Genomic DNA, 275911 nt, shown 5'->3' with positions numbered 1-275911 from the left:
TGAAATGAGTGTTGGGTTTCAACCTTTTTCCTGTAGGGAATGAAATGCAGGCGAGGAAACTCATCCTCATGGGATGGGCAGGACTGCACTTCCATCCCAATGTGCAGACCATCCTTTCCAGGCAGGGAACAGCCAAAGCCTCTTTCCCAAGGCTGGTACAGCTATCTGAAGCCTTGCTGAGGTCAGCGTGGGATGCAGGGTGGGATGCAGGGTGCAAGGTGGGATGCAGGGTGCAGTGTGTGGGGTGCAGGATGTGGGGTAAAAGCAGCACTTACATCCTCAGAGCACCCCGAGGTGCTGGGGGCGCAGGAGCTCCCTGGTGCCACCCATCCCCCATGCCCCCCTGCCGCCCCACAGGAGCCACGTGCATGTGCCACACCGGGACCTGGCACATGCTTTCCCAATGCACTGGCACACACTGAGCTCGATGGTCCCCCGAGCCCAAGCAGCAGCCAGGAAGCCCCTCTCTGCTTTTAGGGTGCATCTCCCCCCAGTGCCTCCCTGCAGCCACTCTGCAGCCCCCCCCCCCAGCCCTTCCTGGCTCTCCCAATTCCCACTCTCTACTGGGAAGATGCTGCCCATCCCTGAACGGCTCAGAGGCACCTGGAGCTCTCATGGTGAAGCTGGGGTGACCAGGGGGATGCACCCCAGCTCCTGGGCTGGGGAACAAGGCCAAGGTCACGGAGCCAGTTGGGGGTGAGGGGGGCCGTTAATATTCCTGACCCCCAATGAATTCCCTCCCCATCCCCAAGGCAGAGCAGTCGTCTGTTTGGCCCAGGGAGGGCGGGGAGGGAGGGATGAGGTGGCCAAGCACAAGGGGGGACCCTCGGGGCACCGGGTACCAGCGCCGGGGGAGCTGATTCCCCCATCCCAGCGGAGCCCAGCGCGGCGTCAACGCTCCACGGCCTGATCCCGCAATCAGGTCACGGGGCTGGATGCGGCCCCCCCAGCCCAACCGAGGCGGGGCACAGCTCCACGACAGCCCCGGGCCCTATCCTGCGCTCAGCGCCGGGGCTCGGCACACGGCGGGATTGGGGGGACCCGGCACCTCTCGTCCTTGAGGGAGAACCCGGCGGGACCCAGCCCGGGGCAGCGCCGGGGCGAGGGGGAGGCCACAAGTGAGCTGAGTTGCGCGGTCTCAGCTGCGTAACAGGGGGAGGGGGGTCCGGTCCCCCGGGGCAGGGCTGGGGACACCGGGGGATGCTCAGCGGGCGCGGGAGCCGCCCTGGGCGGGCAGCGCTGCCCGGTGCCTGCCGGAGCCTTGGTCAGCGCTGCCCGGTGCGGGCGAGCATCCTCCCACCGCGAGCGGAGCCCGGCGCCCCCCACCCGCGAGCGGTTCTCCGTGCTCCCCCCGCGCTCACCTGCTCCTGGATGAGCTGCAGCAGGGAGCTCCTGTCCATGCACCCGGCGGGCGTTGGGCTCCGCCGCTCCCCCGCGCCCGGGGCCGGCGAACCGGGCAGGGGAGCGGCGCGGGCGGCGGGGGCTCCGGGGGGGGCGGCTCTCGCCGCCAGCCCCGCGTTGCGGCGGGCCCGGGAGCGGGCGGCAGCGGCGGCTCCGGGAGCCGCCGGTGGCAGCGGGGCGGCGGCGGCGGCGGGGGCGGGAGCGGAACCGAGCGGAGCCGCCCCCACCGCAGCGCGCGGCGCAGCGCCCCCCCCACAACGGTCCCCCGCCGCCGGGAGCCGGGACCCGCCCCGCGGCCCTCCCTGAAAGGAGCAGGGAGGGAGGGAGGGCTCCCGGCACTCGCAGCCGGTGCCTGCATCCCGGTAGGGTACCCACAATCCAGTCCTGGCACCTACAACCCGGTAATGGTATCCACGTCTCAGTACAGCACTCGCATCCCAGCACAGGACCCGCATCCCGGTATGGTGCCTCCATCCCAGTACAGTATTCACATCCCAGTGTAGTACCCGCATCCCAGTATAGTTACCACATCGCAGTATACGTACTTGCATCCCAGCACTGGTATGTACATCCCAGTACAGTCCCACATCCTGGTACAATACCTGCATCCCAGAACGGGTACCCACACCCCGGTATAGTACCTGTATCTTGGTACATGTTTCTGCATCCCAGTACAGCACCCGCATCCTGCTACACAAATATGTATCCTGATATGGCACCTGGCACCTGCATCCCAGTACAGGTACCAGTATTCCAGCACAGGTACCACCCTTCCAATATGGGTACCAGTATCCCAGTATGGCCACCCGTGGGCCACAGCTCATCCCCACTGCAAGCAGGGAGCTCAGTACCTCATAGCCCTGCCTGCCATGGGGCTTCCCTGTGCAGGCAAGAATGCCAAGCAGGGGGTCAGTTCCCAGGCTCCTTCCTTAGGGATCATGCACACAGACCCAGTACATAGGCACTATTAATGGACCTGCTGCTCCCGTGGGGCCAGGCCTGGTTTGGACTCACCAGGGAGCACCGCGTGTCCCATCCACCTTGGCATTGCCTCCTCTGTCCCCCACAGCAGTGCCGCTCCCCATCTTTGCCCTGGCACTCCTGGATGCCCTGGCTCCCACCCCTGGGACACACACACATAGCCTTGTCTCCCACAGGCCAGGCTTCAGCCTGCCTTAAATCCCTGGAACTGCTCCAAACAGGAGCAAACCCCAAAGCTCACCCCTTGGGGTGTCCTTGCTCCCACCCCGGTTCCATCCTGCCCCCCAGGACACATAGGACATGCTGTGCAAGGGGAAGGTGTGTAAAATTTTATTCCGCTGTAGAGAACAAACCTAAAAGTGTGGCTTTGCCAGGCACAGACCGGTGCTGGGAGCAGGGTCAGAGCACAGGACACAGGCCTGGCCAACAGCCACACATGAGGAAGGGATATGGGAACTCCAGGCCAGCAACAAGAGCCCGATGGCAGAGCAGCTCCAGCCAGCGCTGGGATGGGCAGCAGTGGGAAGATGCCTGCCTTGCTGGCTCCAGGCCCCGACAAGGAGTTTCAATAGACAAAACAGCAAAAAGCAGCTCTCGCAGTGACCTTGGTGCTGTCCCAGCAGCTGCTGGCTACAAAACCTGGCCTGAGTGTGCTCACAGTCCAGCAGCTGGGGTCATGCAGGCAGGAGCTGACCCAGACTCCCTGCAGGAGGCTGGAAGCCCAGGGATGCTGAGGAGAGCACAGGGGCTGGCCTCGCTCTTTGGGACATGGAGATGGGGATGCTATTGGACCCCGGCCCCAGATCTGCACTGAGCTGAAGTGACAGCGTTAACACCGGTGAGGGCAAAGGACAGTGGAGAAAACAGCTTCCAGTTGCACCAGGAGATGCAACACCCAGAGCTTTGTGCTTGGAGACAGCCGCAGCAGGCCCAGAGGCCCACGATGGGGCCAGCAGGATGAGTCCCGACATGTGCCAGGCCCTCATGGAGGGCAGAGGGGCTGGCAGCCTGGTGCACTGCAGGACTCAGAGTGGTTTTGTGCTGGAAGAAGAGACAGAAGGAGCCTGGGACAGTCCTGGAGCTCACTCCCTCCCCTTGCAGCAAGAGCTGCAGCCACAGCATCCCAACCCCAAAACACAGGGGGTCTGCCTTTCCCAGGGCTGGCTGAGGGACAGAGAGACAGGGGACAGTGGTGTGACCCCGGGGGCTGAACCCACGAGCCCAATGTATGGCTCTGCTGCTGCTGGAAGTGCTTTGGGAGTGCTGCCCCCCAGAATGAGAGCACCACCCCAGCCCCCTGGGAAGGGATGTGCCCGGCCCCCCAGACACTGAAACACTGACGTTTGAGCTTAAAAACGTTAAAAAATATTAACAGAATAAAAGATGAGGCTTATCCCTCCTGTGTCAGCAAGGCAGAGCCCCGGCAGAGCTGCCTGGCCCCGGCACAACAGCTGGGCAGAGGCCATGAGGATGGCAGGGTCAGGGTGGCCGGTGCTGGGGGATCGATTCTGCTGGTGCCGGGAGCTCTGGTTTTACTGGTCCTGCAATCCAGGCTGGGCGAAAAGGAGCATTTCCTACCAGGAACCAGCTTGAGGCAGGGCCCCTCGGGGCAGTGCTGGGGAGGGGGAGGCTGGTGTCACATTAGGACGGGCTGCAGGGGCCTCATTTGTTCTTGCCCAGAACCCGGTAGAGTGTGAACCCCACCAGTGCTGTCACTGCAGCCCCCAGCGCCACCCGCAGCCAGAAGGACGCGGCTCCCAGCTCCACGGCGTTCAAGTGACTGCAAAGAAAGAGAGAGGCTGGTGAGAAGGTGCACAGCAACACTGTCCAACAGCAAGATCCCCTACAGCCTGGAGTGCTTCCACCCCATGCAGTGAGGTTGGGGTGTCCCGGGAAGGACAGAGAGCAACCACAGCGAGCTCCAGGCTGGGGACAGAGACAGAAAGCACCGAGAGCCTCCCCTGCCACACTGGAGAGCCCAGCATCATCATCAACCCTCTGGTGAGACAGATGTGGCTCTATCCATCCTGGAAATAGCACAGCAACCCCTAATAACGGGTATGAGGTAGGAGCTGCCTTTCTAGGTCAAGCTGCTTTCCCAACTCCAAGTGCACACAGACCCAGGAGTGGATGCACGCAGAGACCAACCAAAGGGCAGGGAGGGAGAAAAGGCTCCATCATGCCCAGTGTACACATTCCCCTCCTAAACATGTGCTGTCCAGCATCAACATGCTCCTCTCCGAGGAGGAAAGAGATATCCATTATTCATTCCCCACTAAATCGAGGGGGAAAAGCCAATCCCTGGCCCTCCATTACGCTGTTATTTATTTATCCCACATACCCTAAGATATATTAAGAATATTTAAATTTTAATACTGCAGAGGGGGGAAAAAAATAAAAAGAAGTGTCAGCTCTAAAAATAAAGTTGTTTATTGAAAAGCAGCTGGAGGGAAAACCACTCACTGGTAATCCCAGCCTGGCTTCCAAGGCACCCACACACTCTCCCTGGGAGGGCTCTACCCACGGTGTTGAGCTGACCGTCAGCCCCCTCCTCTGCTCCTCAAGCAGGGTGATGCCACACACACACCTTCTCCTTCCCAAATGTCCCTGGCCGTGTCCTGCCCTGTTATCCAGCCCCTTTCAGGTGCTGTTCCTTCCCAAAGGGAGGCTGTGTGAACAGAGGTCTTGCTTTGCTGACCTCTTTTTTCAGTCTGATCCACCTCATCGGGAGAAAATAGCTGCCACCCCCCTCTGTGGGCCTTGGCAAACCAGGCTGGCTGCTCCCCTTCAGCAATTTCATCTCAGGCTTCAGAAAGAAAACCTCCATGGCAGGATCTATCTAATAAATCTGCCAGAGACACACACAAGACAGAAGAGAGCTGCCACCCACTCCAAGCAGGGAATAAAGTGCCCTTTTGCTTTTGATTACTTTGTATGAGCAGATGACACCAGAAGCTTGCAGAAAAACCAAACCCAAGGCATTGTGGCAGAGGCAGGGTTTGGACACAGCCCCTCCTAGCCCCACAGGCTCTGCTCCCCCCCCCCAGGAGCACCCTCCATGGGAAGGATACTAACGGGAAGGTGGCGGCGGTTGCCAGCTTGGTGTACACAGCGCTGCTGGGTGGCCCCTGGCTGTGGCAGGTGAAGAGGAAGGGTGGTGGGAGGCAGTGCTTGTAGCAGAACTCAGCAGGGGAGAGGCCGGGCTGGTGACTCGCTTCTGGCAGGTCTGTCTTGGAGGCCACAAAGACACAGGGGATCTGGCTGTCCATGTAGTGTTGCTGCAGAGACAAGGAGAAGTTCCAGCAAGGGGTAAGCCACCAAGCCTGGGAGATGTGGGGCTGCTACACAGAGGCTGAAAGCCCCCAGGGCCCCTGCGCCTACCTTATAAATACTGGCACAGTAGCTGAAGGACCTGGGCTCGCTCAGGTCGTAGACGAAGCAGGCGACATCACAGGCTGTGTCTGATGGCTTCAGGAACGTCGTGTCGGTGCTCACCTCATATAGCTGGAGTGGGAGGGAAAGGCCATGTGGCACAGCACCGCGTCACCAGGATGGGCCACTTCCAACACCAGCACCAGGTACTATGCCAGCCCTGCTGCCAGACAGGCACAGCAGCCCTTCCCTCCTCTCCCTGACTTACTATAAGATACTTCTCCTGGCCGTTGACCTGCACTGTGTTGATGGCATAGAGGGATGGCTCTCCTGGTTTCTCCTTCTGAGCCTGCCATGAAAACACCATCTCAGAGGGCTGGCAGCAAGAGCTTGAGGAAGGGAGAATATTTCACACTGCCCCAGGTCCCCATGGTGTAACAGCCACTGGAAGGCCAGCCAGTGCCTGGCATGAGACACGGGGCTGTTTGTAATGCAGGACAAGCCAGCATTACCTCGCCCAGACATGGGAGGTGCAGCTGCCTGGGAAAGGCACAGCCCCTCCAGCCCCTTAGGACAAGCAGAGGGGATGGGCCCACTGCCAAAGTTAAGGATTCAAGAGCCACAGCAACCAGCATGGAGCAGGGTGTGAAGCCCTTTGCTGGGATCTGGCCATGGGCAGATCTGGCCAGCTCAAGGGCCTCAGGGCTCTCCGCCGGGCCTCCCCTCTCAAAAGGGGAGCAGCACTCACCACCAGGCTCCTGCCGAGGAAGGCCTGCAGGAAGGCAGACTTGCCTGCTCCCCTGGCTCCCAGCACCTTGCAGAGGAAGACGTTTCTCTGGGTCTGGCCTTTCTCCAGGTCAATCCTCTTCTCCCGGGTCACTGGCAGGAAAGAGCTTGGGTGAGTGAGAGCAGGAACCTGAGCCGTGACAGGAGGGGAGGGCATGGCTGTACCCGTGAGGGCCTGTGTCTGGGAGTCCTGCTCCGAGAGGATAGGGTAGCCCAGGTAGCCCAGGCACGCCAGGCAGTGCCGCACGTCCAGGTAAGCCATGAGCCTGCAGAGATGGAGCACACCAGGAAGCCAACTGGATCAGCAAGGGCTAAGAGATGTGAGTACAGGCAAGGAGAGGGACTGAGCTTACGTCCACTGGCAGAGGAATCCATGCAGGGAAAGCAGGCCTTTATCAGTGGTGCATACCGTATTGTAGAGCTCAGGACCCCAGGGCATGCAGGGGAAGACGCTGAAGAAGTTCTGCAGCTCTGTGGGTGAGAGGGCTCCATCCTGGTCCTGGAGAGAAAAAGAGGAGTCAGCAGCTGAGGACATGGCCCGTGCAGTGCCAGCAGCTCTCTGCAGCCACACCAAGCACTGACAGGGTCCAGAGAGCATCACCAGGACACAAGCCACCTTGCTCGCTGCTATGTAATGACACAGGGATGCTTCCAATAACAGAAATTAATCCCACAGCCTTGAGCTGCTGTTCCTGGCTTCCCCAGGGCCAGCCACCCCACAGCAGCCTGCACTGGTCCAGCCTGGTCCTGAACACTGCAGGGTAGCACCCAAGGTCTGCGTGTGGCCACCAGCACAGGATCTGCAGCATTGGGCACACTTGGACATGCATCAGCTCAGTGCTCCAATTCCCTGTGGCCACAGAGCTGCTGTATCCCAGTGCACATCAACATCTGAGTACTGTGTGCAGGTGCACAGCAGATCCAGCACATTCCCTTCTCCCTCTCTCCAAAGAACCAGAGCATGGCACAGATTAGTTGCTTTCTCTCCCTCTCCAGCCTGGCACCCCCTCAATAGGGTTGGCAGCTGTGTGAACGCTTGTGCTTGGTCTGTGGCTGCAGGCCAGCAGCTCTGCCTGCTTCCCTGCCTCCCTTCATGCTGCAGCCAGGCACTAGTTTGTTAACTTGGACCCAGCCCCTGAAGGGACAAACTTTACTGGCTGTCCTTTGGTCAAGGGTTACAACCACAACCCCTTGACATGCCATCAGACTTGCTGTGACCACTTCCTGCTCCCAAAGCCTGGGCAAGCAGCTTTGAAGGGAGTGTTGTGGCAGAGGGAAGCCCTTCAACTGAGGCTACATCTGCTCCCTGGAGCAGAGGAGAGCAGCTACGTGCAGGCCCAGCAGAGCACCCCGTCCCAGGCAGCTCCAGCACACTCTGCCCACCTTGTCATGCTTCTCAAACAGCCGCTGGAGGAACTGGTAGCCCAAGTGGTTGAGCTCCGTGGAGCAGCCAGGGGGCAGCCGGAACCTGGAGGAGACCCAAGTGACCCTCTGTGAGCTCTGAACCAAGGGCAGAGTTTGAGCAAGTCTGCAGCCAATCCAGAGCTCCCCACTCCCTCCCTGCTCAAGACCAGTAGTTGTCTCCAGGCCTGGCCGCTCCTTGCCACAGCCCTTTGTTTTGGGAAGAAGCCCTCATGGGTGCACAGCAGCCTCTCCTCAGCACATCCCAAGCAGCCAGGGAGATGTGGAGCCTCACACCCAAGGCTTCAGCAGGGCACAACACTCCCCCCGGGGTGCTTTCCACCAGCACGCACCCTGTTGCCTCCTTGCACCCTGTTGCCTCCTTGCACAGCCTGCTGTCTGGGGAGCAGACAAGGCAGCTCACAAGCCAAACCCTTTCATTACTGCTGGATCACCACCTCCAGAGAGGCAGGGAGCAGAGAAGAGGCAGCAGCTGCAGAATCAGCCGGGAGGGCTATGCTGACAGCTCACTGCTCCTGACAGAGCCGTTCTGCCTGAGCTCAGGCAGAGATGGAGCAGCCTTCAAAAACCCCTTGCTAATGTGAAGTCAGGGATAGGCCTTCATTCCCCACCTCCCTGCCTGCCTACATCAGAGCCAGCAGCACAGCCAGCAGCTCCAAGGCCCATTATATTCATTGCCAACCCCACGTTGGTCAGCTCCTGCCCACAGAGGAAGATGTAGGAGCATGAACCTGACCATGAGCTATGGGTGTGGATTCAGCCTCAGCTGAGGAACGCAGCAGGGTGTGGGGAGGAGCCAGCAAAGGAGCTGGGGAGCTCAAGCTGTGCACCACGGGGGTGTCACACCTTGGCCACCCCACCCCAGGCAGGATACGCACTGTGGGTACAGGTAGTCATCTGTCAGCTCCAGCTCATCGTCGTACCCAAAGCGGCGGAGGATGGTCCATGTGGTCTCGTGCCGGCCCCTCTGAATGAAGAGCGTGTTGAGGAAGAGGAAGCCTGCAGGAGAGATCAGGTGGCTCAGACACAGTGGGGGCTCAGCCTCAGGGATCCACTCCTTGGGACCATGCTTTCCCTGGGAAAACAGGCTGCTGGACAGAGAGCTCTAGTAGCCAGAGCAGGCTTTGACAAGAGGGACTAACTATGCTTGGAATGAGAGCTGGGAGGCTCAGACCAATGTCAGGGCCCCTCACAATGTGGTGAAGGAGGGGGGTCCCCATCTCTTGCTGGGATAGGGCACAGAGCTCCTGTGCTGTTACCGTTCAAGGTCAGGCCGTTGTCCTGCACCCCGTCTGTGGTGTTCTTACACACAACCACCTTCACATCCTCCAGGGCCTGGGGAGCCAATGGGTTTCCAAAACAGGATTTCTGCCTCCCAGGAGAAAGAAGGTCATTGTCAGCAAAGCACTCAGACAGCCCAAGCCTCTGTCTCACCACTATCTCCCCTGGCAAGGGAATGGGAGTTTCTAGGAGAGAAAATCCACCCAGACCAGGGATTCCTGCCTTGGACCTTCACCAAACCCCTGCTCTTCAGCATCCCAGTAATACATGACTCTCAACAGCTCCAGTGCCTCCTGCTCTCCCCACTGCAGAGCAAATTCAGCCCAAGCTTAGCAAAGATGGAAGACCTGTGGATCCCCATCTGCTCCAAGATGTACCTTAAGGCGCTTTAGCTACAGCTGGCCAACAGAAGTACTGGATGCAAATAGGACAGCTGTGTCTGCCTTTCTGCCTGGTGTTGGATGGAAAGGGGACACTAGGGCTTTCCATGAGGGGCTGGGGAATCATCTCAGCTCTGCAGCCAGCCCTACCTGGAAGTAGTTGAGTTCATCATCACTAAGGATCTGGTTGTTATCCTGGTCCGAGAGGTTGAAAATCCGTGTCAGTGCTCGTGCACATGCAGGTTTCAGCTGCAAGGGACCAACCATGGTGACAAAAAACAAGGCAACACCATCAGCCTGGCTCTGCCTCCTGAAACCCCGTGTGCAGAGGGGTTGCCTTCCTGTGCTGGCTGGGAGCACAGTCCAGCTATGCCAGCATCACAGCTCCAGGGGGAGTCTTCTCCTGGACCTTTCCCACCATGGCTAACATGGCCTGGAGCACAATGGCTTCTACCCCAACATGCTCCTGGCTTCTCACTGGCCTGGCCATATTCAGCTGGCTGTGCTGAGCACAGGAGATGGGTGCTTTCCCCTCGGTTTAGCTGCATTGGCCCAAACACTCCAGGCAAAAAAAAAAACAGCCCCAGGCTAGGGCACTATGATGGCAAGGAGGTCCTCCAAGGGGCTTTGAGCAGACCTTACCTGCTTCTCCTCTGGGTCATAGAGGGGGGCAGTGGGGTGCAGCACAGCTTTCTGGGCATAGTAGAAGAGCTCAGAAATGTTCTTAAGGTTCTTGGCAGAGCACTGAGGATTCAAAGGAAGAGACAGCCCTGTAAGTGCGGGCAGGCAATGGGCTGGTGACGCAGAGCAGAGGGAGGACACAAGCTCCCTGAACCAGACAGACTGTGCACCAAAGCACAGAGCAATGTCTGCTCACAAGAGGGAAACCTGCTTGTGCTGTGGCTTTGCTGTGCCTGTTCCACAGCCCCAGTGCCAACAGTGGCTGTGTATAGCTCCAACATCAGTTACAGCAAGAGCCAGAGTGGGCAGACACTGACAGCCACCCCCTGCAAGGAAGACAAAGGACAGAATGCCTAAAGCACAGGCCCTCAAGATCCAGACAGTGACTTCTGCAGTGCAGGGTTATCAAGGCAGTTCATAGAATCCCAGACTGGTTTGGGTGGGAAGGGACCTTAAAGCTCATCCAGTTCCAACCCCCTGCCATAGGCAGGGACAACTTCCACCAGACCAGGCTGCTCCAAGCCCTGTCCAACCTGCCCTTGAACACTGCCAGGGATGGGGCAGCCACAGCTTCTCTGGGCACCCTGTGCCAGAGCCTCAGCACCCTCACAGGGAAGAACTTCTGCCTAAGAGCTCATTTCAGTCTCCCCTCTCTCAGGTTAAAGCCATTCCCCCTTCGCCTGTCCCAACAGGCCCTTGTCCAAAGCCCCTCTCCAGCTTTCTTGTAGGCCCAGAAGCTGCCTCCCCTTAAGGAGCCTTCTCTTCTCCAGGCTGAACCAGCCCAGCTCTCTCAGCCTGGCTCCAGAGCAGAGCTGCTCCAGCCCTCGCAGCATCTCCACGTCCTCCTCTGGACTCACTCCAACAGCCCCACGTCCCTCTTGTATTGGAGGCCTCAACATCATCTCCACAAGCACAAAGGCTCCCTGACTCACACCAGATAAATGCTGCTACTCCTCAGGAAAGCTCTGGAGTTCCCTCACCTCCACGCAGGTCTCAATCTCTGAAAACTGGTTCATGATGGGCAGGATGACGTCCATGGAGCTTCCCATCTGCAAGTCAGACTTGTTTCCCACTAAAATAATGGGGATCCTGGGAAGAGATGGAATGTCAGAGAACACGAGTGAGGCCAGTGCTGCCCCAGTCACATGTGCTCGTGGGTAGCAGGCTGGGAGCAACCCCCCCTCCTCTGCAATGTCTAGAGCAGCTGGGAGCATCCATCTGGAGAACAGGCTGCCTGATCCTGCTTACGCTTTCACTGAGCAACAATATGCTCAGGAGCTTTTAATCCAGCACAGCAGCCTTCTGCCTAAGAAATCCACACACAGACTAAGGCATCTGTGTCTCCCTTTGCAGGCTCCTCTCCCTGCCTGGCTTAGAAGAGATCAAGGTGGGGAAGGAACCCTCTCCTGGAGCCCTCAGCTAGATCCATGAAGGAGAAAAGTCCCTGTATTCTTCAGCTACAAGTGGTCATGTCACAAGCCACAGAGCTGGTCTGACCTCCGTAACCACAGGAGGAGGTGAGGGTGGTGGGCACCACTCAGCCTCCGTAACCCCCCAGATCTGCACACACAGACCACACAAGACACGTTACCTGGCGCCCTTTTCAGCTCCCCCGTTCACCATGGGGATCCACTTTGTGCGAATCTGGAAGGTGAGCACAGGGAAAAGCCTGTCACTGCAGCCCCAGCACATCCCTGCAGCCATCTACTCCCAGCACTCCCCTGCACCAGCAGGCTCAGCTGCCCCAGGGATGCTGGATGCCAGCAGAAGGATCCAGCAAGCCTTGTCCCACAGCACGTGAGGACAACAGCCAGCATGGGAGCACACTTAGGCTGTGCTCAGCCTGCCTCTGCTTACATGGGTCTCAAAACCCCAAACCCCCTCCACAAGGCTGTGGGGCACCAACATCCACCCACAGCAAAAAGCCAGGGCAGAGTGCAAGGACCCAGAACTGGAAACCCCTTTCCCTCTGGTACTGTTGCTCAGGACTCTGGTGGTACCCCCCCTTACCTTCTCAATCGTGGCCTCCTTGGTGACATCATACACCACGCAGACCACGTTGGCCTACAAGAGAAGCAGCAGAGGGTGGTGAGTGAGGGTCACTGCAGTAGTGAGGCTGCCTGAGCCCATGGCGCAGCCCTTGCACTAAAACTCAGCAAGTACACGCAGCAACAGTCACCCGCCATCAACACAAGCTCTACAAGGGGGTGCTCAGAGCACAGACCAGCTCTTCTGCTCCAGGCACCCCCTGAGCACATCTGCCTGCAGGCCTGAGCCCTGGTTCCCTGCTCCCACCCCTCAGCGGCTAAGCTGGTCCAGGGGCTGCTGCCCCCCTCCCCTCCTGACCCCATGCATGCAGCATTGACCCCAGCTCTGTGTTTGAAGCAGACAGGAGGTATCACTGGCCCTTTCAGGAGAGAGTTCAGTGCTAATCCTGAGGACACACAAGGGTTTAGGCAGGATTTCCCAGAGCCGTTCTAAGCGTGTGTAGAGGAAACAAGACTCCTGTGGATGGAAATATTAAATAGCTCTGTGCATGTGAGACATGCAGAAGAGAGGCAGTTTTATTATTCATAATCAAGAGGTCCTCCCCTCTGCAGAGCCAGGGTTAATCCCAGGGCAGGGAAGACCAGCTGGGCCCACCCCAGCCAGCCAAATGGCTCCATGGCTGCTCCCAAACACATGGGAGTCCTCATTCCTCCCTGCCCAGCACTCCCCAGGGCTCCAGCTCCCAAACCAATTCCTCTGGGCGACTGCTTCACCAGGCAACCATAAGGACCTAATGAAGGGAGCAGGAGAGGCTCATCCAAGCTCAGCAACTACTTCTTCCCTCTTCTGAGTCCACGGGGAACATCCTGAGGCTGAGAGCATGTCCTCTGCTCACCAGCCTCTTCTACCTCCTGGGGGGCTGCCCCCTGCTGCTCTCTTTCCAGAGAATCCCCAGAGGGCTGGGACAAGCCACACACTAGATTACATACAGGGAAGGATTAAACAAACCCATAGCATTAACCTGTGTGTCTCTGGTTGGCTAAGAGGGAGAGTGAGCAGTCCTGCAACACCCCTGTCCAGCCCTGCTCACCTTAGAGATCTCCTCCTGCAGCTCATCCTCCGTCTGTTCGGACTCTGAAAGAAGAAGAGCCCATCATCAACTGGACCCCTTCCTGCTCCCCTCAGCCAGGCAGGGAGTGGAGAAGGGAGGGGACACAGGCCATACCTGAGTAATCCACTATGTGTGTGGGGACCTTCTCTGGGGTGACATCAGCCGGGATCGTGATCTCCTCTGCACGAGGTGGCACCTGCAAAGCCAACAGCCTCCACTCCAGCCCAACACAGACGAGAGGAATGACAACAAGGGACTTCAGAGCCCAGTGTCACTGCTCCCCAGCTCCCTCGATGCTGGGATGAGATGAGCTCCACACCAGGGAAGGCATCTTTCCTGACTCCCTGGGCTGCAGCTGCCACCACAGCTTGCTGCAGGAAGCTGGGGAAGCTGCCTCTCCAGTACTGCTCCCATGCTGCTGCTCCAGATAAGCCCTCAGCACTCCCCCAGCTCTCCAGACAGACCTCCTGGCAGCTGGGAGAAGCTCTAATCTGATTGTCCAGGCTCTGCCATGAGAGCACAGGAAGGTGCTCAGGGCCGGTCCTCCCCCAAGCCCCCAGAGCTGATGTTTTCCCAGCAGAAATGTTGCAGAGGGCACCATCTGCTCGTGGGCAGCGGGGAAGCCACCTGACAGCACAGGACAAACACGCCTGGCCAGAACGATCCCGTTTTCCTACCCACACCATGATGGGACAGCAAGCTACCCATGTGGAGGCTCCATGGGGCCAGCTGGGTGCTGCTCCTCACAGGTGGCCCAGCTCAAAGCACCAAGCCTGTCTCCAGATGGGCACAGGATAGGGAACGTGGTGCAAACCCCTTCTAAAGGCTTTGTGCTGGTGCCACCAGGGAAAGGCCAGAGCTGGGGAACAAATGGCTCCACTCTGTGCGGCAAGGCTGTGCCCAATGGTCCACTGTGCCACACAGACCCCAGCAGCAGGGAGCGAGGCCTGCCAGGTCCCTACAATCCTCCGCAGGGCAGGGATTAGAGTGCAGACCGGAGACAGCACCATTCCGGCGGAAGCCCCCCGCTCACCCGCCGCAGCCCCACGGCCGCCTCCCGGGACACAGCGTCCCGCCGCTGCCGCTCACCTCTTCCGGGAACTCCTCTCCCACCAGGGCCATGATCAGGGACGTCTTCCCCACCTGGGCTAGGAGAGAAAGGCAGCACGCTGGCACCGGCCCGGCCGCGGGGCCCTCTCCCAGCGGGAAGCCAAGGGCGGAGGACGACGCAGCCCGGCCCGCTTGGAGGCAGCCATCGGGGAGAGAGGGAGGACGCCGGAGCCTCCAGACTCGGGGCAGGCAGAACCCTGCTCCCGGGGCCGGCCGCAGCCGCCCTCCCGCACCCTGGGGCTCCCCGTCCCGGCCTCACCGTCCCCCAGCAGCAGGATCCTCACGTCCCGCTTCATGTCGGCACCGCCGCCGCCGCTACCGGGGCCGCCCCCTCCCCGCCACAACCTTCCGCTTCCTGCCGCACCAGCGAGCGGCGGCACAGAGCGGCGGCGGGCAGGGAGCGGCGCCCCCGGGCGGGCGGGCGGAGCGCGTCGCGCAGCACCCCAAACCCGTCGGCTCTCGGTGTTTTTATTAAACAAAAACAAAGGGTGGGACGGCGGATGGAGCCGTCAGACACACTCCGCACCCGACCCAGCCAGGGGAACGTTGGCGTCCGGGCCTAGCCGGGGCCTGTCCCAGAGCCTGGTGCCGAGGCGGCGGAGCCGGGTCCCGGCCCGCGGAACGACATGGCCGCGCCGGCTCCTGGAGGAGCGCCGCGAGCCCGGGGGCTGCGGCTCAGCCGCCAGTGAGCTCCCAGAGCAGGACGGCGCTGTGCGAGGCCGTGAGGAGGCGGCGGCCCGAAGGGGCGAAGCAGCAGCGGTGGACGGCGTCATCGTGGCCGGCGTAGTCCTGAGCCTCGCCGGGGCAGCGCAGCAGCCGCAGCAGCCGGGCTGTGGGGAGAGCAGGGGTCAGCCGAGGGCAGGAGCGCTGGGACTAGCACCGGTCCCATCACCCCAGTGCTAAGCTGACAGACAGCCCGGTGAGGGGCAGAGACAAGCTCCTGATAAGGCAAGTAGGCAACTACTGGCTAGTAACAGGGAGAGAGTGTGATGGCACAGCTCCCTGCTGTGTATCAGGCTGTCCAAGGGCAGTGATGGGTATGGCGGAACACACTGGTGCAGCTCTGCTAGCTCATAGCCCCCTAAAACAGCCGGTCTTGGGCTCAGCAGGTGCCCCACAGCTCTGGGGCAGGGATGGAGCTCAGCACAGCATGGACGTGCTGCCTCGTCAGGCAGGTACAAACAGCTATAGGAGCAAGGTACCCTTGAGAGCAGGGTGCCAACTGTCCCAGATTGGCTGTGGGCAAGTCCCTTCTGCCTCTTGGGCTGTAGCTCACACAGCCACAGATAAAGACAGTTCCTAACCCCAAGTCATCATTCAAGTGACAAACCCTGCTCACTGACAAACAGGACTGAGCTCATGCATCTCATTTCTGACCTAGGAGTTGCCCAGAACTTTCTCCTTGCCCAATGCATACCCTGCCCAGGACCACAGCTCCCAGCTCTGAGGATACAGGCTGCTTGTTTAAAGAAAAGAGGACACTTGTTTTCCCCCACTCACAGGAAGAAGGGGACATCCCTCCCCACCAAAAGGTAGCCTGGGTAGCAGAGTCCACAGCACTCTCCAGTACTCACCCCCGAAGCCAACAGCCATGAATCGTGCTGCAGGAGACAGGCTGAGCGACGTGGCAAAGTATGGCAAGGGGATCTTCATGACTACCTATGCTCCAGCAAGAGAAACAGCACCTCAGAAAGAAGGCGGGAGACCATAGCTGCTGCAGTGACGGTTCTTATGAGGGCAAAGGGCTCCTCTCAGAGGGGAGGCTGACAGATGCACAACACCTCTCAGAGTTCGGAAACCTGCCAAAGGCATTGACTTCCCAGAGGAGACTTGACTCAAAGATTTAGTGTTGGTGCTCCTGAAAGCAAATGCCTTCCCCTCCACTGGGATGGAAAGGCAGCAGCAGGGCTGGCAGCCTGCCCAGACCAGGGCCCCTGAAGGTTCTGAGATGAAAAGCTGTTGCCCTGAGCCGCCGCTCACCTGGGCCCACCTCACACCTTGAGGCATGGCTTTACACACAGGGCAGTGTTGCCTCTCCCCCCACTGCACTCCATTCCATGTGGCCATGGCCCCGCAGTGGCTAACAAGTACCCGAGCTGCCCTGGCAGGGCACAAGTACCTGTTTCTTGTGCAGACTGTAAAACAAGGCTTCCTTCTGCCTCCCAAAGCCGACGTAGACCAGGGTGCCATGTTCCCATGGGCAGAACGCGGCCAGGCTGGGCGGAAAGGTGTCCAGACCCTGGTGAGGGGAACCAAAGGGAAGAAAACTGAGGCCAGCTTCTCCAGCCTGACCCAACACAGTGGGGGTCAAAAGGAGAGCATGAGGACACCCATCCTGGGGCTGTGTTGTCTGAGCAGTATGAAATTAGTATGCTGGAGGCTGTTTCCTCCCTTTTGCATTGCCATCTCAGCCATGTTCCTGGCAAAGCAATGAGCAACCACACACCGCCACAAAAACCCAAAGTAAACTGTTTACTGTTGTAGGAGTGGGACACAGGAGGGTTGAATTTCCTTCGAGGTATTATTGGTACATGGGTTTGAAGGTGGGATTTGGTTATGGATCAGTTTAACACAAGAAATTAGGGCCCATAAGATAGATCTTTAATAGTGGATGCAAGATCATCCCTTTCCCTGTTCACTGTGGGGAGCTTCTTTCATGGAGAGGAAAACCGGCATTTTGGGAACAAGGGATCATCTCCACATCTGATACACACCCTCCTCTCTTTCTAGCAAGTGTTCTGCCACCTAAGTCTCACACCTGGGTTGGAGCCAAAGGGTTCTGCAAAGCATCACAGACAAACAAGGCTGAGTACTTGGTCTATGAGCTGGTCCCTGGGCTCCTGGCTCTGAGTATTCATGCTCTTTGGGAGTGTCAAAGTTGGCAGCATGCTCATAATGAGGTGCCTCTCCTGGGTGATGTGCTCACTGCTGCCTGTGCTCTGTTCTGCGCAGCACAGGAACAGTTTTGTCTCCTCACGCTTACAAAGTCAGTGCTTCCCAGAAGTCAGGCACTGCTCCAATTCCCACTGTTCTTCAACAGATAAGAAAGTGCATTGCCAAGATACTCTACAAGCAGCAGAATTAACGAAGATGACTAAAATGATAAGGAAGAAGTTCTTCCCTGTGAAGGTGCTGAGGCACTGGCACAGGGTGCCCAGAGAAGCTGTGGCTGCCCCACCCCTGGCAGTGTTCAAGGCCAGGTTGGATGGGGCTTGGAGCAACCTGGTCTAGTGGAAGGTGTCCCTGCCCATGGCAGGGGCTCAGAACCGGATGAGCTTTAAGGTCCCTTCCAAACCACTCTATCATTCTATGACTAATGAAGTTCACCCTCTCTCTTTGGCCCCATCCTGCTCAGAGCCTTCAGGCATTCCTTCTCCAGCTTGCTGGTTCTGAGACTTGTGCCACCAAACCGTTGCCACAGGCAGAGGCTGGCAGTGGAACACTCACCTCGGGGCTGGCAGGAGCAGGGAAGCTGAGCCAGTCGAGCAGCTCACACTTGTCCTTCAGCCAGTCGGAGGCCCAGATGCTGACCCGCCGGTCTGAGCTGGTGGCCAGCCAGAGCTCACCTCCTTCCACCCCAAAGTCCCGGTACTGCAGAAGATGAGCACAGTGCTGTCAGTTTAAGCTTGAAGTTTAGTCCAGAAGCTGCCACCAGAGTGAGTGTGGGGCAGGAGCTGGTGGGAACACAGGCCTTATGCCACAGGGGATCAATTCACTTCCATTTGGGCAGTGCTTTAAGTCTCTTAGAGTCCAAAAGGAGAATGAGGCTGTGGTGTAGGAACCAGCAGCATGCTCTGGGCTGAAAGACCCAGCAGAAGAGGCTGCTGGAGGAGGGAGAGTGCCTGGCCTGAGCAACATGGATCTCTTCCCTGGGATGCCCTCTGGACCCGCTCATGTCACAGGGCAGTTCTTGCTGATACTGTGTGTCCCCTAACAACACCCTTTACCTAAAACTGAGGAGGATCTCCCAAGTCTAGAATTCCCAGGGAGCCCAGCCTTGCAGTGTGGATGATTTTAAAGCCTAAGTACTTAGGCAAAATTATTGTCATTTCCACTGCACAAAGGAAGAAGACTCCCCATAAAGAGGAGGACAAAGGAGATGCGAAAACCATCACACTGCTGCACAGCCAAGTCTTCCCAGCTGCAAAGAGGAACAGTACAGAGCCAGAAAAACTGAACAGAAGCTATTGGAGGGGTTGATGGCCCAAAGAGGAAAAACAAGGGACAAAGAAGCAGACTCACTGACTGACATGGCTGTGCAGTGATCCACAGGGACTTGCTGCTGCACAGGGCCAGGGCAAAGGTGAGGTCTCACCTGCTTCATGGTGCACTGCAGAGCAGTGATGGGGGAGCCTTTGTGGTCAGCAAGGACGTGGATGGTCATTCCAGTGCGAGGGCTGCTGACAGCCACGAGCCCATCTTTGCCCCCTGATAAGATCATTTCTCCTGTGGGTAGAGAGAGAAAAAGAATGTGACACTTCTCGTAGGAGAAGAAAAAGCTCACAGGAGAAAGGTCTGAGATCATGGATACCAATGTCCCAAAACACTGTGAAAGGTTGGGAACAACTGAGTCAGGGCTGGGTATGATGAGATGTTTTTGGGCAGGTTGATGGTGTGCAGAGCACTTGGAGGTCAGGGTAACCCGGGCGCAACCAAGCCATGTTCCACACTCGTGTGAGAGGCAGCCTCACCATCTGTGGAGTAGGCAATCGCGGTCAGTGCTACGGCATGGGGTTGCATTTTCAGCTCCAGCTCTGTCCTGGAAATGTTGAACACACGGATGGTGCCATCACTGTACCCTGACACTACGTGCTGGCTCTCAGCTCCCCATGCAACGACAGGATGAAGCTTCCAGGCCAGGCACTGGCAGCTCTGCAAAGGAACCAGGGCAGAGACCTGATGACACAGTAAGGACAGCAGGACTGTGCAGTCCAGTGCACTACAGGCTCCACCTACAAGTATTTCCCCAGCTTTATCTCCTCCGTGAGGACATAGCAGTCCTTGCAACCCCAAGCAAGGATTCCTTCCTCCTGTGCCCTCTGCCAGGAGGAAGAACTTAATGTACTACAATTACCTGGTTGAGCACTTGGAACTGTACCACCAGCTCCATGCTGCCCAGAGACCAGATCCTCACACTACCGTCCTCCCCGCACGTTGCACAGTGAGTCTCATCAGGACTGAAGCACACTTCAGTCACCTACAGCAAGAAACAAGATGGGGAACAGGGATCTACAGATGCTCCTCTCCCCCTCTCATCCCCTCCAGGACCTCTCCCATGGGAAACATCAGCCAAGAAGTCCTAAAGACAAAGAGAGTTGGGTGATTTGGTTTTGTGCTTTGGCAAAGCAAATGTTATTCACTATGGATGTCCAGCTGGCAAACAGAAACTGCAGTACTCAGTAATGAAGCCTTAGTGATTGCAAACTGCATCTTTGTGCTCCAGCAGAAAGGCCCACAGCTGCTCCCAGCCTGAGACTGTTGAACACTGAGGACTAAGAATGGATGAGCTCAGACTTCTTCAGGCTGGACTCCTCAGTGTGCACAGTTCCCCGTAGACTCCTCCATGCCATCCCATCAGCCCTGCAGCTCCTTGACCTCTCCAATGGCCAGACCAGGGAGTGCTGCTGCAGCCCACACGTGCTTCCCAGGGCACGGGCAGCACACACAGCACTTGCTGCTCTGTGGGGCAAACCACCTCTAACCTTGTTCTTGTGGCCGCTGATCAGTTGGATGCTTGTGCTCTCCGTCCAGTTGATGTACCACAGGGTTCCTGCCGTGGTGCCCACAATTCCCATTTCCAGAGAGTCATCAAAGGCTGCGCTGACTATCGTCCCGTCGAGGGTGATCTCATGTTCTAACAGGACCAAGTTAGACCTGGAGGAGAGGAGGACACGAGAAGAACGGGCTCAAATGTTGAAATGGCCACTGCCTCCTTTAAATGCAACTTTCCAGTGAGCCTAGTCATGTGTTTGCAGGTAAATGGTTCAGTGAGGGGCTCCTCTACATTAACAGTGACTACTCTTGCATTTGCACTACAACCATCTTTTATAGGGAAGATAAGAGAATAAGGAAGAGATGGAAGAGAGGGAAGAAATGGAAGAGAGAAAGAAGGAAGAGAAGGAAGAAAAAAAAGAGGAAAGAAAATTAAAAAAAAAGGGGATGCAGCAGTGTGAGAGAAGAAACAGAAGCAATGTATTTTCACCAGTTCCTATTTCACCAGGAATTCCTACAAATCACTGACACAAACTTCAGGCATGCCAAACTCCACCCATTTCCAGTATTAAGAGGGTTCAGCTACCTGTGGCAAAAGTTCAGTAAAAAGATCCAGACAGAAAGCATCAGTAGTCACAGCATGGACAGGAAAAGCTAAGGATGAAGAGCAACAGGAGCAGCGTGGTTGCAGGCAGAGCTGATGTCTGTCCGTGAAAAGCCACCTCTCAGACAGGTCCAGGGAGCGGCTGGATGAGGGGAAGAGCATCTCCAGAGCATGGTGAGACAGGCACAAGGGCCACCACCTCCTACCTGGCATCGGGACCTTTCAGCCTCAGCTCCTGCACAGCAGCCACTGCCCACAGGCGGATGCGTTTCACGTTGCTGCCACTCAGCAGCCTGTTGTGCCGACACACCAGCACACCTGGGAGACCATGGAGGGGACAAAGGGCACCTGTGAACATCCACTGCTCCCAGCCATCACCCACCGTGTGTTCCTCACAGCCACGCCACTGATTCATTCGGGCAGGGCAGTGTTTTTACAGACTAGAGGTGAACCCCCCAAGGAAACCCAGGACACAGAGCCATCACCACGCCATGCACCCTGCATCTGACACATCAAACTCATTTTCCAAGCACAGCTGAAACTGGAGGACTGCAAGCTCAATGCTTCTTTCCTTCTTACAGCCTCAAGAAATGCCCAGGGCACCTGCACCCACCGATCTCGCCCTCGTCGGCCTCCCATGTCATGAAGCAGCAATTAGTCTCAGTGTCCCACACACAGATCTGGCCTGAGTTGGTCCCACTATAAAGAAGAGTGTCAGCGCCATAACAGAGAGAGGTCAGCTCCACTGGCCCCAGCACATCTGGGGCAGGGGCACGATGAACCTGCAGGAGCACATACAGTGTCAAAGAGAATATGGTGCTTACCTAGATCAGGTAAAATAACCCTCCTCCCCTCCTAAATTCATGTATTATATAATTCAAATATAACTGAAAGCCACTAATGACCAGCCAACATCATCTCCTTAAGAGAAATCATCAGCTCTTACAGACTCCGGGGGTAGAGCCTACATCACACTCAATGAGGGGCTTGGGAAAGAAGTCAGAGGTGGTAAATGATCCATCTCTGGCAGTGTTCAAGACCAGGTTGGACGGGGCTTAGAGCAACCTGGTCTAGTTCCAGCCATGGCAAGGGTTTGGAACTGGATGATCTTAAGTTCCCTTTCAACTCAAACTATTTTATGATTCTGTGATCACGAATTATAAAAGAAGGTAAAACTGGGGTTTACCTTGAGGTGGACATCAGCTCCCTGCTGCTCCAACAGCCAGAACATCACAGTTCCCTTCCCCACGCAGGCCAGTTCTCTGTGAGAAAAAGGACTAAAAGCCACGTCATGGACTGGCTCTGAGATACAAGTTGACCACATGAGTTCGTAAGTGTAGGTGTTCCACAGAGCAATGGTTTGATCGCTGTAATCCCCTAGGTAGAACATGAAAGAGAGTAGGAGGAAATTCTGCAGCCCCAGGCTGCTCACAGCATATGCACTGTGCTCTTGCATCAGCTGTGTCACTCCCTCATCCTGTTGTTCGGAGATGACTGCTGCAAACACCATCCCAGGAGTGGACACGGCTTCTTGCACACTCAGCAAAAGCTGCACAGTGTGATGGGTCCTTATCCAAGTTGAGGACAGATATAACTATCACTTCACAGTGGAGTTTGTAGCAAATCTGGCCCAGCAGAGGGTCTGCAGCCAGCGCTCAGTAAGGATTTCAAGGCAAGAGCAAGTTTCCTGCTGTTTCTACATCCTCATGAGCTACTGCACACCTCATGTGTGCCCCACACAAGCCCTTCAGTAGTACTGTGCACTCAAGGAGAACAACAATCTGGAAATCAGACCTCTGTTGAGGTCACAGCTGAGATGGGAGCTGACCTGAATGGAAGCCACTGTATCTGGGTGGCAGAAGGCACCAGCTTTGGTGATGGCAAACATAGAATCATAGAATAATTAGGGTTGGAAAGGACCTTAAGATCATCAATTTCCAACCCCCCTGCCATGGGCAGGGACACCTTATGCTAAATCATATCACCCAAGGCCTCGTCCAGCCTGGTCTTGAACACTGCCAGGGATGGAGCATTCACAGCCTCTCTTGGCAACCTATTCCAGTGCCTCACCACCCTAACAGGAAAGAATTTCCTCCTTATATCCAATCTAAACTTCCCCTGTTTAAGTTTTAACCCATTACCCCTTGGTCCTATCACTATAGTCCCTAATGAAGAGTCCCTCCCCAGCATCCCTATAGGCCCCCTTCAGATACTGGAAGGCTGCTATGAGGTCTCCACACAGCCTTCTCTTCTCCAGGATGAACAGCCCCAACTTCCTCAGCCTGTCTTCATACAGGAGGTGCTCCAGTTCCCTGATCATCCTCGTGGTCCTTCTCTGGACTTGTTCCAACAGTTCCATGTCCTTTTTATGTTGAGGACACCAGAACTGCACACAATACTCCAGGTGAGGTCTCACAAGAGCAGAGGGGCACGATCACCTCCTTCGACCTTCTGGTCACAGAATCCCAAGGGTTGGAAGGGACCTCAGAAGATCATCTAGTCCAACCCCCCTGCAAGAACAGGGTAACCTAGAGTACATCACACAGGAACTTGTCCAGGCAGGCCTTGAATATCTCCAATGTAGGAGACTCCACAACCCCCCTGGGCAACCTGTTCCAGTGCTCTGTCACTCTCACAGTAAAGAAATTTTTCCTGATGTTCACGTGGAACCTCCTATGCTCCAGTTTACACCCATTGCCCCTTGTCCTGTCACTGGACATCACTGAAAAAACCTAGCTCCATCATCCTTTTGATGCAGCCCAGGATACGGTTGGCTTTCTGGGCTGCAAGCGCACACTGCCAGCCCATGTTCATTTTCTCATCAACCAACACCCCCAAGTCCTTCTCCACAGGGCTGCTCTGAATCTCTTCTCTGCCCAACCTGTAGCTGTGCCTGGGATTGCTCTGACCCAGGTGTAGGACCTTGCACTTGGCATGGTTAAACTTCATGAGGTTGGCATCAGCCCACCTCACAAGCGTGTCAAGGTCCCTCTGGATGGCATTCCTTCCCTCCAGCCTATCAGCTGAACCACACAGCTTGGTGTCATCGGCAAACTTGCTGAGGGCGCACTCAATCCCACTGTCCATGTCAGCGACAAAGATGTTGAACAAGACCGGTCCCAACACCGATCCCTGAGGGTCACCACTCATTACTGGTCTCCAGCCATTGACCACAACTCTTTGTGTGCAGCCATCCAGCCAGCTCCTTATCCACCGAGTGGTCCATCCATCAAATTGATGTCGCTCCAATTTAGAGACAAGGATGTCATGTGGGACAGTGTCGAACACTTTACACAAGTCCAGGTAGATGACATCAACTGCTCTACCCCTGTCCATCAGTTCCGTAACCCCATCATAGAAGGCCACCAAGTTGGTCAGGCAGGATTTCCCCTCAGTGAAGCCACACTGGCTGTCACCAAGCACCTTGTTGATTTTCATGTGCCTTAACATGCCATCCAGGAGAATCTGCTCCAAGATTTTGCCAGGCACAGAGGTGAGACTGACTGGTCTGTAATTTCCCCTTCTTGAAAATGGGGGTTGTATTTCCCTTTTTCCAGTCATCGGGAACTTCACCTGACTGCCATGATTTCTCAAATAAGATGGCCAACTTCATTCACCAGCTCCTTCAGGACCCACGGATGGATCTCATCAGGACCCACGGACTTGTGCACGTTCAGGTTCTTAAGATGGTCTCGAACCAGTTCCTCTCCTACAGTGGGCCCAAGGTCTTCATTCTCACAGTCCCTGCATCTGCCTTCCAAGACTTGGGTGGTGTGGTCAGAGCCTTTGTCAGTGAAGACCGAGGCAAAGAAGTCATTCAGAACCTCAGCCTTCTCCAAATCCTGTGTAGCCAGTTCTCCTGAGAGCTTCCTGAGGGGGCCTACATTCTCCCTTGTCTGTTTTTTATTTGCTATGTACCTGTAGAATCCTTTCCTGTTATCCTTAATACCTCTAGCTAAGTTTAATTCTAACTGGGCCTTAGCTTTCCTAACCTGGTCCCTAGCTTCCCGGACAACATCCCTGTACTCTTCCCACGCCACCTGTCCTTGCTTCCACTTATTATAAGCCTCTTTTTTCATTTGAATTTTCCTCAGGAGCTCCTTATCCATCCAAGGAGGTCTCCTGGCCCTCCTGCTGCACTTCCTTCTAGTTGGGATGCAGCACTCCCGAGCTTGTAGCAGGTGATCCTTGAATATCAACCAAGAGTCTTGGGCCCCCCTGCCCTCTAGGGCTGTATCCCACGGAACCTTCCTAAGCAGGTTCCTGAAGAGGCCAAAGTCTGCTCTTTTGAAGTCCAGTGCAGTGAGTTTGCTTCACACTGTCCTGAGGATCTCAAATTCGAGCATCTCGTGATCGCTGCATCCAAGGCTGCCCTGGAGAGTCACATCCCCAGCTCCCAGACAGCTCCGGAGCACAGTGCTCCCTGCTGCCTTGCTCAAGGTCCACAAGTTTAGTGGAGACTCCCAGCTTTTCTCTCCTCTGCAGCCCAGACCGGAGCTGGAGGAGGAGGCTGCTCTCCCACACTGCTCCGTGGAGAGCACAAAGCTCTTTCTCTCCAGCAAAGGCTGATTTGTTCCAAGGGCAGACTCACCAGCCCAGAGTAAGCCTGTTGCCTGCTCCACAGGTCCTGTCTCATGCAAAACAAGAGCTTACTAATTGCATATTTGTCCTTCAAATGCCCCCTGCCTAAACTAAACAGACAGCTTGAGTGTCCATCTAGTGCTGGCACTGCTGCCTGGCAGAGGGCTCACAGTTTGAAGCCTGGCAACTTCTATGCAATGCCACCTAAGCAGCAATAAGACCAGAAGAAGGCTTTTCCCCCTGGACACTATATATAGTAACTGGAAACTATTTATACAGGTTTAACAAGGACTTGTGAGCCAGAAGCAAGCTGTAACTTGAAGGAAAACTAGCTAGCTGGGGCAATGAGAAAGGACTGAAGGGGAGCTGGGGAAGCTCCATATTCATGCACAGGATACATGCTTCCCCTTGAAACACTGGTGACAGTGTCCTGGACCACACTCAGCTGGAAAAAGTGCCCCTGCAGGTGATCACTCCCAGGAAGATCCAAGATCACCTCCAGTATTACATGCTGCATTATGCATTGCCCCAAGGCTACCAAGGAACAACTTCATAGCCACAAGCCTGGTGCATGTGTCACGGTCTTGCACAGTTATAGCATCACCCTCCCACGAGATGTCTGCTGTAGGGTGTCCCACACCTCATGTTACGGGCGTACTCACCGAGGGTGACAAGGAATCGATCATCCTGAGAGAATGCCATGGCTTGCACTTGGGTCTCATGGTGGAAGAGACTTGCTGTGCAAAGCCCATCTGGGACATTCCAGATGCAGATCTGACAATAGGAGTCTCCATCCCTCTTTCCTGAGGCAGAGGCAAGAACCTAACAGAACAATATGTTGTCACTGAAACCTTGGTAAGTAATTAGAGATACTTTGTTAGTCTTAGAAACAATTAGTCTCAAATTAAAGTGATGTTTGGCACATGGAAAATCCTGTGAGAACAACTGTCAGCTGATGGCAGGAGGGAATGGACCATCACCAGGAGGGAGGGAGCAGCCTTTAATGTCACTACTGAGCCAGAACAAGGGATGAGGCTCCAATATTGGAACAGGCTTCCCAGGAAAGTGGTGGAATCATCATCCCTGGAAGTGTTCAAAAACCATGTAGATGAGGTGACATGGTTTAGTGGTGGCCTTGGCAGTGCTGGGGAATGGTTGGACTTGATCTTCAAGGTCTTTTCCAACCTGGTTGATTCTATGATTCTTTGAAAACCATTCATTGCATTTCCATAATCCCAGGTCTCCACACAGAAGGAGGAACAGACAAACAGGCTTTAAGCCTGTAACATTCCATTATCCCAAAGCGACATGGACAAAACCCAGCCTGGGGTAGCAGAAGTTTCTCCTACCTGGGCATCATGGCTGACAGTGAGTGTGGAGATCTCCTCTGCGTGGCCAAGCCAGTGATTCTGTGATCCCGAGTGCAGGTCTTCCACCACGATGATGCAGCCACAGGTGTAAGCGAAGAAGCCTTGCGGAGGAGGAAATGGGATGTTTTCACGTAAAGGCTTCACATAGAGCACCCACTACCTCACAATTCAGTTAAATTCTGGGTTTTGCTAAGAGGTAAAAGCTGACTGTGTAGAAACACAGCATGTCAGCATCCTGCCCATCAGGTTGGGGGTGGAGTAAAATCTCCCTTCCCCTAACCTGAGCAAAGCTGCTGGGCATCCCTCCAGCCTACAGGAAGGAGGAAAGATGGTCTTAGTGAAAGCTTTCCCTTCTGCTCTATCCACTCAACAACTGAAGCCTGACCTGCCTGTCTCAGCTAACATTTGCCAGTAGCAAAGGATCCCACACTGGTCTGGGCTGGCAGGGACCTTAAAGCTCATCCAGCTCCAACCCCCTGCCACGGGCAGGGACATCTTCCACCAGACCAGGTTGCTCCAAGCCCCATCCAACCTTGCCTTGAACACTGCCAGGGATGGGGCAGCCACAGCTTCTCTGGGCACCCTGCGCCAGCACCTCAGCACCCTCACAGGGAAAAACTTCTGCCTAAGATAAAATCTAAGTATCCCCTTGTTTAACTTGAATCCATTCCTCATTGTCCTGCCAGAAAAAGGACCTCATAGAAGAATGAGAATCAGTAGTTTGGGTGGAAAGGACCTTCAAAGGTCACCTAGTCCAACCCCCCTGCAATGAGCAGGGACATCTTCAACTAGATCAGGTTGCCCAGAACCACATCCAGTCTGACTTTGAACCTCTCAAGGACTGTGCATCCACCACCTCTCTGGGCAACATGTGCCAGTGTTTCACAGACTGGTTTGGATTGGAAGGGACCTTAAAGATCATCCAGTTCCAATCCTGTTACTGCATTTTAGTAATGCAAAGAACCTCTGTGTTAAAGCAAAGATCCCAACCCAAAAGCTAGAAGATCATAACCTGGAACAGTGCACATGTCTCCCACCCCTCCAGAGCCTTCCTGGTGTACCTGTGTCTGGGTTCCACACCATATTCCCTCTGCCATTCCCATTGTAGCCGATCACTGCTTTCAGCTTCAAGACCTCACTGCCAGTTGGAGGAGGTAAGAAACTCTGCAAGAAAAATAGACATTGGTTTAAAATAAGCTCTAGAGGAATGGCCCAGGCAGGTGCATTCAACACCCACATGAGAAAAAGCCTGAGTGCAAGCACACACACACATTGTCCTACACACAACACCCAAATTCATGCCAGCACTCACAGCATTCAGGTTCAACACATCAACAGATGAGTACCAAAGCACACTTACACATACAAAAGGGAGACTGCACCAGCAAAACAAGGCACAGGTGCTCTCAGATGAGGCACAAACGGCTGGCAGCAACTGATTAGCAGCTGCTAATCCTGCTGGCAAAGAGTTTGGTGGGTTTTGCTCACTTGGGGTGTAGACAGTGGGGAAGGGAAAGGCTGCTGGGTAGAGGGGCAGAGAAGCACAGTGAACAGCTGAGAGCTTAGGAAAAGGTTAAGTCTCTGTTTTATTATTGCTCTGTTTGTTCACAGAGCCAGAGCTGGGCTTTGCCCATCCTCCCCACGCTCAATGGTTGCCTTCCCCAGCCTGCTCTGCCAACGCATCTGCTCGCAAACACGGGTGTGAAATGAATCACTCCACTGCTCACTCGGCTTTCCCTTTCAATAGCACATGCCATTTGCATTTGTTTGGAATAAAAATGTATGCAGATTTTCTGAACGGAAAAAGAGTTGATCACAACTCACTTTCCACTAGTCTGGAAAGAGCCGCATGTAGAGGAGAAAGGGTAACTATCGTGAGTGAGGAGTTTGTAATAGAGCATCAGGCCCAGGAGTACACTTCACAAACTGCTTTCAAACAGAATAAACCAGAAATAGTTTGGAAAACCCACCTATCCCAGCCCCAAAATGCGCATTCACCACCTGCCCAGGTACAATTCTCACCTTGGGAAGCACTGATGCCTTGAAGCAAGGAGTGAAATGCCGGTAGGAATCTGGGCGCACGGAGCACTGGGGTTTGGGGTTTGTGGTCTGCTTTCTGGGTTCTGCCACACAGAGAATTAAACAGTTGTTACCTCTGGGATGCTGCTACTCAAGAACGATTTGGGAGCAGCACCTAGGCTGTGGCTTGTGAGCTGCTCACATGCTGTGTATGTACCCAAACGCAAACACAGACAAGGGTAGACTGGATGGTGCAGCCCTGAGGAGAAGGACTTGGGGGTGCTGGTCGATGAGCAGCTTCCTATGACCCAGCTTCAGTGAGCACTTGAGCCCAGAACTCCCCCGTGTGCTGGGCTGCACCCCCAGAGCATGAGCAGCATGAGAGGGAGGGGATTCTCCCCTCTGCTGCGGTCTGGGGAGAACCCCCCTGCAGTCCTGATCCAGCTCTGGGGCAACAGCACAAGAGGGAAGTGGAGCTGTTGGAGAGAGTCCAGAAGAGGCCACGGAGATGCTGCAAGGGCTGGAGCAGCTCTGCTCTGGAGCCAGGCTGAGAGAGCTGGGCTGGTTCAGCCTGGAGAAGAGAAGGCTCCTTAAGGGGAGGCCTTAGAGCAGCTCCAATGCCTAAAGGGGCTCCAAGAAAGCTGGAGAGGGGCTTTGGACAAGGGCCTGTAGGGACAGGCCAAGGGGGAATGGCTTTAACCTGACAGAGAGGAGATTGAGATGAGCTCTTAGGCAGAAGTTCTTCCCTGTGAGGGTGCTGAGGCACTGGCACAGGGTGCCCAGAGAAGCTGTGGCTGCCCCATCCCTGGCAGTGTTCAAGGCCAGCTTGGATGGGGCTTGGAGCAACCTGGTCTAGTGGAAGGTGACCCTGCCCATGGCAGGGGGTTGGAACTGGATGAACTTTAAGGTCCCTCCATCCTGAACCAGTCTGGTATTCTATGTGTGTACATACACACACACAAGGCAGAAATCAGACTGCAGCATCGGATGTGCTCCTACACAACTGGCTCTAGGAAAAGCACCAGCTTTCCAGGAGTTAACAAGGAACCTCCATTGCCACCCATCACCCTGCTCAGCCACGCCACACTGCAACCAGCCTCTGGGCATCCATGCTGTGTCTGTCCCCTGGACATTGCTGTGAAAGCATAAGCCACTCTGCTAGAAAGACATCCTTGATAGAAGAAGTAGAGGCACAGTTTTGTGTTGAAGCTTTCCAACAGCTCCTGCCTGCTCTGGCAGGGGGCCACCAACTGCTGAAGCTTTGGGGCTGTACATCTATTAATAGAGACATGGAGAGCTTTAACAGAACATGCCACTTAGAGATGATATTGGCTCCAAGCTGAACAGGTGCTTCTGGTGTGCCTAGAAGCAATAGTAGGGAAAGAGCCAGAATAAACAAGCAGTCCTGGGGACTAGCATGAGCTTCTCTCAATACTGATTCCTCTTGGTAAATCACACACAAAGGGAAAGCCCCAGAGCTGCTGCCCTTCACCTCACAACTCTGAGCATGTGTCCAGGTCTATCTGTACCATATCAATGCTCTTTATTTTTCAGGGATAGACCAAGCTGCCTGTGCATACTGTGTCCCAAAGGGGTCATGCTCTGTACAAGATGGCAATACCTCTGACTTACCACTTGCCAATGTTCCAGGAGACTTCGACCTCTCCTGCCTCTCTTTGGGCCTCACCACAATGAGCTCCTCATTCCTCACTGGTTCCACCACAAGGACTGACGCATCTTTGTCTCCATTCGCCACCATCTGGCTGCTGCCTGGCAAATCTGCTTCCTCCTCTTTGTCTGACTCGGAAAAGATACCTGGTGGGAGGAGAGAGCCACCGTGTCCTTCAGGACCGCTTCATGTGTGAACAACCCTTTGATTTCTGCCAGTGTCATCCTCCTGCTATGTGTAACAGTCCATCTGTTCACGTGGAGGTCAAAGAAGACATTTCCTACTGGGTATGTCAAACAAGGTATTTACTGTAGCCCTCACAGAAGCTTGTGCCAGCAGCTTAGTGCATGGAGGAGAGCAGAGGATAAAGCAGTGCTGAAGTCCAACTCCTGTGGCTGGCTTTATCCAGCTTAGGGAAAAAAAAGCACAGCCTGGTCTGTCAACCTGCAGGAAGGGGATCATGGGCAGGGATGGCTCCAGGGATACTGCTCAACTACACAAGGAGTTTTTCCTAAAAGAAGATTATTTTTCCCCTTTCCTGCAAGCATCTCTTCTTACTTTGACATCCTGTTTGGTGGACAGAGCTGACATCCAGACACGGTGGTGAGGACAGCAATGGAAGAGGCACTGCCTGCCGAGGCATCTCAGAGACATCCTTCAGCATCTCAGAGCTGCCTTCTGTGAAAATAAAAGGTTTTGTACAATTTCCTTCATCCCCGATTCCCTCATGATCTTGGGCTGATCAATGATGATACCTCCAAGCTCATTTCTCCAGCTTCCTCCTATATGAGAGAAGCCATTTTTCCTCTGCTCTTCAAGAAAGAATCACAGAATCAACTATGTTGGAAAAGACCTTTAAGATCAAGTCCAACCTTTACCCCAAGACTGCCAAGACCACCAGTAAAACATGTCACTAAAGAGAGGGACGGAAAGAGGGAGGGGAACAATGAGGGCAGGGAAAAAGAAGACAGAAGAGATGGAGGCAGGGAAAGACAGAAGGCAAAAGCTGAAAGACCTAACAGAAAACCCAGAGCAGCTCTGCTCAGAACATGCCCTCCCTGGCAGACTCCTACTGAGAGGTGCTAGTTAGAGACCATCCTTTGGGGCTAATTAGCTGGTTACCCCCCCCCCACTGCTGTGTAAATCCCTAAGGGAAGGAATAAAAAAACCCCAACCCCTACCCTCTGCCATGATGAGCAGTGGTGGAAGAGCTGCCAGTGTCAACTCATGGGAGGAGACAAACTCACCTGGTCCCAGCAGTGGAACAGACTCAGAGGAATGAAGCCTGGAAAAGGCAGGAGAGTGGCATTACACCAAGTGAGGATGGGGCAGGGGAGTAAAGGGAGGCAGGGGAAGACTCTGCCCAGCACTGAGCACTTACCCAGTCGGTGGTGATCTCTCCTCAGGCAGAGCTAGGAAATCCCATAGGAAGATGGCATCTCCAACACTGATGACATGCCGCTGGTCTGGGGCGAAGGCAACCTGGCGCACTGGCTCTGAGTGCCCAATGTACACCTGGGAGAGAACACATACTGAACTTCAGCACCACCCTGTCCTATCAGCATGGTGGTTACTCCACTCCGTGCCCTCACAGCCAGTGTCTACACAGCTCAGCAGATCCTCTCAGAGGCCAGCAACACACCTGCAAGTGCTCAGATCTAGGGTTGATGAACCTAGGATTGACCGTCCTCACACACATCTGGAGAAGCAAGCAGGAGCTGAAACCCCCCAAGATCTAAAACTAGCTCTCAATAGCTACAGGAACACTGGGCAAGACATTTTCTTCTCTGGGTGGCTCTGTTCCTAGCACAGAAATCACACCTACATCTCGTTCACAGAGGGTCTCATTAAGCTCGGTGCTTTGGCAGCCCAGCCTGTGCTTGGTGCCGAGTGTTATTACAACATAGGAATAGGGCTTCATAGAATCCCAGACTGGTTTGGGTTGGAAGGGACCTTAAAGCTCATCCAGTTCCAAACCCCTGCCACAGGCAGGGACACCTTCCACTAGACCAGGTTGCTCCAAGCCCCATCCAAGCTGGCCTTGAACACTGCCAGGGATGGGGCAGCCACAGCTTCTCTGGGCACCCTGTGCCAGTGCCTCAGCACCCTCACAGGGAAGAGCTTCTGCCTAAGAGCTCATCTCAATCTCCCCTCTGTCAGGTTAAAGCCATTCCCCCTTGTCCCTTCCCTACAGGTCCTTGTCCAAAGCCCCTCTCCAGCTTTCTTGGTTTCTTGGAGCCCCTTTAGGCACTGGAAGCTTCTCTAAGGTCTCCCCTTAAGGAGCCTTCTCCTCTCCAGGCTGAACAAGCCCAGCTCTCTCAGCCTGGCTCCAGAGTAGAGCTGCTCCAGCTGTGCAAACAGGGACACTGGGCCCACAGAGGGGGCTGCTCTCTTCCCCAGGGGTTCAGAAATGCAACAGCAACCCCCTTCCCTCCCTTTGTGGGCGGTACCTGGAAGTTGATATTGGAGTGCATCTGATAGTCCCACACCTTGATGACTTTGTCACCAGCAGTGAGCAGGTACCTGCCATCCTTGCTCAGCGCCAAGGAAGAACAGGACACTTTGTGCACGGGAGACACCTGAGGACAAGAAACACCGCCAGCAGCATTAACTGAGCTAGCTTACATCCTTACTTATGCTTCAGCAAGAAGGCAGGAATGCAACAAGACTGAAAACAAGCTCAGGCTCATCCTGAGCATGACCGCACCAGGATGGCTACAGGCTTGCCAACTCCTGTGTTTCTTTGAAGCCTGTGAACTCTAAAATGAGCTCTTCTCTCATTTCCCCCTGCTACAGTGACATAACATTCCCAAGGCTTCTGTGACACAAGACCTCAGTGCATGAATTTCTCAGTGTCCTACCTCTCGCACCAGTCGTCCCGTTTTTGCATCAAGCACAAGGATTTTATTGGAAGAAGTGGCCACCAGGAGCTCGCCTCGAGGCACAGGAGCAAAGCAGACTCCCACTGCAGAGTCCAAGGCTGTGCTGTTCAAATCGAGGGTGCTGATGTCCACCCTCAGCAGCTGTCAAACAAGGAGATCCTGAACAAATACTGGAGGAAATACTGCAGAAGCCTCAGAATTGCTCTCGTGGCTCCCCCAGCACGAGGCTATGGAACCCCCCCAGACCCTTCCCTTCCCCCCAGTGAGGGGCTACAGGATCCAGGCAATGTCCCTCCTGCCCAGGACAGCAGCTCACAAAGAGAAGTTGGAGCTGACAGTCTACACAACACTTCTTCAAATTATCTTTCTAGAGGGGATTGAAGCTGGAGAAGAAACCTTCACAGAATCATAGAATGGTTTGGGTTGGAAGGGACCTTAAAGACCACCTAATTCCAAACCCCTGCCATGGAGGGGGTTGACTTTGTTGTTTCTGTCTCACAGAATGGAAAACCAACCTCACTGTAAGCACCCTGAGGAAGTGTCTGGTGTGCAGGAAGGGCCCTCTCCAAAACTGCTGGTGCCCAAAGCCCTCGATCCATCCCATCTGATGCAGCCCATGGGAACTGCCTTTCCTGCTCACAGCACTCTGCAGCCCGTGCTGTCCTCCCACCCTCTCCCAGGATGAGGGGAGCCCGCTGGGTACCTCATCCAGCGAGCAGGCCTCCATCACAGTCACAACGTACTTGGAGGGTCCCACGAAGGCGAGAAGATGGCTGTCCCCACTGACCACCAGCACATCCGCACTGCTCCCAGTGTCCAGGGCCACCACATTGCCTGGGGGCCACAGCCAGAGAAAGTGAAGAGAGGAGCAAAGCCCACGCTGCAGCCAGCTCACCCTGTGATGGTGCTGCTGATCCTGCAGCTTCTCCTGCCTCTCAATCAGCCCTGGGTTAATGTTCTGGCCTCAGAAAGAAGCAACCTCTGTTGTAGAAGATACTACACATTTTATCTGCAACACTCAAAGTTGCAGACCTCAAAGACAAGGTCTAGAGTCATGGCTCATCGCCTGACTGTGTGGTGCTTTCAAGGATAGCAGAACAAAGTCAAGGGAATAAAATGGATTTTAGTGTTTCTTTTTTAATGTTACAAGAAACTATGAATGCGAGGTCTTAGCTGTGGCCTGGGTGTCTGAACCCTGTGTGGAATGAAATCAGTGCCCAACCTCTGTGCTGATGTCAGCCCAGTGGGCAGAAAGACCCAAAGGTCTAAAACTCACCGAAATCACAGCAATCCTTGGTTTTTATTCCACTGCCACTGTTCTGTCCCTGGAACATGGCCAGGCAGTGAACAGGGTTTCAGAGCAGAGTCAACGTGCGAAGGTCCAGCTGCAGCACTGACGCCAAACTTGGGTGATTTATCTCTCCAAGCCCCTATTCCTTCTCACCTATTTCAAGAACACTTTTCTTGGGGCAGGATCCTCCTCTTTGTACAATAATGGAACTCCCTTTTCCTGCCCAAGGTGTATTAAACGTGACATTAACATTTCCAAACTGCCTTGCCCCTGTACTGCTTCCCCTGCCTGGAGCTCTCCACCTTCTCTGATCATTGGCACAGCTGAAGGCAGGATTAGGGAAATGATCCAGTTTAAACAAACTGTACATCCACAGGATAGAAGGATTCAGGGCTTGGGCATGAACAAGTCTCTGTTATTCCAGCTTGTTCATGAAATCATAATGCCAAGCAAGTGGAGAGTGTTTGAATCAGGAGGGGTAGGGAAGGGGTGGCAGTCACAAGGGTTTGCTCACACATTAACACAAATGTCACAGTTCAGAAGATTCATCAGAAAAGCTCTCTGAGTCAGGTTTGGTTTTGGTGCTAGGATGTCTGTGCTCATAAAAGAAGAAAGACAACCCACAGCCCCAGAGTCTTACCCAGGACTCGCAAGACGTGGCTTTTCTGTGCCATGCAGCTGTAAAGAGCCAGACTTCCCTGCAAACAGGAGCTGAACATGAAATTGCCATCTGGAGAGAAGGTCAGCCCAGTGATAACAGTGCGGTGCTGTCTGAAAGAAGGTGGAAAACATAAAACAGGGGTGGGGAAAGAACAAACCAACTGTCAGAAAACAGGAGCAATGTTGAGCACAACATGCTGAAGAACCCAGGAGAACAAAGCAATTGGGGGCAGGACCCCACCATGCTCATGCCTGCAGCAGCTCAGGTCAATCAACACTCAAACTTCATGGAAAACTGAGCAGCAAGCTCAGGACTCCAGCCGTCCATGGAATGTGCTTCCTCTCCCTCTGGACCAGACTGCTTCCCATGCTACGCCTTGCAAGGGCTCCCTCTTCAGCTGCTCTCTAGGACAAGCTTTTCCTAATGTGGGTCAACTGTCCACTGGGATGCCATAAAAAAAGCCCTCAGAGCCTTCCCAGGTTGGACTTTTCCCACCCAGAGCAGGCCACCTCTGCCTGAACACCACTCAGCTGGTACATGAGCATTGTCAAGCCCAAGAAAAGCACTTTCCCACCTCCATGATTATCACTGTGGCTCTTGCCAGGACAGCCCTTACTTGTGCTCCACCAGCAGACTGGAGGTGGCCAGGCTGAAGGTCCACACCATTCCGTTGTCAAAGCCACAGGCCAGCATCTGCTGGGTAGGGTGAAAGGCCACAGCACATGGTGTTCCTTCTGCAGCTGTGAAGTCGTACAGCTGTGGGGAAGAGACACACCACAGGCATGAAGCTGGATAAAGCTCAACTAAACAGCCTCAGACCTCCACCATAAGCATGTCTTACAACAGAAATCTGGACCTGCCTGGATGGATCTGAAGCCCAGTGAAGTCCTGGCATCTAGATAAAACCCTTGGTTATTATGCCTTGTTGAAAAGCAATATTCTACATGAAATCTGGGCTATTTACAAGGGCCTGTAGGGACAGGACTATGGGGAATGGCTTTAACCTGACAGAGGGGAGACTGAGATGAGCTCTTAGGCAGAAGTTCTTCCCTGTGAGGGTGCTGAGGCGCTGGCACAGGTTGCCCAGAGAAGCTGTGGCTGCCCCATCCCTGGCAGTGTTCAAGGCCAGGTTGGATGGGGCTGGGAGCAACCCGGTCTAGTGGAAGGTGTCCCTGCCAATGGCAGGGGTTTGGAACTGGATGAGCTTTAAGGTCTCTTCCAGCACAAACCTGTCTGTGATTCAAAAGATGGAGGAAATGGAAATACTGTTGTTTAACAAAACCTTCAGGAGCTAAGGCCAAACTATGCATTAAGCTAAACCTCTCAGAATTCCATTATTCCAAACTATTTCTTGCCCATGCCCCTTATGCTTCAGGGAGGACATTTAAGGGCTCTTGAACTGTGGAGCTTTGGTAACTGGACCAAACGGAGACCAGGAAGACTATTAATACATATAAGACACCTTCCAAGTCTCATCTGGCCCACCTGCTGCATGGAGACGAGGTCCCAAACCCGGATGGTGCTGTCCCGAGACACCGTTGCCATCCACTTCCAAACCCCCTCCATGGAGAATGCCAGAATGGAGTCCTCATGAGAGCGCATGAGGGTGTTGGAGTCCCAGGACTGGAGATCCAGGTAGCCTAGGTACCCAGCAGCTGTCGTGCACAAGATTCTGCGGCCATCCGGGCTGATGCACACACTGCTCACCGGAGCCTCTTGCTCTAGGGAGAGACCCAGGAGTCAGCACCCCCCCCTGGAAAAGGAGCAGGAGCAGCTGGAACACAGCTACCAAGGCAGATTCACATTCAGTAATGAGCATCCCACCATCTGAAGACTGGATGCTTGCAGGCTTGAGTTAAGTGATAAATTAGTGTCTGCCCCCTAGAAGTCCCCGGACTCTGCTGTGATGGTGATTGTTTCAAGAATTGTGAAGAACTGCTTGATTTCTCCCCTAATTTTCCACAGACAGATGAGCCATAGGTACAAGGGTGCAGAAATGAAGACAGAGTGCCTGTGCTCACCCAGGAGATCCTGCCTTTCTCCTTTAAGTTACAAGAATGAACATCAATAAGGCTTGTTGGAGTAGGAGACTTCCAAGCCAGTCACCCCTACTGACAACAAGCACAAAAGATGCTTGAGAATTGCTTTAGGAGAGAGACTGAGCTCCTAAGAATAGCTTTAGGAGACATGGCAGTGGATCTCTGGCTTCACAGCAGCAGGCTGAAAGAGATGTAGAGCTCAGAAGCTCCCAGCTCTACTCACCTGCCTCTGCGACAACAGCCGAGAAGTCCAGTGGCCACAGCCGCAGGTAGCCATCTTCTGAACCCGTGGCACAGAAGTGTGAGGAGATGCTAATGCTGTTTATAGCAATCCCAGCACCTGAAAAACAAAAAACAACAGCACCTTGTACAGTCAGAACAAGAAAACTAAGACTGACGGTTGCTCCATCCCAGAACAGTCCAACAGTCCACCTGCACCAGCACCAGAACCCTCAGAAGCAGCAGCACCCAGGAATCCCACAACTGACTCACAACAAAGGCTGAAGAGTCTGAACAGCCCCTCTCAGGACTCACACCATGTCTAGTCCCTCTCCTTTTCCAGCACTGCTCTTTCCCACAAGCAGTGAGTGCTTGAGCCCAGAACTCCCCCCATGTGCTGGGCTGCATCCCCAGAGCATGAGCAGCATGAGAGGGAGGGGATTCTCCCCTCTGCTGCGGTCTGGGGAGAACCCCCCTGCAGTCCTGATCCAGCTCTGGGGCAACAGCACAAGAGGGAAGTGGAGCTGTTGGAGCGAGTCCAGAAGAGGTCACAGATGCTGCAAGGGCTGGAGCAGCTCTGCTCTGGAGCCAGGCTGAGAGAGCTGGGCTGGTTCAGCCTGGAGAAGAGAAGGCTCCTTAAGGGGAGACCTTAGAAAAGCTTCCAGTGCCTAAAGGGGCTCAAAGAAACCTGGAGAGGGGCTTTGGACAAGGGCCTGCAGGGACAGGACAAGGGGCAATGGCTTTAACCTGACAGAGGGGAGACTGAGATGAGCTCTTAGGCAGAAGCTCTTCCCTGTGAGGGTGCTGAGGCGCTGGCACAGGGTGCCCAGAGAAGCTGTGGCTGCCCCATCCCTGGCAGTATTCAAGGCCAGGTTGGATGGGGCTTGGAGCAACCTGGTCTAGTGGAAGGTGTCCCTGCCCATGGCAGGGGGCTGGAACTGGATGATCTTAAGGTCCATACAAACCAGTCTGGGATTCTGTGATTCCAAAACTGTGGGTTTGATTTAGGTATAAAGTTCACTGGTCAAAGCACTGGCGAAAGCCAGCACTGGTAGCAGGAAGACACCCAAGGACATCGTTTCATCTCCTCTTGGGTGCTTTCTCACCCATGAAGCGAGAACCACAGTTACACGCATCTCAAAGGGGCTTGCCCTACATTAATCAGCTCAATTTGCCAAAGCAAACTGGGCACTAGGTTTTGAGATATGAGAGCAATACCACTTGAAAGTGAATTCTTCCTGCTGTTAAAAATCAGTGGAAGAGCTGAAAGCTGCAAAGCTTTGTACACAGCAACAAAGACTTCCCAAACACTCTGCACAGGCTGACTAGTGAGAAACATCCCCAAATTCATCTTTTTTTAGTGGGCTGCTTAGCTCTTTTTCCATCTCTACATTAAGACTCCCATCAGCAAATTAAGACTTTTTCATGTTTCTAAAAGTGGTGTTTCTCTGAAAGTGCAATCAGCATTTTAGATGCCAAAATTCTTTCTTAAAATGATACTTTGCTGTATTAAGGATTATCTGAGGTACTTAAGAAGCAAATAGCTACAAATGCTCTAATTGACCCAAAGTAACCCTTAGCAGTAGGTAAACCACTGGTTTATTTTACCAGGGAGGCGAGTTCGTGTCTGCCCCAGATGATGGTGGGCTGCTCCTGGCTGGTCCCTCCTCCCTGTAGATGCTCCTACCTGACTTGTCTAGCCGCTGGCAGTCCCGGAGTGGCGCAGGCAGCAGCTGCAGTGCGCTCCTCACACTCACGTTCTGGTAGTCCACCTCCAAGATGTGGCCACTCTTGCTGCAGACAAAGCTGTAGAGGAGAAAGATCCCTGCTCTGGCACTTAAGCTCCACTTAACCAGGATTAAAAGGGGCTGTGTCAGCGTGGTTTAGTAAAAACCCAGCTTGGTTTAGCCATTCAACTGCCTGATGGAAAGCAATTCTGGTTCATGGCAATGTAATTAGTCAACCAGGTCCAAGGGCAAATCTACAACCAAGGGCTTCCCACTCTATTCCCTGTCCTTTTGAAAGGTTAATTAAAAAAAACAGCTAAAAGCTCGGCATAGATCTCAGAAAGGAACCTCTCTGCCACAGGACACGGCACCAGGGAAGACAGGGCCAGCTGAGCTGACAGCTCTGCTTGTGGAATGGTGTGTGGCAGCAACAAAGGTCTGGCTTTGATGATTAAAATAAAACAAGGGGGAAAAAAGCATGTATCTGTCTGTATGCAAGAGGCTATGCACCACACTGCCAAGAGAAAGCAAAACACAGGCATCAGGTGGGGGAGAAATTCATTAAATATGGCAAAACATCAGTACAGAACCACAGAATCATGGAATGGTTTGGGCTGGAAGAGACCTTAAAGCTCATCCAGTTCCAAGCCCCTGCCATGGGCAGGGACACCTTCTACTAAACCAGGTTGCTCCAAGCCCCATCCAACCTGGCCTTGAACACTACCAGGGATGGGGCAGCCACAGCTTCTCTGGGCAACCTGTGCCAGCACCTCAGCACCCTCACAGGGAAGAACTTCTGCCTAAGAGCTCATCTCAATCTCCCCTGCTTAAGTTTGAACCCATTCCCTTGTCCTATTGCTACAGTCCCTAATGAAGAGAATGGCAAGAGGAAAATCATGTTTCTTGGGCTGTTCTCAAGCAGTCAAATCTCTTTTGGGAAGCAACGTGAGCTGAACAGGAGAGAAGCTCTCCCAGCTCCAGGAGGCACCCGATTCTAGAGGGAAAATCCTGTGCTCATGCAGAGAATGCCAAGCATCCCTCCTTGCCAACAACCCCAGCGATTCCCTCAGCCCCTTACAACGTGTGGTCCTCGCGCTCCCGCTCAGCTGCGCATCCCTCTTGGAAGGCCAGGCCAGTGAACTCTAGGGAACGGTACTCGCCCAGGTCAACAGGACAGGAGCGCAGTACTCCACTCCGCACTCGCCACAGCCTGATGTTGTCCCAGCCACACGACACCATCCTGCCCAGGGAGAGGCTGCATGAGCACCAATAACCCTAACCCCAACGGCCACCAGTTACCAGTGAGGACTAAGAACAAGAACACAGCCCCATTCTACCCCCCAGGCTGTGACAGAACCAATGCTTTTGATTTATTTCCTTTGCATCCTACCTGGAATCATCAAAAGAAGTAATCTTCAAGGCCTGGATGTCCACATCTGTGTGTGCTTTGGCCAGCACAGCCACCTCTCCACCTTGGGTCACCTGAGCAGTGTTCCACACCACCACCATCTGAAGCAAGAAAAGATGCTGGAGAGGGACTCTTCATCAGGGACTGCAGTGATAGGACAAGGGGTGATGGGTTCAAACTAAAACAGAGGAAGTTCAGGTTAGATATAAGGAAGGTATATATACTGTGCAGGTGCTGAGGCACTGGCACAGGTTGCCCAGAGAAGCTGTGGCTGCCCCATGCCTTGCAGTGTCCAAGGCCAGGTTGGACGGGGCTTGGAGCAACCTGGTCTAGCGGAAGGTGTCCCTGCCCATGGCAGAGGGTTGGGACTGGATGATCTTAAAGCCCCTTCCAACCAAAACCAGTCTGAAATTCTGTGATTCTCTACTGGCAGAGTTGTTCAAACATGGAAACCTTGGCAGCAAGGGAGATTTCTGTCACACAGCTGACCAGCTGCACACACGGGAACGTCCCCAGAGCTGGAAACAAAGTACTGATAACAGAGTTGAAGCAGGGGAAATAAAACACCCTCACACAGAGGGTTCAGGACAGTCCAAGAGCTTTATAAAGCTTCATGGGAATATGCTTCTCTAGCATCCATAATTACAGGTTCTGAATCCCAGGCCTGCCTGGCAACAGGGATCAGACTTGGAAAGAAAATCCAGAAGAGTGGGAATTCTGGCTGCTGAAATACGAGATCTCTACCAGGCCTGAGCTGCTCTGTGGGAGCTGGAGGTAGCACAAGTCTGGCTGCACTGGCTCTCATAGGACTTTGCTCTGATGTGGGGTCACCTGTTCACATGCCCATCACGAGGGGCAAGTTTCCTTTTCCCAAAGGAAAGGGAGAGATTGGGAAAGAACTGTAGGTGATTTCATGCTCTGCATTCAGAATAGTGTTAAATCCACCTCAGAGGCTGGGGTGGGATGAAGCATCACCCTGGGAGAGGTGGTCCTGGCCAGCCCCCACCAAAGGCCACCCCATTCTCCCATCCTGTTTTCACCCTATAAGTCCCCCCTCCCCAGCTGCAGCTTGCCTGCTCCCATGCAGCACAGGGACCACTGCCACATGCTGGGACAAAATAAGGGAGCAGTGTTTGGTTTTCCTGCAGGCAGTACCTAGTGAGCAACAGCACAGCTAATTGCTGCTGGTGGTTAGTAACGGATCAGCGGATAAGAACAGTATCACTGATAAAGCAAACCCACAGTCCCATGAAACAATTTCATTTTTGACTGCTACACGTGGACTCTGCATCATCCCCCACCTACAGTGGTGTTTGGCAGCTTCAGTGCCCACCATCCCTCCCAGCAGTGATGCCTGTGAGGCTCAGGACCGAAAGATTAAACCTCACATCTTGCCCTAAATGCTATAAAAAACTCAAAGGATTTGGGACGCCAGTCAGTGTTGAACCTCCCATTTCAATTCCCACTCCTCCCCTCCATGCTTGCAAACCTTCCAGCTCAAAATGCCATACAAACATGTCACCCTCAGCCCAGTGGGCTGGAATGCTGTGGAGGCAACGGGTACAGGCAGAATCACACAGCTGCCTTCATTACCCCACCTGGGCTCCTTGCTGGGACCACACCAGGGAGAGAAACAGCCTCAGAGCTCAAACTGAGCTGATCCCTCAGGCTGCTCCCAAAAGGATTTGTTTGCTCGCTGCTAAGGAACACGTGTGTGAATGCTCACAAGCACCAAGCTGAAGGTAAGTGATTTCTAAGGAGGTAACGAGAAAAGGAACTCCCTCTGACTGCAGTGAAGAACACATCTAGGAAAGCCCAGAGCAGAGGTTTGTCTGCAAAATAACTACAGAATCCTGGCACTTGCTCACTCACAGGGCAAGGAAACCTCCAAACTCAAACTCCAGTTCTCACCGTTTTGCCATGCCCATCCTTTCCGACGCCGCACAGAACGGCTCCACTGTAGGAAAAGCTGCAAGAAGAGACATGGTGAAATGCAGCTCTTGGTACCCCAAGTGCATCTCAACAGGAAATAAAAGGAGACAAGTTGTGAGGATGAGGAGACAGCAAGACCTGAGGGATAAGCTCATGAGGGAGCTGGCAGCATATCAGCTGTTCCAGGCCGGTTGCCAGCAGGCTGAAGCAGAAGCTGTAATTCACCCCTCATTTATCACTCAGGAATAGCATGGGAAAGCTGCCATGCTCCAACGCCTTACCCACCCGAACACATTCCTGCACTCAGGCTGAAACCCACCTCAAGGACAAGAGGGAGTGGGCGTGGGTTTTGAACACGGAGAGGCAGCTTCCCCTTGGGAAGTCCCAGAGGCGCACGACGCTCCGGGGACCAGCCTGAGCGGAAGCCAGCAAGGTGCTGCTCCCATTGAAGGCCAGTGCTGACACCTGCAGGAAGCACCGGGATAGAGCTGCAACCGGGGGTACATCTGGGGTACATGGACAGTGCTGCCATGGGGCTTTGTAAGGACTTACACTCACCTTATCCGTGTGCCCAATGAAGAACCTCTGCTTCCTGGAGTGGATCTGCAGGGTCACGATGACCGCATGGCAGGGGTAGACCACTGCAGTGTTGTTTTGAGCCCACAGTGCCTGCAGGACCCAGACAGGAATGAAAGGGGTGCAGATCCTCCAGAGGTGCCCCAGGTCTTTGGGCTGGACCTGCAGGGATTTCTTCCCCAGGAGCTCTGCACGCGTGTGCGCATCCCATACGAGTATTATTCTAACTCACAATGGAAAACTAAGAGCCCAGCTAAAATCCTACTTCATTCAGTGGATTTATTGTACAATCACGTCTACTACATGAACAGCAGATATAAGGAAAAAGATGTTGTAACAGTCTTGAATGGACGAGCGGGACTGGAGGATCTACACCAACACGCTCACCAAGTTTGCAGAGAGGGATGCAAAGGTGCGTGTTGTCTGTTTTTGGCCATCTAGCAGGATGCTCAGCTGGTTTGTAATGCAAAGAGATGGGTTAAAACCAATTGAATTATAGATTAGATTGAGGATGCAGGGGTAGAGCCTGCTGCAATGGGAAGAAGTGGCTTATTTCTGGGTCTTAGTTAAAGGCTGCCATCAGATGCTCAGTCATCAACAGACGTATTTGTATTTGTGGTGTGAGCTCCTGAGGGCTGATAATGGGGTCAGCATTTGGACTTGATTTTGCTGTTCCCAGCCAGTGAGTGTTGATGACCTCCTGGTCACCAGTAAAATGAAATGTCATTCTGTCTCTGGAAAGGCTAAGGGTATCTTGAGACATGATAGTATGGATTTCCTGCAGCTGGTAAGGCAATAGCCTGCTCCTGTGCTCATATGGAGAGATCATCATCTCATAATAGGCTCCCATCCAACACTGAACAAAACCCGCTGTACTGTAATAAGAGAGGACATGGCTTTGCAAGCTGTCTGTGTGGGTCATTTATGGTTTAATCTCTTCTGAACCAGTGCCTGGAGGTTGAGGCTGTGGAGTAAGTGACCAGGAAGCAGAGCACTGGGATAACCAGCTCTGGTGAGAGAGAGTGACAGCTGGAACAGGTGTGGGGCTGCGCTGTGCCTTAGTGCTCCTCTCCTGCCCCCACAGCTGGTGTGTGGGCTGTTACCTACAGCTCAGTCCCATATATCCCCACACCGATGCTGCTGCCTTATCTCCTTGTCTGTTTGCCCTATTCCCCACTCCAGGCTTCCTCCATGTCATTGCCTTGCTCACATCATAGGATCAGAATGGTCTGGGTTGGAAGGGACCTTAAAGCTCATCCAGTTCCAACCCCTTGCCATGGGCAGGGACACCTTCCACTAGACCAGGTTGCTCCCAGCCCCATCTGACCTGGCCTTGAACACTGCCAGGGATGGGGCAGCCACAGCTTCTCTGGGCACCCTGTGCCAGTGCCTCAGCACCCTCACAGGGAAGAACTTCTGCCTAAGAGCTCATCTCAGTCTCCCCTCTGTTAGGTTAAAGCCATTCCCCCTTGTCCTGTCCTTACAGGCCCTTGTCCAAAGCCCCTCTCCAGGTTTCTTGCAGCCCCTTTAGGCACTGGAGCTGCTCTAAGGTCTCCCCTTAAGGAGTCTCCTCTTCTCCAGGCTGAACAAGCCCAGCTGTCTCAGTCTGATCGAGGTGGGTTGCATCATTTCCAAGGGATCCCATCTCTTCCCCAAAGGCTTGCTGAGCTTATGAGGTGTAACCTTGGCCAGCTGCCAAGCCAAGAAAACAGGAGCCTCCAGTGTGAACTGCAGTAGCCTATAGGCAGGGATGGATCTCACATGGGGAAGAACTCCCAAGATGGGAATTTTGGTTTAGTGGTGGCCTTGGCAGTGCTGGGGAATGGTTGGATTTGATGATCTTAAAGGTTTTTTCCAACCTGGTTGGTTCTATGATTCTATGACTGAACCAAAATGACCTTTTCTTTACCGAAACACACACTGCAAGCTGGGCTCCTGCAAGGCACAGTGCCACATGGAAACAATATGAAACCCTTTGCAGACTCCTACAAAGCATCTCTATTTTAACGTGTTAAAACACAGAAGCCACAAGATCTAAAAAGTCCCCTGATTTCTAATTCACCACCATAACAGCAGAAGACTCATGCACAAACATAAGCTTGGACCCATCTGTTTTGGGGTCATTTTCCCTATCGAGCAGTACATTCAACTCCTTTCATACCTCCAAAGTTAATACCCTGGGCATGGGATTACAGATCAGCTCCCCAAACCATCCGAGCTACTGACCCACTTGGTGCTGCAGCCTCCAAAGCCAATAATCATTCTCAGCTTCAGGATGGGATCTGGTAAGAGCCTCTGGAATTAAAAGAGACAGAGCTGTTGTATGTAGAGCTGGACTGAGGTCCTCCACCCTCCATCCCCATTGCTGGTTTCTCTCTAAAGCACAGGGGTTCTTTCCTGCTAAAGGGTATGGCTTTACAGTATTTAGCCTGGCAGAAGCCAAATCTGTCGGCAAGAGCTGGGATTTCCAGTTTTAAGCAGCAATCCCACCCAGGCTTGGTTACAGACAGCCCTTGCAGTGTCCCGGTGATGCCCAGAGCCAGTGGTTGCTGGGGGAAGCACCAGACCTACCCTGCAGGCAGCAGCTCTCCTACTGGGCAGCACACCTGGTCCAGGGCCCTTCCTGCATGTGCTCTGAGCAAATCAATACACACACATTATTAGCTCAAGATGAGTGGATTTGAACACAGGGTCCCTCCTTCAAGGTGAGGAAATGGAAAGGAGAAAAATAACACCAGCAAAAGGGATTAACTGAAACTCCATCCGGAAGCCTGTGCTCCCTCTGCTGCTTCAGCATCAGCAGTAAGCATCCCAAAGGCACCCTTGGGCTGCTGTGACTGCTCAGTGCTTCACCCACCTCCTCTGAGCCAGCATGAACAGCTCGGGTGGCTTGTTTGCTCCTCTGGTGAGCGTACACGTGGATGCCTCCGTCGCCCACTGTTGGAGACTGGCCAGTGTCCTCCACATTGCGTGACTTCTGATTCTTCTCCAGCTCCTGGTCTCCAGCTGGCATAGCTCTCGGAGGCCTGGAGGCTGTCAGTTGAACCTCAGGAATGCTCTTTGGAACGACAGGACAGTGGTGTGGCATCTGAGAAAGAGCAAAGCCTCAGAGTGAGATCAGCCCTCCTTGAGTACCTTCCACCCTCTGCAAAGGCAGAGACGAGGGCACCCACATGTCTCCCAAATGACTCTTCACAGCCATACACAAAGCAGCATGGAGGCAGAGTATCCCTGTGGGTACCCAGCCTGGCCAGGTATGTTAACCAACCGCTCTCCCTGTGCTCCTAATATTGTCTATACACAGTTCATCTCCTCCAGACAGCAAATCAGAGCCCCATAAGAGATCCAGCCCAGAAAAGACTCAAAGAGCTGCTCTCCACTGAGCAGAGGCTAAAAGCACCAGCTCGGCACATCCCAGTTCAGAGCAGCAATGTGGTCACACTCCTCATTTTCTCCCTCTCCACAGTGTGAGAAGGATGGCTTCTCCCCATCTTTCTCCAAAAGCCCGCCATCATGCTGTCTGGCGAGCCAGCTGAGTAGCAGCTCCTCATCACCAGTGGAGAATGGGAAATCAGGGGTGAGGGCAGCTGCTGTGGTCCCAGCAGTTCAGACTCTACACACTATTCTGCCCCAAAGGACACCTGATCGGGATCTTTAGCCCCCAGCCCTCATTTCTTATCTATAATTTGAAGACACAACTATTTGCTGCCTCAGCTGAGATGTGGAGGAGCTGTCTGGAGATTGTGAGGTACTTGGCATTGAGCTCAGCTCTGCTCTGTGCTGGCCCACACTGAGCCACCCCATCAGTAACTGCAGGGCTGCAGTCAACAGACTGTGCCCAGACTGGGGTCAGATCGGCCACAGGCAAGAAGCAGCTTCTTAAATAAAGGCCCTCAAAGAGAAGATGTGGTGAAAAACATGGGAGGCAGAAGGGAAGAAGTTTCAGCCTCCTCCCTGAGGCACTTACAGCTTTGGGACTGGTTATCTGCTGGACGAGGGACAGTCGGTCACGGACTGCACTGGTGAGAGCCACTGGCTGCTGCTGGATGGGATCCTCTGGGGCTTGGCCACCTGAGTGACACGAGGAGGAGGTTGGGGTCCCTGGGAAACCCAAGGCATCTAACCAAAGCATCCAACCCTGGCTGCCATCCCCAGCATTCTCACCTGCCACAGGGCCGGGACAGCTCTTCTGGATGGAGTCCTTTGGCAGCTTGGACCCCTCGGATGGGAATCTGAGCAAAATCAGAGGAAGACACCATGTCACTGGGACACTGCACTGGCACCAAGGAATACCACTTGGCAACTCATGGCCTGACACAGAAGCCTTTTCATGTGTCCTGTTAAGATTTCCCCTTTTGCCCCACCCACCCTAAATAAAGCATGTCCTGGGTCTCATCTACAGCATCACATTCCAGGGGTTAACTTGGCATTGCACACTTTAAGTAATGTCGCTAATGTGATGACTGTGATGAGCTGAGTTTATGACCAACAGGATTCTCTGGCAAAAACCTCATAGAATCATGGAATGGTTTGGGCAGGGACAACTTCCACTAGACTGGGTGGGAAGGGACCTTAATATCACCAAGTTCCAAGCCCCTGCCATGGGCAGGGACACCTTCCACCAGACCAGGTTGCTCCAAGCCCCGTCCAACCTGGCCTCCTGGCCTTGAACACTGCCAGGGATGGGGCAGCCACAGCTTCTCTGGGCACCCTGTGCCAGCATCTCAGCAGCCTCACAGGGAAGAGCTTCTGCTTAAGAGCTCATCTCAGTCTCCCCTCTGTCAGGTTAAAGCCATTCCCCCTTGTCCTGTCCCTACGGGCCCTTGTCCAAAGCCCCTCTCCAGGTTTCTTGTAGCCCCTTTAGGCACTGGGAGCTGCTCTAAGGTCTCCCCTCCACGCAGCTTCTCTTTCCAGGCTGAACCAGCCCAGCTCTCTCAGCCTGGCTCCAGAGCAGAGCTGCTCCAACCCTTGCAGCATCTCCGTGGCCTCCTCTGGACTCCCTCCAACAGCTCCACATCCCTCTTGTGTTCTTGCCCCAGAGCTGCATCAGGACTGCAGGGAGGTCTCACCAGATAGAATGGAGTGCTGTGCTCCCACACCACCAACAGGAACCCAGCATAGGAGCTGAGGGATGTACTTTTACATCTGCCCCCCAACAAGGTGTTACATGGGAGCCATCCCAACAAGAGGTCACTGACAGAGAGGACTGGTGTTAACTCTGGACACTGGAGTCCTCTACGGCCTTTTTCCTGCCCCAAAACATCACCTATCAGCATTAAGCTTAGACCAGGCTAAATGTGTTAACAACACCTAAATGCTGGACTTAGGGTGATGGCAATGTCTCCACTGAGCCCCACGTTTGTCTGGATCTGTCATTCCTTAAGCAGTGTTATCTAAATACCTTTCCTAGAGGTCTTGGAGCTGTAGTGGGGTCAGTGTAGCCAGGAGCAGCCGTACCTGATGTAGTCGTAGAGGTCGTGCCACTTCTCGCCCTTTGGCACAGGGAATGCCATTTCCCGTGGCATGGGCACTACCCCGTGGCATGCCAGCTCGGCTTGACGGGCCTCGGAGAATGTCACGCCTGGAGGCAGAGGACAGAAAGAGGGTCAGGTCTCCAAGGGCTGTGGAGCTGCAATCATGTTTCCAGTGAAAGGGCTCAAACTGCTTCTGTCTTTGAGAACACCTGAAAAGCAAAGAGTACAAGCCCGAGGTGCGCAAGTATTCCAGGGGACGTCCCAGAGGACAAACCCATGACTTGGCACAGGTTGTCCAGAGAAGCTGTGGCTGCCCCATCCCTGGCAGTGTTCAAGGCCAGGTTGGATGGGGCTTGGAGCAACCTGGTCTAGTGGAAGGTGTCCCTGCCCGTGGCAGGGGCCCGTGGCAGGGGAGTGGAACTGAATGAGCTTTAAGGTCCTTTCCAACCCAAACCAGTCTGGGATTGTATCTCCCAGGCCCGAGATTCCCCAGATTCTCTATTCAGTGATTCAGCAATTTCACGTGATTTGTGTTAAGGCTCTTTTCTCATTTGCTTGTCTTGTCTCCTTCATATGTTTGTAAATTTGTGCAAGTCTCCAGACAGAACAAGTTTCACGAATCCAAAAGCAGCACCTGCAACATCCTGGAACTCCACTGATGGCGTCAGTTAGTTCGGGCAGATTACCAGTGCAAATAAAGAAAGGCAAAACCAAAAGTTTTGACTGAAGTATCTCTGCCACACTGAGCAGGGGTATCAAAAAACTAGGTTGGAAGATTTCGGAGACAAAAGAACCCACAGGCTCTTCTAGCAGATAAAAGCACAGGCCTTGGGGAAGTGAAGCTTGGGAACACCTTGATTGTTTACCTCTGAAAAAGAAGTCTAACTTTAGTAAGATATTTAACTTTGCCCTTACTGTTCACTTCTACAGCTGGAAAACAAGACGACAGTTTCCTCTGGAGGCTGGGAGATTTTATTCACCAGCACACATAGAAACTTAACGTCAGACCAAGTATTTTGCCCTTTCTGCTTCCTACCATAATGGCAGCTAAGTGCTCCTCCAGGGCTAAGCCTGTCAGCACCACACTGCAGAAGCCAGTATGACCCAGGGTTCCATCCAGACTGGGCTGAGGTCACAGGAGAAATGAGAGGCCACGCTGAGCTCCTCACCTGGGTCAAACACCAAGTCGCTGGTGCAGAGGGTTTTCACCAGCAGGCTGCAGCAGAGCTTGATGCTCTTGAGGTGGCTGTAGTGACGGTTGAGGTAGAGGGAGAGGATGGAGTGAAGGTCGAGCATGAGACAGGTCCAGCGCACGTCAGTGGGGGCATCTCCCACCAGCTCTGGGGAAGAGAGTGGTAAGTGGTGAAAGGGAAGAAGATGCTATAGACCTTGGGCTTCACAGAACATAGATGCAAGATTAACATGGTTAAGTGGTACTATTCACCAGGGATGACTCCCACAAGGCTTGGCTTGCCTGCGCCAAGATGGGAAGTGGGAAAATATGCCCCGTAATTCATTGCTGCAAAGCAGGGACATCCCTCCTGGGAGCCACAGCTCTGACCCCCATCTGCTGAGGGTCTCCTGCTCTTCACTCTCCTCGAATACATCAAGTCCACTTCCAAACTCAATGAATTTGGTATTGCGCACCATGAGCAGCAGCACAAATCCTCCTCACCATGCCTGGGTGCCCTGGCCGAGCCCTCAGCAGCTCCACAGACGAAGGGGAACTGCAGCCAGGTGGCCGTGGATTTGAATTCCTTGAAGAGGCTGGAGAAGGAGATGCGAACCACTTGCTTTTCCTGAGGTGACAGACACAGACACAGCTTTAGTCACCCTGGTGGCTTCAGCAGGAATATGCTGCAGGGGAGAAGGTGAGTGATCCTATCTGCTGTCCCTTCCTTGTCTCCTGTCACCAGCAGAGATGCCACGAGGATGGAAACCATTTCCAGTCCAGAATAAAACACCAGTGACAACAAAGATCGGCCAGGTTTTTCCCCCCAAGACCACCAGTACCACCCCTCAACCCTTCCATTAGCCACAACACCCATGATGGCAGTTTAACAAGGCTGCTCAGTGTCCTACCTTGGTGGTGACATCCAGGTGGACAACAAAGTGCTTGCAAGGCACAGGCCTGAAGAGCAGGTAGAGGTAGCGCCCGGTCAGCCCCAGTGACTGTGTCCCAGTGCGGGGCAGCTGCAGGTAGCTGCTGCCGGGTATGGAGCCTCGGATCCGGTACACAGTTCCCTTCAGCCTTGCGTCCTGCCCAAACCACAGGGCAATGGGGGATCAGCGGTGCCCACTGCAGCCAGTCCCCCAGCACCCTGGTGCCAGTGTCCCCGGTGTTACCGTGAAGGTGGCCACGTCCCCCTCCCTGGCGGAGCGCTTCCACTCCTCCACACGGAAGTGCTTGAAGATGTTCAGGTATGGCCGCTGCCAGGCTGCCGGTACCACAAACAGTGGCGGAACGGTGTCCCCCGCACCGCAGACCCCATTGCTGTCCCTGTGTCCCAAGGTTCCCCATCCTGCTGGCACCCAGTCATCTCCATGTCCCGAGTATACCCAGCCCCGGTGTCACCCTTGTGCCCCGAGCCTGGTGACAGACCTGCTACCAGCCCCATTACCCTCATGCTCTGGGTCCCTCCATCCCCAGTGATGGCCCCATTACCTCTACACCCCAAGTGGCCCCTAGCCCCAGTGTCACCACCCTGCCTCTAGCCCAGTGCCAGATCTGGTAACCCCCGAGCTCTGAGTTCTCCCAGCCCAGTGACACCCCGTTACTCTCGTGCTCTGAAACCCCATACCCCAGTGGCATCCCTGTTATCTGCGCGCCCGGAGCCCCACATGATCCGAAACGCGCCCCTCCCAACCCCGGTGACGCCGCCGGTATCTCCGTGCTCCGAGTGTCTCCCCCCGCCCAGACCCAGTGTCGCAGTCATGCCTGGTGACTCCCCCCTGGTTACGCCCATGCTCCGAGCCCCCAGCCCTGGTGGCACCCCCGGTATGTCCGCATCCGGAGCCCCCCATGACGCGAGTCTCCCTTTTACCCCCGTGACTCTCCCGCTACCCCCGCGCTCCGCTGTCGCGCCAACCCCGGTATAACCCCGACCCCGGTGACACTCCCGTTACCATCGTGCTCCGAGGGCTCCCCCCAGGGTACCCCCGGCCGCTCGTTACCCCTCGGTACCCACACTCCCCCCGCCGCTACCTGCCGCCATAGCGCGCGCCGCCGGCTCAACCGTCCCGCGTGCTCGCCGCCAATCCGCGCCCGCCGCCCGGCCCCACCCCCGTCACGTGACCCACACCAAGCCACGCCCCTCGGGACGTGCGTGGCACGCCCCCCAGCGGCCGGTCCCGGCGCGGTAGCGATGGAGGCGGACAGCAGCGGTCGGGACAGGGGGTTTATGCGGAGCCGGAGCTCAGAGCTCCGGGTTGCCGAAGCCGAACCGGAGCTGGGCGGCGCGGAGCTCCCGCAGTAGCGCGTCGTTCGTCAGGCCCAGCTGCGGGGAAAGGGGCGGGTCAGGCGGGGCAGAGGCACACGCGCACGCCCCCGACCCCCGGACAGAGCCGCCGTGGACAGGGGCTACAGGCAGGGCAGCTTTAACCCTCCCATGGCTTCCTGCCTCAGCCCTTCCGTGCTGAACCATCGAACTCAGCTCGCAAGTCAAAGGGCAAACGCTTTGACCAGCAGGTCAAAGGTGGTGATCCTGCCCCTCTGCTCTGCTCTCATGAGACCCCAGGTGCAGTTCTGCCTGCAGTTCTGGTGTCCTCAACGTAAGGAGGACACGGAGCTGCTGGAGCAAGTCCAGAGGAGGACATGAGGATGATCAGGGGCTGGATCACTTCCCGTATGAAGATAGGCTGAGAAAGTTGGGGCTGTTCAGCCTGGAGAAGATAAGCTACATGGAGACCTCATAGCAGCCTTCCAATAGCTGACAGGGGGCTATAAGTAGGCTGGAGAGGGACTCTTCACTAGGGACTGTATAGTGATAGGACAAGGGGTAATGCATTTAAAATTAAATACAAGAGATTGAGGTTGGATATAAGGAAGTTCTTCCTTGTCCCCCATGGCAGGGGGTTGGAAGTGGATGAGCTTTAAGGTCCTTTCCAACCCAAACCCATTCCATGACTCATAGTGGGGCACACTCTGGCCAGTGCCTGGTCACACACTGCCCTGCCCTGCCCACCCCGCAGCGGCGCAGACACTGACCTTGAGGACGTACTTGTAGCACTGCTCTGCCTCCATATGTCGTCCTCCCTGGGGAAAGGACACAGAGCAGTGAGGACATCATCCCATGGGAATGGTGTGGGCCCTCAGGGAAATCACACATGGTAAGAAAGCTCAGCACAAAGGATGTGCCCTGGGGGAGTGAGTGCAGCCAGTGATGGAGGGCGCTGCTATGCTCATCAGAACGTTTCACCCTCTCCCAGTACAGCCCCCAGACTTTACCACCACCATCTACACCATGTTGTTCAGGCTCATGAGCTGTTGCAATAGACCATGGGGGTGGCGGGCTGGGCACTCACGTGCAGGCAGATGAGGGAGAGATATGCCCACACTTCCGCGTTGGTGTTATTGAGGGCATTGGCTTCAGAGAGGGCATCTTCTGCTTCCACCATCTCCTTCAGCTTGAGAGAGAGAGGACAGTCATGGATAGGAGGCAAACAGAGGGAGAAAGGTCTTTAGAATTGCTCTAACAGCCGAAGGTCTCAGTGCAACAAAAGCATCTGGCAGGGTTTCACCAACAGGGATGTGGGGAAAGGATTTAAGGCAGAAACAACCAGTTACCCCTGGAGCCAGCATCCAGCATTCCGGTCAGAAACATAAGCCTCTCACTGCTGACTCCCGACCCCCCATGGGAGCACCCGCTATTTACATATCAGACCCAGGCATAAGGAAAGCAGTATGAACACCTCAGCCTTGGGGAACTGAGCAGTTGAACACAGGCTGAGAGAAATGGTCTTGTTCAGCTTGGAAAAGGCTCCTTAAGGGGAGACCTTAGAGCAGCTCCAGTGCCTAAAGGGGCTACAAGAAACCTGGAGAGGGGCTTTGGGCAAGGGCCTGTAGGGACAGGACAAGGGGCAATGGCTTTAACCTGACAGAGGGGAGACTGAGATGAGCTCTTAGGCAGAAATTCTTCCCTGTGAGGGTGCTGAGGCACTGGCACAGGTTGCCCAGAGAAGCTGTGGCTGCCCCATCCCTGGCAGTGTTCAAGGCCAGGTTGGACAGGGCTTGGAGCAACCTGGTCTAGTGGAAGGTGTCCCTGCCCATGGCAGGGGGTTGGAACTGGATGAGCTTTAAGGTCCCTTCAGCCCAAACCAGTCTGGGATTCTATGATCCCTCTTCCTGCTGCAGGGTGGCTCAGGGAGACACAGGAGGCAGTGCCCAGCAGACTGCAGCCAGCTCCCAGGCCACCACTCACCTCTCTGGCTCCCAGGGGGTGCATGTTTGGCCAAGGAGGAAACAGAATTTCAAGTCCTCTCCCTGTTTCTTCCCTCAGCCACATCCCAATGGAGAAGCCTCATGAGGTGAACCCCTGGTTGATACCGCACTGCCAGGGGCTGAGTGTCCTAGGCAGCCTGTCACAGATGCTAGATTCTTCCAGGCAGGGAAAGCACTGAGATTCCCGACATTCTGCCTAGTTCCTTTGTGATGATGTGCAGGTCATGGACAAGTGCTTGGAGCAGAACTCAGGCCTGGCTGGGTTACATGTTGTTTGGACACCCTGGGGAAGGCTCTTGGCAGTGGGATGAGGGGAAGTTGCTCTAAAGCAGTTGTGGGGGTGACTGCTCCAACATCTGTACCAGCAGCCCATGGTGCCAGGCAGGACCACGCAGCGCAGCACACAGCACACGATGGCCCTCAGGAGCGTTCATTTCACAGGGAGCTGAGCTTTAGTTTGGGAAAGGGGAAAAGCAGCCCAGGCCACATCACCAGTTAAAGGAAGGTCACCTGTAGGCACTTACCCTGTAGCAGGCGATTCCCACCCCCAGCCAGGTGAGGCAGGATGCGGAGTTGTCGCAGGCAAGCAGGTAGATCTTCTTTGCCCGGCCGTACTGCCACAAAAGGTACACGAGCACGTTACTCTGCAGCAAACACATCGCTGCAGACAGCACCCTCTTTCTCAGGAATGGGTTCAAACTTAAGCAGGGGAAGTTCAGGTTACATGTAAGGCAGAAAGGCAGAAGTTCTTTACTGTGAGGGTGCTGAGGGTCTCTGGAGCACAGGTTGCCCAGAGAAGCTGTGGCTGCCCCACCCCTGGCAGTGTTCAAAGCCAGGTTGGACGGGGCTTGGAGCAACCTGGTCTAGTGGAAGGTGTCCCTGCCCGTGGCAGGGGGTTGGAACTGGATGAGCTTTAAAGTCCCTTCCAACCCAAACCAGTCTGGGTTTCTATGAATTGCCAAACACCTAATTCCCATCTCTGGTGGGGTTTAGACCCCCACTGTTCCCACTGGGGGGCGTGGAGCCTGCCTGCTGCCCCTGCTGTAGTGACTCTGTGCTGGCAGGTACTGGTACAGTCAATTGGTGTCTGGGATGATGAGAAATGGCTCAGCAGCACCCAGAGATGTTGCAACTGGGATGTAGAGCTGGCACAAAGGAACACAGCACTCCAGAAGGATTTGCTGGCTTGTGGTATGTTGGCTATGGCAACAGCTCATGGTGTTTCATACCCATGGTCTGGTATCTTCTGCTTTGTGACAGATTCCCTTTTGCCACTCCTGCTGGCTCCTCACCAATTTCTCCTCCAGGTAGATGGAACCCAGGCGCAGGTAGACGAAGTGCATATCCTCAGCATCCTCCATAAACCCCATGGTTCGCTCATAGCACTCCTTTGCCTCACCAAAGTCTTTCTTCAGGTAGCAGAGGTGCCCTTTCTGAGCCCAGACATTTGGATTCTGTGCACACAAAGCCAGGAGTGAGATGTGGCTGGGAGAAGAGAGGGAGGGAGACTGGGAGAGGGGCAGGGACCCTGTCAGCAGCAGAAAGGAAGAGCTGAGCAGTGTTTAATTACAGCAGGGCAGATTTCTATGTACAGAGTTAAAACCAAATCAGCAGCTGCCTGCATGACACCAGCAATGGGAGCCCCCTCCAGACGTTCCCTGCACAGTGTCCTGGTCATGCCAGGCTCCCCAGGGATGGTGAATGTGCAAACTGCATTCAGGATTGTAAGCTTCCCCCTGCCTTCCATTCAACCTGCCTTCCATTCAATGTGACTCCCCAAAGCCACTTTCCCACTGTTGAATAGCAACCTTGTTCCTCACGAAACAGAGCCTGACCCACTGATAGAAAGAGGCTGTACGCATTCAAAGGGAAAAGAAAGGCAGATGCTACAGGGAGAGGCATCCCCACTCAGAAATGCTGCCTGTCTATGTGGGAGAGGACAGGAGGCAAGTGATCACACACTGGGTTACCATGCAGTCAATCCTAACAGCCTCACAGAGACATTCTTCACATTTGGAGAGTTCCTCTTTCAGCAAGTAAGTCTGGGCCAGCGCCAAATAGTACCCACTGGAGGGACCTCCCTGGAGGCTCAGCAGCTCGTGGGCAAGGGCCTTGTGAACAAACTGTGAAAGAAGGACACCCATCATGTTAAGAGAGCAGGCAAACCATGGGCACCCCAGCAGGACATGGCAGGAGGGCTGACTCGCACTTATTTGACTTCCATGAACACAAAACACGCAGGAGATTTCTTTCTTTATCCTTTCTTTAAATATTTAACTGCATTACTTCTAGTTCTGGTTTGCTTTAAGCAACTCTTTCTGCCATGTAAAATTAAGGCAGGCAGCATCACATGGCAGTCAGAGAGATCCCACAGAGCCGGCTGTGTGGGAGAGGGACACTCCACAGGTGACACAAAACTTACTCTGACATACACAAGTGTCTGAAACAAGGAAGGAGTCTTGGAAGCATCACACTAACGCATCTCACCACTTCTGACTTGGCTGCTCCCTCAGCAGCAAGCAGTGCTGAGCTGAGCACCCCAAGAACCTACCTGAGGGGACCACGTCCACCACCAGCATTTTGGGCTGAATGGGTTTGCATTTCTGGGTCGGTTTGCTCCCTCTTTCCCTCAGCATTAGGAGTAGCCACAGCTTGTTCTCCATGCCCAAGAAGGGGGTTTGCTGGAGCTTGCCACCAGCTCTTTGGAAGAAGACCAAACCTCCCTTCCTACTCCTCCATTCCGCATTGAGCTGACCTGGACAGCATTGGCTTTCATCAGGAATTCTACTGTCTTCTTGAAGATCGTGCAGGGAGGTTGTCCAAGTCCTGAAGCAGGGGACGGTGCTGCAAGAAGACGTGTCCCTGTCAGTTCCGGGGGGGGGGGGGGGGGGGAGTTGTATTTCAGAAGCCAGAGCAGGGCCTGAGACCCTGGCAGGGACAGAGGAATCCCAGCAACAGAGTGTGAAACCCAGGAGGTGGCAGGAAGGGCTGAAGCAGGGATTAACTCAGTGTTCCTGTCTGAAGGGTTTAAGTTTTGTGAGAGATGTGAAAAGAAATGATGCTCTAGACCCAGTAACTTTCCAGTCCAAGCTCAGAAGAAGAAAAGGTAGGAATTTATGAGTGAGGCTTCTCAGAGTTAACTACTATGAGGCCCCTGCCCCCTCAGACCAACCCAATGGGACCCAAAGCACCCAGTGCTGCCATCTCTTTGCCACCCCTGAGAAAGTGGAGTTGTAGAGGAGGCAAATCCCACAACACATGACCAGGGGAGATCCACAGGGACAGTTTAAGAGCTGGCATCTAAGGAGGGAGACATCTAAGTAGCCAATAAAGGCCACTGGGTGCACTGACATGTAGGGAGAGAGCTGTGTTCACCCACTGGCTGTCCCTCCTGAGATGTGCTGCTCTGAAAATCAGAATGAACCTACTTTGTCTGGAGATTCCCAGCTAGGGAGAGAGAACAAGCCATGATATCTTGACTTGGCATCAGGAGAGCCACAGCTCAGTGCTCCCAAGGTACTCTCCTTCATCTCCATACCTTTTGGGGCTGCCTCTGGTGCTGTCGCCTCTTCCTTGGGTGTCCCACAAGCCAGGGCAGGCTCCGCCACCTTTGTCAGTTTGTCAGCAGAACCATCTGGAACCTTCTCTGGAATGAAACCCCCAACAGCTATTAGATGCAGTTTGCCATAAACTGCCCAGTTTGGAGCATTCTATGATTCTATGATTCTGCAGAAAATATAAAAGATCTACAAGATATTCAGAACTGGGAAGAAGTTTCTTTGTAGGAGAGTCTAGTGTTTTGAGTACAACATTACCTTGTGAAGGTAGAAACAGGTATAAATAAGGCAATATGGAATTGGAACAGGTTGGCCCTAGCACAGGTTGCCCTGAGAAGCTGTGGCTGCCCCATCCCTGGCAGTGTCCAAGGCCAGGTTGGATGGGGCCTGAAGTAACCTGTTTTAGTGGAAGGTGTCCCTGCCCATGGCAGGGGGCTGGAACTGGATGAGCTTTACGGTCCCTTCCGACCAAAACCAGTCTGGGAGTCTATGAATATCTCTTTCCTCATAATGAGAAGGGGGAAAAAAAAAGGCAAATGACATGAGGCACTGGGCATGGAGTGGTAATAACAGTAAAAATAAACATTTCCTGCAGCCTGGCCACATATCTGGGCCTTGGGACAGCAAGTCTTGACTCAAAGTTAGGCTGGACTCAGTGGGGTTCCAGAGGAAGCCTAATGTTCAGGATCACTACCCAGCAGCTGGTTTGTCCATTGAATTGATGAGGCAGTAATTTCCAAGCTGCATTGGGAAGTCACAGCAACAGCTTTGGTTAAAGCTAAACCTGGGTGAGTGTCATGTACAACTGGCACAGGGGCATCTGGGCATCTCTGCCCTCCCAAAGCCTCCAGAGCTACACTCCTCCAAGCACTCTGGCTGCTTTGCACACTTCAGTTTATCAGTGGCACTGGTCTGGGGCAGGAAAATAAGTTCAAAGACTGGTCTCTTTAGTAGGTTATGGGTAAGACAAGGCATGGGCTGTGCTGCTTTCAAGAAGCTTCAACATTTGAAGCAGCACACTTGTGCTGTTATTTCTCACTGGTGAAGTTGTGGTCTACTGTAGCTCACAGACCACATCTTCCCTTAGCCTTTGTATCATGGCAATGGTTTTAAACTAAAAGAGGGAGATTCAGGCTGGATATGGGAAAGAAACTCTTTACAACGAGGGTGGGAAAACAGTGGCACAAGTTGCCCAGAAAGGTGGTGGATGCCCCATCTCTGGAGACATCCAAGGCCAGGCTGGATGTGGTTATGGGCAACCTGATGTAGTTGAAGATGTCCCTGCTCACTGCAGGGGGGTTAGACTAGATGAGCTTTGAAGATCCCTTCCAGCCCAAACCATTCTATAAATCTATTTCTTCTCTTAGAAATACTTAGAAGTGTCTCATCCCCTTCTACTGTTCACCATCTACCTCACTGCTCTGAGCCCCCACTGCTGGGGCACCTCCTGGTTTCACCCAGCATTACCTGGCAAGTGGTCTTCTGGGCCTGGGCTGTGAGACCTCATACACCCAGCAGAAATGGGTTTTTTTTTACCTCCTTCTCCCTCAGCAGCCTCAGGGATGCTCCTCTCCTTGGCAAGCTGTGCTTGCAAGAGCTTTTTAGCCTCACGGAAGGCCATTTCTGCCTGAATATTATTATCCTGCAGCTCGTAAAACAAACCTATGTGAGACAGAAAGAGAACTGCAAGCAGACATCCAGCCTTAGCAAAATCCTTCCCTTAGCCCTTAGATTAGAGAAGGGAGCAGCAGCAATACTTGGCTTTAGAGGAATGCCTTGAGCACACAGGCTGCTTGGTTTTGTACCTGAAAGTGTCCAGGCCACCACACTGGATGGCTCCAAGCAGCAGGCATCCTCAAATAAAACCTCTGCCTCTTCATCGTGCTGCAGCATGGCAGCTGTAATCCCACACAGCAGCAAACTGGGAACAGGGACAGGCAGGTTAGCCTTGCAGGACACCCTCACCCACCCGGCCACCCACCAGGAGCACACAGCACCTCCGGATGTGATTGCGATCCAGAGAAAGAGCCTGCTGGAAGCACTCATGGGCTTTGGTTGTTTCCTCGAGCAGGAGGCAGAATGCCCCATAGTCCAGCCAGCACTCGATGTTGTACTGGTCCTTAGCTATCCTCTAGACAAAAAAACTATTGCTGGAGTGAGGAGTGCTGCAGTTGTGCTCAGAGCACACACCCGACTGGAAACAATATTGGAGTGACCACAGCTTTCTTCTGGATACCCCAGCCCAGTTTAGCAACAACCAAGCCCTCATCTACATCACATGCTAGGATTTCCCTTAACTGGGATTGTGCTGGGCTTCCTCTAAACTTCCTTCACCTAACACACATCCTCCAACTTCAGTTGACATCCTCCTAGCTTCCTGTTGAGGGCCCAGTGTCCCGAGTACTGACACTGCGTGCCTTTTGGAGCAGCTCACCCCATTTGCCCTGGCCTCGAGGCTGACACCCTCAGTGACCTGGCCAGGCCCTGTCTCACATCCTCCAGAGAGCAGCATCTCCCTAGAAAATCCCTCACACACGTTCAGACTGAGTATCCTGGTCACATTCTCCTCCTTTTTCCCTGCACAAGTCAGGCCTGTCAGCAGCACAGGCCCCACACTGGCTGCCAGCCCAGACACGTGGGAGATGATCAGGAAAGAACAGGGGCTCCTTTACCTGCTGGTGGTAGAGAGATGCCAGTTTATAGTCCTTGATAACTTGAGCCTCATGAGCAAAGAGCCAGAGCTGCTTCTGGGTCACTTGGGATGGAGGGGCAGAAGGAGCAGCTTCCTCAAACAGCATCTGGAAGGAGTGAGACAGTGTTACCCTGGAGAGGGTGAGAATGGTTCATCCCAGTACAGCAGCAGTCCCCAGTCTGGCACTACACCGAGTACAGCCTGATATGGCTGGGGCTGAATGGCAAGATGTCCTGTCCTGTGGTGGGACACATTCTGTCATTCCCAGGTACATCTGCTACACAGAGACAGCAAATATCCACTACTTGCAACTCATAGAATCATGACAGAATCCCAGACTGGTTGGGTTGGAAGAGACCTTAAAGCTCATCCAGTTCCAACCCCCTGCCACGGGCAGGGACACCTTCCACTAGACCAGGTTGCTCCAAGCCCCGTCCATCCTGGCCTTGAACACCACCAGGGATGGGGCAGCCACAGCTTCTCTGGGCACCCTGTGCCAGCGCCTCAGCACCCTCACACGGAAAAACTTCTGCCTAAGAGCTCATCTCAACCTCCCCTGCCTCTGAATGTGGCTTGAGGCCCACATGTGATAACTGCAACTAAGGAAAGCATGAGCCTGTGTCTGTCTTGAAGGCAAAAGTCCCCTGGCTTTCACTAGATCCAGTGTCTAGCCCTGGATCCACAGTGAAGTCGTATCCCAGCTTTCTCCCTACCTGGTTCAGGGCAATGTGCATCTGGTCCATGAGGTACACATAGAGCTCACTGAGGAACGCCTGGAATTGCTCCTGGCTCTCAAATGCCATGGTCTTCAGGTATTTCTCCCTCACAATCTTCACTACAGCATACTGTGGAGACATGAGACTCTTGGACAAGACTGGTCCCCCTGTGCCCCCCCTCCAACTCTGCAATCATGCAGAGCCACAACACACTGGTTGTGCCTGAAGCTCCAGATTTGTTCTGAGGAAGAATTCCAGCCTAGAACTGATAAAAGCAAGCACGGGTGAGCTCCTTTCTCACCTCCTACCCCTGGCTCTCCCTGACACACTGGTGCCCCTTTAGGAACAACATGTGGGAAGGCTCGTCCCCTTGACACACAGAAGGGGTCCCCAGGCGGAGCACGGCCAAGGCTGACCAGATGACAGGGGAACCCCTTTTTTCTGCCAGGGCAGACTGTGAGTGTGTAAGAGTAGGTTTTGCCTTCCTCAGGCTATTAGCATGGGGCAAATGGATATGACCAGCTTTGGAGTCTCCCACCATTGACAGGAATGATTCTTCTGGTGTGTGATCAAAGCAGCTTTGCCTGCTCCATTAGAAGGAGAACCTGTCCCCCCAACCATGCCCTGCAACAGCCTCAGCTGGCAGGATGGGTTCTGGAGCCACACATCATGGAGCAGCAGTTACTCACTGAAAAACTGCCAGGAGAAAACAAGTAGAGAAGTGAAAAGCACAAATGGACTCTTTACCTTTAGCTGTTCCTTAAAAGCAAAATATTTGCCAGAGCTGTTCAGCTCAAAGTTGAGCTGACGCTTCTGTTCCTCCAGGGTTTGGTGGTCTGTCGTTGTCTGGTCAGGCAGCTGCTTCCCAAAGAGCTCATGGCATTCATTTAGGATGGCAGCAGCAATGCTCGTGAGGTGGTGGTGATAATCTTCCACAGCCTACGAACAAATAAAGAAACAATCACCCTTCACAAGGCACTCATGCCATCAACCTTGAAATGGATTTAATTTCACCTCCCACGAACTCCACCTGAGGCAAGTCCCAGTTAGTCTGTCACTCATCCCTTCCTGTCCATGCCAGAGGGCTGTGAATACATCTATGTGTAAATACAAAAGAGCTCCTTCATAATTAGATACTGCTTCTGCTATACTTTTCCATCAGAACCCAGTATTTCAGTCATTGGTGTCTCTTCTATAGCAGTAAAATTGGCTGTAAGAAAAACATTTTCTGGAAGCCTTTTAAACCCATGGGCAGCCCTCTTCAGCAGTGTCTAATCTCCATACTCTCAGTGGCAGAAGCTTCCATGTGCTGTGACAATCAAAATATAGCACTGGAAGCACTCCAGACAGTCCAGCACAAATCAGTTCTGCAGCAGCACTGGGGCCAGTCACTGCAGTGCTGCTTCTTCCTCGCTGTGCATTGAATTCACCATTGTCCAGGGGCTACCTGGGGACTTTCTCCTTTGATGGCTGCTCTGTGCGCACAGATGAGCCAGCGCTGTCAGATCATTTCCTGAGGATGCGTCACACAAAGGTCCTCAGATATTCTGGTGACCTGAGAGTGCTCAGGGCTGATTCTGTTCATGTTTGTCTGGGTCTGAGGAAGCACATGGGCTAATCTGAGACAAGAAACTGCTGGGACTGCCTGGGGTAAATCTAAGGTTTGCCTCCTGAAAGAAGGTCACAGTGAGGTGGCAGTCAGTCTCTTCTTCCAAGAAACAAGGGGTAGGACAATAGGAAATGGCCTCAAGCTGTGCCAGGGGAGGTTTAGACTGGATATTAGGAGCAATTCCTTCCCCAAAGGGTGCTCAGGCACTGGAACAGGCTGCCCAGGGCAGTGGTGGAGTTGCCATCCCTGGAAGTGTTCACAAACCATGTAGACAAGGCCTTCAGTGACATGGTTCAGTGGTGGCCTTGGCAGTGCTGGGGAAATGGTTGGACTTGATGATCTTTTCCAACCTAGTTGATTTTATGATTGAAGGTTTCGGTAGCCTCTTTCTCCAGCATCCTGTTTCCTTCCAAACACCCCCACTGCTGCCTTCCCTGCTCTTGCTACATCTCTCCACTTCGTATGGGCTGCGAATATGAATGATGCAGCCCAGGAATGTTTTCCTAAGGCATACTACTGCAAGGATAACACATCCAGAAGTTTCCTTTCTGTGTATTTCCTCGTCAAACCTCATATTGCTGTGGAGCTAAGATTGAGAATGAAGGTTCTGTGTGAGAGGTATGAGGGCAAGAAGAGGTGGTAGAGGCAAGGCCACAGGCTCCTGCATGTACCTTCTGGGCTCCTGAAGTCCAGGGAGGCAGCGGAGGGCGAGGAGGAATCATTTGCTTGACCCTGTCAGTGAGAGGACAGAAGAAATCACCCTGTAGAACGTTCTCACTCTACGGCCCAGGCCACCACTCCAGCAATTCTCAACACGTCGTTGTGTGGTTATGGCAGGCATTGACCCCTTGGCACTATCCCAACCCTGGCTGTACCACTACTACAGTTAGAGTTACACCAACCTTTCAAATACTCATCAAAACCCCATGGGGATTACCAGAACTTTTACCGAAAACTTATTAAAACCCTTGGTGTCAAAACAGTGTTAATTCATTGAGATTTTAATCAAGATTTCCTGCTTGCTGATAGCCAAAACACCTTCAGTCCTTAGGACACAATCCAGCCCACCAAGCAAAGGTGTGATGGCTCCTGCCCAGCTAGCAAAGCAAATTGCAAGAGGCTGACAGAGGATTTTGGGTGGGGCCCAAGAAAGAGAGTCATGCTTTTCTACTAAGTCATGTATTTAAATGCCCTTCCCCCAAAAAGATCTGCTGATCTCCTCTTCAAGGACATATATATGTGGCATCTGCTGGAGCTCCCCAAGATTCGGAGCCCTTCCCATGACTCAGGAGGGTAGATTTTTTTCATGGCAGGCCGACGTGGAGGAATTACACTGAATTCAAGCAAGTTCCAGTTGGGTAGAAATGGTATAAAAAGGGCCAGGAGAAGGTTCTACAGAGGTTCACCTTCTTCAACCTGTTCTTCCTAGGAGAGAGCAGGCAGCACAGAAGATGGCACTCACACTTTCTTTGCAAGGAATGGCTGCTGCTTTCTGTTTGAAAGAGACATACCACCTGCACTTGTCATACTTCATTCATTTGCTGCATTTTCTCTGTTTTAGTCAATAAAATGATACATGCTAGATCTTTTCTAAACTGAAACACAGCAGGGCTACCACTGGAGAGGAAGAAACTGCCTCAAATCAGACAGATAGGGTTTGAATCAAAGCAGCAGAGATGAGAGCAGCTCTGCAGTGGTTCAACTTGAAAACTAACAGAAGAGCTGAGGAATGGGTAGAAGACGGGGGGGGGGGGGGGGGGAAATCCTGTAAAGGTAAAAAGCAAAAGATAGAATGCTATGGGGAAGTTAGAGCAGTGCTACTCAGGGGAGTCCACACTGGTGGCCAGTCCTGACGAAGCAGCACATGCAAGAGGCAAGCACACAGGGACTAGTGGGAAACAAAGCCCCGATGGGAACACAGGCACTGTTGTGCTTCTCTGGTATCTCTCTTTTTGAGAGGAATAGGAGGGAGATGCCAGCTGGGATGAACATAAGTGTTTTCCCAACACACCACATACCACCACTTAAGGAGTCTGGCCAAATCCTCCCCCTGATTCCAGTGGGCTTTGGCTCAGGCCCTCTCATGGTCTGTATGGAGCACTCCTAGGGGAAGCTTGCTGTGCAGCCCTGTTTCTACCCTGCAGAAAGGAGCTGTCAGCCCCAGCATCACAGCAGGGCTTTACGCACTGTTTGGTGAGCTCCTCTCGCAGTCTTCTTGGTACCAAGGCCTTGTACAGCTTTATCTCCATCACCAGGAATGTTCCTGCTTCAACATATTGCTATAAAGATAAATATTGCTGTCTCAGTGTCATGCTGTCTAGAGCCATTACAGTATGATGGAAGACTGAGCATATAGCTACAGATCTTCAGCAAATCCCCTTCAAGCTGCAGATACAGCTTGTTTTATAAGCTCAGAATGATTGATTGAAGCAAAATTCAGCTCAAGAAGCCAGTTTAGGAAAATGAGGAGGCCCAGATAATCAATCTGCTTGCAGAATGAATCTGCATTCTCAATGTTCTGAGGAATAAGTCAAAATTTGAAGGAACCCTTTTAAATTTAGAGAGACCTTCTAGCCCAGTGCTAGACTGCCCTCCAGCTGGACGTCACTGGGAGGACTCCAGGACAGCACTAACGTGAAACATTCCTTGTCCAGCTCACTCTTGAAGAATTTAACTGCATGCAAGGTGTGAGACACCAGCACGGTGATGGTCTGGCAAGTCCTCTCTTTGGAGGTGCATAATTACCTGTCCTTCAAGGTTAAGATGCATGGCATTTTCTGCTTCCCCAGTGCCATTTGGCAACTGGAATTTGGGCATGTGGGACATCTGTTGAAGAAGAAGAAAAGATGTGTCTTGTTTGAGATGTAAAAAGCCTCACACTTTCGCATGTCCAGGGTGTGAGTTGGACATTTCAGGCAGCAGGTACTGATAACACTATCTCCCAAAGATAATCTCTCAGTTGGCTGAGGCACCCCAGCATCAGTCCCTGGTTCCTCCAGCTACCTCTGATGAGGAAATGGAGCAACCGTGTTGCAATGTGCCTCTCTAGACCTTACCTTCTTGTTGGTGCTTTTCTCTTTGTCTTCCTTCTGAGTCTTGTTGGGAGCAGCTCGGTCAAGAGGAGCACCAATTCCTAAGGTCCCTGAGCCCATCCGCGTCACACTGAGCTGCCCCCTAAGATCCTGGAAAATGCTGTGCTGGCTTTTGGTCTGCAAAACCAGAAGGAACAGAGATTCAAGGACCAGACTAGGGCTTCCCCACCCCTTTGCCTTAACCTCTCACATCACAAAACACATTGTCAGTGTCCTAAATGCATTAAGAAGCTACAGAAGCTCAACCTCCACTCCTAGTTCAGCTGTGATGCTCAGGACCAGCTCTGATACCATATAGCTGTGAAGCCTCAGGTCAGACTATGAAACGAGCTTCCTGAGAACATCTCTGTAGGCGCTCTCTGACTTCTCTCAAGAGCTGCATTTCCACTGAGCACAGGCACTTGATTCTTGTTTGAGCTATGTGTTAGATAGGCTGGAACCCAGCCCTGGGCTTCCCTGATCCTGATCTGCTGGCCTGAATTCCTCACCTGAACCTGGACCTGCCTCACAGCTATGGACCTGCCTGATGGTGTAGACTGTTGGATGAATGTGACTACACTACTCAGGTCTGCTTTGTAACATTTTGGGTGCCCCAACCAGCCTTGCAATGATTCTCAGCTCCTACCTCACCTTCTGGCATGGAGCAGCTTCCCTGACACATGTCAAGGAGCAGGTTTGGCAGATTGTTTACACACTGTTTGATCACAGACAAGCTGCTCCCTCCCAGCCATCACTGTTATGTGAACTGGACTAGCAAGAGCTTCCCGGGAAGAAGATGGAGCAGCTGCACCGAGACCGCCTAGACCCAAGGAGCAGCCTAAAGCATCCACAAAACCAGAAGATGAGAGTGACAGAGTGTCACTTCACTGTGACAGATAAATGCTCCAGGACAATTAGAACAATGCAGCCACAAGGCCATTGTTCACATGGATGAAGCAGAGACCAGCAGAAAGCTGTGTGCTAAGCTCTGCTTTGCCACAGCCAGCAGTGGAGGCAGAGAGAAAGGCTGTAATTCACCCAGCTCCTGTGGCCTGGACAGCAGCACTCCAGGGAATGTAGGCAGAAAAACCAGGCCTGTGCATCTGCCCTCCTGAAACAAGCTCAGGTCTGGTCTAGGAGTGCTGGGGGAAAAACAGAGATGCAGCTGTCACTCTTAGGAACAGAGGTGGGAGAAAGGCAAAGACAAATAAACCTCCATGAGCTATAGCTGAAAGAGCTCCAGTGACAGCTTTTTTTGGCTGTTGCCTGGGGTAACACCATCCTTTTAGAGCCACTGTTTGCTTTGCCCAGCAGCACAGTTCATTCGCCCATGTTCCAGACTGGGGAGAGAGAAGCATTCTTACAGCTCTTCCTGCTCAGCTGCTGGCAGAGAAAAGAGTGGAGTGAGATTCAGAGCCTCTCCCAGCCTCCAAACCTGCCCATGCATGCCCAGAAATCCCCTGCCTTTGAGGATTCTTCACCTAAAAGCTTATTATTTTTCTCCATGATCAGAAGGGCAATGAAGTTTCAGAGTCAGCCTCTGAGTACCCACTGCCCATGTGCCTGCTCCCAAACACCACACTGCCTGTGCTGCCTGCTCCCAACCCCACTATGTGCAAACCCAACTTCAGAGCTGGGGCTGAGCCTGGCTGTCTGGTCTGCTCTCACCTTCTCAAACACTTTGCTGTCTTGGTAGGCACAGACACGAAAAGCACCTCTGATCTGCTTCACACCAGGGCAGAGCAAAGGCATCATGTTGACATATGCCACACCATGGAAGGAAATCTTCTTTTCCTCATCTCCCTGGAAACATAGAGCAAGGGACTGAGACACTGAGTGGACTGTGATTCTCTGTAAGGAAACAAGGCCACTGATCCCATTAAGAAGAGCCCACAGAGCAAACTGCTGCACCGATGAGCCAGTGGCTCTTTGTCGCTGGCACACAGCCAAGACGACCTGGCCAAATACACTGGAGTCATTCAATATGTAAAATATCAATTCAATCCCAGTGCATGCAGGGCAGCTTTTCTTTCTCATGCCATTCCTCAGGGTGGTCTTTTTGAGATACAGCTGTAAGATTATCAACTCTGTGGTTAGAAATCCAAGTAACCCTATCAGAGGTGTGCACCCCTGATAGGAATGCTAAGGAGGTCTGAGTGTCTGGGGTAGCAGCAGACTGGTGAGGGTAAGTGACAAGGGTCTCCATTCTGGCACCAGTGAGTGCTGAAAGGGGTTTAGACAAACTTAAATGACTTTGCCTTGGAACAGGTTAGGACCCCTCATATAACCAGCTGCCATGAACAGAACCATTAGCTGAGGGGCTGTTTCTTTGTTAACCCACCCCAATTTTTGTGCAAAAGCATAATTTATTTACACCCAAGAGAGCAGGCATGAATTTCTTCAAGATGTTCCAACCCCATCAGCTCCAGTGAATTATCTTAATTCCCAGAAAGCTCCCTCTCCCTGACCCCTTCCCACTGGGCTGCCAAAGACCATCAGCCAGAGCTCTGTATGCTATAAGGAAAAAATATGATCCTTTGTCTATTTAACAGCTCTGTAAGGCTGATTAATCCCTTCACAAAGCCTGTAGCTCTCTGACTCGCTTTGCCTGGTTCAAGGCTGGTTTTGGTATTACAAAGACATTGAAAGGAAAATACTCAATCGCACAATGCTGCTCCACAAGCCAGAACAACACATCCCTTCCCACTTTACCTTGTCAGCTTTGCTGGTTTTCCCTTTGCTGGGTAAGGCTGCAGATACCCTGCAGACCTCCACGGGCCAGTACTGGCACTCTGCAATGCGCTTCTGCAGACTGAACACAAAGAAGGGCACTGAGAAGAGGCAGAAACAAAGCTGGAGAGCCACACCACCCTCCTTTCTGCCCCAAAACATCCCCCCTTGGGTTTGCTCCCACCCACTCGCATGGGACACAGGAAACACCCTCTGGCCACTGGAACATATGTGTTCTGGGGCAAGCTCGGGACATTTTCTTCTCCATCCACCACTGTGTGCATTTATGGCACAAGCAGCTATAAAACAATCATAAGATTAACAGGCTGGGTTTCTTCTCTCCCCTGGCTACTTCAGAAATGAAATGAATGCAAAGGAACATGATGAACTTTGGTATAAATCCTGAATTGCTCAGAGCAGGCAGACCCTGAGCTCCCATTCAATGTGCTTGGTAACTCTGAAATCAGCAGGCAGGCTGATGAAAGTATAGGGGGAAAAGAATTAAATAGCAAACCAGATAGAAGGGAATATTTCCACATGAGGACTAATTTGGCTGTGAAACTCACAGCGACGATGCAGCTGAGGCCAAGAACAAAGCAAGATTCAAAGAGGAATGGGATGCTCATCTTGATGTTGAGCATGTCTAGAGCTTTAAAGGTAACATCCAATAAAAAAGCACATGAAGAGTGCCTACACGGAGTGAAAGGATTTTAATGTACAGGGAATTCAGCAAAACTTAATTAGCAGCTCAGAGGAGAGCTGTGTGGGCCACCCTCCTCCATAACTCTGCTGTCCTTTCCTTCAAGCAGAGGGAGCAGTCACCACCTCCAGTTGCTGGCAACATGAGCTGGAGACAGCAGCTACAGGCAGTTCATCTCCCACTGTAGAACTAAGCTGCTCCAGCAGTTAAAGGCATATACCTGTTCCCTTGCTTGTGTGAACACCTCGGGCCAACAGTGAGCTACAGGAGCCATGGGAAGTGAGGCAGAACCACATTTTGATCATGTAAGAAGTGTGAGAGCACCCGCATGTTGCTGTTCCCTGCCTTAGGTTACCCAGCTGAGTGCATTCTGGGGTGGTTTATCCCCACTGCTCCATGCTGGAAGGGAAGCTCTCAGGTCCCTTACGTGACTACTGCAGCAGGATCCAGGTAACAACGACTTTCCATGTCCCACACAACTCTCTTCATGCTTTCTGCTTGGATCCTAAATTCCCTGTCCTGTGAGAAACAGCACATGGTCAGAGCCAAGACAGCAATCTACATCATTCCCAAAATGTTCCCTGGGGGAGAATGGAAGTCAGACAGAGGAGTCCAAATCACCATCATCATAGCAGAGTAAGCGAGCAGCCCTTCCTGCAGACACCAGAGCCCATTCATATTAGGAGCCTGGCTCACAAGGAAACAACACAACTTTCAGCCCAGCAGCTGAGGGCTGGGTGGCTTTCTGGGCACCAGACCTGCCCCATAGTCCCTCAGAACTCTCCTCTGCTGTCCTAGGGGACCCATCTGTGTGTGTGCACACTGTGCAGAGCACCGACTACCTGCTTCCTCCTGTAACAAGTCTATGCAAGTCTTCCTCAGTCCTTTCAGTGAGACTGGCTGGTTCTCTCCCAGCCATGACACTGCCAGTCCTTCCTCACCTCTCCATTTTTGAGCTCTCCATCCTCATCCTCATAGGGACCACCAACAATGAAGGAGTTCGGTATGCTCAGAGCGCCAGGGGCCATGATGTTAGCAAGGGGCCACTTTTTGGGCCGGGGTAATGGCTCTTTCTCACCAGCAAGCTTCAGGATGCCATTCTTGAAGAGCAAGGGGAGTTCTTTCTAGAGAAACATGAGAATGAATGGACTTGCATGTCCAACACAAGCAGGAGCAAGTGCCAGCTGCACTAAGCTGGGTCTAACAAAGCAAAGCAGCAATGGAGGGGCCTGGCTTGGAAAACCCACTCCACCACACACAAAGAATGGAGAAAAGCCAAACAAACAGCCACATGGAAAAGAACCTGCCATTTCAATCCAAATCTTGCTGAGCAGACCTTGTTTTGTGTTTAAGAGACACATCACACCACGGAGACCCCAAGCACCCACAGCAAAGGTTGCTGTTGCACAAGCACAGGAGCTATACACCCCACGGCCTTGTTCTATGCTGCATAGTGTTGAAGCAGCCAAAACCCCTTTCAACGTGCCAGGACTGTTCCTCACCTCCCCAGCTGCTGGTACTTGCAAGCAAGCCATGTAGTTTTGCAGGGGCCCTGTGGCAGCAAATGCTTCAGGGATAGAATAAGCTGCCTCCAGTGTGATGCTCAGGAAGTTACCATTTGAAAGCTGTGTGGCAGAAAGCAAAGGCTCTTTGGTGCTCACTGTCACTTCAAGGCCACCCTAGGAAACAAGGATAAAGTAGAACCAGTAACTTGACAATTATAACACTCCTGCTCTTGAGGGAGAAGCCAGCAAAAACCCAAGGCCAGAATGTATAATGCCTTCTTCCTCACCTCAAATATGAAAGAGAACAGACCAGCTTTCACGATGGGTTTGTCTGAATTGTGGTGATTTGTCTGGTTAAATTGAAGCCTGCTCGAGGCAGGGCACATGCTCCACAGGTCTCATAAAATGAGCCAGGGAGAAAGAGTGCAGGGATCTCATAAAGTGAGCCACAGCAAAAGAACATCACTTTTCGCCCAGTGATTCAGAGCATGCTGAGCCAGGGCCACAATTTGACTCTGCCCTACCTCAGTCTTAATTACCTGTCCCAATCCAATAGATGGTGTGCAGCGAAACTCAGCTGCTCAGCATTTATTATCTCTCCTCCCTAATGAGAGCCCCTCTCATACATACTGTGTAACACCTCTTAGATACAGAGAAGTTAGTGCAATCCCCTCCCCTTCAATTTGCTGGTGGTTTTTCTGAATCTCATGCTTTATTCACCAGGTACTTTTCAACCACCTGAATGAAAAAGGACCTTGCGGGGAAGGCAGTCAGAGCCGGTACAATAACAGACTCTGAGATATTTTACCCACAGAGAGGAAGACTAATCAAGCCAGGCAGCTAATCCTGCTGTTCTCTTTCTGGGTTTTCAGCACTGGGCTTTCCATCCTGAATGTTTTTTTACAGAGTGATTTGGTGGCTGCACACATTAACATTTCCTAGCACAATTCACCTGTCATAGGCAACAAGAGACAGACGTCAAGAGGAGAAGGAAAGGCCTCCAAGCTGGTAACACACAGTTTGTAACATCCGTGGTGAGCTGAGTCATGCTCATCTTCCCATTAAAAAGCAGCAGAGAGCTGAAGGAGCAAAGAAACAGTTCCAGATTTCACATACCTTGGCCTCTGGGTGAAGGCTCTCTGATGGAGAGGTAGGCACTGCATGTAAAGGAGCTGTGACGTGAAATGAACACTGTCCTGGAAAGAAACAGGAATGAGAGAGCACAGAGTGAGACCCTCTGTAGGGAAATTATGGCCTACTGATGTCACCCCATCTTCCCCAATGCTACAAAGAGCATTTTGTCAAAAGGAAGGAAGTGCTTAGGGTGGTGAGGCTCTGGAACAGACTGACCAAAGAAGTGGTTAATGCCCCATCCTTGGCAGCCCCATCCTTGGCCAGGCTGGACAGAGCCTTGGGTGACATGGTCTAGTGTGAGGAGTCCCTGCCCATGGCAGGGGGTTAGAACTGGTCTTAAGGTCCTTTCCAACCCTAATCATTCTATGATTCGATTCCTTTGCCAGGGATCCATAAGAAAAGATCCAAAAGTGCCAGGGATTAAGAAATGGTTACAGAGGCTGTGGAAGTCAGTGTTGTACCTTGCAGCAGAGGTAAAAGGTCCACCACAGCTTGGCCAAGAGGTGCAGTCCTGTCCTTTTGTTTCTTGTCCTTTTGCAACATTTCTATCACTGTCACTAGAGGGATGAAAAAGAGAGGAAGTGGCAGAGTTTCTCAGACAGCTTCAGACCAGCAGTTCAGGGGCTGCAAAGGGCAGCTCTGGCATATGCTTCTACTCCATCTCCCAAGGCTGACAAGAATAGTGAAGCCAAGGAGCACAGGCCAACATGAAAGGAGACCCTTCCAGCTGGCAGAGATGGGGACAGAAGCTCTGAGACCCTGCCACCACTGCAGTGCTATTCTTAATGTGTGACTCCTGCAGAGTCACAGCAGGCAGGCAGAGCAGGGCAGGGCAGCTGGTGACTCCCACCTCCAACCAGGGACATTCAGGTACTTACAGAGCACAGGGGTTTGTGCAATGTCATCCAGGGAGTTGGGCCCATTGGGGCTGCTCTCAAAGCTGGTTGTGAAATTGTAGTCTGCTGTCCCATTTGGCAGGACATTAGTCCTGGAGGACTCTCCCAGGACCACTCCGTTGTACTCCACGCACACTGAAGTGACTGACACATCGCTTTTGAGAGTTTTCTGTCAAGAAAAGGCACATTAAGCAGCTGGCTCTGAGGCAACAGCTCTAAGATCAAAGTTGCCTCTGCTAGGCAGCTCACTTCGGTGCCCAGGACAGGGTTCTCCAGTGGGGTCTTTCGCTGTTCCCTACAGGGATGGGGAACAGGAGCAGAGCTTAGCCTTCCCTGTCTTTTAGGAGGGAACTTTCCTGCTCCACCATGCTGTGACACCCCAGGGGTTATCAAAATCTGTGGCAGCAGAGAGGTCCAGGCTTCACTGCAAGAGAGGCAGTGAAAGACACAGCTGAAGCAAATCCTAAAATACCCCACTGAAGGGGTAATGGGCTCAAACTTAAACAAGGGAGATTTAGGTTAGATATGAGGAACAGATTCTTCCCTGTGAGGGTGCTGAGGTGCTGGCACAGGTTACGCAGAGAAGCTGTGGCTGCCTCATCCCTGGCAGTGTTCAAGGGCAGGTTAGACGGGACTTGGAGCCACCTGTTCTAATGGATGAGGGGGTTGGGACTGGATGAGCTTTAAGGCACCTTCCAACCCAAACCAGTCTCTGATTCTGGCTGATTCTGATATTTTTGTGCTTCCAGGAAGCTCAAGACTTTTGTAGGCTCCTCAGTCACACGGCTGAGCTGAGAGATCATTTGTGTCTATCACATGGCTGCCAACAGCCTGAAATGACAGAAGGGCTCCAGCAAGCTCTCTGGGGAGCTCTGCCATATGTTGCTACACCACCTTCATACCACTTGCTTTAAGTAGAGATGAGGAGGTTTCAGTTTCAAGGAGGAACATGGCTTATTTCTCCATGCAGAGAGCAGCAGCCACCACCCTGAACATGAGGCTGTCATACCCAAACCCAGCTTTTCTTTAGTCCTGAGCCACAGGGATGCCTGATCTCCACCCTCCGTTGTTGGTGGTGAGGTAATGAGTTCGTATGGGCTCTTGCACAAAAGGAGATTTCATTCACTTGGTTTTAATTCTCAGTCCTTCTCACTCTCCTTGAGCATACATTCTATGAATGGCTAAGCAGAAAAATCCAATTAACCTTTCCCTGTCCCATTAATTATCCTCGGCTCCTCTCTCATATTTATCTCCATTACCTCCAATTAAGCAGATTACACACTTCTTACAGCTGGATTTTTTTTTTCCCCTCATATTGTTGTTCTTACTATCACACTTTTGTAACCTTCCCTCCTTTTGCCAGAGCCATTTCTCAAGATGGAGCAATAAGAAACCACAAAGCAACATTCCAGGTTCAATTAATCCATGGGTCTATCTTTTTTAGCATTGTTTTTCCTCCTCATACCTTATACTTCTCACCTAAGACGCAGTTTGCTGAATCTGTCAGTGTGAGAGGTGCTCAAAAACTACAGTATAAAAACCTCAAAACCACAACCCAGGGAGTTGCTTTTGGTTTGCTGGTTTTGCCTGCTGCTAGAGCAGAAGTGGGGATTTGCATTTTCTAGCTGAGCTTCTCCTCTGCATTCCCTCCTAAATGCTAGTTCCTCTAGAAGACTTTAAGGCCAGCAGGGTGCATCATGCTGCACATGGAAATTGCAGGAGTCATAGTTTGATCAGAACCACCTCACAGTCTTCCCTCTAACTGCCCTGGAGCCACTGTTTTTTAAAAACTGGAGCCACTCTCTTGGTTTCAACATGATATAAACTGCTGTACCTGGGATGAAAAGCCAAATTTACATCCAAAGTGAGATCTTTGGAGAGGCATTTGTCTCACTGATACACATTTTTCACTCTGTTTTGCTTTAAAAAGCTGCCATTTACACAGAGATAGGCGGAGAAGGCGGAGAGATTTCAACCCATCTCTGGAGCATTGCTGAGGAGGTGCATTCCCCAGCCTACATGAATCACAAGCCTTTACTCTGTGCAAACAAGCCCTCAGTGGGGAGGAGGAAGCCACAGTGTGGCATAGCTGAATCCATGATTCCATGATATTCCCACCAATCCTTCCAGTAGTCTTATCACCTCGCAGCTCTTCTCAAACAGGATCACAGCACACCACATCACTCCAGCTTTGTTTATTAAACAATTTTCAGAACAGCTTTACCAGGTCCTGCGCCTTCAGCACTGTGATCTGTACTGGTGTTGGTTGTGACTCACTGGGAACAGATACAGTGGACTCTTTTCTGGAAGACAGCTCCTTCGAGACCTCCATGGCTCTGCAGGAAAAAGAATGGGGAAAAGAAATACAAAACTGCTCAATTCCTCTCCCAGAAGCATGTGCAGGGCTCAGCAGCCATGGTTGTTGGCATTATTCTAGGCTTGGCTGTCAAAAAGCCACTGAAAGCACGGGGCTTTGTCAGTGAGGAAGCTCTCACGAGGAGCATAGGGAGGACATGTAATGCCAAAATTATGCCGCTCAAGTAAAAGGAACCCAGCTGCAGCTCCCAGCTCCTCCTGCACATGGGGAGGGCTTGGTGTGACTGCTGCTTTCAGCCAAGCTCACCCTAGTGCAACTTTAACCTGCCAGAGGGGAGATTGAGATGAGCTCTTAGGCTGACGCTCTTCCCTGTGAGGGTGCTGAGGCGCTGGCACAGGGTGCCCAGAGAAGCTGTGGCTGCCCCATCCCTGGCAGTGTTCAAGGCCAGGTTGGACGGGGCTTGGAGCAACCTGGTCTAGTGGAAGGTGTCCCTGCCCGTGGCAGGGGGTTGGAACTGGATGAGCTTTAAGGTCCTTTCAACCCAAACCTGTCTGGGATTCTATGATTCTCGTTTGACTGACAGCGGAGCCTGTGGGGACAAAGGCCTCAGCTCCTGACCGGCCCCACAGGGCTCCCGCAGCCCGAGGCCCTGGCTCCATCCCGCCCATGGGCCTGTCTGCAGCACTTCCACCCCTCTGTGGAGACACGGCTGGGCCGAGGGCACTCCTGTGACCCCAGCACCCCACAGCACCCCACAGCCTCGCGCCCCCCAGTTCCAGCCACCCCAGACAGATGAGCGGTACCAGCCTCCACCCCGGCGCTGCCAACCGCCTCAGCGCACCGTCCTGCCGCCACCAACAGCGTCAGGGCGCTCACGGCTGGGATCGCGGCCTCTGCCGCACCTCCCCTCCCCGCACCGGCCCGGGGCGCGACACCTGGCAGCGGCGGGGCGCGAGCCACGGCGTACCTGCCTCAACGGGAGGGCCCCGCGTCCGCCGGTAACCACGGCGACGCCACTGCTCCCGTGAAGTCTCGCGAGATCTCAGCACTGCACCACGTGTTTATGGGGCTCGGCCGTGAAGCCGCTGCTGCCGCCATGGTGGAGGTGGGCAGGCTGCGGAGGTGCTGCGGGGTAACGGAGTCACAGAGTGGTTCGGTTTGGTTGAAGGGACCTTAAAGCTCATCCAGTCCTATTCCCCCGCCACGGGCAGGGACCATGTGAACTTATGTGTGAGATGTACAGTCAAGTACGAAGTGAGTGCGAAGTTCTGATCCGTAGTTGTGTTCTCCTGCAGCTGAAACAGCCAGAAATGGACAAAGCAAAAAGGAAAATATGTATTACCCTGAGACTGAGGTGTGTTTGTTTCATCCTGGGAATGAATGTGAGACAGATTGTGTTCTAAGTTATACCCAGTGTAACGAAAAGGTTTTGGGTAAAATTCAAATGGGTTTTTTACTGCACAGGGTGCACAATTTGGTCTGAACAGTATAGGTTGTGTGAGTAATTAAAGTATGGGGTGGTGGAGAAAACAAAGTAAAATATAAGCAAGGTGGGGATTCAGCAAGGCGAGTAAAAATGGGAAACCAGGAAAGTTAAAATACAAGGCTTAAAAGTCCCCTGGGATGCGTCTTAAAACACTGGGAGGAAACTGGGGCTCTCCCAGGAGGAATCACAAGCAAAATGACCTTGATGAAATATTGTAACCAGTGGTGGCTGTTGTATAAATTGGGAGGGGGGGAAAAATGGCCAGAAAACAGATCCTTAAACTATGATACAATCTTAGAATTGATGCCCTTCTTACGAAGGGAAGGAAAGTGGGATGAAGTCTTTTATGCAGATGTGGTTTTCACCCTCTGGGAACATCCAGAGTGGCAGAAAGAGTGGGATAAACACAGCACCCAAGGACCCATTTGTATTAACTCTAGAAAGAGAATAAAAAGCATGGAGTATGGAAATGGAAGTGGTGTTGCTCATCGTGCCCTATAGGCCAGAGGTGCTTGAAATATAAATGGAGGGGGGGGGAAGAAGGGCCTGAAGAAACGTTAGAAGATTTTGCTAGCCCCAGGGAAAAAGCATCAACTCCTCCACCTTCTACGGAGCATAGAGTGGTGAAAGGAGAGGGGAAGGAGACAAAACTGCCATCTCTTTTCACCACTGAGCAGGAGGACATGAACCAAGCTGCAGGCTCGATCTGCCTCACCCAGAGTAAAAGATAAGGGCGTGATATAAGGCATGATACAAGCCCCCCTTAGGGAAGCTGCAGGACCTGAGGGACCCATGAGACTAAAGGTTAATTTCTCTATGGGAGACTTAGAAAGTTGAAAATCGATAGCAAAGACATATAGAGATGATCCTGCAGGAGCAGCAAAAATATTCAAAACCTTCACTAAAGCCCTAGACCCGGATTACGATGATATTGATTTGATGTTAGATGCAATCACAGGCACTGAAATGGAACTAGTACTTTAAGCTGCCAGAAACCACGTTCAGGCATTAATCGCTGCAGAAACGTTGCAGAGAAATGCAGACGATTATGTCCCTGCAGCTAAACCACAATGGGATTATAATAACCCCAACCATTATCAACTTCTCAAAAGGTATGAAATATGTATTGCATTTGGATTGGAGCACGCAATTCCTAAGTCTGTGAATTGGGGAGCTTTATGTGCTGTCCAGCAAAACACAGGTGAAACTCCTACAGAATTGTTGGACAGATTACGGGAGCAATGCAAAAATATACTACCACGGACCCCTCCGGAGACCAGGGAAAGCAGCAGCTGATATCTCTCTAGGACAATCCTCAAATGATACTAGAAAGAAACTACAAAAATTTAGAGCAGAGGACCAGAGAGATATCAAAAAGCTGATTGAGGAAACATGGAAGGTGTACCGCAACTGAGACAGTAAGGAAAGGCAAAAATTAAGTTTAACAATAACTCATGCAACCATTGCAGCCTTAGGGAAAAGAAACTATCAGGGAAATGGAAAAACTCAAGGTGCATGGAAAGATTGCTTTCGGGATAGTAGAACGAGGGCCCCTAATAATAGGGTAGGGCCTAATCACTTCTCTGCCTAACCTGTAGCTGTGTGTCGGATAGCACCAATCCAGGTGTAGGACTTGCACCATGTTCCCCCCCGACGCCTGCTGTGCCCCAGCCCCACTCCGCCCCCCCAGCCCTGCTTGGCGCACACCATGGTGCCCACCCAGCTCACACTGCACCAAGGTGCCCAAGGGGAGGGGCCTCATGGCGGGGGATTGGCTGGTCCCATGGGAGCACTGGGGACAGATCGCAGAGGTTGTGCACCCACCCCCTGGGTGCAGTGTGGGAGCAGCTCCGGGGCAGACCCGGTGGCGTTGGGGCGGGTGCCAGACCCCCGGCTCGGGTTGGCCGGTTCCCGGGGAGGGGATGCCCAGAATAGCTGCGCTACCCGATCCCGGAGGGGCCGAGGCGCTCTCCTGCTCGCTATCTCCTCGGGGCTGACATTTGAGCGCAGCGGGATGGCGGGCGGCCGGCGGCGCGGGGGCAGCGGGAGGCGCGGGGCCCCACGGCAGCACCCGGGGACCCTCGCACCGGCCCCTGCACCCGCACCCCCGTCTGCCACAGCCACCACCGTGACCCAGAGAAACGCAGGCGCTGCCCCCAAACCCGACCGCGCCAAGAATCCTGCGAAGGAGCCGGAGGCGAGGGCACCCGACGTGGACTCGCTGGGCTTCCAAGCCATGGACCGCAATGTGCCAGGGCTGTCCCACGTCATCCTCCAGAAGCTCAACATGAAGAGCTATGAGGACTACAAGTGAGTGAGCACTCATGGGTGCGTGTTTTCCCCCCACGGACAGAGCATCCCGTGTGTGTCCCCGCAGCTGGAACATCTCCCTGGCTCATCCCACCCTCCTGGCTCAGCCTGTATGTGGGTGCTCTCATGGGCCTCCTGGGTACACCCCTCCATCTGCCCATTCCCGGTTCTCCATCCTGGGACAGGATGCTCCTGGCTGGAGCTAGAAGTCCTGGTAACCTTAGAGAGAGGACATTGGCCTCACTGTGATGGCAGAGCAGCTTGTGCTGGATCCTTCTCACTCCCTCTACATGTGCAGGTCTGCCATGGATGGGAGGAAAAGCGGCAGTGATTTTGGCATCCGGACTTACTTTGAGATGTTCCAGAAGATGGAGGACACCTTCAAGTTCTGTGCTGAGTGCAGGAAGCTCCCCAGTGCTCTCCCGGACCCCAAAAGTCTCCGGCGATGCAAGAGGTATGGCAAGGGGATGTGGTTTGATGGCAAGGGGATGTGGTTTGATGGCATGGGGATGAATCCATCCCCTTGCTTCCAAGCAGGGTGAAGCCAGGGGTGTGTTGTCCCAACACCCACCTCCAGCTACAGGGCATCCCCCAAACCACAGCGACACAGCTCTGGGAGGGGTGTCAGGGAGCCTTGGTTTGGCAGGCAGAATCCTTTCCCCTGCCATGTCCGGGCATGCTGCCTGTGTCCCCAGGTGCCAGAACGTGTACTACTGTGGCGTGGCGTGCCAGCGTGCCAACTGGCCGCTGCACAAGAAGTTCTGCAAGAAGCTGAAGCTGGTGGCCCTGGATCGGCTGGTGGAGTGGCTTGTCTTCACAGGTGGGGCAGGGGACACTGTGTGTACCCCTCCAGGCCTGCCTGACCCCCATACCATGCTGCACAAATCCTGTGGAGGGATGGGGGAGTCCCTCCTCCTGGCTTGTGGGTCTGGTGGGACAGGCAGCCTGGGCTGTGGGGCCACCATTGTGACCCCCAGTGCTTCTCTCTGTCCTCCCCAGGAGACATCCCCTTTCCCACAGAGACCTGGACAAAGTCCCCCTGGGATGTGGAGGGCTGGGAGGACTGGTTCTCCATGCAGGAGCAGCTGGAAGAGAAGCTGGGCGCCATCCTGGCAGGGCGGTACATGACCCTGCTGTGGGCCAATGCTGGGAAGCCTCGGCCAGAGGACAGGGAGCTGCATGAATCCATCCGACGCCTGGTCACCGACTTCTACTCGCGGCCGCTCACCATCGGCCTGGGGCTGCGGCTCTTCAGCCTCGAGCCCCTTGCCAAGACCCTCACTGTGCATGTGGTAGGAGCATCCCACGTGGAGACCCTCAACGCCCGGCTGACAGACTACGACGAGCTGACACGCATGTTCCCGGGGCATCGCGGCATGGAGGTGGTGATGGTGGGGGTGGATGTGGTCGATGGACCAATCATGAGGCCACCCCTGGCCACTCCGGCACCCCGGGGAAGCGTCTATCTCAGCAGCTATAAGGGGCTCTACCATGACTTTTGGGAAAGCCACGTGGAGACCAAGCTGGCCGCTCGCCCTGACCTGGTGGTGGGCTTTCACCCAGGTGAGTTCCTGTACCTCCTGTAGGAAAACAGGCTGAGAAAGTTGGGGCTGTTCAGCCTAGAGAAGAGAAGGCTGCGTGGAGACCTCATAGCAGCCTTCTAGTATCTGAAGGGGGCTAAAAGGATGCTGAGGAGGAACTCTTCATCAAGGACTGTAGTGATAGAACAAGGGGTAATGGGTTAAAACTTAACCAGGGAAAGTTCAGGTTAGATATAAGGAAGTTCTTTACTGTGAGGGTGGTGAGGCCCTGGAACAGGTTGCAAAAAGAAGTGGTAAATGCTCCACCCCTGGCAGCGTTTGGGGCCAGATTGGACAGAGCCTTGGGCGACATGGTCTAGGGTGAGGCGACCCTCCCCATGGCAGGGGTTGGAACTAGGTGATCTTAAGATGATCCTATGCAAACCATCTGTGATTCTATGATTCTGTGGAGGGGACTGGACCCTTATCACCACACTGCTAGCAGCAGGATGGCCCCAGAAGGGTGCAGGTCCCTCAGCACCCCAGCAGCACCTGCTAGTGGCTTGGGACATATCCAGGGCTTTGCAAGCTACAACAGGCAACCATGCAGCCAGGGTGATGCCCTGGGCTTGGCTGTCTTGTCCCCCTCTCAGGGTGCTCAGTGTCCTGCCTGTACTACCCACCTGCCACATAGGCAGCTCCCAAAAGGGTCCCTGCCTGTGGCTGTCAGTGTGGTAGCTCAGCCCAGGCACCCAGAGCCACTCTGTTGAGATGGTACCCACATTGCTAAGGGTGACAAATTATTGCCAGTGTCACTGTGCACACCGGCATGAACGGGTGCTGTTAGATCTGGTGTCAGGGTGGCACAGGAAGAGGTGGGACCCTCACCACTGTCCCCACAGGTTTCCATGCTTGCCCAGACCTGCTGGCAGGCTGGCTGCCTACCCTGCTGCTGCTGCGGGACTACCGCTTGCCCGTCCTCTTCACAGTGTACAGGTGAGCACAGCCCCACTACCCTGGTGTGCTGGCACCACCACCAGCACACTATAGCAGGGCCTGGCCTTTACTCCTCTGGCAGTGAGCAGGAGCTGAAGTCCTCCCTGCAGCTCCTGGTGGAGCTCGAGATGCACATTATGGGCTACGCCACCAACCCCTTTGCCTCGCTGCGGCCCGAGCAGGTCTACTCCAGCCCCAACAAGGCGCCAGTCTACTGCAGCTCCTACTATATCGCCCTGCTGGGGCCGGTGGCATTGGCTGTGCCGGGTGCTGAAGACCTGGAGAATGGTGATGGTGGGTGGGGAGAGGAGTCCAGTGCTGCTGGTGGGGCTGGGGGCATCACTCCAGGGCTGGCCTGACCCAGTGCAGCCAGCACCATCCTGCCCACTGGATCCCCAGCCCCTCGCTGCCCCATCACAGCACCCTATCATCTCCCCATCCCGGAACTGGCGATCCAGTCATTCCTCACTGCACACATCCAGTCCTGGGACACACAGCACCTTGTCACAGGCATGGCACCCCTCCATGGCATCGAATAAACCTCCAGCAGTAGACGGCTGGCGTGTCTCGAGCTTTATTTCCAAAAAGGCCTGTGTTTTCCCAAAGAAAACCGAGGGCTGAGCCCTCCTCGGGCAACCATGGCCTCTGGAGGGATGGCAAAGGGGACCCCACTGCTGGACCTGCTGTGCCTGGGGGTCCTGCGGGGAGCCCCCCACCAGCACCCAGTGGTTCTTGTCACTGTCACACACGCTGTGCCCCTGCGCCGGTGCCTACCCTGCAGCATGGAGCTCCAGCATCACTCACTGGGTACGTGTGCACCGGCTGCCACCGCGGTGCCACCCAGCAGCCTCGGCAGCCTCTGCAGTAACCGGGGCGGGTGGCGCTGAGTGAACCGGCTCCTGCCTGATGGTGCTGGGGACCGCTCCTGGTGCAGGCAGCGGCGCTGGATGGTGGCAGTGACCTGCACTGGGCACCCGCGATGGCTCCGGGTGGTCGCACCCTCCCCAGGGCTCCCTGCGCCCCGGCGGCGGGTTCCTTCCCGTGGCTGCGGTGGGCAGCGTGGCCGGCACAGTCCCGCCCGGCTCGGCACCGCCGGCATCACTCGGCGCCGGTACGTTCCCGCAGCGCGGGCAGCGTCAGTGTCTCCGGCGCCGACTTCTTGCGCGGGCGAGTTTTGGGGGGGGCGAGGAAGTCGGGGGAGTCGTCGCTGAGCGGGGTGGAGGGGGCGCTGGCGGGTGCCGAGTGCGTGGCCGTCGGCTGCCCCACTTCGCTGACAGCGATGGTGGGGGCCACCAGCCCGACGAGCTCGTTGGTGGCCTCCTGCGTCTCCCGCTCGTAGCGCCTCACCTCCTCCATCGTCATCCCTGCGAGCACAGCCGGGCTTGGAGCCGCTCGGCACGGACAAACCCGCGCTCCGCACCGCGGGGCGGCCTGTGCCCCATGCGCCGGCTCCTCACCGAGCTGGGTGCTGGGAAGGGGACAGGGGGACTTGCAAGGCAGGGGACGCTGCCCCCACCTCCGGCACCAGCCCAGACAGCAGTGGGGAAATGACGGGCAGGCAGCGCAGGCAAGTGGATGCGCAGGCAGAGCAGAGGGAGACCCTTGCCTCAGGGTGCAGGGGGGGCTCAGCGTGCACCATGCACAAGCCCCCCTGCCTGCACCCGCCCGCAGACAGTGTGGTGGGGTCCGGGGTCCCCGTGCCCTGCAGGCAGCATGTGGGAGGGCTTTAGGGATGCTGGCTCCCCAGCTTTTGGTTTGTGGCCACTTGCATCTGAGTCTCGAAGTCCCGGACCTCTTCCAGGGACATGTCTGGAAGGCAGAGAGCCGCTCGCCGGGATGGCACCGCTGCCAAAACCAGGGGCTCCCATCCCCGTGTACATGTGTGATAGCATGTGTTGCTGCCAGACCAGGGTGCAGGCGGTGCAGGCAATGCAGCCAGGGGTACTTGGGCTCTGCTCCCCATCCCTCACATCAGCCAAGCCTCCTCAGTCGTGCAGCAAGAATGGGCAGTGTGTTGGGGTGCAGGCAGAGGTGAGGGCAGGGAGCACAGCAGCGCAGGCAGCAGGATGCAGGGAGCTGGAGTAAGAGTGGGAGCTGCCCATGGGGTTAGTGGCATTACAGTTAAACTCGCAGCCCCCTCAAACCCTGGGCGTCTGGGGCCACCCCAGGCCCGTGTCCCCTGCCACTGGCAGCACCAGGGGGACTCACCACACCACTCGTCCACCCATGCGAATGCCTGCCGGTGACCGATCAGCAGGATGTCCCGGATCACCTGTGACGCACCATGGAGGTCAGCACCTCGTCACTGTTCCCCCAGTGTCTCCCCCCGGCCTGGAGCACCCCCTCACCTTGTGCACGAACTGCTCCACCCGCGTCTGCAGCCCCCAGACCTCGAACTTGACGCTCACCAGCTTGTAGGAGCACATGATGGGCTTGGTGTGCTGGCGCCAGCCCTCCTGCAGCGGCCCCCGGCCCGTCTTGGCTGAGCTGAAGAAACGGGGGTCCTGGGAGAGCACAGCAGGGCTGTGAGCCCCCCAGCCTGCGACAGGGGACAAGGGGGTCGCCCTTGGGAGCTCCATGATACCTCCAGGCTGCGGTAGTACCGCTCAGGGATCTCGTCAAAGGCGATGTCCAGGAAGGAGACCTCGTGGTCGCCCAGGATTTTGTCACTGTGGAAGATCTGGGGAGGGAAGGAAGGGTGAGAGGTGCTGGTGCAGCGCCACGTGTCCTCCCTGGTGAGGGGTTTGCCAGGTCTCAGCTGCTGCGCAGACTCACGTTCTCACTGTCCCCGCAGTTGTCCTCGTACTTGGTCTCGATGTAGATGGAGAACTTGGGCAGGAAGGAACACTGCAGGGACCAGCCGTCAGCTGGACCCCCAGCCAGGAGGACACACTCCCAGGGATGCCCACCCCGAACAACACCCATCCTGAGGGACACCCAGCCCCAAGCATGCATACCCCAAGGGACGCCCAGCTCCAAGGGATGCCCAGTCCCAAGGGACACCTAGCCCCAAGGACACCAGTCACAAGGAACACCTACCCCAAGGAAACTCAGCCCCAGGGGATGCTCAGTCCCAAGGGACACCCACCCTGAGGGATGCCCCAACCCAAGGGACACCTAGTTCAAGGGATGCCCACCGAAGGGACACCTAAACCAAGGGTACTCACCCCAAGGGAGACCCACCTCGAGGGACACCCCACCCTTGAAACTGCTGACCCCAGGAAGACCCATCCCTGGGGGATACTTCCCCCAGTGCCCCATTCCCCAGCCAGGGCAGATGCTGGGAAAAGGGCCAGGTCCCCCATGCCATCTCCTTACTGTGTACTCTGCAGGGACACCGTGGCACATCAGCAGCATCAAGGGGTGGCACCATGGGGGAGAGAGGGAGAGGTGAGACTGGGCAGCGGCTATAGCCGGGTTCTCCTGTCACCCAATGGCCACTGATGGAGAGGGGCAGAGTGCCTGGGGGGTGCCCGTCCCCTCTCCCTGCCCTGGCTCACCAGTGATGGTGTAGGGGTAGTAGTTCCAGGCCTTCTCTGTGATGTAGAAGATGCGGGGGGTTACTGCCCGTGCCCAGCTTGGCAGTTTGCTGCAGGAACCACAGCATATGGGGGTCCATTCAGGGTAGGATGTGGCCACAGCACCACCCAGTGCCACCCAGCCCTGCTTCCCCAGACACAGCCCTGCACGTGGGACTGCCCTCACCTCCACCCCAGGATCCCTCCAGGACCATCACCTACACCCCATCACCCCAAGGAACCCTGGCACCTCCCCAGCACCCTCATCTGCACCCCCATGCCCCTATTCTCTTCCCAGGACCCCCATCTCCTCCCCAGGCACCCTTACCCCCTCTCCGTGCCCAGGGCCAGGACCCCTGTGTGCTGCTGCCCCCCCCCCCCCCCCCCCCCCCCCCCCCCCCCCGGTAGGATCGGGTCCCGGGGAGCTGGGCGGTGGTTTGATTCATCTGCAGGCGTTATAAATACCATCCCCAGGAGGGGAATCGTGAGCACCGCTGCTAAAAATAGCCCGAGTCACGGCAGCGCTGCTGGTGCCGCGCCGCGGTGTGCCGCAGCGGTGGGGGGGACACCGGCTGCCAGCGGGCACCCAGGGGACACCGGGACAACCCCGGGGTGAGCTGAGCACCAGCCGGAGCATCCCCACTGAGCCCTGCACTGCAGCCGAGGCACCCTCTGGCGCTGGAGATGGGTGCTCACTGCGAGAGAGGGTGTGCGTCTGGGAGATGGGCACACCCTAGGAGGTGAGTGTGGACCCCAGACAGGGGGGCACCCCAGAAAATGGGTGCACCCTGGAGGGTAGCCCACAAGATGGGTCCACCCTGGGTGATGGGTTCACTCTGAGTGATGGGTGTAGCCCCCGAAGATGGCAGAGTGCATGCCTGGAAGATGGGTGCACCCCAGGAGGTGGGTGCAGCCCCCCAGGATATGCGCACTCCAGGAAATGGGCATACCCTGAGAGACAGGTGAAGCCCCCAAAGGTGGGTGCAGGCCCCAAATATGGGTGTACTCCAGGACATAGGTGCACCCCTGGGAGACGGGTGCAGCCCCATTGCAGGGTGCCAAGCATCCAGAATGGATATTCCTGGGAACTGTGGAGGAGAGAGGGATAGGGCCTCACCTGGAGAGGTGGACGCGCTTCTCAGTGAACTGGCCGTGGCCGTGGATGGGGTCCTCGTGGGGCTCGTTCTTCACCACCTCGACGCCCTCGCCCTTCTCACTCTCCTGGTGGCTATGCTTGCTGATGGTGTAGAGCTGCCCCACGCGGTACTGCAACCACAGCACCCAACTCAGTGCCACCCCTCCCCTGCACCCTCCGGAGACACCACCGAGCAGGGAAACTGAGGCACGGAGCAAAGGGTGACAGACGAAGTGCTGTGCAGCAGGCAGGGGTCTCCTAGGGCACCCTTCTCCAGCATCCCTGCCCAATGGCTGCTCCAGTGCCTAGGTGAAGCTGGGTTGCAACTACCCAGCTCGTCCGCACTGTTCAGGTGCCTTGCAGAATGCTTGAAGGCTTTGTGCTCAGCAAGCTACCTGGCATCCAGGGAAAACTACACCTAGGTATGGATATGGATATGTATGCATGTGTATTTGAGGATGCGGCTGTGCAATGAGTGCTTTATTGTTCCACTGAAGATTCCATCCATTACCAGCCCCTCCCTGCCCCATTGAAAACCTCCCTGTAGTGTGACCACAACCCCATGCGTGGGGAGAGCTGGTGCTGCCCAATGTATGCACCATGGCTGCGGATTCCAAAACAGCCCCATCAGTGCTCAGGAGCATCCTTTGTCCAGGAATGCTGCTGACTGCCAGCTATTGACTTGCTGCTGGGAATTCGAGCTCCCTGCTGGAGCAGTGATTGAGACGGGGCTCCCCATTGGAGCACCTGAATCCCGGTGCCCTTTGCCCACCGGTTCATCCCGTGGTCCTGGGCCTGGGTTGCCCCAAGCAGACCCCTGGTGCTGCTGTTGGGCTCCATGTCCCAAGGTCACTGTGGCCAGGGATGGGATGTCCTTGCTCTGCACCCCAAAACAATGCAAGGAGCATCCCAAGCCCAGCAGCCATGGCTGAAGCTCACCCTCGTGGCTCAGCCAAGGTCCCTGTCACAAGCCATGCCATGAAGAGATGGGAAAGGGGCCACCGTATCCCCCAGCCCCTTTCCAAGTAGTCAACCCACTGCTGTGGGTAACCCCACCCACAGCTCTCTCCATCGGTGGATCCTGGGGATCCAGGGGCTTGGAGACTCCCTGCCACTGCACCCCCCTTCCCAACCGACACCCCCTTTCCCCCCATCCCTCCTCACCTCCTCGGTGGTGAGCGGCATGCAGATGCGGTACTCCTTGATGAGCATGGTGACAGGGTCACAGTGTCAGGCGGAGGTTGGGGTGCTGGCGGGGGCACAGCTCATTCTGGGGGGCCCGAGGGCGGGTGGTGAGCACGAGGCAGCTTCCCCATGCTCCCATCCCATCACCCCATGCTAGAGGATACCGGCAACTTCATGAGCCGTTGCCATGGCAGTGGTGTGAGGTCACCAGTACGAGGATGAGTCTGGGTGTACCCGGCTGGGGACACCCCAAAACCCCCTGGCGTTAACAACCTCTTCCCTGCTGGGCAAACACACACTCCCTTCCCTTCCCTATACATCTGTCTTGGAGCACCCACATCCCCCACAAGATACGGTGCCATGCCTTCGGGGTGCCACATCCACACCCAGCCAGTGGCCAGCAGGGATGCCGGGATGGGATCCAACATGCTGATGCCCATGGGGACCCACCCTGGGGGCACCCACCTGGTCCGGGGCTCCCGGGAAGCACCCGTGCTCATGTCTCTGGTGTGGGAGGTCCCTTCCCGAGGAAGGCGCTCCCCAGCCCCCCCACGGCTGCCCCCCAGCACCCATCACACCCAGTATTTCCAGGCTGCCTTGCTCACCCCCTTGGCCCCCCCTCCAGGGATACATCCCAGGGATGCTTAGGGTAGATAATGGAGCAGCTCTGGGGGCTCCTAGCTGTGATCTCCAGCTCCATGGGGCAGGGAGGGGACATGAGCACCCCGGGGCATCACCCTGAGCGGGGCATCAGGCTTTGGAGGGGGCACATGGGGTCTCACACAGGGTCTTGTCTGAGGGCACCTTGTCCGGCTGGGGACACAGGAGCATCCCTGGGGAACACAGGGGCGTCCCTGGAGGACACGGGGAGGCACTGGGGCATCCCCGTGGGACGCGGGAGCACCCTGCTGACCGGGAGGAGGGCTGAGGGCTAGAGCCGGGCTGCGCGTGCCGTCCCGCCACCGGAGCATCTCAGACCGGCGCGGCAGGGGCTGTGGCTGCCCGGGGCGGGCGTACGGACATACCGCCCGGCGTGCGCCCGGGGGCTCCGGCTGCGCTGGGCGATGCCCGGGACCGGCAGCATCGGCACCGCTTTCCCCAGCCCGCCGCTCCCTCCCCACCGCCCGCCTCCGGCTCGGCATCTCCGCGCATCCCTCCCGGGACGGGAGCTCCCGCCGCCCCCCTCTCCGCCCGCACTTACCCAGGCCCGCGGCAGCGCCCACTCCCCGCCGCCGCCTCCTCCGTGCCCCGGCCGTCCCGGGCCGTGCGCAGGAGCGGGCCGCCCCCCGCACCGCCCCGCGCACCGCCCCCCGCACCGCGGCACACTGACCCCTAGGGGCAGGAATGCACCGGCACCCCACCGGCATTGAGTCGGCGCTGAACCGGCACGGCACTGCACTGGCATTGAACCAGCGTTACACTGGCACTGCACTGATGCCGCACAGGCTCTGGCACCTCACTGGCATTGCACTTGCACCGGCAACAGCACCCCACCTGCACCAGCATCACGCTACAAGGGCACCACCAGCGGGAGGCCCTCTGACACGGCACGGCACAGCGCCACGGATCCGTGGCACAGCCCAGACCGGCACCGCGGCTCCCTGCACCCACCGGGGCTTGGCTGCTCCCGGGGTCCCTCGGCAGTCACTGTGTGCCCCGGCAGGGAGATGCTCCGGGGTCCCCAGCCGGGTGTAGGGAGCTGGGACTCTCCAAACCTCCCCCTGCCCTGCAGTCCCCTACACCCCACTGCAAGCTAAGGACCAGCACCATCGTGCCCCATATGCCAGCACTGCCAGCCAAAGCCAAACAGTCCCATCCGGTGAGAGCAACGGCCCATCCACACCGCTCGGTGTGAACAAGGCACCGCGTCACACTCCAGCCTGGCTGCCTGCTGCAGGGGAGCAGCCCCTGCCATGCCAGGGTGCTGCAGTCACCCGGCGATGGCTGTTGTGGGGACACCCACCAGGCCACCCTGCAGCTGGCGCTACTACAGTGGCTCTGGCACGGGACACGGAGGTCGTACTGCCCAGGCACCATGGCACTCATGAGTGCCCTGTGGTGCCAAAGATTCAGCCTGGGCTCTTTCACCACCGTGGGGCAGCTGGTCTGTGCCATCTCATGGTGTTGGTGACGCTGCTCCATAGCACTCAGCAGCCCTGAGGTGGTGGGGATGGGCACCCAGCTGCAGTAGAACCAGAGCAAGCAGTGGCAGAGCTGGGGACAGTGGCCCCAAAACCCTCTGGGGTGCCCCATGGGCACATATCCCACATCCGGGAGTGCCGTACTAGGAGCAATGCCTGCGGGCACACCTTACGTGCCTGCACCCAACGCTATCTGCCTTCACCATGCTGCTGCCTTCTTCCTGGTTTCCCACCCTGCGGTGCCACCGTGCTTCCAACCCCAGCTCTGATGGCACTGAGTGACAGCCATCCCTTCCCCATGTCCCCCCAGGAAGTCCCCAAAGGGTAATGCAGGAGACACAGGTCTCCCACCTGTGGAGCCCACAGGAGCCCACCTCTACAGCCAGGACCAACTCCAGCAGGGCTCCTGCTGGGTGACAGTGGTGGTGACCAGGACCTGGTGGTTCTAGTGACAAGGGCTTGGCAGGCTCTCAGCCCCCCCAGCAGCCACATTCCTCTGGAACCCGTTCCGCAGGGTCCTGTGCAGGTGCCAAGGGAAAGGCATCTGGGTTAGGTTTTTCCTGGTCATGCCCTGCTTTCCTCTGGCTCCAAGTCAACAAGGAGCTAAAAAGAGGATTTGCTGGCAACCCCCAGTGTCCCCTCAGTGCCATCAGTACCCCTGAGTGCCCCATGCTGCTGGGGAGAATCCTGCAGAAAACCAGGAAGGGGGAAGAAAGAGGAAGCAGAAGCAAGTGAAAACCGACCCAATTTAATCCCAAAGCCCCCAGCTCCAGGGTCCTGGGAGCACCCTGGTGCATCTCCCCAGCTCCAGGCAGCCTGGGGGTCCCCAAGCTGAGCACACCCCCTGGAGCACCCATGGCTCTCCACTCTGGCATGGGGAGATGGAGCTTTCCGAGGTGTCCAGCCTCTTCCTCAGCTCCACTGGCACCCAGCTGCATCCCACCACCCTCACCCCAGCATGGCCACCTGCAGCCCTTATGGAGGGGCCCTGATGAAGACCATCTTGGTGGAGTAGACCAGGTCCACCAGGTAGGCGATGAGGTTGAAGATGGTGAGGAAGGTGACCCCCAGGTGCTTGTTCCACCAGCAGTTCCTGCCGCAGCTCTGGGGGCGGCTCCTCCCCCTGAAGCTGTAGAGGGGCCAGAGGATGGTGGCAGTGATGTACATCATCAGGGCCAGGGCGTTGTACACCACCAGCATCTTCTCCAGCGGGCAGGGGATGTAGGTGAGGCACCGGCCTATGGTGAAGATGATGATGAGGAGGGTGACGATGAAGCAGATGGAGTAGACAGCCACACACCACTGCAGGCCGGCTTCCGAACTAAAGCTATCCAGCAAGGAGAAGATGAGACAAGCCACGTAGGCTTCAAAGACCTTGAGGAGCCCAGGCACGGTGGAGAGGAAGCTGCTGATGTCCCCTGGCTTGGCACGGGTGAGCCCCACCTCGATGGCATAGGCGAGGAAGCAGAGGCAGGACACGGTGGTGGCCACGGCCTGCCGGGCACACTTGCTGCCGCTGCAGGGACTGATGATGAAGGTGGAGGGGAAGATCACAGAGGTGGTGAAGACCATCAATGTCGCCAGCATGGAGAAAGCCGAGGTGAAGTCATCCCAGGAGAGCGGCAGCTTGGGGTAGAGCTCCAGCAGCTCCAGCAGCACCACCAGCAGTGTCACAGCGAAGCAGAAGCACCAAGTGAACATGCACCACGTCCCATAGGGACCCCCAAGGTCCCTGGTGGAGGCCACCAAGCTGAAGGCGATGCAGGACAACACGATGGCAAAGAGCCGGGCAATGCCCACCCAGGAGGTGACAGCGCGGAGATTCACCGTGGCTACCGCCATGGTCCCAGCCAGTTCTCCCAGCCACACCGCGTGCTGGGAAGTGGGTGCTGATGGCGTCTGCTCTTATTGGGGTGCAGGATGGAGGGTGTGGCGCGGGGCAGCGAGCCACTGGCCCCCTGAGCTGCCTGTGCTGCAGAGCCCGACTCTGCTGCCACCTCCACCAGCTCCAGCTCCACACCACGCGCGCTCACCAGTGTGGCTGCTGGCTGCAGCACAGGCGGGTGGATCATTAACATGGGGCCGGGCGAAGGGTGTTGGTGCTCACGGTGACTCCGAGCCCTGCGGTGGGGCCGAGGCAGGGGGGGACAGGGAGCCACTGGGTGCCACCGTCCTGACACTGCACCCACAGCGGAAGCCACAAAGGAGCCTTATATGTACCCCCAGATTACTGAGGGGACCCCCGACACTCCCATCCCTACACTGTGCCAGGGCTGTGGGGTCCGCCTGAGGGGCTGGGGGGGATGCACCCTGTGGTGGTGCCCTAGCAGGGGGTGTCCCAGCAGGCAGCAGCTGGGTGTAGCCCCCCACACCTTTGTGGGTGCCACCTTCACACCGCTCCTGGCACCTCCACACCCGTCCGGAACCTCCGCCACCGATAAGTGGCTCAAAGTCCGGCCATGGCAGCTGCCGTCACCGGGCAGGGCAGATGGGGTGACCGCAGGGAGGGGACCTGCTACCCAACTACCTATGGCACCACCACAGCACTGCCACTGCCCTGGGGTGCCTGGCTGGTGCTGGCACCCCACACCCCAGCAGCACATTTGAGGGGTGTCTGTCTCTTGCCCCATGGTCCCAGTGGCCAGAGTAGCACAGGAGAGTGGTGGCACATCAGAGGTGGGAAGTCCAGCAGAAGGATGATGATGGTGAAGGCTGGGAGCTGCAGGCTGAGCTTTACCATTATGCAGGGTCCAACAGGGTCTGTGTTTGGGGACAAGGGACCCGGCCCAGGGCAGGCTGGCACTGCTGGGGGGCTCCTTACCCCAGGCAAGGCGCAGGGGTGGCTCCGGGGGGATACGTGGTGGCTCAGAGCTCGCTGCCAGCCTCGCCCTTGCCAGCCAGCCCGTTGAGGGGGCTCAGCGCCGGGCGTTTGCTCTCGTTCAGCCGCCGCACGCGGTAGCTCTCGTAATGCACGTTGTGGGTGATGTCCTTCAGGTCCTGCAGGTGGGACCTGCCAGAGTGGCGGCGGGGAGGGAGAACGTCAGGTCACAGCCCTATCGCCCCACTGTCCCCTCCATGGGGCGCAGCACCCCCAACCCCATCCCCTGCTCACCGGATCAGCAGATCCCGCAGGAGGGGGAACTCGCAGTGTGTCGGGTTCTCCACTGCAAAGCAAGGCAGAGGGGCAGCAGGTGGAGGGATCCCAGGATGCACATCCCACAGGCTCTGGGTACCATCAGAGCACTGGCACAGCACCATGCCGCACCCCTAGGCAGGGATGCACCCATAGGTGCTGCTCCTTACACCCCGAGCAGACAACCCCCCCTATGGCTGGGGATGTGAGGAGCTCCACTCACCTTCAATGATGCCCCACTTGGTCTTGCGGCCCAGCACCCGCTTGCCGTTGACCTGGTGCTCCTGGTCTGCTCCCACCACAGCAAAGGGGATATTCTCCTGCCAGTGCAGAGCAGGGTGCTGTGCTCAGCCCTGCTGTGGTCCCCAGGGGTTGGCATCCTCAGTCCCAGCATCCCAGCACTCACCCGAATCCTGTCGTTCAGCACCCTGTCATCCGGGTCCTGGTCAAAGTCCTCCTGCGGGTACACGCTGATTGCGTGGGTCTTCAGGTCCTCCTGGATCTGCGGGATACAGGGCTTGAGATGGGGCTGAGGGGCACATGGGGCACCCTAGGAGCTCAGTGGGGTCCTGTCCTCACCTGCTGCTTGAACTCCGCTCGCTCCTCCAGTGTAAGTGTGTCGGCTTTGGCGATCACCGGCACCACGTTGACAATCTTACTGAGCCGCCGCATGAACTCGAGGTCCAGTGGGCGCAGCCTGACAAGGGCCACCATCACCCCAGGGTGACCCCACCAGCATCACCCCACGGCAACCACACCACCACCACCCCAGGGTGACACTACCACCATCACCGGGGTGACACACAACACCAAGCAGGGAGCACCCGTGGGTGCTGTGAGTGGGGACTCACCAGTGACCTGTGGGAGGGATGAAGTAGACACATCCATGGACCCGGGTGTCCGGGATCTTCCTCTTGCGGGTGATGAGGATCTCCTCACGCAGGTACCTCTCATACTGCTCGTTGATGTATTTGATGATGGGGTCCCAGCTGAGGATGAGGAGTTGGGAGACAGCATCTGAGCTCAACCCTCACCCAAAACTGCCACTCACCAAGTTGGGATACTGCATCCCAAAGCGTCCTACCAGTTCTCATTGTTGATCTGGTCCCCAAACCCTGGCGTGTCTGTCACTGTCAGCTTCATCTTCACACCCTTCTCCTCAATGACTGTGGGGCAGAGATGTGGGTCAGCGGGGACCAAACATAGGGAGCAGCAGGGGATTTGCGGTGGAGGCTCTGAGGCCACGGGTGCAGCCTCAGACACAGCGCCCCCTGCTTCTCCCCAGGGCTGGCGGATCACGACCCCGTGGTGGTGACTGTACCATGGGTGATGGACTGCAGCTGCACGGTCTTGGGGATGCGTTCCTCCTGGCCCGGCTGCGAGGCTTTGCGGCTCACCTTGGACTTGAAGAGGGTGTTCACCATTGTCGACTTCCCCAGCCCACTCTGCCCTGCAGGGATGCGCCAGATCTGGTTTGTCCCCCATGAGAAATTAATCCCACTCTGGATCCATTCAGGGGCATCCCAGAGGTCAGGATAGCTCTGGTTTGTCCCTCCAATGAACTTATTCCCCAGGATGATAGCACCTTGGTACCTACTTGGGAGCATCCCAGAGGTTGGGATAGCTCTGGTCTATCTCCCCAAAAGATTTATTCCCAAGGCAGTAACTCCTTAGTACCTATTTGGGAACATCCCAGAGATTAAGCTGATCTCACCCACCAGCATCACTGCATTATGGGTATGGGATATTGCTCCTCTTCAACTTATTGCTCCTTAAAACCCTTGCACGACTCCCTCTGGCATGGTGACATCAGAGCTGGGATTCCTGCCCTAGCCAGGATGAAGCCCGTGCCTGGCACTCACCCACAACCATGATATTGAACTCGAAGCCCGTCTTCATGGTTTTGATCTTCATCTGGTCCAGCACAGCCTCGATTCCCACGTAACCGAAGAGCTGGCATCCTGCCGGGCCGGGCGCCGTGGTGATGGGCACCTCCTCCTCCGGCTCAGCCGGCGGCTCCATGCTGCGCTCTTCAGGCTCCAGGCTGCTCCCTGCGCGGGTGGGCAAAGCCGGGTGAGCCCAGGCCCCTCTGCCAGCGCCGTTGCCCTGGCAGCAGCCGCCCCGGCACATTCCTGGCATCCGGCGAGGCTCGGCATGGCAACGGGCAGCCCACGGGCAGAGGAGGACGGGAATGTGCCACAGTGGTATCCTCGAGGTGGCCACACCACCCTGCCCGTCCCATCGGCTTCCCACTCGGGGGCTCCGGGCGTGGGGCAGGACCTGCCACCCCCCATAATACCCACCGGTGCCTGCCGTGGAGAGGGGCACCTGCCTGCGGTCCCGGGGTGCTTGGCAGAAGCAGCGCAGGCACCGGCACAACCCCGGGGCCATGCATGGTTTGCCGTGCCCAGCCTCGGGGCTACCAGAGCCCCGCACCCGCCCCAGCCTTTTGTGCAGCAGCTTGAGGGGCCCCCCGAGCCCTTTCATCCTCCTCCTCCTCCTCCCGCTGCTGCCCGACCCAGCCATTGTTCAGTCCTACCTCGGCGCGGCGGTGCCCTCTCTCAGCACCCCGCTATGGCCGAGGGGGTCCCCTGCACGCCGCCAGTATCCCCATCCCCATGAGCGCCGCAGCCCGGCCCCCTCTCCTCCGGCTGGCATCAAACCCAGCTCCGGCGAGGCTGCGGCTCCCACGCATGACCAGCATGGCAACATCCCTCCCTGCTCCCTCCCTCCCCTCGCAGCCCCCTCCCTGCACAGCCGAGCCCCTGCGCTAAGTCTGCCGGTGCCACCCCACCACGGGGATGCCTCCTCCCACCCCACGGCACCCAGCACACCCACGGGTGGCACCGAAGGGGCATGTGAGCGCTCGGCTCTGGGTACCCATCCCCGCTGTCACCCTGTGCCCCCCAAGCGGCACCCATGCCCAGCCCCGGTATGGTGAGGTGGAGTGTGGGGTGGTGGCACTGCCGCAGTGCCCCACGGCACCTGCGCCCCCCCACGCTGCAGCCTGCCACATATGTGCCAGCCAGTTCCCAGCATTGGCGAGGCTCGAGTGGCAGCTTGAGGAAGGCCGAGGGGGCCGAAGGAGCCAAACCCTGCCGAGCCCGCGGCCCTGTGCCACGCAACCCGGGGACAGGAACACGTGTAGTGTCCAGCCTGAGCCAGCCCAGGGTACCAGATGGTGGAGCTGGACATACCCATTGCCTTGGCAGTAGCGTCCCAGGGGGCACCTAGCACCCTGTACCCACTGGTGGGTACAAACCCACCGCCCGGGACAGTGGTGGGGGTGGGAACGGCTGGGGCTCCCCTCTCCGTGCTCTGTGGGTCAGGGTGTTCCTCGGAGGTAGTGAAACACCTGGGGGGTCTCCTGGTGACAGCGCTGACGCCCAGCAGGGGGGGCAAGGGCCCGCAGGCAGGCAGGGAGGTAGGACCTCCCTGATGCTGACCTGGGCATGCCACCACTTCCAGGGGACACCAGTCCCCTGTACACCCACCCTGGTCCCTGCCAGCCCCCAGCGATTGCCGGGACACATCCAGAACCAAGCGATGCAGCCACTGCCTGGAGCCACCCAGGGATGCTGTGCACTGCAGGCAGGATGTGGTGCCTGCATCATAGCCCCAGCTCCCTGGGGTGCTCCCCGCAGTGCAGCACCCACAGCTGCCTCCTCTTGTGGGGCTGGAGCCCCCCCATGTCCCTGGCCTCATTGCTGAAAAGCCCCATCGGCAACGGCTGGCAGCCACAGCCACGTGGAAGCTCTTTGGCATCCCCATGCACCTCCAGGGCTAATGGCTCCTGCAGCCAGACCTGTTCCAGGACTCATTAAGGATGCTCTTGTTTTCCAGGCAGGGACAAGCAGTCCCAGGTCCATGGTGTCCTCCATGGATTTAATGACTGATGCAGGGCTAATTGGCTGGTTGCCCTGTAATAAGTTTATGGGGTGGAGGGTGCTGGGAGAGGCGCTCCTGTCCCAGCCACTCACTGCTGCACCAAACAGGACATCGGATGGGGAGAGCGTGGTTCCCAACGGGTGGGCAAGAGGGAGCTGAGCCCTCTGCAAAGGGATGGAGGACTTGGGGATATGGAGGGAGCGGTGCCCCCCACACCGGTGAGTTGCTCACCACAGCTCTACCCACCAGCATGACCCAGGCATGCTGGTGCCTCTTCCAGTGCCAAGCACAACCCAAGGGGACAAGTGGTGACAAACCCCATCTGCAGCCAGACCCAGAGCCAGCCTGCCTGGCTGTGGGAACCACAGCACAGGGCTGGGACCGCCGCGTGCTGGTGGTGAGCAGAAGCAGAAGTGAACCACGGAGTGAAACCCTGTGCCCCACAGCACTGCCTGCCCGGCAGGGACTGAGGACTCTCACCATGCCTTGCCCACTGCCACCCTGCCCTGCCCACTGCCACCCTGACCAATGCCATTCCTACCTGGGCGAGCTGGCCAGAGCCGGGGCTGCTGCTACCAAGACCTGGTCACCGAGGCCAAATGGCTCCTGGGGTGCAGACAGGGAGGGTGGCTGCAGCCTACGGCTCCTCCTCTGCTCCTCCTCCTCCTCGCCCCGAGCCCTGCGTGGGTGACCCAGGCTCGCTCCGTGTGGAAGTGAAACACAGTGGCTCGCTCTGTGCATACTGCCATGGGGAGCGGGGCTGACGCGCCACACGGACACCATGGGTAGCACTGGCTGGGAGCTGCTCTGGTCCAAACAGAGGAAGCAGTACATCCACACCTCTTCCTGGCAGAGAAACTGCCATGCCCAAGCAGTGCCTGCCAACCATGCCATCTGCAAGGCAGACGGTGCCCACACGCTGCTTGATGGCTCATGGCCTGCTCTGTATGCCATGCTCAGCCACCTTGCCATTACCATCAGTGATCGGAGCATCATCTCCATCACCACAGCTCATCCCCAAGCATCATCCCCACCACTCCAGACTGGTCCTGAGCATTGTCCTACATGTACCCATCACACTGGCTCAGCCCTGAGCATCATCCTCCCACATCCCCATCACCCCAGCTGGGTCCTGAGCATTGTCCCCCCATGTCTCCATCACCCCGGCTCATCTCCAGCTCTGTCCATGCACTTGGCTGGTACCGCGGGCAGTGCCGGTCGGTCGGCAGGGCAGCCAGGCCGGCTGGGCAGTGTGGCCACAGGCATTGCTGGGAGATGATTCACACCAGCCCGGAGCAGATGTATGGATGCCTTTGCTGGCGTCAGTACTTAGAGCACGGCGACGGCAGCTCTGATGACACCAATGAGCCCCAACCACCGTCTCCTGCCACCCCGGCATCCTCCAGCCTTCCCCAGAGCAGCCACCGGGAAGGAGGACAAGGGGTCCCACACCCCACACGTGGGAGGGCACTGGCTTGGCTGCACCCACGCGGGCATGGTGGGAGCCAAGGGCACATCTGCACCAGGAGCATCTTCTCCCCAGCGTGCGCCAAGCATGTCCCAGTGCACCTTGGCCCCCTGCCACCTCCTCTGCCCCCCCCAGGTAGGGAGTAACAAGATCCACCCCTCTGCCAAGGTGAAGAGAGGGATGAGAAGGGAAGAAAGTGCTGGACGTGGGACAAGATCGTGGCGATAGCCGGCACGCGCAAGGCCTGGCGCTGCTGCGGATGGGCCACATGTGTCCCAACCTGTCTCCCTGCACTGGGGAAAACAATCAGTGCCAGGGCGGCACGGGAAGCTAGCCAGGCACCGCAGGGCTGGGAGCGCTGCCAACACCACGCTCAGCTCCACACGTACAGCCCCCTCGCCATGCACCCAACGGCCCCTCGGAGCTGGTGGGGATCATCCTGTCCGCAGCGTCACCATCACCCTGCACAAACCCTCACCCCCACATTGGCTCAACGGGAACACTCTGCCCAGCAAGGGAGACCTGGTGGGGAAAGGGGACAGAAGCGAGTCCTACCGTGCTCTGGAGTCACCGGAGCCTCTGCCACCATGCAGGGTCCCTGCAGCCCAGCGTTGAGGGGGGTCATCCCGACTCCACCAGGCACTGCTGGGGTCCCCAGTGCCGGCACCAGCACCAGCCCCTCGAGGAAGGCAGGCTGGGAGCTCACTTGCACCGTCTGTGGCTGTGACACAAGCTTGAAGGTGGCGGCTTGTGGGGCTAGTGGTGGCCCCTCGGCCCTCCCAGGGGAAGGGGCAGCAGCGGTGTCTGGGGCTGTCCCACCCTGGCCCCAGGGCAGTGCTGGGGACCGGTGGGATGGGATGGGGCTGGCACCAAGGCTGACCCTCGGCTGTGGCCGGGGCAGCGCACAGAGGGCCGCATCCCGCTCCCCTGGCCCCTCGGCCAGCCCCAGCGCTGCCTCGATGCCATCGTTTGGGGCCCTGGAGGAGGAAGGCTGCAGGGTGTGCGGCTGTGTCGAAGGGCTCGGAGCGCCCCATAGCAGGGGGTCTGGCAGGGGGGTGCCCATCCCCGGCTCCTCGGCGATGTGCAGGTCCAGCGCTGGCAGCGAGCCGTGGCTGGTGGCGGTCCCGCCGAGGGGGTGCTCCAGCTCCACCGGGAAGACGCTGCCGTGGGACGGGACTTTCTTCAGGCCAGGGCCAGAGGCAGGGGGCGTGCAGGGCGGCGGGGGGAGCCCGGTGGGCGCGGGGCTCTCCAGGCTGGAGGAGGAGCTGCGGAGGCTCTCGCCGTCGCTGCCCGGCCCTGCGGCGAAGCCCTGGCAGGGCTGGAAGGAGGCTACGCGGGCGCCGCCGGTGCCGGTGGCGCGGCCGGTGCTGAGCAGGCTGCGCAGCACGGGGCTGGGGGCCGGGCTGGCGGCGCGGCCGGAGCAGGGGGGGTGGCCGGGCTGCAGCGGCCGGGGGCTCCCGTCAGTGCCCGAGGGCAGTGAGGACACCAGCGGGGAGCAGGGTGCCTCGTCCCCATCCTCTGCCTCAAACGACTTCTTGAGCGCTGGGGACAGAGAGAGAGAGAGATGGTGGCATGAGAGTGGCACCCGATGGCACCCGTGGGTAGGCTCTGCCCCCGCCCCAGCCGTGCCAGCACATGGAGGTGCCCCCGTGCAGCCGGGTGCGCTGTGAGCCCACTCCGCATGGGAAACCAGCCCGGCGCCGGCGGCCTCCCGGCGCTGCCGCATTGTCTCCCCGGTTCATCTGTGCCGGGCCGGCCGGTGCCGCACACTGCCCGCTTTATTCCCCTGTAAGAGATCCTTTGCTTTATTCCCCTGTAAGGGATCCTTCCCGAGTAACCGGATCCTCCACCACAGACCTTCTCCCTCTACATCCATCCCAACAGCCAAGCTAGGGAGGATTCCTACCCCTTCTCATGGCATTAACCCTGACGCCTGCTGATGGCCAGAGCTATCCCTACACGCAGCCACGCAGGGGGCTGCAGTCATGCCTCCCATGCAGCTTTGCAGCAGCGACGGTAACCACAACCCCAAGCCGGCATCCCGGGCTGCTGGTGGGGATGTGCCCCCCACATGGATCCCCCCCAACCACCCCATGGGCATCACAGCACCCGGCTCCCGTTCAAAGCCTCCTGACAGAGAAGTCACAGGACGCTTGGCTGTGGTGGGTGGTCCTCTAGCCCCGTGCACCATTGCCTGGCACTACCACGGCAGCTCTGAGAAGCCGGGACCCCCGCAAAGCCCCTGCAGAAAGGAAGTTCCTTTGCCGTGAAGCAGCTCAGCTGAATGGCACCTTTGGTGCCAGCAGCAGGTTCCTCACCCTGTTCCAAGCAGCGGGTGGCTGCCTGCTGTGGGGAGGCCCCTTCATCCCCACTCTGTGGCAGCCTGCCCCAGCATAGCACCCAACGGCACGAAGCTGTCCTCACCCTCCTCTTCCTTGGCCCCCTGGCTTGGCCACGGTGCTGAGGGCAGAAGGGCGGTGGGGGTCCCGTCCTGGTCCCCTCCCCTGCTCACCTCTGTGCCTGGGGCCGGGCAGGGGTCAGGGGCCGGGGCACGGGCGCTGCTAATAACAGCCCTCCCCAGGGCAGGTATTTCTGTCGCCGGTCCTGCCCTGCTCCACCTCCCGGCCAGAGCTGCCCGGGGCCATGGGGCCGACGTCCCCCCTCCCCGCATCCATCTCACTGCCCAAGACACGCCAAAACGCCTCTTTTTACCCCAAACCTGCCCCTGGCCCCTGACCCATCCTCACACAGACCCCAGGCCGTGTCCGGAGTGATGGGGGGCTGCAGCGGGGGGGGGGCGCAGGGCGAAAGGGTGTTGCAGAGGAGATGCGGAGGGCGTGAGGATGTGGGGTCAGCCCGGCAGAGCCGGGGTTAAGGTGCCGGGGTAGGTGCACACATTCCTCCCCGCCGCGGGCAGCACCGGCCCGGGTCGGGTTTCGCCGCCCGCCCCGGCCGCGCTCCCGGCTCTTCCCGCCGCGGCCTCCGGGAAGCGGCCGGGGAATCATCGCGGGCTGGAGAAAGACGAGCCCGTCCCGGGACCCCCCACCCCGCAGCCCCCGGCCCGCCCGCACACCGCGAGCAAGGGGGGTGCCAACACCCACATCCCCCCCCGGCACCGCGCAGCGTGCGTCCCGTCGCGTACACCCACCCCATGAGCACCCTAACGCGACTCCGCGAGGCGCAGCACCCCTCCCCACGATACCCAGCCTCGGGCGGGGAACACAGCCCCCACCGTGCCCCATTGAGCGGGACTTGGGGGACAGCCCGTCTCCCTCCGACGTGCAGCCCCCCCCGGATGCATCCCATCCCCCCCCCCAAGCTGCCTGGCACAAGCGGCATCAACCACCCCCTCCCCCCCGGCTCATACCCAGCCTCCTGGGGTCCCCCCCGTTGGCACCCGGCCCCCCACCCGCGGAGGTCCCGCAGCCCCGGCCGCACCTTCGAAGTCGGAGAGGATCCCGTCCAGATGCTCCTTAACGGAGAGCCGGGCCATGGCGGGGAGGAGGGGGGGGACCCGCATGGGGGGCGGCGGCAGCGCCGGGGGGAGCGCAGCGGAGCCCCGGGACGGGACGGGACGGCGCCGGCTGCCCTCGGAGGGAGGGGAAGGGGAGGGGACCGGCGCGGGGGGAGGGCAGGGGGAGGTGCTGCCGCAGCCCCCGCCCCAACCGGACCCCCGGGCCCTGCCCCACTGCTCCTGTTCCCATCGCACCAGCCCCGGCTTCCCCGCTGCTGCAGCTTCTGCCTGGGGTCTGCTCGCTGGGGGTGCTGCCTGGGACCCGCCGAGCCAGGGGCTCCTGGCCGGGCTGAGGGTCCCGGCAGGGTTGGGGGGTCCCAGGCAGGCCGTACACCGCAGCCCCAGCTCCCCCAGGGGTTTCCAGCGTGGAGCAAGGGTTCAACACACGCGGGCGCAGACAGGGCTAGGTGTGGGGGGTGTTTGGTTCACCGCTATTGTTCTCCGGTGTGGCTGTCCCTGCCAGGGGCTCTGTCCCCAGCCTGAGCTCCTGGAGCATCCCTGAGGAACAACCACAGGGATCATGAGCACCTCAGGTGAGGGATGCATAGGGTTCGGGGCATCATCCATCCCGCTCCTACCCTGTCTGCCAAGGGTTAACTCCATCCCAGTCCCATCCCGGCATCAGCAACAGATGTGGAAGGAGCTGGAAATCCCTTAAAAAAGCAGGGTCCTGCAGTGGGAGCCCAGCTCCTCACCCTGCTTTTCACATTCCTGCACTGGCCCCAGCCCCATGGGGTCCTGATGGACACAGCCCCTTCCCACAGGGTGCAGGACATGGTGGTGGTGGCCCTGGTCGTGGCCAGGCTGTGCAGACATTTGGAGGTGCCCACTGGCACCGTGGGATGGGCTCCCACCACCCATGCTGCAGCTTTTTGGGTGCTGGGAGGACTGTGATGGGAGAGGGCTGCTGCCCTTGGGGTCACACCGGATGAGGATCAGACCGAGAGCAGCTCAGCTTTCCCACTGGCTTTGTCCTTTCATTCTTCCACCCATTCCTTTGCGCTGGTGCAGTGACAGGACCACCCAGGTGGGTGACAGGGCCTGGAGGATGGCTGGGTACTCACAGCAGCCCTACCTGCATCCCACATCCTGCCCGCACTGGCTGAGCACCTCAAGCTCATCCTGGGGTGCTGCCACTGAGGCCAGTAGCAGTGTGGGGGCACCGGGACATTAGGGTGGCTGAAACCCTGGCACCACAACCAGGGTCCAACCCTTGTTCGGAGCCAGCCAGTTCCCACTGTCAATGGTCAGAGCATCCCACTGTAAGGAAAGGAAAAGCTGGAGCTCCACAGTGGTGTTCAGAGCAGTGCTCTGGAACCAGCTCAGCGGCCCCTTGGAGCTTTGGAGCTAGAGAAGCTCCACAAACCTCTAACCCTATAGCAAATACATTTGTTTAAAGGCATTTAGGTTTGTTTCCGTTTGTTAATGGAGATGAACCCTGAGCTGCCTGGAGCTGCTCAGAAGCTCACCAGCACCATGCCAAGCCCGCACCACGCTGCGCAGCTTGTGGCAGCTCCAGAGCTGTTCTGGAGACTCTGGAGAGCTTTCAGAGCTTTAAAGCTTTTCTAGAGCAGCTTCAAAGAGGCTGGAGAGGTTTGAACCCACTTAGAGCCCTTTTCAGAGGCCGTGGAGAAATTGGATGCTTCTGAGCAGCCACAGGTCATTGTTGGTGCATTTTAGAGCAGCTCTGGAGCAGCATGGAGCGGGTTGAGGATTGCTTACCCCTCTCTGGTATCACCCAGAAGGGGCTGAGGGTGGTTTCAAACTGGTTGGAGAAGTTTAGAGGCGTTCCTGGAAGGTTTGAGTGCTGCTGAGAGGCGCATTTGAGAGGGCTGGAGGAGGTTCAGGGGCCTTTCAGGGAGCGTTAGAGCACTTGGGGCATTTCACAGCCACGCAGAGGAGCTGCTGCGAGACCTCTACGATCCATTTGGAGCTATTTCAAGGACTTTTGTAAGAGTTTTAGAGGGCTTCGAGAGCTACTTTGAATGGCTCTAAGCAGTTTTAGCATCCTGGTGCCTTTTAGTGCTGGTTTGAGGAGCCTGAGAGCTATTTGAGCAATTCAAGAGCTCGAGCTCTGTGTCAGCGTCTGTCCTTCCCAAGCTTGGAGCTGCTTGGAGGTGGTTTGCAGCTCCTTGAGGCAACCCAGCACTGCACCAATGCCCCCAGTCACCTACTTCCCCCATTCCTAGATCAGCTTCAGGATGCAGGAGGTTGAGCTTTTCAGAGGAGCTGTAAAATCAGTCTTAGAGGTGTTCAGAGAAGTCTTGGTGTGCACTAGAGCTGTTTAGAGGGGTGCTGGGAAGTTCAGGGTGCTACAGAGGTGCTTTAGAGATGTTCAGGGATGTTTTAGGCCCCTCGGTGCTGCTCAGTGCCGCATGGAGCAGTCTGAAACACTTTGGGGTGTTTCTCAGGGTGTATCAGGAAGCACTTCCCAGCACACAGAGGCCCTCGGAGCTCTGGGTGCTGCGGGGCTGCTTGGAGGAGTTCAGAGCAGCAGCCCGGAGCCATCCGGAGGCACCCTGGGAGCAGAGCGGGAATTCTGCAGCCCTGAGCCCTGTGAGGCAGCTTCCAGGCAGAGGGAAGCTCAGAGGGGTGTGGAGCAGCTTAGCAGGGCGGATAAGAGCGTTTAAGGGATTTGCAGGGCAGTTCCAGCAGCCGGGTGCTCAGAGAGGTTTAGTGCAGTGTAAGGAGGGCTTGGGAAGGCCTCCGGGTCCCCACCTGGAGCAGAGCCCAGTGAGTCCCACCAGCGCCAAGCCACAGCCTGCCCCAGTCAGCCCAACCCCTCCAGAGCAGCAGGGCACACAGAGAAGGGACAAGCTCTGACTGTCCCTCATCCCACCAGGGATGAGAATCCCCCCACATCCCACCTGCACAGAGGCTTTGGCTCCCCTTCACTCCAGCCCCTCTGGAGCCATTCAAGTCTTGTATCCCCATCCTCATCTCCCCAAATCAGGGTCCTCTTTGGGGCTGGAGCATTTCCACCCCCATCCTGCCCTGCTGGGGAGCCAGCACTGGGATGCTCTGCGGCACTGACATCCGTGTGGAAAGAAGGTGTCCGGGCAGGAATAGTAACAGCTTTTAATCGGACAAGAATTGATACATCATTTAAGACAATACTGGTTTTGCCTCTTTCGTTTTTGGAGGAGGGGGGAGGGAACTTCCTTCACATACCGGCGGGGAAAAGAGGAACATTTCTGGGAAGTCCAGTTTTTAGTTTCTATTTCCATAAGGATTTTAAAGCATGGTGAATGTGCAAGTCAGTGCTTAGAACTTTTCCCCGGTGCTTATTTACAGTTACAGTACCTCTTTGTGAGAGACAGGGAAAAAAAAGACGATTGTTTGAGAACTGGGGATCCAAGATCCCAAGTGGAGAAAGGCAGATCTCCCATATTTATATATTTATATATATATATATATATGCTTTAGTGTATACACAGATACATTTCTCTCTTCTTTAAAGTATTAAAAAAATGAGCAACCTTCATTCTATAAAAATACCTACTCTACAAGATAGAAAAATTTTCCCTCTCCAAGTATACACTGATTTACACCCAAAACTTCTCTGGAAATGTACATTACGTGGCTTCTTCCTGCGGACCCGGGGAGGGAGGGGACGGGGTGTGCAGGGGCTGTCCATCCCCCCTCGGCCAAGGGGATGGGGCTCACCCCAGGTTGAGCACCCACAGGAGCGGTGTGAGCAGGGAGGGTGGTGGCAGCTGATGCCAACAGCGCGGGGAGCACCCAGCAGGGATAAGGCTGTGGTAGGTGCCATCCTCGGGTGACACCCAGCTCTGCCGCCATGGGAAGAGAGGTGCCAACTGCGTGCGTGGAAGTGCTGTGGGGAGGAGCGGGCACCTGCCAAGGGATCTCTGTTGGCTTCTGTTTTCAGGCAGTTCCTGGCATCTCTGAACCTGCAAGCAGGAAGAAGAACGGCTCTTTGGGCCTGACCTGAAGCTGGATCCTTGGGAGGCCGCTGGCTTCTTGTCCCGGTGCCGGACAAGAGCAGGTTGGCTCTCGTGGCTGCTCCCCAGGGTCATGCTACCTGCCAGTGAGCCAAAAGCTGTCTGGTGTAAACATGGCTTTTGTTTCCCAGGGAGCTGCTGTTGCACCTCTGGTCTCCTCTCCCCAGCGGCACAGAGGGATTTCAGCCCAGGCTGAGACACGAGAGCAGCGGCTCCATCCCTGGCTGCAGCACAGGGAAGCTGTGGGAAAGGCAGCCGGAGCGGGCTCTCCCTCCAGGACTGCAGCTATCACCAGCAGAGCCCTGCTCCGGGTGGGAATGGCACAGGCCACTGGCCCCAGGCCGGGGACTTTGGGAGAGCTCAGCCCTCTCCGCTGCAGCTCCATGTACACCAGGACCAGCCTCTGGTGCAAACTGAAGAGCTGCAGCCTTTCTCCTCCGTCCCTGCAGGCTGGACAGACAGACAGCATCCGTGTGTCTGCAGTGGTGGCTGAAGGCACCTCTCCTCCCAGAGCCATCCGCAGGAGCCGGGAGGAGGGCGGCAGAGCCAGGAATGCCGAGACGCGCCGACAGGAGTGAGCCACGGACAGCCAAATAAATAAGGAGGCAGGTGACAAAGTGTCCCGAAACGGCTGCTCCGTGCCTGTGCCTGCCACCAAGGGAGAGGAGCCAGCACGAGACCCCTTCCCAACAGGAGCAGCAGGGCAAGGATTAACTGCACCAGCTGAATGAGGACATTTGCATTAAGTTAATTGAAAAACAAACCAAGCAGAACCCTCTACAAGCCTGGGACATGCTTCCCTCTCCCCCGGATCTGCCCCAGTGAGTGAGTGTGTCAGGGACACTTTGGCAAAGCTGATACTTGGGCTGGACAGGGCAGCAAGGGAAAGCGTCAGCGCCACTGCTTCCTCCTCCATCTCCTCAGAGCTCCTGCTCACACTCTGCACCCAGAGGGTCCGACGCCACTGTGGGGACAGTTCCCAGCTTCACAGGCAGCTTCCCATTGCCTATGTTTCTTCTCCAGGTTCCCTTTCACCCCCAGAAAGCCAGAAGGGTTTCAAACCACTGGAGTCAGACAACAAAGCCTTGCTGCTGGTCTTCCTTATCCCTGCTCCGGCGGCTAATTCACCTGCCGACCTGATGCAATGCTTCCTTGAGCCTTCATCAAGAGCAAAGACGTTCCCAGTCCCTCTTTATCCTCTCAGAGCAGCAAATGCACACCCCTCGCCGAGTGCACAGCCAACGGCTCTCGGCCGCCCTTACTTCACCTCCAGGATGGAAGGGTTTGTCTCCATGATGGCCACGATGATTCTGTCAATGTAGTCCTGCAGCCGGAAATTGATCTCCTCTTGCTTTTGAATTGCTTCCATGAGCTGCAAAGGAGGGAGAAAGGGAGTGACTGGTCAGTGCCTGCTGCTCCAGCACAGGAACGGGGCTTCTCATAGCTCTGTGCAACCATGGAGGTTTCCCCCTTTCTTCACTCTGGCCTGGGATGTTCCTGGCCATGAATATGCAATCAGGGAGAACTCCCTCAGCTGCTGGTTCTGCCCTCTCTTGTCCTTCCTCAAGTCCTCAGCCAGATAGGATGTAGAAAGCAGGGAGCACCTGTCTCCCTTTGACCCCCAAAACACCCAGGTGTTTCCCCACTTTTTGGGGTCTGAAAGATTGAATTCTGATGCTCACGTGGGCTCACACCCCAGCATCTGGGGTTTAGGCATGGAGCAGGGGGAACACACACCACAGCAGCCACCATCTCCAGGGCAGATGCCCTGGGGTTTTAAGACAGCTACAGGCAGACAGACACACGCCGAGGTGGCTGGTGTGTCCCAGGAAGAGGAAGGCTGTCACATGGCAGCAAAGCAGAGCTGCCAGGATCAGCAAACAGGGAGCAGCTTCCTCTCTTCCCAGGAAGGAGGCTGGCAGGCAGGGAAGTCCTGCAAGCTCTTCAAACAGTTTTGTGGGTAGTTCTTAGCTCACGACAGCTTTTGAGTGGATTTTGTGGGTGACCTGGACTACAGACAGGGCCACGGCAGCCCTCTTTGGCTGAGATGAGATGCACCAGCCACCCCAAGAAGACGTGGGTGAGGTAAGCATTTCCCCATAGCACGTACCTCGTCTCTGGAGACTGAGCTGATCTCTGCTGCCAGGGATTCAGAGAAGGAGGCTGAGAAGAGGTTCTTGGCTCCCTGGATGCTCAAGTTAATGATCTGCCCATTCAGTTCATCATTCTGCTCCTTCAGGTTCCTGTTATCCTGCTCACAACAGACAAATCAGATGTTGCTGAAGCACGTTTTGCCCTCAGAGCAGCTCACACAGCACTGAGAACAGCACACAGTCTCCTGACTCAGTCTCAGCAGAGCGAGGGGCTCTCTCAGAAGGAGCCAACCTCTCCAGTCCCAGGACAGGAGAGCAAGAAGGCAGTGGGGCTGCCAGATCCACGGTCACCTCCCTGGACACAGCACCCAGGCTCCTGCTGACCACTCCTCAGGTCAGGGAGTCAGGGAATCAGCATCCCCAAGCAGCCCCAAGACACTTCCCTCCCTGCCCAGCACTGGATACCTGCTTGAGCTGCTTGATCTCTTGCTCCAGCTCTGTCTCCCGTGTCCTGCTGTTGTACTCCTGGAGCCCCATGCTGCTGCTCCTGCCCCTCCGCTGCTCAGCTTCCAGTTTGAAGAGCTGCAAGTGCTCGAGCTGCTTCCGGAGGTCTTCAATGAGCTGCAGCACAAGAGGACAACTGAGTGCCGCTACCCCTGCAAGCCCAGCAGCTCGCCCTGGTCCCTGGCTGGGCCCCATCCATTGATGCAGCAGGATTAACAGATCCTTCTCAGGGTCTTCCCCTTCCTCTCCCACACCTTTAGCAGACAGGAGAAGGGAAGCTACTGAAACCCATGACAGCAGCCCTGGAAGGACTTGGCTAGGGCACCATGCGGCAGCAGACAGACCCCACCGGCAACCTCCATGGGCTTGGAGAGCTCCCTCCTGCCCAGTGTGGTGACTCCCCACCTCACCCAAGTGCTCTCAGCATCACCACAACAATAATCTCCACCTTGAGGCCCAAAGCCCCTTTCCAACTGTAACAGAAAGTCCTGCTCGAGCCTCCAGCTGAAATTACCAACCCCAGATGCCTGTAAGGGGCTGAGTTTCTGCCCCTAAGTACACAGAGGCTGGTAGCTCTCCCCAGGTAGCCTCGCACCCCTCTCTTCCTGCCTGCTAATGCCTGTTGGCTCCACGTGCCCTCATCCTCGTGCTTGTCCCATGCAGAAGAGGGACAGGAGGTGGCACAGCCCCATGGATCTACAGATGCAGACACCTGGGCTGAATTTTGACACAGCCAAAAGCCATGGATGTTCTATATTGAAGCTGCTGTATGACCTTTCTCTGCCCAGGCAGGACTAAAAGCTCCACTGACACCTATTTTTGGAGGCTATCAAGGCCAGCTTCCTCACACAGCCCTGCCTTGCCCTACCTACAGCAGGCCAGTGCTGTGGCAAACAGCCCCAGCTCTACTTACCTCCTGTGTCGACTCCTTCTCCTTCTGAAACTGGTGCCTCTCCTGACTCAGCTTGTCCCCCATCTTCCTCTTTTTCTCCTGTTCCTCTGTAAGCTGCACTGTGAGGTCTTCAATCTCATCCAGCAGCTTCTGCTTCTCCTGTAATGACACACAGAGCAATAGTCTCAGGGCCCGTTTTCATTCGGTGCTTGCCAGGGCTCTTCCCACTCGCTCAAGGACACGGCACATGCTGAGCACCACGGGGAAGGTTCTTCTTGCTGACGCATTTGGATGCTCTGCCTGCTGGGATTTCATTTGCTGGCGGACGGCTTCAGAGCCCGAGTGCTTTGGCAGCAGCAAGAAGAGCCACACACCAAAAAAGCATTGCTAAGAGAGAGGCAGTAAGAGATGACTCAAGAATAAACGCACACAGGCAAATACCCTGGTGTGGGACACTGCCTGGGTGGGCCTGGAGCCAGCAAAGGGCTACAGGCCAAGAAGAAACACAAAATGAGGTCTGGATTTCAGAAAAAGCCATGAATCCAAGATGTTAAGCTACTCTAGGGATGCTCATCCTTTGTTTCAGATATGAAAGAACTTAACTGAGGACTGATCCAAGAAGGAATACAACCAGTTCAAACCAGGATGAACATACAGCCCAGCTCTTCTGCTTGGTCCCCTCTATGAAAGCCCCTTTTGGCTTTCAGACAGCCAAAAATGCCACAAGAACCCAGCCAGCACTGGTGCTGGATGACCCATGACATGAAGAGGTGAAAACAGCTCCAAGGGGGAGCTCCAGCTGCTGAGGCTGGAGTATCCATGGAGGAGAGCACCAAAAGCCCCACCAGGAGGAAATGCAATGCTGACAACGAAATCCTCCTCAGCAGGGAGGAGCAGTATTTGCACGTCTCGCTCCTTGTTAATCCCATTAACTGTGGAGAAAAGCAGCATGGCTCTGCAGGGAGATTAAGGATCAAAACCAACTTTGTGTGGCTAAACACACCTAGGCAGGAAATTTAGCTTCAGGCCCACAGTGGTTTGCCTACCCCAGCATCCATGCACTGAGCTTACAAGGTCTTGGCAGACAAAGACCATCATTGTGGCCACATCAAGTAGAGATGGAGCTGCAGTGCTCCCCCAGGGGCTCAAAGGTTGTGAGTAGATGAAATGCTTGAGTGCCTTCAGCAGGCAGAGAGGTTGTATTTCACTGCATTTTTAATCTTACATCTGCCACAAGCTTGAACAGAAACAGAATACAGCCTCTGCGCCATGTTACATCTGTAACCCACATCCTCTCCTAAAATGAGGACCTTGCCCATTCCGTGGAGACTGCGGTGCCTTGGCAAAACTCCTACCCCAGCCCCATCAGCATCTGCATGGCCTTGAATACAGACTGAGAGAGCTGGGCTTATTCAGTCTGGAGAAGGCTCCTTAAGGAGAGACCTTAGAGCAGCTCCCAGTGCCTAAAGGGGCTACAAGAAACATGGAGAGGGGCTTTGGGCAAGGGCCTGTAGGGACAGGACAAGGGGGAATGGCTTTAACCTGACAGAGGGGAGACTGAGATGAGCTCTTAGGCAGAAGCTCTTCCCTGTGAGAGTGCTGAGGCGCTGGCACAGGTTGCCCAGAGAAGCTGTGGCTGCCCCATCCCTGGCAGTGTTCAAGGCCAGGTTGGATGGGGCTTGGAGCAACCTGGTCTAGTGGAAGGTGTCCCTGCCCATGGCAGGGGGTTAAAACTGGATGAGCTTTGAGGTCCCTTCCAACCCAAACCAGTCTGGGATTCAATCATCTGTGAGATTCAACTCTCCAATCCAGCAAGAGCACATGTGCCCAGGCAGGATGTAGAGATGAAGCACGGCTGCTCCTCCCCCTATCCCGGTGCAGTGGACTGTCCTGCTGCAGGCTGTGGCTGCAGGGATGGGGACAAGCTTCCACAAGAGGGCACGAGTCCCCTGCTAACCAGGCAGGACAGGGATGCCACCACTGCACAGAGAAGTTTATTAGGGATTTCTTAATCCCAGTTTCCAAGCCAAACCCTGGGATCCTGTACGGATAGCAGGATGGAATAGCTCTGGTCAGAGGCAAGCTCTGCAGGGACTGGAGCACAGAAACAACTGATTTGCTCATACATTAAACAGATCCCACATGAGAACGGAGCTCTGGTGTGGGCACTCCAGCACCCCTGTTCCTCACCTCCTCAAGTCGTTCAATGTTGGCTTTTAAACACGGGACGCAGGATCTCAGCTCACTGTTCTCATCATCCAGTTGCTGCAGCCTGCAACAGGAAAGAGATGTGTAATAGACTCACCCAAGCACCCCGAGTGTGGGAGACCTGGCTGGAACATCACAGGGAATATTAACTAGGACCTGCTGAAGGCAAGCCAGCAGGGAGTTATCTTTTCAAAGCAAACTCTGAGACTTCAACTATTTCTACTCCCAGGGGACAAAGCAGGGCATCCGCATGACTTCTGGCAAGTCTGGAGGCCACAGCCATGCTCTTCTCAACCAGGTCCAACTCTAATCTTTAGGCCAAGGGCTTTATCAGTCCATGGACAAGCCTCAGCTTGGCACCGAAAAGCAGAGATATGGCCTGGGCAGAGCCAGTGCAGGGGTTCAGAGAGGGCTTTGGTTTTGCTTCCTCCAGGTAAAGTAACATCCATTTGCCATGGTAACTGTCCTGGTAAAAAAACATTTGCTGCAAGGGTTGAACAGCAGCAAAAAACCTGTCTAATTAAACCTCTCCCACAGGACTGTTTCCTTTGGAAGCCAACAGGTAGCACAAAGCACCCTGGGACACTGCCTGTCAGATGACTCTTCCTTCCCAGGTATTTGCCTGTTTCCATGAAGGTGGAAAACAGGTGAGCATCAAATGTGCTTCCACAGGTCATTCATGGGAATAAGCACTACCAAATCTCTTCATTCACGCACTGCAGGGCAAGCACATGGATGTGACCTTAAACTGCAACCGCATCAGGGAAGTTCAAATATAGAGATTGAGACTAGGATCAAAGGAGGGACTTGATTTTGGAATGAAGGCAGGAGAAGCAGCCAAAACTCAAGGTTTATAATGACTTTGTTTACACCTTTCATGAAGTTAAACTCACTGTTGACTGCACTTTGTGTCCCCAAAGGCTGCAGTCACAAAGTGACAGCATGTACATGTATTCCAGCTTGTAGATGTGGGTCCAGGAGCCCTGCGACCACCCAACCCTGCCCCAGCCCCACCTGGCCTGCAGGTTCTCAATCTCAATGCTCTTCTCCCTCTCCATTTTGCTCAGCAGCTCCCTCTGCTTCTTGATCTCCTCCAGCAGTGTTTGGTCAGCTCTCAGCTCCTGCTCCTTCAGCTGTTCCTCAAGAGCATTTGCTCTGTGAAAAGGAGACAGAGGATTAACCAATTCTGATGGCTCAACCCCGGCACGATGCCATCCAAAGGGAGGGATCACATTCTCTTCACACCCTTTCTCTGGAAGGAGAACTGGGAGAAGCACACTGTAAATCAGAGCAAGCTTTCAGGGGAAGCACACCTATAGCAGTGAAGGCTAAGAGAGCTGGGCTTGTTCAGCCTGGAGAAGAGAAGGATCCTTAAGGAGAGACCTTAGAGCAGCTCCCAGTGCCTAAAGGGGCTACAAGAAACCTGGAGAGGGGCTTTGGACGAGGGCCTGTAGGGACAGGACAAGAGGGAATGGCTTTAACCTGACAGAGGGGAGATTGAGATGAGCTCTTAGGCAGAAGCTCCTCCCTGCAAGGGTGCTGAGGCACTGGCACAGGGTGCCCAGAGAAAAGCTTTGGCTGCCCCATCCCTGGCAATGTTCAAGGCCAGGTTGGATGGGGCTTGGAGAAACCTGGTCTAGTGGAAGGTGTCCCTGCCCACGGCAAGGGCTTGGAACTGGATGAGCTTTAAGGTCCCTTCTAACTCAAACCAGTCTGGGATTCTGTGATTCACTTTATCCCAGCAGATGCAGTGGGAGAACAACAACATGGTCCAGGAAACTCCCAAGGACAGAACTGCTGACCAACATGGCAGGCGAATATAACAAGCAGGTGGTGTGTGCTGGTTTGTCTCTGTCTAGTCTATGTCCCTATAAATCTCAGTGGGAGGCCAATGAGAGAGTGAAGTGAGGGTGGAGGCACAGTAATCACTTTACAACCCACAACCTGTGGGTCACAGTCACATCATCCCCCAGAACAAGCAGTAGCCAAATAGAATCATTTGGGTTGGAAAAGACCTTTAAGATCATCAACTTCAACCATAAATCCCAGGGTTGTGGTTCCACCTGTAGTGGCCAAAGCAGAGAAATCCTCCTGCAGCCATTTCTAGTGTTTTAGGCTCCTTTACTCTGCCCTGAAGTAGTCTTGATGCTCAGAGAAAAACCAGCACACCGAGCTGCCCTCTGGCACAGGCAGAGGCACCCACATCCCTGCCCTGCACAAAGCACCCAGTCTGGGCAGCAGGAGAGCCAAGAGCATGCTAGTTGATGGAACTGCATAGCGCAGGCAGGTGGGGAAGGGTTTTTGCCACATGAACCTATTCCACCTGGGGCTTTGCTTGATTAAAAGTGACTGACACTTCTGGGCCAAGCTGCTAAAGTGAAAACATTTCCCTGCTGCAAAGTTCATCAGGGCTTAGAGGAACCTTTGTTTGAATCACTGACACGATTGTTACTTAACAGTCTTACAGCCCTATAGATAAACTGGGTTTATCTGCCAAGGGTAAATACGCTGCTGGGAGACAGAAGCCTGCCAGATTAGTAAAGACAGTGATTACATCAAATGGGATCCAAGGGGCTACACCCCAGCCCAGATCCGAAGGCAACAGGCTTAAGGCTGGCTGTGAAGAAGGTAGAGATGGGTGGTAGGGACCCTGCTGACCCTTCCACCCACAACTAATGGGAAAATGCAGGCCAGAAATTCCATACAGAGTGAAGATGAATTACACATCCTCCCTGAATGGGAAGCTTTCCAAGCAGCATTACCCCTGCTATGGTTCTCTGAGCCAACCCCTGCAGCTCCAGAGCTCCACAGAGACCTTTCAGGCTGGACATGTGGGGCAGGGAAGCACATAAAAATATTCAAATAAAGATCTAAAGAGCATTGTCACAGTTAACATGCATCTGAGCATAACATTGAAAAGATCTTGGACGGGGCTTGGAGCAACCTGGTCTAGTGGAAGGTGTCCCTGCCCATGGCAGGGGCTTGGAGCTGGATGAGTTTTAAGCTCCCTTCCAACCCAAACCAGTCTGGGATTCTACAATCTTTGACACTTATCCCAGCTGAACTGCAAGTCATTTCCTGTGCTCCTGGGATTTTCCAGAGCCCCAGAAAAGCTATGTGCAGCATGGCACAACACTTGAGCAGAGAAGGCAGTCAGAATCCCAGCTGGATTTAACCACAGCTGCGCTCTGCCAGGGTGGGATCTGATTGTCCAGGGAAGAGCTGTGAAGCTTTTCTGCTATTCTCTGTCCATCCTCTTCCTTTCTCACATGCTCCAGCAGCTCCTGCCTGCACACAGGCAGGCAGCTGGCCCGCAGGGAAGGCTCAGGATGCTGCAGAGCACGGAAGGGGAAAGGAAAAGGCACCAGGGGCGATGCCAAGCTGTGTTTTGGCCACAGCACAAGCCAGGTAGCCTTACCTGTGTACGAGCTGCAGGTTTTCCTGCTTGAGGCGGCTGTGCTGCTCGCCATTAGCAGCTGTGTCCTTCTCCAGCTCCGTCACCCGCTTCTCCAGGAACACCACCTGTATGAGAGGAGAGGGGGATCAGCCACCCTGCCCAAACCTGCTGGCAGAGTAGCACCAAGTACTAGAGCAACTCCCACTGCCTCCAGCGCACGGCACAGCTCCAGGGCTGCCGTGGTTGGTTGCACTGATTCAGAGCCTGTCACCCCGACACAGCTCCTGGCATCACCTGCATCCTGCTCTCCACCACTCAAGGTGGCCAGAGCTGCAGGAGCCGTCACTGGGGTTTGCTCTTTAAGATGCTGCTGGAATCATGCCTTGATTTAAAGCATCCTTTTAAAACATCCTTTTACACCCTGGCTGCTCAGGTTTTGATGTCTTCCATGAACCAATATGGGGCTAAAGGCTTCACACTTTCCTTACTTTGTGGTGATATCCTACATGGAAGTCTAGAGGGAAAGACACCATCTGGATCACCAGAACTCTGCTCTGACCTGAGGCAGGGAATAACCACCTGCTGCCTGAAACAGGACTGAGAGATGCTGGTTCACAGCTCTATGGTAATGAAGTCACATAGGAGGAGCCAATGCTGGCTGGTGGGATCAGGGATGAATGTTTTCTCTCTGTACCTACATGGGGCTTATTTCAGCTGTCTTTGCATTTCCATTCATTCCAATCCCATTCATACCAATAGAAGAATGATCAGCAAAGAGGCAATTAGAAGCATGTCTGCAAAACCCAACCCGCTGCTCTGGGATAACAGCGAGCGACAAGCAAGTGTGTTCAAAAAGGAATCCTGGAGATACAAGGTCTTTTCCAGTAGTACATACAAGGTTTCTTGGCCCAGATGTCCTAAGGAATGTATTTTATCCATCTTTCAGACTTGTAAAAATTATGATATCTAATTTCATTAACAGTCTTCTATGCATTATAGTGACACCTGAGGGCAGCCACATGTGTATATATTTCTCTTTCACATGCTGCTCCATGCAGCTCTCTGTGATTCCAGAATTAAAAAGCCATTTTCAAGGAGTCTCAGGACTGCAGCAGACATTTTACACAAGCCACAGCTCAGCTATCTTTCCTTTTTTCCCTACTATTTTAAGCTAGAGGTGCTCAAAGCCTTTCTCATGTTCCTATCTTGTCCTATAATCCTTTCCTCATAACACCCTAGTAAACCCCAACTGGACTGGCACAAAATCAGTTTTACATCCTGGTGGCATAAACAGCAGCAGCAAGAGTGTGCCAAGGAAAGGAATTCCTTGTTTCACATCAAGAGACATTGCTCATCCCAGAAAAGCAGAATTTGGGAACATCTAATGTGAAGTAGAAGTGAAAATACAGCCTGCAAGTAGCTACTCCTCCCTCTCTCCCCACCTCCACCCTGTGGAGAAGACACCAGTGCCACATCCTGACCTGACACAAGACCTCTGCAATTCAACTCAGTGCTCCTGTTCTCCATCCCCTCGATGAGGAGGGCTCCAGTACCCATCTACCCCTTGCCGCACAGCACGAGAAGCTTCAGCCTAAGTCCTGCCTGCAGATCTGAGGGCACTGCAAGCCCCAGGACAGCACAGACAGCACCACCCTTACCTTGTCTGTGATGTCCTCTTCTGTACACTCCAGCGTGTCCTGGTAGGAGTCCTCCATCACCCCCCCAGACGAGGTGCTCGTTTGATGCAACTGTCTATAACAGAGACAAACCACCCCAACCCACAGCAACACCAGCATTAGAGCGACCATTGCAGGGCATGGCAATTCCAGACAACTGGTCCCCTCTCTCCCCTCTTCAGCTGCCACCTCCTTTTCCAAAGGGGTTTAAGAGCACTGCTCCTTCTTGGGCTGCTGGATTTACAGCAAAGGGCAGCATGGACCAGGTGCCTGGCAGAGCAGTGGTCCTTCTCACTATCAAGTTCTGCAGTAAGCCCAGCACCCCGATGTGCCCAGATAACAGGGCTGAAGGGTGGCTGCTTACCGGTGGAACAAATGCGCCCGCTGAGCAAAGCGCAGACGTGGACATGCTTCTGGGACTTCATCCCATGATCATTTGTTCTTGCTCTTTGGAATGGGAAGAGATAAAAGCTCACTCTTTTCACTTTCCTGCGTTACAAACCTACCAAGGCCACGTGTTATCCAGCAAAGGACAGAGTACTCTGCTCTAGCCACTGACAAGGTTAATAAGAAGTGGGGGGCAGTGGGTGTAAGAGGAAGGAGGGCAGGAAACAACACCCTGAAGCTGTTGTGAAACACCCCAGCCCACCTCCTCGCACCAGCCACGACAGCCCAGAGTGAGCTAATCATTACCCAGGCCTTGTGACACTGGTGGCCGCGCTCTGCAGAGCTCTAAAGCACACCCTGTGGAGGGGCTGATTTGTGCTTCATCCTTGTGGTATTGCTGTGGATCAGCTCCATGGGCATATGGCACTACAAACTGCTATTGCCATGGGGAGGGAGAGTTCCAGCTTTGTGAACTCCAGGCAGATGCTGCCTGGAGGCAACCACTCCATTCCCCCACTGCAACATGAATGATAAGCAGCCTGTGCTGCTTTGAGCAGGAGGTGAATGGGAAAACCACGGAGGTCTCTTTGAGCCTTAGTTTTCCTTAGGAATTTGTGAGGTGGGCTCTCAAACTCACCCTGCTACACAATATCCTCATGCAAATATTCATGAAGCATAAGTGGCATTTACCAAAGAGCCTATAGCTGATTACCAGCCTTATTCTGCATCCTCACCCTGAGTATATATTTAGATTCTAAACTCTCAGGCACATTTGTCATTTAAATCATGCCAAGGCACAACAGAGCCCAAGCAGCTGAGATTTCTTGGCACAAGCAGAACCTGGATAACAAAACCCAGGAAAGAGCCTTTACCAAAACAAAATCAGTTTTCTAAAAGCATATGTTTTGGTATTATTCAGTAATTACAGTACCTGCAAAGGGCTTTCTCTGGGCTCATCTTAAAGATCTGGCTCTACTCTGCAGCAAAAGCCTGTTCTCTCTCTTATTATCACAAATTAAACTTGATTGCTCTTGAATTAACCAATATTTACCTAAGCCCACAAGTCCCAGTCTCAGAAAAGCATCTTGCACATGCAAAGGGCCAGAAGGGCTCAATCCCCATAAGAGGGCACTTCCACTCGCAAGTTTAACTCAAATCCTCCCTAAATTTGCTCTGCCAGACACAGGACAAAAACTAGTTCTAAACCTAGAAACCTGGAGACAAGCTGCTCCCTGCAACCTTTCCTGCCAGTGTTTTTAACAAAGACCTAGAAAGTAAGATGACAGGAACTAGGAAATGTAATATCATGGATCTGCTTCCTTGCCAGGAGGGGAAATTGTGCCAGTGGAGACTTGCTGAACATAGGGAAAAAAATGGAGAAAGGAAAGGCGTGAGAGCACAGTGAGAGAGGCTGAAGGAGCAGATCGAGTTCCAGGGCATGGGGGGTATGAGCATCACCCAAACTGAGCTGCTGCTCCTCTGCAGCATTCCTGTTCACTCAGAAACAACTGCAGAAAGCAGGGGCAGCAGGACCAGGGGCAGTCTCTGTGTGTTCTCAAAAGCAGGATGACATAGAAGAGGAGGGACTGTGGAGCTGGGAAAGGAAAGGTGAGCGCCAAGTATCATTGAGAGGGGCTGGACCCTCTGCACAGTGACTCAGAGCAAAGCCCCTTACGGAGCAGGGAGTCCAGTGCTGAGATTACACCGAGCAAAGTCAAACAGAACCAAGAGAGTCGTCTAAAGTTGGGTAGCTTTTTTTTTGGGGGGGGGGGGTGTTGGGGAAATCCCTCAGAGTACTGGGACTGAGTGGTCTGGTCTTCTAGAGACCCACCATGGTGGCACTGGGGAGGAGAGAGCCCAGCTGAGAAGTCCAGAGGGACGTGCCCTTCTAGAGACTCCTTCCTCCACTCCACTCCTGCTAGGGCACGTGCAGGGTAGGTGGGGGAAGCACCCCTACTTTTGCCCCAGAAGAAATCAGGCAGGCACCAGCTGCGTGCACAGGTGAGAAATCCCCCACTGCTATTGCAGGCTGGATCAGAATGAAACCTGCTTTTCCCCAGCACTATGCAACACGTCCAGAAGCTACAAGCTTATTTTGACAGTCTTCCTTCCTTGGGCTCATCAGCTAGGAAGGACACCTCCCAACAAGCAGTAACAGGAGTATGAGCTTACCTTGCCACCTTCTTGCTTGAGAGTCTTTTATTGGGGCTGCGGAATGAAGAACAAACAGGAAAGCGTCAGGAAAGCTGACAGTGGAGAGGAAGGGAAGCAGGAAACAGCAAGCACTCCGGGGCACAGGGGAGCGCCCATGCAGCATGCAGCACCCGCGCAGCCCAGCCACAGGCACCGCCAGGAACAACGCAACGACACCGGACCAAAGGGAATAACCTCACCGGTGGCAGCGGCTGCGTCCTCTCACCAGCTGAAAACTGATCCTCAAGGAAAGTGCTAATAATAGCCATGAGGTTGGTGGGCTTCAGCCCGGCGCCAAGGGCACACTGAGCTATGGATCCTGCAGCATCCCAGCCCTCCCTGCCCCTACACGGGTGCTTCCACCCTTCCGCACTGCCTAGGACTTCCCACAAAGGTCATTCTCACTGTTTGGCAGGGAATCGGTGCCTACTTGTAGCTCAGGCATTTCAGGAGCTGTTGATTGTGGCCCCTTCTGGGTTTTGAGCATGAGCACAGGCACAGTTAGAATCCCTGGACAGGGGTTGCACCGGGAGATGACGGAGGTCACACACCCCTGCTCTGTATATTCCCGACCCAGCTGCCACCATACCACAGCGGTCAGGCTCAGCATGACCCACAGTGCAAGCAGCCAAGGTCCACATTACCCTGCCCCTCAGGACAAGGCTGCAGGAGCTTCTCACCTTCCACTAGACCAGGTTGCTCCAAGCCCCATCCAACCTGGCCTTGAACACTGCCAGGGATGGGGCAGCCACAGCTTCTCTGGGCACCCTGTGCCAGTGCCTCAGCACCCTCACAGGGAAGAGCTTCTGCCTAAGAGCTCATCTCAGTCTCCCCTCTGTCAGGTTAAAGCCATTCCCCCTTGTCCTGTCCCTACAGGCCCCTGCCCAAAGCCCCTCTGCAGATGTTTTGTAGCCGCTTTAGGCACTGGGAGCTGCTCTAAGGTCTCCCCTTAAGGACCCTTCTCTTCTCCAGGCTGAACAAGCCCAGCTCTCTCAGCCTGGCTCCAGAGCAGAGCTGCTCCAGTGCTCTGACTGATGCAGCTGTGTGCTTGTGAAGCAAGCAGGGGCTTGGCTCTCACTCCTCATCTTCCACCCAAATGCACACTGTTGTCAAACAGATGCCACTGGGACACATCAGTGATACAGATCACTGCTGAGCGATGGCAGCAAACACAGCTCTAGCCTGAGTGGAGAAGCAGCAATTGCATTCCCAGGTGCTTAGCTCAGTTTAAAGACTCATTTGGGAGTCCGTTCCTGCCAGGAATTGCAACAACTTCATTACTTCTTAGAAGGAGGAATTAAAAATAGCTCAGGGCAATTTTCTTTTCTATAACAACAATGACCCACCCGGGGCTGTTGTCAGGGCCACCAGCTCTTGTGTCAAAAGGACATCCTCAGACACACATTTCCAAGGAGCATGAGAGCTGCTGCTGGACAGGCTTCAAGGACACTCGACACCCACCCGAGGTCAGGGCCTTGCGTTTGCCAGCAATTTCTACGAGGAATTCACGTATGTCCCAGCACTGGAGGGAGGAAAAACATTCTTCCCTGCAAACACTTACGGGAAAGCAGGGCTGGCACCTGCGGGTGGCTCTTGGAGGGGATGAGCCATTCACAACTACTGCATCAAGGACACTGAAACTAAAAACTTCCACAGAACTGGCTCATCCCAAGCTCCTTGCATATTTCTTCCTCACCTTCCCATGCCTTAGGTTCAGAGAGAAGTGTCCCAATGCTGTGACCAGGCTCCCCATCTTATTCCAAGTATAAAGCACTGTATATATGCCCACAGCCTTTAAGAGTGAGGCAGCTGGGCTTCACCCCAGCTCCCAGCATCCTCTGTGGAGCGGGTGTCTTCAGGCCTCAACAGGCACAGTGTGAGGCTGTTGGGCTCAGGTTTTGGTCCCTTTCCTGCTGCAATCTTTGCCTGCAGTCTGGGATTTGTCCGCTGCACTGAGGGCTTCCTGTTGCTGGTGATGCTGGGAGCAAACCACAGGCCCTGCCATGTCCCACACATTGCATGGGGACACCTCACACGTCCTCACAGAGAAAGGGTAGGCAATGCCCCTTCTGTTGGGTCCATGCACAGGGCACATGGAACCAATTTCCAGCAAATTTGAGCACGGGAGACCCTGGACACTGATGGACGAATGACGACACCTGCTTGTCCTGAGCCCGAAAGACACGTGCTAAATCAGAACCTGTGGAATTCCCACTGCAACACTACAGGATGGCGAAACCTCTGGAAGTCCCATCCATCACAGGAGGCTCTGAGGTGTTAGTTCAGCTTTGCAGGTCAATTTCGTGGAGAAAGCCTGGAATGGAGTGGGGCTACTGGTGCATCAAGGGCAGTCCAGTGTTATCCTTAACTGCATAACCCAAGACCCATCACAGACCCTCAAGGCCTCCAACAACTCTTTACCTGAGGAAGAGAAAGGGGCAGAAGTACTTTTTCCATTTAAAAAAAAATTAAAGTCAAGCTCCTGTTTGTTTTCCAGTTCTCTTACCATAGCTATAGAGTCCATGTTACACTGTCCCTGTGTAGGACAGACAAAGACCAAAAGCATAACCAAAAACCAGGCTTGAAAGAGTACACCAGATGTGAGAAGCACAATTATCCTTAATGCCACCATCCTTCTACCCAGCAGATGACAAACAGCTCTGAAAAACTAAAAGCCAAATAGAAACCCCTCCCCACCTGTCAGATCAGCAAGTCCAGCTGCTGGCTGGAGGACCTCAAACATTACGCTCAAACCTCATGAAGTTCCTATGCAAAGGCCCTGGTTCCTATCACATCCACCCAGCTGGTGGTGGCCCATGAGTGGGCAGGCAGCTGGATGACATGAGATCTTACTGTGGGAAAGCAAAAGCATCTACAGGAGAGGTTCCAAGCCATGGAGAGCAAGTTGCTGTCTTCAGGTTATTGAAGGATGGGCTCTACCTGCCTTTCCAGGTTGGTCCAGTAACTCAGGCATGCCTCCACACTGGCTATGACCAGCCAGAAGGCCTGGTGGTCTTTTCCTTGGTGACAGAAATACTGTACACGATCAGCTTACAGCTTTCAACTCCCAGTGCACAGACTGCAAAACTCAGTGTGGAGAAGCACCCACCACTCAGCAGGACATGCAAAGAGGCTGCCCAGAACAGAAGGGAAGACTCTCATTGTCTGCCAGCCTCTGTGGCTCAGAGTAAAGGAAACTTCTTATTACAGCCTTCAAATAACCTTAATAAAGGTTATGACAACCTTTACCACCTGGAGAGGCTCACTTTATCTGGTGGAATTCATCCCCTTTCCCAACCAGGAATCAAGCAACACATCAGCAAAGTAAAGCTGTGCCAGACAAAGGAGAGTCTTCCCTTTCAGACCATCGCTCCCAACACTGAAATGGCCACACACGAGCCCAATTACCTATTCATTTCAAGATCATTCAGGCGAGCAGAAAGATCCTCAAGGCGGTTGATTTGTTTGTGGCACTGGCTACAGTAAAACTCAAATGCTTCATCTGCGATAATGCTGTGCAGTTTCGCAGCGAGCGGATGGGTGCTAGAGAGATCACAAGGGTCATTTCAACAGGACAGAACAGAACAGACAGGGCTGACTTCATCCATGGCTTCCACAAGCTGAGTGTACTTTGGTAAAGGGGAGCTCTGGGGGACAGACACAAGACTTGCAATTAAAAACTGCAGGGCAGATTGGGCCATTATCCCTCTCTTGAATTTAGAAGCCAAATTTACAGCAGCTGAGCTTGGCTCACGTTTCCAAAGCCCTGAACAGCCAGCTCTTTTGGAGGACCACCAAGAGCTCAGGGAAGGGAACATTCATGCTCTCCACAAACCCACATGACTACAAAGTTTATTTTCCAACAGGATTTTCCAAGCAACCTGTCTCAGGATGCTCTAACAATGGTCCTGGTTTGCCTCGGTAAATGCAGACTGAACTCACTGCTGGGCTGGGTGCCGGGAGAGCCAAATCATTTCCAGTGGATGCTTTAAGAACAGAGCAGCATGCTGCTGTGGTCCCACCTCAGTAACACACAGAGGCAGATTTTAATTGCAAGGAGCTTTTAACCTGAGCTCAAAAAGGTGGTTGCAATTCAACTGCTCTGTCCTACAAGATGAAGAATGAGGAAGCTAAGCAGCGGTGGTGGCTTATTGTAGAGGACATCATTTGGCAAGGGGACACAGGTGTCTACAGGGCTTTAACAGCTTAGGAAATTAAGGGGACTGGATCAGCTTTTTATTTTCAGCTGCTCACTTGGAAAATAAGCTCCGAGGCACCCACTAGCATTTGGCAAGCCAGAGAGCCATTCCCCCACCTGACATGACTTGGGTAGGACAGAGCATGGCCCTCAATAGCAAAATCTGTGGTACTTTGGGGCCAACTACACACCGCAAAACCTTCCTGTAGGAAAACATACTTCTGGAAGCCACAGACTTGAATCAAAGAAAGGTTAATAGCGAAAACCCAAAGTAGTTCAATAAGAAAGACAGGTAAAGGGGTGAGCAAACACAAGCAAGCTTAAAACTAAAAGGCATCTGAAAGGACTTGTCAGATACAGATACACACTGGCAAGTCCTGGCCCGGGAGATGCTGAGTGTGTGGGACACCCCAGCAGGGCTCAGCCCCTTTGTGTTAACCCCTCAGGGACATTTTTGGTGGCCCAGCCATCCCCGGGATCTGGACTCTGAGCTTGTGCTGTCTGTACAGTATTTCCGAGCCCCCTTAGAACAAGTAACTGAACAACAGTAAATGCCAAAACACTCAGCTCTTCCCATTCCTGGAAAAAAAAAAATTAGTTGGGAAACATTCCCCCTACCCTCTAGGGCAGGCTTGGACCAGGGTAACCATTATTTACCAGCAGTCAGTTCAGCTGCTCAGGCTTTGCACAGGGTAAGAGGTGGCAGAAGCTTTGTGGCATCTGAAGAAGGGATGTGTCCTTTTCTGGGCTCTGCTCAGTGAGTAGAGCCAAACCAGCTCACCTGAGCGCACCCCTGGGCGAGGTGTGAATGCAAATCTAACAAACATTAATCAAAAAGGGGAAAAGCAGCGTGGAGGAGAGCCCACAGGCCAGCCTGGCAGCTCTTCGGGTGCGTGCACGATACTCGGCCTCCGGCTGCGTTGGTTGTGTGCCCGTTGAGTGGGTGAGAGCCCAACCGCACTGAGCCTCGGAGCATCCCCACCTTCCCCTCGTGGCAAACTGCCATGTGCAGCCTTCCTGCCTCCTCCCTCCATCTCGTGGAGTAACATTCATCTTCCACAGGTCACTGGTGCTTACTGGGGTTTGTACTGGAGCTCTGCTGAAGATCTGGAGCTGTGGCAGGAAAACTGGTTGATGTCATTCTTGTTCTCTTGTAACACGGAAAGGGTGCATGGCCATGTGACCGTTTAGAAGTGATACCACTCCTCATATTCAAACCACAACCAAAAAAAAAGAAAGAGTTAAGCCTGAACCTGCAATATCCTGTAGTTCTTTAAAGTTTCCCTATGTTTAAATGCACTGGGGTGGCAGGGCTTCATTCAGGAAAACAGCCCAATCACAGAGAACGATCAGCTAAGGGCCTTCACACACAAGCCATGGTAAGGGCTAGACCTGAAAGACATGGGGAAATCCTCTGTTTCAAACAGACTGCATTCTTGGCTCTGGAGGTGGTGCAGGGTTTATCTCCCTAGCAAGCCCCAGCAGCAAGTCTCCAGCATAAACCACTACGAGCTGCGTGGCCACGTGCTGAGTGAGGCCCTCCCAGCAGAGGAGGGATGCTGCAGAGCAGGATCTCATGGATATAATCCAAAGAGACAGAGAGCAGAGGGGAGACAATAATCTGACAGAGCAAGATTTGAAAACGGAATGTGTGGGCAACCTGGAAGCTCCAGACTGATGTTAAAGATACAGTTCAACTGATTGCAAAGCTCCTTCAGATGAGTATTTTTCTTGCCAGGAGCCTTCTGGACCAGGTTGGAAGCCCACCCTCAAGAAAAAACTCAAAATGAACATGAAGGCTGCTTTTTATCCGAGAGCTGCAGCACTAGGACAGCCAGCCACCCCCAGCATTTCTGCCCAGTGCAATCAGAGGACAAGCGTGGCTGAGCTTGTGCCCCTTCCACTGCAGGGTATCCAATCACATCAAGCTCTGGAGTGCTGGTTTCCTGAAGTAACGGATTAGGCATGCTCCACAGCAACACTATCCTATGGCAGGCTTAGTTAACACCTTCAAAAGTGCTGCTTCCAAAACAAAAGTCAGCCTTGGCCTGTAGCAAAGTGCAGGTTTGGAGATTTGAGAGCAATTCTTCAGCCCTGTGCAACCAGAACAGCCCAAACCCTATGAAGGGCTTTGGGAAGCTGGTGGAAAACAGGCAGACAGCAAAAAAATGTTATGATGAGTTCACACTGCTGCAAAAGACACTAACGTGTATCATCCCAAAGGAAAAAGGCATGTCCTGCAAGACAGAGATGCCCTGACCCAGGGTGGAACACGTCTCTGGTGCTATTCGTCATCACAGACTTGGTAGGCTGAGCATTCCAGCTTCTGCTTTTTTTTTATCTTAGAAAGTAAGTATTGGTGGGTTTTTGTAATGCCACAGCAGCTTCTCAATCCACCCTGCATGGAAAAACAGTATTTGCCTGGTTTCAGATCCCAGCGCAAGGAGTGCAGCTGCACAGAGAAAGAAAAAGAAGGATGCTGGAGCTTGTGCAAATCCAGCCCAGCATCACATCAAAGCCAAAAATACAGGCACAAGAGAGAAAATTCGAAAGATAAAGATATCCAACAGGGTGTGGGGAAAGCTGAGAAGTGTTTTTCTGTACTCGAAGGTTCTGCGAGGAGCCACATCCCTAATAGGAGTGGGAATGTGACGCTGTCCTGGACACATGTAAGATGTGGACTGCTTCTTCCACCTGCTGCTGGGCATTAGTGCTTCTGGATGGGAGGACGGAGATTGCTCAGGAAAAGGAAAGACTGAGGGAGGAAACTCCTCCACCACTTCTGAGCTGATTAGCCTGCTGTATCCAAAGTTTGCCAAAAACCCCTTCCTGCAAGCTGACCAATGTGTAAATGCAGAGGGAAAAACTCTCACACACAACGCACAGGCGAAGATACCAAGCAACTGAAATGGGTTAAAACACTGCCAGTGCTGTGCTGAGCATTACCTGGGAGAGAGGAATGAGGAGCTATTAAAGCTGCTTTCCCCATTACACAAGCTGTCCGAGAACAGATCTGCTTCATTCCCTTCTCCGTAATCCTCAAAATGCTCCTCTCCACTGATGACAGTAACAATGGAGTGGCTGAGGTCTGAGCCCAGGGGCAGGTCGTGTGGATTGGATCTGTGGGAAAAGAGGGAAAAACATTAGAGGGTGGCCAGCACAGCAGCCTTTCCAACTGCATCTAATACATCCCTTTTCCATGTCTCCATTTCAGCAGACATGCTGTCTCTTCATAGAATCCCAGACTGGTTTAGGTTGGAAGGGACCTTAAAGCTCACCAAGTTCCAACCCCCTGCCATGGGCAGGGACACCTTCCACTAGACCAGGTTGCTCCAAGCGCCGTCCAACCTGGCCTTGAACACTGCCAGGGATGGGGCAGCCACAGCTTCTCTGGGCACCCTGTGCCAGCTCCTCAGCACCCTCACAGGGAAGAGCTTCTGCCTAAGAGCTCATCTCAGTCTCCCCTCTCTCAGGTTAAAGCCATTCCCCCTTGTCCTGTCCCTACAGGCCCTTGTCCAAAGCCCCTCTCCAGGCTTCTTGTAGCCCCTTTAGGCACTGGAGCTGCTCTGAGGTCTCCCCTTAAGGAGCCTTCTCTTCTCCAGGCTGAACCAGCCCAGCTCTCTCAGCCTGGCTCCAGAGCAGAGCTGCTCCAGCCCTCGCAGCATCTCCATGGCCTCCTCTGGACTCCAACAGCTCCACGTCCCTCTTGTGTTGTTGCCCCAGAGCTGGATCAGGACTGCAGGGGGGGTCTCCCCAGAGCACAGCAGAGGGGGAGAATTCCCTCCCTCTCCTGCTGCTCACGCTCTGGGGACACAGCCCAGCAGATGGGGGGTTTCTGGGCTCAAATGTCCAGCGATGGGTCATGGGAAGCTGCTCATCAACCAGTGCCAGGCTCTCACTTGCTTGTTGCTGTATAATCCTGTCAAGTACCCAGCACTGGGGTTTAACACTGTCACCTCCCCTCCGAGTGCCTCAAATCCCAGTGGTTTACAGGCAGCTGCCAAACAGACCAGTGACAGACCCTCTGACAAGACAAAGGAGTCCTCTTCCTGCTCGTGCTGGGAAAAAGCTGTGCATGCTCATGGCAATCTTGGAGTGCGGAATGCTGCTTCATGTGTTTTTAACACCAGATCCAGAAGGCTGCAGTGTGTTAAGCCTAAGCCTAAACCCTGAACACATCCAGTACAGGTTCTGAGAAGTCCCTTGCTTCTCTGGGCACCCTGTGCCAGCGCCTCAGCACCCTCACAGGGAAGAACTTCTGCCTAAGAGCTCATCTCAGTCTCTCCTCTGTCAGGTTAAAGCCATTCCTCCTTGTCCTGTCCCTACAGGCCCCTGTGCAGAGCCCCTCTCCAGGTTTCTTGTAGTTTCTTCACAGCTGTATGAAGTTAAACCACCACAGCAGTACACACACTCATATTCAGAGTATTCTCACATTCAGAGGACTGAGGATGATGAGATACCAGAGAAGCTGTGGCTGCCCCATCCCTGGCAGTGTTCAAGGCCAGGTTGGACGGGGCTTGGAGCAACCTGGTCTGGCGGAAGGTGTCCCTGCCTGTGGCAGGGGGTTGGGAATGGATGAGCTTCAGGGTTCCTTCCAGCCCAAACGAGTCTGTGGTCCTGTGACTAAACTGCTCAGGACCTCAGAAGGTTTCTAACCTGGGGAGAACAAGACAGGGGGCATCTGTAAGAACCAGGCTGTGAAAACAGCCCACGTGCCTCTGAACCACAGGTATGTGTTTGTGGGGACGGGCACTGTTGTCTTCTCCAAAATTCAATGCTTGAAAACAAGAAAGATTGCATTATCATAAAAACTGGTATTTCAGGCTATGCCCCCATCTGCATTCACTTGCTAGGAGAGGGAAAAGGGGGGTGTGACTAGATTGGTGTACTAAATCAGAAAGAAAAGATTACAGATAAGCCATTTATGACAAAAACCTGCACCATCTGAAGGATTTGCCCTTATCCCACTAATAAAAACACATCAATCCTCCAGCCAAAACAGCAGCAGATCTCTATTGAAGTGCTGACAAGTCTAGTTCAGCCTGTGGGCATCTGTGCATCCTCCTTGTGCACTAGAGAAGTGCCACTACTCCCAAAGTAGGATCCAGCTTCCCCAGCAGTGAGTCAGAAGCTGCACCCAGCAGACCACTGCCAAAAGCATCAGAAACCTCACCAGGAATAGAAGGCAGGGGGTGGAATTTTTATCTTGGGAGCAAAACCCAACCCCAAATCTCTAAATCTGGGGCTGTGGTTTGACACGCACTGCACAGATCTGATCAGGCTTTGGGCAATAAATAGTACAGTATTTTCCATGCCTCTATAACGGCGCTCTAGAAGCTTCAAGATCCAGAGTCCAACTAATATTTACTAGACTCAGCCTAAATAACCACGTATGCTCAAACCATCCAAGGTATGCTGAACTCTAACAGCTACTGGAAAGCACTGTTGAAGCTTTGATTCAGTCCCCCAGCTGCGCTGGTCAGCCTGTACTTACTGACTGTCCCTTGGAAGAGCTCTGGGCTCTAGAGGTGTAAAACTATTGTCCTGCCTGGGTTTTGATGGCACCAAAACCAGCCCATAACAACTTAGTACGAGATTTCTAGAGGTTTCCATCTCAAACCTTCCAAATAGTGAAGCCAAATGAACTTTTTCCTTGATTTTTTTGGCCACCTGCAATTTGCATACATTTCACACACCTGTCAACAGGCACCACTGCGCTTGGACAGAGCACCCAAAGGACAGTCCACCTTCCCAAGCCCACACTGGGAGTAGCAGGAACCCTCAAGAAGAACCTAATCTTAAAGAATCAATTCCCAAGCAAAGTATTTGGTACCTACAGGCAGGTGAATCCGAGGCACGTCAATCTCCCCAGGGGACGAGAGTGCACGCAGGCTGCCATGGCCCCTCCGGAGCCCCTCTGCCTTGTGGCTGGGGAGCTCAGCGACCCATTGTATCCCAGTTTAACAGTCACTGAGCTGAATGCTTGGGAGAGAAGAGCCCAGCCAGATAATCTCATTTATTCTCTAATCCACAGCACCCTTTCATCCCCAGTGCTGAGTGCCCAGCAGCACTGACTGCTCACAGCACCTCTGCCATCCCCAGATGAGATTTTGGGGTGGAGGGAAGTCCAGTGCTTTCTAAAAGCAATGAGAATTGTATGTCCTCACCAGAGCACCGAGCCTGAGTGATGCGTTGTTTTGGCCAAAACCAATTCTGTGTATTAGCAGACCTTAACCCATGATTGTTCCAGAGGTTTCAGTGCAGACCTGTGCTCTTGGGTCACTATTAAAGGAGTTATTCCCTCCCCTCTGCCTGCCAGCATCCCAGTTTCACCCCAACACCCACTTTTCCTGCAAAAGCTAGGAAAGGAGGTGGGCCCAGGAACAGTTTTGCCAGCAGCAGTTCAGATTCGGGGAAGAAGATCTTAGCTCACACTTCTGTGCTTCAGGCACAAGTTTAAAACTAGTTATTACAGGAGGTGGTTGCACATCAAAGGGCACACGCGTATTTAGGCAAAACAAGAATATAGTGAGTTCCCCTCCTGACTTGAAAATTATATGTTGCATTTCTGTCTTAAGTGATAGATTAAAAACTGCAAGCATTTCAGGTGTTTGGATCACCTGAGAACTTATTTTAGAGGTTAAAGATGCTAATGAGGGTACAGAACTTCTCCCAAAGGCAAAGCAACGATTAACTCAAAGAGATTGCCAGGCCAAGTTCCAAATCAGCCTACACATGGTGCAGTCTAATTGTCATTATTCTTAAAGAAGAGCTATTTTGGTCTTGCATGAAGTTACAAATACAAAGAAGAAACCAACCAGTTTCAGCAAGACGGGCTCAGCCCACTTCATTTTAAATCCTTGGTCTTGGTTTGCTCCCAGTTTCCTGCCCCACACAGTGACTTCTGCTCACCGTCCTCCCCACTCACCCATGCTCTGGCTCCTCGATGGGATCCGTGAACTCTGAGTGCACGGTGGAGTCGATGGCACTGTCTGTTTCTACTTCGTCGTGCATCTCGTGATGTACAAGTGTGCTGGTGTCCTCATCCGTGAAGGTCTCGCACTCGCTGTACGTGCTCTCTGAGCCCATGTAAGCACTGTCAGTCACCTCATTTGCCTGGTAAAAACACAAGAGGGGAAGAAATAAGAGCACAGATACACAGTTGTGCTGCAGAGCAGGACAAAACACATTTGGTACCTGATTACTGCAGCGCTACACTTCTAAGCACAGAAATCCAACCTCCAACCACAGTGTGAGCCCACTTCCAAGTCAGGCTCCAACTCCAGGTCCAAGGACCCAGCAGCACCCTGGGGTGCACCATGGCCTTCAGGCCACAAGTGCTTTGTGACAGCAGCATTCGGAAAGCAGATTACAGAAATACACACTACATAGGAGTTGGAGGGAGGTCTTGTAGAGAGTATGGATTTGTTGAGTCCAAGAGGGATTACCCCCTGGACCATTACCTGCAGCAGGCTCTGGGAAAGCAGCATGATTTGGTTTTTAACACACCACGCCAGGAGCATGGAGGACTGGGTTTTCCTCCCAGTTCAGCCTGTCAGGAAGGTGTTAGTCTTTGGTGCTCATACATGCGGGCAGGGATGGTCCTGCCTGGACACACCAAGCCCAGAACTATCCTAATGTTCAGAGGAGAGCCGTGGGAGCAGGAGAAGAAACACCCTCCTAAAGCAAAGTGCTTGTTGCATCAAAGCCCCAGCTCATTTCCCAGCACTTATGGGACTTCCCCAGTGCACCTCTGAACAATCCAAGTAATTTTTGTCTCTGGGATCACGGTTGTGATGGGATCTACCAGTGCGGAACTCCAGCTGACCACGTGCCACTGGAGGCATCAGGCAGAGGGACAGGAGCCCATGTGCCTGGCCTCAAGGTAAAGAGAAGCTCATGAAAAGCTGTTTGCTCCACCTGAAGTTCACTCAATGGATCAAACTTGCTCAGCTGCGGGCTGCCCCCTCTCCAGCACGGCAGCAGGGCAAAGCAGCAGCATTTGGAATGCAGGCACAGCCAAAGCAAACCTCTCTTCCAGAGGGCACACAGAGCAGCTTTCAGTGTTTTTTTTCCAAGGATTTTCAAGAAAAAAAGATTTCTCAAAGCCCTGTATTACAGCAGGAAAAGAAAACACACATACACAGACAGACGATCCTTGCAATAGCAGGATGAAGTTACATTAGAGCTGTTCATTCAAAGCAGGGTACAGGAAACACAGACCAAGAGGATAAATGTCCTGCTGACATTCACTTGTCTACACTATGCAAACCAGCCTGATCCTCCTGTTTTGGGTTAGATTCTGCAGCACAAAGAACCGCAGCTTTTCCTGGTGCAAAGCGGCTCAAGATACAACTAACACCTCATTTTGCTTCCCCAGGAATTCCCAGGCTGCCTCAACACGCATGAGGCCACAAAGGGAGAACAGCAACTTGTACAGATGCTCTGAAAACCTCACAGGGATGGAGAGAGAACTGCTCAAGAGTGTTCCTGTTCCACGTGGGCACTGGGGAGCAAAGCAACCTAGTCAACAGCCTCACTGTGCTCCCTGCTGAGCGCTCTCACCAGCCCCTGTGCCAAGTGAGCTGGGTGCTGGATGGAGACAGACAGACGGACAGGAGCCCCTCTTGGATGCTTGGCTCAGCTTTCAGGGACCCACAGTGACTTACGGAAATCAGCATCTCTCCAGGACACCACCCTGAAGTCAAACATGACACAAACCTCCACAGGAACAGAGTCCAAAGTCGCATGGGGAGGAGGTTGGGCTGTTCAAGTACACTCATCAGAGGAAAGGCCACTGTGATGAATGCCACTCCTAGCACAGAAGAAGTTGGCCTTTACTAACCTTCAAGATACAAACAAAAGCCTCCTAAAACCCCCTGCTACTTTTAAAAGCATAAATCCAGCACAACTGCTTATATACCTACAGCCAGGGACTTGCTAAGTGCTTTACTGGATTTATGCTGCACTTCCTAGAAACACTGCTCGGGCCCTTAATGTTCGGGCAGAAGGAGGATGAGGGAGATCTGGAAGTGGAGGCTTGGTCTGCTGGCTTGCTCATGGCCAGGGGAGGACACTGCACCATGTTAGGAGAAAACCCTTCCCTGTGAGGGTGCTGAGGCGCTGGCACAGGCTGCCCAGAGAAGCTGTGTCTGACCCATCCCTGGCAGTGTTCAAGGCCAGGTTGGATGGGGCTTGGAGCAACCTGGTCTAGTGAAAGGTGTCCCTGCCTGTGGCAGGGGGTTGGAACTGGATGAGCTTTAAGGTCTCTTCCAGCTCAAACCATTCCATGATTTTATGATTCTCTGATGCCTGAGCTGAGCCTGCAGCTCCCCAGTCTCCAGACGAAGGTGTGCTTAAGCAGTTCAAGGGCTCTGCCATTATATCTTCAGCACACACCAAGTTTAGGAGAGACCAGGCTTCAGCATATTGGACAATGTTGTGTTGCAACACTGGTTATATTTGATTTTAGGAGAAAAAGCCATCTGCAGCCTGCACCAGCAGCAATGATGCTTCATGCTGGACTGGCACAGCTCTGCCAGGAGGGATGCAGCAGGGACCCAACTCAGCAGAGAGGGCCCAAGAAATGACAGCAGCTGTCCATGTCTGCACATCTCCCTGCTTGCTTCAGAGGGATGCTTTTTGCCTGTTTGAGAAAGGTTTAATGCCAAACTGGAAATAATTTTGCTTGTAGACTCCAAAGTAAACACTGCTGGTTTTGTTGTTTTGTTTTTTTTTGTGTTTTTTTTTTAATAAACCCTTCACTGAAAAAACTGAAATTTAAGTATAACTTGAAGTATTTTAATGAGCACAAAGTAAAGACAACTAGTGCAAAGAAACCAACAACCCAAACCACTCCAATCCACAAATAATTTGATTAAAACCCACCCATTGCTGCCCCTCTCAACATGAAGCATAACCAGGAGCTGAACAGCTCAGGGCATCAGCGCCCTTATTAGATAACTTATCTATCAAATTATCAGAAAACATCTTACTGATGAGAAATACAGGCTGAGTGAGGGAGCAATGCTTTAAGCTAGAAGTACTCACCATAAGAGCACATTAACCACCCTCCTTCAGCCATACCGAGGATGTGCAGCCATTTATTTATTTACAAAGAAATAAAAAAGATGACCCGTCACACAATTTACAAACTTTCTTTGTGTTTAGCAAAGGAGAAAAAACAGTCTCTTGAGATTTCAAACGCAAGAGCTCTATTAAAATTAAACTGATGCGGTCAATGAGTTAAGAGGCAGTTGACACCATAAACAAAGTCCTTCTTCTGAGCATAAGCGTGGAGAACTTTGCTTCACATTTCATCACAGATTAAGTAACTAAACCCCAGGAAAAGATGCAAAAAGCAGATAGCCAAACCAAGGGGGTAACGCATTACCACTGCTTGCTAAAGCAAAGCAAACCCAAGCCTCTGAGGCCCAGGCAAAGGTGCAGCTGCAGGTCGCCCAAAGCTCTTGTTTATGGCACCAGAGCAGCTGGTGTGTGCACTGACCCTTCAAACCTCCCTGCCACATGTCTTACTCGGCCAAGCTGTGAGCAGCTTGTGCCTTTCTGTGAGCAGGCAGAGAGCAAACACTTCTTCAGATTAAAACCCCCATGATACACTTAAAGAGGGCTGTGGGCCTGGGACAGCCAGGCCAGGCTGCAAGTGCTGTAGGGGGCTTGCCAGGAACACCCCCACCACATTCAGAATGGGGTTGGTGTCACCAGTATCAATGTATTTCATGCTTTTATCAAATGAAACACAACCACAGATGCTTCAGGTAAACTTCAGACCTTAAAACGGGGGCACATACACACATACAGAGCCCCTGAAATGAGATAGGATTGTGGTTCAACTCTGGTGCTAGACCTGTTTCCTCTGCTGAGCACAATGTCAGCTATCCAGGCTCAGCTCTGCCCAGTGGTGAGCCCTGCTGCTTCTAAAGGAAACAGGAAATAAATGGATGAAAAGGAAATAAAGGGACAAAATCCGCACTGGGTTGAAGCAGTGTACCCTGATAAAACTGGTGAGATGATCAAGCACCTTCAGGAGACTTCCCCAGAAGCAGTTCATCTATTCCAGGCACTTGATTGCATGTTGGAATAAAGACCATTTGATTAAGTGTTGTAAAGTGCTATTAAAACCCATCTTCATTAAAAGGAGTATGAGGAGAGGAAACATAACTATTGGGAATCACCTGCAAGGTGTTACCTTGGAGAGAAGGGCAAAGTCTGGCTCCCAGGGAAGTTCCTCCCAGGCATTTTCTGCAGGGCTGGTCCCTGCTTGTGCCCAGAGCCACCCCAGCATCCCAAAGCTCTGATGTCCTTGGCCACAAACACTCAGGTCAGGAAGGGAAGTGAGGGGAGAGGAACAGGAGAAACAACTCTGTTTTCCCAGCAAGGATGAGCCTATTTATGATGAACACCAGCTCTGACTGCACACAGGACAGACCAGCTACAGAAAACACCCTCTCCTGACTGCAGCCAGGGCCCTGGTGCCAGTATCAGGCTCAGAATGCTGCCCTGCCTGGAGCCAAGCCAATGTTGGCCCCATGAACACCCGGAGACCCACCAGAGCTGTGGGACAGGCTCAGACCAAAAGGAGATGAGATGAAGAGCATCCCACTAATTGGTGCAGGACCTGACAGCACAGAGGTAGCTTCCACAGCTAATAGTACTGAGGCATCAGCCAAGTCCTGCAGCAGGCAACCTGTCCTTACATTGGCTTTAAACCAGTTCAAAGCCAGGGAGAAGGGAGTTACGTTTACAGTCTCACCTGAGTCTATGGTAATACAAAGCCCCAAAGCCCTGAAACACCTCACAGCAGCTCAGCCTCCAGCACCAGCAGTGGTCCAGACACCTCTGAATGATCCCACATCAGACCCTGCCATCAGCCTGTGCTCAGCCTCAGGTGAAGGCAAGTTTTACAACACAGCTCCTGAAGCTGGGTTTTGAGAATGCTACACTCAATTACACCCTTTAAGACTGGGCAAGATAAGCATGCACTGCATCCATTGGGACAAACTGAAAACACCCACCTCCCTCAAAAAACAAACCCAAATCCCAGTGCACAACACACCAGATTGTGCAGACTGACCTCAGCACCCCAAAAACCTGAGCTACCATCCCTCCCAGTCCAGCTCCCCCAAGAAGAGCCAGGCAGAGAGGAATGTGAAGATCCATCATGCGCACACACCCCATGGATTACAGGGAGGAAGGATACATCACACACACCAACACACTCAGTAAGAAAACAAGTGACCCAGCCTGATGCTACTCTGCCTCTCCCCAGCACCTCCAGGGCCAAGAGCGATCCCTCTAGAAATACTTACTTCATGTTAGCACTCAAAACCCACCTGTGGACACATCGCCTCGTTGCCCAAGTCAAACCCAGCTCCAGGAGCTGCCGGCTGCTTCTGCAAGGCAGGAGGGAAGCAAAGTCCAGGAGACTCCAGGCATGAGACTTAGCGGCTCAGCGCTGGTTCGGAACAGAGCGCCTTTTGTTCCTGACCTCCCAGCCTTCACGATAAGGAGACGGGAGCTAACACACACTTCCCTGCCCTGAGACTGCAGCCCTCCTCCTTATGTGAGTACCAAAATAAAAGCATACTTGCGAAGCCCCACACAGCATTCAGCCCTGCACACTTCCGCCCATGAAACCATCACCAGTGCAAAAGGTTCATTTGGAAGAGGACCTATAGAGGCTTCCATGGCTTATCTCACCCTTCCTGATAGCTCTGGTGAATATTTAAGCGCTAAATGACGAATTCCTTCCTTAGAGTTACAAATAGAAAAATAAAGCAGGCTTGCTATGATCAGCAGGGGAAGCTCAGGGGCAATCACAATCACCCCCTGGGTGACTCGGGCGGCAATCTGTGATACATGATGATGATATTGACCACAGAGCAGGGCTGGTGCTTCGGTCATGGGTGCTTAACTGAGCTTACAAACACACCAACCCCACCACAGCCCCAGCTCCTCAGTGCCCTCACCCAGGCAGGTGCCTTCTGTGAACGCAGGAGCTCCATCAGAGCCACAGGGTGACCTGATCCACAGGGAGACCAGATCCACAGCGTCCTCCTTCCCCCCAGCAGCTGCTGGTGCACAGAGCCAACATCCTTGACAGCACATGGCTTGCAATGCACCACTCAAACCCAGGAGTTTTGAGGGGTTTCTCTGTTTCCTCTCTATAGAATCTTCACGTATTTCAAACCTCCAGCTCCCCCAGTTGTGCCTGTCAGCATAAATAAACTTATTTCCTTCCATTACCTTCCCAAATCACATTTTCTCCGAGTTGTCCTTTCTCTCCTCTGGGCCACATCCTTCCTGAAGCACAATGCCCCAAGCAGAACCTATGACTCAGCAACACTGGCAGTGTCTTGTACCTTGATAACCAGCTGACCTTCTGTGTGAGTCCAGTAAGACCAGGGACTGCTGCTAACAAGCACAGCAGCAGCAGAGTTATGCTTTAACCTGAGCTCTCCTCCTTGCCCTGTCCGCATCTGCTACTCAGCTGAGCAGGTCACTGCCCTTCTGCTCTCACAGCTCCTCTGTGCTCTGAGATCTCAGGGAAGGCCTGGCACCACTGTGAGGGGCCCAACGACAGGTACCCCTACAGCAAAGCTAATGAGGAAGCCGCAACCACTGCCAGTTTCACTCTTCAAACTCTTATTGAGATACCTCTGCTTGCACCATGGCTTGGCCTGCTCGGTGTGCTGCAGCCCCACTCCATTTCTTGGTCCCATGCACTGCGCTCACAGTTCCAGATAAGGCTTCAAGGTCTTTATTTTCCAGTCTCTTTCCAGTCTCTTTCCAGCCTGTTTTGCGCAGGGCAAACACTCCAACTGGAATCTTTCACCACCAGCAAAGAAATTTCTCACCCTGACCCTGCAGTCCTGCCTTCAGGGACACATCACACTCCCATCCTTTCCTCTAAGCAGTGCTTTGTCTATATATACGAATATATTGAATAGATGAATTCCTTTGGTATTTCCAGGCTTTTTCTTACCAAGTTATCACCACGGACTGATTTTGGAGTTCAGTTCAGGAGATTTAGGAACCTGATTACTGCATTTGCTTGTGCCTAGTCAATACAAACAGAATACAGACTGTTCACCTGTTTGCTATGAAGTCTGCGAACAGGATGGGCAGCTCCTTCACCTCCCCACGCAAGGGAGCAGAAAGGCTTTGGGGACAGTGGGACATGGCTCAGGGCTCCACATGCTTCCCCAGGGGATAGGAAGATGAGCAGACAAACTATATCAGTTGTGTTTCACAGCCCTGTGGCCACCTACAAGATTTCAAGTGCAGAGCTGTTGCTGACAAAATTAACAGCAATTCCAGCAGCCAAACTGGAGAAGGATTTGTGATTTTCTTTCATTCAGACATGCCGATGCTTCTGGGTTAGCTCTGTGACCAGAAGCCTGTTGAGGCCAGTCCTTCCAGACAGGGGAACAGCACTGGTAAGGAAAGCCTGAGCCAAGGGGTGGAAAAGCTGCTGTCTTTAATGCTGCTGTGTCATCTCCATCTTCCCATCCCCACTGTCGCTGTGGTGGTACAGCGGTGCCACGTGGCAAAGCACTGCAGACCTTCATTCCTGCCTTAGTGCGGTCAGGGACACATTTTCCCTGGGAGAGCTGGTGAGCTGAGCCCCAGGCCTGAGCTGAACCTGTCCTGGCCCTGCAAGCTCCTGGACAGATAGGAGGCAGATTGCATTTGAGGGCTGCAAAGCTTCACCCCATCTTTTCAGACTAGTTGGCATCTAGTAGACATGCATCTGCTGGTAACAGTGGTATGGAGATGCTGCTGGGGATTGCAAAGCAGAAGAAGCAGAAAATACATAAGTCCAAATACTCTGTGCCCACCAGGCACAGCTCTCTGCCTTAGGGGAAGGCAAATAGAGAATCCCAGACTGGTTTGGGTTTGAAGGGACCTTAAAGCTCCTCCAGTTCCAATCCTGTGCCATAGGCAGGGACACCTTCCACTACACCAGATTGGCTCAAGGCCTATCTCACTTAAAATTGTCTCACTCTGATACCTTTTGTCTTTCAAAAAGCATTAAATTCAATTGCTCCACACTAAATGAAATTCCAACTTTAACAGAGGCAACAGTTCTTTCAGCTGTGCCTGGAGTGGCCCATCCTCCCAGAACATGCACAACTGGATGTGGGACCTCACCAACAACCATTTCACTTCCCAGATCCACTCCAGCTGTGCTGTGTGAGCTGCTGCTCGCAGGGTGCCCATGCACACCTGGTCACAGCATTGCTGCGTGTCTGGTCAGGGCTGCTGCTCTCAGAAAGCACAGCTCCCCTCCCATGGCTGTGCACGCCTGCACGGGATGCATTCTCCTGGCCGCTTCTGAGCGGAGCCACAGCGGCTGCCCAGCAGATGGCAACAGCTCTGCACCAGGCACACAGCACCGCACAGCGCTGCACTGCATCCCCAGCCCCTCATACACGGGGCTTTTGGCTGCCCTGTCCTGAGGTCTCAAAAAAGGGTCTTCCTATGACCTTGCTGCCCCAAAGCACGAGTTCCCGTGGCTAAACCCAGCACTTGTGCTATTTATTGTGCTCCCGGTCAGTCTTTATGGAGCACAGCACAGCCTTGAACCGGCCCTGCCTCTCCTCCAGCCTTACCTACAGCTACACATCTTCATGGAATCATAGAATAGGAGGGACCTCCAAAGCTCATCTAGTCCAACCCTCCCACAATGAGCAGGGACATCTTCAACTACATCAGGTTGCCCATAACCACATCCAGCCTGGCCTTGAATGTCTCCAGGGATGGGGCATCCACCACCTCTCTGGGCAACTTGTGCCAGGATTTTACAACCCTCATTGTAAAGAATTTCTTCCTGATGTCCAGCCTCAATCTCCCTCTTTTAGTTTAAAACCATCACCCCTCATCCTGCCGCAACAGGCCCTGCTAAAAAGTCTCTCCCCGTCTTTCTTACAAGCCCCTTTTAAGTACTGAAAAGCCACAGTAAGGTCTCCCCAGAGCCTTCTCTTCTCCAGGCTGAACAACCCCAACTCTCTCAGCCTTTCCTCATAGGAGAGATGCTCCATCCCTCTGATTATCTCTGTGGCCCTCCTCTGGACCCTCTCCAACAGATCCACGTCTTTCCTGCACTGAGGACTCCAGAGCTGGACTCAGCACCCCTAGCATAACTCCAGCAGCATGCCAAAGTTTTGTGGCTTGCTTTCATGCTGGGAGAGTCAGTCTTGCTGCTCTGCATTGCTCAAGTGGGCTCATCCATAAGCACAGCAGGTATCATGAAAGCTAACTCCAAGTTCTCCTTGTCCCCCTGCAGAGCATTGTAAATGAGTCCGTGTACCTCAGAACTGAGTCACAAGCTTCATGGGAGCTTGCACGCGAGGCAAGGATAACTCCTACCTTGCAGTTAGTCAGCACTAGCTGCACAAACCCAACCTGGGGGAAAGCAGGCGAGCACTCCAGTGTGTTGACAGACTCCAGGCTCCCTTGGCACAGTTTTACAAAGCAGCGTAGCCAGAGATGCTGTCATTATTTTTTGGTGGCGTTTCCCTGTGTAAGTACAAAGCTTGACACCAGCTGCCCTGCATCCACCTTGGGCAGGGAGAAACACTACCTGGGGGCTGCAGGCAGGAACCCTTACTGAGGTGATGCTCTCCCTGCTCGGGAGGGGGTGTATAGGGATGAGATTCCTCTTGCACGTGTGGCAGTGGAGCACTAGGGATTGCCACAGCTGGATGCAGGTGGCAGCCAGTGGATGCAGGAACTGAGGCCTCTGTAGTTTCACTGCCCTCGAGCCACTGTCACAGTGAAGCCATGCTACCAGAAATCCTCTTCGAGAACAGTTTAACAGCCAGACCAGTCTGCTGGACAGACCTGGAAAGGTGCAACAAGAGCCAGGGGCTCCATGCCACACTGGGAGTCGGGTATGGCTGAACTGTGGCCGTACCCGACATTACAAAGGTCCCTGTGTGAAGTGCCAAGGTCTTGCCCCCTTCGAGAGGTTTTAACGCCTTTAATGGAAGATGAAGTGTTGGTTCTGCTCCCTGTAGAGCAAACACTGGCTGCAGACACCAATAGTGGGTGCTCAGGGTTTTCCACAGATGTTCAGCTCCCACTGCTGACAGCCACCAGAAGAGGGGCTGAGTCACCAACAAGAGTAATCGTATTAACTGAGAGAAGACATTTTCATTTAGACTGCTTAAAGCACTTGTTTACACTTGTTTGAACAAACATTTAGAAGAAAAGCTCTCCATCAAGGCCCCAACACTTGTAAGAGCCAAGCACTCAAGCCACTGCAATTTTGTGTTGCTTAAGGAGGACCAGGCTGATACTGCAAATCCAGTAACCCCAACTACTCCCAGTACCATGGCAAAGCAAATGCAGCACCTCTCCTTCAGCTCCCTCCAAAGGTCCTCTGATGTGACACAAGCTGTGCTTCTTCACCCCATGGCCCTGGCAGAACAAGAGGGGCTCAGCCACTGCCTGAACCCACCAGCTGTGTTTTGGGGGCTGAGAAAGAAGATGTCATGTTTAGCTGCATGTTTAGCAGCAGGTTTCAGGGCTGAAATGGGTACATTTGAGGATACAAACTGCTTTTTGGTGGCATGAGAGCTCTGCTCGGAGGAAAGGCAACGTCTTCGCTTTTGAAAGGTGCTCTTTCCCTGCCCTCTCTTCCAGACGAATCCAAGCAAGGTGGAATATATACTGGAAAAGGCCATTTATCTGTTTTCTGTATTAATGGTTCCTAGAGTAGCAGCCTGAGGCACCTAATGACAAGGAGCCTGCCGGAGCCCTCCTGCAGCTCTTTTGCACAGTGCTTCAGTGAAAAACACTCATCTGCTGCTCCCAGCAGGTTGCTTCCTCATTCCCCCATCCAGCTTCTCTCATCTCCCCCTCCCTGAAACAGCTCAAGCTTTCCAAGGTACAGCATTACAGGACATGTGGAATAAAAGACACGTTGGGAGCTCATGGCTCAGCCGAACAAGAACAAAACACCGCACGCCCCAAGACACCAGTTTATTTTTACACACGCAATGCTGAGCGGTATTTCTTGGTCATGTTCTCATTTGCTAAACCTCTACGAAATCCTTGCAGGCTGGAAATTATTTCAGATCATGTATCCAAGACAACAGGGGTAATTCTTCCACGGCATATTAAACGTAGACACCAACAGAGCTCTGATCTTTAGATGATTGCCCTGAATTCCACGTGAGAATCCATTTACATCTTTCTCAGAAGGAGATTTCAGGACTCAGCACCTTTTCTCCTTTGGGTCACCTTGTCATATCAAGGAAATGATGGCCCAGCAGCAGAATTATTTCATCCCAGCGGGGCACACACCCAGCTTGTTGGTATTCCTGCCCAGAATAGCTTGCAGCACTGACAGAGCTCATCTGTGTTAAATTAGCCCTTAGAAAACATCCCTAACTCTGAATCTCAGAGAAGACCATCCCTTGACGCAGGTCTGAGAAGCAGAAAGCAGAAGCCCTTGCCAGCATGAGCACTGCGACTGTCGCAGCCTCCAAACTGCTCAGTCCAGTGGATAAAAAAAGCACAATTGTGACCTTGTGCCGGACAGAGAACATGAAAACCCACCTCCCCTCCTGCCTTCCTGTGCCCCTTTCTGCACAGCTATTCCTGGCTTGTGTAACTCTCTCTCAAAAAGGAAAAACAATCTAATATTCAACATGCCCATGAAAGCTTTCTGGGGGAGGAAGCCACCTCTTAAGCCTGTATTTATCCAAGCAGTCCTAAGGGAATATGAGACTTGCTCAGGGTTACACTGCAGGTCCCTTGACTTCATCACAAGAGCTGGCAATCAGCTCAAGAAAACCACTGCTTGGTTGGGAAATGGGATGATGACCTGGTCAACTGTCAGAGCTTGTAGCCATCTCCAGTGATGGACCTTCTAACTGACATGGGGAAGAGCAGTTGCCCAACACCCAGTTTATACTTCGAAAACTCAAAAGAATAGCTTGAGCCTTTTATCAAGAAGTCACAAACAACATACTACAGACTACACAAAGCAGACATGGATATTTGCACGCAAATATAAAGGAAGCTGGGAGTCCCTTTGCAAGTAACAATTTGTGTGATGAAAACATCCAGGCTACCAAGACACAAGAGTCAAAAACCTGAAGAGGAAAGTTTACAAAAGGAAAAGCAGAAAGAAGCTCTCAGTCCCCATGCTGGACTAGGGAGCCAGCCAGCTCTTTGCTCTGAAGGCACCTGCAGCACCTTTGGCTCCAGGCTGGAAGGCATGGAGGAGAAATGGAGAAAGCCTTCCAAGCAAAGCCCAAAGGCTCATAAAACACAGACAGTAGGGCACAGCAGGAGCAGCTTCCTTTCTGCCTGGGGAGAGCAGATATGGGACTTCACTGTGATACACTTGCGTGCTAAGGATTACTGGAGGAAACAAGAATGGAGGCTGTAACTCTAACAGAAGGAAAAAACACCATGTCAGATCCGCATCCTTGATCAAGCCCAAGAATAATAAGGAAAAAATCTACATTTTTGTCTTCTGCTCTGCCTCTTACTGGCCAAAGAGCACTAAGTGCCAATGTCCAACTGCACCGCTGTGCGTCTCCAGCAGGCTCCTGGCTTGGACATCTCAAAATCAGGCTCAGGGTCTCCAACCTCAGCAAATCCATTACTAAGACAAAGACAACAGCAGCAAGCACCCTTCCCACATTGCTAGCGCTGCCCCTCTTTCACCCAGGACACCATGCTCTGCAGGCTAAACTAGCACTAGCTGTAGGGTTCTGCTTGAACACCAATTTTTACTGAAACAGATCCAAATTCTTGGTGCAAATTCCCTGGGCCAGTCGCCCTCAGATTAAAAGCTTTGTCTTTATGACATGTTAAGTATCCCTGATCCCCGTGAGAGCAAATACTCATCTCCCCCAGCCAAACCCTCCATGCTCAAGCCTCACACTATATACAGCCAATGTCTATGGAAGCCAACAGCGCTCATACTTGCCTCAAACGTGACAAAGTCATCAAACTCATCAGGACAGGCCGGGGCTTCCTCCTCAGGGGTATATCCCATATCATATAACTGGCTGTCGGGATCTGCAGAGGAAGATAAGAGAAGAAAGAGAATCACCAAAAGGAAACCCGCATCCTCAAGTGAAGGATGGTTTTGGGAAACATGACAGCAGCAGGACAGGAATCTCCTTTTGCACACACCAATGCCTTCAGCTTTCAGCGAGGACCTCTGCTTCCAGACATCCCACCACCAGCTCTGGTGGAAGGCACTTGGGCTGGCTGCTTCCTGGCAAAGGTCCTACGAGGCTCCTTGCTGCTCTGATGGATTCATCCCTACGCTGCCATGGTCTCCACTCCTTTTCCTGGTTTCTTCCCTACCTCCGTTTCCTGCTTCCTCTTAGTCTTCTCCCAGAAGGCTTTAATCCTTCTGTGGGTAGGGAATACATTAGATCTATGTGTGACAGCCAACTACCATGGGAACCGCAGAGAAAGCAGGCTGCACCAAAGCTTTTATCATCTACTGCTCCTCCCGTGGCCAGCCACATCAGGAGCCATCCTCACAGGCAGATGGGAAAATAGGAGGTTTTCAAGGAGATTTCTTTACAAAAAAAATCACCCCTCCCGCCCCCAAACACCCATCTGCAGCAGAGGAGCAGCATTTCTGAGCCCTTCCACAGAGGAAAGGCAGCGTGAATTCCCCATGCTCCCTCCAGCAACAGCTAATGCCCAATCCAGCACACGACCCAGATCACAGGCTGGAAACACCAAATCCAGATCAGATGCTGCAGTCCCAAAATAAATAGCAGGCTCAGAACCACATGCCTTGGAGCTGCAAACATTGAAGCACTAGGGCTGCCTGATATCAATAGACTTGGCTGGGCAGGAGGAGTCATTATGTCAGTGCTCTAGGAAAGCTCGGCCATCACCCGGATTTGTGGACGGAAAGGCCTTCCTTTCCTGGCTGCTTGAGGCAGATGATGGGAGCAGAGCTATGGAAGCAGGGTCTGCAGGTTGGTGGCTTCCCAGCAGGCTGGCAGCACAGCCACATTGTGTGACTTGAACCCAAGCCCAACCAAAGGAATTCATTAAGTCACACGTTTCGCACAGCCACCCAGACAGGATCACACTCAGCTTCCTCAACAGGAGGGACTCCCCATGGAGTCATAGCCAGGGCTCCCACTTTGGGTCCATCTCAGGTAGCAAGAAATGCAATTTTTCATTAAGGGATCTGTACTTCTGGTATGAAGTCAAGGGATAAGGGGTGAGGGCTTCAAACTGACAGAGGGGAGATTTACGTTGGATATGAAGCCAAAGGTGTTCCCTGTGAGGGTGCTGAGGCACTGGCACAGGGTGCCCAGAGAAGCTGTTGCTGCCCCATCCCTGGCAGTGCTCAAGGCCAGGTTGGACGGGGCTTGAAGCAGCCTGGTCTAGTGAAAGGTGTCCCTGCTTATGGCAGGGGGTTGGAACTGGGTGAGCTTTAAGGTCCCTTCCAACCCAAACCAGTCTGGGATTCTATGATATGGTCAGGGCACAGGACAGAGTAAGGTGCACACTCCCTGCCACCCAAACACCCTCCCCAGTGCCTTTTCCAGATAACACTCAATGAAAACAGGAGACACTGGGGCCATGAACCTGATGGGTACTTGGCAGCCCTTGGAGGTGAGGAAGAAGCTGAGCATGAGAAAAGAGCCCTCCCCTGACCCAGGTCTGGGCCTCTGGCCATAAATCAAACCCAGGCTCTGCCCTGTACCATGTGCCCCCCTGAACAAGCCCTGGTGACAGCTCTGCTCTCCTCTCCACACAGCACAAACACTCATCTACAATGCATATGATTCCCTGATCTGACAGCAGCAAGATTCCAGCCAAGCTGCCAGTGCCTCATCCCACACCTTGGCCAGGCAACACACCTGCAAGGCCACTTTCAGTGTTCTCAGTGCAACCCTGAGACCCGCAGAGCACGCCAAAGGCAGCGAAATGAGGCACAGGCTGCTCCCTTCTGTTTTTTTCCCCCCTATCATTTCTCTTCCTCCCCCTCCAAGCAGACACACTGAAGCTTCCTGCTTTCCTACCAACACCGATGAAGGTATTTATTCTGCTCATCCCTTCCAAAGGGACTTGAAAAGTAAGGATTTACAGTCAAGTTAAGGCTTCCAGCTCCCTTTGGAAGCAGGGCTGTAACACGTGGGGAGATGGCGCACAAACAGCTCCCTGCCATCAGCTGCCTCATGGGCATCTCTTGCCCAAACCACGTGCTCCTGGAGCCATCCCAGCCCTTTGGGTGCTTCTTGGTGTGGGGGTGAATGTGACAGTGGCTACAGAGGGGTTCTCTGCACAGGCAGGGTGTATTTTACAGAACCTCCACTGTAAAAAGCAAGGAAAGGCCACTTGAGAACTTACCTGCAGCCTTGCTGGCGGCATGGCCAGCAGAAGCCATGCCCAGGAGACAGCACTCAGTGTTTCCACTTCCCTGTGCTCCACCTCAGAGAGCAAAGACAAACACCACCACAAACAAAGGGTGACTTTTCTGCTCAGTTTATTCCCTCCCCCTCCGAAAAAGCCATATGGTGCTTTGTGTATAGGGAGAGTTGCCATGGAGAACTTGCCTGCACATCTCCCAGCACAATAGGCTGCATTAAGCTTTCAAATTCCTGTCCAGAAGAGAATTAAAAAGAAATGAAGCGACCTTTGCTGCTCAACTGGCACCCCCCCGTGAGCAGAGCACCCTCCTGCAGGTGCAGGAGGAGGCACACGGAGAAAGCTGAGGGCTCCGGCCGCTCTTCTCCCACCCTGCACCACTAAGCACAGGAGGATGGCCATGGGCATCAGCAGCACCACACAGCCCTGGCTCCAGCAGCATGTGGTGAGCACAAACGCTCAGATTCCCTCTACTCTCCTCTTTGGATCTCAAAGCCAAATCCTGGCTGACACCCTCCTCTCCCTCACATGCCCTTCTCCATACTGCCCACACCACAGAGCGTGGTTTCCTCTCTTACATCCATCCCTGATTTCACTTGACCTCTTTCCTTACGGACTCACAGACTGGTTTGGGTTGGAAGGGACTTTAAAGCTCATCCAGTTCCAGCCCCCTGCCATGGACAGGGACACCTTCCACCAGACCAGGTTGCTCCAATCCCCATCCAACCTGGCCTTGAACACTGCCAGGGATGGGGCAGCCACAGCTTCTCTGGGCACCCTGTGCCAGCACCTCAGCACCCTCCCAGGGAAGAGCTTCTGCCTAAGAGCTCATCTCAGTCTCCCCTCTGTCAGGTTAAAGCCATTCCCCCTTGTCCTGTCCCTACAGGCCCTTGTCCAAAGCCGTTCTCCAGGTTTCTTGTCAGCCCCATTTAGGCCCCAATTCCTCCTCTTTGACAGTCCATGTGCTCAGCAAACCCTGAGTCACCTCTTTCCAACACTGCTCAAAATCACAGCTTTTGCCAGAGATGTGGATGTCAGTAGGGACCAACTGCCTCTTGTCCTCTCACCTGAGTGCTGTCACCGGCTTGATGATCCAAGGACTGGGAAGGCTGAGTGCTGGGTTTGTTCAGCCTAGAGAAAAGAAGGCTCAAGGGAAACCTTACTGCCACGTTCCAGCATTTAAAGTGTGGCTACAAAGAAGATGGAGACTCTGTTTTGTAATAACCTCCCCAGGGAACTGGTAGATTCCCCAGCATTGGACACTGTTAATATTCAGCTGGACAGGGTGCTGGGACATCTAGCCTATATCATGCTTTGCTTAGAAAGGTTGGACCAGATGATCCCTGAGGTCCCTTCCAACCTCATGTTCTATCGTTCCTCCTGCAGTTTCCACTCTATCCAGCACTCCCACTGCTAGTTCGATTATATCCATGTACAGCCAAAAATCTCAAAGCTAAAAGTCAGGATTAAAGACACCCTCCAGGGAACCTTTCTGCCCCACAATTTTCCTGCAAAAAGGCCATAAGCAATATGCTAGGTCTTTTGCCCAAATTAATTGCACTAATTTCACTGGAACATGTGGGCAGCCATCTGGATAAGCTTTAGTTGAACTATTGTGGCAGAACTGTTCTAACAGGGTTATGTGGCTGAGATAGATGTAATTTTGAGCAGTAAGACCAGACACACGTATTGTATCATCCAGTGAGGGTAAGGTGAATTTAGAAGGTAACAAAATATATGAAAAAAAAAACCAAATTAAGTCTACTATGAAGCATGTGCAGCATCCTTCTGACACCTTTCCCATCCCTGCCTTGTAGCTTTCCATTGCCCAGCATATGCTCATTCAAACTCCACTGAGCTCACCACCTCCTGAGCCTATCGCATTGACCACACCTGTCACTTGGGAGATGGAGATCTGCTGTCATACAACTGTTGCCAGGAGCCCAGCTTTGATCAGTCAGCCTTTGTCTCACACACATTTGGTTTTCTGTGTTCCCCACTGCTGCCCTGTTTCTTGCTGGCTTATGCCAATGCACTAAACCCTGCATCTCCCTCTATTCTTAAGATCCCAGACTGGTTTGGGTTGAAGGGACCTTAAAGCTCATCCAGTTGCAATCCCCTGCCATAGGCAGGGACACCTTCCATTACAGCAGGTTGCTCCAAGCCCTATTAACCGGGCCTCATTCCTCCCAGCATTTGAAATCATCATCCAAACACTCAAACATTACTGTGTGTAAAGCTTCTGACAAGGACCATCTCTGCCCGAACACATCTGCATGCTGAAGCAGAGCATTCACTGTTTCAAGTCAACTGCAAGACGAGGGCAACCTCTGTCCAGTGTCTGTTGAGCCTCTAGAGCCACAGGGCAGCTCCGTGGAGCAGCACTGCCAACAGCAGACACACAGCCACCTCCACAGTGGTTTATCCTGGATGTACAGCATACACACAGCTAGAGAACAAGCAGGACAGGTCCTGGGCTCCTTGTGGGGCTACACATGCGCTGAGCTCTTGCAGCAGCCAGAAATACCCCCTTCATTTCTCACTGTGCTTCCAAAGGGCTCGGCTGTGCAATGGTAACCTGGGCTTTTCAAGAAATGGACCAAGTGTAGAGTGACAGGAACAGAAGTCCCGGGGTATAGAAAGCTCCTGAAATAGATTCTAAAAACTGCTTTCAGAAGACAGGATTTCAGTGAAAAGGCACCTTGAGTGAAGAGCTGTGGGTACAGTAGTGACACACAGGTCAGAAACAGAGCCAGTTTTATCGGCTTCATAAATGAATGACCTAGAAAAACAGAGCCTTTCAGAAGTATTTAAGTCATCTGCCAACACACACTGTACATACCACTGCAAGACACAGAGCCACAAACTCAGAGTGAACGGAACAGTATGGATTATATGCAGCTAACAGACCTGATTTATTCAACACAGGATAAGGCTTGGAACCTACAGGAATGGAACAAAACCGACCCCAAAAAAAGGGGCAAGAGGCAAGATAAAATTACAGTTGGCTTAAGAGAGGACTACCAATATAAACCAAGCTCCCTTAACTGGGCATGCTGGTTGAAAATAAGGTGGCAGAAAGGACACACAACTGAGTATGAAAAGGTTACAGACATTTAGGAGGATCTTGCATCCAGAACAAACAGACAGAGGGGAAGCCCCTGCCCAGTACTTCCAGTGGCAGCGCAGGGTCTGGTGCTTCCACTGAAGCTCGACACTGTGGTGTTAGTCCATGCAGGCCCAAGCTAACAGCACCCCAACCATCCACCCTTTTGCTTTCCATACATGACCCAGGAGCACATTTATCATCTGATGCTCACATGGGAAGCAGTGGTACTGCTCATTGCTGGAAAGAGCAGCTTTCTGTAGCTCAACCTGCTGACTCTCCCAGAGGTGGGACAAGGAGCCAGCAGCACTTACGGAAGTGCTGAAGTTACCAACATTTAACAACCCAAAACTACACAACAGAATAATGGAGTGGCAAGCTTAGGCTCCTGGGAGGCAGCATCAGAATTAAGGTTGCTTACACAACCTTCATCCAAGCTCCTCTCAACTAATGAGCTTTTAGCAGTCCTTCGCTTCCTGAATATCACAGCTCATGGATTGGTGCTTATCCCATATTCCTTCTGATCCTCTTCACACAGTGCAGACCCTCAAGCTTTGTATAGACATTCCATCTAAAGACATAAGAAAGAGAATTAACTTCATGGCATCCAAGTGCTTTGAAAGCATAAATACAGCTGCCCTGACTTCATCTCAGAGCCCAAGTGAGCACTGCTGCCTCTGCTGTGGTGAAGGACAAGAGGCAGGAAGCCACCAGTAACACACCTGGGATTGGTACTGAGTTTAACACACGACTTCTCAGTTTGATTCTCAGTGTCTTCTCAGTGTGTGCTAGCCATCAAGATCAGCCCAAATTGCTCCAGACTTGTGTCAGCCTAGAACAAAGGCTCACTGCTGGGCAGGTGAAAAACCAGGAGCAGGCTCATGGTCACCAGCAAGTGGTTCAGAGCCACTTCATGATGCACCACCAAAAAAGGCCAAGAGATAAAGCCTCCAAAATAGCACAGGGTGCCCTGTGAGGAGTCAGGCTGAGCAAATAGTGGCTGCTCAGCCTGGAAAGGGAAGCTACGCAGAGACCTCATGGCAGCTTCCAGTATCTGAAAAGGACTTACAAGGATGCTGGAAAAGTACTCTTCATCAAGGACTGTAGTGATAGGACAAGGGGTAACGGGTTCAAGCTAAAGCAGGAGAAGTTCAGGTTAGATTTAAGGCAGAAGCTCTTCCCTGTGAGGGTGCTGAGGCACTGGCACAGGGTGCCCAGAGAAGCTGTGGCTGCCCCATCCCTGGCAGTGTTCAAGGCCAGGTTGGACGGGGCTTGGAGCAACTGATCTAGTGGAAGGTGTCCCTGCCCGTGGCAGGGGGTTGGAACTGGATGAGCTTTAAAGTCCCTTCCAACCCAAACCAGTCTGGGATTCTATGGTGTCCTCCATCTCCTTCCTGGTGTCTGCTACTTCTGACAGCTCTCTGTTTCAGGAAACAAAGCTGGATTTTGCAACCAACAGCTTTAATCCCTGTTCTGTGATAAGTCTGAGGCAGGACCTCTTGGAAGAGTGCATGCAGCTATGCACGCAACAGAACATCTTAACTTAGCTAACTGAGCACACTCAATGTATACACGACCTTTGGGAAGCCAGCGGCTGGACTCTTGTCAAACATTAGAGTTCTATGAAGTAAAAAGTAAGTTACAAAGCCATTAGTAAAACCAAAATACAGTCATTTATAAAGTAGGCAAGCCTGAGATCAGAGGCTAGGTCCTGGCCAGAATTAAGGAGGAAAAAACCCCAAACCATAAGAGATGAAGAGACATCAAACTATTCCTGCAGGAAGAATTCTCCCCACTGCAGCATTTCACACTTCTGAGCTATCTCTTAAGTGATGGTTGTGCTGCTCAAGTGTCCTGTCTGTCACAGGGAGTATCAAGCAGCCAGTCTGCCCTCCTGCAACTGGCCATAGTAGTGCAGTTCGGAGTCCTTGTCCTTCAAAGTCCCTTGAAAGCCATGCAGATTAACAGGGAAATGCTCCTGAAGGCTCTCACGATTGAATACCCATCCCTGTTCCTCCCAACATTGCCAAACAATCCCTTCTCGAATGAGCCTGTGTCCCACGCGCCACTGAAGGAGAGGGCAGTTATACTTTTTGAAGTGCTTTTGCTCCAACCGGCTTCTCCAAAAGAAACTTTGCCCAACAGAAAACAAATGGAGGGGGTCCTGTAAGAGTGGGGTTTAATCCTTTTTCTAGTGTAAGATTCCCCAAAGCGAGGCGGATGGTGGCAGAGGTATGGTGCAGGTGGACAGCCCCTCCTTCCTGCCCCTATACATCAGTGACAACTCAGCACTCCAAATGCACGAACTGCACAACACAGGCACCAGCAGGCATCATCAGCGCTTCAGTCACTAATTCCTGGGAATATCAACATTTAATAAAACTCACTGGGACAGCTTTTAAAGGTTTTGGAAACATTTTGGAGGCCAGAAGAAAATTTATGGCTGTTATTTGTGCCTGATCAGTCTCTTGCAGAGGGAAGGAGGACAGCTGAGGAAAAGCATTAGACTTTGTAAATCCAGAATGTAAGGTCTCTGAGAAGAGAACCAAGGGACTGAGAGGTTACAAACACAACATTGCCCAGCTCCTACCTCAACAGGAGTGCTTGCATTAGAAGTCACCACGTTATCTCTGTTGAGCTTTCTGTAACCATCACCTGCATTAGTAAAGCTACATGCAGAACAAAAACGGTCTTCAAAACCAAGCAAGAAGAGAAGCTCTCTTGTGAGACCTCACTTGCAGCACTGTGTGCAGTTCTGGTGTCCTCAACATAAGAAGAAAATGGAACTGTTGGAGCAAGTCCAGAGGAGGCCACGAGGATGATCAGGGGCTGGAAAACCTCCCATATAAAGACAGGCTGAAAACACTGGGTCTGTTCAGCCTGAAGAAGAGAAGGCTGCGTGGAGACCTCATAGCAGCCTTCCAGTATCTGAAGAGCTTACAAGGGTGCTGGAGAGGGACTCTTCATCAGGGCCTGTACAAACAGGACAAGGGGTAAAGGGTTTTAACTGAAACAGGGGAGACTGAGATGAGCTCTTAGGTAGCAGTTCTTCCCTGTGAGGGTGCTGAGGCGCTGGCACAGGGTGCTCAGAGAAGCTGTGGCTGCCCCATCCCTGGCAGTGTTCAAGGCCAGGTTGGAAGGGGCTTGGAGCAACCTGGTCTGGTGGAAGGTGTCCCTGCCTGTGGCAGGGGGTTGGAACTGGGTGAGCTTTAAGGTCCCTTCCAGCCCAAACCAGTCTGGGATTTTACGATGGGAGAAGGCGAGTCACAGCTCAGTACAGCTCTGCTCCCCAAGTCACAAGAACAGCACAGAGCGAAGCCACCCTGTTGTGCACACATTGCACTGCAAGAGGAGATATGAGTCCTTCACCACCACCCTGTCAACCTCTGACCAGCGAGGTCAGCACTAGGCACCTTGTGAGCAGGAGGTTTTCCTGTCAGAAGGAAAAATAAGCTGCCCAATGGCTAGGCATGTACAGGAGCAGTCCAACTGTATGCACTTGGGAAAGATGATCAGAGGTATCCAAGGCATACAGGCACCAACCCAGGAGAGTACCCTGCTTGGTACAGGCAGAACAGGATCAAGATGAAGTGAGCTGTGGTCAGACACAAGATTTCTCTCGACACATGGGGTGCCCTCCAGAGCCAGCACAGCCCAACCCACCAGTTCCACAACCAGGACCAATATCCCACCAACCCCACAGCACAGGAATGCTCTCCTGTCTAAGACCAAAATCAGGAAACACTCAGAACAACCCTTTGCTACATGCATCTGTCAAGGCATCACAAGGGTACACTCACTGCAGTCATAAGCCTACAGGCGTGACAGAGCAGGCAGAGCTTTTGGAAAAACAAAAGTCCTAAGTGAGTAATTACCCCTTCATTAAAAACACCAGATAGACTGGATTCCTAACGAGAAATGGTCTAACAGCTCTGGCTTGCCTGCTGGTGCAGAGGCAGGAAGATGGGCTACTTACTTAATAGCTTTAAAATGAAAGGGAACACTTAGATCTGGTATCAGGAAGACGTTCTTCCCTGTGAGGGTGCTGAGGCGCTGGCACAGGGTGCCCAGAGAAGCCATGGCTGCCCCATCCCTGGCACTGTTCAAGGCCAGGCTGGACAGGGTTTGCAGCAACCTGCTCTAGTGGAAGGTGTTCCTGCCCATGGCAGGGGGTTGGAACTGGATAAGCTTTAAGGTCCCTTCCAACCCAAACCAGTCTGTGGTTCTATGGTTACTTTCCTTTGCCTAAGCTCACGAAGCCAACTCTGCCTGATCTCTGCCCAGGCATTTCTGGTGAGGATGAAGGAAACTTTCCCTGTTCCTGGGTTGAACCAAGCATTAACAGTGCTGCACTCCGGAGCCAACATCCCAACCTGAGAAATCAAAACAGGAAGGACCGAAACCTCCTCCCACACACCCTCAAACCACAGGTGAGCCCCGTCACCCAGGAGCGTTAACAGCAACAGATGTGGAACAAACCAGCACACTCCCAAAAAACAAAACATAGTGGAGAAACACGGAGGGTGGCAGATGGATGAGAAACGTCTATTTTGCAACAGAACTTGCCTTTGTTTTCTTTTTAGTCATCATCTCTGTAGACGAGCGCGCTAAGAATCGCTTCAAGGCTCTAATAAAACACTCCTCTCTATTTTTATATTGACCATATTCCCAAGAAAACAAGTAATCCCTGCACTGCTTTTTCTTCCCTTTGCCAGAAAAAAATAGTGTTCTTTTGGGCACCCAAACTGGGCATTTCTTTTGGAATTTTAACTCGCCCCAGTTGCCTTTATCAGGGGTTGACTGTGGTCTGAGGGTCTATGCATGCATGACAAGACTCCCTTACATCATCAGGACACACCAAACTCCCTCCACTGTGATTTGCAAAAGATCTGGTGGTACAGTAACGCATTCCCCTCACAAGGAATTTTGTGCAAATAGTGATGCTTTGGGCATTCAATCAGGGTCTGCTGCATGCTGCAGCAAACAAGGCAGCTTTGCAGAGCTACAAACTAGATTCCCCTCAGACTGCCCATGTATTTCGGACCTGCAGCCTGTTAACACTCCATGACAGTGACTGGACATGGTGAGATTCCTCTGGCGTATGCTTCAAAGTATTCCTAGAGAAAGAATTATCAAAATGGGAGAGCTGCTCGTGCCAATCTCCCGTTCATCAGGATCCTGAGAGCTGTAAAGCCTCAGTGGTGATTTTACAGCAGCACATTTGAGTGATTCCCACATCCTCATCCCAGAGCTGAGAGGAGGCCTGCGGACACGGCTCGCCAACACTCCTGCGCCTCTCCCAAAAGTAGGTCAATGCAGCATGTCATCTGCCAGGCTGGTTTCGGGAAGACGTACTCCCTGCTCAGCTATGGCGCACACGGAGCAGCCTGCTTCGGCCCTGGTGTAACCCCTCACCCGGCTGCCAAGAGACAACAGTGAATAAACCCTACTACGTATGTGAATTAAAATAGAAATGCAAACAAAAAAAACAGCCATGGGGTGCTAGAAGTTCCCCCCTTCAGCATCTGAGTCCTTGCCCTACCATATTGGGCCAACAAGAAACCTGGAGAGGGGCTTTGGACAAGGGCCTGTAGGGACAGGACAAGGGGGAATGGCTTTAACCTGACAGAGGGGAGACTGAGATGAGCTCTTAGGCAGAAGCTCTTCCCTGGGAGGGTGCTGAGGTGCTGGCACAGGGTGCCCAGAGAAGCTGTGGCTGCCCCATCCCTGGCAGTGTTCAAGGCCAGGTTGGACGGGGCTTGGAGCAACCTGGTCTAGTGGAAGGTGTCCCTGCCCGTGGCAGGGGGTTGGAACTGGAGGAGCTTTAAGGTCCCTTCCAGCCCAAACCAGTCTGGGATTCTAAGATTATAGCAGAAATAGTGACTCAGAAGAGCTTGAGGGTGATGTGATCTCTGCTCCCTGCTGCTCCAGAGCTCGAGGGTGATGTGAGCTGTGCAGCTCTGCTCCCTGCTGCTCCAGAGCTCAGCAGCAGGACAAGTTTCACAGATGAGGAGCACCTCCTCACTCCCTGCCGCCCCAGCCCATTCCTGCTTTGAAGGGGAACAGGCAGCTCCCCCACTTATCCAAATCTGCCTGCTTAGGATAATGCAGGGAAAGTCTGCTGAAGCCCAGCAGCTACGTGGCTGGAGATACATAGTTTTGTGGGAGGTGTTTTTGTTCCCGATTTTGCTTTGAAGAAATAAATACCGTTTCTCCCAACTGAACCACTCTGGAGTTATATTTTCATGTGTGAAAGTATCCTAAAACAGAGGAACACGCACTGAGCTCCTGTCTCTCCACTGCTCACAGAGGCAGCAGAGCTGCTCCCAGCCCTGCACCGGCTGTGGGTGAGCTGAGGAGCATCCTCCTCACACAGCCTATTGTTTACTCAGTGGCAGCAGTGCAGGAACACAGGCAGCTATTAAAAAGCACGGAGAACAAAGCTGTGTTTCTAAGGTAAGTGTCCGAGCAGTCTGCCCGTCCTCTTGTATCAAGAGGTATGATAACGATGGATTTAGCAACAATCATCCGAGGAGGCGGCCCCTTTGAGGCTGGGCTGGGAACCACACACACTGTGCAGCATCCTGGAGCTCCTGGGAGCACTAGGCCGAGTTTTCTTCTCCAAAGAAAACCTGGTGTGACACGGGCTGGAGGAAGAGAGCAAACATCCCAGAGCCACCTGCCCTGAGGTCCCCTCCTGTGTCCTCCCTCATCCAGGAACAGAGATAAAAGTGGGGCTGGACTCACACCTGCTCAGTTCTGTTTGTGCTTCATGTAGAGGACCTCCATCCCACACTTACTCCCCCCGGGCACCAGCCTTCCACAGCAGAGTGCTCTGTGTTTCAGATATATCTGCCCCTCTCCTGTTAGGAGAGCGATGGAGAGAGCCCTCAGACCATTCGGACCACAGGACACCACCAAAGCAGCTCGCCTCCATCACAGGCTAGCATACACACTCCTAATTCCCCCTCCCCTGCAAGCAGCAAGAGTTAATAGACTCAATAGACAACCCTCATACATCTTCAAGGGCAGGCCCAATGTTTTTCAAGATAAGTGTTGAAGTACCTCTACTTCAAGAAAAGCCCCCAAGTTCAGTATTCCATGAACAACTGCTTCTGTCCCTTGCAGAAGGGGTCACAGATGACAAGCACGTGGACTCCAAACTTAACAAGCACAGTAATGGTGCTACGAGCATCCCTCTGCACTAGAGGGATGAGGAGAGCTCTGATCTACAAAGAAGAGCAGGTCTGATTATTTTTTTCCTCAAGTATACATACAAATTTTAAAATACTTAAATCTTCACTCCTTTCAGGGGCAGAATTAACACTCATCCTCTTAAACGCCTTACCCCAACAAGCAGGATATATATATATAGAGATATATATATATATATAGTACATACATACATATATATATATACACCAGAACAGAGCAAGATGCAATGCAAAAAAATGCAGAAGACATAATCAGAGCAATTTTGATTTCATTCTTGTTCCTGAATCAATCTTGATTTCCAATTCATGGCAGCCCCTGTTCCCTGAACGACAGCTGTACACAAAGAGGCATCTGTCCTACCTTCAGCCATCAAATGAGCTGTGTCCCTAATCGGCAACGGTGGAGCCAGGCTTAGGAACAGGCAGGATCAGCAGGAAAGTCCTCACTGCAGCACTGCTGCACGAATGAAGAGATCAGCAGATCTGATGAGAACGTAGGAAGTGCTCACACCGGTGCCAGATCCTCACCGAGTTTAGTCAAACGTGCACACGAGCTCTCCTTCCATCTGCTGAGCTTCAGTGAGACTTGCCTTTTAAAAAGCCTTGAATATTAAGTTGGGCCTGGGTACCCCCACTGAGAAAGCACCCTTAGATGTCAGCAGCAGCCTGTTGCAAATCCTACCATATTTCCAGCATCGGTCTGGAAGAGACACCACTGAAGATGCACACAAACACAGCCTCGGAAATAATTACTGGATTGGGAGTCAGGGAACATAAGCTTTGGCTTCTGGAATTATCCCTGTGCAAGGAAAGCTTTCGTTTTGCGTAGCAAAAGCCATCTGCAATGCAGATCCTACAGAGGAGGGAGAAAAACAAACCTACACAGAAACCAAACAGTGGTTTATGTTACCAGATACCCAACACGCTCTGCACCTTCAAACGCTCCGCAGAGCAGATCCGTGTCACCAGGGCAGCAGCCAGCCTGGCTCTGCGGAAATGAACTCTGAGCCACCATGCGCTACCCAGAGCCTCACACGAGTGGTTCACGGCACCCGGAGCCGTGATCTCAGAGATGTCATTAAACACTATCAGATCCAGAGGCATCTCCAGGATGTGGGATTAGCAAGATGTCAGCACAGCAGGGAGCAGGGAACATTGCTGCTCCCCTTGCAGTAAGGCTGCAGAGCACGACCTGCACGTGGGGTGCACAGTGCAGGGATAATTCCCCACATCTGGGCCTGAGAACTGATGTGCAGTTCCCTCTCTTGGCTGCAACCTTTTCAGATGTAATGCTCACAGCTTTTATCCAGGGGCAAGGATGGACTCAACTGAGAGCAGCCCTGTAGAGAAGGACCTGGGGGTGTTGATCAATGAGCAGCTTCCCTTGACCCGGCTTCAGTGAGCGCTTGAGCCCAGAACTCCCCATGTGCTGGGCTGCATCCCCAGAGCGCAAGCAGCACGAGAGGGAGGGGACTGTCTCCCTCTGCTGCACTCTGGAGAGGATCCCCCCTGCAGTCCTGATCCAGCTCTGGGGAAACAGCACAAGAGGGACGTGGAGCTGTTGGAGCGAGTCCAGAGGAGGCCATGGAGATGCTGCGAGGGCTGGAGCAGCTCTGCTCTGGAGCCAGGCTGAGAGAGCTGGGCTGGTTCAGCCTGGAGAAGAGAAGGCTCCTTAAGGGGAGACCTTAGAGCAGCTCCAATGCCTAAAGGGGCTGCAAGAAACCTGGAGAGGGGCTTTGGACAAGGGCCTGTAGGGACAGGACAAGGGGGAATGGCTTTAACCTGACAGAGGGGAGACCGAGATGAGCTCTTAGGCAGAAGCTCTTCCCTGTGAGGGTGCTGAGGCGCTGGCACAGGGTGCCCAGAGAAGCTGTGGCTGCCCCATCCCTGGCAGTGTTCAAGGCCAAGCTGGACGGGGCTTGGAGCAACCTGGTCTAGTGGAAGGTGTCCCTGCCTGTGGCAGCAGGCTGGAACTGGATGAGATTTAAGGTTCCTTCCTACCCAAACCCATCTGGAATTCTGTGAAACTCCCAGATTAGCATTCAGCTACCAGCAGCACACCAACCACTTCAGCACATGAAACACCAGCTGAGGAAACTGCAGCCTCTGTTCCATGGATACACACATTGAAATCTTCCCCTGGCTGCTCTTAGGAACCAAGGGATGAAGCCCCACGGAGACTCTGACTGACTTAAGCTCACACTGCTGCCAGCTCCTGACCACCATCCAGCCCTTTCTGTGCTGTTCAACACCCTGCCCTGCCCCATGTTTCTCTCTTCAGCCTGTCATTTGGAAAAATCTCAAAAGCCTTTGGTGTGCTGAACACACTGCTCCTGCTCAATGCCTCTTATTTAACCCCACAGGGGCATCTCCACTGAGCTGCAGTTCATGTGTTCAGAACGGAATTAACTCCTGACCCAGCTCCCCCCAAGGCTGGCCCTGCCAGGGCTCTCCCCAGTCTGGCCACCCCACTGGCTCCTGCATTCCCTGCAAACAGGAACTCTGTGATAGCTTCCAGGTTTGGGTGTTGGCTCTGGAGCTGGATTTTCCATCCTCCCCAATCCAAAGAGCTTTTAGCTGAGGCATTTGAAAAAACAGATTTGACTATTTCCATCCACAGGCCCTGCCCTAGGCTCATGACCACATCTATTTCTCAGTGGATGTGCTGTCTGCTCTCAATGCACAGGGGCCCCTTTGTTCAGGGATCAGAAGCCAATGCAGGAGGGATGGATGAGGCCAGGAGCTCCAGGAATGCACCTTCCCCGCCTGCACAGTGGCTATTTGAACTGAACCCAACAGCAATCCCCCACGTGCAGGCAGTACCTGCACAGAGCCCATTCCCAGTGGGCTTTTCTTGGGATGACATACGTTATAGATGTTTCAGCTCAGGGTATGTGCAGGAATCACACAACACGTTCATTGCTGCTTTAGAGTTCAAGGAAGAGCACTGCTCTGCTAAAGAGGAAACATTAAGTATGTCCTGCTGGATGCCTCTGTAGAAAAAGCAGGTGTCTGAAGCTGAAAAGGTTTCTAAATACCCCGTCAGAGAAAGAACCTGCTATGAGCACAACCCTTGTTTGCTTGCATCCAGCTGTGGCTGACACTACCTGTGCTTGGTGTCACCAACTCACCCCCCTTTAGCAGTTCCTGCATCCACCATGCAGCAAAATAGAGCTGCTCTTTGGTCTTTGGCTTCAAATGACAGACACCATCTTGCTCCCCCCCGTGCCAAGGTCAGCTCCTGCCATATAGAGACCTTATTCCTGGTCTGAGCTTTTGTAGGGGCTTGCCTACAGTCCCTCATATCTGTTTCTCACAGAGATCCCCCATGAGCTGTAGCTTCTAGGCATGATGAATGCAGCAGTCACACTGGCTCCCTTCCCATTTCTTTTCCCCTGCAGACTAGAAAATGTCCCATTGGATCTCCCTGATGGTGCACCAGGGTTTCTTCTGGCTGTGGATTCCCCAGGCATTACACACTTGATCTGCCTTCTTTCAGCATGCTCTGTAACACATCCTGCTCCTTCAAATGAGTATCATGCCACCACTACATTATCAGCTTCTCAGTTTTACAATACAAATCCATAAAAGTCCACTTACCACAGTTATTTATCATCCCTGACTTGCTGCCAGTGTTTGTTCCACTTTGCTTTGCTATTTACAAGCTGCAGGACTGGACAGTCATCCAGCCACCATTCACACAAACTTTAAAAGCTCCATGGAAAGGACAAGGGTGTCCCAGCAGCCCAGGAGCAGGAAGGGATGGGACACAGCAGGTTGTGAGGAGCTGAGACCTCTCTGGTGAAACCCCCCCGCAGTCCTGATCCAGCTCTGGGGCAACAGCACAAGAGGGATGTGGAGCTGCTGGAGAGAGTCCAGAAGAGGCCATGGAGATGCTGCGAGGGCTGGAGCAGCTCTGCTCTGGAGCCAGGCTGAGAGAGCTGGGCTGGTTCAGCCTGGAGAAGAGAAGGCTCCTTAAGGGGAGACCTTAGAGCAGCTCCAGTGCCTAAAGGGGCTACAAGAAACCTGGAGAGGGGTTTTGGACAAGGGCCTGTAGGGACAGGACAAGGGGGAATGGCTTTAACCTGACAGAGGGGAGATTGAGATGCCTCCCCACACCTGGGCATCCCCCTGTAGTCCCCATGCCAGCCTGCTTGTGCCTGAGAACTGAGCCCAACTGCCTGAGAGCCATAGGCTCATCATCTCCTGCAGAGGGGAGGCCTCTCCAGAGCACTCTAATGTCAATCACATATACATGCAGCCACCACTGACACATGTATGAGGACCACATTTTCCTATTGAGTCTTCTCTTTGGGAAGGGTAGAAAGTAAGGCAGCAACAAGCGGCTAAAGACTCTCATTAAAGCCTCAAATCCAGCTTCTGCAGCATGCAAGTCACTTTGTCCTTTCTCTGCCGTGGTCAACATTACCTGGCCGGACAAAGATTACAAAGAGATCAGAACCGCTTCATGGCAGTGGAAAGGTGGCATCGTGGCTTTCAGTGGTTAAATGAGTGGCTAAATGCTCTGCACTGAAGTTCAGGAGTCCTAGATCAGCACGCTCCACAGGCAGTGGAAGCACACCTCAAACAGTAGCACAGGAATCAGACTGAGGAGCTCAGCGTCTTCCCTGGACCTACAGGTCAACTGCACACGAAAGCAGTTGTAAGCAAGGCAGCTGACTGTGCATGTCCTGTGGGCCAGCTGACGGTGCAACAATTGCACCTTCAGTTGGCCAAGCTAGACCAGGGCTCGAGTAAAATCACAGCTACAGCTATCCCATGGAGAGTCTCCAAGAGAGGGAGGAGTGGGAAAGAAAAGTGGAGCATCTTCAGAAATAAACTCTTACCTACATTAAGACAGGCTCTGCAAGGCACAAGCTTACACCAGGTCCCACTTCAGTGACTGACCAAAGAACAGCAGAATACCAGGAAATGCAAAAGAACTAACTCTGGCCAAAAATAGGCCCAGCTAATTAACAAAACCCTGTTAAAAGGGGCACCCGGCAGCAAGCATAGCCTTTCTTCTCAAAGCGATGGTCAATATTGACTGTCTCAACAGCCAGCCCTCAAGATCACCTCAACTTGAGCAACTGCTCAGCTGGTGAGACTCAAAAAATCTCTTTGTGCCCTACCCTGGTTTTCTTTCATAATGCTTTAATGCTGTGCAGTGTTAGAGAGCTCTGCCTTCCTTAACCACTGTAATAAATACATATCAATCTCTTTCAAGTTTGATAAATAGGGAAACTAAAAGCTTTGTCTGGATCTGCTTTTTCCATTCAATTAATACAACACAATACCAGAGCAATCAATTATTGAAGAGAAACACAAGCCAGAGCTTTCACAAACACACTACTCCAGTAGCAATTTATTACAAATTAATAGCATGATGCAATTCCTCCTGCATCAGGAGAGCTGGGAATCAGCTGCACTGTCAAGCTACACCAGCCACAAAGACTTCGGAGCTGCCATTCACTCCAGTGAATGAGTGCCAGCACTCCATTCATTAGCACAAATAAGCTGGAGGTGGGAGCAGGGATGCAAGGGAGCAAGAGGGATGGACAACTGACGGACAAACTGGAGTCACTTCTACTTTAAGGGGTTTCTGCCCATGAAACAACATGTTTTGTAGAGGAATAATCGGTTTTTGCACATCTTTCAGATGTGCCAGAACTCAAAAGCATGCTCAGTGTGCAGGGCTGGCTACACTGCACATGCTCATCACTGCATGAAAGCAATGCCGAAGTTGAAGATAAGCAGAGTTTATCAATATGCAGAATTTACCAGTATGCAAGTATGATAATTCATATTTGCATGTTTAAAATGACACCTGCTCAGCAGGAAGCTTCCAATGTTTTGCACATGCTGCCCTTAACAACAGGTTTTCCCCAAAATGACCTTCTAAGACTCGTATTAGAGATGAATCCCACAATAAAAATACATTTCTGCTTCAGCAAAGCAGTTCAAATGCCAACCAGCCAGAAAGATACTTCACATTTCACCAAGCTATTGCTCTGGAAGTACTCACAACAACCACCTCAAAAGCCACATGGGAATTGCCACAGGCATGTCAGTGAGTTCAAAGCTCTTATTTAATGTGCTTCTTGCTAGAAATCATCTGAGCACACTGATCCTCCAAATGGATGGAGTAAAGGCAAATGCATCAGTCCTTAGCACTGGGAAGATGTTACACTGCAGCAGACTGATATCTCCAGCAGCGTGCCAGACAAGCAAGCAATCAATCTCCCCCCACCCCAAAACCACAGGGGAGAGCAGACACCAAACCAAAACCAATCTTCCCTTGATGGCTTTTCCTGTTTCCAATACACACCGAGGAAGGAACTTCCCCGATAAACAGGAAGACACACCGCCACCATTACTGTTTTCAACTCCATCAGCAAACACATCCAATCTCTGCCCCTGCCCCTCTGTCCAACACAGAGGAGTGACTTTCAGGACACCAAACCCAGCTTGTTTTCACCAAGTGACCTCTCAGCTCCGTTACCCCATGGTGTGAAATGTGGTGCCCTCCTGCCCTCGCCCGCAGCACAGCAGCAAACTCACCTCCATTTCTGATCGCTCGGATCCCCCGATGGAAATCTTCAAAGCTGATGACTCCAAGTCCGCTCGGATCAAGGTACTTTGTTAGGTCCTTTACCTGCAACCACAAAATCAGCGTTACCCACAGAGCCCTTTGGGGAAATAGCATCTTCCATCAAGCAACACCTTGTAACCCATTTTTCCTCCTCCCAGGAAAAAGATTTGAGACTGAACTTCTTACGCTGACACCAAACTGTGGCTGTTCTCGCAGGGACCATTAGTAATCACTACAAAGGGTTAATCAGGACTTGGCTGGAGCTGAAAATGTTGCTTAATCTTGAAACATAGGTTAGGGCACTATTTCTTGCAAAGTGGTCCTGCTCTGCCAGGGATTTGTTTATCTCCATGGTTTTTAAGAGGCCCTATCTTAATTGGGAAAACTCAGTAATAGGCTGCCCAGTAGGAGGGCCCTGTTAAGAGGATTCAGTGATAATGAACTGCTCCACGTTACAAATTCAGGCCATCTAATTGAAACATTTTCACAATTAGACAATGCCCAAGGGGGACAGAATCACGTCAGCAGGATTAGGATGCAGTGCTGGAGCAGGCATGCACATGGAGAAAGGGCCACTCACAAGATCTGGACCTAGCAAGGATGATCTGGGCTATTCAGATGGAACAAGTTATAGTTTGAGGGCAAAACTGTGGCCATTCCTCACAGCCCAAAGTCTTCAAACAAGTGCATTTGGTTCTGTCCTTCCAGGCTGCCACAAGCAGAAAACCCTTTACACTGCTGATGCTTCTCAAGCTGGGACAATCAGGCATTTTTCCCTGCTTTTAAAAGATCCAACCTTCATTTTAAGAGATATTGAGGCACATTTGTCTATTTGACAGCCACATCCTGCAGCTGAGAAACAAACCCAGGAGGGAGTGTGTGCAAGAGGTGAAAGAAGGAATTGCACAATCAGCTCCACAATTAGCTCTGTACTCCAAAGCTGCCCACACCCTGCTCAACACAGGGACTACTCTTGCTCCTCCGGAGCTGATGCACTGGAGGAAGTCTGCAGGCAACCTGCAGTGAGGGATTTGTTCAGCTCTCATGAGCACAACCTTCTGTTGCCTTTTGTCTCACCCAGGTGATCTCTTGGTTTTGGTTTGTTCTTGGGGGAAGAAGCTGGTGAATCACCAAACATCTTCCAGGGAAGGAAACCTCACATCTAAAAAGGGACTTAACACTGGAGGGTGCGGAGGACAGGCATGGGGCTCGGAGCTACCTCATTATGCACACCAGCAGCAGGGCTGCTTTCTGTTTATTTTCCTAAACCCAGGTATGTGCTTATGCAGGAAACTCACATTCACAGCATGCTCAGAGACATTCACCTGCGCCTCCATGGAATTCTAGCATGTCTGGGGGAGGCAGGAGGTGTCTCTGCTTCAGACATCCCACCTCCCTGCAGCAGTGGCAAGTTTGCTGCCAGCAAGAAGGAAACCACAGTGCTGAGACCACAAAAACTCAACTGTACCTCTACAGGGTTGCCATGAGAGAATCCCCAAGCCCCAGCACAGCACAGGCTTACCCACCTGCCAGGTTGCTCCATCATGAACAGGGAGAAGCCAACACACAAGCACCTTTCCCACTTTTCTGGGGCAGTTTTGGTAGGTAACAAAACTGCTGAACTCACACAGCAGGTATCAACTGGGATGAGTCAGGCTTCTTGCATGTTAAACAAAGGTATTTTAGACTAATAAAACAACTCCGAGTGTGTCACTTCCAGTTTGTGCATCTGGCAGCTTCTTTCAAGTTCAAAAGCTGTAGCTTAATTTGTTATCTGTGTATACAGATAACAGAAATGCAAGTGACATTTAATCAGCCTATCAGCGATTATCATAACACACTCCAGTTTCTGCAACGATCCAGCTACGGTGACGCATGGGACATGCCAGGCAGGGCTGCTCACAGTGCTAGCAGCTTCTCAGGGACAAGCTGGGTTTCAAGCCCTTGTGTCAATCAGTACCCTAGCAAAGCACTGCTCCCGCACTGGTGCTTGTGCAAGAGACAGAGCAGCCACACAGGTATTTTGCTTATGCAAAAGAGCCACCATGTATTTACACTGAGCTGTGGGCAGGAGGAAATGAGGGGAAGTGTTCTTAAAACTTCACAACCCTGACATTACAGATGGAAACAAAAGCTACTGGGAAGCTCGAGCCCATGGTAGCATGCCTGTGCTGATCCAAACCTGCCTGTATCTGCTGTGCAGGCTTAAAAAGAACTCCAGCCAGCCTCTGCTCTCCCAGGACAGCTTCTCATGGGGGCTGGGAGGACTGGACAGGTACTGTTGGTGTTAATCATAGAATCACAGGCTGGTTCGAGGTGGACACAACCTTAAAGCTCATCCAGTCCCACCCCCCTGCCACAGGCAGGGACACCTTCCACTAGATCAGGTTGCTCCAAGCCCCGTCCAACCTGGCCTTGAACACTGCCAGGGATGGGGCAGCCACAGCTTCTCTGGGCACCCTGTGCCAATGTCTCCAATTTTAATGATGTTCGGTGCTCCCTCTCCTGCCCCCATCCTTTGTGAAGAAGGCCAGAACTGCACATGCTATTCAAGACACATCAAGACCTTGAGCAATGCCAAACAGAGGTCCTGGGTGTTACTGATACTCCTTGTCTTGTTCACAGCAAGCTGTCATGGCACTGAGCCACCCACACTGGAGCGGTCCCCAACAGCCCCAGCATCTCAGTCCTAGGTTCCAACTGTCAGTTTTCCCCATTTATTCATGTTGATGATAAACAGACCACCTTATTAGGACAGCTGGGAAAAACCCCAAGCACGGCAGCTCAAACTGCTTTAGATTAGCAAACCTTAGCAACTCTGAAGTCATGGATTTGTTGGGTTTAGCTGAAGGCTAATCTGCCAGCATGGAGCAGCTAACACCACACTCCTATTAGCACAGAAGCAAAAGTTAATATCATACCAAACTGCAACATTAAGGTAAAAACAAGCAGATACAAGCCACAGTCACAGGGAGGTTCCTCCATCTGGCCAGCAATAAATATTCAAAATCAACATTTCATTTATGCGTGTTTGTAGCTGGTTACAAACTCTTTATGTGTTCGAAACTGGTTAAAAACTCTTCTTGAAGAAGGGGCATCTAGAAATACAGAGCATTAAGGAGTCACAGAGGACGATGTGATTTAAATAGCCAATTTAAATCCTGGTGGAAAGCAAGAAGTTAAAACTACCTGAAGTTACTCTGTCTTAGGCTGGACAAGGACAGAAGCCTGCAGAAGAAGGACTGGTGGTGAGGTGCCCACCCTGGTGCTAGGGATGAGGCACAGAATGAGCTCCTGCCATAGGTCCCTAAGGGATTTCTCCTGCTGAGGGACATGGAGAGGGAAGCAGATTGGGGAGGAGGAGGAGGTCATCCGGCTTTTCAGCAACGGAACAGGAACCACTCACTGCACCAACCACATTACCACGTCTCCTTCAGTATTAAACAGCTCTGCACGCCTTGCCTTCCAAACCAGCAGGATCTGCTGTCAGCCACCACCCACCTCCCACCACCTCCCCTGACCGAGCCGCCTCCGAGCGCAGGGTCGGCACCACACCGTGCTGCTGTGCCACCTGCCAAGGCTCACAGCCACGCGGGGCACAAAGAGCTTCCCTGCTTCGACGCAGTGAAATCCCCTCACCGAGGGATCTCAGGCTTCAGCGAAGGCAAAGGCAACTCCAAAACCAGATGAACACAAAGGCTTGGCAGCCACTCCATGGAAGCTTCCCAGGAGGCGCGGGACTCCCCAGCTGCGCATGGCCCTGCTAGGCAGGCAGGAGGAAAAGGAAGCCCAGGCCTTTTCTCTACTCTTACGGATGCTCCATGTCTGTAGCACACAACATACGGATTCAACAGAACAAGATATACCCTGTGCCTGTATTAAGTGCTGTTGACCGGCCAGCAAAAACCTCCCTGTAACCCCTGAGCCCGCCAGAAGTTCTCCTTCATATTCTGGCAGAGCCTAGGCTGAAACAGCTTCCAGAAAGAAATTCTTCTGAGGGGTGAAATGAGGGTGGGAGATTTCTAGTGGTCACAGCAGTCAGGCACCCACAAGGAAGAGCCAGTGGAGCTCGGCTCCTACAGCCCTATGGTATCTCACAGAGATGATGCTTCCAGCCTAGCCATGACCAGGGCTACGTCCTGCCCTCCACACAAGCTACTTATTTGATGAAGACAGAGTAGTAAGTCAGCATTTCAGCACTGCTTTGCTTTACATGGACTCTGGAAGCAAATCCAAAGGAGACAAAAAGGAGGAATCAATACTGACAACGTATTCCTGATTAATATCCCCAAACACTCGAGGCAGGCAGCAAGTTCCCACTGTAACCAGTGCACCTGCAGTCTCACACATGCTGCAGTAAGCAAAGACAGATGCTTGTGCCTTGAAGTTGGTCCCTCCTTCCCTTGGAAAAGGTTTGACATGTCGTCTCAGTATTCAGAGTAATAGGACAAGCGCCAAGGTAAGTCACGGAAAAATAAGCCAGGGTGAAAAACTGGTCTGCTTAACAGATGATTTACACTCTCAGGCCCCCAAAGGAACCCACCACATGGATTATGTGCAAAAAGAACCCAGGGAGTTGTTTGAAAGACAAACAGACCTGTCCAGGTAAGGCACACCTTGCTAGACACTTACCCAGGGTCTGGTTCAACTGGGCACCATGCTTGGTGTGTTTCGGCCACTTGAGCAATCAACAAGGACAGACCAGTCTAGCCAGGAAAAAGCTTACAAAGCCAGTAAGACCATTCCAGATGCTGCCTGGGTGACACAGCATGCTCATTGCTGGCTGGGCCTTGATTTTAGCCCAAACCATCAGAGGAACCGTTAACACAACCACCCAAAAATGACCTTCCCAGGCTGAACTTGCTGACCTGATGGCAGCAGCCTGTGCTGGCTGGGGACTGATGCAAGAAACTACTTATAAGTAGCTCAAAACACAATCGCATATCACTTTTTAAAACCTGTTTCTACAGAAAGGCTAAGGTTTGGCCTAAAGAGTAAACGCTGAGACACTTAAACCAGAGCTTTGAAAGCAACCGCTCAGCAATTCCAGCAATTCCGTGGTGGGCAGAGAAAACGCATGGTTTCACATGTACATCCTTGAGCCCCTGGCACCTACACAGCTCCCCCTCGCAAATCCGCGCCAGGCCCGTGCACTTCTTGCCCCCACCTCTTCCCAAACTATTTATCAATAGAAATTTCTCTCTGCTGAACAGAATACTACAGGAGACTGACACGATTAAGGACCTTACCCTTGTCTCTTCCCCTCCAGAAGGAATGGGAGCTTTCATGGTCAAGTACAAACACAGAGCAAGGCAGGACCAGGCAAGAAAGCAGGGTCCACACTCAACAAGCTGCAGCTTCAGCTTCTGAAGGACCAGTCTCCACCTTTGAGGAAAGTCTATGGAGGGAAAGCTGCTACCCCTCTGATAGGCAAGGGCTGTGGGGATGACACACTGGGGGAAGAGACTAACCACACCTTTTCACCATCACCATTGTCAGGCCAGAAAGGTTTCCAAAACACTGATGGAGCTGTTTAATCAGCTTTGCATGACCAAGCACAGTGCACACGGACATGGTTCCCCACATCTGGATGTCTGGCTCGGACACTGGCTCTGAAGTAGTACAAACAAAAAAGAAAACTTTGCTTTTCCTCTAATGCTGAGGTTTTTTTATCAGCCCCTAGTTATATCCTCCAGCACTCCCCTTTGCTGCCTGCATGCTCTGCTGCTTGGGTCTCTGCTGGCCTTGGTGAAAGGCTCCACTCTATGTCAAACACACCCCAAGCCAGCTGTTATCTTCTGTTTGGCTTTAAAAACGGCTGCTCAAACCACCCCTTGGCTTGTAGGAGGTTTACAAGGGCCTGTTTGCAGACAGCCTGCTGTGTCCAGCAGTACCAGGTTTGTCTACTTCGTGCTGCCACTAAGAAGGGACTTGCAAGCAAAACAGAGGATCAAAATCATCCTAAAATCCAGTGGGTGCTGGATTTTTAAACATAGGGAAGTTATTTACACTTAATAACCAGGTCCAGACCAATTCTGGGTCCACAAAGCCTGCTTGACTGCAACACGACATGACAAACCTCTTGCATGACTTTGACTATACAATTCTGTCTGCAAGAAGCTCAGATCTGCTCTGAGCATCTTTTATCTTTGGGGGGAGAACAGTATCATAATCCACACACCCCTGAACTGAAATGAAGAGAAAGCCAAATGCCACATTGTCGTAACAGCCAGCTAAAGGGGATTTTTAGCTAGCAATATAGAGTGCAGGAGAGGGCTCACACCAGATGCTCCTCTCTTTATGTTGAGACAGATCTTTGGCCTGAAGTGGATACTGGAATTTAAGAGACCTAGCACATGGAATGTGAAAATCTCATGGTTATTATGCAAAGATGGATGGATGCAGCATCTCTACCTTCTGCACTTGACTGAAGGGTATGAGCCAACGTACTCCTTTGTTTTTAAAAACCCAATTTGTCTCTCAAGGGCTAAACCCCTTCAAGGAAAAAAAAAAAAATTTAAATGCTAATTACAGAAGCCAGCTTCTTTGTATTTTTTAATCTTCAGGAAACATGCTGGAACTGCTGAACCTTCTGCAGCCAAATTCCGGAGCAGCATGCAACTTCCCAAAGACACAGCAGTCCCTATACAGCCATTCTCTTTAGGTCATGCAGTCGCTCAATCAATGGGTTGCAATGTGATCAGCTGAAATGAATTGACCCTGTTAATGCAGCATTTGTCTGGGGTAAGACCACATCCATCCCCCCGCTTCATCAGCATAAACAAGCAGGCCAAGTGGAAGGCTGAGAACTTGGGATTGCACTGGCTCCAGCAATGTATATAGGAACCGGCTCCGTAATTCCTTAAAGGATCTGGCACTCCAGAAAGCAGGAAGAACCTCAGAGCAAGTGTCTGTTCTGCTGCAATTACACCTCATTAACTAACCTTTGAAATACCCTCAAGGGGCAGATCTCATTACAGGCAGAAGCAGTGGGCAATTGTGAGTAAGTGGTGCAAGAGCCACGTTATTTATTGCGCAAGTGGCAGCACTTATCCAGGGCTGCTGTGAGTGTGCCCCTCTCTGAGCCTTTTCTGAGCTCTCTGACCTCCAGGAGGAGATCAGTCTGGCCAAGTCTCTCTTTAAAGGGCCACCATAAGCAACACCCCAAGATGATGCTTTCTGCAATGTCCCTCCCTAATCTTGCGCAGACATCAGTTCACTTCTCCTTATTGTCACTTCAGTCCCAGAAGCTTTGAACACTGCAGGGCCTTCCACTATCAGCCTAATACCTGAAATAAAAAATTGAGACATCTCTCGGAGGAGACAAAGAGGAAGATTCAGCCTGGTTAATCTCAACTTTTTCTGCTACAGAAGAAATAATCAAACCTATTGTTTAAGGCAAATCAGGGAATAATACTCCACCAGCCTGCAGTATTTTAAGAACCGGAATGGCAGAGGGATCACCTACAAACCAAGGGAGAGAAGGCCCAGCAGCTCAGTCATTTCCTTTGATCACTTTGATAGCTTCCAGTTCAAAGCAAGCTCCCATTTTTCCCTACCTGCCCAGGAAGACGATATCCTCACCCTTCAACACATCCACCTGCCTACCAAATCCTCCTCCCCCCTTCAACACATCCACCTGCTTACCAAATCCTCCTCCCTCCTGTTTATCCAGGAGAAAGCTGCTCAGCACACCATCTACCTCTGATGCATGTCACCTACTCAGGCAGTTTCTACACCAGTCTCACATTCAGGTGACTTCAGCCCTGAACCATGAGTCACACTGCCACTCACCAGCCTGCCCCAGGGTCAGTCCAGGCACAGGAAATACCAGAGCAGAGATGTGGATACATAACAATCAGGAGAGAATTCTGTCCCCGGCAAACTATCACTTTCCCGTTGTGGAAAGGGAAGGAAGAGGTCTCATGTCAATTATGAGCCCCAAGCTGATGCAGAGGAGCAAATCTGCCTTGCCTCCCTCCCAAAGCAGCTGCCAGAACACCACATGCATCAGGAGCAAAGGAAAAGGCTTTCCTTTAAACACTCAAAATTCAACAGGAAGAAGAAAGAGAAGCCAGAATATGCTTTAAAGAGCTGGCAGCCAAAAAAGCCTGAGGACGCATATCCTTCCTGCCCAGCCCCACAAGAAACCAGAACAAATCACTGCTTCCAGCCAGGCCCTCAGTGCACAGCATGGAGCCAAACTGCAGGAGGTCTTCACCACCCCAAATCCCTCACTCAGCAGTTCTGTTTTTTTTTTTTTATCTGCTGGTAGAAATTCTTCTGGTCTGACCCACATAACAGACCTGAGCACAGGACCTTTTGGAGTAACCCTACTAGCTCCAAGGCTTGCCTTTGAGCAGCAGCATACCTCTACACTCACCACAGCATCAGGAGCTTTGTCACATTTTCAAGCGTGCCCTCCAAGATCAAGTATGGCTATTTCCAAATTGTCCATCCACTGTTGTCTCTGAAGCATAGAAATGTATTTAAAGAAACACCTTCAAGGATGTTTTGGAAACATTAAGAGGAACGTGAGTTACACTGAAATGGTTTTATCCAGGTCTAATTGTGTTTGTCTCAACTGCTCCAGATTTCCTGTCGCTACCTAAGTGCTCAAAGGCTTCCAGCCGCAACACTCTACTACAGACATATTCATTTGCTTAGTGAAACTTGAAAAGTGCTCTTCCTCCACCCTCCAGAACATGACAAGCTTTGTTTCTAGTTTTTGTTCCTCTAATGACAGGGGAAACCTGTTCTCACCCTTCCAAACACACAGCTCAGAGGCAGGAGACTGCGCTGAAGGAAAGGTTTAGTCAGCGCTCAGTTACTTCTTACATAAAGCACATGCATTGATGTAGGCTGGAGCCACCCTCGGGGGGAAGAGCCAGGCACCACAACCGGGCAGAAACCGGGCAGGATTTAAGGGCTGATCCGACCAGACAGAAAGCAGCTCCACAGAACGCACCAGACGGTCACACGCTGAGGACCAGAGTTTTAAGATGCTGAGCATTTTGCAGCTCCTAGTCTAGTTTTGCGTAAAGTCCACTGCAACACATGCAGGTATGTCTGCAATGGGGGCTCTCTGGTTACAGCTCAGATTCTCCAGGCTTATAAAACCAAGACTGCAGCTTCTGCTTCTCTCTTCTCCCAGCCAGGTGAGAAGCCCCTATGGAACATCCCAGAATAAAATAAGTCTTCAGATAGAAGATTTATCAACTCACCCTCTCCAAAACTTGATGTATTGTGCTACAATCTCTGTAACGAGCTCATAACAACACGAATAGGAGAAGCCTCTTACTGCCAATGCACAAACCAGAAAACCGTAAGAGCAGGGGCAGTGAGCTGCATCTCTCAACTTGCAAATTTTGGGAATCTGGTGAGCACAACAAGCCTCTCAGCTGCAGAGGTGAAGCCCAGGTGAGTGCAAGACACGAGCCTGTCCCCAACCAGGCAGCTAAATACTAGAGAGCCAAGTGTAAGAGAGCCCCCTGCCCTTCCCCAGCCAGGCTGAGCCTGCCACACTGTCACAACTAAGTTTACTGTAACACAAACTAGCGTGATCCAGAGCCCAGCAAAGCAGAAAGACTCATTTCCTCTTTAGAACTGCTTCAAGTTATTCCCCTCCTTTTGGGAACTCTTCCCACAGCCCTCAGAAAGTGCTGTTTGTGCAGAGACAAGTACACAAAGCAGACATGCCAGAGGTGGGGAAGCCCACAGCAGGTTCTAGGTGCTGAGGTAGGTCCTCAGAAAAAGGAAGAGGAGGCTGAGATGCCATGTACAGCGTGGAAAACCCAGGACTTCAGAGTGGGATTGCAAGCACTGGCTGTACAAGCTTCACCACAACACACACACCCCCCCCCCCCCACCATGGTGATGTTAATGCTTCTCCAGTGCCCACCACGCGCCCAGCACCATCAGCTCCTCCAAGCAGAGGAGCAGGAAGAGGTCTGGATTCTGCTCCCCACACTCCACCATGGCTTTGCAGGTCTCTGCGGGTCTGGCAGCCAAGTCACCTTTCACCAGGTACCTGCCTCCATGCTCCAGGCTTTCAGTTCTACCTCTGCTACCTTCATCCCTCCTTCATCCACTACACCCCTGACAAGGCACCACCAAGGGATGGATGCTCCATCGAGCCTGAGGAGTGCTGCACAACGTCCAAGAGTCAGTTCCCTGCTGCACACAAAGGTCCCCAGCATCCCCTGATACACACCAAAGTCTCCAGCACCTCCCTTGGACCTTTCAGGGCAAGCAGTCTCCCACAAGCTTTGCTTCTGCTCTTTGCATCCTTTCACTGCGCTCCTGCCAGCACAGCAGGCCCACAGCTCCAAGCAGTCAGGACAGGGATTAGCTAGCTGCTGCATCCATTTAGCAGGCATAGGACGAAAACTTCCACAAGGATATCCAGATTTTTTTTCAACGTATAATCTCCGCATGCAGTGGGATGGGTGAAGACCTGCCACTGCCCTGGCAGAAAATCAGGAATATGGCCATGCAGAGGGGAGGGAACAGATGCCTCTGGAGCCAAAGGTAGTGGCAGAGGCCACCGAGTCCTGATCAGCTTTTAAAGCCAAGGTAGAGCTTAACATTACTTCCCCATTCGAAGAGCTTCCCTTTCGGCACAGCTACACTCTCCCTGAGCAGGAGGCGGTCCCAGGAGCAGCCCCATATCCCGTGCCGTGCTCAGCACCGCGGAGCAGCCATGTGGCACAGCAGCGCTCTGCCCTGCCCTTGACAGCTTCTGCTCTCTAAACCTGATGGATGGTCTGGGCTCCTTTTACCCCTGACCACTTTGCTCGAGTCCCGGTTCCTACTGGACTCTGGCACATGGATTTTCCACAGGGCTGTCGGCAGCCCGCTCCGCCGAGTCACGCCGGATTATGCAGCTCCCAGCACCAGGTCCTCTCCCTCTGGATTTACTCCTTCTTGGGAGAGAAGAGTAAGCAGGAACAGCCCGTCAGTCTGCAAGCTGAAAACCCCTTCCAGTAGCAGTGACTCAAGCACATTGTGACACTGCTGGTATTCGACCATGGGATGTTGGAGCAGAGGGAACAGGAGCTCTTCTTTCCGACAACCTATAATGCATTACTAAAACCCAATGAAATGGGAGCCTAGCAGGCTGCTTACAGCATAACCCGACAGAGGGACATTCAGCCTGCAAAGCCTGGCCACCAGCTGTAACAATCCCTTGTAACACAGGCAGCAGAGCTGCTTTTCCCATAGAACATCATGGGGCATCACCAGGGCTGTCACCCACTCGACCTCAGTGGCTTCTGCAGTGCTGGGGCTACACTGGAGCCAGGACCCACATAGGCAACGCCAGAATGGGTGTCATTTAAGCAAGCACTCACATCTGCATCTAATACCACTGCCAAGATTGATTGCTCCGGCTTAATTACGCATCAAATAAGGTAACACTCGCTGAGCAAATTCAGCAGCTCAGTGTCACTGGTGTTTCCTTCTATTAAAAGGGGTTTTGCTGTTACAATATGAGGAGCCCAAAAGGCAGAAGCAGTGCTCGGAGCATGCCAAGCACCATGCAGCCTCCAGGCATTTCTCTGCTTTCAGACCTGTTTTCTCCCTGGACAGGGAAGAGTACCTGACCAAAACTAGGGCTAATCAGGCAGCAGGATGTTCCCAGCGACATAGCAGCAGCAGTGGAGCCCATCTCAGACCCACAGCTCAACAGGGCTCCCACCTCCATTGAGGAAGCCCCAGCCCCAAAACCACAACAGTGGTGCAGGTCTCCAGTAGAGACTCTACAGAGAAGGGGAAACCTTATCATGAACTAAAGTTTGGGAATAAGAGATGACTTGTCCAACTTGGAGCAGCGCAGAAAGCCCAAGCTGGCATTTCCACTGCCCCATTACATCTTCAGGGATATTCCTTGGTTTCCCCAAACAAGGTTCATGTCAGGTACCACTGATATTAGCTGTGACCTACCCTACTCGTATGGAAGATGAGCTGCTTTTGAGCCTGTGGGTGTCTTCCTGCTATCAAGCAGAAACACACAAAGATATTAAGAAGCTATTAAGTGATTTTTCAGCTTTATGAAACCCACGATGTCTCTCCCACTGTGCTTGACGGAATTCCTGTCTCCACTGGGAAGCCTCAGACCTGGACCTCCAGCTCAGCAGCAGCAGGGGCAAGCACCAGCCTTCAGCATCGTGCCACTCGTGCTTTACCATCATCATGCAACCTGGCCATGCGTGGACCTGCCTCCACCTGCATCATGCACAGGCCAGCGCAGCCACTGCCACCAGCAGCACTACAGTACAGCTCAGCACTGACCTCCTCCAGGCAGAAGCATCCTGTCAAAGATTAGTTTGAGAAGAATGAAAGACACAATGCTTTTATGGTGGACAATGAAGGCTTTGGGGGTGTCTGCTGGACTTGAAGCACCACAGTGGTACAACTGTCTTGCAGACTTGGTTTGGCTGGTTAAGTGAGCAGCTGCAGTGCAGATGTTCCCAAAAAGCACCATCAGGAGAACATCAGGAGAACAGCTCCAGAAAGCTTAGCACAGCACTGGGAACACACACTGTAGTCCAAGAGGAGGTAAAAATGCTTCTGGCATGTGGGAGCCATGCAAAAGTCACTGGAACTACAAAATGCACAATTCCCCAAGGACACAGGCACATTTCACAACGTGAACACAGTAGCAAGACCTCAAATCACCACCTAATCCTACTCATCTCATGACAGCTCATGGTCAGACCTGATGAGTCAGATGGCACTTTAAGCTTCAAGTTGTTGGAGCTCGCTTTCTGCCATGTCACACAGTATCACACTATGCTAGAGATTGGAAGGGACCTCGAAAGATCATCTAGTCCAATCCCCCTGTCCTTACCAGCACCGTGCTCCCCAACCACAGCACACCAGATACAATGAACCACTGGTGAAGCCCTGCTGCTGCTATGGAGAAGCTCACCAAAACCAGCCTGGCAGGATTTTAGTTGCATTCTCCATGGGTGTCCAACTTATGCAAACAAGCAGAGGGAAAGGCTGGCATTGCCCAATCCAAGCTCACATGGAGGAACCAGTCACAGAATCCCAGACTGGTTTGGGCTGGAAGAGACCTTAAAGCTCACGGACAGGGACACCTTCCACTAGACCAGGTTGCTCCAAGCCCCGTCCAACCCGGCTTTGAACACTGCCAGGGATGGGGCAGCCACATCAAAGGACTAGGAAGGCTGCCCTATGAGGGAGGGCTGAGAGCTGGGTTTGTTCATTCCACTGACTGCTCCCACAGGGCCTGTACCAGTGGCTTTCAGGGCTGGGAACCCATTGTCCCAAGAGAGAGGGGAAGGCAAGGGTGGCCCAGTGAAGCAGCTCACACTGCCCAAGCAGGGCCGGAGCCCACAGCTAATGGGAAACCATTTGTTTTGCAAAAAATCAAAAGCCATAAAGAAAGAAAAGAAGGTGCTGGGCTCCGAGTGGATCTCATCTGACAACGAGCAGCATACCAAAGTCAAAGCAAGAATAAAACAGAAAAATTCTGTAGGCAATCGTTGTAATGACTGTCAATTACTGGCTGCATTGAGTTCCACCATGATCCAAGCGACTCTTGATATGCTCTGGGAGCCTTCATTGTAAGCAATACCAGGTCAAAACCACTCCGAAAGAGCTGAATCACTGTGTTGTGGTGCAGTACCATATTCCAGTTGGCTAATTACGATGACCCCAATCCAACCATTATTAGTCAGAAAATACCTCCTGCTCCTGAGAAGGGAGAACCTCCTGTGAATCAATCTGTATCTTATGGAGACCAGCCCCACACCAGGGGGCAAACATTAAGCAAAACTTCAGAAGCATTTTTATTGCTTAAACCCCCCAGCTGCAGGAAAAAGCCTTTGCAAGCATTTTTAACAAATAACTACACATACACACACCGAGAGCCTTTAGAGGGGTCCATTTCCCCTGCCATGGCTCCTGACCCAGCCTTTGGCAGCACTCGCCCAGCACAAACTGCCCTCACAGCTGGGAAGTGCCACATCCATACCCTGCTTCCCTGGAAATCCCAGGTTTGTCCCTTTGCTCCCAGCATTTGCCAACTCTGCAAAGGTCGAACTGATGCTTTTTCTTTCTCCTGGGTGATGGAGAGGGGAGAATGTTTCTTTATTTGCAGAAATGATCTCACAGTCCAGAGGAGCACATCTAACTTGTACCAAAGCCTGTAATTAAAATACATCAGCAATAGCTGTATTCTCAACGTGAAGGAGAGAGGAAGAACAAAAGGGTTTCTTAAATAAACTGGTAGCTGGGATAAAATTACCCTCCCAGCCCGTGCAGACAAACCGTGCCTTTGAGTATTCACAGTCCTGCCAGGCTGCATCCAGAGGGATAAGCCATCGATCTGATTATGGCCGCAAGCATCATCGGAAAGATCTGTTTGTGGTATGAGACGCTCCAAACCCTTCCCAGCCATTCCGGGAAGGAATGCCTTCAAGAAGCTCAGAGCCAAAACTTAGCAGGAAAAGGAAAAACCCGGGAGCACAGAAATCATCTCTTTATAGGAGTCTTTGAGACATTTACAAACGAATAAACTTTGCAAATTCCATTTTCAGCTGAGCAGCAGCCACCCTGCCCAAAATACACCGCATGCAATACGTTGCCTTGGGAGCGTTTTCCCCCCCAAGGGAAAAAGAAAAGCTTCCATCCTCAAGCTCCCGCAGAATACGGATGTGTTATTAGTGACAATAAACCACCCTTTGAAGGGGGAGGAGGACAGAAGCAGCCAAGCTGCGGCTGCACCCGGCCAAACCAGCCCAGGCTGCAAGGTGAGGATGGGCCAGGAACCAGCAAAAGGAATAGCAGCTCCACCGGGAATTCCTGCGGTGAAGAGCTGGGCTCTCGGTCAAAACAAGCAAAATATTTCAGATGCGTTCCTCTCCCAAAACACGCGCTGTGTCCACAGGCATGCTCACCCTCGCACACCCACAGCACTGCCCTGCTGCAAGCCCAGCTCTGCTCCCAATGGGATGGTTTGGGTTGCAAGGGACCTTAAAGCTCCTCCAGTCCCAACCCCCTGCCACGGGCAGGGACACCTTTCACTAGACCAGGTTGCTCCAAGCCCCGTCCAGCCTGGCCTTGAACACTGCCAGGGATGGGGCAGCCACAGCTTCTCTGGGCACCCTGTGCCAGCTCCTCAGCACCCTCCCAGGGAAGAACTTCTGCCTAAGAGCTCATCTCAGTCTCCCCTCTGTCAGGTTAAAGCCATTCCCCCTTGGCCTGTCCCTGCAGGCCCTTGTCCAAAGCCCCTCTCCAGGTTTCTTGGAGCCTCTTTAGGCACTTGACCAGAGTGGACACCAAAGTTTAACAGCAGTTAAAACCCCTGTAATGTACAGCAGCAGCAGCAACACAGTTGGACATAATTTAAACTTTACTCACATTGACACAGCCTGCGAATCCATGCAGGATAATTTTAGAAATCTCTTTATAAGCAAAGCCAGCATTTCCTCTGCTCAAAGGGTGCAAGAGCCCTCCAAAATATAAATAAGAATTGAGGTTGCCTTATGACAGAGATCCAAACTGTTAGATTTCACAGGGAAGTGGGAGAAGACTGAGGGGAATAGGGAGGGTGTCCAAGATCAGATGCAATGTCAGCAACTCTGAGAGGACTACACTGGAGGTAAGAAGCATTTGAGCCAGGGTCTGTGCACAGTTCCCAAGGGATCCATCAGAGATGAGCTGGAAAAGCAAGCCTGAATTCACTGAGAAGGGGAAGGCACTAAAGAGCTGTGGTTTAAGAGTCATGGAATCCACTAGGTTGGAAAAGACCTTTAAGATCAAGTCCAACTAAAACTAAAGCCCAGGACTCTTTGCAGGTGCTGCCTGGAGCAATACCTGCTACTCCCAAAATGTGAGTTCTGCAGCACTCAGCTCAGGCTGGGCACTCACTCACTACAAGAAGCTGAAAAGGTGGTGGGAGGAAAGCACAACAAACCCGATCAAAAGCTGAATACGGAGATGAAGGCTTATAGTCAAGGACAGATACTGAAAGGATGTAAACGTTCAAGCAAGCAAAACAACTCACATTGAAATGAAGCTTGACCTGCTCATCAAGAGAAAAAATAAGGCTGAAGTTCTTGTGAGAGCACAGAGATGTTGTAGAGCTCGGGGTGCTTGAAAGTAAGTTACACAAACTCTGGGACTTCTACTTAGTGGAGCAGTGAGATCAAGCGGCGCAAGAGGCTCTTCCACCCCAGTTGTCTTCTAGAGCTAAAGAAGAACAAAACCAGGGAGGGAAACCCCGAGATGCCAGCAGCGCAGCCTCTGCTTATGCCTTAACAAACACTTGGCGCTCCTCTGCCCCAACCCTGCATTTCTAGAGCAACAATCTTGTGAGAAAAGGCTCTGCCTCTGTCACCAGTGGGACAGACACGGTGCAACCATACAACAGGTGAGACAAACCATCGATTTGCTGGTTTAAAAATCACTGTACAACAGCCTTACATTCTGTATAACCCACAGAACTGCAAGACACAACCCTCCTTGCTTTATGAGGCGACATGAAAGTTAAGTGTGCCTCTACTTCCCAACTCCCTGCCTAACCAACCTTACTGCAGGCTTTGGTACCAGCCAGAGGGATCCCCTTCATTGCTGCAGCATGCACAGAGCTCCAAGGGAGCATCCCTTCCTTGCTGGAGTGTGGCAATAAAGAGGAAGAAAAGGAGACGGCAAAAATGCCCCATCCCAGGCCGGGTGGATGGGGCTTGGAGCAACTTGGTCTAGTGGAAGGTGTCCCTGCCCATGGCAGGGGCTTGGAACTGGGTGAGCTTTAAGGTCCCTTCCAACCCAAACCAGTCTGGGATTCTGTGATTCTATGACAATACAACACCATTAGAAGCTGCCTCACATGCTACTCATGAGCGGTCCAGATGTTCCACATCCAAAGTCAAGTTGGCTTCAAGGCTTTTCTACCCCACATCTTGTTTACAAGTACAACAGGTCCTAGCAAGCTTTCCAAGCAGCACAATGGTCAGTGTCTACCAAACACCCCCATTACAGAGTGCTGGAGGACCTCCACATGGCTGTATCGTCCTTGCTCAAGCTCACCCCTATTTAGGGTGTCACCTCACTGCTGGGACCTGGGCATCATCCTTCCCATACACCTTTTACCATGGAGAGCCCCAGTCCCTATCAATTTTTATCACTTCGGAGAAGAACAAACCAGCTTTAGATTTCCATGCCTCGATCTCTTCTAGCCCATGCCAGCACTGCACCACCGATACATACCCCAGCCATGAAATGCCTTAAGGCAGTCTTTCAACTACTCAATCTACTTAATCAAAAAAACCCCAACCCAAATTCCAAATCAAGCCCCCCCCCGCCCCCGTTGCTCTACGCATTATTTTCATCATGCAAACTGAAAACCCCATCCTAAGGGATTCACAGTCATGTCATTTTTAGGGAATAAATGCCAGCTGGCCTCTTTCCTTTGACATTTAGCTAATAATTGTTTCAGCCAAGTAATCCGACAGCGCTGAGCTCAGTAGCCCATAAATGCTGCTGGTGTTTTACTGAACGCTAAGACAACACTTGCGGCTCTCCAACTCCCTGGTACATATGGTTACACACACATGAGCCTTCCTCAGCCCTCCAGCCCTCTTATGAACCAGCTGATGATTTGTGCTCTGCTTAAATGTAGCTTTCCACCCCACCACCACCGCATGCGTACCTTCCATGCACACACCCAGAAACAGGGAGGAAGGAGGCAGAAAGGAAGGAAGCAGGTACCTCCTTGATAGTAAGAGGGCTGGAATTTGCTTCTCATTAACAACTCCCAGCCAACTGCTACCCAACACCTTCTTGAGCCATCCAACCCAGGAACCTCTTTCAAGCTTCCCAGTTCCAGATGTACTGCAGCACCCTGAAGATTCCTTTTAGTTGCCTCAACATCATTTCACTGACCCAGTGACACTCCTATCCCTTAACTTTCACCCAAGGTGGGTTTCCATTTTCCAAAAGACCTCTTTTTGCCCCAAGTTACATCTGCTTAACACAAAACAGGTCAAGAAACTTCACCAGAACATCCCCCTTTATTACTCTGCATGTCTGCTGGGAGCTCACAGAGCCCACCACAACCCCCTCCTCCCTCACACTCAGTGTGCCCTCATGCTTATCTAAGCTGCAGGCTCCTAATAACCCCTCTTGCATGCAGAGGAAGCCCAAATATTACTTCTTCTCCATTGACGGGCTATGCAAAAGGAACCTGGCTGCACTCCCTAAGCTGCCTGTGTTACCTGTTGGCTCGGCTGCTGCCACATCACCCTCACTAGGGTGCTCAGCACTTGCTGTACAGAGACACAGTTGTTCTGCATGTTGGGAGTTAGTTATAAAAGCCTCTTGCTGGAGATAAATGCATCTAAAAAGCATAAAGTATTTCAGCAGAGACAGCGTCACTGGTAGCTGTGCTCAGCGGGAAGGAACAAGCCACTTCAGAGGGACAGCCAAGGTGAGGAGTCTACAGACAGCCACTGCTAAGTGGGGCCCACGCGAACAGGCAGCTCTTAGCAACACAAACCCTCCCTGGACATCCTGCTTCCCATGCACTTGGCCTTCTCCACATCAAGGGATAGGCGCACTGAGGCAAAGAGCCGCCTGGCCAGCTCCCACCATGCCCCAGAGCCACGGCCATCGCACCCGGGGTCCGTGAGCATCCATGGAGTGACACAACCTCGTGTTTTCTCTGCCAGCAAGAGCAAGGGGGGGAATGCAGGGAGCGCCTGGACCGCAGCAGGAAGATGCAAGTCAGAGGCTTTACACTGAATAAAGGTTCTCCCACCCAGCAGATGCAGCAGCACGCTGCTGAGATGATCTTGTAACACTCCCCGGTGCCATTACGCTACCTGGTTAACCACACGGTTAGGCGGTAAATGATCCACAGCAGGAATCTGGCAGAGAAGTTACACATCTGCACTTTATAGAGCTGTTTTCTATAAGAAATGCCTCTGTTTTATCTTTAAGAAGCATTTTCACTATGAGGACAGAGATGAAAAGCCCTTCCTCCACCAAAACACTCCTTCACACATGATGATTTGCTTTGTCATGCCACTTTAATACGTGCCCAGCAGCCTCAGCTGGAGAATTAAGGCAGATCTCCCGGGTGAGCACACAGGAACTTCCCAATACCTGCACGCATTAAAAGAGTAAATATTTTTTCTTGTAGAGACATCAGCATAGGCCAACAAACGGTGCACAAATCCATTCCCATTCCCTGGTATGCTGCTGGAGCTCGCTCCATTTTGGGTCATACCAGGCAGCTTCAAATTACATCACATCTGATCCGGTGCAAGGAAACACAAGCTCACCGTGATCGAAAGCAGCAGAAAGAAGGGGAAAAAACACAGACCCGGGATAAGCAAGGTAGCGCACACCCAGCGTGGGGACAGCAAGGCCACCCCGGGGGAAAGTAGCCGATCCCAAGATGCAGCTTCTGGTCCCTCAGACGCTGGAGCTGCTCACACCTCAATGTGGTACTGATGGAGAACAAAGAGAGGGGATGCGGGCGCACAGCAGCATCGCTGGGATGCTGCTCCAAGCGGATTGGGACCTGGAAAATCGGTTCTGTCCAGCTCCCTCCGTGCCTCCCGCACCCCTTGAAGCCCGCACATGCCCTTCACCGGGACACGGACACTGCTCTCCCTCATGACCCGCTCTCCCGAGGCTCGACGTGGTCACGAGCTGCCCCTCAGGCACACACGGGTCTACCGACGGCCCCAGGGAAGCTCCGCCGGGTTACACCAACCAGAGGCACAGCACCCGGTCCCCGGGTGGGCAGATGCGGGAGGCGGCCTTGCCCGCGCCGGGGCGGGCCCGGGACGGTGCCCGGTGGCGCGGCCTCACCTGCTCAGCACCGTAGGCCGTGGCGAATTGGATGAACTCCTCCACTCGCACGAAGCCGTCGCCATCGCTATCCAGGGCGTCGAAGACGGGGCGGAGGCGCGGCTCCTCCTCGGGCCGGGCCGGGGTCTCGTCGGGGCAGCCCCCCAGCTCCTGCGGGGACCACGGCGGTGGCCCCAGGGCGGGCTCAGCGGCCTCAGGTGCCCAGAGGCCCAGCTCCGGTTCTAGCTCTAGCTCCAGCTCCGGGCTCGGCCCGTCTCGCCACGGCCCCCGGGGGAACGGGGGCTCGGGCACGGCCGCCGGCGGATGCGGCTCCATTTTCATCGGCGGCGCTCAGCGCCCGCCGCCGCCCGCCCCGCCGCTGCTGCTGCCCGGCGGCCATGCCCCGCAGCCATCACCCGCTCACATCGCGGCCGCCCGGCGCGGCGCTCCCGGTACCGGGGCGGTGATGCCGATAGCTCCGCCCGCTCCCGGGCGCAAGGCTTTGTGCGAGCCGGCGCCGGCCCCTCCCGCAGCACCGCCACCGGGGACAGCCCTGCTCCACCCCGCCGCCACCAGGGACAGCCCCGCTCCGCCCGGCGGGAGGGGCGGCCCCGAGCGCCTGAGAACGCGGTTGCTCCCCGCGGTCAGGTGAGGAGGCGGCGGCGCCGAGAAACAACCCGCCCGCCCGCGCCGCCGCTCTACGGCAGCCCGCAGAGAACCCCCAGATCCGACCGGCACCGCCGCCGCAGCGGCGGCCAGTGGACGGTGACGTAACCCGCCTGCCTGTGCCGAGGCCCCGCCCACCCGCCCTGACGGCAGAGCGAGGCCGCGCTGGGGTCACGCCCCTTCCCTGCGTCCGGCGCGCGGGGCGCTTGCACGTGCTGCCCTTTCCCACCCCCGCGGGCACGGGGCACTGGCTGGGGGGGGGGGGGCCTGCGCACCCCTCTGCAGGGGGTAACCGTGCACCGGGGGCACCGGACCCCCTAGCGCCCCGCCCCGGGGTCCGGCAGCCCCTGTCCCCAGACTGCCCAAGCCCCCCGGTTTTACTCGCGTGGCTGCTGGCGTCCCCAGCCCGTTAGCGGCAGCTCTGCACCACCCAGCTCGGGCTGACCCTGCCCCCGGCGCTCGGGATGTGTCTCGATGTGCCCCACGCTGAGGGGGCTGTCAGGGTGTGCCTAAAGCTAAGGCCTCTCCGAGGGACCACAGCTTCTCCTGCACGCGGGGACAGTCCCCACCTCACTTGTGTGTGGTTCAACAAGGCACGGTTCCGTACGCAGACCCTCCTGGAACCTGAGAGCAGGAGACCGCAGCAGGGACGAACAAACATCAAACCCGTACCTTCTCCAGTAGAAAATACTCATCCTGATACCTGGGAAGAGGGATATTGTGGCTGGAGGCAAGCCTCAGAAGACACCCAGGCAAAGGACCTCAGTTCAAGCACCACATCCCCATCTCTTCTGACAGGGTCAGCGAGTCTCCCCCCCAAGTCTTCTCAGCAGCTCTGTCCTGCAGCACTGGGACCACACAAGACTCTGCTAATGGGAACAAGTTTTCCACCCTCCCTCAGGGCCCAATTTGGAGCAGCAGGATCAGCCAGCATGGCAGGGCACACGTGCAGGCTTTGCTCATGCAGCAGCAAGCTACTGCAGCAATGCTCTGACCAAAGACTCCTAAAGCTCCTGATGCTGCTGCCTCACAAGACAAGCAGAAGAAGCATTCCCAAGCTTCCAGCAGCCAAACCTTCAGGATCATCCCCTGGCACAGTCAAACTGATGAGAGGCATCACAGCTCAGGGTGGAAGTTCTTTATTCATGGCCTGGAGGAAGGAGCAAAACCTGGCAAGTCTACAATGAAGTAGGAAAAATCAAGTAGGAAAAGCTTCATGGAATTCAGGATAAGCTTAAAAACTGCTGTCAAGCAGCATCAGCCTGCTGCACACAACAGTGTGTCCCTCCCCCAGGTGCTGGCACCAGACACGGGCTGAGCTCCAGCCGCTCGGTAGCTCAGCACCCTGCTAGGGAAGGAGAGGATTTTATCTAGCCCTTGATTGACCCTCAGCTATAGTGTCCCTGTGGAGGAAGGAGACAGCCTGACACTGGCGTGACAGACAGATGGGTGCCAGACAGACAACTGGAGACCTCAGGCTCCCAAGAGATAACTGCTGTGACCCACAGCAGCTAGAGCCAGCTCCAGTGGGATGTGACCTCACACTACCTCTGCTCCTGCATCCACCATCCATGGCAGCCTCTGGGGACCACTGCCCCATGTCAGACTCCTGCTGCCAGGGGCCAGCCTGGCCCTTGTTTCCCCTCCCAGAGCCACCAGCTCCTCCTGCCATGCCGAGCTGGCCCCAGAGCTGAACTGAACCCCAGGCCCCAAAAGAAGCTGCTGTTGGGGGTCCTGGGCAGCTCTCAGGCTGAGATGGAGGACAGAAGAGGAAGAAGATGGATAATCCATGGGAGGTACTGCCTGGGACTTGGGAAAAGTCAGGAGAACAACTTGGAACACAGCCCACTCACCCTGTGCTGTCCCTGCACCCTCAGCCACATCAGCACAGAATGGTGGGGTGAAGGGTGGGCTTGCTCCCCACAGCACTGCTGGGGCTCCCGCCTCCCAGCTGATGCAGGATCAGCAGCATCACCCCGCACCAGCCATCAGCTCCACTGGGGAGCCAGCACCCCGAGGTGTCCCAGCGCAGCAGCGTTCGGTCCTGTTCCTGTCCATCGGTCAGTCTCAGGCTGTCCATCAGTGATTTTTGTTTGCTCCTGCAGCCCAGAAATCTGCAAGACAGCATGGAGGTGGGTACAGTCCTGCCCTGCTCATGAGGCAGCACCTGCAGAGAGAGAGGGGAAGGAAGGAGACCCCTCTCCCAGGAAGCACCAGCTTCCTTCCCACCTCTGCAGACACAGGCAGTGACACACAACATGCTGCAGTAGCTCACACAAGGAAGGAAGGAAAAGGGAGGCAGAGGCTGTCAGGACTCTCTGTGCCCAATCCTGCTGGTGGGACACAGAAAAGGAACACCCTATCACTTCAGGGGACACACAGCAGTGTCCAGACAAGCATCCTCCAGCAGAACAAGGGGTACCATGTCAACTGCCGGCTCAGAGGAAAAACCCAGCCAGGTCACCTGCCCTTCCCACCTCATCCCTAGGGACTGTCCATGAGGATGCAGAGATGTTCTCCATTTGCTCTGTGCCTGCTCTGACCACACCATGGCTTGTGACCCTTTTCTTCCATCCCAAAGGCAGAGGAAGGTTTGAGAACAAGCACTGCCAAACTGAGAGCTGTGCTGGCTGTCCTCACCCACAGACCCCAATACCCAGAACCTTCCTCTTCCCCAACACAGTATGTGCCTCAGGAGGGGCAGAGCCTGGGACAACCAGGACACCTGCAGAAGGTAACACCATACCCACTGCAAGATCAGTTGTACCCCCCATACCATGGGGCAACAGGGTTTGTGACAGAGGCCCTGCTCTAGTCCCATGGAGGGGGAAATGCACATCACCTAGAGTTTAGCAGAGGATGAAGCAATACCCAGCAAGGCAGGGAAGCTGTTGGCAGAGGTCAGCCAGCTCCCACCATCCACGACCAGGGTGGTGCCTGTCACATAGGAGGAGAGGGGGCTCGCCAGGTACAGCGTGCTGTGGGCGATCTCCGTCTTGTTCCCTGCACGCTGCAGGGGTATTGTGTTGAAATGGCTTGCTTCCTCAGCAAACTTCCCACCTAGGAGAGGGAGACGTCAACCTCGATCACAGGCCCACCAGCCCACCACCACTGCTGCCAAACACTGCATGCGGCTTGCCAAGAGTCCAGGGAACCTGGTGAGATCCTGGTACAGCCCTGGGGACAGCCCAGGGCCAAAGGCCTGAGTAGAGAGTTAAACGAGGGGAGTTCAAACCCAGCAGTGGGGTTTGTACTGCACAGTGAGCTTAAGACAGGACCTTGTAGAGCCTTTCCAGCCTCCAGGGCTGAACCAGCACTCCACTGATGGACTGCAACCATCAGGCAGGGCAGCTGGCTGGGCTGAGTATGTTACATCATGTCATCAAAGCTCAGAAAGCTGATGCTTGACAGACTAAAATCAGTGCCCTGCGAGGTACCGAGGATGCAGGGAGGACTGCCCCCCATAAGGGACACACCAGTGCAGGCACAGGCCAGCCATGCTCAGCAGCAACAGCCCCATGAGCTGCACAGCCCTGGTGGTCCCTCAGTCCCCTCCCAAGCAGATGCCAGGAAGCCATCACAAAGGCAAAGACAGGAGCCCCACGTTGCCCTCACCAAGCCGCCGGTAGCCCTCAGTGCCAGTAATGGGGCCCGGTGCCAGGCTGTTCACTCGGATGTTGTTGGGTCCCCACTCCACAGCAAGGTGACGGGTCATGGCATCTGGGAAGGGATCACAACAGGACTGAGAAACGAGAGCAGAGCCATTCCAGTAACGTTTGGAGGACACAGAAGACTGGCCAAGAGCAAAGGACCCCGGAAGAGCCCTGGGGGAGAGAAGAGCCTCATCCCAAAATCAGGCATGTAGTAGCCACACCAATTCATATTCACCTCTCCCAAGGATGTCTTCCCACCCCAATATTTGTGAAGAACTGGCTTCCTTCCTGGCCCCACACAGCTCAGAGCCCCAGCAAGGAGTGCTTAGGTACCTATGGCAGCCTTAGCAGTACCAGCATGCACCTGCAGGGCCTGCCCTCGGTAGCTCAGTGTTGCAGTGATGTTGACAATGACTCCACCGTGGTCCTGAGGAAGGAAAGGAGACGCGGTGTTAGGCTGGGAGCTGCACAAGTGCTCTCATGTAAGAGCAGTGGGACAAGAGCTGGGCTGGCACTGCCAGCTCTGCACTGCTGAGGCATCATTGGGCAGCACTGCCCACCTGGTCTGACTGAGCTAGGGCACCCAGTGGGGACTCTCCAGAGAGCGGGGAGATGCAGGGGATAAGCAAAGGCCACGGGAAAGCAGAGGAACTGGAAAAGGAGCAGATCACAGCTTCTTCCCCAGCATGTGGCAAAGCACGGGAAGGTGCCACAACTGTTAAAGTTCCAGGGGTAGGGACAAGCGGGATTCCCAGTCCCAGTGAGGGAACAGAGTGGGGCTGAGCAGGGTGGGTGGCAGCAGCACAGCCCTGGGTACATGGGTGCTGTGCTCCCTTTTGCCCTCCACGCTTCCCTCAATTTCTCAGGAGCAAAGCATGGTTTGTTTGGCACTAACCCCCTGCCTACAGGAGCCCCTCCACCAAGTCCTCTGGCCCTGGTTCCACTTACATGGAAATACTTCTCAAAGAGGACTTTGGAGGTGTTGAAGGTGCCAATGGTGTCGATATCTATCACAGTCTTGAAGGCATTGAAGGACAGGGCACTGGCTGGGCACAGGAAGTTTCCTGCAGCACCTGAAGAACAAGCAGCCAGGACACAGTCAGGACCAGCTCCAGGGGCAGGAAATGCCTTTTCTGGCAGGGAGCCTGTACCAAATCTCCCCCAGCCACTGCAGCAACTCACCATTGATGAGGATGTCAATCTGCTTGAACTCTCTCAGTGCCTCATCCACTGCTGCCACGATGGTTTGGGGCTGCCTGACATCGATGGACAGAGGCAGGCACTGCTGGCCTGTGGCTGCCACCAGCTTCTTGGAGGCCTGCAAAACAGGAGGAGACTTGAGATCCTTTCTGGGACTCCCTTCTTCAGCAGGCGTTAGTCCCAGAGCAAGAACTCAGGCAGGAGCCACATCGCGGTCAGCACACAGCAAACGCTGCAGGCAGGTGACAGACCTGCCCAAACACAGCTCCAGCACAGCATCACCCTCCAGCTAAAGCCCTGAGGTAGCTGAGAAAGCTCCTACAGCTCCTCCCAAACACCAGGCTGCCTCCGGGCCACAGCTCACTAAGCCCAGATACCTCCATGACCCTGCATCGACACAGCACACCCCGAGCAACATCTCTGCAGGGCAGGTACAATGGCTGAACCCCAACAAGGCATGAGCCAGACACAAGTAACCTTTACATTCAAAATATGTCAGTAGGCAAAAGGGCAGAGCAGCAGTTACCAGGGTGTCTGCCCCAAAGGCAGCTCAGGCCAGCTCTGCAGCTCAGCCTCTGCCACCCCAAGGTGCCCATTAAGGACATGTTTCCCCCTGGCTAATTCAGCACAGGGGACCCTGAGCTCAGCAGCAACCCCACACAACACCCAGTGATGCTCTGTGTTCCTGCCTGGGCTTGTCAGGCCCTTCTGTGGGAAGCTTTGAGCACCAACCAACCCACACGTACGCCAAGAGCCTGGGAAAGCAGTCCATGTGTACTCCAAAAACTCCAGCCCCTGAGGACTAGAAAGCTGCTGAACTTTCTCGCACATGAGCATGAGGGAATGTGGAATGACAGCAAGCCATGTCTGGGAGGCAGCTGGGTCATGCCAGCTCACCCCCAGGCACTGGGTTTGATCTTTGTTATACTGCAGTGAAGTTCACGCACGCAACCACAAAGCTCTCTCGTGTCAGGCTGCTTTCAGTCTGAGACCAGAGCACAAGCCATGGTGAGGAGCAGAAACTGTGACCAGCCAGACTCCAGCTGGGGTCAGACACACCAGGGTGGGTGTTTGCTCCGTTCAGTTGCCCCAGGCAGAAATAGTTGAATTCAGCTTCTTCAGTCAGCATGTTCCAGACCTGCATCTTCACCCCCAAACACAAGAGAACTGAGATGCTGGGGCTCAGCGTACCCACCTCATCACACAGATCCCTTGGCATGGGGTCCTTCTCCTACTCAGAGCTGAGATTCAAGTTTGACCTTGGGCCCTGCCACTCCCCTGCTGACAAACCTTCCCCACAGTTTGTTTCTTTCTGTCCCATCAACAGAAAGATAATGTGGTATCTGGAACAGACACCCCTAAAGCTGGCGGGGGAAGGTACCAAGTTCCACAATTAACTGAGCTCTACTGTGAGACGTTGTGGTTGCAACCTCCCCTAAACCTGCACCCACCTCTCATCACTGCTGTTACTGAGGCACTTAGAGCCAGGACATCACAGAATCCCAGACTGGTTTGGGTTGGATGGACCTTAAAGCTCATCCAGTTCCAACCCTCTGCCACGGGCAGGGACACCTTCCACCAGACCAGGTTGCTCCAAGCCCCACCCAACCTGGCCTTGAACACTGCCAGAGATGGGGCAGCCACAGCTTCTCTGGGCACCCTGTGCCAGCGCCTCAGCACCCTCACAGGGAAGAGCTTCTGCCTAAGAGCTCATCTCAGTCTCCAGCCCTTGCAGCATCTCTGTGGCCTCCTCTAGGCTCACGTACACCGGTGGGACCCCGTCATAAGCCATTTCTTCTGTTGCCTTACCCAAGGCATTCCCAGCTCTCCCTTCCGCTCTGTGTCCCAGACTCACCTCCACCACCCGCTGCAGGTTCCGGCTTGCAATGACAGTCCGGCAGCCGTGCCTGCGAAGAAGGGCGGGTGAGGACCTCGCGGGGCTGCCTGCTAAGCCACCTTGACCGCCGGCCCGGGGTTACCAGGGGCTCGGCCGGTGAGCGGTGTCGTGAGGCCCTGGAGGAACCGCTGCTCCTCCGAGCCCGCAGGACTCGAGGAGGGGGACTCCCAGCGCAGCAGAGCGGGAACCGGAGCCCCGCAGCCCCCAGGGCCAGCGGCACACCCCTCCCGCCTCAGGGCGAGGAAGCCCGGGGAGCCCTCCCCGGTCACGCCGCACCTCATGAAGATCTCTGCGATGCGGAAGCCAATGCCCGACCCGCCGCCGGTGATGAACGCGACCTGGCCCCTGCGGGAACAAAGGCACGGTCAGAGCCGAGCGCCGGGCCCGGTCTCTGGCCGAGGCGGCCTCGAGCGGCGCGCCGGCCGCAGCACTCCCCCCGGCGCCCCCATGGCCGGGCACTGACGCCAGGATGTCGGGACTGAAGAGGTGCCTGTACTCGCGGAGGCACTCATCGCTGTCCACGTCCGGCGGCGGACGGGAGGCCGCTGCGGCCTCCGCCATGGCGCGCGATCCCCCGCCAGCACCGGCACTCGAACCCGAACTCTGACCCGCTGCGGCGAGGCACGGCGGGACAAAGCCGCACGGCCTGCTGGGAGATGTAGTCTTCGCCGGCGCAGCCTCCGCAATCCGCATGCGCAGGCGTCGTCAGGCGTTGCCTGGCAACAGCGCGGGGCCGGAGCTGGGTCCCGCAGCGCCCCTGTGTGTCCGCACGGGGCCCGATGCATCCCATTGCATCCCAGAGCCCCCCCCAGAGCGACATCCCGGTGCTTCCCGGTGCCCTCTGGGGATATCTGAATGCATGCCTGGGACAGCTCGGTGCATCCCAGTGTCACCCAGGGACAGCCCAGTGCCTCCGAGAGCTTCACAGTGCACCCCATAACTTCCCAGAATCAACCCAGTGTCAGGCATGGCCATCCCAGTGCCTCCCAGAGCTTCCCGGAATTGCCTCAATGCCCTCCATGGACACCCCAGTACTTCCCAGACCTTTCCCATGCCACTCCAGTGCCCCCTGGGGATACCTCAGTGCATCCCAGAATTTCCCAGTACCATCCCAGTCTCCCAGTGACATCCCGGTGCCCCCAGAGCTTTCCACTACTGCCCCAGTGGCCCCCAGTGCTTGCTGGTAGCACCCAAGGGAGGAGACCGGAGCCCGGGCTGGAGGCACTGGTGTTTATTGAAGGGCTGCCCTATGGCCCATAGGTGTAGTCCCGGTCTCCGCTCTCCCAGGCCACCAGCTCATCCCTCTGGAACCAGAAGCTGATCTCCCGCTGGGCCGTCTCCACCGAGTCACTGGCATGGACAACGTTTCTGTATGGAATGAAGCCAGAGCCATGAGCAGGGGATGCCATGTCTGGCCCCGCTACCGGCCCTGCATGGGCCATGGGGTCACTACCTGCTGACGTGCATGCTGAGGTCCCCCCGGATGGTCCCTGCTGCTGCCACCGCCGAGTCCGTGTCCCCCACCATGGCCCGCGTGGACCTGACCACGTTGTAGCCCTCCCACACCTATGGGACAGGGAACACCTGAGCCCCCCACACCCACCAGGCCCCCCGAGCCCCACATCGCAGCCCTCACCATGGCCACCAGCGGCCCCGAGGTCATGTACGAGAGGAGCGCGGGGTAGAAGGGCTTCTGCAGCAGCTGCTGGTAGTGCTTGTCCAGGAGACCCCGGTCCGCCTGATGGCAGCGTGGGGGCACATTGGGGACATGGGGCCAGTGTTCCCCACTGGCAACCCTGTCCCAGCACCCCCTGAGCCAGGCTGCCTGGGGGTATGGGCGGCAGCTCAGTGGGTACCTGGAGCAGCTTCATGGCCACCAGCTTAAAGCCACGCCGCTCAAAGCGCTGGATGACCGTGCCCACAAGCCGCCGCTGCACCGCGTCTGGCTTCACCAGCACCAGCGTCTTCTCCTGCAGCTCCGGGGGGGCTGGACAGGGACCGAGGGACCAATGTCACCAACCAGAGGCGGGTCACGGGCAGGGGACACGGCAGCAGCACCCCAAGCTGCCCACGGGGCACCAGAGACTGCTGCTCCACAGCTGCTGCCGCAGGGTGAAACTGTCCCCATCCCGAGGCCGTGTCCCCCTGGACAAGCTGTGCCTCAGAAGGACCCGAGGGACGCGCTGCAAAGCCTTGACAGGCACTTGGGCACATGTCCATGGCCAGGAAACACCCTTTAGCCCAGCGTGGGATGGGCTGGCTCTGGTTCTGAAACACCGTGTCCTTGTGCTGGTGCTGCCGGTGTCACCCTGCGTGCCATCGCTGCTGCCTGGCGTCGGGTGCTTCCCTCTGCCTGGGCACAAAGCGGGTCACAGCTGTCCAGCTGGAGACGCAGACGGAGCACCGTGGGATGGCAGGGTCTGGCTTCACTATCACCCCATGGCACAGCAAGGTCTGGCATCACCATCACCCCTTCACCACACTGGAGCCATGCTGGCAGGAGGGAACACGAGTCCCCCGGTGGACTGCATCCCACCAGTTGGAGGTGTGGAGGGAACAGGAAAAAGAGGAGGGCAGAGGGACAGAGGACACCAAGCTGGGGTGTTCTGCTGCCAGCCCAGGCTTTGTGCTCCTGTCCTGGACCGCGGGGCTGGGCCGCTGCTGGCGGCAGCAACCCCACGAGCCCACCGGCTGCTCTGGTGCTGCTGGACATGGACCAGGTTCACCAGGTTCCCACCTGTCCTCCCATTGCAGCCCTGGGGACACCAAGCCTGGGACCTGCAGGGTGGTGCTGGGGCAGCCACCAGCCACAGCTCTGCCACATCCCAGCACACAGGGCTGGGGCAGGAGACCCCGGGAGCAGCTCACACCACAAAGCGCAGGAGGCCGTGGGCCACCTGCCCTGGTTGGGGCTGCCCTTGGGATGGAGGGACAGGGGGGCAACATGGGGGCAGGATGGGGATGGGACCCCCGAAGGACAGAAGACTGAGGACAGAGTGGGGATGGAGACCTGGTCCCCAGGGTCGGGACAAGGATGGGGACAAGGTCCCCTAGGGGCAGGGCAGGGATGGGGAATAGGTCCCCGGGGCAGGAGAGGGAAGGGGCTGGGGACAGGGACCGGACCCTAGGCCGGGATGAGGACGGGGCAGGAGAGGGAAGGGGCCGTGTCTCACCGGAGCCGTAGCAGCGGGGCCCGGGGGCGCGGCTCGGGCTCAGCTGCCCCCACAGCAGGCCCCGGGACAGGCAGCGCCCCAGGGAGCCCATGGCAGGGCCGGCGGGTCGGACCTGGCCGCGGCGGGGCCCGGCCGCCCCGCGCAGAATTTAAGGGCCCGGCCGAGGCCGGGGCCGGGTCAGGAGCTTGCCGTGTCCCTCCCCTTAAAGCAGCCGCCGGGACCGGGACAGCCCCCCGCCCGGAGCACCCCGCAACGGGGCGCTTCAAGCGCTGCCGCAATGAGAGCAGAGCCAGAGGTGAGAGCGTTTCCAATGTGCATTTTACTCCTTACTCCCCATCTCCTGTTTCCCTGTCCCCACACCCTGGGACAGCAGCTCAGAAAGAGCCTGGGGGTGACATGGAGGGCCCAGGCCCTGCTCTGCCCCATTCCAGAAAACGTCCCAATTGGCTTCTCCATGAGCAGAAATGGATCAACAGATTGTGCAATATAGACAGTGGCACCCACCCCACAGAGGTGGGCCGAGGTGGGGAAAGGGTCCTCTCCAGTGCCTGCAGTGAGGGTAGAGAGGAAGGGGGTGCTTTGAGGTGCCCTTCAGTATTTATCTGTGCATGCAGAGGGGCTGAAGGCAGGGCTTTGGCCACTTTCCAGCTGCTGCCCTTGATGCAGGGGCAAACATGTACTTTCACCCTCTCTCAACCAGAGGTTTTGCAAGAAAGAAGCACCAGCACCATTGTGGGAGGGCAGCCGTGCCAGCAGCGCATGAAACCCCTACAGCCGCCCACTGAAGGAAACAATGGCCAGGGTGGGAGGTGCAGGAGGGGGCAGGGGCTGACACTGGGGGTGAGCAGGGGACAGCTGAGGAGACTAGGGCCAGGTTTGGACCCTGCACTGCATCTTCATCCACCTGATGACCAACAGGAAGAACAAGGACTCAAGGTTTCACATGCAGATGATGACACTCCAAGAGCTACTCCAAGAACTGCTGCTTTGAGCCATGTGCTGTCAGTACAGGTTCCTTAAATCACAGAATGGTTTGGGTTGAAGGAACCTTAAAGCTCATCCAGTTCCACCCCCCTGCCAAGGGAAGGGTCACCTTCCACTAGACCAGGTTGCTCCAAGCCCCATACAACCTGGCCTTGAACACTGCCAGGGATGGGGCAGCCACAGCTTCTCTGGGCACCCTGTGCCAGTGCCTCAGCACCCTCACAGGGAAGAGCTTCTGCCTAAGAGCTCATCTCAGTCTCCCCTCTGTCAGGTTAAAGCCATTCTCCCTTGTCCTGTCCCTACAGGCCCTTGTCCAAAGCCCCTCTCCGGGTTTCTTGTAGCCCCTTTAGGCACAGGAAGCTGCTCTGAGGTCTCTCTGGAGCCTTCTCTTCTCCAGGCTGAACAACCCCAGATCTCCAAGAGTTCCAGCTGCTGGGAGCTCAGGGTCATTCACCTGGAGGAGGTCAGATCTCTGCAGCCCAGCGACAGATCATCCATTACCCACCTTCATGTTGGTCTCCAAAGGTCCATGACCTGTGCAGACAGTGGCTGGCAGTTGTCAGAACTGTACCGGGTGAGGCAGGGCTGAACTCCAACTCAAGCTGCTCACTGGAGGGTTTGAAACCCAAACATCAAACTGGTCCCAGTTCAGAGAGCCTGGATGTGAGGCTCTGCCTGTACACAGGTTATCCAAACAGCAGACATCTCCAACAGCAAACATACATAGAGCAGGATGTTTTCCACAAAACTGGAAATAAAGGAACCATGAAGCAAGTGCTCCTACACTCCAGCCAGATACACCCGCCCCCTGTTGTGCACGTGCAGCATCTCGCCCACATCCACATATGTTTATGGCTGAACACCTCCTCCAGGCTTCTCCTTTCACAGTGACCTGTGCCGTTTTACTATGCAGCTGCCCTGGTAACTGCAGAGAATTAAGACCGATTTAAAGCTCTGTCCTATCTACCCGTCTAGTGGACCCAGGGGAAAAATAAATCCTTCCAAGCTGCATGGTGGGAGATTCACAAGTCCCCAAAACTCCGTTCCTGACTGGAGACTGGGATTTTAACCTTATGCTCAATGCCACTCTCGGGTCAGTCTGGCCAGCAGCTGGCCTTCGGCTCAGGTCTCCTGTGATGCAACACCCTGAATGTTAGATTTCTGCCAGCAGGCAGCTCTTGGATCAATACAGACAATGGTCTGCTGGAGGCAATAAACAGACCACAACAGAAAACACCGGGGAACACAGGTACGAAACACAGTGAGGGGACAGCAGAGAAAAGCCAACACTGATCTGCAGCAGTCTGGGAGCTGCTGGACTTCGTGGGAGCCTTCTGCATCCAGGGCATGGAATGGATGATGCTGGTCCTCTTGCTTGGTCAGGCAGTACAAAACACTCTTTCCTATAGTAGAATGGCTTGGTGACAGGCCTACAAGGAAACTAAAGCAGGTTACAAGTCTTTAAAACAACAAAGTAAGCACTTTATTTCCATTAAGCATGTTGTTTTAGTATCACAATGGAATGATGAGAAAACGTTTAAAAAAAACCCCAAAAAAAGTCTCTAATCCCCCCAGACAGCGGGAGGTATTCAAGGCAATTTAAAAACCAAGGAGTGACAGAAGTGCCAAAACAGTCCCAACATCAGGAGACTCCTCCTCTGAGAGCTGGGCAGGGGCAGGAAGGTGGAATGACACGAAGGTACGAATGTCTGAAGTAGTCTTTGGCGCTTCTGCCTCACGTTTGATACGTACATGATCTCTCAAGACAACTCCACAGAAATCTCCGGACGCAACAAAGTGCTACTTTAGTAGAACCAAACCCCAGCAAGGACGTTCCTCTAGCTGAGGTGCCCGGCGGTTGGGCGTTAAGACACATCCTGCAGACAGTGCTGACTCCAGCTGGGGGCCCTTTGGGTTGGGAGAGGAGGAAAAAGAAAGGAAGCGTGGTGCGTGAATCCCAGAAGATGTGCCCATGTGCAAGACACGGCGCCCTGCAGGACTGACAAAACCAGGGAGGAGAGATGGTGGCAAAATGAAACATGGATCTGTTCCCTACAGTGATCAAAATAGGAGTCCAGTGCAGTAACTATAGTTTCACAGTTCCAGGGGGCAAACTGTCGTTGCAGAGTCTGTAGTAACGCAGGTCATTCACCAATCTGTGCACATTCTGGGTAAAGGATGGCAGATCCTGGAAAAGACCAAACAACCCATTAGACTGCAAACAGGAAAGCACCTACAAGAAGTGGAAAACACAAAGGAACCGAGGGCCCAACACCCAGCCCCCTTCTGCTGGAGCCTGAGCCCCGGAAACCTGATGTTCTGTGGCCCTTCAACAGGGAGTGGACACAGCTCCATCTCCCATGGGACAGGAAGCACTCAACAGAGAAACAAGCTTCAGCAGATGGAAGCTACAACTTGCTGCACTCCCTTCCATAGGGAGGTTATAGACCCAACCCCTCCCCCATCTGCTTCACCCCCATACAGCGGGTTGAAGGAAGTGTGGGGCATTACAGCTACTCTGCTGATGTCTCCACTGCAACCCTCAAACATCTGGCCAGCAGCTGGAGTGAGATTTTGGTGAGGATTTGGGTGTCCCACTCTAGAAAATGTCAGTCTGCCCCTATGAAGACTTCCTCCAGGAAGCACGTTCCCCGATTCCCACAGCATTCAGCAGAGCTGAGATGGCAGTTCTGCTACCTACAGTGAGAACCCTTGGCTAGAGGTGGCCAAGTATTGGAAGTGCTTGGAACAAAATTGCCTCAAAACACCATCCCAAGCAGCTCATGGCTTCCTGCCTCCACATTCCAGGCATCCTGAGAATACTGATACCCTGCTGCAGCGCTCCCCCTTCTTACCCTGTCCATTTTGAAGTTCCTTCCCAGCACGTTTTTCTGGTTTGAGTCCACACCATCACAGCTGGCCAGGAACTCGGGCAGAAAGGCTGAGTAGAAGCCATCAAAGTCCACTGAGGCCATATTGTACGTGGCAATGCCAATCTCCTCCTGCAACAGGTCATGTGACTTGTGGACAAGCACCTGAAGTAGCACGTTCACAAACTGGAACAGCATGGTTGTCCGGAAGATCTTCTGCACAGCGAGAGGAGGACACAGTTAGGAGTCTTCACACCAGCTGTGCTCCCACAGGAGCGAGGGACCACAGCAGCCAGCACATTGCTCCAAAAATACAGGTTCATCAAGGGCAGACCAGACATGGCTGCACAGGGCTGCTTCAACTCTTGTGAGCACAGAGATAGTTCCCTGAGCCAAGCCAACATCACGAGTGGCTACAATAAGCTGGATTAGTATCAGCTTTAAAGTTAACAGTGAGTTTGGCCACATTTACCCTTGCACCTGACCCAAGTTTTAAGCAAAGAGCTTCATGTCCCATTCCAACTCAAAGCCAGTTTGAGCCCTGGCCCGTGCTTCTGAAAGCCAGGGCATATGGCGAGCTGCCTGCAGCAGGCAGTTGTTAACATGACAGGCTGTCCTTCAGCTGTGACCACAGATGTGAATTTGAAAGCTCTGCTTTCACAGCCTGACCAGAAGGGCAAGACCCTGGATTCCAACTTTAATCCATTGTGAATGCAGCCCAGAGATCTAATTAGAGAGTCTGGAAGATGGGGCCTACATGACACTGACAGAGACAACCACCTGGCAGTGACTTGACTGTAAATATCAGATATGCTGCTGCTGACACAGTGAGAATGCTGGAGGGACTAATTCCTGCTTTCTCAAACTGCAGTGTCGCTGTGTGTACTCTCTGCTTTCCCTCACTGTCACAGGAGGGAACACATCAAGGCTTTGCTTTGACTAGAGCTGGGATCCCTCCTGTGCTTGCTCCAGCAGTTATCAGGGAGGTGGCAATGCCACTGTCACCAGCACCATATCCATCAGGATCACAGAACAGCTGTGACATAAAAAACCTGACCTTCAGTTTCTGAGTAGTTTTAAAAGAAGTCTTAGAACAGCACCTGCCTATTACCATGCACACGGTGTACATTGGACAACCAGGACCCACCTTGTGATACAGCTTCTGCTTGGTGTTCAGTGTCTCCAAGTAGAAGAGATTCTGCTTGAACAGGTGAATGTCAGGTTGCAGGAAGGACTGGCCAAATGCCTACAAACAAAGCAGAATTGAAGGGGTTTGATGTCACAGCATTGGACATGCCACACAGATCATCATCATTTTCACCCTGACACCAGAACAAGCCCCTGGGAGCCTCTGCTGCTTCTCAGTGTAGCCAACGAACATGACAGGCAATTGTAGGGCAGGAAGCATGAACACCAATAGAACGCATGGACAGGTTCTGTTCTCAATCCAAGCCAAAAGACCAAGGTGACTGCACTAAATCAGAAAGGCATTAGAGACGGGAGCTGGGAGGCTGACTTGGGCATTACAGAAGCAGTAAAGAGCCTAGAGCTAAATTTGCTGAATCCTGCTAAACTAGTCTGGTTGGCCTGCATAGACCCTGCGAGAAAACACACTGAGAACCTCTGAAACACTGTACATGTGATGCAGACACTCTGTACAGAGACAGGCAGCAGAATTTCACAAGATGCTGCTTCAAGGCATGATGAATGTAAAAGTTCATTTCCCCACACCAACCATTTGTTAAACGGGCAAAGCCAGGCCAAGTCCCCTCAAGACTGAGCCAGTTCTGGTAGAATCAGATCTCTGGTAGAAAGCATCACACAAGCTATTAATACCCTCAACATAAAACACTGGTTGTATGAAAAGCATTTACAGAACATTAAAGAAGAGCTTTGCATCAAAACAACAGGAACAAAGTAGTAAAACAAGCAGTTCAGTATTTTCAACCAGCCTGAAGTTAGTACTGAGATTACCATGTGAAGATCTTCCAAAATGAGGTACTTGGGTGGGTTTGGAAGTGTTACACTGCTACAGGTGTAAGAAAGATGCTTGGACAGCCCTCTGCCTTTTCTATTCCCCAGGCAAAAGCCTACAGGATATTAGCCCACTGACCCTTCTCTACCAGATCCGACGGTACAGCGTAGAACAAGTCCATATAAACCAAAAGACATCTTGGTCTCAGGAAACTGTCCTGCGCTGAAGTTTGTCCTGGTGCTAACCATACACTAGTAACAGAAGTAAATGGGTCAGCATTAGTAATTTATTTTTACTGCAGGATGAGGCACGGAAAGGAATTAACATTCTTTCCTCCATGCCTGCTTCCCTGTGCAGCAAGGCACTGTGCCTTGTGAGCACATCAGCAAGACCACTCTGCTCTCATTTACAGCTGTTTCTGAAAGCAAGACATCACTCAAGACCCCATCACCCACATGTTTAATGCACCGCCACAAGCAGCATATGCTCTGCTGCAGAAAGAGTTCTAGACAAACATGGAAGTAGCTGTTACCTGCATAATGGCACTGAACTGTGCTTCGTTCTCCATCTGCTCTTCTGCTACTCCTCTTTGGACACTAGCCAGCACACTAGATTTGAAGAAGTACCGCCAGTTATGGTGGAGGACCCGGAAAAGCAGCTCGAACAACTCTGCTTTCACATCAGGAGATGAGCGCTAGGATGAGAAGAGAGCAAACAGCTCAAAGCAGGCTGCTGTGCTGGAATCCCCCATCCCTGGATCCCACAGCTGGTGGCCACCCCCAGCAGTGCTTTGCAGCCAAGGTGCCAGAGCATCAGAGCATTTCCCCCCAAGGCAGGCACAGAACTCAGCAGTTGTTGGATCATGTTAAGGAACACGTCACTGAGTTTTGAGTTTACCTCCTGCTTTGGGCATGTCTGTAATTTTAGCCTCTTTTTTGACAATTCCTGACAAAATCCTCCACCCACACTGCTTCCAATTCCCACTGATTTGTTACCCAGTTTTCCCTGCACAGGGACTGATATTTACAGCTCTTGGAAAGCTAAAGGCTTCATTGCTCCCACACCCCCAGCAATGCCTTCCCTTCCCGTCTCTTCCATCCTCCACCTCGTGTGAGAACAGCCCTACCTCCGCAATGATGGGGTAGACCTGCTCCATGCACAGCGAGATGACACTGGGTAGAAACGGTTTGAACACTTGGCCTGGCTCTTGTACAACCACTTGTAGAATTTTCAGGAACTTCTCCACCACCCGACAGCCAGTGCTGCCCTCATGGAGGATGCTCTCTGCCAACTGCTCCCTACAACAGAAACAGTCATGGCACAGGAAGCTTGTTTAATACAAGCTAAGGAGATGAAGCCACAGAAGGGAACTAGTTTTTGACTGAGGACTGACAGACTGCACTCCAGAATAAGAGCTTAAGTGGCAGAGTTGGGGCACCCTCAGATTCTGGGTAGGAACTAAACAGACAACATGACAGTCCAGTTCAGCATCACACACTTCTAGAAAGTCCGTGGGAGAGCTGAGACTGTGATGGGACATGTGATTGATGTGCATGGGCTGGGTCACTTCATACTTGGAAGCATTTTACTTGGATCTAGTCCTGGGACATGACAAAAGTTTGGACACAGACCGTCTGGGTTAGAAACGCTACACTCTTTAGGGACAGGGACCTGTTATTTGAGCCCCCTACTAAGACAGATCATCCTGAGGGATATAAAGCAGCAACCAACACAGGACAATACCTGGTGAACATGTTTAGGAAGGTCTGTATGATCTGCTCAGTGAAAGGCACTCCCATCTGTACTCTCAGTCCTTGAAACAGAGTGAGGAAGAAGCTCAGCATCTCATCTGTCACATCTAAGAACAGGAAAGCAAAAAGACTGTGTTAAGGTAACATTCAAATCCATCAATGAGTCTTATGTGAGATTTGCTCCAGGGAACCCTATTTACTCTAAAAAATTTAGCAGGAAGGCCATTAGAAACTGAAATCAACAGCCAGTACTACAGGGTTTAAAGGCTGTTCATCCATTTCTGAAAACTGCTGAGGATGACCAATACAGGCAGCACCAAGCGGCTCAGATCAAATACAATAGTACCAGCAAGGCCCTTAGTCTGCTCTGCCTACACAGTGTGTGGGGAAAGCCTTGGCCATGGTCTGGGGCGATCTCCAGTTGCTCACCACTCGTACAGGGTTAACCCAAGGAAATCCAAAACAGCTCTGCAGCTTGTGGGGGGAGGGCTGGAGGCACAATCCAGCTTTTTTTTTTAGGCAGTAACTGAAAAGATCCATCTAACTTCAGCAGTCCCCTGTAGCACATGGTTATGCATTAGCTGAGTAGCACCACAACTAATGCTTCATCAGCCCCAACATGCCTTATTGAATAACGAGCGGAAGCTGAAGCTGCCCAACTCCTCCTTCACACAGACTTTTATAGCCAGTAAACAGCAATGGCTGTTTATTGGCTATAAAAGGGAAGGCTAATGAGGCTGCTAGCCTGTTCTGAAGGCAGCAGTTACTGCAGTCACAGCATCAGCTTGCTGTCTTGGATTTGCTCTGCATTTCAACTTCGTTTTGCCTCCCCCTTGCCTGCTTCACTGAGAAAATCCCACCTAGCTCCAAAAGTTTTCCTGGAACATCTTGGTCTTCATGAGAGAAGCTGCTGTAGTCCTGGGCATCTGAGCTACCCTGATGTGATATAAAATGTAAATCACTGGCCAGAAGATTGGCAAGCAATAGTCCTGGTTACATCTCATGAGCCTTTCCTTTACAAGGAAAAATAAACCCACATCAGGGGGCTGGAACTAGATAATTTTTAAGGTCCCTTCCAACCAAACCACTCTGTGATTCTGTGATAATTTTGACCTAATCTGATGAGATTGTCTCCTCTTTGCTTTCAAGGGTCTGGAGAATATTTAAGTAGCAAACATAGCTAGACAGGGTATTCTAAAGCTTTTTTTACGTGCTCAGGATCAGCTCCATTTTGTCTCATTGCTGAACACAACACAAGGCACCTCCATCTTCTGGAAGTGTGACAAACCTTCATGCCTGCATCCTAGATGGCAGAGATCGCCCTTTCCTGTTCCAGTCCAGCCCAGCTCACCCAGAAGTACAGCTTCTCTTTACACTTAGTCACATAAAGCCCACACATTTCACACAAATGCCACCACGATTCTATGCTGATGACTTCTGGGTGTTATCAGTAGGTCATGAAGCTACTCACAGCATTAAAACCTGTCCTATGGTTATACCTGACTGATGAATGAAAGCTGGGAAGAGGGCTAGTGAGACCTGCACGGATTCTTGCAGCGACTGATAACAGATCTGTCGAGACTTGGTGGATTCTCCAGAGATACTTCCTACAATATCTTCTAAAACGCTGAGTGTCTGATGGATGATCACTTTGGCTGGAAAATAAGAGAGGTGATACTTCCTGCATATGTCAACACTACTCAAGAGGCAAGAAATGAAGTTCACGAACAGAGTAACTAAAAAAACCCTACAAGGCGGCATATACACCAAATCCAGGTTGGAGTCAAAGATGTTTCCAAGTGCATGTTCATATTTTGAATTGGTTTTATTTGGTCACTGTGGCTACTTGCTTTCTGTTACGCAGGTTTACTGCTCTACAGATGCATCCACTGCTCAGCTACTCAGGTGCAGAGGCTGAGCTGTAGACAATATTATTTCCAATATGATAATGCTACAGAAACACTAACCAAGAAAAGTGCAGCACATTATGACAGCCAGATATACTGAAGATTTCTATTTCTGAAATAACAACTGGAGTGATACACAATCACTATAAACTAACCCAAATGCTGGGAGATCTTAACTGGCTGGGTTCCTCCCACGTAAGCAGTCTCTGATACCCTTCTCGTGAGGAGCAAACCGCTAAAATGCTCCCTCCCCACACAGAGCTGACCAACACGCCATGTTGGGCAGAAGCTGTCACACTGCATACTTAGAAACAATACTTTTAAATTGATTCTCAAAAATAAAATCCAACCAAAAAACTCCCAGACATACTTCAAAGCAGTCCCAAAATATACACAGAAACTTTCCAAAGGTCCCTGGACCAAATCAGTTTAGGGCTCTCCTCCATCTACATTTCTTCCCAAGCCTGGAATCAATTCTTATTTCCTCCCTTAGGTTTTTATAACCATAATCTTCATTTAATGCTGCTTCCACCCAATGTTTCTAATCCTATAGTGTTCCAGCCTTAGGCTGTGAAGTATTCCTAATGCAATCACTGCTATTGGAAGTCATATCAACAAATTTGACCCCACCTTCCCTGCACAACTAAGAAAGACAGTACTTTGATGGACGAATTTATAGGCAAGCTGGGGTGAGAGTGCCCTTCACAAACCCCACAGGAGAAGGGTCTCTAAAGAAAGAAAGAAAACAGAAATTCCTCCTTTCCTGTCCTGTCCTCCCCATACACTAAACACATTTTTTCAGGCAAAATAATTGTTGGGAAAAAAAGCTTAATCTCACCCATCAGCAGTTTGCAGTGCAGGTGTCAGAAAACAGCACACACCAAGACACGTGGTACTTACTGTCCTCCAGCTGCACCTTCCTCTGTGGCAAGATGGCATTGGATTTGAGCTGGCGGTATTCCCTCGTGAGGGCAGAGATGAGGCTGGCGTGGTTGGTGGAGCGAACTGCCCACTGCTGTTCGCTCTCTGGAAGGTTTGGCCAGGGCAGCAACAAGACGTTTGACAGTGCTCTGCACACCAGCACCTGAGCCTATAAGCGATGACACATTAAACCAAGAGAAAAAGTCCGACCTTTTTGCAATACATTTCTTGCTAGAGCACAACCGCAGAGTGAAGGGACATTTTCCGGCTCTTCATCTGGCAGTCTGGATAAGAGAAGGCTCAGGGGGGACCTTAGCGCTCTCTATGACTACCTGAAAGGAGGTTGCAGTGAGGTGGGGGTCTGTCTCTTCTCCCAAGTAACAAGTGACAGGACAAGAGGAAATGGCCTCAAGCTGTGCCAGGGAAGGTTTAGACTGGATATTAGGAGCAATTGCTTCCCCAGAGGGTGCTCAGGCATTGGAACAAGCTGCCCAGGGCAGTGGTGGAGTCACCATCCCTGGAAATGTTCACAAACCACGTAGACGAGGCCCTCAGTGATAAGGTTTAGTGGCAGCCTTGGCAGTGCTGGGGAATGGTTCGACTTGATCTTAAAGGTCTTTTCCAACCTGGCTGATTCTATGATTCTACCAGCAGTGCTCACTGCTGAAGGAAACAGTTCACCAGTGGAAGGTGAGCCTAAGTGAAAACTAGCAGCTCTGCAAGGTAAGAGAGAAGCAAAGTTCCATGACTTAAGGGCTGAAACCAGCTCCCAGCTCTATCATCCCTCTGATGCAATGGTAAGTCCCTGTTCTTCATATTCATAAACCCAAAGATGACACCAGTTTCATACTTCTTGTCTGGTTTACACACTAAGCTTCTGTGCTTGTGTAGCACTTCATGCCTCCATGCCAACGGACAACACAACCACATCCCAGCCTCCACTATGGCTTTTCAGTACTTCTGTAATATAAATACTAACTTGGAGTGAGGTATGTGGAATAATAATACAAGTTTCACAGAAAAACCTTTTGTGCATCAGAATCAATGTGCTTCTCCTGTAAAGAGAATGCACCATCAGGCACTGTATTGCGTTAACAAGTGAGGAAGAAATAAGATCTAAGGAGTGCAATTGCGATTTTTCCTTATTCTGTTGCTTGAAATAGATCATTACAGACAAACTGTATCACAGTGACTCCTGTACAGCCACAGGACAGAGATAACTACTGCCCCTGCCCTTTACTGTTGAGGTTATACCTCATACAGTACGAGCCAAGGCACAGCTTCTCAAAGACACTTCATCTACACACTTCATGCTTCAGACAATCACCTTATCAGGAAGCTGCTGAGCAGAAGTGTCTGTGATCCTGTTGAACACCTTCTGTACTGCTGGGATGCTGATCAAGAACACTGGTCGCACTGTGGTGGCTAAAGAGACTAGCAGGTGGCACGCAGATAGCAGCAGCTTCTCCTGCACCTGAAAGAGAGGGTTGTCAGGCTGCCCAGTAACACCAGCATGTGACGCACCACTGGTGTCAGACAGCACAGTGAGCTGCCACTGACAGCTTTTCACAAGCAAGACTGCTTAATAGCATTTATTTGCCAATTAGAGCACAGACCAGTTCCCTTAAAAGTATGAAAGAGAGATTTCCCTGCTTCAAGCCATAAAATCATTAGGCTGAATTTATATGCCTGTGTTGCTTATCTGGTACTAGCCTCATCTACAATGCTACCTAGAACTCCTCTTGGTCTCACCCTATATGAGACACCTGTTGCAGCTCTAGGAAAGACATCCAGCTCCCATCCCTGACATATGTCATGCCTGCCGCATCCCTGGCATTGTTCAAGGCCAGGCTGGACAGGACTTGGAGCAACCTGCCCTAGTAGAAGGTGCCCCTGCCTATGGCAGGGGGTTGGAACTGGATAAGATTTATGGTCCCTTCCAACCCAAACTATTTTATGACTCGGAATGATTCATATCAGGAGAAACAGCATGGTTCAAAGCAGACCGTTAAACAAGTGAACACAACAGTTGTGTCCCTTGAGGGTCTCTGGCTCCAGGGGAAGTCTTCCCTCAGCCCAGAACTGACAAAGGTACCTTTGAGCTGATGAGGGGTGTAATAGCCTCCAGAGTGGTGGAGACAAGAGAGATGAACTGCCCCGGGTTCTGGCGATGAACTTCACTGTAGAACTGTGCCAGCCAGTGTGCATAGGCCTGCAGGGCTGCCAGGGACTGAGCATGCCTGAGGAGGAGCAGAGCAAGGATAAGATACATACATGGGATAAAAGGCACGTCCTCCAGGACTGCTACAGAAGGGCCTATGTCCTGAGCATGGTTAGTTCTGACAGCACAAGGCAGAAGAATATTGATATTTTCAGACAAAGCTGTCAGCTTTTTCTTTAAATTGCTTAATTTTTTTGCCTCAGACCCTGTATATTCAAAGCATATTTAAACATGTGCTGAAACTGAACTCACTCAGCAACAGTATTAAGCCAAAAGATCAAATCATAATCGATTATATTCGATAAGGTCAATTTCTAATTGACTGGTAGGTCAGCCATAACCATACTTTATAATTACACTTCTGACACAGGCCATATTAAGATTTTTGAGTCAGGATATTTCTTTGGGACTATATAGAGGAAAACCCCTCACTAACAGATCATGGAAAAAAGCCTCCCGTATTATTTTAAACTAGAAAAGGAAAAAGACATTAAAAGAAGATTATTTGCACAAAAGTCAGTGCTAGTAACTTGGGATTATTAGGAGAAATCCAGGGAGCTACATGATGAAACCTCACAAGAAGGGTTGAGGAGCTCCTGTACAGGCAATTGCAAACTAGAACAAGTACTTGACGTGTTCAAAAGGACAGACTTCAATTCTGCTCACAAACACCAGCTGGCAGGAAATCAGTTTGTACTACACAGCCTGAGGAATAGAAGGGCTCTAAAAGGCTGTCAGAGTGGGGCTCTATTACCAGCAGCATCAATTTCACACTTAATGTCAACTTCTAGATTGAAGGTATTCATTTGTTTCAGAAATGACCTGCATAGCTGAAAGGCACATTTGTCTTGGAAGCCAAGTACTCAAAATCCTGTACTAGGAAAAAGATCTTTTGCCTGAGCCATAGATCTGACTTTGGCGGCAAAAAATCCATAAAGTGGAACTACACACAGAGAGTAGATCAATTTCTTAATACACTGCTACTTCATAATTTAAATACACTTATTTCATAATTTAATTACACTGCAAAAGAATTAAGCTTTTACAACCACTGGTACAGGGCAGAGTAACAGTTTTAGAGCTAATGGATATTTTTAATTCTCATCACAAATATCTTTTTCTTTAAATAACCTGAGTACATCCATTTGAGGATGTACCATCCCATGTAGATACCAAGTTTGAATCCAACTATTTGCACTGTCTATCTCATACTCACACATCGATAAGGTCAGGTTTCAGTACAGATGGTACTGCAGTTTCGATGTTGTACAGTTTAATCTGGGATCCATACAGGGTTACTTTTACCAACCTGGAAGTGAACACATACATGGCAGTGTGAGATGGATATACACATGTACAAATCTGCTTTAACATCTATCTGAATGAAGCTCTTTGCAAGTCTGTGTCAATATTTAGCTAATATGTAGACAAGGCTTAGACCATTTAGTTGAAAATAATTTGCAGTAAGATGGAACAAATACACTGTACCTGCATGAAAATGAAAAAACACATAAAGCCCAGAAGGTCTGTAATCTGCAGCCATGTGCTAATTAAGTTTCTTGAAGAAAGAATGGAAGGATGCCTGCCTTTTGGTTTTCACAGGTCTTTTCATAGAATCATGGAATGGTCTGTGTTGGAAGGGACCTTAAAGCTTATCCAGTCCCAACCCCCTGCCACAGGCAGGGACACCTTCCACTAGACCAGGTTGCTCCAAGCCCTGTCCAACCTGGCCTTGAACACTGCCAGGGATGGGGCATTTCTCTTTCCACTTAAGAGATTTTGGTGATTTACCTCTGAGATACAATTCTGAAGTAATCAAACTCTGCATCTCATTTCATTGCATCACACATGCAGATGCTGGAAAACAAGTACTTCAATCTTTCATGTGACTGATATTATTTAATCCCTCTGACTAGTTTTTTCATTAAGGCTTTAGAAAGCTACCTGGGAAACATAGCACTGATGAATGTAACAAGATTCCGGCCATTGGGTTCTTCATATCTCAGTTCAATCATAACAAGGGGAGGCAGAAAGAAACCTTGGTTTTCACACTCACTGCAGTGGTGGCGATTGCTCCTGGTACTACTGAAGGGACAGCAAACCCCAAAACCTGTTCCTACCTCTCTACCACTGTCAGAGCATCGTTGAACCTGGCAGCAAACACATCCCCAATGAAGTACTCTGCTAAGCGCCCAACAGCCTGCAGCAAGGAGCTCAGGTCCCTTAAGGAGCAGTGCAAGCGGCGACAATCATTCTCTGCAGTGATGTTCAGCCTGTGACCTGGAATGACAGGAAAGTTCATTAGCAATGAAGCCAACAGACCTCAGTGTCAACAACTGCTTGTGCTAACAGCCACTGACTAAGAGCCTAGCAGTCTGAAAGCCCATACTTGAAAAACTTTATGCAAGTAGGTCATATGTATTCTAATAAATACAGCTCTTTGGGCTGGGAAACCTAATTACAGTGATACAGGAAATGCAAAGTTTATTCTAATTACATTACATGCATTCTTCTTCAATTAGCTCAGCAGCAGGTCACAGTTCAAATCACAGCACTGCCCAAGTGACTGAAATACTCAAATTGGGCAAGATGAGTTGAACTGTTCTGATTGCCACACTTTTAATTCCAATTTAAAGGCTGAAACATGTTACCAAGTACTTCAGCCTTTCATACATTTATTTTATTCTATTTGTGTTAATACCTACATAAACAGGAGCCTTTCTGTCTATCTGTTGACACGGAAAGCCACCCCAGCTCTGCAGAGGTCATTACCCAAACTCCCTCTCCTGGCCAGAGGGTCAGAAGTGTTCCAAAAGCACAGCCACAATTGTAACAATAATGTTTGCTTCTGATGTGAAAAGTTGTTAATTATTTTTATATTTCTCATATAAGGACCATACAAATAACTAGATTTGCCAGTCTTATTATTTATGCAATCATCCTACCACTCAGTTGTATATCTACCTGCTTTCCAAACACTCCAGACCTTGAACTAAAAAAAAAAAAATCAAATAAGTTCTGCAATACCACATTTCCATGTGTAGCAGTATTGAAATACAAGAGATTCCTTTTGCTGTACCTCAGCTACAATCTTTCCTCACACAGATCTTACTACTATGACTTTCCTTATTTGGCAGGAAGGAGCAACGAAGCCACACTCATGCTTTACATTCTGAGAGCACTGGTGTCTTTGTAAACTACTTTATACATGAAGGCTCCTGAAACGCCAGCTAGATAAGAAACTACTACAAGATTGTAAATAGCTCATCTTCTCATGGACTCAAAATAGTTTTAATTCACCCTAAATAACAATACTCCTATGGTGGACAACTTCACACCAGATTTGAGCCCCAAGCAAATGGGAGCACAATCTTTCCTGAAATAAATTTAATGGGAGGAAAAAGGTCATCCCATCCATGTTACTGCAGTATTTGAAGCTGCATACCTGTTTTTAACAAGAAAATAAATCACATTATTACATGTCTGCTGAGATGTTTACTGAGCCATTAGACACCATACACATGTTCAGACCCTCAATGGAATATGGAAGAAGCAACACCAAAGCAGGTCTAGACAGCTTTTGCAATCGCTATTCAAACAGTGAGGATCACAATGGTTATTACCTGTCCCTGAAGTGACCACAAACTGCTGGAGTCCCAGATACACTTCCAAGTTATCCTGCAGAACTGGAAACTAGAAGAGACAAGAAACGAGAGTGATTTTGGGGCTTGGAAGACAGTTAACATCCAACTACCAATTACACAGTGCACAACTTTCTTACTTCTCCCTAGTGTTTTCAAAAAGACATTTGGAGAAGAGGCAAGTTGCTAGGTTATGGCCTGATCCTGCATGCCACAGCTTCTCATGTCCTGACAGCTGTCATGAAAGCCACCAAGATCACCACCCTGAGGGCACTTCACTGTGGTAGCTCTCCCTTTCCCACAAATACCAGCAATCAGCCTAACAAGATAATGGTCTGATAAGTCTAAGTGATGGCACAGCATGCCCCACTATGAATATACAGATGGATGGATAACCCAGATCAAACAGAGCAGAGGAAAGGCAGAGTATGGAGCACAAAATGCTTGTGCTGCAGCTATCTCACTCGTAAGCATCAGCTCCTCAAAATGCAGCTACCAAAATACTGTTCAACCAAACAAGTTTCCAAGCAGAGTGCCTCTACAGCAGAGTGTAAAAGGGAAGTACTGCAGCAGGTAAGCTGCAGGCTGCACTAGGAAAGCTCCAAGGGGAAAAAAACAACCAAGGAAGCAGCCACCACAGTCTTCATCCATCCTGGTCTGGGAATAGAGGGCAGGACTGACAGCAAACATGCCTGATCCTGGTGACACTTCAGCTGAGCAACAGGTTATGCTGCCATGGGGGAAGTGAATTGTGCACACAGACTAGAAAGCCTTCTAAACAGTTTTCAGCCAGCCAAGGTACCTCAGTGATCTGCATTAAGAGACTGTGGTGTACCTGAATGCATTTGTATCCATACAGGACAAAACTGCACACTGACCCTTTCCTTGTAGACATCGCATCAGAAAAAATATTTTCTAACCTTTTCAGTCTATTGGTAGAAGTCACCACATACGATGTGAGTGGTTTTATGAAAGTTCCCTCATCCATCAGCAGAAGGAGCCACAGCCATTCATTGTCCAGCATGGGACAGAGTAACAGCAGTTGCTGTATGTTGTTTTAATTATTTGCTACTGACAGACCAGTCACTGCATCCAACAGCACTGCAGAGCATCATGAGAAGCACCTGAAACTGCTTGAGAATCTCCCAGTTTATCCACTATAAAAGAGTGATCTAATGCAGGGCTCAAGAAAGCACTCACCATCAAGTTTCTAACATGCTGTGCCTAAATAACAGCGGAGAGACTTTATATAACTGCAGGAAGAGAGCTATTTAAAAAACCCAGATAGTCTTCCTCATGTTAATGTGTTACTTTAAGGAAGCCACATGCTCTTCACCATATGACCCATATGCTCAGCGAAATAGCTGCTCCTCTGTCTGCCTCTTGCAGACTCATGCCATGTGCCACGCTGCAGAGCAACTTCTACTTTCACACGAGGGTTGTTAAGTTCACTACTTCAGTTTCTAGGAATAGTGCTTAGCTCAGCCAGAATGGTTCTTAAATAAAAGTATCAATTCAAAGCAGTTCAGATCAGGCATCTTCTGCCCCTGCAGCAGCTTCATTTCCTCTGCTTCTTGGGAACGTGATTCAGAGGTCCAGGTACATGGCATCTCCAGGAGAATTAATAGGCTTGCTTTGAGATCTTGCTGCTATTACTTATCTTTCCTCTCAAACAGCAAAAAGGCACTGACTACCCTGAATGTTGAACTACACTGGCTTACAGCCTCAAGATCTCCTCAAAACCCACTATAATGCTACAAAGCCCAACAGCTTTTACACCACCAATTTTAGCAAGAGCAGTGGCACTAGCTGGAGCAAAGCACTTCTCTGTGTTTATCAGATGTAATTCCCAATTGTCTGAGGCGCTTTCTTCGGCATTTATATTTAGCCTTTCATTTAAACAAAGATTCCACTCAAGACCCATCTGCCCAATTCACAGTGCTGCCACCTAATATAAAGACCAAGATAAATACCAGCGAAGGACTGCTGCCAAATATTTACACTTTGAAAGATGGTCTAAAGAGCTTAGTGTCCAGCAAGTAGGACTCAGATGCTCACTGAAGCACTGCCTTCAAAACACACCAAGGAATGTGAGAAAGCCAAAACCCAAGATTTTTTCCTTCAGTTTCTGGTCTCCTCTTGCCAAGGTTTTACATCCAAAACCAAATTTCCCTCCTTTCTTTGGCACTGTGGCTTCTATTAAACAGCTTGCAACAAACTCCAGCAGTTGGTGCTCATTTCACATTGCACTTTTGGTCTGGATAACAACTTACTAGTGTGGAGAAGGCATGAGTTGGCAAGAGCTCCATGACTTTTGCAACCACTTCCAAGCTCTGGCGCAAGTACCGCTGCCACTCGGTCTGCTGCTATGGGAAGAAACACCAAGGTAAGTACAGGACATCCAGAGGGTAACAGCTTTTTGCAAACTAGTAGGTCTTAACTGATGTTTGGGTCTAGCAAGCTCCTTTCCAGAGCTTGGCTTTTGCAGACAACCAAATGCTGAAGAGATACTGCTCTTTTGATTCTCATGTGCCACTAAGTACCTGATGGAGAATAATTTTGCCTAGCCAGGCTTTAGGCATAAGGGCATATGTTTCCCTAGAGTGATAAGGCATAAGCATTCACTCCCAAAGCACAGTTACTGCTCAGATGACAAGCATCTGTTATGCAGAACAACCTCTCACAACCATTTGATAGAGCTAATCCAATTCTAGATTTATCAGTACTGAGATGATGTTTACAGATACCGACTTAGTAGAAATATCATAGAATCCCAGACTGGTTCGGAAAGGACCTTAAGGCTCACCCAGTTCCAACCCCCTGCCACAGGCAGGGACACCTTCCGCTAGACCAGGTTGCTCCAAGCCCCATCCAACCTGGCCTTGAACACTGCCAGGGATGGGGCAGCCACAGCTTCTCTGGGCACCCTGTGCCGGTGCCTCAGCACCCTCACAGGGAAGAACTTCTGCCTAAGAGCTCATCTCAATCTCGCCTCTGTCAGGTTAAAGCCATTCTCCTTGTCCTGTCCCTACAGGCTAAATCTCCTCTCCAGGTTTCTTGTAGCTCCTTCAGGCACTGGGGGCTGCTCTAAGGTCTCCCCAGAGCCTTCTCTTCTCCAGGCTGAACAAGCCCAGCTCTCTTAGCCTGTCTCCAGAGCAGAGCTGCTCCAGCTTAAAGATTTTGTATCAGAGATAGTTCAGCACTTAATTTCCAAAACAACTGGATGTGGACACCTAATGCCTCTGAGAATCAGAATGTAAGTATCTATATCCCCTCCTCCCCCAAAGAAGTTAAAAGAACAAAGTTAAAAACAAAGGTAATATCTTTTCATTGTGACCTTAAATCCAGTTTTGTCAAAAGTATTTCCTGCTGCTTTAAACCTCAAACCCCACACAGAATGAAGAAGCAACTGTAGCAGCAGCTCAAGCAGCCTGTACTCGAAAGCAGGAGCACTGGGAATGACATTCCAGGTGTTACCAGTGCAAGAGCTAATATCTGGACCTGTAGTTGTCCTTGTTCAACTCTGCTCCTTACATCATCATCCAGTGTCTCGTCATCCAGCTCCTCCAGCTGTGCCTGGTTATACCTGAACTGGATTCTATTCAACACCTCTGTCAGCAACAGAACCAAGGCATCTTCGTACCTATGACCACAGAGAAACAGAGCAAGAGTTTGATAAAACAATTCTGCAGAATTGCTGTGCCACAGCCCTTCCAGCAAAGGAGGTAAGTCACACAGATGACAATTTCAAGTGGGCCACTACAAAGAGCCTGCAGCACAGCTTTAGAGGTTTGTTGAGGAAACACTAAGCAGATTCTGGGATTAAGAGTATCATGTTATTTCATGTCACATACTACCTGCAATGAAAGAGGTTGGTAATACCTGATATCCCCACTACCTCTGAAAGGGAAAGGGAAAACTGATAGCAACAGAAGCAGCCCACAAGTTCAAAACAGGAAAGGTAGGAGTGGCTTGCTGGAATAACAGCAGATACACATGAACAGGAGGCACCAAAAGCTTCTTGTTGCTTAAGCTGCTCCTCAGCAGCCTGTCTGATGCTCTGCTTTTGGGCAGTGAATGTGAAATACGTGAAATAAGGCAGTTATTGCTGCATATCTCAAAAGGCGACTCCCCTGAGGCTATTTGTTCTGCTATCCTCTTTCCCTACACTGTTGGACAAAGAATTCAGGCCCTTGTCCTCTGAAACAAAGCCAGCCCCTTAACTAATAGTACTCTAACATGAAAGGCATGTCACTGAAAGATGCCTTTTCATCTCTCAGAGCTAGGAAGCTGGTAGAGAGCACAGAAAACCCTCCTCAATGATCACCAAAGAATAATGCCAAGCTGCAAAATCAGCACAGAGCCACCTGAGCATGCAGTCACTCCTGATAACATAGCATTAGTGTTTGGGGCTTTCAAGTGGAGCTGATTTGATTGTTTTAAAAACCTCCTTTCTCCTTTCTCAGCTGGAGTCCAGTGTAAAAGACCATGTTCTTTTCTAGGTGTGATCAGGCTGGAAAATTAGGCATTAGGATACACTACCAGACATTCAGAGCATCATGTAATCAAAGTGTCAGCCTAGTCAGCTGAAGAAACTGATAGCTGTCTGTGCAAGGGAGGCTGAGCTACCAACTTTTCTTGTACTCAGATGATGTAATTCTCGATTTAGCAATTTAACCAATAGTAAAAGCTGCAGCATGCACAAAATGCAGAGTTTGTCAACCACAGAACAGGAAATATCATCTGTGCTCCTGCAGTGTAACCACTCCCAGGCTGTCAAAGTGCAACACTCGCCTGCCTGAGCGCATGCAGGAGGCTGTTGGTGTCAATGCTGTCCCTGAAGACAAAGCAGTACAAGCTTCAACCACTTGTGTGCTTTTCAATCTGCTTTAGTCTGACACATCTCCTAGAGACAGCTATTGTATGTTTCCATGTTCTCCATCACAAACTGTTTGACACAAGTACGCATTACACATGCATTAGCCAGGTGAAGAGGAGCAGAACACCAAGACAGAGTTCAACAGCATTAGGGAGAGCGCAGCAAATTAGGAGCAAATTATAACAAAATTCAAATGCAAATACCTACTACTTGAGAAATTAAAACCCCACGGTTCCCGTGCTGAGAGGAAGAGTAGTGTCTGGTGTAAGCCTGTTCCACATTTGTTCTTTGTGGTTATGATGCCTTTCAAAAACCAACCACTTACACTTAGTGTGCTTGAGGAAAAGCAGCTTCCTTCTGCACTTAACACAGCACAAGCCATGGCACTTCTAAGCCTCCAAAACTTGAGCAAAGTACCAGTGTATTCCCCAGATCCTTGAAATGGCAGCAAAGGCACTCTTATCCAAAGAAAGCCCCCAATTTCAGGATACAGCATCTACAAAGGCAGAGCTGCCAACCACTGTTGCAACTGATGCACACAACCAGCAGAGATAAGCAAGGGGAACTTCTAACTTCCAAACACAGTCTCAGCAATATTTGTCAGAAACACATTCTCCATTTCAACAGGAATTTTAAAATCCTAATAAAATATCTTTTTTTCCTAATTCTTAAATTATTTGTACGAGCTGTGCAAACACTTACCAGGCAACTGACTCTGGATATGAGCTAAAGCATCCTCTAAAATTCGCTAATGTGTTCTATTTTAGACCACAAAGCTTTTTAACTCTGGCTGCCAAGTTCACATGCAAGGCACGTGGCAGTTTTCTACCCTAATCTGCTCAGTTTAAATTCTCTGGAGTGAGAAAAACTGAAATTTACACTCTTCTACTTCACAATTTTAGAAGAAAGGGCCTGACCACACATGAAGCTGAAGTAAGCAACAGCTTGTTTCTCACATCCTCTGCCATGGTGACCATGAAGGCTCTTTGAGCTGTGACATCCTGAGAGCTTCCCCACTGCTCACCTGTTGAGTACTGCTTCTTTGTCTGCCAGACGACTTTTGATTTTGCTAGTCAGGTAGTCCAAGAAGAGCGTCCAGATGTCCAAGCAAGAAAAGTAACCTTCATGTGTAGGCTGAAATACCCCAAAATTTACAATGAGTATTGCAAGCTATGGCAAGACTGATTTCACACAATGAAAACACAAGTTAGCACGCACTTCACAGGAAGGACTCCTTGCTTTATTAAAACACTTTTAGAAAGTCACTGGAGACATTAATAGCTGTCAAAAGATCAGCAAAAGATTTTGCACAAGGGTAGGAACCCAGGAATTACAAAGCTGGTCTCAGCATTAACCCATCTCATGGCTTGCTGCATCAGCTTTGAGCATTTTATAAATCTGCTGCCTTGCCATTATTCATACATGGGGACAAACAGGGGTTTGAATTCACTGTGACAGCTTCTACAGCAAGGTAACACACAATAAAACCCCAACCTTGGCTTTTGATACAATACCAAAACTTACAAGGAAAGCCTCAGATAAAAGAATCACATTCAGGAGGAAGAAAAGCACTCCCAAACACAAAATGAGCAAGATGGAGATGCCCTATCACTGACAGTGTTCAAGGCCAGGTTGGACGGGGCTTGGAGCAACCGTCTAACTGTCTAGTGGAAGGTGTCCCTGTCTGTGGCACGGGGTTGGAACTGGGTGAGTTTTAAGGCTCCTTCCAATCCAAGGCAGTCTGGGATACTATGATTGTTCCAGACAACAATGTCTGTTCCAAGGACTAGAAAATAAATAAAAGCAAAACCAAAGATAAACACCAGGCAAGTTGCTCTTGCAAGATGTGACCCGTCTCCAACTAAATCCAAGGGCACATTAAGCCATTTCCAAGTCTCCAGCACTAGACGGGAAGTGCCAGAGAGACAAGTTAATAGGTTTTTTTCTAGGATAACCCAAGGTATCAGCTTCCCTGGGGAAAACAAGCTGACCCTGCTTTCTGTACAAAACAGAAAAGAGAACAGACCATGGAAAAACAATGTCTCAGGGCTGTACCTGATGAAAAGTGTATTTGAACAACAGTGCCAGAAACTCAACCACAGGGAACTGGGAGTAGGATTCAATTCGTCGTAGGTGGACGCTCACAAAGAGCCGGAGAAAATCCGTAAACTTCTCGATGTAGCTACAAGGGAAAGGAGAAAACAACTGAGAAAACATGAAGGATGCCACAAGGGAAAGCAATTTCATTGAAACGGTGATCAAAAGAAAGTTACAATTAACAACCAGTAGAACAATTAAAATATAAAGCTCTGCAACAATTACCTACCTTCATTCCGTTAATACCTGAAACAGTAGAAAAGACAGTCTAGTCAAAAGCAACTTTAATATTCAGGTAAATATATTTGAGTTCAACCATGCCTGCAAATAAGCACAATCTCTCCCCACCCTAGAGGAATAATTAACAGCAGGGGTCATCTTACTGATGTAGATAGGATTAGTGGAATAAATAGTACTGCTGAGGAATTCAGCTGGAAGCAAGAAGTTAACACAGGAGTTAGCAATACATGTGTTACATTTACACAAGGTAGTGGATGCACCATGGAGCTGAGACCTGGGAAGAATGGTTTCTCCTGCAGTGCAGACCAACCATCCAAAAGTTTCTGAACTGAGCCCAGGCTTTTGTGACTAAATTAGACTATAAAGACAAAACTTATTACAAAGCATGCGACTACTCGATGTTTGGGACTGCACAAAGTGAAGATCCAAAGGAAGCCTGCTACCAACACTTAAGGGAGTCCAGCAAGAGCACCACCTCAGTGAAGCACTGAGGGTTCAAAAGGATGCACCTGGGGTGGAATTACTAAGACCACAGTGGGGTAGGTAAGCTTTTACTGGGGATTAAGAACAAACCCTGCGCAACACAAGTTTCATCAAGGTTAGAAGTCATCCTCATGTCTACCTATACAGAAGAGTGTTCAATACTCCATTAGTTCAATGCATCATCAGAAGACCAATGTATTGCAGCATCATACACATCGAGAGCTCCAGCAATCCAGTGGCATGGCTATGTACAGAGAAGTACATCCTTCCCACATGGCAAGAGCTCTAAAGTGCAAGAGCACCTGAAGTTTAGCAAAGTTGCAGACACACATTAACAGACTGGTTTTACTGTACTGCCTTGCTTTTCCCTTCTGTAAGCTTTTTTTGGGGGGGAACCCTACTCTTCCTAATGACGTCTCACTCAAGACCGTACTGCCAGCTAACAAAGAGCTGCAACACTATTGGTTGTTACAAGCCTACAAAACCACATAATACTTTGATTATGCAAAAAGATTAAGTTTCCTTTTTATTTGGCATTGCCTACTTCACAAGAGATCACTAAACATAGCTGATCACAGATCAAACACTTCAGAAGTAAAGCTAGCAGGAAAAGAAAGAGTCCAGATCCAAGCATTTCCTTCATGCTTTTAATTTTTTATTTCTTGAAGAGCTTCTGATCTCAGACCAGTGAAAGTCTTACTTGGTCCCTAGCTCTGCCACCTCCAAAGGTCCTTCTGCAGCCACTGGGCCATTGGTTGTATCCTTACTTGCCATGTTCTGGGATCTTCAAGTTAAAACCAAACACAAATAAAGCAAAAGATAGTTTAAGCTTACTCCTTTTCTGGACTAGTTTGGTAGTACCAGCTGTTCAAGACCACTTTGTAAAAGAACAAAAACAACCAGCACCCTGAGAGGAAGGGAAGGAACGGACCCAGGGCAAGCAGGTTCTGAAGACAGCAAACTCTCTGAGGTTTCTTCAGCACCAGTTCTCTTCAGGATTTGACTGTTAAGGTCCTTTCCAACCCTAACCACTCTATGATTCTAGGATTTTTTTCAGTCCAAGCCAAGATGACACTTTCATGCAGTATAGCTGGACGTATTTAGACATACAAATATAGCTATGCCCTACAGGGTTATATACAAAGGGAAAATCCTCACATCCCTTTCCACAGAGAGGAAAGTCAGCCCAGAGAAAGCGCCACTCCTCCAGAAGCCAGCTAAATCTTTCCAGTTTCCAGAACAATTTAGTTACATTCCTATCTCAGACCTTCACAATGAAGGGGTCTCACAATTACAGACACCAACAAATCTCTGTGGATAACATATCTAAGCAGTAGAACATGATGATACGGCAACATCATATCACGAAGGCCAACAGTTAGAGACCTCCCGCAGCCTTGCCAGTGAAGGCTGCTTGCTCATGTTTTCCATAAAAGAACGAACAAAGTTATACAAGAGACTGTGGGGTTCCAGGAAAGCTTTTCTGAAATCCAGAGTGAAAATCCTGGCACTCTGTGCACACATCTTGTACGCAATGGTGGTGCATTCATACGTCTTATTTCTAGGACTCAGTGATGCTGAATTTGGAGCAAGTTAATAAAAAAGTGAACAAACAGAATTCACTGTTAAGCAGAAATCATGATTAATCTAAGTTTATCACCCCATCACCCCAAAGTTACACATCTAAAGAGATGGAAAAATGGCATTTTACAGAAGAAACATGCAAATCATCTCCACAAACAGACCCACAGTTTGTTTCCTAAATTTGTTTTTATTCTTGATATTCAAAAAAAAAAAAACAAAAAAAACCCCAGACCCAAACAAACAAGAAAACCCCAGCACCCAAAAGTTCAAAGTCCTAGTTGCATTGGGGATCAAGTTTTATAGAGCAGCACCATGTATCTGTAACACGACACCGAGCACATTCACACAGTCACAACCTATTCACCACCATTAGCCCCAGCCTGCCAGGCTCTCCATGGCGAGCCTGAAACAACAGGCAGCCTTCAAGCCCTCCAAGCCCTCACCTTTTCCACCACCCTGCAAACAGGTGGATTCAACCACTCAACACAACAGCAAGACACTGAAGGTGCTGAGGCACTGGCACAGGGTGCCTAGAGAAGCTGTGGCTGCCCCGTCCCTGGCAGTGTTCAAGGCCAGGTTGGATGGGGCTTGGAGCAACCTGGTCTAGTGGAAGGTGTCCCTGCCCGCGGCAGAGGGCTGGAACTGGATGAGCCTTAAGGTCCTTTCCAACCCAAACCAGGCTGAGATTCTATGGAGTAGGGTTATCTGATATCAAAGAATTAAGCTGATTTAGGCAAAAAAGGTGGCAGTAACAGTCTGGAAAATGACAGCACAGTCTCCCAAGATGCTCTGTCTTCCTTGCTGCCTCCTGTCAAGCCAGACAGCCCTGCAGCAGAGCCATTCACTGCTGCCATGAATGGAGCTTCTGAGGCTGTCTTTTGGTGGTGTTTAAAAAACAAAAAAGTAAAAATGAAAAAGCAATGAGGAAACTGTCACATATCAGTGAAGGGTAGAAAACTACTTCTATTTTCTTTTGAGTCATGACTCGTAGAATATCTACCCACTCTTTGTATGAGTTTAAGCAGAGAAGGCAGATACCGACCAGGAAAGGGGATACTGCAATGCCTTTACCTCACTGAGCCTCTTCTGTTTTCTGTTACAACTAAATGAAGGGCAGGTTCAGCTCTTGTGCCACCTCAGACCTGCAGTCAAACAGTAACGAACGAGGGGAAAGGGGAGGAAGAGGACAGGAAAGAATACCAACGTGTGCCACCATGGTCCCTTAACAAACTCAGCCCCTCACGAGAACCTTACCTGTGGGCACCTACCTTTCTGTCTCCCTCCCTCAGCACAGTACTCTGAAAAAAAGGTGATTAGACACACCATGCATGACTACAAAGTAATAAAGACTGTCCTTTAGAAAACAAGAGGCCCTAGCACAGCTACTTAGCTGCTGGTTGCTCTTACCTTTCATCCAGTTCCTCTAGCCGGCTTTTCACCGTATGGGCATTGTTCTCCTTGGTAATCTTCTGCAGGAGGTAGAAAGTCTGCTGGAACATCCGCAGCAAATACTCTTCAAACTCCATAGGCACACAGTTCTTAGACATCAGTTCATTGATGCAAGACATAGCCAAAACACCAAGGCGGCCACGCTCCTGTCCCAACACTGAGTTCTGGCTGCTGCCATTGACAGAAGACATCTTCCGAACACGGGTGTCACAGCCAAAGCGAGCGAAGTGGAAAATGGTGGTAAGGAGTGATGGAGTGATACTAGTAGATAAAGGGATCCAGCTGAAGAGGTGTGCCAGGCACTCCAGCGCCAGGGAACATACGTATTCACTTTCTGTGTCAAGGATGGGGATTGGCTGGTTCAATAGTTTGGCTGCACTGGGACTCTGCAACAGGCTACTCAGCAGGTCACCTGGGAAACAAAGCACACACTTGCATTGTAAGTCAAGGCAATTCCCTTCAAAAGCTGCAATTGACCAGCCCTAGCTATAAAGCAAAAGCTATCAGAGCCTGTGGCATTCAGCAGGTTAGGGCAAAAAGACTTGTCTGAGATGAACTATGGATTTTTCTCTTCAGGGATTCAGTAGTTTTGATCAGATCTCACACCAGATCAGACTGGGAAGCACACCCACAGTGTTTTGGAAAACAGCAGTGCCATGGCATGTATTTTAGGAATTTAGGATAAATTCACCCCCCACACTAGGTCAACCATCCTTGATGTAAGCTTGCATGAGTTCTCTGGCACATCCACTGAACCTTGGCAGAGTTGCGTCTGTTTGCATGTGACAGCTTGTGGATGATGTAAGAGCAGATGTTCTGAGTCAGACTAAGAAGCCTACTTAAGCCTACTATAAAAATATGGTACCTTTTGTCAGTGACCAAAAGCCCAGGCAGGGACAGACCACATTCCCCAGCTGCCAACTCGCCTTACAAAGGTTTCTGAAGCCAGGCAGGGTTTTGAAGGATTCTCCACAGCCTCAGGACTTATCTTAGAATCACAGAATGGTTAGGGTTGGAAAGGGCCTGAAGATAATCTACTTTCAACCCCCCTGCCATGGACAGGGACCCCCCTTCCATGACTTTATCTAGTCTCCAACTGCAGCCACATAAACTCAGTTGTTTGCAACATTCTGTGACAGAGTTCCACAGCTTAACTATACATCATGCAAAGATAGGCTTGGTTTGGGGCTTTGGCAGCTGATTGTTTCATTTCCTATCTTCTGTACCCAAACAGGGAAAAGAAATCATCTCTTTCCATTCACATATCACTCGGTAGGTTTCTACTGCAGCTCCTTGCTCTCAATTTCTCTGAGGGAGTGAAGAGTACCACTTTTCTTGTTACTTATATGGAAGCCATTCAATACCCTCAATCACCTTTACTGCCTTAGAAGCTATTATTTCTACACCTATTGATAAAGGAAGACCATAACTGCAGCCACTATTCAAGGTGCAGATGAACCTTAATTCCATGCAGCACTGTAGCAGATAGCTATTTTTGACTGCTACTGACCTAATTTTTTTTTGAATCATATGGTGCAATACTCAGAAGGGAGTTCTGCATACTGAAGGTGAGTTTGGAACCTGTGATTTGGCATGAGATGAGTGTGTGTGTATGTATATATATATATACACACACACACACACACACACACACACACACACACACACATCTACACACTCCCCCCCCCAGAAAGAATAACCCAAACACAGGTTATACTTATCTGCATTGTGTTTCACCTTCCATTTGCCCACAGACATACAAGACCTTCATATAGGTCTTCAGTTACACCTTCCTCACCATTTTGACCATCTTGATGCCCTTGACAAGCCTCCTTGTCTCTTTACTAAGACCTATTCCAAAGTCTCTAACAAGTATGTCCATGAGCACAGTTCCAAGCAGTATACCAGAGGTGACATCCTTTCTCATGGCAAGAGGGGACTATCTCCACTCACCTTTTGTCTCCTGCCTTCTACCCAATGTATTAATGATCCAGAGACTCCTTATCCCTGATGGTCTTTGCTTTCCTAAAGCTTTTGCCACAAAGCCTTGTTGAAAGCTTTACAGAAATCCACGTGGACACCACCAGGTCAGCTGCCTTTCCCCACAGAAGCTGACGGCTAACTTGCAGGCTTCCACATTCTGAAAACTTATTCACCCTCCCCAGGTTATTCAATACTCTGGAGTACAAACGTCTTCACCTTTAGAAATCCAAAGGCACTTGCTACATTACAGAATGTGAAGTTCTCCACAGAAAACCCAAGTAGTCTTTCTTTTTTTTCCTTTGGAAAGTGAAATGACCCAATGCACCAGTAGTATGAAAATAACAGGTATGATTTACTGAGCTATTTCCAAAGCACTCAGGAGTATGCATGGTGAACAGATCCCCCTTAAGTCTCCATTTGTCAGCAAGATCAATGCTGTGTATCACTAAATTCATAACTCCCTGCCATACCTTATTGTTGTTTATTTCTGCTCTGCTCCAGAAACTTAAGGCATCATGCTGCTTTGGTGGAATTAGATAACCCTGCACTTAGTCTTTACATGAAAGCAGCCCCCATGGTGTCATCCACAACTATACATAGGCTACAGTGTGACAGCTGCTTGCACTGTGTTTTTACAGAAGCAGATATGCTTCTTTCAAATGTCCACTCCAGCAAGCTCCACAAAAATCAATGAGAATCAAAGATTGACATCTTTCAACCCATCAGCACCAGAAACTGTAAATTTGGGCTCTGTAACTCATAGCAGTCAGTGCTTTGCACCCAGTTAAATTACTGAAATTCAGATTTTAAGTTGTATCTGTTGTCTTTGCAAAGAGGTGATAAATTTACAGTATCGAATGTATTTGTGCACAAGAAGAAAACTCTCAGAAGGAGCTGGAATGAGGCTATTCTGCACAACTCTGCAGCAGCAAACATTTCTGCTTCTCATCTGTTCACCATACGCGACTGCATACGCCTGACAAAGAAAGAGCTATAAATCATGCACAGCTATTTGGATGCCAAGAGATTATTGCTGAGTAAATTCTACACTGATGCAGAAATTCACGTTTCCCAACACAGGATGTTATCAGAGCTCCTTTGCTAAAGTGGCATGAGAAATGCATTTAACATTGTCTCTAAGTGCTACTTAAGAACTATGCAAGAGTTGCAAGTAACCACTCTGCTTCCCTGTACAAAAACAGGAAGCATAGCTTTTCCAAGTTCCTAAAGAGATTTTGGCTCTGATGGAAGATATTATATATTTATAAAAACTCTGAAGCCCACTTTCCTTTTTGGAGCACCTTTAATTTCATCTAAATACAAGGAGAAAAAGATGGTGGCCTCATCTAAGCAACAAAAAAAAGTTTAAGTGTCAGCAGTAAACAGGAATCCTTTGCTGCACGAATGAGACTCAAATATAGCTATGTGGGTAAAAAGATTTGGTCAGCTCACAGATTTCACAGACTTAAAGGACAGAGAAACAATTAACATCTCCAGTGCAGAATTTAATGTCAGTTTCACTAAACCCATGTTTGTCCTATAGTTCACCTTCCAATCACACATTCATCTCTGCCTGCAAGTAAGGACACATAAATGCGCAACGCTAGGACTGCCACCCACCACTACAGACTTGTGTATCTGTCTTTAAACCTCATAGGTTCTCCATGTTAGCAACTCATGTTAGCAGCTCCATCAGTGCTCTTCCTCCACTGTGGATTTTTCAACTGTCCTCAAATAGCCACCCAAAGGACATTTGGTTAATAAAGAAAATTAAGATAGTTCTTCATGAAACCAGAAAGTGAGCAAGCAGTGGATGAGAGGGAAGTATGCAGTGCCCTTCCTTTTGGACTTCAAGAACTTGAATCACAACCAATTTTAACACGGAGAGAGTAGCTGAGGCAGAGCACAAAAAAAAAACAGAGAATTTTTCCAATAAACAAGTTTGCATAAGAGGACCCAGTGAAACCAAGCCAGAACTGCTAAAGGAATTGCAGTGCAGTCTCCATTACTAGCAATTACCTTGAAAAGATGCTGTGTGCAGTTTGTTTGTTTTCCCTAAAAGGGGAGAAAGGAAAGACCCAGAACAGAAATGGAGCATGCTTTCACTTTGGGAACTGTAATCTAAAGTCACAAGGTGAATGCACAGGTGGATGAAAAGCTACCTCAGCACATGCACCATGCAGTGATGCACTGAGGAGCTGAGAGGACACCTCGCACAGGCTCCCACCAGCAATCAGCCCAGAATTCATTCCACTGGTTACTTTTTACTACAACTCTAGACAACAAAACAAGAGATTTTCTGGGTTGCATCAGTTTAAGTTACCAGCACCTCAAAAAACCAAAACAGTGTTAGTTTTTTCCATTTAATTCTGGAAGCTGCTGTTCATGGTGCAGCACCCTCTCCTGCAGGCATGGCCTTGGATGAACCTGCATTAACCAGCATCTGCAGCATACACTTGGTCTCACCAAGCAACCCAACCTGGTTTGTACCAACACAGAGTCCTTGGCCACCGAGGAACTGGACCAGCAGCTGACACCAACATAAACCAGCTTTTTCCCATGGAAGACCCCAATCTTATGAAAGCACTGAGGCTCTTGCTGCCAGGGTGGGTACAGCCTGCACTCCTGCAGCACACTCACTCTTGCCAAGTAACACAAGTCTTGTTTTTTTCTGTTACTATTTTATTTCTTTTAAACTTGTGCAAGCTACAGCAAAATCCACCCTATCTAAACATATGGAAATATTTCTTCCCATAAGTATGTTTTGTATATAACTATAAAAGTGCCTCAAGCTCTTCTACAGGAAAGAAGCACTTGAAGTTCTACCCAAACTTAAACGTGAAAGTTTTAACACTCAACAAAACATCAACAAAAGCTTAGCACAGGCAGCTGTTTTAAGCTACTAGTGCAATGTGGCCACAAGGAAGTGATCTGCAACTCTCAATTAACTGTTTAAGGTCCCAAAGACAAGAGAGACAAAGTTACAACTGTGTTAACTCACAGAACAGCACCAAGCACAAGTGGGTATAGGCATGATCGTGGAGAAGGAAGTACTGGATCCACAAGCCTTTCTACACACAACTGGGTTTCTGACCCTAAGCCCTTCTTTTTCCTTGTTAAAAGCAGGCAGAGCCAAGATCAAACAACATAATGATTTCACTGCATCCTGGTGTTCCTCCTTGCTTTGCTTTGCAAGGATCAGGAACAAAGACACCACAGTCTGCTGGATAATGCTTGGGTGAGCAAAAAGTAACAACCCATGTTACATCAAGGCACAAGAGAAACTGGTAGTCATCAAGATGAGCATTAAGCCTGGGGTGACCCTAATGCATCCACCCCCTATTTAGACTTAACAGTATAAATGAAGTGTGAGCCAAGTATACAGACATAGAAATAAATTCTCTATTTAAGGCAACTATAAAAATGTATGTAAATGAGTTTAGATAAGTTAAATACCCATGCAAAAGACCAACAGGAATAGGTAGAAAACAAACTTTCAGTATATATATATATATACACACACATGCATACACACACACACACAATGTTCTAGGCACCCTTTTATTTTTTCTAAGTTAGGTGTTCAGTTTTGCTCCACTTTGGCTTTTGATGCACTTACAGCTAAAATTCAGGGAGTACAAAGCCAAATCCCTGAAGTTAGAGTATTTTGCACTGATACTTCAGAAAGCTTTTTGCCATCTGAGGATAAAAAGAAGCTATATGTGCACTTTACAACAAAGTGTCATTTTCTGTGGGGCATCTCCTGCAGTGGAAATTGCTTTGTGCAAGGTTTGTCTTTCCAACCAGGAATTTTTTGTCCTATGAAAAGCTCTAGGAAAGTGTTATTACAAGAGATTAGACAGCAAAGAAAAGAATCTGTGCCTGATGTTGCAAGTTTAAGTATATGGAAATATCATCTTCTAGCTTTAGCCATCCTTACCACTTTCTCCTGAAGTTGGGGATGGTGGTGGAGTGGCAGCAGTAGCACTGTGCTTGTCCCAGATGCTCTCCAAAATACCTGCCCAAAGAGAGGTTTTTCAGAACAGCCTGCTAAGAGACGGATAGATCAACAAACATACTGGAGACTGCAAGGGAACTTTGGTAGAACACATCTTCAGTGTTTTGACAAGGAACACTGTCTTCTCTTAGCGAGTTCAAGAAAATTACCAAGCGCTTATACACGTAATCCCTCTTAATAATGAGGGGGATATGCAGCTATACAGCCCCTCTACTGCCTGAGTAGTTTCATTGTAAGCTGACCCAAATGCTGAAAGGTAGAGTTGAATGCTCAAGCTACAGGAGCAGCCAATATATTGCCAACATGTTGCTTCACTGAACCCAGAATGTTCTGGCATCTTAAACCTGGTGAAGAAGGATATTTGTTTCAAGGTTCAAGAGCAGTAACTCCTACCTGTGAGGAGCCCAAGCACTGTTTGCACCTGGTCTAGGAGCAGCTTGCGGAGCTCTTCTTTCCGGGCCACGCTAAGATCTTCCCTTGGACATGCCAGCTCTTCCGAAGTAGTTTTCAACATAATCAGTCCCAGAGGAGTGGTCACAGGAGACTGAATTAACTGAGGGGAAAACATGAGCGCAACATGGGATGACAGCATTCTGTAAAGCACTCAGCTGACAAGTGGGATTATCAACACTGCTAGCAGTTTACAAAGTGCTCCAAGACCACTGGAGTATCAGTTCCCAGTTTGCAGTGCTGTATGTTGAAGGAAGAGAACTGCAAATATTTGATTTCCTGAGACATTAATCTATGATGTTGCAACAGTTAAGTACCATGGGAATCCCTGGGGTTTCAAGAGAGCTTTCCTAATGTCACTGTACCCATTCTCTGTTTCACCATGTTTACTAGGAACAGTCTGTTGCTTCTGTTTACTGCCTTCTGCTGACATCATCACTTCTCAGAACTGCCTCAACACCAGCAGCTTCACCATGTAACAGGGCTGCAGTCACACTGGGCTAAGGAGCCTGCACCAGCAGCCAAGCAGTATCCCACTAAAAAGCCCTTCCCATGCAGACAAAAAGCTGCAGCGAACATCAGCTGACACCAGAACAAGCTCAGGGATCCAACCTCTCCTTGCCTCTGTATCACATCTCAAACTGTAAATCGTATTTCCCCTAAAAACAGTAACTTCCACCACATGCAGGAAGAGGACTGGAGAAAGGGATTCTTGCCCTTGGTAGCCACTGTGATTATTAAAGACACATTCAAGTGGGACAAAGTTTTATTTTCAGCTGAAAGACAGCACTGCTCATCACTGCTGACCTGGAACATCCAAAATGGTTTATGCACTACCCCCTCTGGGAAAAAGAAGACTAAAGCCAATCACGATTACTACAACTGATCCTTGAAGTAACAAATTCTGCAATACAGCCTGACTTGGGTCCTAATTTCCCTGACCCTCCAAGCCAGAGACAGGCTGAGTTAACACTGCTAAGGCTACACATGAGAGAAAAATGCCCATCCAAAAGCTCTTGGTCTAGAAGCGCATGAGTGTGGCTTTCAGAAAGGAAGCACAATGGCTTTCAGAAAGGAAGCATGATGGCACAGGAGCAGACAGCTAAAGAATTAAATGAAATGCACAACTTGTTAGGAAGTTGCGAAGAGTCTGAATCGTCTTCTCTCAGAGTATTTTCTGACAATACCAGGAAATTTAGCAATACCATAGACTGGTACTTCAGTAATTTTAAACAAAGTAGAACTTTCTGTGTTTGCATAATGACAATACAACAGTCCAAGTCACTTCTCTCCAGCCCTCAAACAGTTCAATAGAAGGTTTGCAGAACTGGGATACAATTTAATACTAAAGAACGAACCAGTTGCTTCAAATGATCTCAGAAGTCTTGAGACAGGAGTCACCTGCAACTCCAAAAGCAACTCATTCTGCTCCTCTGCTACTCTTCATTATTTGGAAGTCATGGAGGTCAGTATTAGTGTTTTAATTCCACTTTCTCCGAGTATTTTTGGAACGTGCTACAGAAGTTAATTTATAGGATCATTTTCCTCTGCAACCGAGTCCAAAAGGAGAGGCTTAAGGAAAAACAGAGTCCCAAACTGGGCTCTGCAATCACTCAAGATAACCTCCTCCAAAGCAAGTAGAAGCCAGTACAGCATTTCAGCTCATATTCAGGTGAAAACAAAGCTTAGACAGTTGTCTCATTGTCAAATTGACTACCCAGGAAAAAACTGCAACATGTTGCACTACATGACTACAGAAAGCTGTCTGAAAAGAAATTACACCAGTGAGTAACAGGCTCTGTAGGCCAGGTGAGCACATTTTTAAATTTGAAATTAATACTAGATCCATTTCTCTTAAAGAAACGACACTCAAGGACTTTGATTTATTTAAATAACTGCCTGTGGCTTGTCTGTGGGCATAACTGCATTCAATCACTTCACTTGTCAGCAGAAAAAAGACTGTGCAGCACTTCAGTTTACACTCAGCCTCCTTATGCCAATTATGACTAATTTTAAGAGAAATGGAAACAAGGTCCTTAAGCCAAAAGACAAGGCTTGCACCAGCCTCTTCAGGCTGTAGTGGCAGTGAGCTGTTCACCAGGCTCAGGCTTCACTCTGTAGATGCTGAATTACAACCAACATTCAAACTAATGGCACTGTCTCAACCAGGATCCTCCAATACATACTATGGTCTTCCTGCAAGAGCCCTCTTAATAAACACCCCAACAACGTTCCACCAGTGACTTTACATGATATGGCACCAAAGGTTTTAGGGTACCTTTGGCTGTTAGGTGAAACATCTCCAACAGCCACATTCAGAAACTTCATTTGTGAGAATCATCCAGTGATGCATCCATAGCGTTACTGACTTTTTACCTTTAAAGAACCCACAACCCCTAAATTTTCAATAATTACTCCTGAATTCTCCCTTGCGAGGGTGCTGAGGCACTGGCACAGGTTGCCCAGAGAAGCTGTGGCTACCCCATCCCTGGCAGTGTTCAAGGCCAGGTTGGACGGGGCTTGGAGTAACCTGGTCGAGTGGAAGGTGTCTCTACCTGTGGTAGGGGCTTGGAACTGGATGAGCTTTACAGTCCCTTCCAGCCCAAACCAGTTTATGATTATGAAACAGTTAAAATTCAAACTGCAGTTGATACTTGCTGCTTTGTCAAAACACATTAACACAAGAAAAATATTATGCAGGAAGCCAAGGTTCATCTGCAAAATTAAAAAGGAAGATGAGTTTAAGAAGCAATTTTGCTTTTTATAGTTTTTTAACCTCTGTCAAGTTGATATTCAAGGAAACAAAATAACATCTCTCCACAAATTAATATAAGTTTAATACAAGTTTTCTCTTCATAAACTCCTTACCTGCAAGATGTTAGTGAAAAAGTCATGGTAGAACATTGGCCAGTCTTGCCGGCCAATATCCACGATGACTTTGCAGAGCTTGTTCCTAATGAAGTAAGGCAGAGTTTTATGGTGAGCCAGAAGGAGCTTGGGCAGGCAGCTGCGGATCTCCATTTTGTCTTGAGATGGGACCCCAAGCCACATCTTATTGATTAGGTTCTGGAAAAGAAACAGACCTCTCAAACGAGCTCATCTTAGACCTGCTTCATTGAGTTAAACATCAAGAGAACTGGACACAGTGCAGGGACAGAGCACCGGGCAGAGCAGCTGCATCTCACATCCCAGGATTGACAGTCCCTGCCACACTGCATGGGCAGGGGAAAGGTTACAGCTTTCAATCCATCCAGGCCTCACACTGACCAAGCCCGAGAAGTACCTATATTTGTTGTAGTTCAACCTTCTTTACTGCTGTGGGTAGACCTACAGAGAACAAAATGCGTGGGTATTAGCAGGTTAAACAGATGTTTCTCCTCTGTTAGAGCTCCAACACCTATCTCACTGGGCAAAGAGCTCAAATTTAAGACATTTTAATAGCTCAGCAGCCCAGTACCAACCCTGATACCTTTAACAACATGTAGAGTGTGTGCAAACTAAGCTAGGCAGAACAAGAGCAGCTTCACGGAGGGCAAACGCCACATCACTAACTTGGAATAAGCTTTGCTACCTAAAGGAGTACTCGGGCAACTGAAGGCAGCAATGGCTCAAGCTGCTGAACAAAACCTGTTGAACTTTACAAGCCACACTGCATGTAGGCTCGAGATCCAACAAAAACCCACCCCCACCACAAGAGTATCAGGTCTGTACAAGCCCTCCAACAGGAGAGTTTCACACAAGATGGGTTTCAGTGCCCCACGAATTGCTGCTCCTGGAAAACACCATAATTTCTATTAACTGACAAGTGTCAGCAATGTTGCGATTTTAACTGGGTTTGAGTCAAGCAGAACTGGTCTGGCATGCCTATAAATTATTTCCACCACACCTTAATCCTGGATGCCTAGAACTTCCCCGTGAAAGAAGGGGGAAGCATAGTCTTGTAAGGAGCAGAAAAAAAAGAGGGGAAGCAAGTTCAGTTTTAGATGACTCTGATGCCACCCGGGTCTCCTTAAGCTGGAAGGTCACCAGAGTGACTGCCTTGCAGTGACAGGGCACTACTTTAACTGAAAGCTTTTAGTCCACTTAAAGCCAGACAAAATCCTTCAGAAGGCAGAGCTGCGAATTGCCTTCCTGCCATGCTACAATCCCATTTAAGGGCTCTGGAGCATTAGGAGCTGAGCCTCTCAGAGCAACTTACTGAGGCGACCTGCTACTGAGGCGTTTGTACCCATCTGCAGGCAGGTAGCTTGGGGAACCTATAAGCAGGAGATGCTGCAAAGGGGTTTCTTGCAGATAATGGAAGATTATTTGCAGTCAAAGCAGATCCATTTCACAGTGCAGACTTACTGTACAGAGGTACCAGTTGAGAGTGTAGAGATACAGAGGTACATTTACACATTAAGTTCCTAAAAAAGGTTGCTTTCTGGGTGCTCTCACAGAGAAGGATCCAGAAGTTACTGCTTAAAAACAATGACAACCAAACCAAATGAGAGTTTCTTGCTGCAAGTCCAGAAGAAGAATTTCATAAGCCCCAATAAAACTGGAAGATATTTTAGTTTTAACATTCATGATTTAACGCCCACTGAGTTTTGTCCTACTCTTCTGACCTCGAAGTGGCAGCTTTCTCCACCTGTGAAATATTTTTGGGAAGATGCTCTCTTCTCCAAAAGCAAGAAGTGAAAAGGTTCATCTGGAAGGGGGCCATGGGATTTTTATTCCAGATCCACCGTTAACTTCCTAGACACTCTGGAAAACACAACATTCTCATGAATGTTTTGGGAATAATTCCCATGTTTACATACACGCTCTACTGAAATTCGGTACTCTGACACTTGAAGACTGATGGAGTTGCTATGAGGACTAGTTGAATGGGCAGCTCTCCAGTAATTAACTTTGGCAGTTCAAGCTGTCAGTGGTGAGATCCTAATCTCTCATTGATCTTTAGACTTATGTCCCTCACTTTACACTTGGACAATGATTTCTTTATTCTGCTTAGTTATGGGCACAATTATTTTTTCAGTACTACTCCCCCCTCCCAGAGGGAAAGCAGAGGCTCAGTAATCAAACATGCTTTAATCTTCATAAAAATCAGTTTAATTATTGCATGGTGCTGCTGTGTGACATCCACCCCCAGAACAGGGAACAACTCCCACACTCTGTCATGATTACCCCCTTTTAAAAGGAAGGCAAACCAGATTCAGTTTGCAGATCAAGTCCAGATAAATAGAGTGGACACTTAAAGTGAAGAGGTCACCATCAGCAATGTGGGTTCATAATAAGAGTTGTTTGCTCCACCTAAAAAGTGGCCACTGCAAAGGGTGTAAACCCCCTCTGATGTAGGAGCAGAGCTCAGTCTGCCCAGCCAGCCAAGAACATAACACAGAGGCCAGGGACAGACCAGGGTGAGGTGTGACTCTTACCAAACCCCAGACTATTGCTAGGGAAAAACACTGCAGTGGTCACGAAGAAGTCAGTTGATGAAACAGAGCTGCTCACAGAAGACTTGTTTCTTCCAGCAGATGAACAAATCAATATTTAGGCTTTTAACCATAACTTTTTTCTTTTATAAATAGGTGGGATATGGTATTCTAAAAGAGACCTTACCTCTACACCTAGCACATAAGCTTGCAGGATATTGTTCAAGAGCATCAAACACAACTATGAGATGTCAGAAAAATAAAGAAAACTTTGTCTTCCCTCTTGGCATTACAGTTAGCAGGAGTAGCAGGTAATAATGCAAGTCTTCCTGACCATAAAAATACTATAAAAGCAATATGACTCTTAAAAGCATTGTGCAGAAAACTCAGGCAGCCTCTGAAACTGGAGGTAGTTCATACTGCGAGATGCCAGGAAATGAATTCTTCAGTTTCTGTACAATGATTCATATTCTCCTACTCTTAGCTTGCCATTAAGCAGCCTCTCTAGGAGAGTACAATAAAAGCATCCTTTTGCACTATACTTACTAGGACACCCCTTTCAGACAAACATTTTCCAATCAAATCAATTGCCACATAAAACTGCACCAGACAGAAAATGCACTAAGCAGGCAACAGCCACAGCTTACCTCAAACACAGTCAAACTGTACATCATGACATAGTCATTTCTTGTACTCGAGAGGAAATACAGGCAGAATCTCCAGGCTCCTATCTGCTGGGCAAAGTTATTTAAAAGCTCCTCTGAAAAAAACAAAGTATTAAAGAATTACAGGGTGATTCTTAAGCTGTGAACAAATCCTTAACAATGTATACTGGCAATGCAGTAACACACTGAGCATGGAAGAAACCCCATGCTCAAGGAATGACTCAGCCTGGAGGAGGGAAAAAAAGAAAAATCCCACTCCAAAGTATTAAAAGCAACCTAATAATAGGCTTTAATGAAATAGGTATATCACTTTAGAATACAGTTTGGACAAATACTACACCAGACTAATAGCAGAAAACTAAATTACACAGAAATCATACTATGAGCATTACCATTTTATCTATAAAAGCCAAATGCTGGGATACCAGGTCACTGCAAAACACAAGGAGTACTTCAGATCTGGCACAGTGTTATAAAACCCCTCATTTTAATGCAGTTGCTCAAAGAGCCATTGACTTTGGTATAGGTCAGCATATTAAAAACCCTCTCTGAACACTTGGGTACAGGATTTGGTCACCTCGCATCGAGTAACTACATACCAAACATGGCAAAGGGAAAACTTTACAGGGCTGTTTTACAGGTGAATCATATTGAATCCTTAATCAATCTGTTTCTTTCCTGCAACTTAAGCAGGAAAATGGGGGGTGCTGAAGGCTTTTACCTTTTCCACAGCAGATCTCCACAACAGAAAAAAGACTCACCCTTGCCTAGTCACTTATTCTTTATTTTACCAGATCTCTGGGAGAAGTTTTTCCAGCTGGGACTTTTGGCACTGAAGTTAGAGATAGCAGAAGTTTGAGCATAAAAGCAAGCTGCCTATTCACAGCCATCAATGACAGATGCAAGAAGCTAATATAGAGCTTCTACAGCCCGTAAGATCTCTGCTGGTTTTTCAGGACATCAGCCAAAATAAAACCTTGCTGCTTATTCCTACTTGTCATTTCACATAAGCTAAACCAGTTTTCTGCTTTCCCTTCTTAATGCTGAACAAATCTGAAGTTCATGCTTCACCTCCAGGCAGAAGGTAGAGGTTTTCCAGCACATGCAACTGAACAATGTACAGGCAGAAAAAACTTAACATCCTTCTCCTACCCTAACCAACTTACTACCCTTGATAAAAAACACCTCCATGCTCACAGCAGTAGAGAGTTACTGAATCTTATCTATAGGACATGCCATGGGATCTCCAAAACACAAACTATGTAAGCCTTTTCTTAAGCAGGAGAGTCCAAGGTGCCAGTTTGGTATGGGATAAAGTACTTTCTCATGCTGTATTGGTTGAACGTAACCAAGTGCTCTGCTGAGGTCTGCAGGCAGCAAAAACAAAGAGGCCCATCCTTTAGCAGTGGCATGAACTCACCTATCTCACGCTTCCGCTCATTTGTTGTGCAATTGTGGAAAAATTCTGTCATCAGACTCTCCAAAGCCCGTAGTGAGGCCTCCTCAGATGCCTGGAAACGACATTTAAAGAGTTAACTCTAACTTCCACTTTTGACTTGCACACACGAGGTCAGTGTCATTCAAGTCACAGATGCACCCAACAAGAGTACAAAGTCCAGATGGAGGGCAAAATAATCTGCAATTTAAACTGCTTGTTGCTATCAAGTAGCAATAAAGTTTGACTACGTAAGTGAAAGCTTTGGACATGAACGGCCATTTGCTGAGCTGCATTAATGAAAACAGTACAAGAAGCTTCATTTATTTTTGCTGGCATTTAGTGATGTTAAGTTAGTTAATCCTTGTCAAATTATTCTCAAGGACAGCAAGTTCAAGAAGAGGCTTTCAGCTGTTTAGACACACTAAACACAGCAATAGCAAGGGGAGCATGGTCTCTGAGAGGACTCCTGACACCTATTCCTACTTCTGTTTCAGTGCCAGGTGTCACCTGCAACACCAAAGCTGCTCAGCAAGAATTTCCAGCACTGTGAGAAGCAGTATACAAGTATTAAGCAATTTGATTCAGGAAGGTCATCTTCCTATCCCCAAATTTAGCTTTTATTATTGGAATTCATCAGTTAAAGCTCAGTGTTTTTAAGTCCTAAAATAACAATCAGAATTAGTATATAGCTGTTGCAAGATTACTAATGCTTTGCAGCTTTCTGGACTTGGGATGATATTATCCTAGTAAAAGCACAGCATGAAACTTAGCCTCCCTAGCTATGCCATGCTTCCCTTATTTTAAGCCTGATAAACAGCCTTAGAAAACAGTATTACTGCAGTACACACCATGCCATTAGTCATTCCTCTAATGTTTTCAGTGCACACTATCAATAATAAATGCATCAAGATTCAAGCCCCGACCTTCATCTACACAGAAGCAAAACAAGCCATTAAAGAAAACTGAAATTTCTGCCTCAAAAAGAAAGAACAGGAACAACCCCAATGCCTGGAAGCCTTCTACAAAGAGAAGAGCAAGAGACAACTTGCAGAAACACGATGGGCTTCTGTGAGGTCCCATTTCCACATACAGCAGTTTCCCCAAGGACCACTGGTGGGGCCAAGCAGCAGGAGACCCTCCTCAAACACCTGGATTAACCCCCGCCCTGGAGAGCCAACAGCTCAACATAACAGTGTGGAAAGCAAAATTCAGCTCTGCTCTCCCAACAGCTGCAAAGGGATGCTCTGTAGGACACCACACATTTCCAATTACAAAGGAACACTGAACTTCATCCTACCTTTCCTCTTCCTTCCCCCACTTTTCCTCTATTTTTTTTTCAAAGACCTGCTCTAGAAAGCAGAGACTGCTTTAGCAAGAAACACTGTTAGTGGGAATTTGGCTTAAAATAACCTACAATCAAATCAAAGCCACTTTGCTACCTTAAGCAAGCTCAAGCACCCATTATCACCTCTTTAATCCAGTTATCCATGGCCTCTGCAAACAGTCCCTCACACTATAAGCCTCCCTTGAAGCCAGCCCTTCAGCCACCCAACAGTGTCCCTCTCCTGCCAGTCACCATTTCCTAGATAACAGCAATATGTATTTGATTAAGTGGAGTCCTTAATGACATTAGGAAACAGCCACACTGCCATTTCTGTGCATTTATTTCTAGGATATCATGCACTGCTGCGAGTTCCTCCCCACTAGATCCAGACATACACACCCATATTTTCCTAAATCCCTCCAAGTTTACTTCTCTGCTGCTCAACACCGAGTCTCACCAATAGTTTCTGATGCCAAACTCCCAACAAGGAGTTTCCAAATGTTGTGCAGGTCAATTTGATGCAATTTCCTCTCTAAGGAGCACAGTTCTCCCACATCACCCCTCCACTGGCCAAGATCAAGATCACCTCAATTCACAGCGAAGCATCAGCTCTGCACACAGGAATGGCAGGGCTAAGCCTTTTCACATAGTTAATTCAACCCTTCTTTCGGAAGAGTAGTTAAGTAATTTTTTTCCAAGATTCAAGATTTATTTCCTACTTTTGGAAATAAATTGCAGAGTTCTCATAAATCTTGAATATCTGACATGTCCTCCACAGACTTCAAACTGTCTTGACACTGAGATTTTGAAGATGACTGAGTCTACTCCTAGGAGTATGCTTATCTTCTATATTAAAACCACCACCATCATAATGGTCAATGTGCAAAAGCAAAACAGAAAACAGAGAACACCACAAATATTTTATGTACAAAGCCCAGGCTGGCCAGAATCCAAGGCCAACATGGGCAGAAAGAAACAGCATGGCCTCTGAGATGGTTTTCTCCTATTTGACTTCTCCTGGCTGTTCTGGAGGTTTGTCCAGAGGAAGTTGGAGTAGCACAGATTGTCTGAAGCAATGAAAACCCAGCCCAGGATGGCCTCTGCAAACAAGAGAGTCTCCCACATACAACGACAGATGCTATGTGATGGCCACCCCCTTTTAGCTATTACCAGGGCTTGAAAAGATAAAAAGCAGCATTCTGCACTTGCTCATGCCTTTGGGTATTCCTCAAGCTAACCAGGAATGTGGTAATCGCCCACCTTTCAAGCACAGGCTCTGATAACTAGGTCATCAAGATAAAGAGGAGATGTGCTGTTGGAAAGCTGCAGAGGAAATTTACTGTCTCTATATCCAGAAACCCCAAAAAGTAGATTATCTAGTGAGGCTGTAATGAAAGCAGAGCGGTTTGTAGCACCTGCAACTGTACCTGGCTACATGTAACTAATACACAGTTTGCTTTCCTTGAGGGCTTGGTGCTTACTCTGCATTGAAGAAAAGAACAGAAAAGTACCAGCGGGGTCGGCAAAGAGAAATGCCAATTGTGATACTGAGCAGCACTGCAGACACATTAAGGACAGCTTCAGTCCTGCAACATCAGGACAAGATCAAACCCCGTGAGCAGTCAGAACCAGCACTACTCAGCTCAGCTTCTGTCCAAGTCCCCTTTCCTGCTTAAGAAATAGCCAGGTGGTCATCATGGCTTCATCAGGGTTACATTGGACTTTGGGAAGACAAATACCAACACAATAGCTAAGGGCCATAAATCTTGCTCAACAGCTGAGGGCCAGTTAAGCGTGCACCAACTGAAACATGCTGCTATGCAAATATAAGTCAATCATCACACTCCGTAACTACTGGACAGCCAGGTCCTGTGGAGCTCTCTTGCACAGCAGCAGGCTGCATGCCAGGATCTCCCCTTGAGCAGGGACACCTCTCAAGGTCACTCCTTGCAGCTGAGATTTCTTGCCACAGGTCCTTTTTAAGTGACTAAGAGCATGCTAAAATTTGAAATCTTAGCTAAGGGATATAAAGGATTGACTGTGCACATACAATCCTTTAGACATAAATTACTGACCAAGTCTGGGACTACATCTGGATCCAGCTGCACACCAACTCCTCTCTGAGAAGGAGTTTAGAACAAAAGGGGGTACTTTCTGAGACTCATGACTCAAAGGGAGGAACTCCTGACAGCTTTATCTGACCCTGTCCTCTATGCAATAATAATCAAGTGTACCTCACCACTGAATCACGTTAATCCACTGTTGCATTTCCTATCAGCTTTGTTAAATCACTGCTTTGTGTCAATAAACATACTCCTACTTCTCTCTTACAAGTGAAGGGCATCTCCATCTGCAACAGGGTTGGTGTTTCATTTTTAAAGGTTTTCAGGGAAAGTCATGAAGTCTGGACCATCATTAGCAGATTACTACAGACTTTCTGGGTCAGGGCTGGCAGCTTGATTCACCTTCATGAGGCATCACTAAATATTCAGCTATTAAAATTGAAATATTCCCCATTCACTTTTACCAGTTGTAAAATCTGATCCCTCTCAACCCCAGGGCTCACTCTCAGGGCTTCCAATTGCCTGAACTCTGGCTGAGCTCTGACCTGCAGGCTGCTACAGAGATCATCTTAGCTGCCAGATTCAGCAAACCCTCCAGCCAAAGATAATGCCCTCAGTCACAGGTTACTGACACATGAAAGTAAGCAAGCAGGTCTAAATGCACCAACAGCTACAGATTCCTGTGTTTCAATAGGGCATCCACACTATAGTTTCAAAATTGTTTCAAAGATACCATCATGGAGAGACGTATCCCAGCTGATTCTCCCCAGAACAGTTGCTGTTAGCTGCTGCTGTGCTGCACTGGGTCCATGTTGCAGGTACTGGAGAAGGGTCAAGTCTGCCCCAAGTCTGTTCTTCCTGAATTGCCCTGTGTGACCTGAACAAGACTTGAAATGGATCAGGGCGGGAAACAGCCACCGGCAATCTACATCCTTACCATCCCCATTTCTGCTTCATTAAGTTTGCCAAAGGTGTTTCATTAACGGTTTTCAGACCAGAGGGGTGTAGCTGCTTACTCATACCATTTATCTATGGACTCCAACCTTTAGTTCCCTCCTCATACAACCAGAAAAATAACAGATTCACAGCTGAGACTACAGACTCCTATTTTGACAGAAGTTATGAGATACGCTACCAAGAACTTGCACAGAGACATTCTCCATCCACCAAAACAAAAGATCTACAAACCCAGGATGTACTGGCTGATTTCAGGGCTAGCGTTCAAATACATTTTAAGATGCATGAGCCATTAACCAATTTGGGTTGATTAAGGAAAAAATATTAATAGCTTCCAACTTACAGCATTTTAGGGTGTTCAAACTCCAGTTCACTGCACCTCATTGAAACTCTAGAGAAGCAAAGTCTTTGTGCCCTGCTGCTTAAACCAGGACTATCCCAAATTCAGTTCAGTCTGTAGACTAGGACTACAGGGTTTGGGTAGGAGGAGTTACCCATCCAATTCTGATGAATGACAGCAGAATGATTTTTGGATTGCAATTTAGACATTGTATACCGAATTTAATAGAAGAGAAAACACACAGTTTGCAGATAACCAAAGACAACCCCACCCCTTAAAAAAAAGTACCCGATCATTCTGGAAGATATGAAAGTGCTTTATAATGCTATTTCAATTTGTTCCAGAAGTGCTTTTATTTAGGAGATCACTTCTTATCCTTCTATTTTATTTTAAGTTGTCTAAAGTGATTCTTTTAAAAGAAAGCTCTTCCCTAATGCTTTGCCATAAAAACACAAGCTGTTAACTTTACAGTTTGCTATTAACAGCTCAGTAGAGCATCAGTCATGCAAACAACACTCTAAATAGGGCAACTCAGGCTGATGACAACTGCAAGAGGAGGGTTATGTCTGTTGAGTACTTCTCTAATGTGTTTGGAAATGGGTATCACTCCAAGACAAAATTAAGGTAATCCCGCTACAAAGCTCTTTTTAGTAAGATGTTAATTGCAACTGCAATGTTACAAAGGTGACTTTACCCCTCAGGCAGCACTGGAATACTTTCCTCTGACACAGAAGACTGGCTTTTGCACTACATACGCTGAACCTTAAAACCACCTCATTCAGTGGAAAATCTAAACCTTCTTCAACATCTCTATTCTTCAGACAAAGAGGAGGGAATCTTTCTGTTAGGCATACCATCATGTTTTTTAATTCAGATGCCCACTCTTATTCCATCCCTCCCTTCAACACCTGCACCGCTGAAGCACTTCTCACACCGTATTTAACACCCACCATCCCACAAAACCTCCTACTCTGTGTACCAGCTACATCTACCAACTTGTGCTCCTTAACGGGGAACTCTTCCAGAAGAGGAGGGACTGCAGGAGAGCACACAATATGAAACCCAGCTGTCTGGAGTGTTCCCCAGCAGGAATTGTTGTAATGCCACCAAGCCTGTGCATAGGGTTAAGAAAAAAGAAGAATCATGCACACACCACAATGGCAGCTGCTAGTATAAAGTAACTCATCATCCTACTTTTGCTGAATTACACTGTCCCATCCTCTTCCACCTCAGAGCCTTCTGCTTCCAGCTTTCTGCAGTTACTTCATAGCACAGTTAAACACGTACAAATATAAACCACTACACTTTAGCTGAATTTGCTTCCTTCTATTATCACTTTTATTGCTGTAGATTTTTTTTTTGGAAACTTGGTCAAGACTAGCTTAGTAATATACATACCCAACATGTGTATGTATTAAAGTAGTAATTTACGCATTTAAGAATTACCAGGGTGTCTTTCAGAGGCTCTCCCTGCCCAAGCCCAAACATAACATGGTAATGAACATGTAAGTTAGTCATTACACTCTCAGAAAGTGTGTGTTATTCCAAACTTGCCTTTGTGGGCCACAAAAGTCTCCCTTCTGCAGCCATCAGCAAAGCAGACATTACCACCACTTTGGTGAACCCCTGGAGGAGTCCCGAGTCACTCGATGCAGTGAAGTTCATGAACCAAGTGCAGTATTTTTAGCAACAAAAGCAGAATTATAGTGTTTTAGAAAGAAGTTGTACGACACCCAACACATCCTCTAGAAAGGATGAACGCACACACCGGGAGGCAGAGCTGTGCAGCTCAAAGACACTATAACTCACATGACATTTAATCATTTCCAACTCAAGATTTTTGAAGTCTGTGGTCTCCTTATCAGTACAAATCACACAGAGGTCTTAAATTAGGCAGCACACTGCTGATGGTATCGAGACACGGTTCTGGCTTTATTCTCAGCTTCCTTGTTGCATTTCAGAGATGTTTTTGTGGTTTTAATGAACTAAAAGTAGACTTATCTTTATTCTGTGCTTTGGGAACAGCTCAGGCTCCTGGTGCTACTTCAAGAAATATTCTGGCTGCAGAATACATCCCACTTACTTGGTTCACTCATTTCAAGGGCCACAACTTGTGCAGCTCGCTAATGAGACATAGATTTCACAAACTCATTTCTGTTGCACCATAATTTAAGAAAAAAAATCTACTGTAAGAGTCATGAATTACTGTTCCACCTCAAGGCAACCAGCAGAGGAATAAAGGCACCATGCCACTGTCCATCTCCCTGCTGTGATGAAGCCAATGTCCAGCTGCTCAAGGCCCTTCTGCCTGCACAACTCACCACTTTAGAAACCCCAAACTGTGCTTCAGGAGTTGATTTATTTTATTTAAACATCAGTTAAAGACTAAAAATGACCACAGGCTGAACACTACTGCACGGGACAGGCTGTGAAGAGGCAGCAGTGATAATGTGATTTCTCAAACACGACAGGGATATCATCTTACCTGTAAACACTGCCCACTACACAAGTAATCAGGCACCTTTTTGAATACCTTAGGGATCTTATTTCTTAAATCTCCTTGTTTAGGCAGTTTCAGTTAACCAGGCTTCAGGTTTTAAGGTTGAACTTTGACTAACAGGCTCAAGTGTCTGAGTCTGATTCTTTCTAAACCAATAACTCAAAATCAACATAATCAAGCACAGTAGCCAGCACATCCTCCACTGAGCATTTCATGTTCACTTTCCTGTTTACAACAGGAACACAGCAAGCACAGAGCATCAAAACTCAACGCCTAGAAATTCTCTTAAAAACCCACTGAAGGGATAAAAATCATCACAGCAAGCTGGCCTGGGCAAAGTAAGATTTAGGTGCAGCACCATTCCAAGCCATGCTCTTGCTGAGGATGACCCCAAAAGGAAGGTGGGCTGCACACATGCCGACAACTCACCAATTGATTTACTGTGGTTTAGCTGCTGAAAGACTTAGTAACACATTATTACCCCAAACAACTAGTTGCTAAAACAATGATACACAGATGAGAAGTGCAGGAGTGCCCAAAGCAGACTAGAGTCACTTTTTGGATTTAAGGCTTAAATTTGACAATCTCACTACAGTCATTAGAGCTTCCTCAGTAGACACTCAGCTTGGACAGTTCTCTGCTGCTGTCCACCACTTTTTAAGCCACCTCTGATTAACACCCCAGCTGAAAATTTATCACAAAAAATCCATACGGTCAAAGTAAGCTCTTAAGATGGACACCACACAAGGTCGAGCATCTGCCAAGGGCCACTTCCCACTCGCTAAACACTGCAAGGTGACTCTGGTTCTCTCCGAGAGTACAGAACTAACTCAAACTCTCCCAGTGAAGTCCAGAAACTGTTACATCTCAAAGGAACAGTTTTGCAATCGCAGTGTTTGGGCCCTTCCTTTCACCTCACATGCTCCCTTGGCTGCGTTCCCTGGGATGTGCCACACTTCAAAAGAGCCACCGACACCATAGAGGGAGATCCTGTCCTTTTTCGTAAGGTAAATGCTCTTGCAGGAGTTCCAGGATCACGGGGTACAAATCACTTCCCTTTTCTCTGCATAAGCAAATTTAGGCTTGCACAAACCACAGGGCTGGTCTAACTTAACTCATTTTGAGATAACCCTTCCCTTTTATGTGAAATAACCCAAGTTTTACAAAGGAAGGTAAGAACAAGAACCCAAGGCCATACTATTTTGGACACAGGTATGTTGGGGGTGGGGGAGAAGAAAAGGTATTTGTGGAGGGAATAAAAAAAACTCCTTATAAAAAATATTTATAAAAAAGTAAAAAAAGGGGTTAAGAAAAAAACTTGCATCTTCTTATTCATGCTCAAGAACAATCAACAGCTGAGCAGCAACAGCACATAAAATGAACTTACAAACACTGCAAAGTTGAAATCAGTTTTAAAAGCCGCACTTATCTTCCAGTTTTAACCAAAGAACTCTATTCTTGCTCTTACAGATTGATATTTGATGCTTCAAAATGCTGAAAAGCTTGTTCCTCACCTCTTGTTCACACGTGGCAGCTCCTTTGACCAGAGAAGACATTATAAAAGACGTATGACAGGAGTCTAAACCTGGCATGTCTGTACACCAGCAAGAGCTGGCCAAGATGCATTAATGGACTTTTAAAAAACAATTCTCAAGTACTTCACTGCCTGCAAAGCTGCAAATATTTATCTCAACCTACAGGCAATTCACAGACACCTCTTAAATCACAGTTGTTTGCAGTCCTAACTGAAGAAGCCTCTGAAATTACACACCTGTGCAGCGCTGGAAATGGAAAGCATCAGGACAAGCAAAAAAGAAAGTGAATGTAGGAAGAAAACAATTATTCAGCCCATTTCTTAAAATGGCACTTGTATTCAGATGCAGCTCCAGCAAGGCAAATCCTTGTTGAGATTTAATGGCACTGACACATCCCAGCTCCCCATTTTCCAGGTAGTTCTTCCACATCTGCTTCTGCCTGGCAGGATTCAATGATGATGATGGATGATGATGATTTAGCCCATTACCTTGGGAAAAACTCTTCAATGCAGACTACAAAGGGCCATCAGTGCAAGGTTTATGGCAAGCTTAGGAGAAGGACTATACCTTACCCAATATATTGCACCAGCCAGATGTGATTTCCAAGGAGGTATATGATTCCACTACACAAACCCATGATATGTTACAAGACACTCACTCCCTATTAAAGAGACGAAGAAAGACTGATATTGCCAAGTTAAATTCCTGTCAAGAACATTAAAACCTGTGTTGGGCATTTAAGAGTGTATAATGAAACCATCATGGACAACACCAGGGAAATAAATACAAGACCTTCTTTTTTTAACCTTAAATGCTTCCAAAGGACAGCACATGCAGGAAGAACTTTTAGTCCACTCAAAGACAAAACAAGATGCTGATATCTACAAAGTTTCTGCACTTTGGGCTATTTCACAGCAACAGCCTGCTTCTCACCCTTTCATCTCCTGCAGCTTTGGGGCAAGCACTGCACACAACCTGCACAGAAAGTTGCAGGGTTCTCAGACAGGCCAACACAAACAGACTTCGGTCACCACGACCCAGCCCACTTCATCAAGCACCAGCAGGAAACAAGAAAAAGCAGCTGAAACTTTGTTGCCAGCTGCTGCACAGCAGCTTCCTCCTTTGCTTTTCCTCCATCACAAAAACTGCTCCTCCTGGTCTCCAGGGCTGCTGGTAGGACCAGAAGACTGGTGAAGCCTCAGCCATGGATGGGAGCAGGAACAGTCTTGCTCCTGAGCACCATGCTTGCATGTCAGAAATGATAGGCCATGAACACACTGTCCCCCTCTTTCCCTTCACATTTTAAATAAGAAAGTCAAGGAATTGCAGAAAATTTAATCTTACCCCTGAGAAGCAAAGGAACAGGGCAATGGTACAGCAAAAAACACCCCTAGGCACTACAGACAAACACAGTCTAGTGGAAGGTGTCCCTGACCATGGCAGGAGGTTGAAACTCGACAAACTTTAAGGTCCCTTCTAACATAAACCAGTCTGGGATTCTGTGATACAGAGCAGCTGTCTTCACTGTATCATTTCCAGACCTTGATCTTAAACATACTGTTTGATCTCCAACACCAGCGACCACTCCAGGAAAACAACCACAGAGATAAACTTCAGCGAAAGAAACCGTCCTCAATCCCAAAGAAAGGGACAAGTACTGCAGTGCAGAAGAAATCTGTTCTGGGTTTACCCACCAAAGCAGGAGAGAATCAACCCAGAAGAGATATTTCAAACAAAATTATCTCCCATAAGGAAAAAACCCCTCACTCTTTGCTCTAGAAGGCTGCATCCCATAAATTCAATGCTGACTTTGGCATCCTGACAAGCCAGTACACAAAACAGATGAGTACGCTCTTTTCTCTAAAGAGGGGGCAACAAGGAATACTCACAATCCCTCTTGGAAAGACATTCATGCTGCAGTTAAAGCTGGAATAAAAGAAGTCCACTGCTAAAAGTACACACAGACTTGCAAATCCAGCCACAAACTCCAAGATGTTGAAACAAATAAAAGATAATACGGAGCATGGTGCAGGGAGATGGTAAAATAAAAATAAATATAATTCTGTGCAGGATCCTCATAGGAGAGGGATCAGGGAAGATTAGGGAGGAACATCAGGAATTTGGGATGTTGCCAGAAGACCCAAAAAAAAAAAAAAAAAAAAATCGGGTGGAGTGAAAGCTTCCTACCCCGACTGTAAATAGAAATCAGAAATGTGGATAAAGAAAGGAATACTATGTGGAGGGGCAAAAGGTCAGACTGGAAAGTTGCTTCACCACAGAAACACCTTTCATAAACCTTAGCTGCTCCTGAGCCCACGCCTAGAGAGGCTGCACCATTCCCGACCTTCCACTGGACCCGCTCCATTTCTGACCACAGATATTAACCCCAAGGGCTGTCTGGGTGAGTAAGCAACTTCCTGAACATCATAATCAGCAGGGGTAAAGCCAATTCCTCTACAGTCTGCTAATATTTACACTTTCATTGGAACAAGCAGACCTTCACGAGAGATCAGGGACACGCTACACGCTTTACCGCTCTAAATGGTATTCAAAGCATTTTATTTTGTCAAAACAAAGCTGGCAAACACCACCTTTTTTCTCCAAAATCAGAGACTGCCATGCTCATATCTGGGATGCAGAGAAGGCCAAAGCAGAGTGACACAAATACAGTTATTAACAAGAAATAATCTGCTGACTGATAAAAGGATAATGAGCAGCTCTGCGCTGGAGCCAGGCTAAGAGCTGGGCTGGTTCAGCCTGGAGAAGAGAAGGCTCCTTAAGGGGAGACCTTAGAGCAGCTCCAGTGCCTAAAGGGGCTACAAGAAACCTGGAGAGGGGCTTTGGACAAGGGCCTGTAGGGACAGGACAAGAGGGAATGGCTTTAACCTGACAGAGGGGAGACTGAGATGAGCTCTTAGGCAGAAGTTCTTCTCTGTGAGGGTGGTGAGGCACTGGCACAGGCTGCCCAGAGAAGCTGTGGCTGCCCCATCCCTGGCAGTGTTCAAGGTCAGGTTGGACAGGGCTTGGAGCAACCTGGTCTAGCAGGTCTCCCTGCCCGTGGCAAGGGGTTGGAACTGGATGAGCTTTAAGGTCCCTTCCAACACAAACCAATCTGGGATTTGGAAAGATTTTAGGACACATTATTCTACTAGACAGGTATCAGCCCATACATGTAAAAGCCACAGTGTTTTTCTACTTTGCATATACTAACACCCTTGAGAAACATAACAGCTTCTTCTCCATGATCTAAATGGCAACACTTAATAACATGCATCAAAATAACCAAACAAAACAAATTCCTCAGGGCTTTTGGGCATCCACACACTGAGAGATCTCATCACAGCACTGAACCCCACTGCACGAGCTCAGCAAAATATGCCAAGTTTTAATGCTTTTGTACTAAAATATTTGCAACAATCACCACTCATCTATCAGTGGATTGCCACCACCGTCATCTGGCAGAAAGAGGGTTTTCAAGCTGGTTTAGTGGATCTTGAGGCTCAACTTTTTTCCTTTGACAGCTTTTAGTTGAATGGAAGACAATGCAGGTCTTTCAAATATCATGTATGTATTGTAATAATTATAGATCTTCAAATGTATTTATATATCACCATGCTGCTAAATTAGGCATTTTCTTCAGAGAAAAAGCTTCCATTCTGAGGGAAGTAGCCTTAACAGCCACACTCCAGACCAGCTTTCCTGCTCCAAGCTTATTTCCGATTCCCCCTTCTCTTAACTCTGCCCAAAGGAACGTACAGGCTCAGCCCTCACTCAGGGCCACCACAGGCAGCCAGTACTGCTGGGCATACCTGGTTGTGCTCTGCACCTACACGGGCTTTGCTGCAGAGTAGTAAATACATGAAAGTTCTCCAGCATGAAGTCTCAGCTCCCATTTCCTGATTTAATAAAGCAGGGGCACAGAAAGTTATGACGTGACTCCAAGGCTGAAAAAGGAAGCCAGATGTCAGAGCTGCAGCTCAAACTTCTAAGTTCCCATTCTCTCATTTCTCAGTCGAGTGAGTCAGAATGGTTTAAACAGGGTTTACTTTTATTTTTGAACTATAGACTTGAAACAGGATACACAGGAAGCTGACAGAACTTCAGACCAGCACACCACAGCAGTCTGGGTTTGGTACTGCACATCAGCCAGCAATGCCTCTGGCAGGGGACAACACACTCCAGCTCCCTCCTGGTCCCAAGAATCTCATCATTGAGCAGAGGACACCTCACCATGCATGAGCATTTTCTGCCTGCCCAGGAAGCGTGCTCAGCTTTACCATCTCCTCCATCTCTTGTTATGACAGGACACCCCTGTAGCTCAACAGCTCCATGAACAGGCACAACAGCCCAGACATGACTTAAAACATGACTTTTGCAACAGCAAGAAGCTGCTGCTGCCTCTGCCACACCAGTGTCCTCAGCCTCCCAGCATAGGAGACATCAGGAGTGGTCCCAAAACCACAGCCTGCAGACCTGATCCAGCCTCAGGGTCACCAGCTCAGCTACACTGAGATACATAATAAGCATGAACTATTTTGGTAATTCAGCAGCAAGCTTCTTGGCAACCAAGTGAGCCAGAATAACCTACGGCTCACCATTACCTGACCAGATACGCTGCAATCCAGACATACTTTATTCCTAAGCAAACGGAAGGCTTAAAAAAAAAAGCAGGTCTCCAAAGGAAGCTTCAAACATAAAGAAAATGACAGCACCTACCGCTAAAAAAAGAAAGAAAAAAAAAAGAATGTGATAAAGGCTATAAAATAAAGCTAGGATGTTGCTGCAGGAAACTTAGAAAGATTCAAACTACACACGCCCACTGCCGACTTCATTTCTGCAAGTAATATTTGCTTCACAAAGAACAGGGACATGAGCATCTCTGGATGTTGTGCTGCCATTTTCATTGTCTGCTTCCCACCGTGCCACGTGTTTACAAGGCCTGGTGACAACCCTAAAGAAGGGTGACTTGTTTTGTAACTAGAGCTTGTTTGCAGCTCTCTGACTGAAGGGCTGACTTCGTATGGCACCTTTAAATCTGATACACAACAGCATTTCCTGGAAGAAGTCCCCTTTCCTAGGTGGTTCCTCTAGTTGCTGGCAGGACACAAACCCCACATAACTAAAGAATACATTCTCTGGGAGGTGACCCCCTGACTTCCAACCTCACATAGGAGTCACGAGGCAACTGGCATTCTTAGGTGATCATAACTGAGCTCTGAGATGGCTCATCTTTGCTAGTGTCAGCAGAAAAAAGGTAAAGAATGAGCAATGAGACAAGTTCATAGCTTATCTGGATACAAAATACAAATGCATTCAAGGACTAGTTCCACAACAGTATTTATTTCAAAGCTGTTTGTTAAAATCATCTAGAAGGATCATAAAAATTGGCTAAGGAACTCTATTAATACTTTGTGGTCTATCAAAGAAGAGAAAAGCTTGAAGAGTTCTACCTGAGTGCTTAAGTTGGAGCTAGTTACCCTGTGGTTAGAGCTTAACTTGACTCCACAGAAACCCACTTGAGGAGCCTGTATTTTACAACACTATTTTCTCTACAAAGATATCATGGCATCATCAACACTGATGCATCCTTTTCTCAGAAAGCTACAACCCGGATGCCCTACAAGAACTATTTAGCAGATACACATTAGTCTGACGTGCCGTGAGCCTGTGATAACCACCACAGAGCTACAACAAGCAGAAAACTTCACACAGCAGGGCTGCTCTATACAAATACCTCGGAAAGCAAAAGAATGATTCAAGCTTCCTGTGAAACTAAATAGCTTTTTAATGGTGGCATTAAGATTTCTGAGCCACTCGTGGCATCTGAGCACAGAGAACCAACACCTGCTCCACAACACATGTAGTTTCTGAGCTCACTGTACACCACTGTATTCTCCTCCTGCCTTTGCTGGCTGCTCAAACTTTGTAATTTGTCCTCAACATTCCTTCCCAGTTAACGAAGCTCTAATTTATTACTGCTTTCATTGCTTACTCCCCTCCCTACCAACCCAATTCAACCTCAGCTAATAAAATCTGCTTCCACAAGTCTGTCTTTTGGACAGCAGAGCTGAATTCTGTTTTATTTGTTCCCAGTATGCCTTACAGCAGCTCATCTTCACACCTTCCCAACTGTTTCCAGGAAGGAGGGTACACTACCAACAGAACATGCCCATCTGTGAGCTACAGGGAAATGGGAACATAAGGAAAATTTTGCACAGTACTCACATGGTGAGTTACAGCAGTAAATTCTGCAGCACAGCCTGAGGACTACTTCATAACTTCCGAAGCCTGTACTCTGCTGGTAGCTGAACCAAGAATTGGATTTTCAAGGTAAAAAAGAAAGCCAGGAATAACTCAGGAGGCTGCACATGCATAGTTGTATGGAGGTAAGGGAAGAACTAAGGAGTCCTTTTGCTACCTGCAGTTACCAATGCAACCCTGAAGCACAAAACTCTGTAACTTCTTTCCACATGCAGAGCTGCAGTTTGTTACATACAACTGGTCTAGCAAATTCCCTAGACTCTACTGTTTTATTTATTCATCTTTAATACGAATATTCAGTTGAATACATCTTCTTGAAGTATTCACTAAAAAGAATCCACCTCAATATCATCCCCCTTTGGTTGAAGCTAAATTCAGAAAGACCTGTGACATGTGGCAGAGAAGTTCATGAGTCCATCCTGAGCAGGCAGGCACATCCCTCACACTCACAGATCCAGTAGTAGGCTGCTACTTGCATTTACTGAGGAGGCCATACCCACCCCAGCAGACACCCTGCAGAGCAGCAAAACCTCTCAAAAGGCCTAATGAAATTCAACTTGAATGGGCTACAAAGGCTTCATAAACTTACAAAAGTGCACAGGAGCACATCAAACAGTGCACAGATATGATTATTTTGGCTTCTGGGTGAAAAAAAATCACAACTGCAAACCAAAGATCTCAACTTCCTGAAGAAAAAAGGTGCAAGGCCTGAGCCTACATCACCTAAAATGGCTTAAGGCAGGAAGTGGTGGAAAAGTAGACCAGTAAGTAATGCATTTGCCCAGTGGGGCTCTCTGGGTGAAAGGAGACAGGAGGCAGACTTCCATGAGCTGCTGAACACACCTCTACTTACTGATCAACTGCAAAGTACATGTACGTGGCTTCCCTTTGTCAGCCTGATCAATTTTGGGATATGATGTTTCCCTGCAGGTAGAGCAAGGGAAAAATAAGAACAGCAGTTGTTACTCAGCATATCACTGCCAGCCCATGCTACAGTGATAGTGAGTGATATCACAACCCCCTGAAGACAGATTTCCACCTACCAGCCCTGCAAGCCTGACTGTGCATGCAGCTAGTGGATTAAAGATGTCTCCTCTAGCTTCTTCTCAAGAGAAAAAAGATTGTGCACATCAAAGCATGTCACAGCTCAGCTCCGTATCCCTCCCAGGACTGCACACTGCTACTGCGAGGCCGCTGACGACCAGTATCTGCAGCAGAGTTACAGAAAGCTCTGCACAGAAAGGAATCCAGGTCACTGCTGCAGCTTGTCAAAGGCTAAAACCGGGGGCAAACGGGGCAAATCCAGTGCGCAAGGACGCTGTGTTCCCTGGGTTTGTGCCCATCTGGCTAACTAAATAGCTAAAATGAGGTGGAGGGGAGCCCCTCAACCCTGCAGTCAGCAAGGGTAATGAAGCTACATGGCATAGAAACCCGCTCCAAAACACATACACCTGAGGGCTTACCTCAGCATGGGCTCTCAGTTTTCCAAATGCCTGATGTGGCATTGGGTGAGGGTGTTAACGGAGGTACAGCAGTGGGTGAATTTAAGGAAATCCAGCACCAAACTGGTGCCTGGGACCAGCCGGAGCACCAAAACAATGAAGTCAATACAGATCAAACCACTTCCTGTGGTTTCCAACCTCTCCTGCGGCGTTTCAGTTGGAAAGGATTGCTGAAACTGGCAGCTTAATGGGCTTTAGAGGGGACAGTATGCATATGGGGACATTGCAAATGCTTGTGCTTATATTACAGGATTAAACAAAACAACAGGGAGGGAAATAAACCCTTTGTAGGGGTAATTAATCATGAGACTCAAGAAGAAGATAATGGTTGAGCAGTCCCATGTCTTCTCCACAGCAGAGCACTGACCCTGCAGCCCCTATCCCGCTCAGCCCTCTCAGCCCTTCCTGCTGGGTAGGAACACCATTCCTGGGTCATGCAGGCTGGTACAAACCTCTCCAAGAAGATGACATGCAGCTCACAGCCAAGCAGATGCACAGGAGATGCCAGCCCTTCACTGCCATGTGCTGGTGAATTGCCATGTGCACCCCCAGGCACAGCACCATCTCCAAAACCTACCTCTCCAACACCTCCAAACCCTTCCAACCCCTGCCAAAATGCTGGAACTTCACAGGGAGCTTTTCTCTATTCATACTTTCCTCCAAAACCCAAGCTGTAGAACACTTTTAGCACAGGATTTGGGGCTGACAGCAAGCTCTGAACTTTGCAAGCTGTCTCTGGTTTAGAATCATAGAATCCCAGACTGGTTTGGGTTGGAAGGGACATTAAAGCTCATCCAGTTCCAACCCCTTGCCATGGGCAGGGACACCTTCCGCTAGACCAGGTTGCTCCAAGCCCCGTCCAACCTGGCCTTGAGCACTGCCAGGGATGGGGCAGCCACAGCTTCTCTGGGCAACCTGTGCCAGCGCCTCAGCACCCTCACTTAGGGTCTTTATAGCTCTCACTCTCCTTCTCATGCAGGCAGGGACAACTCTCTTGGGTTCACATGCTGCCTAGCACAAGAGGGACCTGAACTTCTTCAGGCTTGAAAGATTTCATTGAGCATCCAAGTATTCACCACTTCTCCCACCCGTGTAAAGGAACAACTTCCCCCTAAAGTCTAACTGCCACCTGCCTCTGGAATGAGGAACCTAAATGCAATTTTACTGCCTTTAAAATGCCAGAGACCTGTGTCCCCATGCTGGGACCATCCACTCCAGCCAGGGTGGCTGTGGTGGGCAAGGGTCTTTTGTGGCCACCCCAGCTCCTGGCCAGGTCCTCCTGAGCACTCCTGCTCTGTTCTGCTGGGAATTCATCTGGCTCTGTTCGGGTTCTTGGATGCTTTGTTTGCAGCACACTGATTATCTCTGGGAATGGCTTCCCAATCCCACTGAAGGACAGCTGCTTGTATGCCAGGACAAAACAAGCCCATGGGTTCACGGTGCTGAGACACAACAGGAGGTCCCCAAATAAACAGGAATGGGTGGGAGCACAGGCAAGACCATGATTTGGGCAGGTCTTGCAGGTCTGGTGTTTCATGTGCATTGGAAAGAGAGGCCTGGAAATTCATCCCAGTGTCCAAATCATCCTTTCAAAGGCTTCAGACCCAGAGGAGCAGGGTGGGAGAAGAGAAACAGGCAGCCGAGCAGCTCGCTCTCTCTGATTAGGGATTCCACTTCGGTTGCACACAAGGGAGAAAAGACTCATTTTGGATTTGGACCTTTTTAAACTTACACGAAGTTCGGAGTCTGTCTCTACTTAGACCTCGAAAACCACCCAATGCAATGGGCAACGCAACAAGATGTCCTGACCCTCCCTTCAGCACCTCTCCTTGTTCTCAGCCTCCCACGATTTTGAGAAGGCATTGGCAGAGGTACAGATGGTAGCAGAGGAGAACGGTGGAGCTTGAGCTTCCATGGGCTCCCACCCCATCACCACTATGAGCATCCTCCAGGAGCCACACTGATCCGTGACCAGCCTCTTGCTAGGGGGGGCACTGCAAGGCAGCTCATGGGTTGTTACTGAGCCGGGGAGAGCAGGGCATCACCTAAATGCAGACACAGACCAGCAAGGTCTATCCTGCTTCCAGGAAGCGCGGGGTGGAGGGGACTGTGAGGCCATTAGGAGCTCCCTGGGGCTGGGCACACTTGCCTCTCCCTTCCATGGGGGAACAGCCCCTTTTCTCCAGGTTTCTGCTCCTCTCCACTCAGCCCATTAGCCAAGGCATTAAATTTTAACCTTTTCTGTTGCTCCTCGCAGCATGTTGCTGGTGAGTGGGTGCCTGGGTGGGTGCCAGGGCTTCCTGACTCCCCATGGCACCGTACCCATGTGGAGTCTGGCTGTGCTGTGGGTACCTGCCTGCATCCCATGGGTAGGAGAGGGTCTCCCCTCTACTGGATTCCTGTAGGATGCTGATGCTTCTCCTAGCTCCCAAGGACCAGTGTGGCAGCAGCATCACTGCAACATGCTGCACAGCCCCGTTGTCCTGGAGAGATGTCCCTGCAAGTCCCCACGTTGTTAGGGGGTGACAAGATGCCACCAACCCCTGTGCCCACAGTGTGGGCAGCCCATAGACGATGCTGCCTGCAGGTCTGCCTGCTCCCACTTCACCTCTGAGTGATGGGCAACAGCCCTGTAATTGCATGTGCCCCAACCCTGACCACCACCAGCTTCATTGCATGCCCATGCTGATGTCCCCAGCCCTCACAAGACACCCAGTGTAGGTAGATAACTAGCGAAGGGCAAGCTCTGCTTGCAGACACAGCCCAAAGCTGCTGCTCTTGGGAGGTTTTTTGCTGCCCCACAGTCCCCTTGGTGCAAGTCCCCCCAAGGAGCTTGCAATAGGGACCTGCTCTCCCCACCCTGCAGCACAAACCATCTCCCAGCCCCTCTTTGCCATGGGTCTCCAGTGAGCACCCTGCGGGTGAGCTCTGCTAGCATGGCAGGTTCAAGGAGAGCACAAGTCCTTGAAGCACCTTGGAGGGATGGACTCAGCTTGATGGCAGGAGAAATGCTCTGGATTGAAATAGCTGGTGGAAGTGGACGGCTGGAGGACACGCCCTGCTCTGAATTGTGAAGCTCCTGCAGCTCCTGGCCTTGGGTGACGTGCTCACAACAGCACGGCTGCTCACACATGTGCACTGAGCTCAGCCGTGCACACACGTGCACTGAGCTCAGCCCTGCACACATGTACACTGCCTCCAGCCAGCACCCCGCCTATGCACACCCGCAGCCATACTTCCACCCCATACATCCCTGGGGATGTGTTCACCCCATCCCAGCACTGGAGGCAGGTCTGACAGAGGCAGCTCTGAGGCTTAGCTATGGGGCTGGGGTCTCTGCTGAGCCCTGGCCCCCATCCCAGATCTGGACCAGTGTAAGGTGGCTGGACCCCATCAGAGCATGGGCACCACATAGGCTTGTGTGTGGGATCATATAGCCCATAGTCCTTCTAGACATATGGAAGCCCATGTAGCATTCTAGATGCATAGAAGAAGGTGATGAGTTTGGGAGAAACCAGTCCCCTGGTTGGGTCCCACTCTGTCCTGAGGCAGCATTGCAGCGAGGACAGGACCCACAAGCAGCATAGCCAGGAGCTTTCCATCCATGAGACGTCAAGAAGCCATCGATTTTTGCCATTAGAGGGGGAGTGCCCAGAGCAGATGAGCTGCAAGCAGAGCCACAGACTGAATAATTCATGGCAAAGGATGACGAAGCCCATGGCCAGGCTGGAGAAGCCTCTCCATGTCCTCCCGCTTCTGCCTCCCAAGGACGTGGCCTTTGCTTCTGCCCTAGGGTGTTGGATGTGGGCTGGGATGAGTGACCTGCACTGCCCTGGTTCACCGGGACCTGGGGGGCACACACTGGTCCCTGAGCTGGTCCCAACAGAGCAGGGATGGTGAAACTCCAGAGCTGCTCACAGAGTTTGTCCCCCAGAGCAGCTGAGCGCTGTTAAAATACCATCAAGAAAAAGAAAAACAAGGCTAGGTTGGACAGGGGCTTGGAACTGGACGAGCTTTAAGGTCCCTTCCAACCCACACCAGCTTGGGATTCTATGATGACACTGCTGGCACGACTACCCTGACACGAACCATTGGTGCAGCGCCACCTTTTGGGGCAGGGACACACATCATGGGGCAAAGATGCCACCTGTGGCATGGGAACACACCTCACAAGGCACCATGATGTTCTGCCATGCCCAGTGGAACTGGCAAGCTATGTCCTGCCATGTCCCACTGTGTCCAGCCACACAGTGGAGGGCAGCCCCCCAGGAATGGATCCCTGGCCACCTTCTCCACTGTCACCCAGGGGCACCAAGGCTAAGAGGGATGCCTCAGGGTTGTTCCATGGGTAAGTAAGTCAGATGTGGCACTGCGGTGCACGGGGAGGGTGGGCGGAGCTTGCCAGGCCACAGCTGTGGCACTGGTGAGCCCCAAGGCAGCAGCCCAGAGCCAGGAGAGGGTGGCTGGAGCCCAGGCAGTGCCGGCGGTGGCAGCTGAGGAGTTAACTTCCCAGCTCCCCGCATGGATCTGGAGCTATTAATACTCACACGCTGGTTTTGCTGTCAGAGCAAGCGGTGGATCTGCCGGTGAGACAGGCCCCGCAGAGCCGCTGCACAGCCACAGCGCAACTTTTCCTCCCTCGGCGCGTGGGGCTCCTGGCCCGGCCGCCTCCCTGCAGACCCTGCCAGACCCTGCCAGAGGCTGCCGGATCCTGCCAGACCCTGCCAGACCCTGCCAGACCCTGCCAGAGCCCGCCAGAGCCTGCTGGACCCTGCCAGACCGTGCCAGAACCTACCAAACCCTGCTGGACATTGCCAGACCCTGCCGGACCCTGTCAGACCCTGCCAGAACCTGCCAGAACCTGCCAAACCCTGCTGGACCTGCCAGAGCCTCTGCATCCCACCTTCCAAAAGCCCCTGTGCATGGGACACTTCCCTGGCAGTGACACAGACACCATCGGGTGCCATATGGGTGCTGGGCACTGGAGAGGGGCAGCCACTTCCCAAGGCCTCTGAAGCATCTCAGGGCTTGGCAGGGACCTCCCGCTGCCCTGCCAGACCCCTCAGCCCAGTGATGGCACCCCAGGTCGCTGCACACACCCTCTGAGCACCCTCTGTCTGGGCAGCCCAATGGGTGCCAGGGTGGCATTGGGCATTGCCAGCCCCGCGTCGAGGATGACACAGGACACAGCACATCCCAGCGCTGCCTCAGTGCATGGTGAGCAGCTGGCCCTGACACTCAGCCTGGCCATGTGAAGGGCTCCTGACACAATGGCTCCAGGCAGGGGAGTGTGAGCCTCCAGCTGCACTGGTGAGGGCAGGAAGATGCCAACACTCCTGCGACACTGCCTGGCCTGTGGTGTGCTGAGTGATGGATTCCTTCTGCTTCATCTGCTTCCAGAAAGAGGAGCTGCAGCCCCTGCACCTGCACAGGTCAGTGCCACCGTGCCCGGCTGGTGGGGACATGCTCTGAGCCCATGAGGGGCATGAGAGCACAGCACTGAGCTGAGCTGGGCACCATGACGGTAGGAGAGCTGCCGGCCTTGGCCGTGCTGAAGTTCCCCTTTGAGCAAGCATATCATACCTGGCCAGAGGAGAGCAGGGCCATGCTGTGCCATGCCAGGGACAGGCTGTGTGCACAGCAAGTGTGCATCCAGCAGGTGCTTCCCTGGCAGGAGCTCTCCAGAGTGCAGGGTGGGTATCCTGTGCCATGCCGAGTGGTGCTGGTGTGCCCATAGGAGCAGGGCTGTTGGCAGCGACCCCACGGCATTCCAGAGCCATCCTGCCAATCCTGCTCACCCAAAGGGGGTCCCTGCTGGACTCTGCTGTCACCTCTGGGGCAGGCGCTGGCTGGGGGTCACCAACGGGGGTCACCAAGGAGGGTCACCAGGCTGCTCTTGGCAGTGGCACTGCCGCTCGCCTCTCCCTCCCCAAAGCTCCTCTGCCATCCATGCTACTGAGCCTCAGCCAAGGCAAATGTGCCAGTGCCAGAATGAGCCAGGCAGCCGGCAGGGATGTGAAGTGTGAATGCTGGCACACGTTGTGCCCAACTGCTCCTCGGTGGCACCGAGCCACTGCCGGCTCCTGTCCCTTGCTGCCATCCCCAGAGCAAAGCTTCCCCCATAGCTGTGAGACCCCCCCAAATGCTGGATGCCCACAGGGAGGTTGGGGGTGGTGGTGCTGCCGGGATGCCAGGCAGGCTGGGCTGGGACAGTCTGAACTGTCTGTGCTTCCTCCTGGTGTGTGATGAGCTGTAGGATTTGTTTTGGTGTAAATCATGGGGTTTGGACCCTTGATTCCCGTGTGTCACTGCCAACGAGCTTAGCACTGTCTGGGACAGCACTAGGAAGTGGTGGTGGGAAATTGGGATGGGAAAGGGGCCTTGGGTGTGGGTGCTGCTGGATGGAGATGGGTACAGAGCATCCTGGAGGCTCCCTTCTCACATCCTGACTCTGGGTTGGAGGCAACTGCCTGCATCCAGCCTATGCTGGGCCACAGGCAGCACGGGCTTGGCATTCCCAGCTGGTGTGGGGCAATATGGTGGCCCCAGATCCTGTGTGGTGGCCGCCCCCCCCCCCCCCCCCCCCCCCCCCCGGGATAGGACAGCAAGGGATGGACACCCGTGGCTTGTCCCAGGAGACTTCTCCCCGTGCTGCCTGATTCAACGTGGGCTGCATGGCTGAGGATCCCCTGTTTGTCTCCAGCCTGTCCCTGCCAGCCTTGTCCCAGACCATTGCCCATTGTCTGCCACCAGCCCTTGGGGACAGGGCCATCATCACCTGCCGCAGCCGGCACAACAGCTACGGGGTGGGTTTGTCCCGGGCCGGGGGGTGCAGGCAGAGGGACCCTCCGGGTGCTCCCCACTCCACCATCACCCCACCCCCGGCCCTGCGCTGTCACCACGAGCCAGCGGGAACGTGTGGGACACGCAGGTGGGTGCCGAAGGCAGCGTGTCTGTCCCCGCAGCCTCGCTAGATGGTGCCAGGAGAACGGGCTGCGAGCGGCGGCCGCGGGCGGGCGGGACCGGCAGGCGGCTGGCGGGGCAGGGTGATGGGGTGGTGGGGTACCCGAGTGATGGGGTGCCGGGGTGCCAGGGCAGGCCCCATAGCTTTCCCTGTGCTCCCAATTCAATCCCGCTTGTTGCTTTGCCCCCGCTTGGTGGTAGGCTCACAGGCAGCTATTCAGCTGTATCTGAGGCTCCAGACCCAGATGAGGTGTGTGAGGGGGGCAGCGCCGTGTCCCTGCCACACCCCGAAATCCCACTCTTCCATGAAGAAACCCGTTCTGCTTCTTTTCAGAAGAAACCCGTTCCGAAGGAAACCATTCTGTTTCCTTTCAACCCAGTAGCTGAATAGTCATCATTATGCTCCAGAGTCAACACCACGTACCAGCTCCCAGCGGACGGTGCTGCAGGTCCTGACATAGGCCATGCCGGGGGCAGGGAGGTGTGCCCCCTACCCGTCTGGATCGGGTCCATCCTGTGCCCCCAGGAGCACAGCACGGGCCCTGGAAGACTCCAAGGGGATTGGCAGCCCCCCAGTGGCCCCCAGCAGTGGCTTGGCATGTCCTCACCACACAGCCAAGCTGCAGATCATGCTCCACAGCGCCTGGGTTGCATCTCCTCCCTCAACTTGAGAGCATCCGCTGGGAATCTCTACCCAGCAGCGGCAGCAGGGATAAAGCACGCTGCTCAGGGACACCACCGAGGTGGAGGGCACTTAACCCCCACCCCAGTGCGCCGGGAACCAGCTCCCCCCTTTCCCCTTGAACGCCCCCGGCTGGGTACTGTCCCCAGGGACCGAAGGGACACGCAGCCCCCCAGCACGGATTGTGCCCCCACGGGCTGGCGCTGCGGAGGGCTGATGGGGTGGACAGCGGGAATAAGGTCACTGCAGTGACACTGAGCCCAGTGGGGAGGCAGAGGAAAGGATGACCGACCGCAGCGGCCGGACGGGAGGCTTCGGAGCTTGGGGGAAAAACACCCCAAAGCATCTGGAGGCGCGGTTGGAGCTCCCGGGCTGAGCGCGTCCCCTCTGCTGGTGCTGCGGCTCCCGGCGTGCTCTGCTCCCGCGTCGCCCGCCTCCTTCCCTCCCCTCCTGTTCCTTCCCAGCATCCCTGCCAGCATCTTAGGGCAGGTTTCAGCGCCTGTCACCGAAGCGTGACAGGCTGCAGGGAGCTGTGGTACCCGTGTCTCCCATTGCCGGGGGAGCAGGGGGGAGAAAAAGTGATAGCAAAGGGACAAGCAACTTTGTCACTGGATTTGGAGGGGATTGGGCTTGCTAAAACATTTTGGCCTTTTCAGGTCATTTCCCTGCTCCCTGCCCTGTCTGAGCACAGCTCTTGCGGTACGAGCCAGGACATTTCCTTTCCAAGCAGAAATCCCGGGGGCATCTGTGGTCCTCTGCGGAGCCATGGGCTTATCGCATGGTTTGGGATCACACTGGGTGATAAACGTGTTTGAGCTGGCTCCTTTCATCTCACTAATCTGAATTAGTTATTAATATTCTTTGAAGACCATGAGCAGTAACTGGTGCTATGGGTGTTACTATCAGTCAGTGTGTGACCCGCATGCTGCCAATGTGCTGGTCTGCAGTCTGGCAGCCCCACAGAGCCCCACGCATCCCTGCCAGGCCCTATGGAGCCCTACAGAGCCCCACCACAGCCAAGCTGGTCTGTCACAGAGATCTCACCTGGGGCACAGCACAGTCCCATGCTCCAGCATCGATGCGGTGGCACTGGGAGCCAAGCTGTGTGCGGAGTGTGCAATGCTGCTGCCGCAGCCCCTGCGGTCCCCATGTGGGCTCCCGGGCACCAGTGCCTCACACACGCTTGACCTAGAAACAGCCCCAAGCTATAAATAGGGAGTGCAGAAGGAGGGCTCAGAGGCACAGCTCAGAACTCCACAAGCAGGAGGCTGCGGGAGCTGGGAGCTGCAGCGTGGCAAGGACAGGCAGGGGACACATGGGGTCGGTGCCTTGTGTGGGTGCCACGGGGAAGGGGCGAGGCTGGGCTCACTCCATCCCCTGCAGCCGATGGAGCAGGGCCTGTGAGGAAACATTGGTGCATTCCACCTTCCCATGTCCTGCTTACACGGCAGAGCAGGATGTGTCCTGCTCTGCCCCATCTCCCATGCCATGCCCGTTCCCAGCACCTCTGCACCTTCAGTGCCTGCCCTGGCTTGTGGGGTCTCTGGGCTCCGGTGATGGAGGAGACAGCATTTCCCCCCTCATGCCACACAGATCCCCCATCCCAATGGGGATCATGCATACTCAGAGCATCCAAGCCATGGGTACTGGGAGCTGTGGCAGGGACAAGTGAGTGGAGGGGGATTGAGGGGACCAGCACGTGCTCCTGAGACACAGCTGCCTCTCATGCTGCCATTACCCTAGGCTGGTAATGCCCTTGGTGGCTGCTGGATGGGAGTAGGGTGACAATGTCACCGCAGTGCCTGGCACCAAATCAATGAGGTGTCAGAATGCGATTCCACCTCTTCCTTTAGATTAATTTATGACACCAACTGGTCGGGTGGCAGCAGGATGGCCCTGGTCCCAGCGGTGCATGGGAACAACCTGCTGCCACCCCTTGGAGAATGGGGCAGCCCCATGGCTGTGAGTCAGCTCAAAAGCATCATCAACGGGACAGAAGGGACCTGGTGTCCAGCTAAGAGCCGAGGGACCCCAAAGCCAACCATGGCCTGTGTTAGAACATCCCTGCTCAGCCCCAGTGAGCAAAGAAAGAGATCTTGAAGGATTACAACAGCCCAGGGATGCTCTGAGGAGGGGCAGAGTGTCTTCCCCTCGGGAGAGCTGCCCCTGGGCTGGAGGTGCGCGGAGCCCTCTGGCATAGCTGGCTGAACGCACTGCTGGAGCATTCTGAGGCTGAGGAAGCCCCACACAGTGCCCCTGCCTCGGCCGCCTTCCCTAGGATCCGTGCAAGTGGTCACATCCTGGGGCGCATGGTGGGAGGAGTCGCGTGTCCCGCACATGTTCTGGTGTCACGGTGGCCATCACCTGTACTGAAGGCAAAGGGATCTGAAGTCTTGGGAGGCTCCGGGAGGGTGGGAAACAGGGAACGTGCCGGCAGCAGGTTGTGGCCCAGCACAAGGGCTTTTCAGATACATGCTGTGGATGGCGGTGACCGCCCGATGCTCCAGGCATGGACTGTCGGAGCCCTTTGAGTGGGGTGGGGAGTGGGTTGAGGAACCAGACCCCTGCCTGGGGAGCTGAGAGGGACCGAGCCCCTCCTGGAGCTCCGGAGGCCGGGTGCGCTGTGTCCCCGGCTCCACCCTCCTGACACCGGCTGCCTCCCGCACCGACCACCTTGAGGGCTGCCGGTGCCGGGGGAGTCAGTCGGACTGGGTGCTCCCCGCACCAGCGCCGGGGGAGCGGCGGCGGCTCCCCCCTTTTCCTCCGCGGGGCGGTGCCGGTGCCGGGCGGAGCGCAGGGCGGGGCGGGGCGGTGCTGCCCTGCTGGGGGGTGCGGGGGGGGGGGGGGCTCCCCCGCTCCGCTCTGCTCCTCCGGTGCCGGCGGCGGGGCCGCGGCATGAGCCCGGCGGGGCGGGCGGCAGCGGCGCGGCTCGGCCCCGCGCGGGGGGCGGGCGGCAGCGGCTCCTCTCCCGCCGAGGACGGGGAGCAGGGGCTCGCCCCACCGGTAAGGAGGCGGCAGCGGCGGGGAAAGGGAGCGGGGGGCGCCGGTACCGGCCCAAGCCTTTGTGGCGGGGCCGCCCTTTGTCTGCCCGCACGGCGCGGAGGGGGGTGCGGGGCGGCGGCGGGCTGGAAAATCCATCACGGTACCACCGGCATGAACAACGGGGAGGGGGGGATACACCGGGAGATGCGGGTGCTGCCCCCAGGGCCCCGCCGCCACCTGCGCCCGGCCCCGGCCCTGCGGCTGTGGGGACACCGCGGGGCCGGAGACGGAAGCGGTTGAGTCCCACTTGAGCGGAGTTAGTGTCGGAGCGGGGTGGCGGGGGCCGACAGGGGCGGCAGAGATGGGGGGGGGGGGAATCGTGCCCTGGCAGGCGGTCCCTGGCTGCCCCCGAGGGAGGAAGGGGTCCTGGTGAATGGGGGGGGGGGGGGGGGGGGCAGGTTGGGAGGATGCGCTGAGATGTTGGAAGCGGCTGGAGGCAGGGGAAGGGCATCAGGGAGGGGAGAGGTGGCCTTGGGGGCACCTCATGCCATCTCCCGTCGCCTTCCGTCGCCGCCAGCGCGGTGCGGGCACAGGAACCGGCCTCCAGCCCGCACCACCCTCTCGCCGGCAGCTGCTCGGGAGCGGCTCGGGAACGGGAAGCGTGACCCACTTTCCTCCAGGTCCGGCCTCGCCATCGCGGTGGCCGAGGGAGGGCGGGTGATGCCGGCTGGAATCCTGCCGCAGCTCGGTGTGACAGCGCGGGGAGCCGGAGCGGTTCAGCCTCGGCTCCCCTCGGCGCTGGCTCTGGCATCGCCATCACCCTCTGGGAGCCGAAGCCGCGGGGCTGGTGCCCCCATGCCGAGGCCCTGGCTCGCGGTGTGGCAGCGGCATGAATGGGCAGGGGTGCTGCGGGAAGAGGCTGCCTGGGGGCAATGGGGCAAAAGCGAGGCCAGGGAGAGGTGGGAGCATCCCCCGCGGTGGGAGCCGGGGCGATGCCCGGGCTGCCAGGTCACAGCAGCTCCGGCCATGAGGGTCCCACGCGGGGCTGGATGCAGCCCCACCATGTGTAAGGGCCGTGGGGCTGGTGTCGCAGCAGGGTGATATGTCCCATTGCCCCCCAGAGTGCGAGTGGCCAAAAGCTGCTGGCCCTGCTGTGGGGACCAGGCGGGCAGCGGCCAGGTGCCGCTCCGGCCTTTTGTCTTTGCAGATCCCAAACACTGCCGGCGCTGGTGGAAGAGTTTTGGGAGGGAGATGATGACAGGCTGATGAAACCAATCAAACAGTGAAGTAATCATAAACCCCAGTGCTGGAGGCAAAGGCGGGAGGAGCTGGAGGCTGATGGAGCTGAGGTCCTAAGGAAGCCATCCCACTTGCCAGGAAAAATTGCAGGAGGCCAAAGCACTCAAAGGCACTAAGGTCCTGTGTCAGGGGTCGATGGATGGAGACTGTGCTGATGAGGGCAGGGAAAATCCTGCTGGCTTCTCTGGGAGAGCCTTGTGGAGGGCACGGAGGACAGCATGGAGCGGTGGCTCCCTGGGGAGTGGCTGTCACCCATCCCTCAGGAGGACAGCATGAGCTGTTGTTGGAGAGAGCCTGGGCACTGCTTTGTCTGCTCTTCTCAAATTTGCCTTCAAAACATGAATCTGGGACCAAAAGCTGAAGAAGGTGGGCACAGGCTGATGGCTGGGCTTGGGAGATGATTCTTGCAACGGGGAATGCTGCAGATGGGTGCCATAGGCCTGACCTTGCCCTGCAGTGAGACATGCCCACCGGGAGTGCGGTTCCCACTGACTAGGGGACCCTTTCTGGGTGCTCACTTGCTTTGCTGAAGCTGATCCTGATGCTGGGCAGTCTGCTCTGGTCCAGGCAAGGAGCTGGTATGAGAAACTCCAGATAACTGGGAATTCAGTGCCGTTGCATGGAGGAATGTCCCGGACTGGGGACACTGGGGAGTCACGGTTGCTGCAGGTGCTTCAGTGGAGCTTTGGTGCTGGTTCAGGCTTGTGGTGTAAGCAGATCATGTTTCCCAGTGCCTTTCCACTGCCACAGAGCCAGCGGGACATGGAGACGTGCCCCATCCATCCATCGGCTCCTTGTGGGGTGGCTGCTCCTCTGGGGTTGCGGAAAGCTGTCAAAGAGGCTGTTCCACCTCCTGGACATACTCGGCTTGTTGGGATGGACCCGGTGCAAAGGGACACTGTCCCCACTTGTGCTGTGCTGGTTTTGCTGGGGCAGAGGATGTCTGGATGTGGAGGGTGCCCATGGCTCTGAGCCCAACGAGATGCCTGTTCCCTCCCTGTGCCTGTGGAGCTGTTGTCCTCGTTCAGTGAAGGTGCCTTTGCCAGCCCTCCCTGGGTGATGGTGCCCCGGGGAAGTGATCTTAATAACACCTTGTGCTGGTCCCAGTGGTGCAGAGGAGATGAGAGAATGTCCCTGGAATGGGGTCAGGCAGGAGCAGAGGCAGCAGAGGCTGGAAGTGGAGTGGGGCACAGGGAGGCTGAGACACCTCCTGCCCCAGTGAGGCAGCACAGGCAGCACCATGAGCGGGGATGTCACCAGCAGAACCAAACACTCACTTGGGAATCACTTTGCTGGCTCAGCGAGTGGTTTGGAGAAAACAGGGGAGGTTTTGGAGCTGGCTGGGGTGCAGAGAGAGTGAGCTCCACGGGTGCCCTGGCCTCCAGCCTGTGTTACCCACTGATAACTAATGCCAATTACACTGTAATTAATGCTGTAGTAAGTGTTGTAGCAGCAGGAGGGTTTGGGATGGGGACATGGGGAAATCAAAGCACTGTGAAGTACCTGTGGTGTGGTCGGGGCACTTGCAGGGCAGAGCAGCCTGTGCCCACGCTTGCCATGCTGCCAGGTATTTCTCATTTCTTCCCTCTCTAAGGAGAAATATGGGTCTTGCAATGACCCTAATCCTGCCTCGTGTGGTTTTTCCTCATCATTTTCCTGGTTTCTTGCCCCAGAGCTGCTCATGGTGTGAATCCTGGCCCTTCACCAGGCTTCCAGCACACTGCCTGGCCACAGAGAACCCTGCCTCAGGCCCAGCCCAAACCCTTTGACCCCACTCAATAAGCGGGTTCTTTTTCTGCCCTGTGGGTCTCTGATGTGCCCAGGGAGGGTTGTTTTCCCACTTTTCCCTTCTTAATTTCCAAGCAGCCGCTGCTGCCTCCTCCACTGGGTGCCTGGGGCAGCTCTCCTGGGCTGCCTCTGCTCCTCAATGAGCTCTTACTGAGTTTGCAATTACTTGTCGGCAGAGCCGATGTGCCCAGGGCTGGGAGCAGCAGAGTAGAATGCCAGGATGCGGAGCAGGGGAAAGCACCCCCTTGCAGGGAGCAGTGTGGTGGTGCTGGCCCCAGTACCCAGCAGGGTGCCAGGCTCTGGATATGGACATGGGATGCTTCTCTTGGGGTCTGCTCAGTGGTGTTGGAATAGAGCCGAGGAGGTCTGGGGAGAGGAGCAGCAGCTGCCGACGGGAGACGAGTGGCTGCCTATAAATACCTGCCAGGGAACAAGGAAGAAGTGGGTGGATTATCCTCCTCACTCAATGAGATAAATGCTTCTGAAGCTTAAACACAGAACAATTTTAGTCTGAATAGTAGGAGAAACGGTTCAGGATGTGGAGATGATGGCATGAACCACCTGAGGTGAGCAGTGGGGTCCCTGTGCCGCTTGGCAGCATTTTTCCTTCCGCTTTGCTGTTGCCTGGGGTCTCATGCTGCAGGGCTGTTGCTGGGACTCAGCTGGGATGCACTTCATTCCTCCCCGCTTTAAAAGCTCCTTCAACAGCACCCAAAACAATGAAGCTGGGGCCCTGCACTGGGAAGGGGTTTTGGCTTCCCTCAGGCACAGCACTGGCTCCGCTCCTCCAGTGCTTCAGGGCTGTGCAGTAGCAGCAGGAGGGGAGCTGGTGTTCTGGGAGAGGCCCCGTTTCTGCTCTGGTTTGACCTGACAGCGGTCATGTTGGCATGGCTGGCATGGGACAGAAGGCAGCCAAGGACACAGGACCTCAACCCGCCCATGGCATTTCTTCTTGTACTGGCACTGTCCCCTTCTATGCCCATGAGCGTGCAGAACCAGCTGGACAGAAGCCCTCGCTCCTTCCCCACTGCTGCCCCGCTTTGCTGCTTCCATCAACCCAACATGTTTTCCAAAGCAGTTCAATTTTCAATTAAAACTTCTGCCTTTACAATTTTGGTTTGGCTTCGGCACGTTGCGGGTTTGGCCACCGTTGCTGTTGGTTTTCCCTGGGATTGGCATTGGAGCTGTGTTCCTGTGAGCCTTGACAGTGAGGGGTGCATTGCACCCAGTTGGCTGTAATGAGGCACGAAGAAGGATCCCAGCTGTAATGGAGGCACTGTGGCAGGATTCTGCTCCAGCAGCACAACCTCGCTTCTGCCCCACAGACCTGCAACTCAGGATGTTTCTCTACTCCATAAATCTCCACAAATGCAGCATCTGCAGCACTGGTGCAGTTGCAAAAACCCAGCAGCAGGGAGGGGACATGGCTTGGTGGGACACCTGTTTCCCATGGGGATTTCTCAGTTGCTGGTTGGAAAGGAGCTGCCTGAAAAATCCAATGGGTCTACTCAACCCTAGTGAGGCCGCATCTGGAGTACTGTGTCCAGTGTTAGGCTCCTCGGTACTAGACAGACAAGGAGCTGGTAGAAAAGGTCCAGCGGAGGCCATAGGGACGGTCAGGGGTCTCAAGTGCATCTCTCTTACAAGCAGAGAGAAGAGCAGACTGTGAGGGGATCTCATCAATGCGGATCAGCACCTCAAAGGCAGGTGCCAGGAAGATGGTGCCAGACCCTTTTCAGTGGTGCCCAGAGACAAGAAGAAGTGCAATAGCCATAAACTAAAACACAACAAGTTTCACCTCAACATGAGGAAGAACTTCTTTCCACTGAGGGTGGCAGAGCACTGAACAGGCTGCCCAGAGGGGTTTGTGGTGTTCCCCCTCTCTGGAGACATTCCAAACCCACCTAGACACATTCCTTGTGATCTGCTTCTGGTGGCCATGCCATGGCAGGGCGTTGGACTGGATGATCTCTAGAGGTCCCTTCCAATCCTAATGGTTCTGTGATTCTGTGAAGTAGCCCTTGGCTTGGAGAGTTCTTCCTAGCAGTCGTCCAGCCTCACTTCCTCTCTTGCATCCCACCAGTGGGTTTTCTCTCAAACCCCAACTTTGCCAACATGAGCAGTTGGATTTCAACACTGGTTAACAAGGAGACACGGACGATGGTAAATTCAAGCGTAGACACAATTCTTCTTGCAGGATGCTGGGAGCTGTTTTTAGTCATGCATCCATCGAGCCGCTGTGCTGTTCCACCTCCACCTCCAGTGCTCAGACACTGAAATGGTGCTCCTCATCCAGGAGGCCAATAAAACACTATGGAGATGAGCTGCTTGGGAGATCTTATGAGTCAAGCCGTTACATTTTTGGAACATCATGATGTTGAAGTTCCTTTTCTATTTTTTACCCAACTTCCCAGGAACACACAAAAAAATATATAATCAACTAAGAAGCTGAGCTCTGCTCTAGGATAAGGAGTGGCTACAAAACCCAAACGACACTAGATTTCTCTGCCATGGTACCCAGCGGTGCCTGTGTCTCTGCTCGGAACGGTTGTGCTGCACACTTGTGTGTGCTCATAGTGCGGGTTTGTGCTCTTGGGGGATGATGGAGGGTGATGCAGCACCATGAAGACATCAGAGGAGATCCCAGGGTGGTTTTGCTGCTGCGGTGGTGGGGTGGGTGAGTCCAAGCTTGCCTCTTGGGGAGGAAAAAACGCTGCTGGCTTGTTGGGAGGGTGGAACATCAGTGTTGTCATCTCTGCTCTGCATCAGAGCATCCAGCACAGCAGTGATGTGATGGATGATCAGAGGTATACGGTGGTGATCTGCTGCAGAACCTATATCCTGTTTAGTGCCTGTGGTGTGGCCCTGGCCACACTCCAGAGCTCTGCAAAGGCAGGAGGGTGGAGACAGGGCTGGCTCCTGGGGTCCCCACTGCCTCTCATGGCCTCTGGGGCATCTGCTCCAGAGCCACTGGGTTGGTGGCTCCTGGGGACTACTCAGTAGTGCCCTGAGCAGCCCAGTGTCGGCTCCAAGCCCCAGGGATGGGATGGGATGGAATGGGACAGGGTGTGGTGGCTTTGCAGCACCCATCGGGAACAGTGACATCTCTGCCTTGCAGCGCAGCCATGAGTGCAGGTTCGATTGAGCAGGAGCCGTCGCGCAAGCTGGCCTGCTGTGGGGTGCCCCTCATCACCGAGGACATGCAGTCCCTGGCCATCCGCACCCTCTCAGGCACTGATATCAGCAAGCACTACGACCTCATCCGTGAGCTCGGCAAGGGCACCTACGGCAAGGTAGACCTGGTGTCCCACAAAAGCACAGGTGAGAGGAACGTGGGGGGCACTGGGGACATGGCTGCGCTGGGACTGGGGTGCTTGGCTTGTCCCAGGCATGCCCCGGGCTCATCCCTATCTCCTGCCCACTGCAGGCACCAAGATGGCCCTGAAGTTTGTCAATAAGAACAAGACGAAGCTGAAGAACTTCCTGCGGGAGTTCAGCATCACCAACACGCTCTCCTCCAGCCCCTTCATCATCAAGGTCTTCGATGTGGTCTTCGAGACCGAGGACTGCTACGTGTTCGCTCAGGAGTATGCCCCTGGCGGGGACCTCTTCGACATCATCCCGCCACAGGTGGGACCCCTCCTGTGGGACTCTTTTGGGGTGGGTGGGATTTGGTATCCCCAGGGCACTGAGCAAAGCTCCTGCTGTGCTTCAGTGGGACGGGGCCCCATGTGCAGACACCAGGCATCCCTGTGTGGGTTGGCCCTAACCACAAGCACCTACAAGCAAGACCTGGACCCGTCACTCATCTCCTGGGGTGGCCTGAAACCCATCTCCTGTAGGTCCCTGGACCCATCACCCATCCCTAGGGTGGCCCAGAACCAGCAGCCATGACCATGTCAGACATGTAACGACACCAATGTGGCGGTTCCGGATGGGTTGGGATCACCAGGGACTCGGTGGCTCACAGCTGACACTGTGTCCCTGCTCCTGCAGGTGGGGCTCCCCGAGGAGCTGGTGAAGCGCTGTGTGCAGCAGCTGGGCCTGGCCCTCGACTACATGCACAGCAAGAGCCTGGTGCACCGGGACATCAAGCCGGAGAACGTCCTGCTCTTTGACCGTGACTGCCGTCGCGTCAAACTGGCTGACTTCGGCATGACCCGCAAGGTGGGCTGCCGGGTCAAGCGCATCAGCGGCACCATCCCCTACACGGCGCCCGAGGTGTGCCAGGCCGGGCGGGCGGAGGGCTTTGCCGTGGACACCAGCATCGACATCTGGGCTTTCGGGGTGCTCATCTTCTGCGTCCTCACCGGCAACTTCCCCTGGGAGGCGGCGGTGGCGTCGGATGCCTTCTTCGAGGAATTTGTGCGGTGGCAGAAGGGGCGGCTGGCGGGGCTGCCCTCGCAGTGGCGGCGTTTCACAGACAGTGCCCTGCGCATGTTCCAGCGCCTGCTGGCCCTCGACCCTGAGAAGCGCTGCCCTGTCAAGGAGGTCTTCTACTTCATCAAGTGTGACCTGATGGCTGAGGTGCGGTGCCGACCCTCCTACCGCTCCCGCAAGCATGCCAGGGACAAGCTCCCGGCTGGGCCGCACTGCCATGAGGCAGCCGGGCCCTGCACCCCTGCCCCACTCAAGAGGACCGTGCTGACCGAGGGGAGCAGCCCCCGCAGCCCCGAGCCGAGCACGGTGTCCCCGGGCACAGCGAGCAGGACGGACGGACGGCAGGACAAGGGCAAAGGGCAGATGGTCCTGGCCACAGCAATAGAGATCTGTGTGTGATGGCACCAGGGCAGCTAGCGGTGCCCGCCCGTCCCGTCCTGTCCCCCTGCCACGGGGACAGGGATGGGCGGTGCTGGTCATGGTGGTGGCATGAGCTGGGACCAGGCTCCAGGCCTCCTAAAGGAAAAAAAGATACAGAAAGCAAGAGGAAAAGGACAAAGCTGGCTGCACTCTGCAGTGCTGAGAATGCTGATCCCCCACTTCCTGCCTGACGGCAGCATGGCCACGGGCACCACTCACTGCCCATGAGGACGCTGGTGCCCCGGCTCCTGCCACCCACAAGCCTCCCCCAGGGTGCCCCAGGAGGGGTCTCCCAGTGTGGGGAGGATGCACTGAGGAGGCTGCACACCTGGGGGTCACTGCCCAAGGGTGGGGGGTCCAGGGCAGTTGGTACCTACCAGGTCTCCCCACCCCATGCTCAAGGGAAGGCCGATGACACTGCATATGGAAGAGGCCTTTGGGGACACTTTAACCCCTTCCACCAGTCCCTGCCCCATTCGTGGGGCCTGGGAAGTGATGGAGGGCTGGTGATGGGGAGCTGGGGTCACCAGCTGCCTCCCTGCCGCAGGAGATGCTGGCAGCCACTGATGTAGCAGTGTCCCTGTGTGTTGTTGTGTGTCCCAACTGCCGGCAGTCCCGGCCCACCCTGCCCTGCTGCTGGCAGCCCCCGGCCCCCACAGAGGGACCGGTCCCCTCACAGCCGGGAGCTGAGCTCCGTGGTGCCAATGTCCAGCAGGTTGGATGCTCGGCATGGGCGGCTCTGCCATGGTGGTGTCCCCTTGTCTCTTCTGCAGACTTTTTGTACCCAGGGACTGGAAGAGGCGGTGGTGGCTCGTCTCCAGGCTGGTCTGTACAACCTGGGGGCTTCGAGCAGAATCCTGTGTTGTCCCAATCCTCCCTCCTTGCTGTCACCCCTTCCCCAAACCCCTGTTACCTTCCCGTGGGGCTGGTGGGGAGGCAGCAGTGGGCTGACCTCTCAAGGCTGGCTGCAGCGGGGCAGGGTGGTGGTGGCAGGACCCGCTGATGGCCCCTTAGGGACAAGGTCATGGGGTGTGGGGGGGGTTCACAACTCCCCTCCTGGTTCTGGGGGGCTCAGGGGGCACCCCAAGGCAGCAGCACCCAATCCATGACATGGTTCAGGCTTCTCTCCCATCATGGTGGGTGCCGTGGGGACCCCTTTTGTTCCCTTGGGCGCCCCAATTCCCGCACAAAGGGCTATCCAGCTATCCAGCAGCAGCAGCAGTTTACACAGCGGGCGGGTGCCCGGCTGGCCCCACCACCGCCGCTGCCCCATCCCCGTGGCCCCCCAGGGCCAGGTTAGAAGTAGCATTGCCCTGATGTAGAGACGCTAGGCGCGGACTTTCCTCCTTCTTGCCTTAGGTCCCTCGATGTCCTCGAACTTTTCGTGCAATAATGTAGATGCGGGGCTGCGGCCGCCCCGGGAGGGCCGGGCTGAGCCTCCCTGCGGGGCCAAGCTCTGGTTCCTGTTCTCGTCGAGGTCGCTGTGTCCGTAGGTTGTCGGGTTTTTATTTCCAGTTCCCTCGGCTGTCGGGTTTTGGACCTTCTTCCCATAGGAGAGGCTGTAGTGTCACAGACGTTACCTCAGTTTGTCACTGTTGAAAAGGATTAAAAAACAAAACACAAACCACAAATAATAAGCATAAAAAAATGACAAAATACATAGTTATAAAAAAAACAAAAACCGTCTCAATGGTGCTGAAAACGTTTTTCTTTCAAGAAACAAAACACGATGCTGTTCATGCAGCCGCGGCCTTGGGGCTCCCAATCCACCCCTTTCACTTGTCCCCCCATGCCCTGCTGCCAGCCCAGGGTGGGAGGGAAGGGAAGCAGGAGCAGCACCCATAGGTGCGGGGGGGTACAGGCAGAGCTGCCTGATTCCAAATGTATTCCAGCCACGTCCACAGGCTAATTTCAATTTCCTGGTAATTATGCAAATGAATGTGGATTTAATTAAGGGCAGATTTCATTAAGGTCTTCTTTGGGAAATGAGAACAGAGTGGGGTGAGCGAGGAGGAGGAGAAGGCAGTGGCAGGGAAGGAGGGATGAAGGCAGCATCTGCCCCAAAGACAAATGGCTGCCTGGGATGCTGAGGAGATGGGATAGGATCCCCTGTGAGCAGGGCTCCTACCTGCTCTCTGCCATGGAGCCCCATTGCAGGGGCTCAGGGTCCCCAGCCCAGAAGCTGTGTGGGACACATCTGGGGGACAGCAGTGGGGGCGACCTGGAAAGATGCAGCAGTGGCTGCTCCAGCACCTCCAGCCCCGCTCTGGGGACAAGGACAGCAGCATCCAGCCCTGCTCATCCACTGCCTTCAGCAGCGCAGGCTTTCACCTCCTTTCCCTTCCCATCAGGGCAGTGAAAGCATTTCTGTGACACGTGGTTTATTTTTTTCCCCTTCCCCAGCTAAAAATACTGATTTGGCCACGGCAAAAGGTCTGGGAAATCAATGTCATTGTCACCAGGCGCTGGCTGGAAAGATCCCCCCCCCCGCCCTGAGCGCAGACAGAAAAGGAAACGCTGCCATTTGACGTCTCCGAAGCGAAGCGCTGGGGCTGCTCAAGCTGAATTCATTCAAAGGGAAATGGCTAATTTTATCTCAGCGAGGTTGGGGATGCTGAGAGCCCATCGGTGCCAGGACCGTAGGCGCTGCCTGGCTCAGGTGAAACCTTCAGACCCAAAAACATGGTCAAAACAGCAGCTCAGCAAAGCCACCAGGTCCCCTCCAAGCTTGGTCCGGGTTTGGCCAGGAAGGTGACCGCTGCCCTTGGACATTCCCAGAACGATGGGTGAGAAGCATAGACACTGCTCTGGAAGAAAATAACTCGTAAATGTGTGCAGATCCTTGAGCTGGGAGCAGAGATGGGGGGAAGAGGCACAGGGTGGGAGAATAGGATGGGTGCTGCAGGTCCAGCTCCACTGGCATCCCATAAAACCAGACCCTTCCTGAGCTGGGGAGGCCAGGAGGCCCTGGCTGCGATACTCAGCAAAGCCTGCCTGCCTCTGGTTTCATCCAGCCCTCGATTCCTGGAGCTGAATTCTGCCCGTTTTGCTCAGAGATGCCAAGTGAGCCCGTGCAGCCCAGCTGAAACACTGGAGCTTAGGAGTAAAAATAACTGCGAATGATCCACTCCTTTGGAACACAAGTGATCAGTGCCATAAAAACACCCCAACCAATCCCAACAGCCCTCCAAAAGGTATGATTTTGCCCCCAAGACGCTGCTTCAGCTCCCTGATGACTCGGGAGGGGCTGCAGGAGGGGCCGGGTGCTCACACACACTGAGCCGGGATCACAGGGTCTGGGCGGTCGGGGGGGATGGGAGCTTGGCACGGTGGGAACATTCATTAACTGTGCTCCTGAGGGCTGATCCGCTTCCAGGAGCTCCCAAAAATAGCTCCAGCACCGAGCAGAGACGGGTGGTGGAAGGAAACGTGACTCATGTGCTACCCAGTGCCCAGCAATGCCGGGCGAGCTCGAGGCCACTGCGCAGCGAGCCATGAGAGCCAGGGACACTGCTGGGAGGACACAGGAACCACCCCAATGCCCTTCCTGGTGGAGGGGCTGTGTGTGTCCCGGCTGTCCCTCCCACAGGGTCCCTCTGCTGCTGCAATTCCAGATGCCAGGGAGATGATGGACAGATGTCAGTCTCAAAGCCTGGTGGCTGCTGAGGCCCCCTCTGCAGGGACAAGCTCCTGGAGCCAGGCAGCAAAAGCTGTCCTGAGATGGGGAAAAAAACACAGCCCCACAGGATTCAGTGAGTGGCAGAAGGGAGAGGTGACCTTCTGTGTCAGATCCAGCACCTCGGCACACAGCAATGGCAGAGCTGGCTGCACTCCCACCCCTATATCCATCCTTATCCCACCTCCCAGGCAGGTCCCTGCCCCATGGAAACAGCCCAGTGAGCATCCCACAGGGAATAGCTCTAGGTCTAGCTCTGCAGTGCTACTGCCTCTACTCCAGCCTCAACCAGCTGGGAGGATTCCAGGCAGAGGGAAGTCAGAGGTTCTGAGCTGGCTGGATGCTCCTGCAATGGGTTTGGACATGTTTTTTTTCACCCAAAGGTGCTTCTCCCTGTGGAAATCCCAACGTTTTTCACCAGGGTCTTTCAGCTGAACACTGGGTAGGTCGACTGTGGGAGGAAGGGGGTAACCATAGTTTTGGAGTGCAGTGAGGGTCCAGCAAGGTGATGGTGAGAGCACCCAGCCCTCCACCCCCAATCACCCAGATGCTAGGTCACAAACTCCGGCTGGCTCCACAGGCCTCCTCCTGCGTTGCCATGACAACTGCAGCATCCCAGCGTGCAAGGACAGGAGATGTGGGAGATCTCATCCACCCATCTCCACCACCACAGCTCAGGATGTGGCACAGGGGGCACCCTGCCCTCAGCCCCAGCCGTGAGTGCCACCAGCAGCACCCCAAGCTCACAGCTGAGCCTAAGGCGCTATTTACATTGGTCTAAATCCATACTTCTCTGGATTCAGATGTTCCTTCATATTCCTCCAAAAGCCACAGGGCTGGCAGTACAGGGGGCAGGAAAGGTTTTGGGTTTGGAGATGAGGATCTGCCCGTTCAAAGCCCATCTGCAGAAATGCAGCTTGTGCCATGACCCAGCTGATGCTCAAGCCACACCAGGGCAGACATGTCCCCCCCAGCCACAGACAGCAGCTCTAGCCTTGCTGGGTCCCTGCCGGCAAAGCATCAAGACACAAGGTTCCCTGTCGGCCCCCAAACCCCCTGTCCTCCCTGGGGTTATGGGGTCACTCACCCCAGCTTTCAGGGTGGTGGAGCCCTGGGGTGTCTCTGCATCCAGCATCATCCCACACTCAGAGCTCTTGCTCGCAGCAGCCTCACAAGACCTCAGCTCTCAGCCTGACGAGATCCTGAATTAAACCCTCACTGACATCGGTGGCACCGGGCTGGGGAGAAGCTGAGCTCCTCACCTCAGAGGCTGCTACACCTCCAGAAAAGTCTCATTTGAGAAGCATTAATACAAGATTAATAGAGGCTTTAATAAGTAGTGAATCAACTGCTAATGGAGCCCAGCTTGTAAGTCAGCTCTAACACCGCAGGGGCTTAAAGGCATCCAGAACATGCCTCGAACATGCTTAAAACGGATGTTAATCACCTTGTAGCCCTGGAGACACCACATTGGAAATAAACTTCATGACAAAAGGTTGCAGATGAGCCAGAAGGACCTGTCTCATCCCTCCATCCTCTTCACAGAGTTCGGTTTGCTCCTTGCACACTGGTGTGAAGACAACAGGAATTTGGCTCACCCTTGTACCCCTGGGGCTGGAGCTGGATCAGGACACCACAATGAAGCAAGGCCAGTTCACAAGGGACATCCTCATCCCACCTGAAGCACAGCCACCCTGGGAAAGGCACCTGCCCTGGTCACAGAGCCAGGGTTGTACACTGCCTGGAGCGGGACAAACACCGGAGCTGGCCTCAGGCCCCTCTCTCAGGGCCACACCACCCTCCTCCTCAACTGCTCTTCCTTGTGCCCACCAGCACCACCCTTCTGAAGCTTCACTGCTCCATCCCTCTGCTTTGCACACCCCCATCTCCTCTGCTCCCAGCACTGGATAATCCCAGAGCGTGATTTAGATCTCTACCCTCAGCCTCCTCCCTCACTGGTGATGAAGGTCCAGCTCCCTCCACCTCTGCTGGACTCACTCCAATTTATGACACACTTGCAGTCACTTGAGGGGCTGGCCCTTCCCCAGCCTAGTTTGAGGAGCACTCCCAATGGCCAAGGTTTAGTCTCTAAGTCCTGCTTCTTTCCGGCAGGGCAGTAGGGTGGGCTGTCCTGCAGAGCTCCTCAGCCACATCTGCCCTCATTGCTCACAGAGGATGCCCAGGGTAACATGTACATGGCAGGTCTGACTGGCTGACCCACAGGATGCCCAGGACACTTGTTTGGCTTCAAGTCCAAGTGGACTTCAATATTTAAAGGCTGCCAGGCTCTGGAGCTGCACATCAGAATACAGGGTATGGTTGGTTGAGAAGCTCAGCAGCATATATGCAGAAGACAATGGTAGTTCAGTGATCTGGAGCTTCTTGGTGGGCTTTCATTTGCTTCATAGCACCACTGTTCAGGTCCATGTGTTTGGGTGTCTTCTTTAGGAGAAGGGAGCAGCACTACAGGGCACAGGGCACCTGGGCTGTCATCAGCTCTATCTGGCTTAAGCAGACCAGAACTCTGTCTCCTTTCAGGGTCAGGAACTGGACATCTTACCTGGCTTCCAGGTTTCCTGAGGGAGGCTGGATCTCGTGGAAGGACAGGCATGGATGGGGTTAGAGACTGGAACAGGTGCAACTGTCACATTAGTCCTACAATGAAGCCCCTGCAACATGAAGTAGCCAGCTTGGAGCCATTACCCAGCCTTTGGCTGGAGACACCCTACAGCCATTCTTGGGAGCCACTTACTCATGGTAAAGCCCCCTCTGCTCTACCACAATGTGAGCCTGGTCCACTGCAGGCCAGATCCACCAGTCTGAATGGCTCCATGGCTTTCAGCAGGCATCCAGGGGCCAGTCTACTTTGAGAGGGTATCAGCACCTCAGTGCACAGCACAAACAGCTCAGGATCTTCTGCCAGAGCTCTGGGAAGGATGAGTCCCATGCCCAAAATCCAGGCTGAGAACATGGAAACACAGCAAGAGCTCCACAGCCATGTGAGTGCCTGCAACTGTGTAGGACAAGCTGGATGCATCATCCAGGCCTCGGGCAGCAGCTGAGAGCCAATGTTCAGCTGGGGCAGAAGGGCAGGGACACCCATTCTACCCTGCCCTGCTCCTCTTTCCCTCTCAAAGTCAGTTGGTGAAGTCTCCCAGGTTTCTTCAGTCTGCCAAGTCATCCAGAACACTGCAGCATCAGCAGCTCTGTTAGATCAGCACCAACAGCAGACAATAGCTTCAGTGCAGAGTCAGCAAACACAGACATCACCCACAGCAGAAGAAGGCCTGGAGCAAACTGGCCACAAGCAGGTCCATTAGAGCTACTTGAAGATCCTGGTCAGCTGTAGCAACTTGGTGGAGAGAGTCTTCATCTTCCAAACCAAATTTGAGAACTCACAAATTTCACAGGAAGTTCCTGATGGCTGAAACATGGCAAACATCACACACGTCTTCCAGTAGGAGATTCTAGGGGTCAGCATAAGACCTCTGATGGACCTAGGTAGTCCCCAGATCCATCCCTTTACCTTGGCAGAGCAGCCAAGGAGAGTCCATGGGTCCTAGAACCCAAGAGAATCCCACCAGTAGGAACCTGAGACCCTCCCTGAGGGTTTATATATCCCTCCTGACAGCAGCACCTGCATGCAATTGGCCAGGGCAAGAGCAGGGCGTTGGTCAGGATTCCTCACATCCCA

General features: G+C 52.4%; 14 protein-coding genes across 31 annotated transcripts in view; 2 read left to right on the top strand and 12 right to left on the bottom strand.

Moving 5' to 3' along the window:
- Positions 1-1522, bottom strand: part of RHBDL1 (rhomboid like 1) — a 5106-nt gene extending 3584 nt beyond the window's left edge. For both annotated transcript variants that reach the window (XM_057407972.1, XM_057407973.1), the window contains exon 1: positions 1362-1522. In XM_057407972.1, the coding sequence (XP_057263955.1) occupies positions 1362-1400 (39 nt within the window). In that variant the 5' untranslated portion in view covers positions 1401-1522. The remainder of the gene's footprint in view (positions 1-1361) is intronic.
- A 2315-nt stretch (positions 1523-3837) lies between these two features.
- RHOT2 (ras homolog family member T2) lies at positions 3838-14889 on the bottom strand. Of its 2 annotated transcripts, none has more exons than XM_057407955.1 (19): positions 14774-14889; positions 14494-14552; positions 13519-13600; positions 13384-13427; positions 12315-12368; positions 11896-11948; positions 11285-11393; positions 10266-10367; positions 9774-9872; positions 9222-9330; positions 8841-8961; positions 7924-8008; positions 6894-7039; positions 6706-6806; positions 6503-6633; positions 6023-6103; positions 5764-5886; positions 5458-5660; positions 3838-4162 (listed from the first exon to the last, which is right to left on the bottom strand). In XM_057407955.1, the coding sequence occupies exons 1-19, from the start codon at positions 14808-14810 to the stop codon at positions 4045-4047; spliced, it is 1857 nt and encodes a 618-aa protein (XP_057263938.1). In that variant the 5' UTR covers positions 14811-14889; the 3' UTR covers positions 3838-4044. The 2 variants fall into 2 exon arrangements, with proteins under 2 accessions (XP_057263938.1, XP_057263939.1); XM_057407956.1 differs by having other exon boundaries at positions 14494-14547; positions 14774-14844.
- A 225-nt stretch (positions 14890-15114) lies between these two features.
- Positions 15115-51893, bottom strand: WDR90 (WD repeat domain 90). The gene is made up of 44 exons (XM_057408041.1): positions 51884-51893; positions 51025-51200; positions 50761-50937; positions 50354-50477; positions 49848-50018; positions 48662-48785; positions 47369-47436; positions 47172-47275; positions 46062-46292; positions 45776-45838; positions 45431-45499; positions 43187-43297; positions 42948-43093; positions 42608-42665; positions 40679-40797; positions 40367-40528; positions 39249-39367; positions 37566-37682; positions 36789-37024; positions 35920-36059; positions 35283-35413; positions 34055-34185; positions 33331-33492; positions 32920-33048; positions 31851-31984; positions 31717-31754; positions 31225-31281; positions 31028-31147; positions 30433-30615; positions 28804-28904; positions 27843-27945; positions 26761-26882; positions 26074-26233; positions 22017-22207; positions 21444-21612; positions 21037-21148; positions 20217-20388; positions 19589-19711; positions 19206-19386; positions 18830-18960; positions 17962-18105; positions 16634-16753; positions 16089-16173; positions 15115-15344 (listed from the first exon to the last, which is right to left on the bottom strand). The coding sequence occupies exons 1-44, from the start codon at positions 51891-51893 to the stop codon at positions 15190-15192; spliced, it is 5679 nt and encodes a 1892-aa protein (XP_057264024.1). The 3' UTR covers positions 15115-15189.
- Positions 51894-52037: 144 nt separating this feature from the next.
- CFAP70 (cilia and flagella associated protein 70) lies at positions 52038-75928 on the bottom strand. 4 transcript variants are annotated; one of them, XM_057407942.1, is made up of 28 exons: positions 75849-75928; positions 74953-75064; positions 72711-72897; positions 72294-72389; positions 71815-71894; positions 70696-70872; positions 70135-70317; positions 69621-69712; positions 68476-68575; positions 67432-67566; positions 65749-65901; positions 65438-65518; positions 64880-64971; positions 63364-63424; positions 61831-62022; positions 61081-61212; positions 60348-60473; positions 59673-59806; positions 59481-59596; positions 59212-59337; positions 57657-57764; positions 56874-56962; positions 56089-56241; positions 55411-55572; positions 54643-54732; positions 53203-53304; positions 52886-52988; positions 52040-52175 (listed from the first exon to the last, which is right to left on the bottom strand). In XM_057407942.1, exons 2-28 carry the CDS (start codon positions 75058-75060, stop codon positions 52078-52080), a joined length of 3276 nt encoding a protein of 1091 aa, XP_057263925.1. In that variant the 5' UTR covers positions 75061-75064; positions 75849-75928; the 3' UTR covers positions 52040-52077. The 4 variants fall into 4 exon arrangements, with proteins under 4 accessions (XP_057263928.1, XP_057263925.1, XP_057263926.1 ...); XM_057407943.1 differs by having other exon boundaries at positions 75887-75922; XM_057407944.1 differs by having other exon boundaries at positions 52041-52175; positions 52886-52933.
- A 2613-nt stretch (positions 75929-78541) lies between these two features.
- Positions 78542-81914, top strand: MSS51 (MSS51 mitochondrial translational activator). 2 transcript variants are annotated; one of them, XM_057407964.1, is made up of 6 exons: positions 78542-78841; positions 79140-79295; positions 79537-79661; positions 79862-80404; positions 81264-81357; positions 81440-81914. In XM_057407964.1, exons 1-6 carry the CDS (start codon positions 78546-78548, stop codon positions 81714-81716), a joined length of 1491 nt encoding a protein of 496 aa, XP_057263947.1. In that variant the 5' UTR covers positions 78542-78545; the 3' UTR covers positions 81717-81914. The 2 variants fall into 2 exon arrangements, with proteins under 2 accessions (XP_057263947.1, XP_057263946.1); XM_057407963.1 differs by having other exon boundaries at positions 79841-80404.
- A 1-nt stretch (position 81915) lies between these two features.
- LOC130598501 (cytoplasmic phosphatidylinositol transfer protein 1-like) lies at positions 81916-88546 on the bottom strand. The gene is made up of 10 exons (XM_057407991.1): positions 88397-88546; positions 87175-87280; positions 85993-86141; positions 84858-84946; positions 84676-84683; positions 84133-84204; positions 83942-84037; positions 83706-83861; positions 83566-83629; positions 81916-82721 (listed from the first exon to the last, which is right to left on the bottom strand). Exons 2-10 carry the CDS (start codon positions 87220-87222, stop codon positions 82456-82458), a joined length of 948 nt encoding a protein of 315 aa, XP_057263974.1. The 5' UTR covers positions 87223-87280; positions 88397-88546; the 3' UTR covers positions 81916-82455.
- Positions 88547-90064: 1518 nt separating this feature from the next.
- MYADM (myeloid associated differentiation marker) lies at positions 90065-91283 on the bottom strand. The gene has a single exon (XM_057407982.1). The coding sequence runs from the start codon at positions 91176-91178 to the stop codon at positions 90312-90314; it is 867 nt and encodes a 288-aa protein (XP_057263965.1). The 5' UTR covers positions 91179-91283; the 3' UTR covers positions 90065-90311.
- A 332-nt stretch (positions 91284-91615) lies between these two features.
- Positions 91616-98807, bottom strand: SEPTIN12 (septin 12). 3 transcript variants are annotated; one of them, XM_057407975.1, is made up of 10 exons: positions 96899-97124; positions 94332-94520; positions 93791-93919; positions 93554-93635; positions 93321-93458; positions 93049-93166; positions 92876-92971; positions 92693-92789; positions 92449-92500; positions 91616-92346 (listed from the first exon to the last, which is right to left on the bottom strand). In XM_057407975.1, the coding sequence occupies exons 2-10, from the start codon at positions 94489-94491 to the stop codon at positions 92202-92204; spliced, it is 1017 nt and encodes a 338-aa protein (XP_057263958.1). In that variant the 5' UTR covers positions 94492-94520; positions 96899-97124; the 3' UTR covers positions 91616-92201. The 3 variants fall into 3 exon arrangements, with proteins under 3 accessions (XP_057263958.1, XP_057263957.1, XP_057263959.1); XM_057407974.1 differs by lacking the exon at positions 96899-97124 and adding an exon at positions 95009-95244; XM_057407976.1 differs by lacking the exons at positions 91616-92346; positions 96899-97124 and adding an exon at positions 98381-98807 and having other exon boundaries at positions 92469-92603.
- Positions 98582-101421, bottom strand: LOC130598527 (DAZ-associated protein 1-like). Its single transcript, XM_057408040.1, has 3 exons — positions 101264-101421; positions 98696-99367; positions 98582-98601 (listed from the first exon to the last, which is right to left on the bottom strand). The coding sequence occupies exons 1-3, from the start codon at positions 101343-101345 to the stop codon at positions 98582-98584; spliced, it is 774 nt and encodes a 257-aa protein (XP_057264023.1). The 5' UTR covers positions 101346-101421.
- A 2972-nt stretch (positions 101422-104393) lies between these two features.
- Positions 104394-182504, bottom strand: RAB11FIP3 (RAB11 family interacting protein 3). Of its 6 annotated transcripts, XM_057407948.1 has the most exons (15): positions 182005-182504; positions 162126-162219; positions 142822-142913; positions 129778-129965; positions 125796-125969; positions 122060-122194; positions 118631-118666; positions 116054-116147; positions 114417-114520; positions 112013-112153; positions 110981-111062; positions 108812-108949; positions 107860-108015; positions 107412-107552; positions 104394-106673 (listed from the first exon to the last, which is right to left on the bottom strand). In XM_057407948.1, the coding sequence occupies exons 1-15, from the start codon at positions 182323-182325 to the stop codon at positions 106560-106562; spliced, it is 2010 nt and encodes a 669-aa protein (XP_057263931.1). In that variant the 5' UTR covers positions 182326-182504; the 3' UTR covers positions 104394-106559. The 6 variants fall into 6 exon arrangements, with proteins under 6 accessions (XP_057263931.1, XP_057263933.1, XP_057263935.1 ...); XM_057407950.1 differs by lacking the exon at positions 122060-122194 and having other exon boundaries at positions 182005-182503; XM_057407952.1 differs by lacking the exons at positions 162126-162219; positions 182005-182504 and adding an exon at positions 155926-156279.
- Positions 182505-184540: 2036 nt separating this feature from the next.
- Positions 184541-190005, bottom strand: DECR2 (2,4-dienoyl-CoA reductase 2). Of its 2 annotated transcripts, none has more exons than XM_057407980.1 (9): positions 189863-190005; positions 189676-189744; positions 189358-189409; positions 187485-187620; positions 187251-187375; positions 186636-186729; positions 186265-186369; positions 185492-185709; positions 184541-184763 (listed from the first exon to the last, which is right to left on the bottom strand). In XM_057407980.1, the coding sequence occupies exons 1-8, from the start codon at positions 189958-189960 to the stop codon at positions 185492-185494; spliced, it is 897 nt and encodes a 298-aa protein (XP_057263963.1). In that variant the 5' UTR covers positions 189961-190005; the 3' UTR covers positions 184541-184763. The 2 variants fall into 2 exon arrangements, with proteins under 2 accessions (XP_057263963.1, XP_057263962.1); XM_057407979.1 differs by having other exon boundaries at positions 185521-185709.
- Positions 190006-190615: 610 nt separating this feature from the next.
- Positions 190616-192731, bottom strand: LOC130598498 (nucleoside diphosphate kinase, mitochondrial-like). Its single transcript, XM_057407987.1, has 5 exons — positions 192573-192731; positions 191256-191386; positions 191036-191137; positions 190853-190965; positions 190616-190767 (listed from the first exon to the last, which is right to left on the bottom strand). The coding sequence occupies exons 1-5, from the start codon at positions 192661-192663 to the stop codon at positions 190647-190649; spliced, it is 558 nt and encodes a 185-aa protein (XP_057263970.1). The 5' UTR covers positions 192664-192731; the 3' UTR covers positions 190616-190646.
- A 2283-nt stretch (positions 192732-195014) lies between these two features.
- Positions 195015-233618, bottom strand: XPO6 (exportin 6). Its single transcript, XM_057407941.1, has 23 exons — positions 233528-233618; positions 232090-232202; positions 228894-229091; positions 225969-226128; positions 225498-225575; positions 219533-219986; positions 215777-215903; positions 214746-214855; positions 212377-212485; positions 211116-211208; positions 208825-208894; positions 207322-207481; positions 206418-206510; positions 205076-205220; positions 204308-204454; positions 202960-203149; positions 201652-201807; positions 200145-200259; positions 199528-199699; positions 198934-199095; positions 197574-197672; positions 196412-196642; positions 195015-195744 (listed from the first exon to the last, which is right to left on the bottom strand). Exons 1-23 carry the CDS (start codon positions 233577-233579, stop codon positions 195643-195645), a joined length of 3336 nt encoding a protein of 1111 aa, XP_057263924.1. The 5' UTR covers positions 233580-233618; the 3' UTR covers positions 195015-195642.
- A 21713-nt stretch (positions 233619-255331) lies between these two features.
- Positions 255332-268581, top strand: SBK1 (SH3 domain binding kinase 1). Of its 4 annotated transcripts, none has more exons than XM_057407966.1 (4): positions 255332-255459; positions 266860-267062; positions 267169-267371; positions 267738-268580. In XM_057407966.1, exons 1-4 carry the CDS (start codon positions 255398-255400, stop codon positions 268518-268520), a joined length of 1251 nt encoding a protein of 416 aa, XP_057263949.1. In that variant the 5' UTR covers positions 255332-255397; the 3' UTR covers positions 268521-268580. The 4 variants fall into 4 exon arrangements, with proteins under 4 accessions (XP_057263949.1, XP_057263951.1, XP_057263950.1 ...); XM_057407968.1 differs by having other exon boundaries at positions 255355-255459; positions 266865-267062; positions 267738-268579; XM_057407967.1 differs by lacking the exon at positions 255332-255459 and adding an exon at positions 260552-260675 and having other exon boundaries at positions 267738-268579.
- Positions 268582-275911: the final 7330 nt, after the last annotated feature.

Source organism: Pezoporus wallicus, unplaced genomic scaffold (assembly GCF_028554395.1).
Source record: "Pezoporus wallicus isolate ANWC-B61680 ecotype Strahan unplaced genomic scaffold, APGP_CSIRO_Pwel_v1 contig_4012, whole genome shotgun sequence".
Taxonomy (NCBI): Eukaryota; Metazoa; Chordata; class Aves; order Psittaciformes; family Psittacidae; genus Pezoporus; species Pezoporus wallicus.
Note: the sequence above shows the minus strand (reverse complement) of the source record. Positions and strands in the feature narration are given on the sequence as shown.

Coding starts and splice junctions, on each gene's coding strand:
- RHOT2 (XM_057407955.1), bottom strand. CDS start 14,810: ATGAAGCGGGACGTGAGGATCCTGCTGCTGGGGGACG. Junction 7,040..7,923: donor TGTTTGAGAAGCATGACAAG/GTGGGCAGAGTG, acceptor TTTTCTCTCCAG/GACCAGGATGGAGCCCTCTC. Junction 5,887..6,022: donor GCCAGGAGAAGTATCTTATA/GTAAGTCAGGGA, acceptor CTCCCACTCCAG/CTATATGAGGTGAGCACCGA.
- WDR90 (XM_057408041.1), bottom strand. Junction 34,186..35,282: donor CCACGTCTTGCGAGTCCTGG/GTAAGACTCTGG, acceptor TGTGGCCCCCAG/GCAATGTGGTGGCCCTGGAC. Junction 18,961..19,205: donor GATTGCCTACTCCACAGATG/GTGAGGCTGCCT, acceptor CTCTACCCACAG/GAGAAATGATCTTATCAGGG.
- CFAP70 (XM_057407942.1), bottom strand. CDS start 75,060: ATGGAGGTCTCGAAGGAGCTGTCTTCCAGAAAAGAGTCCACTGTATCT. Junction 70,873..71,814: donor GCCTTCACCCAGAGGCCAAG/GTATGTGAAATC, acceptor CTTGTTTCCTAG/GGTGGCCTTGAAGTGACAGT. Junction 70,318..70,695: donor AAGTACCAGCAGCTGGGGAG/GTGAGGAACAGT, acceptor ATGTTTCTCTAG/AAAGAACTCCCCTTGCTCTT.
- MSS51 (XM_057407963.1), top strand. CDS start 78,546: ATGGCGGGCGGCCGGCGGCGCGGGGGCAGCGGGAGGCGCGGGGCCCCA. Junction 79,296..79,536: donor AGTCTCCGGCGATGCAAGAG/GTATGGCAAGGG, acceptor CTGTGTCCCCAG/GTGCCAGAACGTGTACTACT. Junction 79,662..79,840: donor GGAGTGGCTTGTCTTCACAG/GTGGGGCAGGGG, acceptor TGTCCTCCCCAG/GAGACATCCCCTTTCCCACA.
- LOC130598501 (XM_057407991.1), bottom strand. CDS start 87,222: ATGCTCATCAAGGAGTACCGCATCTGCATGCCGCTCACCACCGAGGAG. Junction 84,947..85,992: donor AAGCGCGTCCACCTCTCCAG/GTGAGGCCCTAT, acceptor TGGTTCCTGCAG/CAAACTGCCAAGCTGGGCAC. Junction 83,862..83,941: donor GGTACTACCGCAGCCTGGAG/GTATCATGGAGC, acceptor GTGCTCTCCCAG/GACCCCCGTTTCTTCAGCTC.
- MYADM (XM_057407982.1), bottom strand. CDS start 91,178: ATGGCGGTAGCCACGGTGAATCTCCGCGCTGTCACCTCCTGGGTGGGC.
- SEPTIN12 (XM_057407975.1), bottom strand. CDS start 94,491: ATGGAGCCGCCGGCTGAGCCGGAGGAGGAGGTGCCCATCACCACGGCG. Junction 93,459..93,553: donor CAGATCAACAATGAGAACTG/GTAGGACGCTTT, acceptor CCTCATCCTCAG/CTGGGACCCCATCATCAAAT. Junction 92,972..93,048: donor GAGCGGAGTTCAAGCAGCAG/GTGAGGACAGGA, acceptor TGTATCCCGCAG/ATCCAGGAGGACCTGAAGAC.
- LOC130598527 (XM_057408040.1), bottom strand. CDS start 101,345: ATGCGGGTCCCCCCCCTCCTCCCCGCCATGGCCCGGCTCTCCGTTAAG. Junction 99,368..101,263: donor GATCCTCTCCGACTTCGAAG/GTGCGGCCGGGG, acceptor CTCTGTCCCCAG/CGCTCAAGAAGTCGTTTGAG. Junction 98,602..98,695: donor ACAGCCGAGGGTCAGCCTTG/GTGCCAGCCCCA, acceptor TTCCCCTGGGAG/GGCCGAGGGGCCACCACTAG.
- RAB11FIP3 (XM_057407948.1), bottom strand. CDS start 182,325: ATGAAAATGGAGCCGCATCCGCCGGCGGCCGTGCCCGAGCCCCCGTTC. Junction 112,154..114,416: donor AACCTGCAGCTCGTACACAG/GTAAGGCTACCT, acceptor TCCTTTTCACAG/AGCAAATGCTCTTGAGGAAC. Junction 106,674..107,411: donor GCTCAGTCTCCAGAGACGAG/GTACGTGCTATG, acceptor CCTCCTTTGCAG/CTCATGGAAGCAATTCAAAA.
- DECR2 (XM_057407979.1), bottom strand. CDS start 189,960: ATGGCGGAGGCCGCAGCGGCCTCCCGTCCGCCGCCGGACGTGGACAGC. Junction 189,410..189,675: donor ATCGCAGAGATCTTCATGAG/GTGCGGCGTGAC, acceptor CCTTCTTCGCAG/GCACGGCTGCCGGACTGTCA. Junction 187,621..189,357: donor ACCTGCAGCGGGTGGTGGAG/GTGAGTCTGGGA, acceptor CCTGTTTTGCAG/GCCTCCAAGAAGCTGGTGGC.
- LOC130598498 (XM_057407987.1), bottom strand. CDS start 192,663: ATGGGCTCCCTGGGGCGCTGCCTGTCCCGGGGCCTGCTGTGGGGGCAG. Junction 190,966..191,035: donor CGGGGCCGCTGGTGGCCATG/GTGAGGGCTGCG, acceptor CCTGTCCCATAG/GTGTGGGAGGGCTACAACGT. Junction 190,768..190,852: donor CTCAGCATGCACGTCAGCAG/GTAGTGACCCCA, acceptor CATTCCATACAG/AAACGTTGTCCATGCCAGTG.
- XPO6 (XM_057407941.1), bottom strand. CDS start 233,579: ATGACAGAATTTTTCCACAATTGCACAACAAATGAGCGGAAGCGTGAG. Junction 207,482..208,824: donor TGTGGTCACTTCAGGGACAG/GTAATAACCATT, acceptor CTGTCATTCCAG/GTCACAGGCTGAACATCACT. Junction 206,511..207,321: donor GCTCTGACAGTGGTAGAGAG/GTAGGAACAGGT, acceptor GTTCACTTCCAG/GTTGGTAAAAGTAACCCTGT.
- SBK1 (XM_057407965.1), top strand. CDS start 261,199: ATGCCATCTCCCGTCGCCTTCCGTCGCCGCCAGCGCGGTGCGGGCACA. Junction 267,063..267,168: donor GGTGTCCCACAAAAGCACAG/GTGAGAGGAACG, acceptor TGCCCACTGCAG/GCACCAAGATGGCCCTGAAG. Junction 267,372..267,737: donor TCGACATCATCCCGCCACAG/GTGGGACCCCTC, acceptor CTGCTCCTGCAG/GTGGGGCTCCCCGAGGAGCT.